This window comes from Schistocerca cancellata, chromosome 1 (assembly GCF_023864275.1).
Source record: "Schistocerca cancellata isolate TAMUIC-IGC-003103 chromosome 1, iqSchCanc2.1, whole genome shotgun sequence".
NCBI classification, from domain to species: domain Eukaryota; kingdom Metazoa; phylum Arthropoda; class Insecta; order Orthoptera; family Acrididae; genus Schistocerca; species Schistocerca cancellata.
This window is the reverse complement of record NC_064626.1, coordinates 868,138,903-868,427,260: the sequence shown is the minus strand read 5'-3', so window position 1 is coordinate 868,427,260 and position 288,358 is coordinate 868,138,903. Positions and strand designations below refer to the sequence as shown.

General features: G+C 41.0%; 1 protein-coding gene and 1 pseudogene across 2 annotated transcripts; both read left to right on the top strand.

Annotated features, from left to right (window-relative positions):
- Positions 1-47,429: 47,429 nt before the first annotated feature.
- On the top strand, positions 47,430-47,549 carry LOC126104854 (5S ribosomal RNA; annotated as a pseudogene).
- Positions 47,550-154,340: 106,791 nt separating this feature from the next.
- Positions 154,341-275,457, top strand: LOC126189817 (matrix metalloproteinase-2-like). Of its 2 annotated transcripts, none has more exons than XM_049930973.1 (11): positions 154,341-154,684; positions 189,944-190,092; positions 190,482-190,594; positions 197,979-198,140; positions 216,745-216,878; positions 217,849-218,007; positions 229,169-229,554; positions 231,028-231,175; positions 241,296-241,437; positions 259,502-259,623; positions 274,241-275,457. In XM_049930973.1, the coding sequence occupies exons 1-11, from the start codon at positions 154,618-154,620 to the stop codon at positions 274,354-274,356; spliced, it is 1,698 nt and encodes a 565-aa protein (XP_049786930.1). In that variant the 5' UTR covers positions 154,341-154,617; the 3' UTR covers positions 274,357-275,457. The 2 variants fall into 2 exon arrangements, with proteins under 2 accessions (XP_049786930.1, XP_049786929.1); XM_049930972.1 differs by having other exon boundaries at positions 189,940-190,092.
- The last annotated feature ends 12,901 nt before the right edge of the window (positions 275,458-288,358 follow it).

Here is a 288,358-nt window from a genome sequence, read left to right as displayed (position 1 = left end):
TAAGTACATATGAAAACTGATAGGTGTATCATAAATACTGTCCATATGAATACTGTGAATGACTGATATACTAAGCCATTATACATCCAATTGCAACTAATGTCATCTATATAAGCTCCACCTTCCATTTACATCACTTCTTTATTCTTCTTTCACCGTGTTAACTTCATCAGGCTGATGGGTACTCAGTGGAGCTTAAGAAAATACAACAGAAATATATAAGCAGGAACATCCTAGGTATAAAAACGCGCAGTAGACATAATCATTAAAAATAATAATTATGTGTGAATATGAAAAATTTTACTATTTAGTGCTATAATATTTGAATTTCCTCAGCTATTCCTTAAAGTTTAATTTCTCTGTCTCCTTTATTTCCTCAAGCAATGCACGATAGTTTATTATAGGTGAATAAACCATATTATTCTAACATAGGATCTTTTTATTCATTTGTCTACGAAAATATTTTAATTTCTGGTTTAATGATAATGAACGCGAGTATTTAATTCTTCTAGAACAACGACAAGATTTCTCCTTGCGTGCCATGAGTGGGGCAAAGAGTATGATCTCACAGTAGCATACGTGGATCAACACTATTAAAGACCGAAAACTGTTGATAAATTGGAAATCTACAATATATTATTACTTTATTCGTGCCTGAAACGTGGCTTCCAACTCAATAAAATATACAAAACCGAAAGGATATCATTACAATTAAGTACCAGCGATTCAATTTCAAAACGATTATGTAGGTTGACGACTGTGATATAAGTACGTGAGCATTCATTTTAGTAAGCTACGTAAACTCCGTAAGACATCATCAACTTCTTCGGTGACGTGATGGCTACTCTAGGGAACTTTATTAAATAGAAAATCCTCCGTATGAATAATATGCATTAGTATTGAAACATCAAACACAGTATTTAGGTGGTTTACTTAGGTGAATTTTATACGTATTTATCGTAGCATTAAATAATTTTCAAACTACTGCAGGATCGTCATCAGATGGAGGTGCCACAGGAAATTTATATCTTGGACCAAGTGCAGCTAGCTGCTAGGGTCGAGGTGAGTGCACTGCCTCTGGATATCTATGACACATTCATTCTTATAAGCTTCATCTTGCAAGCTTATACATACACAAACACACACTCACACACACACACAACACACAGTATTTAGCTGCGCTTGTTTCCACAGTATAAAAAACAGTGACTTCATTGAAAGAAAGCCCAAGTGAGATATCAATGTCGTAATGGCGCAATCATAGAAGTTTAGATTATCTCATCTGAAGAAAATCGTCCATGCGAGGGTACATTCTGTTAGCCAGTCTAAATTATTTATAAATGATGACTAACTGAAACCCTCAGCTGCCGACAGGTGTTGTTGATATACCTAGATGTGGACAGCTGAAAATGTGTGCCCCGACCGGGACTCGAAACCGGGATCTCCTGCTTACATGGCAGACGCTCTATCCATCTGCGCCACCGAGTACACAGATGAACAGCGCAACTGCAGGGACTTATCCCTTGCACGCTTCCCGTGAGACCACATCGAGGTATATCAACAACACCTGTCGGCAGCTGAGGGTTTCAGTTAGTCATAATTTATTCCAGGGAAAAGCTGCACGGTCAACAACAGTAACCTGTTCTTTCGAGAACAGTTACTGTCTACATAAAAATATTACGTCAGGAGTAAGAAAGTAAATAGTAGTGATCGTTTGAATTATAGATCCACATCATCGACATAGATCTGCAGCAGCATTTTGGAGCCTATGCTGTGTTCGAATATATATATATATATATATATATATATAGTTAAAGGCTACCCAGCCATTGACCTTCGTCTGTGCGAATGCGCACAGGTTGCCCAAACTCTTACGGGAATCGCCAAAGCGAGCGCGAGTAATGAGTGAATGGGCAAATGTCTATAAGGTGCATTACATATGTAGAATTGTGGACAGTTAGGAATGTGAGTCTCACGGGAAACGTGCAGGGGATAAGTCCCTGCAGTCGCGCTATTCATCTGTGTTCTCGGTGGCGCACACGGATAGAGCGTCTGCCATGTAAGCAGGAGATCCCGGGTTCGAATCCCGGTCGGCGCACACATTTTCAGCTGTGCACATCGAGGTATATCAACAACATCTGTCGGCAGTTGAGGGTTTCAGTTAGTCATCATTTATTCCAGGGAAAAGCTGCACGGTCAACAACAGTAATCTGTTCTTTCGAGAACAGTTACTGTCTTCATAAACTATTTATCTTCCTTTTTTCTGCTTTTCATTCAGAAACGTAACATGTTTCCGCTCCTTCCTTTCTCGTGAGTTTTCAGGAACTAGTACGGTAATCAATAATGTAGACACACAGATTCCCCAATCCCTTTTTTTTTTTTTTTCAAAGAGAACGTTTTTGGAATGTAATGTGCGTTCACATTAAGATTCAGCATTTGGCTCGTCAAAAATAGCCTCTCTGTAACAAAATGGAATTTTTTTCACTTCGCTGAAAAGAGAGACGCATTTTACGTCAGGAGTAAGAAAGTAAATAGTAGTGATCGTTTGAATTATAGATCCACATCATCGACATAGATCTGCAGCAGCATTTTGGAGCCTATGCTGTGTTCGAACATTATGAAATACAGAAAAGTAGGCAGTCAGTAAAAATTAAAAAAAAAATCCTTTTTGTGAAACACAACTTACTCTTTATTCACCTGAAGTAATGCGTGCTATTGATACGGAAGCTCAAGTTGTTTCCTTACTTCCAGATTTCCAGATGGCTTATGATATCGTTCTTCATAAGCGGCTTCGAATTAAATTTACTTTTTTGTTTTCCTTGTGGCTGTGTGCACAGAGCGATTCAGCTGCCTCTACCAATGTTGTTTTATGCAACTCACAATGTTATATTTGTCCTTCAAATACCACGCGCGAGATTTTCATATTCTGTCGTTTGCTACGCGGAAACTATTAGTTCTACAGAAATAATGAACAAGACCTTTTTGTAAGAAATTTAACGTAGTTAAATTTTGTACTGGGATACGTTTTCGCTAGCAGCTGTAGTTTTTCTACTTATGCAAGAAAAACATGCAGAAATGACTATCAAACGAACCACCAATCCCACACTCAGCCCCACCAATCAAGATTTCTAGCATGTTGTTCGTAGCATTCCCTCCTACCACTGTACAAATGTTTCCGACTGCATGGATTATTTCCACGTTCCACCTTTTTGGTCTTAATTGACTGACCTTATTGTGCCACCAGCTTTGTCGAGCACGTACAGATTGCAAAACGGATGTTTGTGTAAATTTTACCTATGAATTTTGTGAACTTTACAGCATAAAATAAAAGATTGCAGCGTTGTATTCATCAGGCCTTGTAACTACGATACTAGTGTGCTTATAAGGGTTAAGTCTGGTTCGAATTGTCACCGTAATTAGCTTTAGCGTAACATTTACAAAAGTCCTCTGTCATCACGCTCACGGGCACGTTTAAATTAACAATGTTAACGAAATAGCTGAAATTCTGGTGCCGGCCAGTCGAAAGAGACCAAAAAGCTAGAATATAGAGAATAGTTCGTATAGTCGGAAATTTCCGTGCAGTGTTAGGAGGGAGTGTCATGAATAACACACTAGAAATCCTGACTGGTGATGGATGAGTGTAGGGTAGAGGTGCGTGTGAAGGTAATTTTTGTATGTTTTCCTTGAATAACTCGAAAACCGTGGGCTCCAGCGAAAACGTGTCCCAGTACAAAGCTTAACTTCATTAAATTTCCTACAAAACGGTCCCGTTGGTTTTTTCTGCAGAACTAGTAGGTAGCAGAAAGCAAGTGAGAGAATACGAAAATCTTGCGCGTGTTTTTGAAGGCCAGAATAACATTGCGGGTTGCATAAAACGACATGGGTAGCAGCTGACTCACCCTGTATATGACTTGACATTACACAACGAGTGGTCCAAGATTATACAGCACTTCATTCTTTCAAAGAGAGAGAGTGACTATTTTTGTCGTATTTCTGTCAAGCTTTTCCTGCTGTCGACTTTGAACATAATAGTGTCTCTTTTGTTGAATGTATATAATTTTTTCTCGTTCTCTAGCTACATAGCTACAGTATCTATAAGGCCTGTATTGAAATCGTGTGTGTGTGGTTTCCTAGAGAGAGAGAGAGATTCTGTCTTGGCGTGAAGAAGACTGGCCGAAGATGTGTTGAGAATGTTTCGAAGCAAAAAAGGGAGAGTGATTGGTAGTACATGGCCGAGGATGTAAACATTGAGGATACAGCTTCAAAGTAAGCGGTGAATGCCTTTCAGGAATGAAGTGAAATAAGAAGATTGTGAGAGATAGGTATATTTCCAAGATTCTGTAGATAGAAAAGGCCTAATCATTATTACTGCCTGCTCCTGCTATTGTATAAATATTAACAGAAACCGACAATAAATGAAATTATATATTTGCTATTGAACAAATTGCATGGAAAACTTTTATTGAGAAACATAATCGATGTATTATTGTTTGTATGTATTCTTAATAATGAAGAAAAATTTCCTTCAGACTCATCCAAGAGAGGAGTGGTAAAAGTTTAGCCATTTAACACCCAAATACGAGTAAATTATGAGAATGACCCATGCTGTGCACTAACTGATAGAGACATTATTATAATTTTTGGTCTGTATTGCTATATCTGTATGGAGACTGTCATTAATTAGTAAATCACCTTACTAAACGAACTATAATCGTCACAACCCATAGTAGACATACAGTATTGAGAAAGGATGTTACGACGCATCCGATCTGAACATGCAGAGAAATATGGGTGCTGATGAGGACGTTCAGACGTATAGTATAAGGAGTAGAAGTATAAAAGGCTGAAAGGTGTTGGCCTATAAAAAAAAAGGAATACTTGCGGTAGGAAGAAGCGCCATCATTGATGTTGGGAGTCGCTTCTCGGATGAGAGCAGATTCAGTCCGTGCACTGATTCTCGACGTACCTCATATTGCGGGAGGAGGGAATACGTAGTGCACCGAGGAATATCACCGTTTTTGGTGAGCCACGTGTTACGCTGGAGAGGCATAATGTTGCATGAGCGTACTGTCTTCCAAATTTTTGAACATGGTGCTGTCACCAGTTAACGTTATTGTGTCACTGTACTCATTTTCGTGTCATTGTCAATACATGTGCGAAGTTAGCAATTACCATTATCAATAATTCGCAAATGTCTGATAATAAATGTAAATCTGTACTCAGATGCAGTGAAATAAATTGCATCAATTCCAGTAAGTTTTATGTGGTAAAATATTTACCTAGTGCTCGATCGGCTTATTTTTAGCACTCCAGTCATCAACAGAATACCCATAAATCTCCTTATTTCAGTTGAATCTGTATGTTTAGCATCTTTCTTGCTAATATATTTATTCGTGATACGGCCTCCTTATTATGATGGTATATTTGGTTATGAGATGTATGATGTTAGCGTCAAAAAAAAAAAAAAAAAGGACAAGCAATCTTCAACAATAGTTTTGTATCGTTCAGTTCTTTCATGGCCAGGAGGCAAATATGCAATATTACGGCTTCCAGTTCTTCTTGCATTCAGAGGAGGAATCTTTGACTAGACAGTGTCACCTGCGCCATGTTGAAACCAATCCGCCTGCTTCTCCGGGATGGTTCATCACATGTAAACTCAGGACTACTTTCAATTGCCTCAACTGAGCCTTCGTCCTCTTGCTCCGATACAGACTGATCGTCCTAATCTTTCAGAACATCATCTTCATCGCTAGAACTCCAGTCAAGAATATCTTTCCTCTTCTCAGTCTCCTCCAACCATGTTAGAATTCGAGTTTCTTGCCTCTGACCCATGATGTTTTTAAAATTTGATGAAATGACACAATTATTTTACATGTTTACATTTTCTGAAACAATAATCAGTGAATATAATGAACACATTATAACAATCAAACTGAAAAAACACTAAGAAAAAAACTGTTTCACAAGAATTTACGTGATTGGTGGCGCGGATTACAATGGCAGATCGCAGACTTCGCGGAACTCTTGTGCAAAATCACACGCGAGCGGCACTCGCACGAAACTGAGAGGGTCCGTCACAAGTCATCTTAAGGTAGACAGAGGCTCGAAACACTGTAGTTACCAGTGTTTCAGATTTTTTTAAACTTTTTACAGTGGATTACATGTTTTATCCGCCTGACCACTGCAGTGTTAACAAGACGACTGGGTCGGTCGTCGATAAACTGTTCAGAAGTGGAAACAACAACTCGGCTTTATTCTCGGTAGCACCCCATTAGTAGGCAGCTCCTGAAGCGTACCAGCTGGTTTAAGACATATCCGATGTTACATATAGAATATTCGTTTACTAAATACCAATATCTAGAAACTATTTTATGTATATAAATATTGAATTTACCAGCAAATGCATTTAACCGTAGATCCAAACAATACCAAAAGACAATAATACAAAACAGCGTAGCCGGCCGGGGTGGCCGAGCTGTTCTAGGCGCTACAGTCTGGAACCGCGTGACCGCTACGGTCGCAGGTTCGAATCCTGCCTCGGGCATGGATGTGTGTGATGTCCTTAGGTTAGTTAGGTTTAAGTAGTTCTAAGTTCTAGGGGACTGATGACCTCAGCAGTTAAGTCCCATAGTGCTCAGAGCAATTCGAACCATTTTGAACCAAACAGCGTAACATGAGTAAATATCTCCTTAGGGGAAAATTGTGGAAATAACAACTATGTAATAATGGTTCAAATGGCTCTGAGCACTATGGGACTTAACATCTATGGTCATCAGTCCCCTAGAACTTAGAACTACTTAAACCTAACTAACCTAAGGACATCACACAACACCCAGTCATCACGAGGCAGAGAACATCCCTGACCCCGCCGGGAATCGAACCCGGGAACCCGGGCGCGGGAAGCGAGAACGGTACCGCATGACCACGAGCTGCGGACTGTGTAATAATGTTCTACGTATTGAAATGTACTGCTGACATTAGTAGGACTGAATAAGATCATCTGGTTTTTCTGTAATTAGCAAAAACGTTATCACAAACAATGAGTGATGCAATGTAATTTATCGAACATTACTACCGTCATATTTCAACGTAGTAGTAACCCAAATGTGTTTCTCTTAGATGTTCTTAAACTTTTCATATTTTCAAAGCTACAGAAACAAGTTAATATGTTAAAAGTGACAAGTCAGGATGAGGACATTATTACGGAATGTAAAGAAATCCGACTTTCTAATAACCAAGTTTTGTCCATAACACGAAATTGTACATTTAATTTCGTCTCTCAGCGTATGATAGGAACTCTTTTTATTAACTAGTTTGGCCATAAGCAAAGAAAGAAGTTACTGAATTTTTGTTAAATTGTACATCTTGTATTTCACTACGAAAACATAAAAATTACTGTGACCTTTGTATTTAAAAATAGAAACATGAAAATTAGAAATATTTTGCTATCCGAATTGTCAACTCAATGTAAAATTCTTAATTGCAACTCATCTAAAGTCTTTTTATAACAATTAAACCATTATAAGTTTACTACAAATACTTGCAGGCTTTTGTAACCAGAAGGTCAGTTTTCCATCAGATTTTGAGGCAGAATCTATGTTTGCCGTCGGTCTCAACAATGTGATGATAAAATGGTGCGTCTGTAAAACTGATTATTATACGTATCACACATAAAGTCTGCAAGTTGGAAGAATTCCAGATTATCTACGAGAATCAGTTGTCGCATCAAAGAAGAAAAGATGAAGATAAATATACGTACTTGGCTAATTTACACCCCCCTTTGATGAACTATTCGTAGTATTAGCTGTTGTCACAGACAGGGACAAATTCTTTTACACTTCAGCAGATTTTGAAACCGTGTAACGTTACACTACGAAGAGTGCGTTGAGTATTTTTTTTTATTAAGTTGATGAGAGAAGGCACAAAGCGAATAGTATCGAGTGGCCCGACGTATGGAATGTTTCGCTTATGCGAGAGGACTGTCATCAGCATTATTACAGGTATTTACCTGAGGAGAGGCAGAGGAGAACTTATTTACTATATGGTTGTCGTTAATGGTCCGTTGCTAACTCGTCTTGTTCGTCAAATAAAGGCATTAAAAATTTTACACCAGCGGTATTTGATCTGTCTACTTCAAATCCGATCTCTTGCACACAATACCGCGTCAGCGGCTTTTTGTAACATGTAAAAATAAATACTATAAAGAACTCTTCACAGTATAATCATTCTTCGTAGTTGTATGCTAACATTTATTTACTTGGTGCAAGGCAGTTGCAGTGCATACAATTAGCTAAATTTTTTCTTTTCCTGATTTCTTGGTCCCAGGATTTGGCTTATCTAGCTCAATATTCTCTTCTTTCTTTCGTATTTCAATATTCTATTTCAGTATGAATAGTAATTACATTTCAGAGAACGTTGTGAACACAGATACTTTTTTAAAGATATCTCCCTGGTGCCTCCAATATCATTTCTTAACGTAGATCTCATGACATTCCAAAAAGTTCACACTTTTTCATATTCGTAAATTGCTTGCCTCACACGGCATATCAGATCCACATTCACCTTTAGTTACCAGTTCATGAAGTGTCTGGGTTGCCTGTATCACTCCTTTTTCAAGCCTTGTATTATCACTATACTCCTTTTGGAAGTTGTATTTAAGAATTCTATAACATATCCCTTCCTTCTAGCCGGACGGGGTGGCCGAGCGGTTTTAGGCGCTACAGTCTGGAACCGCGCGACCGCTACGGTCGCAGGTTCGAATCCTGCCTCGGGCATGGATGTGTGTGATGTCATTAGGTTATTTAGGTTTATTTCTAAGTTCTAGGGGACTGATGACCTCAGATGTTAAGTCCCATAGTGTTCAGAGCCATTTGAACCTTCCTTGTACACAGCCAGATGCAGTTCTGATAATTCGTATTTGAACTTCTTCTACGGTTTCATTTCATCTAGAAAATATCCTGTCTCTCCGAAAATCACGATTTTTTCCTGTTCATACGAGAGCTGTTTGGAAAGTAATGTCGGGTCGGTCGCGAAATGGAAAGCACAGTAAAAATTAAAAATGTTCTATTTTCAGCAGTTACACCTTCAAGCTACTTCTCTAAATAGTCGCCTCTCTGACTTTCGTCGCATTGTACCAATTTTCCAAAGCCCTCGTCGCAGGAGGAAGCCGCCTGTGATTTTTGACAGTTCTCTACTCTGATCTGCATCTTTTTGTCTGTGTCAAAATGTTGTCTTCATAGCCAGTGGTCCATGTGAGCAGAAGGAGCCAATTCCGGGCTGTATCGTGGGTGATCAAACACTTCTCATAGCAAACGCTGCAGGCGCATCCACAATTTCCTTACAGCTTTCAGCCGATATTATTGTCATCAAGAAGGAAATGCATGATAGTTACGTTGTGTGGGCTGCATTAAATCAGGCGAAATCGCTCAAAGGCATCCATACTTGATGGATGATACGAGGGCTATTTGGGAGGAAAGGTTCGATCGGTCGCGAAATGTAAACCACGGTGGAAACCAAAAAATTTTTATTTGCTACAGTTAGCTACCAGCTATTTCACTACGTAGTCGCCCATCCGCCTTAGACATGTGTCGTAGTGTTGTACTAACTTTCCAATACCCTCGTCCCTGAAGGCAGCCGCCCGCGCTTTTCCGCCGATTCTCTACGCTGGTCTACAGGTCGTTGACTGTGACAAAATGTTATCTTCATAGCCATCAGGTCATGTCAGCAGAGATGAAAGACACGGGGGAGCCAATTTTAGGCTGTAATGTGGGTGATCAAACATTTTCCGTCGAAAACGCTGCAGAGGCATCTTATTGCCCCTGGAAAGCGCGTCCAGAATTGTGATGAAGAAGGGAGAGCATGACAGTTATGCTATGTGGGCTGCATGACACCAGGTGAAATCTCTCAACAGGCTGTCGTACTTGCCGGGAGACACTACTTTCTAGGCACCTTTATGTGCTCACTGCGCGCTCAGAACTGAAAAGAGCGACGCGACGTGACGCGATCGACAGGCATACTAAAGACACTGCCCAACACATCTATGCAAAGCTTCATTGGATTTTTCACTGTGGTTTCTATTTCGCGATTGATCGAAAGCTACTTTCCGAACTGATCTCGTACAATTCGAGATTCTAGTTCCATAGTAACACTTTTGCCCACTTCACATTCTAATCTCTCTTCCCCAACAATTTTTGCTCATGATTCATTTGAACTGTTTACTTTATGGCAACCGGACAGGTGTAAGCGGTGGTTAAACAGAGAACACGTCCTGTTGCAAGCCTGACCGTGTTACTTAAACCGAAAACGTGTCATTTTACTTTACGAAAAGTTTCTCAAATTTAGATGCCTTGAAAGGATACCTGCTCTTACCGTTTCAATTCGATTATTAGTTTCGAGGTTAGCACACTTCCTAATAATGCATAGACCCAACCATGCTCGTATAAACTGTTAAATTTTATTCCACTTTCTCAGAGGAGGTTGCCGCTGCTGTATTGCTATTCCAGATTGATCTTTCACGCTATGACAGCCTGTAGCCTTTATAACTTCTCGCCAGCGCATACTGTGACTATGAAAGACAATACTGTTTGCCCATTGATTTCGTATGTAATTACGCCCACCGTCCACGAATAAGCCGTATAATTGCTTTCTGTTGCTCTGTCAGTCAACGGAAAACTTCCAGACTTATCAGAAAACTGTTCAAATAATTTTGTTGCCACACAACTGCACACAATCGTTCGGTACGAGACCCGTAGCATCGACTCTTCCCACGCACTTCGGCGCGTGTTCAGTAGCGCTTGGGCACTGAACACCACAAGACACCGCCACTGCCGGAAAAGAGCTGCGCTCAGCTGCGAAAGCCCCAGAGAACTTGCGTTGCGTAAAGGTACTCGTATAATGAGATCTACGATGCTAGCTGCGATCAGAGCAGAGATGCAGTGCGTATGGTAGTGGCCCGTTTAAAGCAGTGTTGAGGAAACACCATCACTGTGAAGTTGGTGCTGAGGACACACGATCATTGTGAGCTTTACGCTGTTTAATACGTCGTCCTCGGACAGTGATCCAGAATATCTAGCCAATTAAACAGAAAAGTGGTGGGCTCTAAACTCACATGATTGCGTGAAAGTGTTCATTCTATTAATCTAAAAGCCGGTCGCTGTGGCCGAGCGGTTCTAGGTGCTTCAGTCCGGAACCGCGCTGCTGCTTCGGTCGCAGGTTCGAATCCTGCCTCGGGCATCGATATGTGTGATGTCCTTAGGTTAGTTAGGTTTAAGTAGTTCTAAGTCCAGCAGACTGATGACCTAAGATGTTAAGTCCCATAGTGCTTAGAGCCATTTGAACCGTTTATTAATCTAAGAAGGAAACAAGAAAGTGAATACCATACACTGTTTCCGAAATTGAAGCTTTATCCTGAGATGTTTCATTTGTATCTGAGAATGTCACAATAAACATTTGATTGTATATTGGATTTGATAACATCTGCTCTGCAAGAAAGGTATTACTGCAAATTCCACAATCAGCCAATCTTCCCAGAGGAAAGGTTAGTAATCACTTCGAGGTAAGACTGAACATATAAATTACTAGATACAAAATACGAACCTCTGATTTGTCAATTTTATTTACTGAACACAGTTGACAGTAACATATAAAATAGCCAGTTAGGGATTTTAGTATCCTTCATGACCACATTAGAAATTTTGGTTATTATTACCAATCAGATCTAAAAGTGGAACAATACTTTCATTGTCATCGTTGAAACACTCGGATGATAAATTCGAGATATTTGAAGCCAAGTCCGCTGTTTGCACGTGAATCTATTCTCGTTCGTTGAAACATTATTCAAATAACAGTTTCTGTACTTGCATATTGAACTGCATATTTTTCTGTGGGTTTAGTGTTTCCGCTTGGGAATTAATTAATTAAAAAGGATAAATCTTCATCCATTTCCAAATGCCGTATTTTTGTTTCTTGTCTCGTTCTCGGAAGTTGTAGTTTTTCGTGTTTGATCGCCACTAACACCTGAGCAATTGCATCAGAAGCTCTCTATCACCCCGCATTCCTTTGTAAGCAGAGGATGAAGCATTGGAAGCTTGTGTCGCTGAATTTCTTGACTCCTGAGAGTCTCAAGCACTAGGAGACTCATCTATAATACCGCAATAACCTTGCTCACCTACGTCACAGATTTGCGAATCTGTTCCACCGGCTGCTAAATGTGTTTCCATATTTCTTGGTGCATTGATCTGCTGTAATATTTCAAATCCATTAACATAGGACATGCTTTACAAGTATCTTGCAACTGGAAATTCATTTAGAAGTCGGCCTTTTTCTTTTCGATGGGAGATTCAACTATGGGATTGACAGTCAAAGAGTTACGGCATGTTTATGACCGATTTTGCAGCTTCGCATATGCCAGTGCCCACAGTTGAAGAATTTATTGTGATTTCAAAGAAATAATATGAAAAGTGGGACTTTCCAAATTGTATAGGGAGCTAGGACGGTAAGCGCATAAGAGTGAAGTGTCCATGTAAATCGGGCACTATGTTCCGCAACAACAAGATTTTTTTTTCCAGTGTGTTTCAGTCTCTCACAGACGCAGATTACAGATTTATATCAGTTGAAGTAGATGCATATGGAAAACAAAGTGATGCAGGAATTTTCTCGTATTCACAGTTCGTAGCTGAGGTAGTGGATGTAACAGCATATACTCCAGATCCGATAAGACAGCAAACTTTCAAATTGTGAAATTGTCGCATCACTAATTTATTAAAACCTTGTCCACGAAGAGGGCTTGATGAGAACAAGGAGGCGTTCAAAAAGAAGGTCATCAAGAGCACGAAAAACCGGGGAAAGCAGCTTTGTAATTGCTTCTTCAAAGTAGAGAATACTTGGAAAAGCTGTTGAGACCGAAGCGGATATAGCCGATTTGATAGTCAAATCGGTATGTCTGGTGTACAGTGCCAATTATATATAGACAAGGCTGTCTAGATTTAGCACCATTCGACTTGCTGACGAAATACGGATGTTCCAGTGTGCAGAGAGACAGAATTAACAACCCAGCTACCCGGACAGCAATATCGATCAGAGAGATATTTAAAGACTATTTCAGATCTGATCTCAGACGCAGTTGTTTTGCATAGACATTGTTTGATGCTACTATACGAAACGCTGGTTTTTGAATATATATTTACGTAACATTGCTGCTTAATAAGTTTAGTTGTTTATTGTTGCCGGTTTGTATATGTATATCCATCAACATTAATTGTTTGTACCATATTTTAACATATGCTTAAACATGTATGAGAAAATGGAAACAGAAAATCTTTCCTTCGTTGTAATGTAAATTTTGCAAGATTTTGCGCTCATTAAATAAAATAAAATACTCGTGTAATCTTTATTTTTATTTAATATTAATTTACCATGTGGCAGCTACATTAAAGAACACTTGTTGAATACAATTAAAACATACATGTATGTAATTTTGCATTACACGCAACCAACGTGTGTTCCATTTATGATAACTTCGCACTTCAAAAGTAACGAAAACTTACGGTACGTATCTATGATGCAAGTATTAACTTTCGGTTGTACTGTTTCTTAACATCTGGCACAAGGCCATAACATAATACGAAACCCTCGCAATAAATTTCACTGTGTTTAATAAAACAAATCAGAACACACATTTTTAATAACTTTCAGAAAAATTGTTGTAATACGTATGTAACACGAAACACTTTTATTTACAATACAAGTGGAACAGAAAGACCAACAATCCTCTATAACTAAATAAATAACAATACAAACTCCGTACAAGATGTATTTTTCGCATGTACTTATAGTTATTCTATGTCTACTTACATGAAAACTCCACAGATTTTGCGACGATCTCTCAGCATCTATCAAGAACGTATCGATTGTGTTGCCGCTTGTCCCTTTGATCCCGAGTAGGTGTTTGCCTAAACCCTTCAGAAATTAATAGTTCACGCAAGTCTGCCATAATACTGCGCTTGTCAGGTGGCATACTACTACAGTTGTCAGGAGGCGTCATGTGACGGGAAACGAACTGACGTCGCTGTGCAGCCACGTTTGTTTATTCCGGAACAGCTCTGCTCTCATCGACTATCGCGGCTCGTCTCTCTGCTGTCACTGTGCGAGCATACGTTTAAGATTAAGCGATTGCTTTTCGGAGGCAGCTCTGCTCTCATCGCAGTTATCATTCCAGCTTGGACTATACGAGTACCCTAAGGGGTACGATATACTACGTCATAACATTATCGATGGTAGTACCCCTTACAAACTTTATCATAATGTCTTTGAGTTACTCTTTCACACTTCTTTGTTTAAATAAAGCCAGAAAACATTAATGCGGACGAAATGCGCTATCTGATATCAAGTATGCGGACTCCTATTAGTGTTCATCCTTTGCCTTTTTGACGGAATGGATTCTGCTGGGTACGCTAAGAACGAGGCGTCCGAATGCCTATGGACGAATGCCAACCTATTCTTCCTCAAGAGCCAGAGACGGTAGTGATGGACGCTGGAGTCTGGTGCGAAGTCGACGTTCTAACTCATCCCAAAGGTATCGAATTGGCTTCAGGTCGAGACTGTGCTCAGGACAGACCATTTCAGTAATGTTATTGTCCACAGACCACAGACACTACTTTATGACAACGTGCATTGACATCCTGATACATGCAATCATTGTCCCCGAACTGTTCCAGTTCTGTACGCAGAAGGTGATGCTGAAAAATGTGTTCATATCTTAGGCGTTTCTTAGGCGCAATAGTGAGGAAACACTCCAGCTACGAAAAACACGACCATATTATTACACCACCTTTTATGCAGCACACTTTTGGTGCAACACACGATGGTATTCACCAAACCCAAAAACCTTTCACCTAATTGCCACATCGTTTCCAATCACCTACCGTCCAGTGGCATCGCTCTTTACAACATCTCAAGTGTCGCTTAGCATTGAGTCCAGAAATGTGTGGCTTACGAGGAGCTGCTCGACCATTTTACCCCATTCTTTTTAACTCTCGACGCATAGTAATTGTATTAGCTGAACTGCTAGTAGCACCTTGGAACTCACAAGTGATTGCTTCCACTGATTTCAAGCGATGTATTACAACGACCCTCTGTAATGCTCGACAGTCCCTGTCCTCAGTACATGAGGTCTGCTTGGTCTTGATTTAGCTGTGACTGATCCTACGCATTTCCACTTCATAATCACACTTGGGCAGCTGTAGGCGGGCTGAAATGGGCCTGATGGATTTGTTATCCATATGATGTCCAATGACTAGTCCACGTTCGAAATCACTGAGCTTTCCCAACCGACCGATTCTCCTGTTACTGGTTCTCTACTGACAACACAATCTCCCCCCCCCCCTCCCCCGCCTTCTTCTATACTGCCGAGGCCGGCTCTCGTGACATCTGGTGGTCAGTTCTGTACGTCATACGACTGTATGCATATACAGGGTGTTACAAAAAGGTACGGCCAAACTTTCAGGAAACATTCCTCACACACAAAGAAAGAAAATATGTTATGTGGACATGTGTCCGGAAACGCTTACTTTCCATGTTAGAGCTCATTTTATTACTTCTCTTCAAATCACATTAATCATGGAATGGAAACACACAGAAACAGAACGTACCAGCGTGACTTCAGACAATTTGTTACAGGAAATGTTCAAAATGTCCTCCGTTAGCGAGGATACATGCATCCACTGTCCGTCGCATGGAATCCCTGATGCGCTGATGAAGCCCTGGAGAATGGCGTATTGTATCACAGCCGTCCACAATTCGAGCACGAAGAGTCTCTACATTTGGTACCGGGGTTGCGTAGACAAGAGCTTTCAAAGGCCACCACAAATGAAAGTCAAGAGGGTTGAGGTCACGAGAGCGTGGAGGCCATGGAATTGGTCCGCCTCTACCAATCCATCGGTCACCGAATCTGTTGTTGAGAAGCGTACGAACACTTCAACTGAAATGTGCAGGAGCTCCATCGTGCATGAACCACATGTTGTGTCGTAAAGGCACATGTTCTAGCAGCACAGGTAGAGTATCTCGTATGAAATCATGGCGGTGAATCGAGGAAGTACAGTACATACTGACGAAACTAAAATTAGCTCTAACATGGAAATTAAGCGTTTCCTGACACATGTCCACATAACATCTTTTCTTTATTTGTGTGTGAGGAATGTTTCCTGAAAGTTTGGCCGTACCTTTTTGTAACACGCTGTATAACCAGTAAGACTATCGGGCTTGTGGCATGTTTCCGCTAAACATACTTTCATCTTCCTACGACTGATCAAGTATCGTCCTATCGTCAGCTTTTCTACTTCAGGCGTCGTTTTTTTTTTACATCGGATGAATATAATCTCCTTCGACTAAGAAAGCTGGCTACAAAAGTGGCAAACTGTTAACAACTAAAGTTCGACGTCATGCACAGAAGAATTTCATGGTTAAATAAACAGTGTACTTCAAAATATAATCCGTTTCTCATCACCTAAAGTATTAATTAATAAAAATCAGAATTTCCCCTATTACTGGAACGAGAGTAACAGTTAATAATGTTTCATTTGATTCGAGAGATACAGAAGCTTATGCTCTTGCATTTTTTCCTTTAGAACGTAACGGGAAGTAAACAGGTGCACGGTTACTGTTACTGACGCGATAACGTGCGTAAGGCAGAGGTTGTTTAACGACGTACGATGCTGGGAAAAGACGGCTGGGTTTTCCGCACGCCAGCGTGGTTCAGCCGGGAAGCACCGCTGCGCAGCCGCCGCCGCCGCAGGCCCGCAGCACACGGGAAGCGGAAGGCGCAGGCGCTGCGGCGCTGAGCGACTGCCTGCTGCCTTCCCGTCCACTCCCTTCTGCTTCGGGCGTTTCAGGAAGTTCGTCACGCAGGCCGCTTTGTTTGTTTCCGAACCACTTAGCTTCCGAGAAACCATATACACACCTTGCTTACTCATACACGAGTTTGTCGGCAAAGGCGGTGGCAAGTTCGTAAACATGTGAAGTTTACTTTATCGCTTTTAAAAGTACAGTCTTGTGTATAATGAAAACAGTGAGGTCTTTTTTATGATATAAACGCATCTACCTTATAGTGTGTAGCGCTAAGTTTAGTCATTCTGACAGCAGTGCCATGTCGTAGCAGGACCGTCGTGCAGCACAAAAAAAAAAGGGTTCAAATGGCTCTGAGTACTATGGGACTTAACATCTGAGGTCATCAGTCACCCAGAACTTAGAACTACTTTAACCTAACTAACCTAAGGACATCACACACATCCATGCCCGAGGCAGGATTCGAACCTGCGACCGTAGCGGTCGCGCAGTTCCAGACTGAAGCGCCTAGAACCACTCGGCCAATGTGGCCGGCCCCCGTGCAGCACAGAAGATGTTGGTAGTATCTCCTGATCTACTACCTCTTAGTGCCACCGACAAATGATGGTGTTTGATCGAAGCTAGGTCCATGGCACGCATGTTTACTCGAGGCTGTCCAACTCGTGTTCATTACGATTGAGTTACATGCGCATGATCGGACAGCAGGTTCCTGTATTGTTTGCCAGTTTCAATTTCAGTTCGAGTTATTGCTCGTAACACGTAATTTTACATGCATCTGCGTTTTCAACTAAGTTTTTACAATTACATTTTTTAGCTTACATTATTTCTTATTACATTGTAATTCGTGATATATTCAAGTTATAAGGGCATTTTTGGATAAGCCACTGCTTGTCTCGCTTTTTAAAAGTATCCCCTGTCAATATCTTATCTTCATTTGGTAACAAGTTATTAGAAATAGCCCTCTGACATAGTGGCTTTTCACTGTTAAAGTTAATATTCTGTTAACTATATGAACAACTTTTCTATGCCTTGTTTCATGGTTCTGAATATCCATCTTTCTTTTGTGGTCTTAGTGTCTTCTTTCACTAGCATTATAGTTTCTAGTATATACATGGCATAAACCATGAGAATATTGTGTCTAATGACTAGGGATTTGTAAGAAGTTCCTGGTTTTACTTTTGCTATGATCCTCAAGGTTCGCTTCTGCAGTATGAAAACCCCATTCATATACAGGGTGAGTCACCTAACGTTACCGCTGGATATATTTCGTAAACCACATCAAGTACTGCCGAACCGATTCCACAGACCGAACGTGAGGAGAAGGGCTAGTGTAATTGTTTAATACAAACCATAAAAAAATGCACGGAAGTATGTTTTAAAACACAAACCTACGTTTTTTTAAATGGAACCCCGTTAGTTTTGTTAGCACATCCGAACATATAAACAAATACGTAATCAGTGCCGTTCGTTGCATTGTAAAATGTTAATTACATCCGGGGATATTGTAACCTAAAGTTGACGCTTGAAACCTCCGACGTTCAGTTGCGTGTTGTAACGAACACGGGCCACGGTCGGCGAGCAGCATCTGCAGGGACATGTTTACGATGACGACCGTGTTTACGAGTGTGGCTGTAGTGCACTGTTGTGGTTTGGTCTAGCTGTCGCAGTGTCCGCATGTAGCGCTTGCTGCTATTGTTATTCTGCATTCGTCTCCGCACGCAGACCAACTGTAGTACACCGTGTAACCAGACGTCTGTGACTGTGTAGTGTTGTAGGAACTGTGACCATGGTGTATTCGAACTATGAAAAGGCGGAGATGATACTCACCTATGGCGAGTGTCGACGAAATGCAGCGGAAGCCTGCAGGGTGTATGCAGAACGGTACCAGGACAGAGAGCATCCAACGTGCCGCACATTGCAAAACATCTGCCGTCAACTGTATGCAACAGGTATGGTCGTAGCACGCAAACGGGTCCGTAACAGGTCCGTCACAGGAGAAGCGGATGCAGTTGGTGTGTTAGCTGCTGTTGCCATGAACCCACACATGAGTACACGGGTCATTGCGAGAGCTGGTGGACTGAGTCAAAGTAGTGTCATGCGCATAATGCATCGTCACCGCTTTCTCCCGTTTCATGTGTCGTTACATCAGCAATTACGTGGTGATGACTTTAATCATCGAGTGCAATTCTGTCAATGGGCATTAACAGAGAATGCGTTGCAGTTCTACCTGTTTACCGATGAAGCGGGTTTCACAAACCACGCGGCAGTGAATCTACGGAACATTCATTACTGGTCCGTGGACAATCCTCGCTGGCTCAGACAGGTAGAGCGACAGCGACCGTGGACTGTAAATGTATGGTGCGGAATCATTGGCGACCACCTCATTGGTCCTCACTTCATTGCAGGGGCCCAAACAGCTGCAACATACATCGCGTTTCTACAGAATGATCTGCCAACGTTGCTCGAAAATGTCCCACTGGAAACGCGTCGACGTATGTGGTATCAGCATGATGGTGCACCTGCACATTCCGCAATCAACACTAGGCTGACCCTTGACAGGATGTTCGACGGGCGTTTCATGGGACGTGGAGGACGCATAATTTGGCCAGCCCGTTCTCCTGATCTTACACCTCTGGACTTCTTTCTGTGGGATACGTTAAAAGAGAATGTGCACCGTGATGTGCCTACAACCCTAGAGGATATGAAACAACGTTTTGTGGCAGCCTGCGGCGATATTACACCAGATGTACTGCGGCGTGTACGACATTCATTACGCCAGAGATTGCAATTGTGTGCAGCAAATGATGGCCACCACATTGAACATCTATTGGCCTGACATGTCGGGACACACTCTAGTCCACTCCGTAATTGAAAACGGAAACCACGTGTGTACGTTTACCTCACCCCTCATGGTAAGGTACATGTGCGTCAGTGAAAAAGACCAATAAAAAGGTGTTAGCATGTGGACGTAATGTGCTGTTCCAGTCTCTTATGTACCTAAGGTCCATCACCGTTCCCTTTGGATCCCTACGTAATTCGGTGCTCTCCGATACACACGATCGAACAGCGGAGGAGTGGTACTCAAGCGTCAACTTTAGGTTACAATATCTCCGGATGTAATTAACATTTTACAATGCAACAAACAGCACTGATTACGTATTTGTTTATATGTTCAGATGTGCTAACAAAACTAACGGGGTTCCATTTAAAAAAAACGTAGGTTTGTGTTAAAAAGCATACTTCCGTCCATTTTTTTATGGTTTGTATTAACCAATTACACTAGCCGCTCTCCTCACGTTCGGTCTGTGGAGTCGATTCGTCAGTATTTGATGTGGTTTACGAAATATATCCAGCGGTAATGTTAGGTGACTCACCCTGTATATTGTCCCAAACCACAGTACTATTCCGTAAGACAATAAAGGAAACACTAATCCATAGTACACAGTCCTTAGGGTTTCAGATTTAAGATATAGTGATAATCTTCTTAATGAAATTTTTTACAAACATAATCAGCTTGCTGCTTCCATCAAAGTCGATCATCTATGCAGAAACTCAAGAATTTACAATCAGTACAGGTTTTTGGTAGAATTTCATCAATCGTAGTATTTCGTCTTTTTGGACCACTTGGTTTAAAATGAATAATATTAGTTTTTTCTGTATTTACTTTCAGGTTTTCTCTTTAAAAGTGAGCTTTTGCCTTTGCAATAAAGTTATGTATCCCTTCAGCTAGGCTGAGCTCATTGTCTGTATAGCAGACACCAGATGTATCATCTGCATACATAGTGATCAATTGCTTATTGTCGAGAGAACTTGGGAAATCATTTACATAGCATATGAATAGAACTGTACCTAAAATGGAGCCCTGCGGAATACCAAAATGTATATTTCTTGTACTTGACCTTTTCCTGTCCAGTATTTCTCCATTAGAGTGTATAATCTCCATGCACTGCTCTCTACCCTTTAAATATGTTTCTAGCAGTTGCATGAATTTTCCAGTGACACCACTCTTCAAAATTTTTGATAAGTGCACGTCACGATGTACTCTATCAGAAGCCTTTGAGAGGTCTAGGAATACTCCTGCTGCTTGGGATTTTTCATTTATCTTTTCAAGTACATCGTGGACAAATTGTACTGCTGCTGATGTGGTACTTCGACCTCTTCTGAAACCATACTGGGAATCACGTAAGATGTCAGCATTCTTGTAATGTTCCAAGATTTTTTTAATATTATTTTCTCTATCAGTTTTCTGAAAGTTGAGATTAGGGCAGTAGGTCTGTAGTTCTATACATGCTTTATTGCCCCCTTTTTCTTTATTGATTTCACTACAGACAGTTTCAACTTGTCAGAGAACACACCGTCTTCGAGGACACAGTTTATTAGAAGAACTAGTGGTTTCATTAGTTCGTGTTTGCATTTCTTCAATAGATATGGAGAAATTTCAACTAATCCTGCTGATGTTTTGTTTCTGAGGTTACGAATAAGCTGCAGAATGTCATATGTGCTTACTGCAGGTAGTGTACTGCAGTTCTGTTTGTTACAGGACTCAAATGAGTGCTGTATATCCTGTTTCATACAGACATCATTATCGACAGTATCCATGAAGTAATTATTAAAAATATTGCTGACTAGAACAGTATCAGAGATATCTTCATTATTCACAGTTGATTGCACATTAGTGATTCTTTCTGATTTTAATCTCCTGACTTATTTGCAGTACTTATATTTATACTTCTTGTAGAGTTCTTTATGTAATTCTGAGTTAGTCAGATTTTTTCTTTCAGATCCTTTGTTTTATAATCTAATGGCACAGGTTTTGATTTTGAAGGTTGATTTTTCTGAATACACACTTTTTTTAATGGCATGGCTCTATTAAGTGCTCAGTCATAACTTCTGTGAACATGTTCCATTTATTGTTGACCCCAATGGTAGTCATAACTGATTCTAATGATTCCTGGCTTAAACTATGTATTAGTGTAGCAATGTTGTTTGCAGATAATATTCGCCAGTGCTCATACATTTTTCTTGGTTTGAATTTGGCATTACATTTTAGCACTAGTGTTTGGCCTAAATGATCTGAGAGGTGACCATTTATTACGTATATTAAGATGATGTGGTCATAATTTGTGATAACATGATCAGTTGAACTACTATGTGTGTTAGATATTCTGGGGGGGGGGGGGGTACTACTCCAAGAAGATCTTTACCTCCATAAGGCAGAATACTATCTGTAAAACGTTTGCTTTCCTGACCATCATGTAAACTGTAGATGTTCAGATCTCCCAGTATGACAAGATTTACATTTCTACAACGTGACATTAATTTACTTAAAACTCCATCAAGTGATTTCAGAAAAGCATCAAAGTTTCTACTAGGGGATCTATATACACCTATGACATAGAAAGGAACAGTGGAAAATGTGATTTTAAGAACTGTAATTTCTAAATCTGTGCCAGCACAGAAACTGTTCTCATAGCACTTTTTTCGTGGTAGTTACGAACTTACATTTTCTTGAGTAGATGGCAACACCACCACCTTTATTGTGTGTTCTGCAGCAGAACGTAACTAGATTGTAGCCTTCTAATTTGCAATATTGAATGTTGTCCACTGTTTTCTGATGTTCTGTAACTATCACTACATGTGGAGATAGTCCTGTGATAAATGATTCAAAAGAATCCTGTACATTATAATGCAAAAGTGATAAATTATTATCGTGTGGACTGACGTCTGTTTGAACCACATATGAAAAAAATACAATTGCATCTGATGTTGTGATGGTGGAAGGTTTTATAGTCTTAAAAACCATCGCTCTTGTCCTTCCGATGTATTGTTTTACTGACCTGGCATTTCGTGGTTGATTCTCCCAAGTATTAGTTATTTTTGTTCTTGAGAGGGAGGGCCTCTGTAGCACAACACTGCACATTCAATTTGCTGTTCACTACTTCTTTGGTCTGTTTTATAACTAAGTCCTTCCCTAGTCTGTTGAGATGTATGCCATGAGATGTGTGGAATCTTCTTCCTACGCAACGTATGTCCACAAATGTAACAATTTTGAATCTCGTGTATGTATTTAGGCTCTGTTTATTTGCGCTTCGCACTTCTTTATTTAAACACGACCAGCTTGGCAAGTCATATCGATTTGGAACAGAGAAGACGATCACGTTTGAGCTTCTCACCTCATGTATCCTTCTTTTAAGTGAGATTACTAGGTCTTTCGTTTCGTTTTTTTGCTTCGTCATTTCTTCTCACTAAGAACACGAAGAAGTCGTTATTTGTTGTTGCTGTTTTCATGTCATGGTTCGTGGAAGTCACTGCCTGAAATTTTGCGCCTGGTTTCACTATGCTAGTTGTTTTGTGACTGCTTGTAGACTGAAATTCGGCTGCTACGTTCTGTCCTTGATTATCTGCAAACAGGTTTATTTTACACGTTTTTGCTGGTTGATGATAACTGTTTGTAGGCCTACGGTACTTGGTTGTTGCGTGGTGGCACTGTTTGTTTTTTTTTTTTTTGCCCATATTAGTCGATAATCCATCTTGAGGAACATCTGATTTTGATTCACTGTCGGTGACTACACTCACGGTTGAATCGTTTTTTTTTTTCATGTCGTTGAAAGCGACAATGTCGTTCTTTGTTTCTGATGCTTTTTTTCTTTCCATGTGGTTCGACGCAGCTCGTTGAGATATCACAGTCTACAGAGACGATTGCTGACTAGCTGGTTAGTCCTTTGATACCCTGTAAAGATCTGCTGACGAGAATACATCCTGCACTGAAACTCACGCCCCGTCCTCACAACTTTACTTCTGCCAGTACCTCGTCTCCTACCTTCCAAACTTTACAGAAGCTCTCCTGGGAACCTTGCAGGCTTCTGTAAAGTTTGGAAGGTAGGAGACAAGGTACTGACTGGCAGAGTTCGATTCTCGGTCTGGCACACAGTTTTAATCTGCCAGGAAGTTTCATATCAGCGCACACTCCGCTGCAGAGTGAAAATCTCATTGTGGAAACATCCTGCACTAACCTTAATTTTTCCGTGTTGGTAAACGGGAGACTAGAAATCTTGTGGTTTGGTTTCCAACAGCTCTATAGCCTGACATAGCCATGCCCCACGACTTATCAGTACGTTCACTCTTTTCCATGCTTCGAGCATCTAACGGTGATGTTACCCGCCGGCATACAGTTTTAATATTCCATGAAGTTTCAAAAGATCGCACAATCCGTCGCATATGAATTATTCAGTCTGGAAACAATCCCCACAGGCTTTGGCTTAACCAAGTCTCTTCAGTTACCTTCCTTCCTGGGGTAGCAGTCCCGCAATGTATGAAGGGGAACATAAAGAGTAGTGGGGAGTAGTGGAGAAGTACGAGCATAATTTAAGCTGTGAGGGTCGTCTGCGAGTCGCACGTAAATACACTACTGGCCATTAAAATTGCTGTACCACGAAGATGACGTGCTACAGTCGTGAAATTTAACCGACAGGAAGAAGATGCTTTTCAGAGCATTCACTCAAGGTTGGCGCCGGTGGCGACACCTACAACGTGCTGACATGAGGAAAGTTTCCAACCGATTTCTCATACATAAACAGCACTTGATCGGCGTTGCCTGGTGAAACGTTGTTGTGATGACTCGTGTAAGGAGCAGAAATGCGTACCATCACGTTTCCGACTTTGATAAAGGTCAGATTGTAGCCTATCGCGATTGCGGTTTATCGTATCGCGACAATGTTGCTCGCGTTGGTCGAGATCCAATGAATGTTAGCAGAATATGGAATCGGTCGGTTCAGGAGGGTAATACGGAACGCCGTGCTGGATCCCAACGGCCTCGTATCACTAGCAGTCGAGATGACAGGCATCTTATCCCCATGGCTGTAACAGATCGTGCAGCCACGTCTCGATCCCTGAGTCAACAGATGGCGACGTTTGCAAGACAACAATCATCTGCACCAACAGTTCGACGACGTTTGCAGCAGCATGGACTATCAGCTCAGAGTCCATGGCTGCGGCTACCCATGATGCTGCATCACAGACAGGAGCGCCTGCGATGATGTACTCAACGACGAACCTGGGTGCACGAATGGCAGAACGTCATTTTTTCGGATGAATCCAGGATCTGTTTACAGCATCATGATGGTCGCATCCGTGGTTGGCGACATCGATGTGAACGCATATTGGAAGCGTGTATTCGTCATCGCCATACTGGCGTATCACCCGGCGTGATGGTATGGTTTGCCATTGGCTTCACGTCTCGGTCACCTCTTGTTCGCATTGACGGCACTTTAAACAGTGGACGTTACATTTCAGATGTTTTACGATCCGTGGCTCTACCCTTCATTCGATCTCTGCGAAACCCTACATTTCAGCAGGATAACGCAAGACCGCATGTTGCAAGTCCTGTACTGTCCTTTCTGGATACAGAAAATGTTCGACTGTTGCCCTGGCCAGCACATTCTCCAGATCTCTCACCAATTGAAAACGTCAGGTCAATGGTGGCCGAGCAACTGGCTCGTCACAATACGCCAGTCACTACTTTTGATGAACTGTGGTATCATGTTGAAGCTGCATGGGTAGCTGTACCTGTACATGCCATCCAAGCTCTGTTTGACTCAATGCCCAGGCGTATCAAGGACGTTATTGTGGCCAGAGGTGGTTGTTCTGGGTACTGACTTCTCAGGATCTATGCACCCAAATTGCGTGAAAATGTAATCACATGTCAGTTCTAGTATAACATATTTGTCCAATGAATACCCGTTTATCATCTGCATTTCTTCTTGGTGTAGCAATTTTAATGGCCAGTAATATAGCTCAGTCGGCAATAGCATTGTCCGCGAGAAGCTATGGTCTGGGTACGCAGTCCAGTGCAGGCCACAGATTTAGTCGACCACGAAGTTTTTAATGGTCGTACACTCCGTAGACGAATGAAAGGTTCATTCTGGATGTATGTAGTTACCTTTTTCCTTCTTCCACTGTATTTATTCATTATGCAAACGGTATATCACTGTCTGATCAAAAGTAGCCGGACACTACTACGTAATGCAGAATTGATCACTAGATGTCACGAGAGGCAGAACCACAGGAATGGAAGTACTGAAGCTGCAACAACAGAATGGGTCGGTGAGGTGAGCTCGACTTCAAACCCGGGTAGTTATTGACCGTCACCTGAGTAGTAAGTCCGCCAGGGACATTTCAATCTTTCTAAAGCTGTCCAAATCGACTCTTGGTGATGCGACTGTGAAATGAAAACGCTGAGGAACAACTACAGCTAAACCAAGACAAAGCAGAAGACCTCACGTACTGACGCACCGGACGTTGGGCATTGCGAAGGTGGTTGTAAAAAATCGGATGAAATCAGTGCAAGGAATCACTCATGAGTTCCACAGTGCCAGTAGAAGTCCAGTTATTACAACTGTGCGTAGGGGGTTAAAAAGGATAGGGAAAAAAACAAGGCCGAACAACTCCTCGTAAGCAAGAGCGACACCCTGGACAGTAGATCACTGCAAACGAATGAATTGAGTTGATGAATCACGCTGTACCCTGTGGCAATCCGATGGAAGTGTCTGAGTTTGGCGAAGTCATGGAGAAAGTTATCTGTCATCACGTGTACTGCTAACACTGAAGTACGGAAGAGACAGTCTTACGATTTGGTCGTGTTTATCATGACTAGGGTGTGATCCCCTGATTGTGGATGAGATAACGTTGATTGCGGAAGGGTACATTTTACAGCAGTCTGTACTGTGTACAACAGGGCAAAAGTCCATGATTGTATCTGCATAACAATGCAGCCTGTTATACAACAGTAGCCGCGTGGGATTAGCCGAGCGGTCTATGGCGCTGCAGTCATGGACTGTGCGGCTGGTCCTGGCGGAGGTTCGAGTCCTACCTCGGGCATGGGTGTGTGTGTTTGTCCTTAGGATAATTTAGGTTAAGTATTGTGTAAGCTTAGGGACTGATGACCTTCGCAGTTAAGTCCCATAAGATTTCACACACATTTGAACATTTTTGATAAAACAGCATCTGTGAGGGGCTTTGTGGATAATATAATTCCTGCAATTAACTAGCTTGCCCAGAGACCCGATCCGAACCCAAGGGAACACCTGCGAGATGAGTTAGAATACAGACTGCGCTGCAGACCCCAGCGTCCATTATTACTGCCTTCTCTAGTTTCGGTTCTTGTGGAAGAAACTGTCCAAATGTGTGTGAAATCTTATGGGACTTAACTGCTAAGGTCATCAGTCCCTAAGCTTACACACTATTTAACCTAAATTACACTAAGGCCAAGCAAACACGCCCATGCCTGAGGGAGGACTCGAACCTCCGCCGGGACCAGCCGCACAGTCCATGACTGCAGCGCCCAAGACTGCTCGGCTAGTCCCGCGCGGCGGAAGAAACTGGAAATTTGTGGCGAGGTCTTATGGGACCTACTTAATCTAACTTTATTAAACTAACTTACGCTATGGACGACACGCACACCCATGCCCGAGGGAATACTCGAACCTCCGACGCGGTCAGCCGCACGTCTTTATTAAATTTTGGCCCGTGATATCTAAGATAAACAAAATGGCAGCACACACGATTAATCGCACTGAAATATGTACCTCTATTCGTACAAAGGAGTGCAGTGCGAAAAAGTTTCATGACGCGCCATAAGATTGGCCAACAGCTGTCTTTCGTCATCTGCGTAGCGCAACAGACTGCCTGAGTGAGGGGCTCAGCAACCTCGAGCGATGGCGTCGTCACGGAATTCTTTCCGCCGTCGCAGTGCCGGATGATACACCGGCCACGGCAGTGACCAGCGCTACAAAGGGTACCGGTGAGGCGCCACCCCCTCCTCTTCTCTTGGTTCACTGCTGTGTGTGGGCGGGCAGCGCAGACCGCAGGCCGTTCCACGGTGTCTGGCGGCCGCCTACGAGTGACTAACGCCGACAACAACATCTGTTCGCTTGTTATTTCTGTCTTCCGGCCGCTGTTAGACGTGCACACATACAGCTGAAACTACAGCAACATAGACTGTAGTGATGTCGCGTTAAATATAGCACTGTTTCATAGAGTCCAGCTGGCCACCGTGTAAGAGGCCTGTTTACCACATTTGCTTCAAGTTTTTTTTTTTACTTTTTTTAAAATCTGTAAACGTTTAGAGCACTCGTATTCCTAACTTATTCACCTTCTATGGACGCACATTAGTGTTAGAGATTTTAATTACCTATATTTGTCTGTAATTCCCAGTAAAGACGTGAATTGATAGATAACAATCGCAATTTCTTGGTTATTCTGTTGATTCTATAACATGATAGCAAAGAAACTCCTCGGTTGCAGTATTTCACTACTGTTTATTCAAATTCGCTTGCCTATACAGCTGTGTTCCTGTTATTTCTCGGTAGTTGCTTGTTACTTATTTGCATCTTCCGTGGATCACAATTCTGAGCTCTCATCCCCCCACCCCTAATGCAGAATGAGTCAGTCTTACAATAATAGTACAATTTATTGGTATAAAATATGGCAATTTGCTGACAATTTACTCGTACATTATTCTATGAGTTTCTCCTTTTTCCTCTACAAAATGATTTGTCGTGAGTACATTCAATCTATCTCTGCATATATGTGGAAATATATACAAGATGTTAGGTATACAAGTGCAGCTATTTTTATTGGTGACTGAGGATAGTGTACTAAACGTCATTACATCAGCATTTACTTCATTAGGAGTAGTATGTTTTTAGGTTCGTTAGTACCTTCCAGTACATGTGGCAAGAGCAAGCCATTAATGCTTATTTTCCTATGGGCACCAGGTCAAATGTTGAAGTGTAGACACATAGACGCAAAACGGTTTGTCTAAACTGACAGGAGTAGTCCGCTTACAAGGGAACACTCCCAACAGTAAATAAACGATTTTGATGGATGCACACAGGGGGCAAAATAATGCAATACTTTTTTTTGTGCTCAGTTTCACTTTTAAGGGGTAAAACGCACACCAAAAGGTAATTTGTCATATTAGTTTTAAAGGGAATATCTTCGATATTATGATACATAAAATTTTTTTCATATAAATGTTGGTATGTAATTAACATTCTTGAAAACTATACATTCAGTGTTTGTAATAATATGAAATTTTGCCAAATACCCCACCACCATTAAATAATTTTGAAAACTGTAAACTTTTGTGATGAGATAAATTAAAGAACTTTCAAGCCACATTCATCTATGTATAGTAAAGCTGGTTACTGAAATACCATTTTTGAATGTAAGTTGTGCAATATATGCTGTCTGTGTATATCTAATTATAACATCTAAATATTCATTACTATTCTAATTATTTATTTTGCTTCTATTTGTTTTATGTTTTAAATTACCCTACATTTTTCATTTATGTCTTGTTTTTTAGTTTACCGTTTCACATATGTGTATTTTGTTTACTGAAAAGAATAAGTAACTCATTATTGTGACACAAAATAATTACAACAATGATAATCTGTAGAGAGGTGCTTAAAATACGAGGGCTATTCAGAAAGTAGGGAACGTTTCCGTCTGACGCCGCTGGTGCGCGCCGATCGCGTACATTTTGGTATGTGCATGCTCGGCAGCTCAGTCGGCATCCATCTGTGACAGCGGAAACATCTCTGCACGTCTGGTTTCTTCGATATTCGAATTTGCGCTGGAATCGAAAATCCCACAAGTTATGAGGTGCGATCTGTGATACGGTTTTTGTTACCAAAATACCTAAAACCTATAGAAATTTATCGTGAACCATGCAAAGTGTACGGAAATGGTGTAATGAGTGAATGTTCCGTCCGGAAATGGTGCATTCGCTTTAAAAATAGCCGAACCGACGTTCATAATGAAGAGAAGAGTGGGCGCCCGAGCATTGTGACTGACAATCTTGTCGCTAAAGTTGATGAAACGATTCGTGAAAACCGTCGCTTCACAGTAATAGAGCTTTCGCTTTCTTTTCCACAAGTTTCACGGACTTTGTTGTTTGAAAGTATCACTCAAAAGCTAGGCTACCACAAATTTTGTGCACGATGGGTGTCCAAAATGCTTACAGAGCACCATAAAGAACAGCATATGGGAGCAACGTTGACATTTCTGGAGGCCTACCACAAACATGGTGATTCAATACTGGATCGAATAGTAACCAGTGACGAGACTTTGGTGAAACACGTCAATTGCGAGACAAAATTACAGTCCAGAGAGTGGGGGCACACAAGGTCCCCCCAAAAACCAAGAAAATGTTTGCAAACCTTGTCCGCAAGGAAGTTGATGGCGACAGTGTTTTTGGGATAGGCAAGATGTGCTTCTTATTGATTTTCTCGAACGTGGAGCGACCAGAAATTCTGCCCGGTACTGTCAAACTTTGCACAGCCTTAGAAGAGCAGTTCCAAACAAACGCCAGGGAAAGCTGACGACCAAAATATTATTTTTGCACGAGAATGCCCGACCTCACACGGCAAGCCGCACTAAAGAACTCCTTAATTCATTCATATAGGAAATTTTCTCTCGGCCGCCCTACAGCCCCGATCCTGCACCAAGCGACTTCCACTTGTTTCCCAAGATGAAGAACTGGCTTGCAACTCAGCGCTTTGATGACGACGCGGAACTCCAGGCGAGCGTGACTCACTGGCCTTCAGAATTTTAGGACGAAGGTCTTTCAGAGCTTGTCCACCGCTACGATAAGTGCATCAGTGTGTTTGGTGACGATGTAGGAAATTAGTGTGCCAGTCGCTCTTTCGGATGTATATAATAAAATATATTTCTTGTACTTAGATTTTTTAAAATGCCAAAACGTTCCCTACTTACTGAATAGCCCTCGTATAACATTTTTTACTCCATGTGCATAAAATGAATTAAAGTTGTTCACATAATATACACGGCGGTGAACATAATGTAAAACAAAATTCAACAGGATTTCAAATTGTTACGAGTGATTCTCTAGATATCCTAATTTGTATCAGGTATATTTCAGCATATGGGTAAGCCTAGGCAAAGAGAATTGATTATGTACTAGTGACTGCAGCTTAATTATATTTTTTTCTCAAGTGAAACTGACATCATCATTATTCAACAGAACTAGACCTGAATATCTTCTCACAAAGTTCTTCCAGCATCGAAAGTCATATACGTCCCAAGAACGTACCTGTGTCGTCGAGACTTTTAGGATCACCACATGAATAAGTTCCTTGTCCTTCCATACGATGCTCTAAACGAAAACTTGTTCATCTGTTGATCGACGGCACTGGTACAGCTGTGTGACATATACGGCTTTCGATATTGGAAGGACTTTTTAAGAAGATTTTCAGATCTAGTTCTACTGAATGATGATTACGTCAGTTCCACTTGAGGAACAATATAATCAATCTGAAGTCATATGCCTGATGCACTTCAGGATATTTAGAGGATCACCTGCGACAAACTGGAATCCTGCTGAATTTTGTTTTATATTGTGTTCACCGTCGAATACATTATGTGAAGAAATTCTCTTCACTTCACGCACTAGGTGCAAAAAAAAAAAAAAAAAAAAAAAAAGAACCACCTGTTAAGCAATCCTTTATAGATTTTCATTGTAGTAATTATTTTGTACCATAGTAATGGGTTACTTACTATTTTAAATTAACAAAATACACGTATGTGAAGTGGTAATCCAAAAAGACAAGACATGAATGTAAAATGTAAAATAGCAATTTTAATAATGAATGTTTAGATATTTTAACCAGGAGTGTTGAAAATACTACGAAAGCATATATTGTACAGCTTATTTTCCAAAAACAGTATTTGAAAAATGAGTTTTGCTACTCATGGATGTATGTGGCTTGAAAACTTAATTCATTTACGTTGTAACAAAAGTTTTCATTTTCCAAAATTTATTAACGGTACTGTGGAATTTTGCAAAATTTCAAATTATTACAAAAACTGATTGTACAGTTTTCAAGACCATTATTTACGTATCAACTTGTATATGAAAAACATTTTTCATATATTTTTGTTTCGAAGATATTCCCTTTAAATTTAATATGTCAAGTTACCTTTTGGGTTGTATTTTGCCTCTTTAAAGTGAAATTAGGCACCAAAATATACGCATTGCATTATTTTGCCCCAAAACCGGGCAGAAAATATCAGCGAGTTGATTATGTGACGTGTTTGTGGTAAAACTGTCAGACACTGAAAAACAACAACTATCGCAATGAAGTGGTTATTAAGGTACCAATGTTCCCAATGTCTGCACTTATACCTGTAACACTAGTATAGATATACATCAGAAGAAAGTCCATGTTCTGGGTTTCTTGCAGACTCAGTTGTGCTACAGGTAACAGATCGATGACAGTGTAGGAGTGAAATGGCGCGACAACTGTGTAAACGTGCTCCAAAGTTAAAGTACGTGAGGCAGTAGGACTCTGGTGGACAAAATGTCTAAATTGGTAGTATATAGGTGAAATGTTACTTCATAAATGTATAAAAAGGTAATCCCAATTTTAATTAACGCCTGAAAATGCTGTAAATAATTTTAGATATATAAATAAATGTGGTATTGGAGGGCAGCGTGGAGGGTAAAAATCGTAGGGGGAGACCAAGAGATGGAGAGCTGCATCAAACCAGTCTCAGGACTGAAGACCACAACAACAACAAACAAATAAATGTGTATATTAATTGAAAGAAATGATGCATTAACGAGATGATGTATTTTTAATTATTCGTAAATTATTTTGTGAAGAAAGTACCTGCGTTAAAATGTGCTAAGATAACTCTGTTAAACAAAACGTAGAAGGTACATTCGTTTGTCTAACGATATAAAAAAGCGGAGCGCGACTTGTTCATTCTCTCTGTCTCTCTCTCCCTCTCTCTCTCTCTCTCTCTCTCTCTCTCTCTCTCTCTCTCTCTTGTCCTCCGCTATCGAGATAAGCTGTGTAAGTGTCACTTGTACATTTTTGTTGAATAATTATGTAAATTTGATGCTAAAATAGCAGTGCTTCATTTCAAGATCCTTTTCCTTTCTATTCATGTGATTCTGTATGTGTTTTATTATGAAATTTTTTTAGTCAAGTTTCAGGCTGCATCGAATATTTTCTGGCGCATTGTATCTATTAAACTTTTAAAATCATTGGACACATGGCAGGAATTTTAATGGCTGAATACTCCTTCGTGAGTCACACTAAGTCTGAATGATGGGTAGTGTAAGTAATTTCTCCGTCTAGTATTATATTCATGAATGTTACTGTTGTTTTCGAACTTTATAAGGGAGTAAATTTACTGTGAGGCTGTCGCCGGAATTCCCAAATGTTTAAAAAACTGTCTACTAGACGTTCGAGAGTGGACACCATATACAGGGTGTTACAAAAAGGTACGGCCAAACTTTCAGGAAACATTCCTCACACACAAAGAAAGAAAATATGTTATGTGGACATGTGTCCGGAAACGCTACTTTCCATGTTAGAGCTCATTTTATTGCTTCTCTTCAAATCACATTAATCATGGAATGGAAACACACAGCAACAGAACGTACCAGCGTGACTTCAAACAGTTTGTTACAGGAAATGTTCAAAATGTCCTCCGTTAGCGAGGATACATGCATCCACTGTCCGTCGCATGGAATCCCTGATGCGCTGATGCAGGCCTGGAGAATGGCGTATTGTATCACAGCCGTTCACAATACGAGCGCGAAGAGTCTCTACATTTGGTACCGGGGTTGCGTAGACAACAGCTTTCAAAGGCGCCCACAAATGAAAGTCAAGAGGGTTGAGGTCACGAGAGCGTGGAGGCCATGGAATTGGTCCGCCTCTACCAATCCATCGGTCACCGAATCTGTTGTTGAGAAGCGTACGAACACTTCGACTGAAATGTGCAGGAGCTCCATCGTGCATGAACCATATGTTGTGTCGTAAAGGCACATGTTCTAGCAGCACAGGTAGAGTATCCCGTATGAAATCATGATAACGTGCTCCATTGAGCGTAGGTGGAAGAACATGGGGCCCAATCAAGACATCACCAACAATGACTGCCCAAACGTTCACAGAAAATCTGTGTTGATGATGTGATTGCACAATTGCGTGCGGATTCTCGTCAGCCCACACATGTTGATTGTGAAAATTTACAATTTGATCACGTTGGAATGAAGCTCATCCGTAAAGAGAACATTTGCACTGAAATGAGGATTGACACACTGTTGGATGAACTATTCGCAGAAGTGTACTCGTGGAGGCCAATCAGCTGCTGATAGTGCCTGCACACGCTGTACATGGTACGGAAACAACTGGTTCTCCCGTAGCACTCTCCACACAGTGACGTGGTCAACGTTACCTAGTACAGCAGCAACTTCTCTGACGCTGCCATTAGGGTTATCGTCAACTGCACGAAGAATTGCCTCGTCCATTCCAGGTGTCCTCGTCGTTCTAGATCTTCCCTAGTCGCGAGTCATAGGCTGGAATGTTCCGTGCTCCCTAAGACCCCGATCAATTGCGTCGAACGTCTTCCTGTCGGGACACCTTCGTTCTGGAAATCTGTCTCGATACAAACGTACCGCGCCATGGCTATTGCCCCGTGCTAACCTATACATCAAATGAGCATCTTCCAACTCCGCATTTGTAAACATTAGACTGACTGCAAAACCACGTTCGTGATGAACACTAACCTGTTGATGCTAAATACTGATGTGCTTGATGCTAGTACTGTAGAGCAATGAGTCGCATGTTGACACAAGCACCGAAGTCAACATTACGTTCTTTCAATTGGGCCAACTGGCGGAGAATCGAGGAAGTACAGTACATACTTACGAAATTAAAATGATCTCCAACATGGAAATTAAGCGTTTCCGGACCTGTGTCCACATAACATCTTTTCTTTATTTGTGTGTGAGGAATGTTTCCTGAAAGTTTGGCCGTACCTTTTTGTAACATCCTGTATTATCCTCATTACACACCTCTGAACAACAAACATTTTTTACCTTAGTGACGCATTATCCTAGAACCTGACAGCATGGAAAATGAGTTAATGAAATGGAAAAAATAACTACCTTTCTGAAAATTTGACCCCCAAAATGTGATATTATTCGTAACGTAAAATCTGCAGAGCTTAGGCGATTAAGGCGATATGTAATATGTGACTCGCTATTCAGGTTCTTATCAATGTAAATATCTGATAACTAGAAATATTCTACCTTATTTATTCATTTAAGTCCATGCATTGTTTCTATTGGTGTTTTTATTTAAGGTCACTGACGAAATGCTTGCGACTGTTTCTGGTCTCTAGTTAATTATCCAGAATCTGATTGCACATATGTTTAGAAAATTTCAAAGAAGACAGTTGTATTGGCAACCTAATTGTATAAACAGGAATGTTAAATCTCTGTTTACGTACTTCCAGACTCGGTGTTCCAACTAAATCATCGATCAGGGCAAAAATATTATCGAACCACACCACAGGGAGACATCTGCATCGCATACTATCAACTCCGTTAGTCACTGTGTAACGCCGGAAATGCATATCCTCCTATTTCCATCTATTGTACTATAAATTTGTTTTCCTTACTTTTGTTACCTGAATATATGACATTTCTGTGTCTTTACATATTGTAATTGTTTTACTATTTGTATATATATGTTTATGCTTTTATGTCGATGTATAACTGGTTTGTTTCGTAAATATTATTTGTATTTTTACGCTGGGTCTTGCCTAGGGAAAACTGCTATCGAACGATTACATCGATAGGTCGTGTAAAGAATCAAAGTGTGTAGGATCTTTGGTAGTGTTAACTCTGCCTCGTGGAGCGCGGGCAGAGCAGAGAGAGAGTCTGGCTGGAGTAGCGAGTGGAGCAGGTGTGTTGTGTGAAGCTCCCGCGAGTTGCCGCGCTTTCGGGGTTTGGCAGAATGTAATTGCGCTCGACTTGCGATGATAGTTTCTGACATGGTGTCGCGGACGGGAAGCATTAGCTGGCGCACATCAAGAGCCCGTTTCGTCTGGTGACCGTGTCGAGAAGAAGGCGCGCCAACATCCAGCTTCTGCAACAGCGACGGCCGACAATGAGTGACTGTCGCCACCTCCTCGATCGACGGCTTCAAACCTTCAATCAACCAACAAGGAAGACTGGAAGCACGTAAAGTTTTAGAACTGTATGGCAGACCTCAGCTTTTCAAACTTTTAAAGTTGTTGCATCACAAAATTACAGCAACTTAGCATGAACCTTTGTTGCTCATTGTCCCAATTGCATTACCAAGCAGGGTCCCTTCCTTTTCCGGAATGAACCCGAGTGTCGCTGAAATTCAAACGCCAGCATTAAAGCAATATTATTCTATTTCACTGCTTTAATTTCAAAGTTCAGTTAAAGTATTCATAGCTGGCTACAATATTTAGATTACACAAGCACAAATTATGAGTGCGAGTTTTGTTACCATATTTTAGCTTACCTGTGACTACAGCTCAGCTTGATACGTACTAAATTTTACTATTGTTAATTGTTCAGAATCATTTAATTCAAGTTCAAAGTTAAATCTCTTATTTCTAAATTGCGTAGATTCATGTAGCTTTTGAAATGATTGTTGAGGTAGTCCAAGACTAACCGTATTTTACTGAATTTCGATGTGCTTCAGAAAGAAAGCTCACTATTAACTTCAGTCACTAAATTAACTTTCGATTTTCCGGTTTTATTAATTCTTTTGCTAAATTAAGTCAGAGTGTAGCGAAATTTATTACTTCTGACAAACTTTCAGTTTTCACACAACACGTGTCAACCTTCAGTTGCCACGCTTCTAGTGCTAATTATATGTGTAATAACCTTTCTTTTTCAGTTACTATAGTAATTGTCCTTAGGACTGGCGACCGTAATTTCCTCCAAATCTCAAATATCTAATTACCGCTAGTTAATTGTTAACGTAACGGCCGCACATTTACTTTCTTTATTAACTTTACCCGTTTTCAAAATTAATTTCCACCAGTTTCATTAGCATTTTTCCTTTCATTTAGATGTAACCCTTTCCTCCCTCTTTACCGACAGATTAACTTCGGTGACGATTGCTTTTCCCAAATTTCCATTAGGTACACGCGGTTTAATTTTTCACTGTCATTAAGGTCGATAAATGAGAGGGAGGTTACAACTGCACACAGCGTGGCACAGAGGACTTCGTTGCAATATTAGCGAATATTGTATCTAATCTGTACTTATATCGTGCAAGGTAAATGTGACTGCCCATGCCTGTTACCCCATTCTCATTGTTACTGGTCCAGGTACCCTAAGGAGGCAAAAGAGTTCTCGCACTCGGATTCATCAATTTCAGTCATCAGAGTTCTCTAATAATACGACACTTTTCTTCCAAAAAGTTTTGTTTACATTGCCTGAGCGTCTCCGTTACTCTTTCATACATGCTGCATTGAACGGTTGCGACTCTAGCAATTCTTTTCTGAATTCCCTCGATGTCTCCTGTCACTCTGGTTGATAACGACTCCATAAATCGGAGCAGCACTGAAATTAGTTATGTACTCGTCTTGTATTCGTTTTCCTTTACACAAACATAGCACTTCCCTAGAATCCTCCCAGCAAACAGTTCTTCCATACGCCTACCATTCTACTGGTTTTATGTGCTCGCCCCATTTCATACTGTTTCTCAGTCTTACTCCCAGATATTTAAGAAGACTGTTGGCATCAAAACTTTTAAAATGTATCTGCTGGATTCTAGGAACACACATTTCGCATCACTTCACTCAAGATCTGAAATAAATAATGTATTAAAACGATTTGCACTTAACAATGGCCCCATAGGGTCCCAAAGTCATTATGTGATTCACCAAAACACGAAAAATTGTGACTGAAGGCTTTGTTATTCATACTCCCTGTTTATTTTTGAAGTGATTGTTTCATCAACTGTGAACATTTCCTGTCTTTTTCCAGTTTATACGTATTCTTGGTAATTCTAACCCAGAGTCTTTCCACGTAATTCAACGAACAGTTCCATTTTCTCTCTCTTCTCTGGCAACACATACTTTTTATTTTTATAAATTTTGTTTATTTTTATAAATTGTTTATTTTTACAAATTTATAATTTTATAAATTGTTTATTTTTGTAAATTATAATTTTAAATTTTTGTATATTTTTTCAATTAAAAATAAACATATCTCACAAGTATCTGACCAAGTGATGTCACAGGCGGCCTAGTGCAAAACGCGATTGTTTAGCAATAAGTTTATTTCTCAGGGATTCCGTCCTCTGACTCAAGTAATTAAAATTCTATCTCGTGGATAGGCAGACTCGGTGTCTAATGAGAACCTGAACTACTCCTTTGTAAATGTACAAGATTATCCGAATAACAGAGCGTTTATGACTTACGTCGTAATAATCGACTTTTCATAACAAACATGCCTGTAGCTGGAAGTCCCACAGGGGTCTGTAAGTCATTCGGATATCAACAAATGTGCCTTCAGTTGGAAGTTTCGTAGTGTCTCGGCATTAGCCATATACCTAAAACAACAACTGAGTTTCGTGTCAACTGATCAGTAATTCTACTGGTGGTAAATGTAGCAGAGATACAACCAACTCTTCTCAAAAACAGAATACGTCAAGGGAATTGGTTCTAGCGTAGATGTACTACTGCTGACAGCTGAGGTGACCATTACTCGATCTGTAATTCTAATCCTGCACGCGATACGCTTGTGAATTTTTCCCCTTTTTCCCCCAACTCGTTTGGATCACCTGTGCATCTTGATGCTCATGCTTTTGCTACACTGCCGTCGTTTACAATTTATAGCGTTCTAGGTGAAATTTAGTAGTAGTTTCCTTGTTAGTATCTTGAGCTTATCCGTTTCTCAGTGTTTCTTCATTTTCTGCTGAATGCTACCTTGTGTTCCTCAGACCATTTACTGGTCTACGTGGTTGACTTCTGTAAGGAATGTTAGGAAGGGTCTCGTTTCAGTAGGTAATGCTAGCCGACCCTTTTAGTTATTACGTCTTGCTTAATGTGGAGTTCCACAAGGCTTTTCTCCGTTTGCTAGAGCCACAGGATCAGGCTTTACCCTTATTGGCTACTCTGAAGATCTTATAGGCCAACCTACGGGGATCCATTCTGTGTAGGTGGCCATGGAAAGCTAGTTGTCTCCTTCTAGTGGCATTGATGAGGTTTTCGTGGTGGTGGTAGAGTTCAGGATTAGGTTTGTACCATCATCTCCTGCGTCGTAAGATCCTTGGTCCCACTTTCTTTCACATAAATTTCCTCTCTTGTAATCCAAGGTCTCTCACTGGGTCCTCTTGTTTAGGGATAGACACTTCGCTGCATAGAGGACTGACGGTCAGACTGCCGTGTTGTAGTGTCTTAGTTTCATGTCGAGTCGTACATTTTTCTGCAAGCATAGTATGCGCTATCTTTTCTTTGTTTGAGAGCTACGGTTTCACCCAGATCATATGAGATCCATTTTCCAAGATACTTTACCATTTAGGCTCTCTTGATATACTTGGTAGCGTTAATATTGGTAATTAATTCGGTTTTTTCCTCTACTATTAATTGCAAAGCTTGGAGTTGCATAGAAACCTCTCGTATGTTGTTTGCCAGTAAGATAAGGTCATCAGCAAAAACCAGGCGTGGGGTCCTTAGGTTGTCTGCTTTGATCCCCATCTATAAACCAGCATTCACTGGCACAGATCTGATCCATTTCCTGTCGACTTTTGCCAGTACACGTTTAATATCACACATGAAATATCGTCTCCTTGCCTCATTCCTGCATTGATTGGTAAACGCTCTGAGAGTTGTCCTCTAGACTTTACTTTGGATTTGGTGTTGTACAGTGTGATCTGTACTGATCTACTGAGTTTTTTTGGAAGTCTATCAAAGTAGCTACCCAGTGTCTGGCTGGTTTCTTGCTGTAGTGGAGGATGGTCTTTAGGTTTTTCATTTGTTCAACATAGAATCTTGATGCTCTTAAACTTGCTTGATATTCCCATAACTCACTGTTCAGCTGTCTCGTTACATGTTGTTCAAGGATCATGGAAAATACTGTGTACGAGCCGAGAAACCTGGTGTTGACCTATGAGTTGTTACCTCTACTTTGCTGCTTGCGAAGGTGGAAGGGAGACAGACAATGTAAAAAAATATAGTCGTAATCACTCTCACTTCTTAGCAATAAATCAACTCAGTAACGTTAATTGAAACTAGCCGTGTAGTGATTGTTGATTCTTGTTATGATTTCCTGTTACTACAGACTGGTATTGGAGTGAAACGCGAAGTTACAGACGTGGTCGAAAGTAATTTTCAAAAGGAGAGTGAAGAACGCAGTCGGCCAATCACGTTATGTTGTGTGGTTGAGTCTCTGAGAGACTGCAGCTTCAGTGGCGCAACATAAAAGATCTGATAATTTGCAAATCAATATTTGGAGCGGAGGGCTCCATGTCAGCACTTTTACTTTTGTCTCACGAATAGCTCCAAACGAAGCTGATAATTACAAGAGATTAATACAAAGAAAAATGTTTGGGTTGTTAAATAAATAAATCTGAAGGGTATTAATTTAAATATATGTAAATATATTCGTGGTTCTTAAGAGCTAACAGGATAGATGTGTACATAGCGAGCCGGCCAGTGTGGCCAAGCGGTTAAAGGCGCTACAGTCTGGAACCGCGTGACCGCTACGGTCGCAGGTTCGAATCCTGCCTCGGGCATGGATGTGTGTGATGTCCTTAGGTTAGTTGGGTTTAAGTAGTTCTAAGTTCTAGGGGACTGATGATCTTAGAAGTTAAGTCCCATAGTGCTCAGAGCCATTTGAACCATTTTTTTGTACATAGCGAAAACTGAAGAACAAGAGACGATACGAAACAGCAAGGCATCTCCATGCTGGCCGCAGAAAAAACGTTGAATGCTACACCTTCCTTTTTCATCGTAGGAAGTATTACAAGTACTTATTGACATTTGTGGACTCCCTGGTCCATACATTTCATATTTCATAAACTTAAAGACAGAAAAGTTTTCTTAGGGTCCTACACCGGTATTTATTTATAGCTGGTCCGAGACTTCGTATACATGGAATTTATTTTTGACTTATAAAGCTTCTTTGTATACAAGGTTTGAAAATGTGTTCAAATGTATGTGAAATCTTATGGGACTTAACTGGTAAGGTCATCAATCCCTAAGCTTACACACTACTTAACCTAAATTATCCTAAGGACAAACACACACACACACACACCCATGCCCGAGTGAGGACTCGAACCTCCGCCGGGACCAGCCGCACAGTCCATGACTGTAGCACCTAAGACCGCTCGGCTAATCCCGTGAGGCTACAAGGTTTGAAGTAGTGTGATTGGAGACATGAACAATGAGCGTGTTTGCTTTGTTAACACGAGAAAGGCCCCCGCAAAGCTGGCCATGCGAAAAGCAACTGATACTAAGGTTCACGTCTGCAACATACAGCATTTGGCCTTGAGCTTTGTTTATGGTCATGACATAACCTAATCTCAGCAGTAATCTCAGCGGGAATTGTACATGTTTAAAGCGAAATGGAATAAGAAGTATTCAGGGTATAGGAACTCGTTCGCCTACGCTACTTCCACACAAAATTTCCGCTTTTATGACTTCCTATCGGAGAGAAGTGAGTGTAGGGTTCTGAGGAGCGAGATACTACATGACGCTCTCGATCAGAGTTCCATTGTACCTCGGTTTCGGAAGGAGTTTCCAGAGAACGAGTGACAAACTCACTTCACGATCTTCATTGGATTCTTGAGACCGCGTAGCCCTCAGCCTTTTAACCATTCTGAAGTGCTGAAAAGACTCGTCCGTTAACAAGGCATTTTTGCTCGTAAGGAAAACTAAATCAAAATGTAAATCACAAAGCAAACTTAATAAATTCGTTTTTCCTAGCAAATAATATAAATAAAACCTATCGAAGAAACCAAAGGAATGTTGTTAAGATTTTAATAAATTAAGCAAAAATCAGTAAATGAATATGCTTCCCAATTAAATTCAATGTTAGTTTGTGCTAGTAAAGATGAGAGTGTGGCGCATAATTCAGTCACTGACATAAACTTCCGAAAGTCCTTGAAGTAAAAAAAAACTTTCCTAGTAAAGAAGGCAGATATAAATAAAACCTATCGAAAGAAACAAAACAACGCAATTCAGTTTTTAAACACAGAGCGAAATCAGTAAACTCATCCATTCAAGCAAAATAAATTCGCTTTTGGTTTGTTTTCGTGAAGGTAAAATTGTCGCACTTAATTCTGTCATTCACGTAACGTCCGAACATACATCTGTCACTTAACGAAACTAATAGTGCCGTCTATTGCTTCTTTGGTGTACTACACCGTGATTATTAAATATTCGAAGAACTAAGCTGAGTATAAGTCTTTAGACAACATTTCAAATTACGAATTTTTCCGTGATCCAATTTTGACGAAATAAAGCCTATACGTTGCCCCAAACTACGCTTAAGATACCTACGGAAACCCCACGAAAATTCATCTAGTAGTTTGGGAGATTAATGTCTTCAAACAGACATACAGACAGACACAAGGTTTTTACGATTTTATGATTAGTATAGATGTGACTGCACGGATCGATACCCCTCTGTAGTTGTCAGGTTCTGTTTTGCTTGCTTTTTTGTGAACTTGGTGGATAACAGCAGAGGTCCAATCGTCTGGGAATTTCTCGCTTGCCCATACGTCCAGGATTACTGTATAAATGTGCCTGTGTATGTTTTCGCCAGCTAATTTCAACATTGCTGCCACTTTTGCATTTTCCCCAGAGGCTTTATCGTTTTTTTTAGGAGATTTATGATCTCTTTGAATCCCTCATATGTGGTTGGAGGAATACGCTTGGAATTCAGAGTAACGAGTTCCCTAACTGGGAGTCGTTGAGTGTGTTCTTTCGCATTTGAAAGCTTCTGGAAGTGATCAGCTAGAGTTTTAGTGCATTCGCTGTCACTGAGGCACACTGACCCATCTACTCGTTGGAGATGTACAGCAGGAGGCGTGAGCCGGGACGTCAGTTGTTTTAGGTCTTTGTACTGGCCTCTTGAGTTGTTTTGTTTGATGCCTTTTTGTAGGTCTCTAGAGTTTTTCTTTTTAAAGTTTTCCTCTGTCTGCTGAATGAGATGTTTGTTGTACTTCCCCTTCGTCACTCTTATGGGACTGGATGTGATCTTCTTTTGTTTAAAAAAAGTTTGCAGGTTGTCATTAGTCTTTCGATGGTTCCACTTGATTCGAGTCAGTCAACTGACCTCCAGAGCACCATCCAAATCGCTGGACCACCGAAGGTCCTTACTCCCCTTAGCCCTACTGGTGATTGTCCCCTGAGCTGTTGCTACTATAGCATCCCTAAGTTGATTTCAATTTGTAGAGGTGTTCATTCTGCCGGTGTGCTAGTTCCTTTGTTAGCTAGTACTACCGTTTTTAAGTTTCTTATAATTAGATCTAGGGAGCTTCTTATTCTTCACTGACAATAGTATTGGCCCTTTTTAGTGGCTTTAGATTCATCTTGATCAGTGAAGGTAGTGATCGGAAACTATGTTAGCTCCTCTAAGCATCCTGATATTCATAATATCTCAGTGATTCCGCCTGTGTATTGCTACGTGGTCGATCTGCAGCTCACCGAGCACGCTCTTCAGCTGCACCACGTCTTGACCTTCCTCGGTAAGTGTTTAAAGATCGTGGTCAGCAGCAGTAGTCCATATTTGATGCGTAGGGTGATTGACCGTTCGCCGTTCTTGTTGGTTCTCTTATGAGTGTGAATGTGTTATCACAGTCTAGATTCCTTTTACCTGTTTGTAATCTAGAATTCCTACAGGACCCGTTGCCTCCAGTGTCACTTCTTCCTCTCTGACGCACGCTACGCGTGTTCGCACACCAAGCTACTGACGACGCTAGTACTTCCTCTTTCAAATTTTTATCCGTAAACGACATACACTGTGCAACGAAATTTGTTTCACTCTGGCTTACTTTTACACCAGAAAAAAACGGAGATAACAGTTTCTTGCTGTCGGATTGTCACTTCACACTCTGCAGGAACTGTATTCTCGATAGGTAGCCCGTGGGAGCATCACCAAAGAGTGTGGATTTCCGCCACGTCACTAGTGGTCACTCAGAGGTCAAATCTGATTCATAGTTCCCAAGTACCTGTAACGTAGCATGGCAGCCGGTCATTAGTTGATTCATCGAGCCGCAATGATTGGTAAAACAAAATGAGTACCTTGTAGTTGTAGGGACCATCTATGGCGAAATATACTGATGGCTAGTCTCCTCGTAGAGGCAGAAACCGCCGTTCACCTCTGCGTCAATAAGCTGGACACTAAGCGTACCGTAGTCAGTTCTGCCCTACCATTCTATATACTAAGTAATTGGCGGCGAAATACCCAGTAATTAAGTCTACGTTCTACTTCGTTTATGTCTATCTCATATATCAACAATTCTAAGCGAAAAATTTCAGAATCACAGGTAAATGAAAGTAACTGACTTGTGGCAGTATACAGAAAAAAAAGGTTGTGTCCAATTTAGATTTCTATAGATCGTTTTTATTCTATTTTTAGACAGAAATGATCCCTTGTCGATACGCATCTTCCAATATTTCTACTCCCATCTTATCTCATCATTCTGATATTGATTGTATGATCCGTCCAGATTCTCTGTAATTTCACGAATACGGGAAAACCCTATTTTTGTGAAAATTCGTAAAAATGTAAACGGCTAACGAACTTTTTTCTCGCTTCTCTCTCGACACATGTCGAAAATGAGAAGAGATTGATGCCTCTGCTCTTTGCTTTCCTATTCTACCCTCAGAACCACTGTGACGTTAATTCTCTTTTCAATACGTGAGCGCGGGATTAGCCTAGCGGTCTTAGGCGCTGCAGTCATGGACTGTGCGGCTGGTCCCGGGGGAGGTTCGAATCCTCCCTTGGGCATGGGTGTGTGTGTTTGTCCTTAGGATAATTTAGGTTAAGTAGTGTGTAAGCTTAGGGCCTGATGACCTTAGCAGTTAAGTCCCATAAGATTTCACACACATTTGAATACTTTTGAACATTCAATACGTGAATACTTTGACAGTTTTAAGTAATAACTGCCTCGGTATGCGCCCTGATCACTGTCACCGTGTTCTCATAATTGTTGCTCAAGATGTATGATGCATGCATTTGAACTGCTACAGAATGTTCCTCGAATACGAAAAACGAAAAATGAAAATTGTTCAATATCCAGTCGATATCTATGTAACTACGGGTGCAGCAGAAGTTCGATTTAGGTAAGGGTAAGTGAGGAAATCAGCCTCATCAGCCCTGATATTTCTCTTAACCAGTCAAGGCAATAAAAGTAAAACCTCGTCCTAGGTGGTCAGACGGGGATTTGAAACGCCGTTCCCCTCGTAAGCGCGCCTTACCGCTGTCGACCTCGCCATGTTCCTCGAACATGGTTCTCTAAATTCGTCCATTGGGATCTGCGAAAACAATGTCATCTGCCATCTTTCTTCCAGATGTGCTATTTAAATTCCCTGAACATCATTGCCACACTTTCATAATTCCCTTTTGACCTGTTACAATACTAGCAGTGTGTCTGCCAATTCGTGAGATGTCTGCTGTCATTCTTGTGTAATAAGGACCCCGTAAGCTGGAGCAATACTCTAAAACTCGTTGTTACAGCGTCCAGTAACCGATTTTTCTTTATGGACGTATCGCACTTTCCCAAAATCATTCAACAAATTTAAGACTACCATTTACTTTTGTTACTAACTGTTTTACATACTTGTCCCATCTCACATCGCTTCATAGCCTTACCCCTAGATCATTAAACGGGGTAACGGACTCCAGGTAAAATGAGAATATTAGCAATCCTATACGTGCCCTTGGAATACACGAGCCGTTACTTTCGTATCTGTTGAACCTTTGCCGACCAATATATCCTAATTAATGGTATTAGTCAAAGGGTCTCCGAACTAGTCACACATTTGTGGAGATAGTGTGTGTGATCAATGCTTGGTTATCAGTCGCCAATGCTGTATAGTGTCGATCTACATTCACAACTCTAAGAGGATCGAATATAACTTTACAGTTGTATCTAGTATTTACATGAAATCTTATTTGAAAACTCCGATCTGTGTTATTTCCAAGTGCTTTCAGCCTTTTAATACAAATATCCGAAAAATGCGTTGCATGCGAAAAAGAAATAAACTGATCCCCGTCATTTTTTTATGCAAAAAGTAAGTATGTCCACACACACACACACACACACACACACACACACACATTTTGTAAAGAAAAGCACGTAACATGCCCCACAACCGAGGTCTCTTCATCGATGGGTGTACTGTCTCCTAACCTTCGGAGAAGAAAGAACGGTCATAATTTTCTTTTCTTTTTGTAATATCTTATCTGTGTAGGGTCAGTTCAAACAAGATTGCAATTTCTCGTCCATTAAGTAAAGTTGCTCTCCACGCACCAGATGATTCATCCTAATCCCTGTCGCTGTGAATAACAAGATATTATTTAGCTGCTCCCAGCCATACTCCTGTACTTGCTGTTGCAACGTTTGTCGTGAAGCTGCTGAGGTGGCACGACAATGTACCAGCACGCCCCTTTCTATGACGTGCACTGTCCATCTTCGAATAAGAACGCCTTCATATCGTTCATAAGGGCTGGTACGGTACATCAATGAACACCGCTCTGCGTACATTTGCATCTGCATCCATATTCTACAAACCGCTGTAAAGTGCATGGCACAGGGTATGCCCCATTGTACCAGTCACTAGGGATTCCTGCGTTCCGTTCATGTATGGAGCTTGGGAAGAATGACTGTTTAAATCCCTCTGTGCGTGCTGTAATTAATGTAATCTTTGTTTAAATTCCTCTGTGCGTGCTGTAATTAATGTAATCTTTGTTTAAATTCCTCTGTGCATGCTGTAATTAATGTAATCTTTTCCTCGCGATAACAACAGGAACAATATCTAGGCGGTCGTAGTATATTCTTACAGTGATTATTTAAAGTCGATTCTTGGCACTTTGTAAGTAAGCTTCCTCAGGATACAATCTGCAAGTTCAGTCCTTTCAGCATCTCGGTGACACTCTCCTGCGGATCAAACAAAGCTGTGACCATTCGTGCTGCCCTTCTCTGTATACCTTCAATATTCCTTGTTAGTTCTATATGGGTTGAGTCCCACACATATGAGCAGTTTTGTAGGATTGGTCGCACGAAAGATTTACAAGCAATCTCCTTTGTGGACTGACTGCACTTCCTCAGTATTCTACCCATAAAATGAAGTTTGATACCTGCTGTACCCACAACTGAGCCTATGTGAACGTTCCATTTCATATCCCTACTATTGTTCCCAGTTATTTGTATGAGTTGACCGATTCCAACTGTGACTCACTGATATTACAGTAACGGGATGCAACGGTTTTTTTTTTTTCATTGTGTGTAGTGTACAATTTTACATTTTTGAGTTTCCAGTCTTTGCACGACTGAGAAATATTATCAAGATCTGACCGAATATTTGAGCAACTTCTTTCAGACTATGCTTCATTACAGACAACTGCGTCATTTGCGAAAAGTCTCAGGTTACTATTAATATTGTTCGCAAGGTCATTAATATGCAACATGAACAGCAAGGGACCCAACAAACTTCCCTGGGACAACCCCAAAGTTACTTCTTTATCTGTTGATGACTCTCCAACCAGAGCCAACGGCCTTGTCACGTTGGTAATACCGGTTCCCGATCGATCACCGAAGTTAAGCAACGTGAGGACTGGCTAGTACTTGCATGGGTGACCTTCTGGGGGAAACCGGGTGCCGTTGGTTTTAAGGGCTCGGAAGTTGTCGAAGTGGCGTTCAGTTTGAAAGACTTGAACCAGGCCTTGGTGCCACGTGGCTCTCCATCCAAAACAACTTGTTGCGTCATCACTACCAAGTAATCCTAAATCCAAACATAATTTTCGCTTGATACCCCTTATCGTCGTACATTTCATAATAATTGTGGATGTGGCACTGAACCGATTTTTTTTTTATTTGTAGTTTTGAAATCGAGAGAGACTGCATCTACCTGACTGCCACGACCCATAGTTTTCAGTATGTCCTGTGAGAAAAATGCGAGTTGGATTTCACATGCTCGATATTTTCGGATTCTGTGCTGGCTGGTGTGGAGATCATTCTTTCCAAGATAGCTCATTACGTTTGAGCTCAGAATATCTTCTAGGACTCTTCAACAAGTGCATGTCAGGGATATTGAAAGTAGTTATGTGGATCACTTCCACTACTCTTCTTGTAGATGGATGTGGTGTTTGCTTTCTTCCAACTACAGCGCACGGATTTTTGTTCGAAGGATCTTTGGCAGATAACGGTTAACAGAGGGTCTAACTCAGTCCCAAATCCAATATAGGATCTAATAAGGATTCCATCGGGCACTGTGGCTTGTGATTTTAAGGATTTCAGCTGTTTCTCAACGCTAATGCCACTAACATCTATTGCACTCACCTTTTCAGTGGTACGAGGTTTAAATTGGGGCAGTACTCCTGGGTTTTCCTTAGTAAATAAACACTGGAAAACAAGAGTTAAGCATTTATCCTTTTGCTTTGCTAACCTTAATTTCAGTTCCTGTCTCATTCTCTAGGAGGAGGACACTAACTTTGGTGTCACTAACAGCATTTACATATTACGAGAATTTCATTGGATTTTGTGAAAGATCTTTCGACAATACTCTCCTGTGGTAGTCACTGAAGACTTCACGCATTGATCTCTTGACACGCAAACTTGTTTCATTCAGCTTTTCTCTACCTATAGCCCTATACTTTCTTTCATGCCTACCATGCAGTAGTCTCTGTTTTTTTTTTCGAAGTTTCTTTATAGTGATTGGAGGATCTCTGCCATTATGAACTGTCTTGCTGGGTACATGTCTATCCAGTGGATGATAAACTGTTCTTTTAGAGATGAGGAATAGTTCCTCTACATGCTCCTGTCCTCTGCTAAAGGTTTCAAGTTCCTCACTGACATTAAACCCTCCCGCTTTTTTCCAGTTTTCTGCTTTTATTAGTTACCCTTTGTAGTTTGGCATTCATTGTTGCTATTACTGCCTCATGGTCACTGATATCAGTTTCGATGTGAACACCTTCAAAGAGATCAATTCGTTGTTAGTATATCTACTACATAAGGTATTTAGTAATGTTTCACATGAGGTCTTGTCACGCCTATCACTAGCAAAAACTCCCCTCCAAATATTACAGTGTTATTAAGGAACTTGCGTACAAGTAAACTGAGGTTTTCTCTAAAATTTTCGGTTACATCAGAAGTGGAGTCTGGTGGTCCACACCAGGACCCTTGATGCTCAGTCTTGTCCAAACAATCTCGCACGTAGCTTCAGTTTCTGTCTTACCAGATTTGAGTTTTTTGTCCACTGCAACAAATGTACTACCTCTACTCCCCATTAACCTGTATCTTCGGTGTACGATTAAATTTTCCTCAAAAATCTCACCGCTGCTAACGTCAGGTGTTAACCATCTTTTTGTACCTAGTATTATGTGAGCTACACTAATTTTCTGGAGGGCTTCAAACTCTGTCACTTTGCTGCGAATGCTTCGGTACTTAACTACTAGAACTTTAATCCTCTCACCGGTGGGGAACTTTCTTTGGATCTTACACTGATGCTTCAGAGTCTGCTAAAGCTGTTGTCATCTGGAATGGATGGAGAGTTGCCTACTCTAAAAAAATATTGTGTATATCCCACACAGGCAGCTACCTAGGTAGCAGCCTCTGGTGTGCAGCGCACACCTGACCAATGTAGCGGGAGCGTACAGTTCACAATCCTGTGACGAAGTCAAGGAAGTCTAGCTTATCACAAAACACTTGCAGTCTCTGGTTTTGCCTCCCACTCGTCTCAGAATCACGGGGTACAATTTGTTCTAGGGACAATGCTGCAGATCGTGAGCTTCTTGAAAATCCGTGAGCAAGGCTGGTATTCTGAACTTCCTCTACCAGTCGCTGGAATGATCCAAATATGACTTCGGAACCCAGACGACAGGCATCGTTTGCCCCAACGTGCGCCACAATCTGTAGTTGGTTGCCCCCGGTTCCCTCAATGGCTGCCGGTATAGCCTTTTCGAAATGTGTAATGAGAACTCCTGGCATGCACACTGATTGCACGTGATGTTCCTTCCCATCCCCTTCTGCCATTTCTCTAATGGTTGCTAATGTTCACAATACGTTTGTGCCGCCGATGTTTAACTGACGCCTGTTGTTGTTGTTGTTGTCTTCAGTCCTGAGACTGTTTTGATGCAGCTCTCCATGGTACTCTATCCTGTGCAAGCTTCTTCATCTCCCCATACCTACTGCAACCTACATCCTTCTGAATCTACTTAGTGTATTCATCTCTTGGTCTCCCTCTACGATTTTTACCCTCCACGCTGCCCTCCAATACTAAATTAGTGATCCCTTTATGCCTCAGAACATGTCCTACCAACCGATCCCTTCTTCTTGTCAAGTTGTGCCACAAACTCCTCCCCAATTCTATTCAATACCTCCTCATTAGTTATGCGATCTAGCCATCTAATCTTCAGCATTCATCTGTAGCACCACATGTCGAAAGCTTCTATTCTCTTCTTGTCTAAACTATTTATCGTCCATGTTTCACTTCCAAACATGGCTACACTACATACAAATACTTTCAGACATGACTTCCTGACACTTAAATCTATACTCGATGTTAACAAATTTCTCTTCTTCAGAAACACTTTCCTTGCCATTGCCAGTCTACATTTTATATCTCCTCTACTTCGACCATCATCAGTTAGTTTGCTCCCCAAATAGCAAAACTCCTTTACTACTTTAAGTGTCTCATTTTCTAATCTAATTCCCTCAGCATCACCCAACTTAATTCGACTACATTCCACTATCCTCGTTTTGGTTTTGTTGATGTTCATTTTATATCCTCCTTCCAAGACACTTTCCATTCCGTTCAACTGCTCTTCCAAGTCCTTTGCTGTCTCTGACAGAATTACAATCTCATCGGCGAACCTCAAAGTTTTTATTTCTTCCCCATGGATTTTTCTTTTTTTTTTTCCTTTACTGCTTGCTCAATATACAGATTGAATAACATCGGGGAGAGGTTACAAACCTGTCTCACTCCCTTCCCAACCACTGCTTCCCTCTCGTGCCCCTCGACTCTTATAACTGCCTTCTGGTTTCTGTACAAATTGTAAATAGCCTTTCGCTCCCTGTATCTTACCCCTGCCACCTTTAGAATTTGAAAGAGAGTATTCCAGTCAACACTGTTAAAAGCTTTCTCTAAGTCTACAAATGCTAGGAATGTAGGTTTGCCTTTCATTAATCTTTCTTCTAAGATAAGTCGTAGGGTCAGTATTGTCACACGTGTTCCAATATTTCTACGGAATCCAAACTGATCTTCCACGAGGTCGACTTCTACCAGTTTTTCCATTCGTCTGTAAAGAATTCGCGTTAGTATTTTGCAGCTGTGACTTAAAAAAACGGTTAGTTCCGTAATTGTTACATCTGTCAACACCTGCTTTCTTTGTAATTGGAATTATTAAATTCTTCTTGGAGTCTGAGGGTATTTCGCCTTTCTCATACATCTTGCTCACCAGATGGTAGAGTTTTGTCAGGACTGGCTCTCCCAAGGCTGTCAGTAGTTCAAATGGCATGTTGTCTACTCCCGGAGCCTTGTTACGACTGAGGTCTTTCAGTGCTCTGTCAAACTCCTCATGCAGTATCGTATCTCCCATTTCATCTTCATCTACATCCTCTTCCATTTCCATAGTATTGTCCTCAAGTGCATCGCCCTTGTACAGACTCTCTATATACTCCTTCCACCTTTCTGCTTTCCCTTTTTTGCTTAGAACTGGGTTTCCCTCTGAGCTCTTGATATTCATACAAGTGGTTCTCTTTCCTCCAAAGGTCTTTTTAATTTTCCTGTAGGCAGTATCTGTCTTACCCCTAGTGAGATAAGCCTCTACATCCTTACATTTGTCCTCTAGCCATGCCTGCTTAGTCATTTTGCACTTCCTGTCGATCTCATTTTTGAGACGTTTGTATTCCTTTTTGCCTGCTTCATTTACTGCATTTCGTGTTTTTACCTACTTGATCCTCTGCTGCCTTCACTATTTCATCCCTCAAAGCTACCCATTCTACTATATTTCGTTCCTCCATTCCTGTCAATTGTTCCCTTATGCTCTCCCTGAAACTCTGTACAACCTCTGTTTTAGTCAGTTTATCCAGGTCCCATCTCCTTCAATTCCCACCTTTTTGCAGTTTCTTCAGTTTTAACCTGAAGTTCAGAACCAATAGATTGTGGTCAGAGTCAACATCTGCCCCTGGAAATCTCTTACAAGTTAAAACCTGGTTCCTAAATCTCTGTCTTACCAGTATAAAATCTGTCTGATACCTTCTAGTATCTCCACGGTTCTTCCATGTATACAACCTTCTTTTATGATTCTTGAACCAAGTGTTAGCTATGATTAAGTTATGCTCTGTGCCAAATTCTACCAGACGGCTTTCTCTTTCATTTCTTTCCCCCAATTTTCGTCTCCCTTCACTACCCGTATAATTTCTTCTTTCTCATCATACATTTCACCAATTTCTTCATCATCTGCAGAGCTAGTTGGCATAGAAACTTGTACTACTGTAGTAGGCGTGGGCTTCGAGTTTACCTTGGCCACAATAATGCATTCATTATGCTGTTGGTAGTAGCTTACCCGCACTCCTATTTTTTCATTCATTATTAAACCTAGTCCTGCATTACCCCTATTTCTATTTTGTATTTATAACCCTGTATTCACCTGCCCAAAAGTCTTGTTCCTCCTGCCACCGAACTTCACTAATTCCCACTATATCTAACTTTAACCTACCCATTTCCCTTTTTAAATTTTCTAACCTACTTGCCCGATTAAGGGATCTGACATTCCACGCTCCGATCCATAAAACGCCAGTTTTCTTTCTCCTGATAACGACGTCCTCTTGAGTAGTCCCCGCCCGGAGAATGGGGGACTATTTTACCTCCAGAATATTTTACCCAAGAGGACGCCATCATCATTTGATCATACAGTAAAGCTGCATGCCCTCGGGAAAAATTAGTGCTGTAGTTTCTCCTTGCTTTCAGCCGTTCGCAGTACCAGCGCAGCAAACCCGTTTTGGTTAGTCAGATCAGTCGATCATCCAAACCGTTGCCCCTGCAACTACTGGAAAGGCTGCTGTCCCTCTTCAGGAACCACACGTTTGTCTGGCCTCTCAAGAGATACCCCTCCGTTGTGGTTGCACCTACGGTACGGCCATCTGTGTCGCTGAAGCACGCAAGCCTCCCCACCAACGGCAAGGTCCATGGTTCGGGGGGGGGGGGGGGCGGGGGGGACTGACGCCTACCCATTTGTATTCGCCTCTTCTTGACACAGGACACGGCTTGTTCCCCAACGGGTGAAGTAAGTCTCACTGGTTCGGTTTCAGTTTCAGTGGAACTTGTTAATTAGGGGAATGGGTGTCCTCCCCGGTCCCTGTCTCCCCTGTAAAAATTTCTCATAGATACGCCACTCACAGTAAAGGGAACGAGTAGTAAGGATCCTGTATTTCCTGCAGAACAGACAGTATACACAGGAGAAGTTGGTATATACGCAGGAGAAGACGGTACTCGACGAACCTTTCATATCTTTAGTACGTGCCTCTTGGTAGCCCTCCCAACAAAAACAATCACTTAATATTACTCAGGGAGATTTCCAGCTGCTTAACTAAACGTCCGGCTCCTGAAGGGACAACAGTCGGTATGAGTGCCTGATATGACCTTTTAACGTCAGCTAATATGGCCTTGCGTGTTGGTAATCTGAACAGCTCAAAGTAAGGATAAACTACAGCTGTAATTTTTTCCAATGGCATGCGGGTCTACTGTATGGTAAGACGGTGATGACATCCTCTTGGATAAAGTATTTTGAGGGTAAACTAGTGCTCCATTGGGATATCTGGGCAGGAACTACTCAGGAGGACATCGTCATCAGGAGAAACAAAACTGGTAATCTACAGGTCAGAGCGTGGTATGTTAAACCCAATAATCGAATAGGCGAGTTAGAAAATTTAAAAAGGAAAATGAATTAGATGAAGTGCCACTTTGTCTCCACGGTGCGACAGAAGAAGATGACAAATATGCTTTTATATGATGACTATAATGTTTGGCTGGCTTTGAACCTGGTTTTAGCCAAACTAAATTTTTATCAATAAAACTACTGTTGTTAGGAGCAATAACACAGTTTCTAAGCAACTTAATCCTGCCTCCAACTACTGATCCTCTAATAGAAGCTGAAGTCTTTCTTGGAGACCTAATATAGATAGATAAAAGATAATTTGCTCCATGGAATCAGATTCCTGCTAAGTTGTCAACTGAACCAAGACTGGCTATGATAATAATGACACATTAGTAACCTTGGCTGCCAACATTTCCAGCTTAAAATGTTGTCAATGCGAATGTCAGGAAAAAAACGTTGTTTACTTAGGTAATTGTCGCTGACACGTATGCTTTAGGCTGTTGAGTTAGATCAGCAGCATTGTCCCGGGGTGTTTTGTAATGTTATAGAACAAAATTTTATGTATTTTCACAAATTTAATTTCTTGGAACAAAGACAAAATTAAACTCACTAACCTATAATTAATTCAGTAGTGCCAATAAGTATACCATGTATATTTTGATACGTAATGCAGGTAACTTAGATATGGAAATATTTAATTTGAGGGTCCATTATGCTTGTAAAGGGTGGTATGAGTATCGAACTCTGGTGACTACCTGTAAGTTTTATCAGTAGTGCCAATGTGTCAGACATGTGTGTCTTTTAACGCAACAGAACAATTAAGTTACGACAGTAGTGCAATGTGCGGTTTGCACTCCAAATCTTACATATTTTGTGAAATAGTTTTAGTTTAGTGCAGACCTCAAATTTTTATTCACGATCATAGTTCTGTAATTTGGTAATTTGACTGGTGCATTACGATAAGAAAGCCCCCCCCTCTCTCTCTCTCTCTCTCTCTCTTTGTGTGTGTGTGTGTGTGTGTGTGTGTGTGTGTGTGTGTGTGTCTGTGAATACACTTGTACTCCAAATCCTTACTTACTTTGATTACATTTTTGACACATCAGCCAATCCTGTCCTACCATTGTCTTTAGTCATCTTTCACTCTGTCTTTTTCCACTATTATCTATGATCATGATGTACACTGGCGCCCAAAATTAAAACAACAAACGCAAATTTTGCAAGGTTGCGTTTATTTTGCCACAAAACAGTGTAAACAGGTTACAGTAAAGTAGAAACAATATAAAGAACGCAGAACATAAACAATTATTCGTTTTCTCCTACTTAACGGTTTTGCACACACATTCCGACAATTGGTTAATGTACTCAGCACGGGCCATTACCACCTCTGGCAGCAATACAGGCCTGACAAAGACGGGTCATGCTGAGGCAATAATCCCATTCTTCCTGCAGAGTTGCTCGCAAGTCTTGGAGAGTGGCTGGTGGATGCTGACGTGATCCAGCCTGTCGCCCTAGCGCACTCCAATCATACTCAATGGAATTCAAATTGGGAGAGAGAGCACTCCACGCCATGCATGGAGTATCCGTGCTCTATGAGATCGAGCATTATCATCCATCAACACAAATTATGGGCCCACACCATCTCGCAACAACCGCACATGAAGTCCCAAGATCTCGTCGCGATACCTGACAGCAGTTAAACCTTGCCGAATCAGCTGTCCAATTTCACGAAGAGGTGTTCGAGAGGTCAGCATCCTCATAATCCCTGCCCACAATATTAAGGATCCTCCTTGATATCCGTCTCATTCCACAATGTTTGGATTCCGAAATCGTATTTCAGGTTCCTACCAGATGCTACTGCGTTGAAAATCACTCTCCACACCAAATCGGGACTCGTCTGCGAAAATAACATTGGCCCACTGTTCGATCGTCCAGGTGGCATATTGACGACTCCACTCTAGACGTTCTCTTCTGTCAAGACGCATCAGAGGCAGACATAGAGAAGGTCTCCGACAATAAAGGCTACTCTTACTCTGCCCAAGCCTCGTGTACACAGTTTGTCTCGATACAATACGTCCAGTGGATGCTGCGAGGTCAGATGCCAGTTGCTGTTCAGTACTAACAAGGGAACCTCCCCATCGCACCCCCCTCAGATTTAGTTATAAGTTGGCACAGGGATACGCCTTGAAAAACTGAACACAGATCAATCGAGAAAACAGGAAGAAGTTGTGTGGAACTATGAAAAAAATAAGCAAAATATACAAACTGAGTAGTCCATGCGCAAGGTAGGCAACATCTAGGAAAGGGTCAGCTTACGAGCGCCGTGGTCCCGTGGTTAGCGTGAGCAGCTGCGGAACGAAAGGTCTTTGGTTCAAATCTTCTCTCGAGTGTAAAGTTTAATTTTTTATTTTCAGACAATTATTAAAGTTCAGGCACTCACATAATCAACTTCGCTCTCCAAAATTCCAGGACATGTTTAGATTTGCTTGGACATATGCAGGATTTGACGGTCTACACACGGAAACATTCGAAAACGTAAAAAACATATGTTTTGACAGAGCACAGGGAAAACTGTGCGACTATGAAACTGTTGCATTCATTTGTTGCAGTTTATGTGACAAACTCTTATGTTTCCATCACTTTTTTGGGAGTGATTATCACATCCACAAGAAAACCTAAATCGGGCAAGGTAGAAGAATCTTTTTACCCATTCGCAAAGTGTGCAAGTTAGGTGGGTCGACACCATATTCCTGTCATGTGGCGCACATGCCGTCACCAGTGTCGTATAGAATATATCAGACGTGTTTTCCTGTGGAGGAATCGGTTGACCTATGACCTTGCGATCAAATGTTTTCGGTTCCTATTGGAGAGGCACGTCCTTTCGTCTACTAATCGCACGGTTTTGCAGTGCGGTCGCAAAACACAGACACTAAACTTATTACAGTGAACAGATACGTCAATGAATGAACAGACAGATCGTAACTTTGCGAAAATAAAGAAAGTAAAATTTTCACTTGAGGGAGGACTCGAACCAAGGACCTCTCGTTCCGCATTTGCTAACTCTAACCACGGGACCATGGCGCTCCTCACCTCACATTCTCCTTGATGTTGCATATGTTGCACATGGACTACTCAGTTTGTATATTTTGTTCATTTTTTCATAGTTCCACACAACTTCTTCCTGTTTTCTCGATTGATCTGTGTTCAGTTTTTCAAGGCCTATCCACTGCGTCTAACTAAATCTGAGGGGGGTGCGATTGGGAGGTTCCCTTGTAAGACGATACTGTCGTGCCTCTACGGCCAAATAACGATCCTCTCCTTTTGATGTAACATGTGACCCTGCCCTGGTCTTCGGGATGCTGTTCCAGTCTCTATAAATTGTCGCCACATCCGATAAAAAACAGAATGATTCATATTAGGCCTTCGGGCCACATCAGTTAGCGACTGTTCTGCTTCCATTCTTCTTATGGCTCTCCACTGCAGAGATTCTGGCAGGTGCCATACTGCACCGTCTGTGACTGTGTACATAGTTTGAGTACAAAACACTACCCCGTTTACTAGGTGCACTGACGTCATCGTTGACATGGTTGCCCTTTGAGCAGAATGCCATCTACCGTGCAGAAAGCAGTTGTACGAACATGTGTTGATATTTTATATCATTAGATCGTGAATTAGACACAACGCGGGAAAATAGTGGTTTGTGCTTAAATTTTTGGCACCAGTGTACACAAAGATTTCTTACTCCATGAATTAGAAGTTCTCTGTGTGTATTACAAAACTGTGTGTCTAAGTGATATATTACAATAAACATCTCGCCAAAACACTTTCTTCCCGTCCTAAAATGGAACAAGTTTGTCTGTGGCTAGGTTGTGCATTTTTACATCTCGTAGTTTGGAGAATTATGATTAGATTTTGGTATTGTTTAGTATTATATAAAACGGTTAAGGTAGACTTGGCACCATAGTTCCGATTGGTAAATGTCGCAGCCTTCCTCAGAAGTTTGTATTTGTACAATGAAAGGCAGAAAGATTGCCCGGCCCGAATAATTTAGGGTCCAAGAACAGAGCATTGCGCCGTGCTCAATTTCAAAAGTGCCAGTGTTCACCACTCTAGCTGTCTGTGGAGCTTCATCTTGGTGTTTACATCGTCAAACAGAAGCAATATAATAGTTAGGATACAGTATATGTCGAGATTCACTGCAGTTCAACTCATCATTTCTTTTGAAAATCATTATTCGAGCACGAAGAAACGGTTAAAATATAAGAATTCCACATCAATAGAATTACTACAATGACGAGTGTTTCGTATGTATTGGACATCCTCGGTCAAAGGACTGGCTGTCGTCTGTAATAAAAAAAATGTCTCTGAGCACTATGGGACTTAACTGCTGTGGTCATCAGTCCCCTAGAACTTAGAACTACTTAAACCTAACTACCCTAAGGACATCACACACATCCATGCTCGAGGCAGGATTCGAACCTGCGACCGTAGCTTTCACGTGGTTCCAGACTGTAGCGCCTAGAACCGCACGGCCACTACGTCCGGCGTGTAATAAAAAAAGCGAATGAAATAATCAACGATGAACGAGCTCTAACATGGAAAGTAAGCGTTTCCGGACACATGTCTACATAACATATTTTCTTTCTTTGTGTGTGAGGAATATTTCCTGAAAGTTTGGCCGTACCTTTTTGTAACACCCTGTATAGAGAGTCTATACAAGGGAGATGAAAGCAATATTATAGAAGGTGAAGTGGACGTAGATAAAGATGATATGGGAAATATGATTCTCCGAGAAGAATTTGACAAAGCTCTGAAAGACCCAAGTCGAAACAAGGCCCCAGCAGTTGTTGATGGCCTTGCAAGAACCACCATGACAAAACTCTTCCAACCGATGCGCAAGATTTATGGGACAGACAAAATACCCTCATAAATCAGGAAGAATGTAGTAATTCCAATTCCAAAGCAAGCAGATACTGACAGGTGTGAAAACTACCGAACAATCAGTTTAATAAGTCACGGTTTCAAAACACGAATCCTTTACAGAACAGCGGAAAAACTGGTAGAAGCCGACCTCGGTGAAGATCAGTTTGGATTCTGTAGAAATGTAGGACCTCGTGAGGCAATACTGACCCTGTGACTTATCTTAGGAGACAGGTTAAGGAAGGGAAACCCTACATTTATAGCATTTGTGAACTTAGAAAAAGCTTTTGACAATGTTGAGTGGAATACTCTCTTTGAAATTCTAAAGGTAGCAGGGGTAAAATACAGAGAGCGAAACGCTATTTGCAATATGTACAGAAACCAGACGGCAATTATAAGAGTCGAGGGGCATGAAAGGGAAGCAGTGGTTGAGAAGGGAGTGAGACAGGGTTGCAGCCTATCCTCCATGTTATTCAACATGTGCATTGAACAAGCAGTAAAGGAAACCAAAGAATAATTTGGAGTGGGAATTAAAATTCATGGATAAAAATAAAAACTTTAAGATTTGCCTATGACACTGTAATTCTGTCAGAGACAGCAAACAACTTAGAAGAGCAGTTGAATGGAATAGACAGTTTCTTGAAAGGAGGATATAAGATGAACAGAAACAAAAGCAAAACAAGGATAATATTATGTAGTTGAATTAAATCAGATGATGCCAAGGGAATAAGATTAAGAAACGAGACACTTAAAGTAGCAGATGAGTTCTGTTATTTGGGGAGCAAAATAACTGATGATGGCCGAAGTGGAGAGGATATAAGGGGTAGACTGGCAATGACAAAAACAAAATTTCTGAAGAACAGAAATTTGTTTACATCGAATATAGACTTAAGTGTTAGGAAGTTTTTTTGTGAAGATATTTCTCTGGAATGTAGACATGTACGGAAGTGAAACATGGACGATAAAGAGTTTTTTATAAAAAGAGAATATAGGCCTTCGAAATGTGGTCTACAGAAGAATTCTGAAGATTATATGGGTCGATCACGTAACTAATGAGGAGGGACTGAATAGAATTGGGGAGACTAAGAGTTTGTGGCAAAACCTAATCAAACAAAGGGATCGGTTGATAGGACACATTCTGAGACATCAAAGGATCAGCATTTTAATATTTAGATCATAGAGGGAGACCAAGAGATGAATACAGTAAGCAAGTTCAGAAAGATGTAGGTTACGGTAGTTATTCGGAGATGAAGAGGCTTGCACAAGATAGCGTAGCATGGAGAGTTGCATCAGATCAGTCTCTTGACTGAAGCAATAACATCAACAACATCGAAAATGTCCTCGTCCATGGCAATTCTCTCTCATGAAGAATGAACCAAGTTCCATAGGGCGTTGACAGTTCCCGGAGGAGAGTCTGGCCAAGTGGCTTTGTTTTCTTGAGCCCATGCATGCTCTATGTGATTGAGATCATGTGACTTTGGAGACCGCGGAAGACACTGAATAATATTCACCTTCCTTTGAAACCAGCTCTGAATCCTAATGCTAGTGTGTGATGGGTGAATATTATGTTGGTAAGTGAGACATTCTTCGGGGTACTAAAGTCGAGCTCCAGGGATGATTACATTTTCAAAGAAATGTTCATGGTATGCTGAATTGAACTTGTCTTTGATACGGTCTAAAGTGTCTGCACCCTTGTAAGACATCCAGCCCCAACGTTTACACTTATGCATCCTCTTCTAGCGTGTGTGGCGAACGTAGCAGTTCTCGACGAGCCCAATAAATGTGAAGCTCTCCTTAGTTCCCGGGTGAGTCACAAAGGAGCATTCTGGGCCGCGCTTACCAATTCTTCATCTTGTCTCCCTGTAGAGACTAGTGGTCTTCCAGGTACTGGACGTCTCACTACCTCGCCATTATCTTTAAATTGTCTAATCCATCTTCTTGCTGTGGAAGCACCAACACCATAACGACGTCCTGCCTCAGATTTACAAACACTGTTTACAAAGAGAACGATTATTCACTCGCGAACATTCACACCAGCCAATTTGAAGCAGACCTATGATACGCTGATACGTTTCTCTTAACTGAGAACTACAGAGACACTAGGTGACGGTCGAAGTAATTACAAATAAATACATCCATTTTCAATAATTTTACTATGACCATTTGTCTGTTTGTTTAAGGATTAGACTATTATAAAATGGAATCTTTTGAAAGAATGTGGAACCTAGAAACGCCTACAACTATAACATTTGTAGCCACTTAAGATATAAAATATTACCTGCACAGGTCTAAATAAAAAAGAGTCCAATAAGATTCAAACGCTCGTCCTTTACGTTCGTAAACCATCAGCCTATTCACTGGGCCGCTGAAACAGATGTGAAACAGTCATCGTTGTAGTAATTCTACCGACAGGGAATTCTTAAATTTCAATCATTTCTACGTTCTCGAATAATGATTTTCAAAACAAATAATACGATGAGTTACACTGCAGTGAGTTTAGACATAAACTGTATCCTAACTATTATATTGCTGCTATTTGACGATGTAAACACCAAGCTGAAGCTCCACAGACCGCTAGAGTTGTGAACACTGGCACTTCTAAACTTCAACATGCGCAGTGCTCTGTTCTTGGACTCATTATTCGAGCCGGACAAAGTTTTTCCCTTTCATTGTACAAGCTTTCAAGTGTGTCTAGTTCAGATGTAATAAAAAGTAATAACAACCTGTCGATACCATTGATTAATTTTTATAGTGTCGAACGTGAGCCATTATCTTCTTCCTCATTAAAATGGTGCTTGATACGGCGAAGCATAATTGAAAAACAAGTCAAAATGAATGTGATGTCAGTTCATTCAATGAACCATGAATAACACAGCATCAGATCGAAATGCCAACAATATTTTTTTTGCAGACTTATTTTTTGATAAGGTGCAGATGACGAAGAAATTGAAGAAATGTATGATGAGATAAAAGAAATTATTCAGGTAGTGAAGGAGACGAAAATTTAATAGTCATGGGTGACTGGAATTCGAGAGTAGGAAAAGGGAGAGAAGGAAACGTAGTAGGTGAATATGGATTGGGGGTAAGAAATGAAAGAGGAAGCCGTCTGGTAGAATTTTGCACAGAGCATAACTTACTCATAGCTAACACTTGGTTCAAGAATCATAAAAGAAGGTTGTATACATGGAAGAATCCTGGAGATACTGAGAGGTATCAGATAGATCATATAATGGTAAGACAGAGATTTAGGAACCAGGTTTTAAACTGTAAGACATTTCCAAGGGGAAGATGTGGACTCTGACCACAATCTATTGGTTATGAACTGTAGATTAAAACTGAAGAAATTGCAAAAAGGTGGGAATTTAAGGAGATGGAACCTGGATAAACTGGCTAAAGCAGAGGTTGTACAGAGTTTCAGGGAGAGCATAAGGGAACAATTGACAGGAATGGGGCAAAGAAATACAGTAGAAGAAGAATGGGTAGCTCTGAGGGATGAAGTAGTGAAGGCAGCAGAAAATCAAGTAGGTAAAAAGACGAGGGCTAGTAGAAATCCTTGGCTAACAGAAGAAATATTGAATTTAATTGATGAAAGGAGAAAATATAAAAATGCAATAAATGAAGCAGGCAAAAAGGAATACAAACGTCTCAAAAATGAGATCGACAGGAAGTGCAAAATGGATAAGCAAGCATGGCTAGAGGACAAATGTAAGGATGTAGAGGCTTATCTCACAAGGGGTAAGATAGATACTACCTACAGGAAAATTAAAGAGACCTTTGGAGAAAAGAGAGCCACTTGTATGAATATCAAGAGCTCAGATGGCAACCCAGTTCTAAGCAAAGAAGGGAAAGCAGAAAGGTGGAAGGAGTATATAGAGGGTCTATGCAAGGGCGATGTACTTGAGGACAATATTATGGAAATGGAAGAGGATGTAGATGAAGATCAAATGGGGGATACGATACTGCGTGAGGAGTTTGACAGAGCACTGAAAGACCTGACTCGAAACAAGGCCCCGGGAGTAGACAACATTCCATTTGAACTACTGACGGCCTTGGGAGAGCCAGTCCTGACAAAACTCTACCATCTGGTGAGCAAGATGTACGAGTCAGGCGAAATACCCTCAGACTTCAAGAAGAACATAATAATTCCAATCCCAAAGAAAGCAGGTGTTGACAGATGTGAAAATTACCGAACTATCAGTTTAATAAGTCACAGCTACAAAATACTAACGCGAATTCTTTACAGACGAATGGAAAAACTGATAGAAGCCAACCTCGGGGAAGATCAGTTTGGATTCCGTAGAAATGTTGGAACACGTGAGGCAATACTGACCCTACAACTTATCTTAGAAGAAAGATTAAGGAAAGGCAAACCTACGTTTCTAGCATTTGTAGACTTAGAGAAAGCTTTTGACAATGTTGACTCGAATACTCTCTTTCAAATTCTGAAGGTGGCAGGGGTAAAATACAGGGAGCGAAACGCTATTTACAATTTGTACAGAAACCAGAAGGCAGTTATAAGAGTCGAGGGGCACGAAAGGGAAGCAGTGGTTGGGAAGGGAGTGAGACAGGGTTGTAGCCTCTCCCCGATGTTATTCAATCTGTATATTGAGCAAGCAGTAAAGGAAACAAAAGAAAAATTTGGAGTAGGTATTAAAATCCATGGAGAAGAAATAAAAACTTTGAGGTTCGCCGATGACATTGTAATTCTGTCAGAGGTAGCAAAGGACTTGGAAGAGCAGTTGAACGGAATGGACAGTGTCTTGAAAGGTAGGTATAAGATGAACATCAACAAAAGCAAAATGAGGATCATGGAATGTAGTCGAATTAAGTCGGGCGATTCTGAGGGAATTATATTAGGAAATGAGACACTTAAAGTAGTAAAGAAGTTTTGCTATTTGGGGAGCAAACTAACTGATGATGGTAGAAGTAGATATGATATAAAATGTAGACTGGCAATGGCAAGGAAAGCGTTTCTGAAGAAGAGAAATTTGTTAACATCGAGTATAGATATAAGAATCAGGAAGTCGTTTCTGAAAGTATTTGTATGGAGTGTAGCCATGTATGGAAGTGGAACATGGATAATAAATAGTTTAGACTAGAAGAGAATAGAAGCTTTCGAAATGTGGTGCTACAGAAGAATGTTGAAGATTAGGTAGGTAGATCACGTAACTAATGTGGAGGTATTGAATGGGATTGGGGAGAAGAGAAGTTTGTGGCACAACTTGACTAGAAGAAGGAATCGGTTGGTAGGACATGTCCTGAGGCATCAAGGGATCACAAATTTAGCATTGGAGGGCAGCGTGGCGGGTAAGAATCGTAGAGGGAGACCAAGAGATGAATACACTAAGCAGATTCAGAAGGATGTAGGTTGCAGTAGGTACTGGGAGATGAAGGAGCTTGCACAGGATAGAGTATCATGGAGAGCTGCATTAAACCAGTCTCAGAACTGAAGACCACAACAACAAGGTTACAAAAACCACTGATAAAAACATTGCGTTGCTGATGAAGTTTACATATTTTTGCTGACATTTTAGACGTTGAATTAATTTGGTGACACTTAAAGTAGCATCATGAGTTTTATAGAACAATTTAAATGTGAATAATATTTCAAGGGTCCATGGTGCCCTATACCAAGTGTAGTTCTAAACATTTAGTCAATTTGATTTTACCAAAACTAGACATGATTGTCTCAATGGGAATTCCGCGATCGTTCATTAAATAAAATATGGTGTTTCAGTCTTCGATCGCTTTTCTTTATTTTCAATTACCGGTTTCGGGCTAGCTGCCCTTCTTCAGATCATATATTGTAGTTACAGAGTAACTTGTCCGTACAGAACACTCTGTTCGCTGTCGTAAGTCAGCGACAGCGAACCGAGTGTTCTGTACGGACAAGTTACTCTGTAACTACAATATATGATCTGAAGATGTGCAGCTAGCCTGAAACCGGTAATTGAAAATAAAGAAAAGCGATCGAAGACTGAAACACCATATTTTACTTAATTTGATAGTCCACATTCATGTTTTAGACATCAGTTGTGTGCGCGCGCGCGCACGCGCGTGTGTGTGTGTGTGTGTGTGTCTGTGCATATGCTGCTGACAATGAAATGCTGCAAGACTTACCTTTTATGTAATTTTTTTGTAAATTTATGTGGATAGTTTTGATATTGACTAAGTTGGCGGGGCTACATTGTGACTGGTAGAAAATTTTAATGCCCGCTAAACTACTACGCTGTGATTGACTGTTTTGTTTTAATGGCAGGTAAAATACTAGCCTCTAATTGGAGGAGTTTTTAGGGGAAGGATGGGGCTAGGGGAGGTGGAGGTGGGGGGGCATGTTTACGTATTGTGGTCAAAGTTGCTGCCCCTGTCCCTAATTTTGACGAAGTGATAATTTTTTTGACTAGCTGTACCGGAGTCGCCATAGATATACTGCTCATATTGTTGTTAGCTGAAATAAGTATTGCCCAGGCACGTGCCTATGCCAGTCCGCATTGTCTATGATACGAATGATACAACTCGATTAAGCATCAACAAAACGATAATAAGATTCATGGGCGACGGCTAAACAAAATCTACGTGGCTTTTGTCACAATACCAGCACATGCGAAAGTGAGGGCATGTTGGTTTGGCCGTCTTTCAAGGACGTCTCGCAATCTCACTTGTTCACTGAATACCAGCTGCTTGGTGCATAACGGCCAACTAGCGCAGGATGGTGGCGTAAGTTCACAAGCACCCTATATATTCGACGGTTCGGACGATTACTCTTCGGATTACGACCGAGGTGTAAGAAATATTGCCTCAGATATCATGTGATGGATATAGCAGCTCCGATGGAGGAGTATCTGCAACATGATTACGTGTCTAGGGTACCCATGTTGCGCTATGAACTTAAATTCGATTGTGCATGCATGGAAGATCTTGATCTGGATATTGCCATCCAAACAATTTAGCCACTGCTCACCGTTGACCTTCAGACGTTGGTGCTCAACAATGGAAGACAATATCGTAAGCCATGGTGGATTTTCTGGTCCATAATGTAGTGAATCGTTATGTATTCTGTGTTGAGGCAAGCCATTCTGCGGGGAGGTACAGCACATTCTAAGTGCCGTTCATGGACTATTTACATCGTTTAACTTCTATCCGCATTGCTGTGGCACGTGTACAATGCTATCCAAAGAATCTTTTGGACAACACATTGTCGCCGTGGCTCCCGTTATTTCGTAGACTCTGAGATCCCTTACCTGCGGACATGATTGTAAGTAGCTGTTATGAGATGTAGACGGAAAACCAACCTATCATTCACCTAAAGGATTGGCGGAAATGGCCAAAAACTCATATGTTGATTGGCTGGTGTGCTAGATCAACATTCGTTAATACGAAGCGCAGATTCTGTTTGAGAGTGGCAACACATTCTCACAATCTAGTGCTCCACGCACTACACTAAGCAGATTTTTTAAAATACTTTACAAAAATTTTATGTTCGTTGGTACCGTCAACGTATTTGCGCACAACAAACGTGGGGTTCACGAGGATGCAGAAAAATCATTTTTGGATTACCTTGTAACTGTGCTTTAGGTACACCATGAGACCGGAACAGGACACTGAACATAACAGCTTCCGAAAATAGACACAGCACTTTGCTAGCGTGTCACTGCTTCTATATTTTATCAAGGGCGATATTCTCTGAAGATGACGCTCAATAGACTTATTGATGTGACTTGTGTAACAAGCAAACTAAAAAGATAAGATTGCTCCGAGAATTTGACGCATTTACTGAGCGGAAACGGTACGGAATTCCTACCTGACACTTCAGAAAGCTTTCCATTTTGAAGAGGAATATCTATATTTGGATAACAGGAAGTCCTTTTGAAATGTAACACGATACACGTCACCGTTATCGGATAAGAAGAGATTAATACGAATTTGTGAGTAAGTGTCGTGCACAATCTATAGTAAGCTGATAAACATTTTCATCTCGTTCACGAGTAGTATTATAGCGATATACAGGGTGGTCCATTGATCGTGACCGGGCCAAATATCTCACGAAACAGGCACCAAACGAAAAAACTACAAAGAACGAAACTTGTCTAGCTTGTAGGGGGAAACCAGATGGCGCTATGGTTGGCCCGCTAGATGGCGCTGCCATAGGTCAAACGGATATCAACTGCGTTTTTTTAAATAGGAACCCTCATTTTTATTACATATTCGTATAGTACGTAAAGAAATATGAATGTTTTAGATGGGCCACTTTTTTCGCTTTGTGATAAAAGGCGCTGTAATAGTCACAGACATATGGCTCACAATTTTAGACGAACAGTTGGTAACAGGTAGGTTTTTTAAATTAAAATACAGAACGTAGGTACGTTTGAACATTTTATTTCGGTTGTTCCAATGTGATACATGTACCTTTGTGAACTTATCATTTCTGAGAACGCATGCTGTTTCAGCGTAATTACCTGTAAATATCAGATTAATGCAATAAATGCTCAAAATGATGTCCATCAACCTCAATGCATTTGGCAATACGTGTAACGACATTCCTCTCAACAGCGAGTAGTTCAGGCGAACTAATGTTCGCACATACATTGACAATGTGCTGACGCATGTTGTCAGGCGTTGTCGTAGGATCACGATAGCAAATATCCTAGAACTTTCCCCACAGAAAGAAATCCGGGGACGTCATATCCGTGAACGTGCGGGCCATGGTATGGTGCTTCGACGACCAATCTAACTGTCATGAAATATGCTATTCGATACCGCTTCAATCGCACGCGAGCTATGTGCCGGACATCCATCATGTTGGAAGTACATCGCCATTCTGTCATGCAGTGAAACATCTTGCAGTAACATCGGTAGAACATTACGTAGGAAATCAGCATACATTGCACCATTTAGATTGCCATCGATAAAATGGGGACCTACACTCCTGGAAATGGAAAAAAGAACACATTGACACCGGTGTGTCAGACCAACCATACTTGCTCCGGACACTGCGAGAGGGCTGTACAAGCAATGATCACACGCACGGCACGGCGGACACACCAGGAACCGCGGTGTTGGCCGTCGAATGGCGCTAGCTGCGCAGCATTTGTGCACCGCCGCCGTCAGTGTCAGCCAGTGGCATACGGAGCTCCATCGCAGTCTTTAACACTGGTAGCATGCCGCGACAGCGTGGACGTGAACCGTATGTGCAGTTGACGGACTTTGAGCGAGGGCGTATAGTGGGCATGCGGGAGGCCGGGTGGACGTACCGCCGAATTGCTCTACACGTGAGGCGTGAGGTCTCCACAGTACATCGATGTTGTCGCCAGTGGTCGGCGGAAGGTGCACGTGCCCGTCGACCTGGGACCGGACCGCAGCGACCCACGGATGCACGCCAAGACCGTAGGATCCTACGCAGTGCCGTAGGGGACCGCACCGCCACTTCCCAGCAAATTAGGGACACTGTTGCTCCTAGGGTATCGGCGAGGACCATTCGCAACCGTCTCCATGAAGCTGGGCTACGGTCCCGCACACCGTTAGGCCGTCTTCCGCTCACGCCCCAACATCGTGCAGCCCGCCTCCAGTGGTGTCGCGACAGGCGTGAATGGAGGGACGAATGGAGATGTGTCGTCTTCAGCGATGAGAGTAGCTTCTGTCTTGGTGCCAATGATGGTCGTATGCGTGTTTGGCGCCGTGCAGGTGAGCGCCACAATCAGGACTGCATACGACCGAGGCACACAGGGCCAACACCCGGCATCATGGTGTGGGGAGCGATCTCCTACACTGGCCGTACACCACTGGTGATCGTCGAGGGGACACTGAATAGTGCACGGTACATCCAAACCGTCATCGAACCCATCGTTCTACCATTCCTAGACCGGCAAGGGAACTTGCTGTTCCAACAGGACAATGCACGTCCGCATGTATCCCGTGCCACCCAACGTGCTCTAGAAGGTGTAAGTCAACTACCCTGGCCAGCAAGATCTCCGGATCTGTTCCCCATTGAGCATGTTTGGGACTGGATGAAGCGTCGTCTCACGCGGTCTGCACGTCCAGCACGAACGCTGGTCCAACTGAGGCGTCAGGTGGAAATGGCATGGCAAGCCGTTCCACAGCACTACATCCAGCATCTCTACGATCGTCTCCATGGGAGAATAGCAGCCTGCATTGCTGCGAAAGGTGGATATACACTGTACTAGTGACGACATTGTGCATGCTCTGTTGCCTGTGTCTATGTGCCTGTGGTTCTGTCAGTGTGATCATGTGATGTATCTGACCCCAGGAATGTGTCAATAAAGTTTCCCCTTCCTGGGACAATGAATTCACGGTGTTCTTATTTCAATTTCCAGGAGTGTATTATCCTCCCTCTCATAATGCCGCACCATACATTAAACCGCCAAGGTCGCTGATGTTCCATTTGTCGCAGCCATCGTGGATTTTCTGTTGCCCAATAGTGCATATTATGCCGGTTTACGTTACCGCTGTTGGTGATGACGCTTCGTCGCTAAATAGAACGCGTGCAAAAAATCTGTCATCGTCCCGTAATTTCTCTCGTGCCCAGTGGTAGAACTGTACAAGACGTTCAAAGTCGTCGCCATGCAATTCCTGGTGCATAGAAATACGGTACGAGTGCAATCGATGTTGATGCAGAATTCTCAACACCGACGTTTTTGAGATTCCCGATTCTCGCGCAATTTGTCTGCTACTGATGTGCAGATTAGACGCTACAGCAGCTAAAACAACTACTTGGGCATCATCATTTGTTGCAGGTCGTGGTTGGCGTTTCACATGTGGCTGAACACTTTCTGTTTCCTTAAATAACGTAACTATCTGGCGAACGGTCCGGACACTTGGATGATGTCGTCCAGGATACATAGCACACGCCCGTTGGGCATATTGATAACAATAGCCATACATCAACACGATATCGAACTTTTCCGCAATTGGTAAACGGTCAATTTTAACACGGGTAATGTATCACGAAGCAAATACCGTCCGCATTGGCGGAATGTTACGTGATACCACGTACTTCTACGTTTGTGACTATTACAGCGCCATCTATCACAAAGCGAAAAAAGTGGTCCAACTAAAACATTCATATTTCTTTACGTACTACACGAATATATAATAAAAATGGGGGTTCCTATTTAAAAAACGCAGTTGATATCCGTTTGACCGTGGCAGCGCAATCCAGCAGGCCAACCATAGCGCCACCTGGTTTCCCCCTTGTAGCTAGACGAGTTTTGTTCTTTGTAGTTTTTTCATTTGACGCTTATTTCGTGAGATATTTGGCCCTGTCACTATCAATGGACCACCCTGTATAGTAAGTACTGGTTAAAAAACTATTTAATGACAAAAAATAAGGAAAGGGGGGGGGGGAGCAAGAGAGAAAAGAAACGAGAATGTGTGGAGGGTTGCAATGATTTGTAAAGTAGGAAACTAATATAGATACGAACATATAATAATAACGAATGGCATATTCATGTCTAAGAGTCCGCAGTTGTTAGACTTAGCTGTCCCATTCTACTTTCCTCGTTTCAGAGCTTCCGAAGAAAAAAAACATGGAATTAAATGTTTCGTTGACATCGAGGTTAACAGAGAGAGCTAGCTTAATTGGAGGAGTCTGAGACAAAGAAATGGCTACGACGAAATGAACCGACGCGTCTGAAGTGATTTAGGCGACCACAGAAAACTTAAAACAGCACACTCATAAACGAATTTAAACTCTACTCCTTCCGAAATTGGTATGATTCATGTGTTTAATTGTGATGCGGTATAATACTTCCGTTGACAGCAGATCAAAGAAATGCCGATGTTGTCAGCTCAGTGTCCGTTAGCGTGCCACCTGCACACTGTGGAAGTACGTTTCTCTCAATAGAGCGGCTGGCACATTTGCGATTGACACACAGTACATACACCATCAGTTACTGGTAACCTGATATTAAACAACAGATGTAATACGAAAGTAAATCAGCGTGAGCTGAATCAGTAACACTGATACAGGTCGACCTTATGTCAAGAGAGAAATGTCGTTTGCACCGCTAACCAAGCGACCAAACAGAGTGAAAGCTAGAACAAATTAAGGTACACAACAACATGCGTCCAGCGCGTCACCGATTTTGCACTCTTATTGTCACGGACAAAATGGATCACATTCTTTTCTATGGGAGATATTTTTAATTTTCCTCTCATAGCTGTAGTTTGTTTGCAGCCAAACTTTAAGGCATCATAATTTTCTACGTATCGTTGAAAATAGGTACAGGATTCTTAGCTGAAAAATCTTGAGTATGAAGCACTTTCTTTTCCAGCAACATCAACTTCATTCTGTTTTAACTTATAGTAAGACCAGTTCCAAAACATAAAACTTCATTTTAGAGCTGCACTCTTCTGGCCACTATAATCTGCAACAAAGAGTAAATAAAGTCGCTGTTGTATACACAAAACAGTTCAAGGCTTTCTCACATTTGCTATTTTTAGTAAACTGCTCGACAGTTAAACACTGATTGTAAAAACAGAAAAAAATATGAATGAACGCTATGTAGTGTTCATAAACATTCTACGCAGGCAAAAATTTGCCGTCTATGTGCGTGAACTTGCCCACGATAGACTCGTCTAATGCCCCAGCAATAATCAGCCAGAATATGCTTGTCCTGTAGTCTTTGATAACGCTGGATCATAATACATCTACATAAATACTCAGCAATTCACACTTAATCGCGTTCCAGAGGGCTCATCGAATAACTTTCTCACTATTTCTCTACGGTTCTACTTTGGAACAGCGTGCGGGAGAAACGAACAGTTAAATTTTTCCGTGGGAGCTCTGATTTCTCTTATATTATTACAATGATCATATCTCCGAAAGCAGATGGCTGTCAACAAAATGGTTTTGCATTCGGGGGAGAGTGTTGGAAACTGAAATTTTGTAAAAAGATCTTGCCGCAACGAAAAACGCTTTTATTTTAATAATTGAAACGCCATCTCTAGTGTCATACCCGTGACATTCTCCCCAATTTCACGTTAACACAGAACGAGCTGCCCTTCTTTGAACTTTTTAGATGTCCTCCGTCAATCCCATCTCGTAAGGATCCCACATTGCGCAGCATTGTTGTAGCAGAGCACGGACAAATATAGTGCAAGGCAGTCTGTTTAGCAGATCTGTTCCAACTTCTAAGTTTTTTGCCAGTTAAACGCAGTCTGTGGTTTGCCTTCCCCACAAGATTATCTACGCGATCTTTCCAAGTTAATTCGTTCGTAATTGTAATTCCTAGATACTAAGTTGAATTGACAGTCTTCAGATTTGTGTGATTTATCATGTAACAGAAATGTAACGGATTCGTTTTGGTACTCATATGCATGACCTCACACTTTTCATCATCTGGGGTCGATTGCCACTATACAGATAGAAATACGCAACTACTGCTGGAATTGCTATTCGACTGCATCACTAACAGGCCCAAAGTCCTCAGAGAACTGACCCAGTTCTCTTGGTTGTAGAGAAAACATATCTTCATACTAATACAGCAAGATTGTGGAAAGGCAACAACGTCCTTCCTGTCGTATCCGTGTAGTTGCCTGGCTTTTTGTCACTTATAAAGTTTTTCGTAATTTCCTAAGAAAAAAGTCACATTGCCTAACACTGTTATTCATCTTCTTGATGCATCCTTCGTCACGTACAAGGACACGAATGTCGTTTCCACTAAATACTCCTACTTTGATCATCTGACAAAGGACGAGATAGGCGGCGAAGGAGGGGCAGGGGGGAGGGGAGGGAGAGCCGCGGAACTATCTATCAAAAATAATCGCTAGCATAATTCAGTTCTCTGACGAAGAGCGTCGTTAGAGAAATCTTTCGGTGGAAACATTGATCCTGTCGCTGCTAATGAGTCGATTGTTAGCTATGACTGATATCCTTGCTTCAAGACGGACCACTCTGCAACATTCAGTGCTTCTCTCGAGCTATGCTATCATATGCACAGGTAACAACGATACTCTGGAAAGACTCTTTGTTTGCAAAGCAGGAATTTGAGAAATTTCAGAACCACATAACTGATCCAGTCACGCTTCTGAAATTTTCGCAAATCATTATTTAATTTTGTTATAATATTATTCTCTCAAATTCACCGTGTGACCAACTGGAATCAATTTATAAGCTTTCTTATTGTACAAGACAACATAATTGTAAATCCGATTGGAAGAAAGAGAAACAGACACCATTCATTTAAAGTATAAGAAGCTACCCCTACGTAGATAAGAATACCTTGAATGTCACTGCAGTACAGAAATACTTTTGTTTATGGAAGAAGTCTAAGAAGGCTGCAAAGTCTTTCGCGACGGAGTTCTTGGATAAAAAGTTATCACTTAACTTGCCGCTCCGAATTCGGTTAACATCCTAAGCTTTTGTTGATTACCTCCATCATCATCGTTCGTCAGAAGCCAATTATCGCAAGCTTGGGGTTTTATCCCAACTTGGCGCCTCAAATTGACCGAGAACTTTTTATCCAAGATTGAGGTATATTGCCATTTCCAAAAACACGAAACTTTAGCAGAGTTGTGGGGTAAATGTTTTGATTTTGTAGCCTCGAGGCTAATGTCTGAGGGGCTTGTGAGTGACCGATGACGTCTTCGAAACAAAAGAACCATTAAAAACTGGAAACTGGCGCATCATGGATCTTACTCCACAAGGAATTCTGTGGTCAAAGATGAGATTGCGATTTTCCCCGCCAACACGTATTAGCAACGAGCAGGTCCAGTCTTAAGCTGCGCAGTGCACGCAGAACTTTGTTCAGCTAGACGTACTCGTATTTTTATGCGTATTATCAGTTTCCTACTGCTGGTCATCCGCCATGAGCTGAGTGCAATTTAATTAAAGAGAATTACACCAGACGCGTTTCATTTTATTTATAAAGCATCTTCCGTAGTTTTTTGCATATTGGATACATATGTTTGTACGTTTTTGGTTTTCTAGGGTAAAAACGACATTTTGTTTATAATGTTGGTGAGCAAGCTACTTACGGTGTTTCTTTACATATTCTGCTTCTTCCCTCCTTGGTAGCAGCGGCTGACATCGAAAGACTTCGATTCACATATGCACTTGGCAGTTTTTTTCCATTCTGAAGTATTTATTGCGCTGTATTATTTACGATTCGCTTTTGTAAACTGTTTCTCATCCTGCACGATAACACTGTTTATGTCTGTTCGTTTGTTTTCGTTCACTTTGTGTTTCCAACCTGTGAAACTACTTTTGTGTGTGTGTGTGTGTGTGTGTGTGTGTGTGTGTGTGTGTGTGTTAGTGTATATTAGCGAAATCGTCTTGTTTGTTAGTTAGAGATGTGGGAGCAGATGGGAGGGGAGGGCTGAATGCAACTCAAAAGAGCGAGGAACAAGTCTCTCCTCAGTACTTCACTGGGAGAGCACCTCTGTCGAGAGCGAATCGAAGTGCTACTCTATATTGAGTCCTTGTGATTAAGCGTTGTTCACTGTGTTGGCCGACACACTTATTGTGCAGTGTGAACGGACAGAGTTATAGTTAAATGCCTGCGAGTGAATTTTGAGTGGCATCGTGGTGGACTGGTTATCTGACCGGTGTACCACGCCAATAGTTAGACTAAGGGCGAATAAGAATCCTTGATGTGATTACGTAAGCTTTCCCGGCGTAATAAGTCTTGAAAATCTTTTCGGGTTTGCTGCCGGATCCTAAAATCAACTTGACTCGATATTTCGGCGATCCAACTGTTCGCCATCTTCAGGAATGCTGAGAACTCAGCGGGACTCATCAGCAGAAGCAGCATTCCTGAAGATGGCGAACAGTTGGATCGCCGAAATATCGAGTCAAGTTGATTTTAGGATCCGGCAGCAAACCCGAAAAGATTTTCAAGAATCCTTGACTTCATCAAGGCATAGGGAGAGTTTGATTGGCGAAGGTCAATCCAGATAGAACGAGAGTTGTCTTATTTGTCAGCATCAAGCGGCGCAGACAGCAGTCATCGCAGCTTACAGTATTGTGCGCTACAGCTATTGCGAGCCCCATATTTCCTCCACAACAGTACACTTCACTGCATTTCACACGCGACAGCCTCGACCATACCTAGCAACATTCTAAAGGATAATTATTCAAGTTGAGTAGGTGTGCCTCTCAGCCATTCTGCCAAGTTAACTACCATCTTAAACGTTGTGTAGAAATTTCATTAGCGAATCCTATCCTTGAAAGGTAACTTCACATTCCGAAAAGAACCAGGATATAACTTGTTCAATTCATAACTAAAAAAGCCATTGTGAGTTTTCAGAATTTTTGCAAAATAAATAATAACGTTTGTTAGTTTCATGTTTTTCTTACACTAACTAGCACTACTCCAGTACCCAAGTATCCCAAGTACGTAAGAAATTTTGTGAATTTTGTGTCATTTCGTTACAGCAGACGACTCCAGAAGATATATTTTATTGCTGAAAGTTTTTCAGGCATTTCTCTTTAGAACGCTAGGAGTGTCTGTTTGACTTCTGTAGTAGTGTGGGGGTGGAAATTGCATCTTGCATGGGCCACAGGGTAAAGGGTACATCTCAGATTAATCCGTTGCGCAGAATAATAGATCAACCCCCCCACACCTCAGAATGTGTGTATTTAATGTTATACGAAGTGATCAGTCAGTCTAAAGAGTGTGTAGTTTGCCAATCTGTTCTGATCATTTATAAGTTGTTTCTTTTCTGTTACGGTTTTTTGGATGTAGTAGTTTTCTTGTGAGGTGAGGAGGTGTCTTTTATTGTTGTTTATAATTGTGATTTTTCATGTCTGTGTCTCTGATTGTTATTATATGTCGGTGTTGGTGCAAGAGTCCTGCAAAAGTTGAATGCTCTGTCCTATACTTCCATGTTCTTAGTATCTTGTCTAAAATGTCCTCTTGGTTTGACCTATGTATCATCCAACACAAGTATTGCATTTCAGTTGCTGACACAGACCAGTTTTCCTATTGTTTTGAGAAATGTTTCTGAATTGAGTGGTTGGTTTGGTGGGCTATTTTTATGACTTGTTTCTTGATTGGATAGTCTGTGTGTGTGTATTTTTGGCGGTAGGTCATTGTGTATCATCTTTTGCTTGTTTCTTTCACTCTTTTTGTTGTTCCTGTTCATGTATTTTTTGTGTTTGATTCTGTGTGATTTTGTCCTTGTGTTGGTGACAGCTGGGTGTTTTGTTCTTTTCTGTTTCTTGATTTTCTTGTTCAGCTTTGTTACTAAGTTCTCTTTGTATCCATTGTTTGCGGCAGTTTGTCTTATGGTATCCATTTCTTTTTTGTAATCGTCTGTATCTAATGGTTCTGTGTTTAGTCTGTGGAACATGTATCTAAGTGCTGCCTCTTTTTGAGAAATGGGGTGTTGCGGTGTCTCATGTACAATTTTGTCTTTGTTGTAGGATTCCGTTATATGTCAAATGTGTGTTGGTTGTTTTGTATATTTATCTACATCTACATCTACATACATACTCGGCAATTCACCAAACGGTGCGTGGCGGAGGGTACCTCGTACAACTAACATCTCTCCCTGTTCCACTCCCAAACAGAACGAGGGAAAAATGACTGCCTATATGCCTCTGTAGGAGCCATAATCTCTCTTATCTTATCTTTGTGGTCTTTCCGCGAAATATAAGTTGGCGGGAGTAAAATTGTACTGCAGTCAGCCTCAAATGCTGGTTCTCTAAATTACCTCAGTAGCGATTCACGAAAAGAACGTCTCCTTTCCTCCAGAGACTCCAACCCGAGTTCCTGAAGCATTTCCGTAACACTCGCGTGATGATCAAAGCTACAAGAAACAAATCTAGCAGCCCGCATATCGCTCTGCAATGTTATGCCCAAATATTTAATCGACGTGACTGTGTCAAGCGCTACACTACTAATGGAGAATTCAAACATTACAGGATTCTTTTTCCTATTCATCTGCATCAATTTACATTTATCTATATTTAGAGTTAGCTGCCATTCTCTACACCAATCACAAATCCTGTCCAAGTCATCTTGTATCCTCCTACAGTCACTCAACGACGACACCTTCCTGTACACCATAGCATCATCAGCAAACAGCCGCATATTGCTATCCACCCTATCCAAAAGATCATTTATGTAGATAGAAAACAACAGCGGACCTACCACACTTCCCTGGAGCACTCCAGATGATACCCTCACCTCCGATGAACACTCACCATCGAGGACAGCGTACTGGGTTCTATTACTTAAGAAGTCTTCGAGCCACTCACATATTTGGGAACCAATCCCATATGCTCTTACCTTAGGAGTCTGCAGTGGGGCACCGAGTCAAACGCTTTCCGGAAGTCAAGGAATATGGCATCCGTCTGATACCCTTCATCCATGGTTCGCATGAAATCATGTGAAAAAAGGGCGAGTTGCGTTTCGCAGGAGCGATGCTTTTTAAAGCCGTGCAGATGCATGGATAGCAACTTCTCTGTCTCAAGGAAATTCATTATATTCGAACTGAGAATATGTTCGAGAATCCTGCAACAAAACGATGTTAAGGATATTGGTCAGTAATTTTGATGATCCGTCCTTCTAGCCTTCTTATATACAGGCGTCACCTGTGCTTTTTCCAGTCGCTCGGGACTTTACGTTGGGCAAGAGATTCGCGACAAATGAAAGCTAAGTACGGAGCCAATGCAGTACTCTCTGTAAAACCGAATTGGAATCCCATCAGGACCTGGCGATTTATTTATTTTCAACCCATTCAGCAGCTTCACAACCCCAGGGATGTCTATCACTACGTCCTAAATACGGGAATCTGTACGAGACTCAAACGGCGGTATGTTTGTACGATCCTCCTGCGTGACAGATTTCTCAAATGTTAAATTTAAGATTTTAGCTTTCGTTTTGCTGTCTTCCGTTGCCAGGCCAGACTGATCAGTGAGCGACTGGATGGAAGCCTTCGACCCGCTTACCGATTTTACGTAAGACCAGAATTTCCTTGGGTTTTCAGCAACATCTTTTGCTAAGGTATGACGGTGGTAGTGGTTGTATGCTTCGCGCATCGCTCTTTTTACAGCAGCACGAATCTCTATTTACTCTTGCCTGTCCTCATTCTCCCGATCTTTCTTGTACCGCGAATGCAACTGTCTTTGCTTCCTGAGCATTCTCCGAATTGCGTTGCTGGACCACGGTAGGTCTTTTCCGTCCGTAACCCACTTTTTCTTCACATACTTCTCCAATGCGCGATTTACAATGTATGTCAAATTTGCCCATAATTCTTGCGCGTCCATCGTACCAGAAGTAAATGAAGTCGATTCATTTACTAAGTGGGATGGTAACAACTGCTTATCTGTTCTTTCTAGTAAAAATACTCTCCTAGCCCTCTTGACCGACTTTTTAACTTTCGTAACCACAGTCGTAATGACAATACCATGATCACTAATCCCTGTCTCAACACTGACATCGTCGATGACGTCTGGTCTGTTCGTGGCTACCAGATCTAAAATATTTCCATTACGCGTTGGCTGTCGATTTAGCTGCTCAAGACAGTTTTCGGATAATGTGTTCAAAAGTAATTCACACGACGGCTTCTCTGTACCACCTGTAATGAATCCATAGACATCCCAGTTAGGTAGGTAGGTTGAAGTCGCCTCCGACTAATATAGCATGATCTGGGTAATTCTGCGATACAGAGTGTAGACTCCCTTTGATAGATTCTACAACTGTCACGGTGGAACCTGGTGGCCGGTAATAACACCCAACAATTAACTTTATTGCTCCTAGCCCTGTTAAACGTGTCCAGATAACTCCACTTCGACTGCAATGAAGACACCACCTCCTACAGTGTCTAATCTGTTTTTCCGATACACGTTCCAACCCTCACTATATAATTCAGAACTTCCTATCTCAGGGTTCAGCCAGGTCTCAGTCCCGAGAATAATTTGCGCTCCACACGCTTCCTGGAGGGCAGTAAATTCAGGAACTTTATATTCCGAACACTCTGAAAATTTACTGCTAATATCTTGATAGCTGAAGTGTCTTTACACTGAGCGCGTCCTGATTTCCCTGCCTGCACGTCGACTGGTGATTGTTCATCAGGACACCTCGCACTACTGCCTAACCTAAAAAACCTCCATGTGCATGCCACAAGTACTCTGCTACCCGAGTAGCAACTTCCTTTGTGTAGTGCACCCCTGACCTATCTAGGGACGTCCTACAATTCCCCACCCAATAGCGCAAGTCTAGAAATCTGCAGCCAAGGTGAGACCCTCCACTCGGCTCCAAACCAAAGGACCCCGATTCACTCTGGGAACGATGCTGCAAATAGAGAGCTCTGCTTGCACCCCGCGTGCGAGGCCAGCGGTCTTCACCAAATCCGCCAGCCGCCTGTACTAACTGGCGATCGCCTCAGAACCCAAGTGACAGGCATCATTGGTGCCGACGTGAGCAACTACACTCCTGGAAATGGAAAAAAGAACACATTGACACCGGTGTGTCAGACCCACCATACTTGCTCCGGACACTGCGAGAGGGCTGTACAAGCAATGATCACACGCACGGCACAGCGGACACACCAGGAACCGCGGTGTTGGCCGTCGAATGGCGCTAGCTGCGCAGCATTTGTGCACCGCCGCCGTCAGTGTCAGCCAGTTTGCCGTGGCATACGGAGCTCCATCGCAGTCTTTAACACTGGTAGCATGCCGCAACAGCGTGGACGTGAACCGTATGTGCAGTTGACGGACTTTGAGCGAGGGCGTATAGTGGGCATGCGGGAGGCCGGGTGGACGTACCGCCGAATTGCTCAACACGTGGGGCGTGAGGTCTCCACAGTACATCGATGTTGTCGCCAGTGGTCGGCGGAAGGTGCACGTGCCCGTCGACCTGGGACCGGACCGCAGCGACGCACGGATGCACGCCAAGACCGTAGGATCCTACGCAGTGCCGTAGGGGACCGCACCGCCACTTCCCAGCAAATTAGGGACACTGTTGCTCCTGGGGTATCGGCGAGGACCATTCGCAACCGTCTCCATGAAGCTGGGCTACGGTCCCGCACACCGTTAGGCCGTCTTCCGCTCACGCCCCAACATCGTGCAGCCCGCCTCCAGTGGTGTCGCGACAGGCGTGAATGGAGGGACGAATGGAGACGTGTCGCCTTCAGCGATGAGAGTCGCTTCTGCCTTGGTGCCAATGATGGTCGTATGCGTGTTTGGCGCCGTGCAGGTGAGCGCCACAATCAGGACTGCATACGACCGAGGCACACAGGGCCAACACCCGGCATCATGGTATGGGGAGCGATCTCCTACACTGGCCGTACACCACTGGTGATCGTCAAGGGGACACTGAATAGTGCACGGTACATCCAAACCGTCATCGAACCCATCGTTCTACCATTCCTAGACCGGCAAGGGAACTTGCTGTTCCAACAGGACAATGCACGTCCGCATGTATCCCGTGCCACCCAACGTGCTCTAGAAGGTGTAAGTCAACTACCCTGGCCAGCAAGATCTCCGGATCTGTCCCCCATTGAGCATGTTTGGGACTGGATGAAGCGTCGTCTCACGCGGTCTGCACGTCCAGCACGAACGCTGGTCCAACTGAGGCGCCAGGTGGAAATGGCATGGCAAGCCGTTCCACAGGACTACATCCAGCATCTCTACGATCGTCTCCATGGGAGAATAGCAGCCTGCATTGCTGCGAAAGGTGGATATACACTGTACTAGTGCCGACATTGTGCATGCTCTGTTGCCTGTGTCTATGTGCCTGTGGTTCTGTCAGTGTGATCATGTGATGTATCTGACCCCAGGAATGTGTCAATAAAGTTTCCCCTTCCTGGGACAGTGAATTCACGGTGTTCTTATTTCAATTTCCAGTAGTGTATTTGCAGACGACTGCACCCCGTACGCTCGATAGCCGCAGGCAAGGTCGCCTCCACATCTTGGATGAGGCACCCCGGCAGACAAACCGAGTGCACGCTCGAATTCTTTCCAGCTCTGTACGTTATTTTCCTAAAGGGCTCCATCATCTACCTAACGTTGGAGCTCCCAATAACCAGCAAGCCTTTGCCCCCATGTGCCTGCTCGGGCCCTGCTGAAGCAGCGGCCACCTGCCCACTGACAGGATGAACGGGCGAGGCCAGCCGGCTAACCTCCACATTGACCCTCCACCTCGTGAGACGCGAACGCGTTGCAGTCCACCACTCGCCCTGATGTGAGGGCAGCCCCAACACGCCGGGTACACTAGTAGGTGCCTCGGTGGGTGAGTCAACGGACACAGCAAGCGACACCTGGGGTGTCTCAAGAGACGCGCCAGACCCTCCGCCGTCGCTGCATCTCGAGGCAGCAGCTTGAAGGCGGTGACTGTGGCCAACAGCACGCTCAGCTGCTCGCGAACCGCGGCCAGTTCCTCCTGCGCCCGCACACAGCACGCACACACCCTATCCATCCTACTGCTAATATCTGGACGTATAGAGTTGCGAAAAATAAAACAGCAATAAGCGACTGCACAGTTGCGTCACCAGCGCCAGATTGAGCTGCGATATATGAACAATTACTTACGAACTAAGCAATCAAATGACCACGACCACGCCACTATACAGCTATTACAATGCGATCCTACCCCTGTCTTAGTACAAATGGCAACCGCCTACTCGATGTTACACTCTACCGTTATTAAAATTTGATACTACCCCTTTCTAATTCTAAAATACGCAAAGATCCGAAAAATTTCACCACGCAACCACACAAACACACAAAATAATTTGAATTAAACCTGCGGAACTAATACGAAAAACTGAATAAACGACTAGTTTCTGCTACTGCTGCTCACACACGTCACTCTGCAAGCACAGATGAAACTGCACTGGCCTCTGTCTGCTGCTAACTGACTCTACGAAACAGACAGAAAGCACTGGCTGTCCAAAACAAACAACTGACAAACGACTCTGCGAATTTATACTTTACAGCTATCAATAAGCAATATAACTCCTCTCAAATATGAGAATACGCAAGGATTTTATGTAATTAAATATGCAAGCACACAAACACTCGGAAAGAAATTAAGAATCAAACTACAAAACAAATATGAAAGTTAAATATGCGACTCCCTACTGCACTGCTGCTGCACTATCGCTGCACTGATACTTCACCAGAGGCTGCTCAATGGTGATGTCCAAGAAATTTAAGTATTTATTTTGCTCGTTCTCTATTGTAAAATCTATCTCCTCTCACATCTCTACCTAACATACAAGACAATTTCACTAACATACACTAACACACACACACACAAAAAGTAGTTTCACAGGTTGGAAGCACTCATAATTGGAAACACAACGTGAACGAAAACAAACGAACAGAAATAAACAGTGTTATTGTGTAGACTGTGAAATAGTTTACAAAAGTGAATTGTAACTAATGCAGCGCAAGAAAAACTGCAGAATGGCAAAAACTGCGAAATGCCTATTTGAATCAAAGTCTTTCGACGTCAGTCGCTGGTAGCAAGGAGGTAAGAAGCAGAACATGTAAGGGAACACCGTAAGCAACTTGCAGACCAACTTTATAAACAAGACGTTATTTTTCACCTAAAACAACCAAAAATGTACAGACGTATGCATCCAATTTGCAAAATAACCACGGAAGATGCCTTATAATTAAAATCGAAAGGCGTCTGTTGTAATTCTCTTTAATTAAATTGCAGTCAGCTCAAGACGGATAAACAGTAGTAACTGATTTAACAGCTGCAGCGGAAGAAGGCAGAAACCGTCGCCAACTAATTTAACTCTTACTTGGGATGCCTAACGTCGACAGAGGGTCTATACAAGGGCGATGTACGTGAGGATAATATTATGGAAATGGAAGAGGATGTAGATGAAGATGAAATGGGAGATATGATACTGCGTGAAGAGTTTGACAGAGCACTGAAAGACCTGACTCGAAACAAGGCCCCAGGAGTAGACAACATTCCATTAGAACTACTGACGACCTTGGGAGAGCCAGTCCTGACAAAACTGTGCCATCTGGTGAGCAAGATGTGTGAGACAGGCGAAATACCCTCAGACTTCAAGAAGAATATAATAATTCCAATCCCAAAGAAAGCAGGTGTTGACAGATGTGAAAATTACCGAAATACCAGCTTAATAAGTCACAGCTGCAAAATACTAACGCGAATTCTTTACAGACGAATGGAAAAATTGGTAGAAGCCGACCTCGGGGAAGATCAGTTTGGAATCCGCAGAAATGTTGAAACACGTGAGGCAATACTGACCTTGCAACTTATCTTACAAAAAGATTAAGGAAAGGCAAACCTACGTTTCTAGCTAATGTAGACTTAGAGAAAGCTTTTGACAATGTTGACTGGAATACTCTCTTTCATATTCTAAAGGTGGCAGGGGTGAAATACAGGGAGCCAAAGGCTATTTACAATTTGTACAGAAACCAGATGGCAGTTATAAAAGTCGAGGGACATGAAAGGGAAGCAGTGGTTGGGAAGGGAGTGAGACAGGGTTGTAGCCTCTCCCCTATGTTATTCAATCTGTATATTGAGCAAGCAGTAAAGGAAACAAAAGAAAAGTTCGGAGTCGGTATTAAAATTCATGGAAGGTTCGCCGATGACATTGTAATTCTGTCAGAGATAGCAAAGGACTTGGAAGAGCAGTTGAACGGAATGGACAGTGTCTTGAAAGGAGGGTACAAGATGAACATCAACAAAAGCAAAACTAGGATAATGGAATGTAGTTGAATTATGTCAGGTGATGCTGAGGGAATTACATTAGGAAATGAGACACTTAAAGTAGTAACGAAGTTTTGCTATTTGGGGAGCAAAATAACTGATGATGGTCGAAGTAGAGAGGATATACAATGAAGACTGGCAATGGCAAGGAAAGCGTTTCTGAAGAAGAGAAATTTGTTAACACCGAGTATAGATTTAAGTGTCAGGAAGTCGTTTCTGAAAGTATTTGTATGGAGTGTAGCCTTGTATGGAAGTGAAACATGGACGATAAATAGTTTGGACAAGAAGAGAGTAGAAGCTTTCGAAATGTGGTGCTACAGAAGAATGCTGAAGATTATATGAGTAGATCACATAACTAATGAGGAGGTATTGAATAGAATGGGAGAGAAGAGAAGTTTGTGGCACAACTTGACAAGAAGAAGGGACCGGTTGGTAGGACATGTTCTGAGGCATGAAGGGATCACAAATTTAGCATTGGAGGGCAGCGTGGAGGGAAAAAATTGTAGAGGGAGACCAAGAGATGAATACACTAAACAGATTCAGAAGGATGTAGGTTGCAGTAGGTACTGGGAGATGAAGAAGCTTGCACAGGATAGAACAGCATGGAGAGCTGCATCAAACCAGTCTCAGGACTGAAGACCACAACAACAACAACAACAACGTCGATTAACATTATTTCTAGCTTGTGCATACTTTATGTCCAGCTAAAGTCTACTCTGCCTACACTAACGCTGTTTCACCCAAGTACGCGGCCTCTCCGTGTCCATGACAGTGTTCACTCAACATTTGACACTGTTGACGCCCTTTATATACCCTACCAAGCCTGGTAACAGGTCTAACGCTAAGCACAAACAACACTAATGCACTCTATTCACCACTCCTCTGTCAAGAGATTTGTAACTCTAGTCATTCAAATACCTGCCGCTGCTATGTACATGTACGAAGTGACCTTGCAATCCGACTACGAATAAGCCTTCAAAAAAAAAATTGTTCAAATGGCTCTGAGCACTATGGGACTTAACTTCTGAGGTCATCAGTCCCCTAGAACGTAGAACTACTTAAACCTAATGTAAGTAGGCTGTTTAGATTTTCTTATTGGCAACGTTACGTAGCGCTCTGTATGAAAATCACTGGCTGTGATGTGTGCAGTCTGTGGCTAGTTTGCATTGTTGTCTGCCATTGTAGTGTTGGGCAGCGGCAGCTGGATGTGAACAGCGCGTAGCGTTGCGCAGTTGGAGGTAAGCCGCCAGCAGTGGTGGATGTGGGGAGAGAGATGGCGGAGTTTTGTAATTTGTCATGAACTGCTATATATATTATGACTATTAAGGTAAATACATTGTTTGTTCTCCATTAAAATCTTTCATTTGCTAACTATCCCTATCAGTAGTTAGTGCCTTCCGTAGTTTGAATCTTTTATTTAGCTGGCAGTAGTGGCGCTCGCTGTATTGCAGTAGTTCGAGTAACGAAGATTGTTGTGAGGTAAGTGATTTGTGAAAGGTATAGTTTAATGTTTGTCTGGGCCATTCTTTTGTAGGGATTTTTGATAGTCAGATTGCGTTGCGCTAAAATTATTGTGTGTCAGTTTAAGCACAGTCGTGTATAAAATGTTCTAAGGGGACGTTACATATGTCGACCCTTAGCCAAGGATATCTCACTGGAATCTTCTGATTTTTTCTTGTAGTTTGTGTAATTAGTGTAGCTTTTGTTTATTGCTAGCGCGTAATTATAGAGTGAATTTCCTTTGTAGTTGTAGTTTTTCATTGTTGTACAGTAAAACAGTTGTGGCACGCGTGTAGATTTGCACCAAGTATTTCGCAGCTGCGTTTGCAATTAACTACATATTATTTTCAGTGCTATGTTAATGTGTTCCCCTATTTTTGCTCTTCAAATTGTGTTTTTCTGTGTTGTCGTGTGAAATATTGTGACAATAATGGTGTGTGAAAAACGTAACACTAGGCTCCAAAGTAAACTGAGAAATGACAGTGAAGACGAAAGCAGTGTGTTAACGCCACCATGTAATGAATTAACTAATATTCAAAGTAGTAATTTGGTAACTGTGCATAGGGAAATGGAGCGGGCGGCAAATAATGGTGTAGACAGTGAAACAGGTAGTGAACAGGGAAGCATTATCGATCGATCGGTCGGCAACAGCTCGCCTCAGGAATCCGAAATGACAGAACACAATACTGCAAATACTGTAGACTTCGGTTTTGGGTCCTCACCGTTTTGTCAAATGAGTCAAGACACATTTTCCGCTTGTCAAAATGTGAATGTTGCCGGTGAAAATGCACTGCCAAAAAGCATAGAGAAACAGATTCCAGACACTAATACATTACTATTGCAATTAATGCAACAAATGGAACAAAATCAGAGACAAATGGGACAAAATCTTCAAAAGTTAGACACAATGGAACAAAATCAGAGACAAACACAGCAAAAGCTTCAAAAGTTAGACACAATGGAACAAAATCTTAAAAAGTTAGACACAGTGGAACAAAATCTTAAAAAGTTAGACACAATGGAACAAAATCTTCAAAGTTTAGACACCACACTTGAACAAACACGTGAAGATTTAACTACTGAGTTACATAACATTGAATCGAAATGTCAAAAAGTCTGTAATGACGTAAAAACACAAATTTGTGAGCATTTCCAACCTATTTTTTCGCGTCATGAAAATGCATTACAAAATCACGAAGCAGCCATAAAAGTACTGCAAACTATTGTTCATGAAAATCATGAGACCTTGCAAGCTAAAATGGACTCAGTTGCATCTACCGATTCGGTTACGCAACTTGCAAAAACTCAGGAAAACTTAAAGGACACAGTAGATACTCTGAAAATTGGTTCAGAAAGACACATGGAGGAAATTAGTTCATTATCAGAGAAAGTAGTTGAACTTTCGGATCAGCTAAATAATTTATCTGCAAAGGTAGATGATAATCTGAATGACACAAAACCCGTAGTCTTTAATGACACAGAAGAGTGTGAACAAATTAGGAAACTGAAACAAAATCTGAATCAAATTAATACGCAACACCAAAGAGAAATCCGGGAAGTACAAGATCAGCTGACACAGGTAATACAAGAATTACGTATTTCAGAGGCCACTCGCGCTCCAATACGGGAAGAGGGACATAGAAATACGGAACAGCCACAAAATAATAACTCAGGGAGCTTCGGAAATTATGAAAGAAATTGGCAAGGTACACCGAATTTTGAGATGGAACCGCTGACACGACGAACCAATGACCGATATGCGACTTGCCGACACGCTGATTTTGACTATAACCTGTTCATTACTACACGTAAATTCAAAACGTTTAAGAATTCTGCCAATGACATTCATCCACAAGCGTGGCTCCATCAATTCTCTCATTGTTTTCCTCCCAACTGGTCATTGGAGCACAGGTTAGAATTTATGTGTGACTACTTGGAGAATGAACCAGCTGTAAGAATGCGATCGGTCATTCACGGTTGTCACAGTGAAGGAGAATTTACCATGCGTTCCTCTCAGCATATTGGTCACAAGCTACACAAGACCGAGTAAAACATAGCATCATGATGATGAAACACTTTGGACAATCTGAATTTTCCAGTCTTATCAAATATTTTGAAGACATGTTGCACAAGAATCAGTACCTGTCAAACCCATACAGCCCCTCAGAACTCATCCGCATTTGCTTAATCAAATTACCTGAACATTTATGGCATATTATTTTGGCAGGACGTTGCAAAGACGACATTGAAGCTTTTCAGGGACTCTTACAAGAATTAGAAATTGACACAGACAGTCGCGGGATGCGTAAACAGGAAAACAATCACTACAGGTCACATCCGTCACAATTCCATGATGACAGAAACAATAACTGGACACAAGTCTATTCTTACAACGCAAATTGTGACCAAAGCAGACACCACCCGTATGACAACCATTGGCAGAGTAATAGTTACAGAGAAAGATCGCATTTCAGTAGTAATGAATATGACAGAGACAATCATAGAAACAGACAAATTGGCAACCAGAACTGTTATTATCACGGGAGACAGAATAACTTCAGACGCAACGGTCCAGTGCGCAGTTACGATTCAGGGAGAAATTCTCCACCACGTGACCGACAAGAAAGAAACTATGGAAACTACCGACAAAACAACAGACGTGAATTTCATCAGAACTGGCGGGTTTCTAACAGAGCTGGGCCCTCTCAGCAAGGCGAATTTGTAGAAGTTAGGTCTCCTAATCCCAGTAGCGGCGCGCGCCAACAAAGAAACAGACAATGACTCACACCGCAGGCAGCCACTTGCGCCCGCTCTCTCAGGGAAAAATAACATTGACGCTAACCTTGAGCAAAATTCCTGTATTCTTTACGGACGAATACTGCATGATAATTGCATTCAAGTTGAAACTCTGCGTACTAGGAAGAGTAAAGGTTTACACCACATTTCACATGTAAAACCATTTATTGGGATATAATCTGCTTTTTAACTTTGTCTTTGCCATAAAACGTTTCGCTTCACATTTCTAGTATGCATTGTCACACTTAGAAACTGTTATCATGCAACTATGTTTTGAAGTTAACTATCCAGTCTAGAACCTAGGGTACATATTTAGACAGTAATTACCACTGCATTGTGATAGTGAACAGAGGACACAGTGTTACTGTGTGTGTACATTCTTGCTTGTTAGTTGCACGATCGCGTAACGACTATGAGGCTCACATACTTGGAACATATACCGGCACTGCTAATGAGATTTTCATGCAACATTTTGGTTTGCTTGAGAGTGGATTCTGGATTTAAAGTACTTTTTGTGAGATACCAGATGACACAGTGGTTAGTTTATGTGACAGCTACACGATTTTATCACGACGCTGCTAATACGTGACAATTTACAATGTTGCTTTTGCGGTGTATCTGTTTGATATCTGCACAGTTTTTCTGAATTCTTCTGTAGGGTAAAACATGTTTTAGTAGTAACTTTTGTGGTATAGCTACAAGGAGACAGCCTTTTCTGTAGCACAACAATACGTTACAGCACAGTACTTTCATCATCACAACAATAAGCGTAATAACTAAGATATCTATACGCCAAGCATTTCACTTTTGTTTATCATGAGGTAAGTACATTGACTTCTGCAGAACTTAGCTTTCGGAGGACAATAACTATGACACTTCCACAGAGATTATCTTACAACAAGATGAACATTTAGCGCTACAGGACACGCATTTGAGTGCTTAATTTTGTACTTAAACCATTTATTTTTCAAGATTTTTGAAATACAAAGAAAGTTTTCTGTGATACATTTCATTCCATTGCTGTAATCTGTAACACCTGAGGGTATAATTACATTAATCCTCAGGGGGGTACATGCCTACTTTGTGTACCATGTGTTTGGCAAGCAGAAGGAGCCCTAGCTAATATGGTATTTGCTTATACAACTTTACACATTGGTACCATATTTCTCTAACACATAATTACACAGCTATCTGATCATTTAACAGAGAAACAAACTTTTTTTTACTACGTCCGTGACAGATGTTTACACAATTACACTGTTGGGTAACTTCACACTTATGAAATTGTATTTTGTCTGTACTGTGTGAACTCTTCATATTTTTTCGGACCCATTGTGATGCTATGAGAGCTTTGAATGATGTATTTGGTATGAGATCATGATTTTTAAAGTACGTTTGAGGTAGATGACACTACTGAAATGAGCAGAGAATTTTCTTTAGGTTTTGAAATTATTGCAGAAAGCTACGACGTTTTTGAGATTTGACTGAGGTGTTATGATGTTATTATTACGACGACGATGTGTATTATGCTGCTGAGGTATGTTTACGATTAATAGGCTGAGGCTATATGAGTTATTTGATTATGCTTCATATTTATAATGACGAAATATTGAAGAGTGTCGATGGATACGTATATGTGTAATAAGGTAAGGAGTAATGAATAGTGGGTAGGGACTCTTGACATGTGAAAAAGGATGTTGGAAACCAAGAATCGTACTTTAAGAGTTATGAAATGTGTGTAAATGCGTGAATGTATCACAATGCCGCCGAAAATTTTTTGGACACTGTTATATTCATAAGATTTTGTTTCTACACATTTGCAACGTAAATTCTCGACCGGTGAAATTTTTTATATGAGACTGCCACTGTAGCAGAAACTGCTGTCATAAATATTTCAGTAAGAAAGGTAAGTGACCTTGACGTAATGCGTTTTGGGCGCCCAGCTGAGAGGTAGTCGTCTGACAAAAGAAAGCCATTAGGTGAAAAAAAAAGGGAGGCCATTATCCTCGCCATTGACATTCCTTTAGAGAACACATTGCAAATGCGACACCCTCATTACTTGGAAAGATACTTACATCTGCACACCTGATTATGACAAGCGTCTTTCTACGAGAGTTGAGAGAATTTCTACTAACTTATGAAATGTCACATGACTACTGAATGATATTTTTATGCTTTGGTTTGCGTAATTGCTTATTTCATTTAATATCTGGTTTCCAGCTGTGTTGCAGCATTAGTTTTATAAAATAAACTTAGATGCAGTTGCTAATGTGAACACTTTCTGTCAACAGATCTATTAAATAATTATTTTATGATCCACATTCTTCGAAAAAGGAGCTTTTGGAATGGAAAGAACAATAAGAAGGGACTAATAACAGTAACTGCATATATAATTTTCTTTTCGAGTACTTGGTAATTTTTTGTAGAATTAGTTTTTGTTGTGCACCACTTTAATTACATAGACATTAAGATGTGAATAGACATTTCCCTTTTCTGCATTGTTGTTTTTACTGTAATATTTTTTCTGCTTGAGCTATGTCATGTTTAGGTCTAAGTTACTGATGTTTGCCCAGCATAGTGTTACTGAATTTGACTTTGTGTTACGCTGTTAAGCCAGTTTTACTACGGATTTTTTTTCTTGTTTGCTGCACAGTGCCTTATCTTAGTTGTAATATTGCAATTGCTATGCCAATTTGAATTTTTTGTCCTTGTGGTTTGTGTTAATTTGTTATGTGCTGCTGCATTGCCTCGTCCCTTAGTTTAGCATCTGAGCTCAGTAGATTTAAGTTAGCTTAAGAGGGGGTAGACTATATAAGAAACTAACTATGATGAATTGGAAGAAATGCATTGAGAAGCTATAAGAAAATGGTTTGGCCAACAAAGTAGTGTACAGTGGAGAAAAACTATTTTTGAAAGAGGATATGAACAGAATACAGAAAGCATGCTTGGATAGGATTTTTTTTTTGGTGGAAACAAATGTTGAAATAAGACGAAAGATCTATCGAATGAAGTACCAAATGTTACACTGAAAACAAACCCTGTCCTTTCCTTTTGTGTTATCCCACTATGTGTTTGTGTACCCTTGTGTATTTGTTTTCTTCCTGTTTCTGTGTAGTTTCATAGAATTTTTTCTTTTTCTAATACTAAGCTACATTCACCATGATGAGGAATACTGTTATCCTCAAATATAATTTGCATTAATAATATGTTATTTACCCTGTAAAGATGCTTAGACATTATTTATTCTGTTTTGTTTTAATGCTCATGTGTAAAGTTGATGTTTCAAAAGTTATTCTGATCGTTTGTGTATCTATTTATCTCATAATTCCTGTAACATTGATGTATATGTTTATTTCTATTCTGTTGTAAAGCCTGTACTACAAATGTTATCTGTATTGTTACGTTTTTAATGATGTATTTTGTACCTTTGTTATTGTATTTTTATGTTATAAAATTGTAATTGACACCAGTTCATCTAATTAAGTAACTTGTAATTTACATTTCACTGCACACGTTTCTGTTGGTCACAGTAATGCACAATATGTGAGAAGTAGGGACTGATAGTGTTTGCACGTGTATTAATAATTCAGCAAGGGACTGGATAACAGCATTGCTGGTTCTAAGGACAATTCCACAAACTTTGTGAGTGCACAAGTGGTGGTTTATGGACTTGCTATCTTCTCTGCAAGACTCTTCGATGGTGATTGTGCACCTGCACAGTCGCAACAGATGGCTGCTGGCCATCTCTACAAGGACTACAGTGGGTCTGCATCTTTGATGGCCAACCAATACCACAATCTCTACCAGGACTACAGTGGGCCTGTCCACAATTTCTACAAGGACTGCAGTGGGTCTGCACCTCTGGTGGCCCACCAATACCACAATCTCTACCAGGACTACAGTGGGTCTACTCTGTGATGACCTACCTACCAATCTACTTCAAAACGTCGAATGACTCTGCTGTGGGTTTGCTCTGTTGTGGCCCATTACCTGTCTGCATGTCAAGAGTCAGCACAGTCTTTCCGTTGGAAGGACAACACTACTTCTTCACGACTGCATGGAAATCCACTACTTCCGTGTGCATTGTCTTTTACTGCTCAGACTTTGAGAAAACAAACTGCAGGTTTACTCTTATGATGAATGATCAGGACTGTCTTTATGGACTGTGAGAAAATTTTAGCTTTTGACCAACATTGTATCAATAAGTGTGTGCATTTGATTTCTTTGTTATTGTATTTATGAAAAATTTTATCAAATCATTATTGGCCACTGGCCAAAACAATTCGTAAAATTTTTTGTGGGGAGCATGGGGGCTATGTAAGTAGGCTGTTTAGATTTTCTTATTGGCAACGTTACGTAGCGCTCTGTATGAAAATCACTGGCTGTGATGTGTGCAGTCTGTGGCTAGTTTGCATTGTTGTCTGTCATTGTAGTGTTGGGCAGCGGCAGCTGGATGTGAACAGCGCGTAGCGTTGCGCAGTTGGAGGTAAGCCAGCAGTGGTGGATGTGGGGAGAGAGATGGCGGAGTTTTGTAATTTGTCATGAACTGCTATATATATTATGACTATTAAGGTAAATACATTGTTTGTTCTCCATTAAAATCTTTCATTTGCTAACTATCCCTATCAGTAGTTAGTGCCTTCCGTAGTTTGAATCTTTTATTTATCTGGCAGTAGTGGCGCTCGCTGTATTTCAGTAGTTCGAGTAACGAAGATTGTTGTGAGGTAAGTGATTTGTGAAAGGTATAGTTTAATGTTTGTCTGGGCCATTCTTTTGTAGGGATTTTTGATAGTCAGATTGCGTTGCGCTAAAATTATTGTGTGTCAGTTTAAGCACAGTCGTGTATAAAATGTTCTAAGGGGACGTTACACTAACTAACCTAAGGACAACACACACATCCATGCCCGAGGCAGGTTTCGAACCTGCGACCGTAGCGGTCGCGCTGTTCCAGACTGCAAATAAGCCTTCCTTCACGTTTTCGGTCAGCAGTGTATATGTAGCACTTTAAAATTGTGCACAGTCATGACCAAATATGCCTAAACAGTATTACTATTTTCTATTCAAAAGTGCACTTTTAGTTTTACCCCAGAAAGTTGGGCAGTGCAGTGCGACACCCCTGACAGCACGTGACTTGTAGCAAGTGCTACATGTACTTTATTAGTAAACAACTTCTGCTAAACACACTCAGGTAACAGGTCAAAAATAAGTCTCATACGGGCCAAAGATTCTTTTCAAACAATGGAAACTCTAAAATATCTACTCTCAATGTTCCTTTTGTCCAGTCGTGAAACTTTTCTTTACAGTTACTAAACACATTATGTAGAGCCACTTTATTGTCATATCAGCTGGAGGAAATTTAAAAAAAATTATTGTTACACTTCATAAAATGTGCTACATTTTCCTTTCCTGACGTACTATATATCAGCCAACCACACAACCTAAATAACGGACTTATTTATAGTAATTTATGCGTGAAGAAGTAATAATCCCAACTGGGGGGGATAAACAGGAAAGAGGTGTTTGCTTTAATCTTTTTCTACATTACACTTCCAAACCAAATGAATGAAGGAAAATGGAAAATGACGTATGACGACAACCAAAGGAATTCTTCAATCCATCTCATTGTAAATTTACAGCCTTCATTTATATTTTACTTCGTCAAAATTTTAGGATAAGTTATTGCACAGGTGTTGCCCTTAGTAATTCTATCTCATTAGTGTTTTATGTGCACGTTTTAGTGGGTATGTATATCCAGTTTACGATCTATCATTCTTATCTCTGCTGCGTGGAAGCGCCACCTATTGAGGTGATTCTGTATTAGGCTTCAGTACTAGCACACGACGCTGTGGTGCATTATGCTTACTACCTGAGCCCCCATTTTATTCTGTTACTCGCTCCTGTAAACGGGAACGCGTTATGCAGATGTTGGTGTCACTCGCGTCCACCTGAAAAGGTAAGGCCTTAACATAAGGCTTCGGCAATATGATTGCATTTCTGAGTGTCCGATCACTGGTGAATTTTTATCTGATTTTACTATTTTACATTTCTAGTTTATACTAAGTTTAACGAAGGCGATGTTGGCCTGATATATTCGACGATGCCCTTTGGCTACACTGACTAAAGGATTCTTCTAAGAAATACCGAATTAAGCTATTTGCTCTTTTAGTATTTGTTCTGTTTATACATGCCTTTAGGTTATCCAGATCTGCACAACGCGATCGCAATTCTTAAATAAATGTATTTGTTCTCTGTTTTCTATGTAGATAACCTTAAGATGCCTAAATAAGGTGAAACGCGTCGTTGAAAAATAAAATAATTTAAGTGCAACCAAGACTGTTTTTAACCAATCAACCAAAGGATGTAGCTTCTGATTTTTTTCTGGTGCTAGGAGCGGCTTTTTTATCTGTACTCTTCACTGGCGTTCAGCCAAATGCTAGAGCCTGGCTGGTTCAATACTTTGGCGACCTACCTCGTTGTCATTACCAGGTGTTCCTTATACACTGAAGAGCCAAAAATATTGGTACGCCTGCCTAATTCGTGTGGATACCCCGACACCACGCAGAAGTACCGCAACGCTACGTGGCATGGACTCGACTAACGTCTCAAGTAATGCTGGAGGGAATTGACACTATGAATCCTGCAGGGCTGTCAATAAATCCGTAAGAGTACGAGGGGATGGAGAACTCTTCTCAACAGCACGTTGTAAGGCATCCCAGATATGCTCAATAATGTTCATGTCTGGGGAGTTTGGTGGCCAGCGGAAGTGTGGTCCTGGAGCCAGTCTGTAGCAGTTCTGGAAGTGTGGGGTGTCGCATTGTCCTGGTGGAATTGGTCAAGTCCGTCGGAATGCACAATGGACATGAATGGATGCAGATGACCAGACAGGATGCTTAAGTATGTGTCGCCTGTCAGAGTCGTATGTAGACTATCACGGGTCCTACATCACTCTAACTGCAAGCGCTCCACACCATATCAGAGTCTCCACCAGTTTGAACAGTCCCCTGCTGACATACACGGTCCATGGGTTCATGAGGTTGTCTCGATACCTGTACACGTCCATCCGCTCGATACAATTTGAAACGAGACTCGTCCGACCAGGCAAAATGTTTCGATTCATCAACAGTCCAACGTCGGTGTTGACGGGCCCAGGCGAGGCGTAAAGCTTTGTGCAGTGCAGTCATCAAGGGTACATATAGATGATGTTTCGTTGAATGGTTCGGACACTGACACTTTTTGATGACTTAGCATTGAAATTGCAGTAGTTTGCGGAGGGGTTGCACTTCTGTCACACTGAACGATTCTCTTCAGCTGTCGTTGGTCCCGTTCTTGCAGGATTTTTTTCCGGCTGCAGCGATGTCGGAGATTTGATGTTTTACCGGATTCCTCATAGTCACGATATACACGTGAAATGGTAGTACGGGAAAATCCTCATTTCATCGCTATCTGGAAGATGCTGTGTCCCATCGCTCGTGCGCCGACTATAACACCACGTTCAAACACACTTAAATCTTGATAACCTGTCATTGTAGCAGCAGTGACCGATCTAACAACTGAGCCAGACACGTGTTGTCTTACACAGGCGTTGCCGACCGCAGCGCCGTATTCTGCCTGTTGACATATCTCTGTATTTGAATATGCATGCCCATACCAGGGCATTTCGGTGTACAACACTGAGGTATGCATCAGCCAGACACTACAACCTTGCTGAATGTCTGAGATTACAGTCAGTTTGAAGGTGAATAAGTATTATGCAGCAGAGCGAATGCAAAATAACGTGGCACACGTGCAGAAATGCAACGCGCTGGACGAGTGCATCTATGTATTCTGAAGGGGCGGCCACTCAATCTGACTGCCGCTTGCCTGCTTGCACACTTAGAGCGTTCTCTCTGACTGCGGAGCGTGGCACTGCAGTCTTGGCGCTCCTTAGGTGTGCGGAGAGTTCTTCACAATCATGCATGTGTTAATATATGCACTGCCATTAAATTTACGTCGGAAAAGCCAAACGAGGAAGAAAGTATCGCATTAAAAAGTGTGATTCAGAAACTTGCAGGGATCGCTATCTATTCCACTTGTAGAGTAAAGCCGGCCGTGGTGGCCGAGCGGTTCTAGGCGCTTCAGTCCGGAACCGCGCTGCTACTACGGTCGCAGGTTTGAATCCTGCCTCGGGCATGGATGTGTGTGATGTCCTTAGGTTAGTTAGGTTTAAGTAGTTCTAAGTTCTAGGGGGCTGATGACCTCAGAAGTTAAGTCCCATAGTGCTCAGAGCCATTTTTTGTAGAGTAAAAATATTAAATCAAGAGAAGGGAAACATAGCTACAAGTACTTGCTAAGCCGTCTGTAATCCAGGAAAGCCAAGGGAAAAGAAGTAAATGTTGTATTTAGATAATATCGAAAAGCTGGTGATTAGGGGACTGATACATAATTTCCATGTGACGCACACTGAGGTGATAAAAGTCACGGGCTACCTCATAATATCGTGTAGGGCGTCCTTTCACCTGGTGTAGTGCAGCGAGTCGACATGGCGTGGACTCAACAAACCGTTGGAAGTCCCCTGCAGAAGTATTGAGCCGTGCTGGCTCTAGAGCCACCCGTAACGGCGGAAATGTTGATGTAGAATTTTGTGCATGAATTGACCTCTCGATTATATCCCTACTATCTGCTCTTATCAACTGAAATCGGGACTCATCTGACCACGGTTTCTTCCAGCTGTCTAGGGTCCAAAAATGGTTTGAATGGCTCTGAGCACTATGGGACTTACCATCTGAGATAATCAGTCCCCTAGAACTTAGAACTACTTAAACCTAACTAACCCAAGGACATCACACACATCTGTGCCCAAGGCAGGATTCGAACCTGCGACCGAAGCAGTCCCGCGGTTCCGGACTGCAGCGCCAGAACCGCTAGACCACCGCGGCCGGCAAGGAGCTTAAGGCTCGCATTTTACCTGCAAGTGCTCAAGTAAAAGACTGTACGAATCAGCTCAGATGAGCAATACAGCAGTTGCGTACAAGAGTTTCAAAATGCATTGCAGTTAACACTGGACTGTTTGAACTTCTTTTGTGAGGAAATTAAACAATTAAACAGGATGTTAGATCACAATGTTTCACTTACTATAATCTGCATTCGTCCTGTTCTCCACTGCTTTCATTAGTTTCCTCGAAAACTGTTACGAACGAGACATACGTTCAGATGACATTTTTTGCTCAGAACCTCTACCACCACCGGCAAAGCATACACCTTTTCACCTGACTCCCCCCGAATATTTTCAAATTACTAGTAATACCGACACAACCTGTTAATAAGATTGTTTACAGGCTCGCTAGCTGTAGCTTACAAGTTATATGAGATGTACAGGCGTTCCAACTAACATGACCACTCCCCCTACTACGGTGTCTTTTAGCTAGCAGGCCAAGTTATAATGTGCATATTTCTTTTTCTGGTTAATATGGCTAACTCTTTCTACCACTGCGTTATGTGTTACAGAATGAAAACAAATAACAGGGTGCCTTCTAGAACAATAAACTTTGTGTAGCTACACTTTGTGTAGATACATGATGAAAGACCCCCAGGATATCGTAAAGTTAAAATTTATTAAAAACAAAAATGAAACACCGATCGAGCATAAGCGTTGGCAAAGACGTTAATTATGAATGTGCAGTAAGGTGCAGACAAATGAAAAAACCATCATTCATTTTTTGTGCATGATTTTGTTTCTGACTCTCTTGTATGTAGAATGTCTGTTACGAAGTGCCGTTCGGAGGATGACGGGCTACGAGCGTTTTGTATCATATATGTTTCAAAATAATAAAAAAATTTATACCACTATTAAGTATTTTTTATTCAAGTGAAGTGAAACCAAGTAAGGAGGACGACAGAAATTGGTGAAGTACCCACACAGTGCAACTAACTGAAATTACTCCAGGTAATGAATTACATCACACTACGCCGTGGGAAAACACCAGCTGGTCGTAGTTAAGCTCCAGGCTATTGACATCATCTCAGGGGCTGTGGGCATGCCTGTTCCAGATGCGAGAAGAAGAAGGTAAAGAAGTACCCAAGATCATCAGATTTGCTAGTCGCACGTTATCAGAAGCAGAAAGATCTTACTCTGTGTCAGAATTCGAAAGTTTAGCGGTAGTATGGGCATTTAAAAAGTTTGAATATTTTTTGTGGGATAAGAATACCAAAGTTTACTGTGACCATCAGTCACTGTCATTTCTCTTAACATGTAAACTATTGCACCGTAGATTAGCTGGGTGGTGTCTATATTTACAAGAATTCAATTTCGAGATCATTTAAAGGAAGTCAGAAAGTTATTGCAGATGCCTTGTATAGGTTACCACAAGGTTTTGAGGAATTTGGTGAATTAACAGAGCAAGATGCAGAAATCAAAATGTTATTAATGCAAGGTAGAACATAACAGTCTGATTTCCATAAGTTTTGTAAGCAAATGAAAATTATACAACAGCAAGATCGCAGATGGCGTAAAGTCATGCAAAATCTTAAGCAGGATGAAGGTGGGAAAGTATGTAAATGGTATCAGGAGTACAAGGGCGTATTGTTTCATAGGAAACATGAAAAATCTGATCAGTGGCGTGTGTCTATTCCTGAAGATTATGTCTACGAATTTATAAGACACACACACGAAGTATGGGGACATTATGGAGTAGGCAAATGTGCAGAAAATTTGCAGCACTTTGTTATTTCCAAATTTAAGAAAGCGGGTCCTACAGGTATTAAGAAAATGTGCAATATGTCAAAAATCAAAATTGTCCAATGTGTCAAAATATGCTGAGCTACACCCAATACTCACAAAAAACCCTCTAGATATAGTATCCCTTGACTTAGCTGGTCCATATCCAAGAAGTAAAGGGTAAGATACATAGTAGCACTATACGAGCTTTTCTCGAAACATATCGAAATGTATGCCATTAAAAATGCAACAACCACGAACATCAGAAAAAGAATTGAGCGAGACTATTTGAGAAGAATAGGTAGACCAAAGGTACTACAAACTGATAATGCTTCATATTACGTTGGGCAGAAGTGCAAACAAAATTTATAACCTCACAGGGCATAAAGCACATACTACTAACCTTTTCTCACCCAGCAGCAAGCCCAGTGGAATGAGTCTTTAAAGAATTTAACCGGTTTATTAGGACATACACCCTTCACAAACACACTCCTTTCATACAAATTGTCAATAACCTTCCATATTCTTCAACAGGTTTCACACCTAACGATCTGATGTTGCGGACAAAACAAACGAATGAGTGGGAGTGGCCCATACCAAATGTACCAACTATAGAAATGACACTACTAGACAAAATCAAACAATCCATGGTTACAGTAGAAAACAGGGCTGAGTATAGAAACAAACTTTATAATAAGAAACTGAAATGTGTTACACAGTTTTTTGAAGGACAACTAGTCCTCTTACGGACGCACTATAAATCGACAAAATTTGGCAAACTGAATAAGAGGTGGTAATTACTCTGTTCAGGGCCATATATAATCTCCAAAGTAACATACCCTGGAATGTACAGGTTAGTCTATGAGAAAACAGCGAGAAATAAGGGTCTCCGCCCACACAAAGATGTAAAAGCCTTTATAGAATGATGAAGCTAGGTATCACTTTTTCTTTCTATCACAAGATAATTGTACATAGTGTACGTAACTATAAATATAATTTTTCTTCTGGAGTGTATTTTATGATAAAGTAATGTGTATAGGCATAAGTAATTTCTTTTTTGATTTGTACACCTAGGCATAAAATTAACAGCAATGGGAAGTAATACACCGCTTAATGCGGAAGGGAAGGTATAAACAAAATTAGCTTACGGCTCAGCTGTCCACGGTCAACAATACGCGCTGGCGTCAGTAGTAGGAGAGCGTAATTGATATATGTACAAAGACATTTAATTAAATACTAAGCTGTATACAACATATTTGCAAGCAAAAGGAAGCATTGTGAAAAAATATACGAGACGTATAAGCTAAGGAGCAACGAGAAAATACCGTAAGAGATATCAAATAATTTTCTTTGCAGAGTAAATGATCGTAATGGGTAACAGAAAAAACGAATGTCTATTAATTTAAACAAAGTATGGAAATATCTTCGGACGTATACAATGACCAAATGTATCAGTGCCCAACGAGCTACGCAATGCATTTAGTTTTAAGTTAGTTTTAAGTTCTTTTTTTCTTTCAGCGACCAGTGCATCGTCACGGCGCAGAAGAAGAGAATTACGTCGAGAGCAGTAGGTACCAAATGAAGAAACGGGCCACACCTCTAGTAAACAAATTAGTTATAAGGATATTTATACAAAGGTCATAAGGCAAATGAAAAATGAAATATGCATCGTCGCAGTGTATCTTCGTGACAATTATCAGTACCTATTCGCTGCAGAGTACACATAAAGATTGAAGCATGATATTTTGCAAAAACCAATTAATTTTTATTGTATCACATGAAAGCTTGAATAATGACATTTTCAGGCATTCGAGAAAGATAAGTCTACGATGGCTAAAACGTTATATTTCACACTAAGCTTAACGTGAATTGAAGTAAATAGTAATAGCACATGAGGAAACGACGTGATACTACGCGAATGATTAGTCAGTACAAATTATTTCCATGAAACAAAAAGTTCCTTGGCAGCTAGTCCGTGACTGTATGAGTAACATTTCCTCATAAATACTTGAAACAGTAGATGAGTATTTCCTTTCTTCATTCCCAAACAAAGGAGGTGGAGCCAAGCATAGTTAGGCCAGCAATGTGTAATGTTTTAGTCCTGTTTCCAATGTTTTTCTCCCTCCTCTACCTAAGGAAGAAATGAGCTCCCATAATTGATAACAACCTATCTATAAAATGAAGTATAAATGTACCATATGCTTGTTTTGTATCATGATAATGTCTATGTAATTAATTTGTATATATGATGTGAACGAAGAAAAGTTAAAGCTAACAAACAAACGGTAGTAAGAGAACCCAGTTAATGAAAATTTTATGACTTTTAAAACTTAATAAATTTATGTTCGTGGTATAAGCGATGGATGGAATGTCAGCCGTAGGTATAAGCTATCATGTATATTGTTGTAACTCAATAGTTGTATGAATTTTCATTGGAAACCAAACTCCATATGAAGAAATTAACTGTAAAGACAAGCAATTTATACTACGTTTTGGACGGCTATATGTGTCTTTCAACAAGTGGATGGTCAAGTGTGGTGACATGAATTTTGCGTGTGCAACGAAATAATTTCTAAGTATCGTGGCTCACAACGCTTGATACATTAATAAGTGGACTATTGTTGTTCCATAAAAGACACGGGAGAACTGCCGGATGTCAGTAACGTCCTACCACGATATTTCGGCGCAGAGTCTTCTGGCCATCTTCAGGTGAGTACCGCTGTAGTAGCACTGGCGAGTACGGGCTGAGCTCTGCTATTTAAGGGGAGTACGTATGATGAAATTGGTCTAAGAGTGACATTTTCTGATTATTATCTCTTAATAATATTTGATCTCTCGTGAATAATTTGATGCATCATTTGTCGCTCAATTCCAATTGGAAGTGTACTTTTTATCATTTCAAAGTTAATAGTGCAAGTGTAAAAAAATCCCGTTTTTCTGCATTGACTTACTATCTCTGGAACTATTTAATCTACAAGGCTGTGATTTTCAGTTATTTATTCCTAGAATTCATGTTAAGAGGTTGAATGCACTGTGTAAACAGAAATGGCAGTATTGTACATGAATTTTGTGGATTTGCTTTGTGGGTGTAATGCTTTATAAGTGTTGAACTGTAAACATAGTGGTTTGGTGTACTATTACACGTTCTTATACCTCTTTTCAACATGACGAAAAGGAAGAGTTCTTTTAACAAGCGACATTTCCATGGAAATCAGCATATGACTGGATCTGAATCCAGTGCTGATCCTGAAATAGATGTTTCACAGACACACGAAAACGACACCCCTACTAGTGCTCCAAGGTGGAAACTGGGATTTATGTATTGACTAAGGAGATCATATAAATAGTTTAGGTGATCTTTTATATGAGTGTGATGGGGCAAGTTTTATAAGATGCTATATCATGTAAGATTTGTGGTGGGCAAATTAGCATCTTTGAGGACACATGTGCGAGGACTGGACTGGCTAACAAACTTTTTGTTCAATGCAAAGTTTGCAGGCTCTCTACGTCATTTTGAACTTCTCAAAAGCGCAAGGATGACTTGTTTGAGAGTAATGTTAGATACTTGTATGAAATGAAGTGCATAGGTAAAGGATTGACTGCAGCTCAAGTATTATGTGCGACACTGATCTTCTCAAACCCACCAACCAGATCAAGTTAGTACACAGAAGTAATTGTTGAATGTGTCAGATCTGTTGCTGTTGCTTTTATGAAAGCCACTGCTAAAGAAGCAGTATAGTTAAATAACACGACAGACTTATATGTAGCAGTTGATGGTACATGGCAGTAGAGAGGCCACAAATTTAAAAATGCAGTTGCAATGTCACTATTGTAGACACAGGTAAAATTTTCGACATCGAAGTGCTAACTAAATACTGTCATCAGTGTAAATCAGTTGACAATGAAACAAATGAAAGTCATAAAACACACTGAGGAAACTAGTAGGGGTATGGAGACTGCTGCAGTTGTTTCTATGTTCAGACGCTTACAGCAGGAAAGAGGTGTGTGCTACACTGAGTGCATGTGGGATGGTGATTCGAAGGCCTTCGAATCAGTCGTGGAAATCCAACCTTATGGTGAAAAGCATATTTTGAGGATTGAATGTGTGGGCTACGTTCAAAAGCGTGTGGGAACACGCCTTCGAAAATTGAAGCAGACAAAAGGAAAAGAGAAGTTATCGGATGGAAAGACCCTAAATGGTAAAGGAAGACTTACAGGCAAAAACAGTAATGAACTCCAGCGATATTATGGAATGGCAATAAAGAACAACACACATGAAAAAAATGGTTCAAATGGCTCTGAGCACTATGGGACTTAACATCTTAGGTCATCAGTCCCCTAGAACTTAGAACTACTTAAACCTAACTAACGTAAGAACATCACACACATCCATGCCCGAGGCAGGATTCGAACCTGCGACCGTAGCAGTCCCGCGGTTCCGGACCGCAGCGCTTAGAACCGCACGGCCACCACGGCCGGCAACACCTACAAGGAATGAAAAGAGCGGTGTGGGCTACATTCTTCCACCAATCATCCACTGATAATACACATATACATGGTCTTTGCCCACTGGTGCTGTTTCATGGGCAAGTACCACAAAGCTCAAGCAGCAGGTACAGAGGAACAATTTAGGCACAGAAACTGCATACCAAATGCAGTGATGGAGATAATTAAGCCTGTATATAGAGAGTTAGCTCATCCTCTTCTTCTGTCCAAATGTCTCCGTGGTCGGACGCGAAAGCCGAATGAGTCTTTCAATAATGTCATTTGGACCAGCATTCCAAAAAAAGTCTTTGCAGGCATGAAATCTCTATGCTTGGGTGTTTTTGATGAAGCTATAACGTTTAATGACGGCAATAAGGGAAGTATTAGGGTACTAGAGCAACTTGGTATCACTCCAGGAGCCTACACACAGCAAGCCTTCCAGCGAATGGATCGACTCAGGATCATGAAAGCGCAGCGTGCAGCAGAGGAAATGACTAAAGAAGCAAGAGGCAGGATGAGAAGGAAGCTTCTAGGTTTGCAGGATGATCAAGTACACGATCCAGATAATGTTGATTATAGGCCTCGCTGTTTCTAGGAGCTGGCATGGCTCCACATGTAATATCAAATAAAATGTTTAAACTTGATTTCCCGTAAATGACATTTTTAAAAATATTTGACCCATTATCTCAGGACCTATTACAGATACATATGTATTATTTTACACTATGTTACCTCTTAATATACTGCACCTACAGAACCACCAAAACGTCTCTACTTTTGACAGTTTTTACTTAGTGAAGGAACAGGGAACTGTTTTTCAAAAAAAAGTTGAACATAATTTTTGAAGAATCATAACTAACTAATTATTTGTCTGTGCATTCTAGTCCTGGTACAATAATCAGAAAAGGAGTGAAATTATACTTCCTAAAAATTTCAGATCTCTATCTCTCAGAGGTTCTGAGATAATGGGTCATCAAAATTGCCAATTTAACACTATAGGTATAGAACGTACGTACTTCGCTTAAAGCCGTACTGAGGTGACATCGCGCATGCGCTGCTCAGCGTGCGCGTTCATAACAACTCCGTGCGCTGCGCCTCGCGTCCTCCACGGTGAAAGCTTGGCGTATCGATATCAGGTCGATTTTCATCTCTATGCAATAACTACGTCGACTAAGAAGTTTCTCTATAACAGGATTACAAGCAGAATTTAGCTGATAACCGCTATCTCGATTGATGAGAGTCTCGTTGTCAGACAATCTTATTTCCACAGATTCATTGATAATCGAGCTCCAAAAGTTTGATGTATGGGCCAAGATTTTTGTCTCGTTGTAATTCATGGAACGGTCTGTGGAAATACAATGTTCAGCGATTGCGAACTTGGTGGGTTGGAAAAGGCGAGTATGCCGTTGGTGTTCCACAATGCGTTCCTGCACAGTTAGTGTTGTTTGCCCTATATACACTCCTGGAAATGGAAAAAAGAACACATTGACACCGGTGTGTCAGACCCACCATACTTGCTCCGGACACTGCGAGAGGGCTGTACAAGCAATGATCACACGCGCGGCACAGCGGACACGCCAGGAACCGCGGTGTTGGCCGTCGAATGGCGCTAGCTGCGCAGCATTTGTGCACCGCCGCCGTCAGTGTCAGCCAGTTTGCCGTGGCATACGGAGCTCCATCGCAGTCTTTAACACTGGTAGCATGCCGCGACAGCGTGGACGTGAACCGTATGTGCAGCTGACGGACTTTGAGCGAGGGCGTATAGTGGGCATGCGGGAGGCCGGGTGGACGTACCGCCGAATTGCTCAACACGTGGGGCGTGAGGTCTCCACAGTACATCGATGTTGTCGCCAGTGGTCGGCGGAAGGTGCACGCGCCCGTCGACCTGGGACCGGACCGCAGCGACGCACGGATGCACGCCAAGACCGTAGGATCCTACGCAGTGCCGTAGGGGACCGCACCGCCACTTCCCAGCAAATTAGGGACACTGTTGCTCCTGGGGTATCGGCGAGGACCATTCGCAACCGTCTCCATGAAGCTGGGCTACGGTCCCGCACACCGTTAGGCCGTCTTCCGCTCACGCCCCAACATCGTGCAGCCCGCCTCCAGTGGTGTCGCGACAGGCGTGAATGGAGGGACGAATGGAGACGTGTCGTCTTCAGCGATGAGAATCGCTTCTGCCTTGGTGCCAATGATGGTCGTATGCGTGTTTGGCGCCGTGCAGGTGAGCGCCACAATCAGGACTGCATACGACCGAGGCACACAGGGCCAACACCCGGCATCATGGAGTGGGCAGCGATCTCCTACACTGGCCGTACACCACTGGTGATCGTCGAGGGGACACTGAATAGTGCACGGTACATCCAAACAGTCATCGAACCCATCGTTCTACCATTCCTAGACCGGCAAGGGAACTTGCTGTTCCAACAGGACAATGCACGTCCGCATGTATCCCGTGCCACCCAACGTGCTCTAGAAGGTGTAAGTCAACTACCCTGGCCAGCAAGATCTCCGGATCTGTCCCCCATTGAGCATGTTTGGGACTGGATGAAGCGTCGTCTCACGCGGTCTGCACGTCCAGCACGAACGCTGGTCCAACTGAGGCACCAGGTGGAAATGGCATGGCAAGCCGTTCCACAGGACTACATCCAGCACCTCTACGATCGTCTCCATGGGAGAATAGCAGCCTGCATTGCTGCGAAAGGTGGATATACACTGTACTAGTGCCGACATTGTGCATGCTCTGTTGCCTGTGTCTATGTGCCTGTGGTTCTGTCAGTGTGATCATGTGATGTATCTGACCCCAGGAATGTGTCAATAAAGTTTCCCCTTCCTGGGACAATGAATTCACGGTGTTCTTATTTCAATTTCCAGGAGTGTATGATTTGCCGCATTCACACGGAATTTTGTAAACACCTGATTTACGCAGGCCCAGGTCGTCATTAACGGATCCCACCAGTGATGAAATTTTGGAAGGAGGGTGAAAGATGACTCTCACTTGATACTTTCTCAATGTTCTGCCTATCTGTGAAGAAATATTCCCAATAAATGGTAGATAAGCAGTCGACCTGAAGACCTCTTCCTCTTCCTTGTTCCGTCGTTTGAAGGTCTGCATCACTTTGTTCACATGCCTAGTTGAAAAGCCATTCTTCAGAAATATCTTTTGCAGGTGTTCCAGTTCCGCTTGAAGACTGTCGGCGTCAGAGATGGTATGGGCACGGTGGATCAAGGTTTTGAGAACGGCCATTGTTTGTGCTGGATGGTAGCAACTAGTAGCTTGAAGATACAGGTCTGTATGAGTGGGCTTTCTGTACACCGAGTGACCAAGTGTGCCATCACTCTTACGTCGCACCAAGACGTCTCAAAATGGCAAACAACCATCTATCTCCATGGTAAACTTTATATTTTCATGTATGGAGTTCATGTGACGTAAAAATTCTAGTAGACGGTCCAGACCTTGAGGCCACACCATAAAAGTGTCGTCAACGTATCGCCAAAATACTATCGGTTTAAAAGTGACAGAGTTGAGTGCTCTCTCCTCAAAATCTTCCATAAGAAGATTGTCCACCAGGGGAGACAAAGGACTCCCCATGGCGACACCGTCAGATTGTTAGTAAAATTCATTGTTAAATGTAAAATATGTAGAGGAGAGAGTGTGCTCAAACATCGCTGTAATGTCTGCACCAAACATATTGCCAATGAGGTGTAGTGAGTCCACAAGAGGCACCTTTGTGAAAAGAGAAACCACATCAAGACTGACCAATAAGTCGTTACTTTGCAGCTGTAGTGACTGAAGTCGGCTGATAAAATCACTAGAGTTCTTTATGTGATGTGCACACTTGCCTATCACCTGTTTGAGCAAAGATGCCAAGAACTTTGCTAGGTCGTAGGTGGCTGCTCCAATGTTACTCACAATTGGAAGTAACGGCACATTTTCCTTGTGGATCTTAGGCAGTCCATATAGCCAAGGTGTAACTGAACTGTTTAGTTTCAGTCTCTTGATGATCTCCTTCGGTAGAGAACTATTTGATAAAAGTTCTGCTGTTTTTCGCACCACTCGGCTCGTGGGATCCTTATAGATTTTGCGATACGTTGAGTCACATAATAAAACATTGATCTTATTAATATAGTCATCCCTTGGTATGAGGACAGTAGCGTTTCCTTTGTCAGATTTTAAGACTACTGTATCCACATCTGCTCGTACGGAGAGCTATCCTCTCCATGGGCGAGATGTTACTCTTCATAGGAGCACCTCTGGTCAACACACGGCAAGACTCTCGACGCACTTCCTCCGCTTCATATGTATCAAGACGGCGTACAGCTTCTTCGATGGGACTGATGATATCCACTAGTGGCGGTGAAACAGGTGTGGGAGCAAAAGGACTGAATTGCCGAAACTGTTTGTTTTCAGAATAAAATAAAATATCTTTAAGTATACCGCTGTTAGTGAAGTTTATTGACATTAAAAAGTTGTATATATAGGCTATAAACTGTTCTGGAAATTTGCTTTTGTATGCTATAGTAATAATTTAAAATTCTACGTACAGGTTCGTGGATGTTGTACTACATTTTGTGTTTTTGTTCCATTGTTAGCACTGTAATTCTTGTTATAACTGCCATTTGAAATCTTGTTTTCGGACTTCACGCCACTAGGAACTGAACACTTGTTTTAATGTTATGTTTTGGCTGGTGTTGCCAACTGTCAAATTTTATTGCTAACGGTCGAGTGTTATGTGTTTCTGAGATATCTGTAATATGATTGTGTGTTCATGTATGTGTATAATATATGTGTACGCATGAAATGGTACTTGTTTTTGGTATGATAAAATGTATCACAGTTTACCAATCTACCATTCATGTAAATATGACCTTATTAAAAACATAACGTAATACTGAATCTCCTGTACTATCACACAGTGCTGGTGCCTGTGAAAATGTAACCCGTTGACTATTAATGTCGTATGGCTTAACGGCCTGATGCAAGTCTTCTTGGATACCACTTCAGCGACTTGTGTACCCCTGAGCTACCAGTCCCCTGTGTTCCCAGGCAGTCACCCAGCATAGTACTAACTGGGTGCCACGTTGCTCAGCTTCGGTGATGCGGCGAGAACAGCTGTACCCAACGTGGCAAGACCCGGCCACTTGCCAGAGCTGGCATTAAACAACTGGAAACGCAAGGATAATGCACATCGATCACTCAGCCAACCGTCTTCAGTTGAAGGTTTGGATGGGTACAATGTACACGAATGAGAAAAAAAAAGCAGAAATACAGTAACGCCGTGGTCCACCTCTGGCCCTTATACAAGCAGTTATTCGGCTTAGCATTAATCGGTAAGAGTTGTTGGATGTCCTCCAGAGGGGTGTCGTGCCAAATTCTAACTGGCGAGCTGGATCGTCAAAAATGGGTCTAAGCACATCTGAAGTCATCAGTCCCCTAGACTTAGAACTACTTGAACCTAACTAACCTAAGAACACCACACACATGCCCGAGGCAGGATTCGAACTTGTGACCGTAGCAACAGCGCGGTTCCGGACTGAAGCGCCTAGAACCGCTGAGTCACATCGGCCGGCTGGATCGTCAAAGTCCGAGGTTGCTGGAGCGCCCTGCCCATGACGCTAAAAAAGTTCTCGATTAGGGAGATATACGGCGACCTTGCTGGCCAAGGTAGGGTTTGTCAAGCACCAAGACATGCAATAGAAACTCTCGCCACGTGCGGACGGGCGTTCTCTTGCTAAAATGGAAGCCCAGGATGGCATGCCATGAAGGCAACAAAACGGGGCGTCGAATATCGTCGACGTACCGCTATGCTGTAAGAGTACTGCTGGTGACAGCAAAAAAAAGTACTGCTATAAAAAGAAACAGCACCACAGACCATCACTCGTGCGTGCCGTACGGCGAGAGACAGTCAGGTTGGTATCCCACCGTTGTCAACACCGACTTAAAGGAAGGCCTCGGCGCTTGTTGGTGACGTCACGTCAGCTAGGCACGGCGAACGCCAGGTCTGTTGCAGGCAGAAACGCCTGGGCGTGCTTATCACTATAAATCTCTTATTTTTGGACAAAATGTTTGGTATTGTTTTGGATTCTGCAGTTTTATTTAGATGAAAGATTTTATTACTATCGTAAAGCTACAAATGAGGATCATAGTTCTTTATTACTGAATCCTGTCGAAACAAACGTAGATCAATATGAAAAGATGCTTTGCCCCATTACAAGCTTCGGAAATTTTACATTAAAGTAACTATATTTACTTGATCCATTTTCCTATCGAAACTTACCCCAACCCCCTTACAATTAACTCGTTTGTTTTATTTATTTATTTATTTTCGTTTGACATCGTCACTGGAAATGTGAACTAATTTACATGTGTAAATGTCCAACTGTTGCCAGTCATTAGATTACAGTCGTTTTCAACGAAAGGAATTCTAAACAGGAAACAAAATAGCTTCATACATCGAAAATACTGCTGAGCTTAAACTTTTTTAAACATGCACATTAGAAAAGATAAATATTCCCCTCTGGCGACTGAAAGGAGAAACTTTACAAGATAAAAAAATTTTATTTGATAAAACAAGTACCTCTCTTTTGCCTCTTCTTCTGTCCCTCACCCCCTTCCCCAACGTGTACAATCACAAGATATTTCATTAACATTCAGTGCTCTTCACCCCATAGTCAACCAAGATATCTAAAGAAGAGCACCAATATGTTCACAGTTTCTTGTAAAAGCAACCCAGTACAAACGTAACTTCCTCAGATTTACAGATAAGGTAAAGAAGCACAAATTCTGTTGCTGCTGGACCATGAAGTTGTTTTTGTATGTCAATCCTTAAAACAGGTGGAAATTTAACTCAGGTGTACACTATTTCTTAAGAAGTGTAATGAATTGCACAATTAATTGATTGCAGAAATCTCTCAGAACAATTTGTGTTGGTCAACTACCGCCAGTAGTTTCACATTTTCCTGTGTCAGAGAGGGAGACACCACCATTATGAGTATGCCTGCAACAGACCTGGCGTTCGCCGTGCCTAGCTGACGTGACGTCACGAACAAGCGCTGAGGCCTTCCTTTGAGTCGGTGTTGCCGTTGTCCGGGGCGTTTCCAGAAACATCTTCGCTGGTCATCGGGCCTCAATTCGAAGCTGGACTCATCACTGAAGACAATTCCACTCAAGTAAATGAGATTCTATGCCGCTCCATTCGAATAATTCCTTCTTTCTCGTTTCTTTCCTTTTTTCTCCTTACGCTGTATATGATGAATATTAATAAGCAGAATACTAACGTTTAAAAGCACTACAGCGCTGTACTTCGCGTGTCCATATTACAGATAAGAAAATATTTTTGCAGTTACTGCTATGGTAGCTTTTCTACCTTCTCTTCGTTGGCGCGGTCGATTAACAATTTTATTATTAGGAACAGACACAAAATACAGTGAGATATTTAACAGTTTACTTGTCTAAGCAGTACTTATTCTTGCTATGTGAATGGAGCTAATAAAAAAGACTGTGACAGGTAGTTTCGGTATCTTCACTGATGTTAATTATCCTGCTCAATAACTGAAAAATCAAATTGTGTATCATCTGTTAGTACATTAATTTGCGAAATACGTTACATTCACATATTATACGAATGTAAAATATTCAAAATTAATACCTGTTGAACAACGACTGCCCAGTTCTTTGGTGTCAAGGGCTCCGTGCAGCCTTAAACCAGCCCTCACGTAGAGCATTTCAAACTACAACTTCTTGCGAAAACTTCGAGAAAGTACACAACACGGCAGTCGATGTTGACGATTATAGGTGCAGAAAATAGGTGACGACATAAAAATACCGTAATAAAGAGCATAAACAAAACTATTTTGAAGATCAAGTTGGCACCTGATATACGTATCTGACAAAGTGTACCATCCCAAAACATATGTTATTATTAACAATGACAAAGCTTGCGTTGCATGCTGACAAAAGCCAGTGCGAAAATACAAATCTACATCGTTTTAGGAGAAAGGTAGCTGAAATTGTAGAACGAACAACGAGGACATCTGAAAGACACCGCTGTAACATGCAGACTGAATTTGACTATCGACACTCTGAAAAGTTTTTGTGAACTTACGTTGTTGCCATAGGGTGTAAGTTCTTTATGCCAATAAAAACCTAAATATTCGTTCTTCGGCAGTCAGTCACCGGAATTCGTCACAATCGTGTGTCTTCGAGTAACTGTCAGGAGTCATCTACGGTGAATTACTACAAAATTCTAGCTATTAGAGAGGCAATTGCAAGAGTGAGCGTTGTAGGGAGAATCGTAGGGAAGTGTGATTCACCCATGAAGGAAAGAGCACAGGAACTGCCGCATTCCAAGCCATTCGTAATTGAGGGACTTCACTGTTGTGCATACAAATTTCGGCTTGCAGTCGGTCGTTTGGTCAGTAAATGCCACGATATTTCGACTGAGCACCTGTTGGTCATCCTCATGTGAACAACACTGACAAAGACGCACTGTCCAACTGGTAGCCGTTATCACGGTTCATCAGATTTTTCGTCAGGGGTATTCGCAAGGATTCTTTAATAGTGCAGTTCCAACAGGATGTTGCTCTGGTCAGCGACATTGTTTTATCGTACGGTACTATATTGAATGTCCAATGGAAATACGATGTTCGGCAATAGGGGACTTGCTTGATTGCAAAGATCGAGTGCAATGTTCTTTCATAGTGTGTGTGGTCTGACCTACGTATGCCCTACCACAGTGGCAAGGTATTTTGTGAATTCCGGCCTTCCGCAACAACACATCGTCCATTCACTGATAACAGAAGGTCTGCAATCTTACACGTGTTGTTGTGGTCTTCAGTTCTCAGACTGGTTTGATGCAGCTCTCCATGCTACTCTATCCTGTGCAAGCTTCTTCATCTCCCAGTACCTACTGCAACCTACATCCTTCTGAATTTGCTTAGTGTATTCATCTCTTGGTCTCCCTCTACGATTTTTACCCTCCACGCTGTCCTCCAGTACCAAATTGGTGATCCCTTGATGCCTCAGAACATGTCCTACCAACCGATCCCTTCTTCTAGTCAAGTTGTGCCACAAACTCCTCTTCTCCCCTACTCTATTCAATACCTCCTCATTAGTTATGTGATCTACCCGTCTAATCTTCAGCATTCTTCTGTAACACCACATTTCGAAAGCTTCTATTCTCTTCTTGTCTAAACTATTTATCGTCCATGTTTCACTTCCATACATGGCTACACTATGTACAAACACTTTCAGAAACGACTTCCTGACACTTAAATCAATACTCGATGTTAACAAATTTCTCTTCTTCAGAAACGCTTTCCTTGCCATTGCCAGTCTACATTTTACATCCTCTCTACTTCGACCATTATCAGTTATTTTGCTCCCCAAATAGCAAAACTCCTTTACTACTTTAAGTGTCTCATTTCCTAATCTAATTCCCTCAGCATTACCCCATTTAATTCGACTACATTCCATTATCTTCGTTTTGCTTTTGTTGATGTTCATCTTATACTCTCTTTTCAAGACACTGTCCATTCCGTTCAACTGCTCTTCCAAATCCTTTGCTATCTCTGACAGAATTACAATGTCATCTACATAGTGGACGGAAAACCACTTTCACCTGGAATTTACGAAGGATTCTTTCTGTCTTAAACGAAACGCTGCCCACAAAAGAAAGAAAAACTAAAGATTTTGCCGGCGTGTTTTTCTCTTTATTCACTTCATAGTTCTTAGTTTTAATTGGTAGTGCCCTGTTGATCTACCGGGTAGAATATCCATTTTCCCTTTAGGTGGACGAGCTCTTTAGACAAACTATCTAGAACTGAGACTGTGTGGGCTCTGTTTACAAGTGTTTTAATCATGCTTATAATTGTGCTGGGTGATAACAAATCGACGCTTGTAAATATAAATCAACATGAGTAGGCTTACGATAAAATGACTGCCCCAGAGGGTTATCATTCTTCCGTCTAACCCAGTCATCCAAGAAAGGCAGGCAACCACCTTTCTCTAATTTCAAAGTGAACCGAATGTTATTACGAATGAAGTTGGGGTGATGAGGGAGCTCTGTCAAATATTTTCTCCGTGAGGCCACACTATGAAAGTATCATCCACATGTCTTCAAAATACATTTGGTTAAAGGGCAGGTGATTCAAGGGCACTCTTCTCGAAATTTTTCAGAAACCGATTCGCCACCAAGGGAAGCGGAGGGCTGCCCATGGCGACATCGTGTCTGTTCAAAATGTTCTTGCTTGAATATGAAATAGGTTGAGGAAAGAACATGCTGAAACAGTGTAGTTATGTCCACCTGGAACTTATTCCCAATTAGCGACAAGGAATCTGCGATAGAGGCCTTTATAAAAAGAAATACCACATTGAAGCTAACTATAGGGACCAAACTGCTTAGACGGAGAGAGCCCAGTCTATTGTTAAAGTCAGCGGATTCACTAATCTGATGTGAGCATTTGCCCACCGATGGTATCAGCAAAGATGTTTCCTGTGTCAGTAGTTCGACATGTAAGGATGGCAAGGTTTCCTGCAAATTTCCATGATCGTTAGTGACTTTTCACATCTTTCGTCAGATATGTAAAAAGTATTTACTGCCGCAGTATGAGTGTTCACGTGAGCTCACCTTCCTGGTGTTGCAACGCACATTGTAGCGGCAGACTTCCAAGGCGTGCCGGTAAATTGCGAATTAATGCCTGTTACTACACACCGTCTGGCAAACGCTATGGCCTCCCACACGAGCTCATTTGCATTCTGTGCAAGCTTATCCTTTGTCGCTGATCTGTAAGCTAATGACGAGCCCCTTGAGTGCGAGGTCGCAAAAGGCCAACGATGTTTACGGCATTCGACGCCCCCATATTGTCTACCATGCAATTACAATACTGGTTGCTAATGACCACACAGAGCGGGACGGGAGGTATCCAACTGTGAGCACAACGTAAGGCTACGTAGCGAAGTTGAACTGCTTGGTCGACGAGTAGCTTACAACAGTGCCACAGAAGCAGTGGTGTTGATAAGAAACAGAGCAATGGCAACGATAAACAAAGTAAGCATCGCGTTATATCAACAACAAAAGTTGCCAAAATTGATATTTTGTCAGAAAGGAACACAAGGAATTTCTCAGAGTGAGAAAGAAGTGGCAGAAAAAATATTAACGTTTCTGTAAGATGAGTCAGTGGAATATGTGATGTCGTATACGCTCGACTGTGCGGAGAATGTACATAACGAGTACAATGATGTCTATACATGCTTAATAAGTAAAACTGATGTTGAAATAGAAGTCGAGCCATGAAGTTCATCATCCTTGTCGGACAGGGAATAATAAGTTCCATCTCCAGTGAAACGTAGTAAAGGAACGAGTACTAAACACAATTACGTACATGGAAGACCATCTGCTGCATAGTAAAAAACCTTTATGCGCAGATTTCGAATAAATCCGCAGCAATAAGACCGTGTCGAAGAAAAATTACGGATATTCGAGGGAGGACAAGAAGCACTTGTTACAAAAACTGGTGTTTGCACGTTTCGAGACTCTCGAGACAATTTACAGGATGTGCACAAGTGACCTGCTACGTTATGGGTATCAAATTGCGCGCGATATACACTATGTGATCAAAAGTATCCGGACACCCCGAAAAGCATACGTTTTTCATATAAGGTGCATTTTGCTCCCACCTACTGACAGGTACTCCATATCAGCGACCTCTGTAGTCATTAGACATCGTGAGAGAGCAGAATGGCGCGCTCCGCGGAACGGAACTCACGAACTTGGAATGTGATCAGGTAAATAAATGTCGTGTGACTAGAGCCTCCCGTCGGGTAGACCGTTCGCCGGCTGCAAGTATTTCGATTTGACGCCACTTCGGCGACTTGCGCGTCGAAACGTGGTCAGGTGATTGGATGTCACTTGTGACATACGTCTGTACGAGAGATTACCGCACTCCTAAACATCCCTAGGTCCACTGTTTCCGATGTGATAGTGAAGCAGAAACGTGAAGGGACATGTACAGCACAAAATCGTACAGGCCGACCTCGTCTGTTGACTGACAGGGACCGCCAACAGCTGAAGAGGGTCGTAATGTGTAATAGGCAGACATCTATCCAGGCCATCACACAGGAATTCCAAACTGCATCAGGATCCACTGCAAGTACTATGACAGTTAGGCGGCAGGTGAGAAAATTTGGATTTCATGGTCGAGCGGCTGCTCGTAAGCCACACATCACGCCGGAAAGTGCCAAACGACACCTCGCTTGGCGTAACGAGAGAAAACATTGTACGATTGAACAGTGGAAAAACGTTGTGTGGAGTGACGAATCACGGTACACAATGTGGTGATCAGATGGCAGGGTATGGGTATGGCAAATGTCCGGTGAAAGTCATCTGCCAGCGTGTGTAGTGCCAACAGTAAAATTCGGAGGTGGTAGTCTTATGGTGTGGTCCTGTTTTTCATGGAAGGGGCTTGCACTATCACAGCACAGGCCTACATTGATATTTTAAGCGCTTTCTTGCTTCCCACTATTGAAGAGAAATTCGGGGATGGTGACTGCATCTTTCAACACGATCGAGCACGTGTTCATAATGCACGGCCAGTGGCGGAGTGGTTACACGACAATAACATCCCTGTATGGACTAACCTGAATCCTATAGAACATCTTTGGGATGTTTCGGAATGCCGACTTCGTGACAGGCCTCACCGACCGACATCGATACCTATGCCAGCGAGAGTGGAAGCTTCATCGAGGCTAAGGGTGGGCCAATATCATACGTAATTCCAGAATTACCGATGTCTGCTGTGTACGGACGCAGGAGGAGCTGGCCACTGTTCGCGAACAGCTGAGCGTGTTGATGGCCGCGGTCAGCCGTCTTCAGGCTGCTGCCTCGGAGTGTAGCGGCAGTGGGGAGTCTGGTGCGCCGCAAGGTACACCCCAGGTGTTACATGCTTCACCCACTGTCCCTGCTGTCGAGACATCTTCGCGGGTACCGGGCGCGGTTGGGCCACCCTCTCCCCAAGGGGAGTGGCGGGTTCAGCGGCGTTCGCGGCGCACGAGGCGGAAGGTCAATGTGGAGGCTGGCCGTGTAGCATCGCCCGCTCTGCCTGTGAGGGGACATGTGGCTGCTCCTTCAGCAAGGTCCGAGCAGGCACACGGGGGGAGGGGTTTATTAGTTATTGGGAGCTCCAACGTTAGGCGGGTGATGGAGCCCCTTAGGGAAATAGCGAGAAGGTCGGGGAAGAAGGCCAGTGTTCACTCTGTCTGCTTGCCGGGGGGTCTCATCCGAGATGTGGAGGAGGCCCTACCGGCAGCGATAGAGAGCACTGGGTGCACCCGACTGCAAATTGTTGCTCATGTCGGCACCAATGACTCCTGCCGTCTGGGTTCAGAGGTCATCCTCAGTTCGTACAGGCGGTTGGCGGAATTGGTGAAGGCGGAAAGCCTCGCTCGCGGGGTGGAATCAGAGCTAACTATTTGTAGTATCGTTCCCAGAACCGATCGCGGTCCTCTGGTTTGGAGCCGAGTGGAAGGCTTAAACCAGAGGCTCAGACGATTCTGCGGAGATCTGGGGTGCAAATTTCTCGACCTCCGCTATCGGGTGGAGAAATGTAGGGTCCCCCTGAATAGGTCAGGCGTGCACTACACGCCGGAAGCGGCTACAAGGGTAGCGGAGTACGTGTGGAGTGCACATGGGGGTTTTTTAGGTTAGAGAATCCCCTCCCTAGGCCCGACAAGACGCCTCCTGAGACGCGGCAAGATAGGAGTAGGCAAAATGCAACAGGGAATAACAATATTAATGTGCTAATAGTAAACTGCAGGAGCGTCTATAGAAAGGTCCCAGAACTGCTCTCATTAATAAACGATCACAACGCCCATATAGTACTAGGGACAGAAAGTTGGCTGAAACCAGACGTAAACAGTAACGAAATCTTAAACTCGGATTGGAATGTATACCGCAGAGACAGGCTGAACAGTGAAGGGGGAGGCGTGTTTATAGCGGTAAGAAGTGCAATAGTATCGAAGGAAATTGACGGAGATCCGAAATGTGAAATGATTTGGGTGAAGGTCGCGGTTAAAGCAGGCTCAGACATGGTAATTGGATGTCTCTATAGGCCCCCTGGCTCAGCAGCTGTTGTGGCTGAGCACCTGAAGGATAATTTGGAAAATATTTCAAGTAGATTTCCCCACCATGTTATAGTTCTGGGTGGAGATTTTAATTTGCCGGATATAGACTGGGAGACTCAGACGTTCATAACGGGTGGCAGGGACAAAGAATCCAGTGAAATTTTTTTAAGTGCTTTATCTGAAAACTACCTTGAGCAGTTAAACAGAGAACCGACTCGTGGCGATAACATATTAGACCTTCTGGTGACAAACAGACCCGAACTATTTGAAAAAGTTAACGCAGAACAGGGAATCAGTGATCATAAAGCGGTTACGGCATCGATGATTTCAGCCGTAAATAGGAATATTAAAAAGGGTAGGAAGATTTTTCTGTTTAGAAAAAGTGACAAAAAGCAGATTTCAGAGTACCTGTTGGCTCAACACAAAAGTTTTGTCTCAAGTACTGATAGTGTTGAGGATCAGTGGACAAAGTTCAAAACCATCGTACAATATGCGTTAGATGAGTATGTGCCAAGCAAGATCGTAAGAGATGGAAAAGAGCCACCGTGGTTCAACAACCGAGTTAGAAAACTGCTGCGGAAGCAAAGGGAACTTCACAGCAAACATAAACATAGCCAAAGCCTTGCAGACAAACAAAAATTACGCGAAGCGAAATGTAGTGTGAAGAGAGCTATGCGAGAGGCGTTCAATGAATTCGAAAGTAAAGTTCTATGTACTGACTTGGCAGAAAATCCAAAGAAATTTTGGTCTTATGTCAAAGCGGTAGGTGGATCAAAACAAAATGTCCAGACACTCTGTGACCAAAATGGTACTGAAACAGAGGATGACAGACTAAAGGCCGAAATACTAAATGTCTTTTTCCAAAGTTGTTTCACAGAGGAAGATTGCACTGTAGTTCCTTCTCTAGATTGTCGCACAGATGACAAAATGGTAGATATCGAAATAGACGACAGAGGGATAGAGAAACAATTAAAATCGCTCAAAAGAGGAAAGGCCTCTGGACCTGATGGGATACCAGTTCAATTTTACACAGAGTACGCGAAGGAACTTGTCCCCCTTCTTGCAGCGGTGTACCGTAGGTCTCTAGAAGAGCGTAGCGTTCCAAAGGATTGGAAAAGGGCACAGGTCATCCCCGTTTTCAAGAAGGGACGTCGAACAGATGTGCAGAACTATAGACCTATATCTCTAACGTCGATCAGTTGTAGAATTTTGGAACACGTATTGTGTTCGAGTATAATGACTTTTCTGGAGACTAGAAATCTACTCTGTAGGAATCAGCATGGGTTTCGAAAAAGACGGTCATGTGAAACCCAGCTCGCGCTATTCGTCCACGAGACTCAGAGGGCCATAGACACGGGTTCACAGGTAGATGCCGTGTTTCTTGACTTCCGCAAGGCGTTCGATACGGTTCCCCACAGTCGTTTATTGAACAAAGTAAGAGCATATGGACTATCAGACCAATTGTGTGATTGGATTGAGGAGTTCCTAGATAACAGGACGCAGCATGTTGTTCTCAATGGAGAGAAGTCTTCCGAAGTGAGAGTAATTTCAGGTGTGCCGCAGGGGAGTGTCATAGGACCGTTGCTATTCACAATATACATAAATGACCTTGTGGATGACATCGGAAGTTCACTGAGGCTTTTTGCAGATGATGCTGTGGTGTATCGAGAGGTTGTAACAATGGAAAATTGTACTGAAATGCAGGAGGATCTGCAGCGAATTGACGCATGGTGCAGGGAATGGCAACTGAATCTCAATGTAGACAAGTGTAATGTGCTGCGAATACACAGAAAGATAGATCCTTTATCATTTAGCTACAAAATAGCAGGTCAGCAACTGGAAGCAGTTAATACCATAAATTATCTGGGAGTACGCATTAGGAGTGATTTAAAATGGAATGATCATATAATGTTGATTGTCGGTAAAGCAGATGCCAGACTGAGATTCATTGGAAGAATCCTAAGGAAATGCAATCCAAAAACAAAGGAAGTAGGTTACAGTACGCTTGTTCGCCCACTGCTTGAATACTGCTCAGCAGTGTGGGATCCGTACCAGATAGGGTTGATACAAGACATAGAGAAGATCCATCGGAGAGCAGCGCGCTTCGTTACAGGATCATTTAGTAATCACGAAAGCGTTACGGAGATGATAGATAAACTCCAGTGGAAGACTCTGCAGGAGAGACGCTCAGTAGCTCGGTACGGGCTTTTGTCAAAGTTTCGAGAACATACCTTCACCGAAGAGTCAAGCAGTACATTGCTCCCTCCTACGTATATCTCGCGAAGAGACCATGAGTATAAAATCAGAGAGATTAGAGCCCACACAGAGGCATACCGACAATCCTTCTTTCCACGAACAATACGAGACTGGAATAGAAGGGAGAACCGATAGAGGTACTGAAGGTACCCTCCGCCACACACCGTCAGGTGGCTTGCGGAGTATGAATGTAGATGTAGATGTAGATGTAGATGTAGAACTTGTAATTCGTTTTCAGCCAGGTGTTCGGATACTTTTGATCACATAGTGTAGATTATGGTGATTTTAAAGGAAGCAGTGGATGGTTGCATAACTTGAGACATTGGTACAGAATTGGAAGACGTAAGCTAACGAAATTTCAATCAAAGCATCATTTTATCGATTCACAGCAAACTGCGGAATCGGCCAGAAAATTTGTAGATGAGATAAACAAACTTATGTCATTGTTCAATAAGGATTTTTTTTTCAATTACGACCGATTGGGATTTGAAGAAGAAATTCACATGAAAGGAAACCTGCAAATTAGAGGTACCAAGACAATTGTATCAAGATCAAATAATATCAATGTCTTAACGCATTCGTATACAACTATGCCGACTGTTAATATGGCTGGTAAACTGGCTTAGAAGTTATTTATTGTGCAGCGAGAAGTTGGAGATGCTTCGCCCCCTACGATTCTTTCTCGTCTGCATGATCTTGCAAGGGCAGTAGGGAATATTTACGCCACAACAAGCAAGAGTGGTAAAATGAGTGTAAGAGAACTACAAATCTGATACGAGCACTGTTATTGGCTACTAAGTGGTCAAAATAACTTTCTTTTGCTTGATTCCTGGTCTGCGTATAAAAATCATCCGCCTCAAGAACAAACTATCCCTCCTGAAATGTGTATGTCATAGCAGTTCATACCACCTGGAATCACTGAACAAATTCAGCTTCTGAATTATTTTTTTTTCGTGTCTTAAAACGTATTGTCACACTATCTGCAGCTACGCCAGAGAATAGACATTTTCACGATAAGCTCCACGACAGACTGTTTCGCATTCGGTTGGGTACATCCCATAAAAGGTTGATTTCTGCACCTCCCGGACAGTCATTTTCTGTGGACCCCTTCTGATACACAGATACACATGATGAGTCAGCAGCAGCTAATTTTTTCCTGTCATAGTTGTTAACACAACACTTTCAAATGAGCGTTACTAAAGATTGAACTTGCGACGTCGCGTTCAGGGTGTTCCTTGTAAGAAGTGCGTCTTCTCTTCTAATGGTCAGTGTTACGCAAATTCTCTAGTTTGTTCAGAGTAGTACTCAGGTTATGAACGGTTACCAGCACATAATTTGTATTCCAAATTGTTTTATTGCTGGACCACAGGAATAATGTCTTTTTAGTATTTCTGTTATATGAAAAAATTCCCAGAATGTTAAGATTCTAAGATTCATACCTTTTGTAAGAGTCACACTGGCTTCTTGTGGAACTTTTGCTGCAACTAATGCAAGTTAGTAGTCTTTGAGGGCCAGTGTCAATTAGAAAAAACTCATCTGAGGCATTACGGCGCGTAGTTTATAAGACTTAAACATAAAATGCCGATACTTCGAACGAATTTTCAGCGATCTTCTTCGAGGCGTCTAATTGATGGATTCTGAAAACCATCTTCCCCTACATACTGTCTGTTGTGTCGGCAGATTAGCCAACACAACGTACACTAATTTATAGAGGAGGCCGAAATGCACGCGTCAACTCACGCAGGTGGGCGGTAGGTCTGAAACAGGATACGTAATGAATGCTATAAAGAAAAGTACGTAGCTGCTGGAATACTTAACTTTAATCCATCATTTGTATACAGCATTCTTGATGATACAAGTGAGACGCTCTCTAGAAATGGTTAATGGCGCCTTGCTAGGTCGTAGCCATGGACTTAGCTGAAGGCTATTTTAACTAGCTCTCGGCAAATGAGAGAAAGACTTCGTCAGTGTAGTCGCTAGCAAAGTCGTCCGTACAACTGGGGCGAGTGCTAGTACGTCTCTCAAGACCTGCCGTGTGGTGGCGCTCGGTCTGCAATTACTGACAGTGGCGACACGCGGGTCCGACATGTACTAATGGACCGCGGCCGATTTAAAGCTACCACCTAGCAAGTGTGGTGCCTGGCGGTGACACCACACTGTCCATTTCGGTTGTCAGGTGGCTACTGACGCCACGTTCTAGGGTACCAAGGGAGAAGTTAAAGTAGACGTAGCTATGGGGTGGTGGCTTTACAATTGGTTACTGCCTGCACTACTTTGGCGGGCGATTGTTAAGCAGTAGCGAATCGGCATCTCCTACACAGGGGTAGCGTTTTCCTGCAACGAGATGATTCCGCACGGCAATTCACTGGTGAGTTTTCGCTTATTCTGTTAAAAGCAGGCCGGCCGGAGTGGCCGAGCGGTTCTAGGCGCTTCAGTCGGGAACCGCGCGACCGCTACGGTCGCAGGTTCGAATCCTACCTCGGGCATAGACGTGTGTGATGTCCTTAGGTTAGTTAGGTTTAAGTAGTTCTAATTCTAGGGGACTGATGACCTCAGAAGTTAAGTCCCATAGTGCTCAAAGCCATTTGAACCATATTTCTCCACGGCGCAACACCTTGTCTACATCGTTATTGATTCCTCTCATGTGCGATAAGCAACAACAACAAGAGGTTCTTCTGTTCCTTTGTCTGTTTTACCATCACTATGTCTCATAGTTCGTTGTAATTTCTTGTTGCTATATCCATTCGCACGAAATGTGCGGACTTCGTTCAATCCCATGGGCTCAGGCTGTCATCGTATTTAGTGCAGCGTTCTTTTGTTCTGGATTGTGCTGCGACTCCACATCCAGATATCTGTTGGTGCGCGTCTTTTTCCTGTACACTTTACGTCCTACTTTGCCGCTAAATATGCTGCACAGAAAGGGAATCGTTCCGTTATTTTCTATTTCTAGCGTGAACTGTACTTTTTTTATGCAAGCTGTTGAAGTTGTGATGAGATCTACGTAGTTCTGCTTCCCCATGTGGTTGTGTGACGAACGTGTCGTTTACGTACCTCAGCAAACAACGTTGGCACAGCGGCACGGATCTTAATGCTCTCCGTAGGATATAGGAACAAGAACACACAACGGGCTATGACGTACAGTGAAGGTACAACAGACAAAGGAACAGCAGAACATATTCCTGTTGTTCACTTACCTTCCGTGAGAGCCATCAGTGATGGTGTAAGCAAACTCCTGCACAGTGTCGGTATTAAACAGGTACTACAAAGCGGGTCCGAGATCTGTTGACGGCCACGAAAGATTCCGTACACGCTGTCCACACTGCAGGCGCCAACGACTTCGATGTGGTGGCGCCGAAGGCTACGTTAATGAAACAAAATACCGATCAGCACTGGTGTGTCGGAGCAACACATCAGATCATCTATAACTGAACACCAACAGGACTGTGGTGCACCTATTAATTTTCAAAAACCTTGCTTCTTTTGCGGCACCTATGGTTGCAGTAGCGAAAAATAATAGTGGCTATTGAACTAATTAAAAGCTCTCGAGCAATGAGCAAGGAGGATTGCTACAGTTTATCATCGGCCCGGATGCCAGCAATCCCAGTACATCGGACCGCGCGTGTTCGCCAGCCAGCAGCTCCACACGAACTGGGTTCAATAGCGAAAGCAAGGGGCCACTAGAGAACTGCTCTGCAGAACGTCTCGTAGCAGGAAAAGCCGTAGCAATCTTCACTTCTCATTGTTCAATAGCATTCCAGAATGTGACACCGGTAGCTATCTGACAACCGAAATGGGCAGTATGTAGGGGAAGACCATCTCCAGTATTCAACAGTTTGTCGACCTGAAGAGAATAGCTCCAAAGTCGATTGAAACATCGTTTCAATCATCGTATTTTCAATCATCGTATTTTAGTTTTTTATGCTTCGCAATGACGCAGCTTAACACACCAAGTGATTTATTGTTTTGCTCTTATTGTTTTCAATATTTCTTTCAAACCATAGGTATCATTATAGTTGCAGTGTTTCAAAATATTAGTCAGCCAGAAAAAATCTTTGTTGCTAATAATCGATTGCTATAGGATTCTCAACCCAAGTTGTGAGTCCAGGTATTTGAATCTATTTAATATCTATGTATTTATTTATTTATTTGTGAGCGCGGGGCCAGGGCCTCCCGTCAGGTAGACCAGTCACCTGCTGCAAGTTTTCTTAGTTGGCTCCACTTCGGTGACTTGCATGTTGATGAGGAGGAAATGATCGTGCCGGCAGTGGTGGCCGAGTGGTTCTAGGCGCTACAGTCTGGAACCGCGCGACTGCTACGGTCGCAGGTTCGAATCCTCCCTCGGGCATGACTGTGTCTGATGTCCTTAGGTTAGTTAGGTTTAAGTAGTTCTAAGTTCTAGGTGACTGATGACCTCAGAAGTTAAGTCCCATAGCGCTCAGAGCCATTTGAACCATTTCTGAATGATCGTGAAAACAGAAAACAGCACAACATCCAATACCCGAGCGGAGAAAATTTCCAACCCGGCCGGGAATCGAACCCGCGCTGTTTCTTGTTAATTGTTACTTCGGCGTTTCTTGATCCTCTGTTTGCTTCCTACCCACTGCTAATAAATTATCTTCTATTTCCTTCCATCGTACACTGAAGAGCCAAAGGAACTGGTATACTTGCCTAATATCGTGTACGGCCCCCGCGAACACGCAGAAATGCCGCAACACGACGTGGCATGGACGCGACTAATATCTGAAGTAGTGCTGGAGGGAACTGACATTATGAATCTTGCAGGGCTGTCCATAAATCCGTAAGAGTACGAGGGGGTGGAGATCTCTTCTAAACAGCGCGTTGCAAGACATTCCAGATACGCTCAATAATGTTCATGTCTGAGGAGTATGGTGGCCAGCGAAAGTGCTTAAACTCAGAAGAGTGTTCCTGGAGCCACTCTATAGCAGTTCTGCACCTGTGGGGTGTCGCATTGTCCTGTTGGAATTCCCCAAGTCCGTCGGAATGCACAATGGACATGAATGAATGCAGATCATCAGACAGGATGCTTACGTACGTGTCACCTGTGAGAGTCGTATCTGGACGTATCAGGAGTCCCATATCACTCCAACTGCACACGCCCCACACTATTACAGACCCTCCACCAGCTTTAGTAGCCCCATGCTGACATGCAGAGTCTATGGATTAATGAGGCTGTCTCCATACCCGTACGTATTCATCCGCTCGATACAATTTGAAACGAGACTCGACCGATCAGACAACATGTTTCTAGTCATCAACAGTTCAATGTCGGCGTCGATGGGCCAAGACTAGGTGTAAAGCTGTGTGTCGTGCAGTCATCTTGGGTACACGAGTAGGTCTTCGGCTCCCAGAGCCCATGCCGATTATGTTTTTGAATGGTTCACACGCTGACACTTGTTGACGGCCCAGCACTGAAATCTGCGTCAATTTGCGGAAGGTTGCACTTCTGTCAAGTTGAACGATTATTTTCAGTCGTCGTTGGTCCCGTTTTTGCAGATCCGGCCGCAGCGATGTCGGAGATTTGATGTTTTACCGGATTCCTGATATTCACGGTGCACTCGTGAAATAGTCGTATGGGAAAATCCCCACATCATCGCTACCTCGGAGATGTTGTGTCCCATCACTCGTACGCAGACTATAACACCACGTTCAAACTCACGAAAATCTTGATAACCTGCCATTGTAGCAGCAGTAAGCGATCTAACAACTGCGCCAGACACTTGTCTTATATAGGCGTTGCCTGTTTACATATATCTGTGTTTGAATAGGCATGCCTATACTAGTTCCTTTGGTGCTTCAGTGTATATATTCTTTACTATCCATTCATTATTCTATCACATACGCTGCGTCATTACACTATATCTTCGATTCCTGCTTATCTGTATCTTTTGTGCTCGACGCGCCAACTCAGGCTGAGTGAGGCGGCGCAGTAGTTGAAGACGGACTCGCAGTCTGAAGTGGGCGCAAATCTACCGTCCTGTTTAAGTGTTCTGTGGTTTCCCGAAACAGTTCAAAGCGAATTCCGGGGCGGTTTCTTTGGAAATCGCGTGGCTGACGTCCTACTCCGTCCTTATCCGATACAATTTTTCGCTCTGTCGGTACTGACCTTCTCTTCGATAGGAATTTAAAGACTAATTTTCGCCGGCCGCGGTGGCCGAGCGGTTCTATGCGCTTCAGTCCGGAACCGCGCGACTGCTACGGTCGCAGGTTCGAATCCTGCCTCGGGCATGGATGTGTGTGATGTCCTTAGATTAGTTAGGTTTAAATAGTTCTAAGTTCTAGGGGACTGATGACCTCAGATGTTAAGTCCCATAGTGCTCAGACCCATTTGAACCATTTTTTGACTAATTTTCTTTCTTTCTGTCACGCGTTAGTTAGTTCGCCGAGTCCATTAGAGTTGGTTGTTCCAGAACAATCCGAAACTAAGTCAGTGTGTGTCGCAGAAAGGAACTGACTGCCACTTAAAATTTCATTTTAAAGAATTTCTAGATGGTGATTTAGGAATATTCGTCAGCCCTCAGCATCCTATGGACCAGCCTCTTTAATGTCTGTGTAAATAAAAGCAGACTAACGACAGTACGCAGAGAAGCTTCAAAATAATCATTCTCATCTACCTCATTCCGCCCGCGAATGGAAGGGGAGAAACCCCTAGTACACAGCACAAAAAGTACCTCCCGTTGTGCAGTAATACGCAGACTTAGATGTAAACGAAGATACGGAACTTCTTCCAGACTACGAACATATTATAACAAACTACGCGGTCACTGCCGGCAGTCACAACGCGCAGTGAAGCCAGAGCCGCCAGCCACCACTTCACCACACTTCAGCTGTTCTCCTTTCACTTAAAGAGCGATGTGGCGGTATTAATACTCTGACCTCACGTTCTGGAGGTCTCCAGTTGAAATTCTTGTCCGGTCGTCCAGATTCAGGTTTTCCCAGGCTTCCCTGAATCACTTAAGGCAAATTCCAGGACTGTTCCGTTGAAAAATACAGGCCCGTTTTTTCTCCTCATAGCCGGCCGCGGTGGTCTAGCGGTTCTGGCGCTGCAGTCCGGAACCGCGGGACTGCTACGGTCGCAGGTTCGAATCCTGCCTCGGGCATGGGTGTGTGTGGTGTCCTTAGGTTAGTTAGGTTTAAGTAGTTCTAAGTTCTAGGGGACTTATGACCTAAGATGTTGAGTCCCATAGTGCTCAGAGCCATTTGAACCATTTTCTCCTCATAGTCCCGCAATCACAATCAGAACTTGTGGTCCGTCTCAATGACTTCGTTGTCAACGCAACCTTTTTTACATCGCAGCATCGAAGGCTTTAATTTCCATAGACGTACTTTCCACATCACCGTGATTGCTTCACGAGCGTGGCGAAAGGAAATATTCGCGTGAGTACAACCAGAGAAAATCGTGGCACCACATCAGAGCGAGAGAATATGAGGTAAATTCCATGATCTTTGCAGTCCTTGGAGCTGTTCTTGTAAATAACAGCACTCGCCTTTTGATGATAAGTTTTGCTCATTAGTCTCAGTACCTGCGACTGTTCCCGTACCTTATCTATGAATGACCTTCCAAAAGATAACTACATTAGGCTTTGGTTGCAAGAATGATCGTTTAAAGTACATTCGACTTCCTAGCTCGCAGTTAACGAAATTCTATAGATGACAGAAACAAAGGTGTCTGCAATAATTCAACTTGTAAAGACAAGTTGTATCTGCCACGCATGGCAGTATCCATATTGGCATTGGCTTGAGGTTACCACCTCTTTTAGGTCAAATTGAGTTTCAGGCTCTCATTGGAAAATGTTTATGCTTCTTGCTCTCACTTGCTATCTGCTTCGTCTTGTGCGTGCCACTTCCTATAAACTATCATGTTTGCTGTCACTAAGGGATATGGCCTCTAACACGTATTTCTGCTATAGATTGCGCCGGCAGCAAACGCTTAGAGCATGGGGATTTCTCTGAACTGACATTCTTTTCTTATAACCAAACTCGCCCTGGGCGATGGCTTCTGACAAGCGGGTTGAAATATCCTTGTGTGGTGTAGCTATGTAAAAAGGGAGCTTGTTAACCTTTTAACACTGGTTTCGTTATTACGATCTTGCCTTGGATGTTTAGTGGAAATACATGAATAACGTATCTGTCATCCATAAAAATTCCACCTTTGCTGGAACACGAAGTTCATGAATGGCTGCAAATGGTCTCAAGGTAGCAGAACATAACCATTTCCAGTATCAGTGATCGGTTCAGATGGACCAGAGGACCCAGTCCATACCATGTAAGTACAGCCCAAGCCATTATGGAGCGGCCACCAGCTTGCACAGTAGTTTGTTGACAATGTGGGAACATCTACATCTACGTGATTACTCTGCTATTCAGAATAAAGTGCCTGGCAGAGGGTTCAATGAACCACCTTCATGCTGTCTCTCTACCGTTCCACTCTCGAACGGCACGCGTGAAAAACGAGCACTTAAATTTTTCCGTGCGAGCCCTGATTTCTCTTATTTTATCGTGATGATCATTTCTCCCTGTGTAGGTGGATGCCAACAGGATGTTTTCGCAATCGGAGGAGAAAACTGGTGATTGAAATTTCATGAGAAGATCCCGTCGCAACGAAAAACGCCTTTGTTTTAATGATTGCCACTCCAATTCACGTATCATGTCTGTGACACTATATGCCCTATTTCGCGATAATAGAAAACGAGCTGCCCTACTTTGTATTTTTTCGATGTCATCCGTCAGTCCCATCTGTTGAGGATCCGACACCGCACAGCAGTACTCCAGAATAGGGCGGACAAGCGTAGTGTAAGCAGTCTCGTTGGTAGACCTGTTGCACATTCTAAGTGTTCTGCCAATGAATCGCAGTCTTTGGTTTGATCTACCCACAATGTTATCTATGTGATCGTTCCAATTTAGGTTATTGGTAATTGTAATCCCTAAGTATTTAGTTGAATTTACAGCCCTCAGATTTGTGTGACTTATCGCGTAGTCGAAATTTAGCTGATTTCTTTTAGTACTCATGTGAATAACTTCGCACTTTTCTTTATTCAGGGTCAATTGCCACTTTTCGCACCATACAGATATCTTATGGCTTCGTTGACTCTGCGCCAGACTCGAACCCTACTATCAGCTCTTATCAATTGAAATCGGGACTCATCTGACCAGACCACGGTTTTCCAGTCATCTAGGGTCCAACTGATGTGGTCACGAGCCTAGAAGAGGAGCTGCAGACGATGTCGCGCTGTTAGCAAAGGTACTCGCGTCGGTCGTCTGCTGCCACAGCCCATTTACGTCAAATTTCGCCGCACTGTCCTAAGGGATAATTACGTCGTACGTCCCACATTAATTTCTTCTGTTATTTCATGCAATGTTGCTTATCTATTAGCAATGACAACTCTGCGTAAACGCCGCTGTCTCGGTCGTTAATGGAATGCCTTCGGCCACTGTGTCGCCCATGATGAAAGGTAACACATGAAGTTTGGTATGCTCTGCACACTACTGACGCTGTGGATCGCCGAATATTGAATTCCCTAACGATTTCCAAAATGGAAGGTCCCACGCGTCTAGCTCCAACTACTGCTCGGCATTAAAAGTCTGTTAATTCCCGTCTTGCGGCCGTAATCATGTAGGAAAACTTTTCACATGAGTCGCCTCTGTACAAATGATAGCCTCGCCAATGTGCTGTCCTTTTATACGTTGTGTACGCGATACCACCGCCATCTGCATGTGTGCTTATCGCTATCGCATGACTTTTGTCGCTTCAGTTTATATCGCAAAAAGCATTTTTTGCTGATTCCTGTGGTTTTCGTACAAAGATTTACATTGTTTCTTCATGTATTAACACTTTCACATGTATTGGAAAACCACAGTAAGGTAGGAAGACAATGTTACATATGTAAATTATCTTAATTATGTAGAACTACCTCTAGAAACAGAGGTAGCTACTGCAAAAACGCTAGTTATTATACTCGTGTTTAAACGTATGTAACAAGAACAGAAAAATTTGCTGCATGCAAATACAGATGACATACTGATTTTGAAAAAAAAAGGGATCCTATAGCTCTGAATGCTCCACTTATTTACGGCTTCCGTATTTCTGAAGTTTTAGGCAGTTTCCCAAACACATGTGATCAACCACAAATTATAGATAGAAAATTTTTATTCATGAACAGGAAGACGACAAAATTACACAAATTTGATACGTTCCATTCAACATGAAAACACTGATCTCTCTGTCGAACACATCATTTTTACTCAGGAACGAAAGTTTCCTGAAACAATTCAGTTTCCAAGGGAGTTCAGTCTATAGTTGAATTGCGAAAGTTACTTGCTTGTTATTATAAACGTTGCTATGTCTGTAAAATATGTTATTATTACTAGGTTTTAACCATGTCACAATTCTCATTATGCTATATGTCTTTAATGTGGTTTTTTTTTTTCAGAACGTATTTAGACTAAGCGAATTGCTCACGATAACTGATCAGCAGAGAAAACGATATGTACTGAAGAACATGGCCTGTTGCTCAAGTATCCAGTACCTACTAAGTGTGCAGGTAAGCCTCACGGCTACCTTTGCAAGTAACTTTGGAACAGCAATGCCATTAACTGAAGTATCTGCTAAAACAAAATACCACATTTATGAAGAAACAATATAAAAGTCAGATATTTTACTTTGCTGGTTAATAACGTGCTACCGCACCTGCTTGCAGGTTGGAAGGCAAAAGCGGGCTAACAAAAGCAGCACGGAGGTATCAAGGTACGGAATGATGCAGACAGATTAAATGTGTTGCAGTGCATGGTGCTCGACGTTTTGTGCAGTAGCGAGAGACCGTCCCGAGTGTAGACGGAGTTGCCGGCGGCCACCGACCCGGCGGCACGGCTGCCCCAGCCGAGTTTCCGCGAAGCAGCGCTAGCCGCGGTGCGTCACTCAGCGCGCCGGTTTACCTTGCGAAAGCCCTGCGTGCCCCCCCCCCCCCCCCCCCCACTCCATCACTCGGGAGTGCCGGAGGTGACTGGCAACTCGGTTATCCGAGTTCCGGCGCCATACCGACAGCTCAGCTAGCGGTGTCTGCTGCTCAGCTGTTGTTAAACAGATGACCCTCTCGCTTCTATCAATCCTGACCCAGATAATGGCTCGAAATGGATACCAGCTTTTGTATGTGATAGTAGAAAACGAAAAATGAACTCTCTGAAGCAACAGCAATAGTTCGACGGTCATAATGGTCACAGTCCGTAGTAGACGGAAAGTCATCGAGTGAAACGGAAGTGACACCTGGTGTTCCCCAAGGAAGCGTTTTAGGCCCTCTTCTGTTCCTGATCTCTATAACCAACTAGTGGAGAAACCCGGCATTGTCGACGCATTTACAGCTTTGCGTTCACGCCCTTATCACGCATCCTCTGATCTTGTGCTTAATGTTTATGACGTCATATCTTCTGATCCGTGTGTCATACGATAATGTAATGTTGTAGATACATTTTGCGATATAGGTGGATACTGTGCGAAATTTATTGCAAATGGAATTGTTAGCAATGATGTAATAAATTTAAACGTCGTGCATGATGCGGCTAGTGCTCACGCATCTCATTGTTTATGACGTCATATCTTCAGAACTATGTGTCGTACAGTGATATGGTTTTGCACTTACATTCAAAGGTCTATGTGAATCTGTATGCAAAATCAGTTGAGGATACAATAAACACTAAAGATGTACTAAATTATAACGTCATGCCTCATGCGGCACTTCTACTGAACGAACAGCGGAAAAGTGATAAGCGATAACCATTTTTCGTTTCATCATTCTGTAGGGGTTGCCAGCGAGAAAAAATTTCATAAAGGTTTGTATGCGTATAGTTTGTTGAAAGTCGCTAAGTGCTGTCATTCTCAAGTACTGCATCAATAAATTCTGGGAAATCAGGCGTCATACGCTACTCTTCTTTTTCGCCCCAACCCCCATCCCTTTGATAGGCAGGTGGTTTTTACCCCACAGCGACTCATACACACACACACACACACACACACACACACACACACACACACATCCATTTTTATAATATGTACGGGTTTAGGAGACAATATGAGCAGCCTTCTTAGATTGTTTGCAAATGATGCTGTCATTTACCGCTTGGTAAAGTAATCAGAAGATCAAACCCAATTGCAAAATGACGTAGGTAAGAGATCTGTGTAGTGAGAAAAGTGGCAGTTGATTCTAAATAACGGAAACTGTTGAGTCACCCGCATAGTACTAAAAAGAATCCGTTAAATTTCGGTTACACGATGAATCACGCAAATCTAAAGTTGTCAATTCAACTGAATACTTACGGATTACAGTTACTAATAACTAAAACTGGAACCATCACATAGATAACGTTGTGGGAAAAGTTAACCAAAGAGTACGTTTTATTGGCAGAACATTTAGAAGACGCAAAGTAGCAGACACTTAAGTGTGAACTGCGGATATGTAAATGCAGATAAATAAATTTTTATTCGATAACTATACCATGCATAAAAGGACTACGTATGCAAAATTTTAGAGCGTTCAGAAGAGATAAACTGAAACACATTTTTAATTTAGCAGAAAAGGCGCAAGTGCATCGTTTATCCGCAAGGAGTCCATGAAAGTTCTGGCGCCAATGTTGTTCAGAGACAGTGTTCAAACACCCATGAATATTGTGTTAGGCATGTTCTCTGATTCTTACGGATTTTTTTTTTTCGGGGGGGAGAGAGGAAGTGTTTAGGGTACGAGACACCGAGAGCTGGTTGCGGATTTGGCTGAAGCTACAGCCATTATTCGTTTTGATCGTGTAAGACAGTCATTCAACGTAGATGGCAGTTATGAATTAATGTCAACTGACAATACTTTCAGAATCATCTCTAAAACTATATTCACCACACCTTAGTTTGAACACTGCCACTGAACATCACTAACGTGAAAACTTTCCTGGACCCATAGTGGGTAAACGGTGCGCCTGTGATATTTCTGTCACATAAAAAGGTGTTTCTTTTATCTTCTCCAAATATTCTAAAATTTCGAAGACGTAGGTTTTTTACACTCTGTACTGGTTGTACATCGTTTTGGATTCAATCCGAACGACATATACCTATGGACAAAAATTTCACTACTTGCATGGCCTACTATAGGAGCAGTGCAGTATTTGTGCTGCTTAAAATGTTCATCAGTTGTTGCTGGTAATCCAAAAAAGACGAAAGTCAGTTGTAACATATTCTACCCATGATCTACGGGTGTTCTGTTACTTCAAAACCAATAGGCTTTTTATATGTAGGACAATCATCGAAACGCACAAAAATATTGGAGTTCTATTGTTGCACAAATGATAATTCTAAATGTACAGAAAGTCCGGTCTGCTTTATTGCATAGGTTGGACACAGTTCCTATGAAGAAGACAGCTGAATCTGTAGTCTTTTTATGGTTTTGTTTCAGTGCCCAACCAGGGGCGTGGCTGGTTGAGGACATAACCGCTCTTAAGCCAAAGATTCCGCTAGTGTAAGAAAAGATTTGATTTTGTGTAACACATGAAATAAACGCTGTTTTCAAAAATATACATTTTTACAATTTTTAAATTTTTCAAATGATTATACACAACAGTTAAATGTAATCAGATAATGATGATACTGTCGCTATGACATAATGGTGCTGCATGACAATGATCATATTCATGATGGAGATAAAATGATGAGTAGTACAGTGGACCATGTGTGACTGCGTGAAGCAACTAACAGTTATCGAGGGGAGAGGAAATGGGAGGATAGGGTTAGGTAGGACGTTGTCGACTAGGTGTGAAAAGTAGGAAATACCTCAGGAGGGATTTGATTTTTGGGTAGTGACGGTTTACATTCCAGCAATAGAGGTTCGTTAAGGCATGAAGGTGCATATTACGTGGATGTGGATGATGTGCGGCAAGGTTCCTGGATTGGTGAGTAATAGGTAGGACATTGGCTGTTAACACAGGGTTTTCCGTTTAAAATATTGGGTCCGAAGGTGCTCCAGGAAAAGAAAGAGATTTATAAAATGTATGGTGTAGGACGTGAGTTGGGGAAGGTAGGTGAATGCAGAAAGTGAGGCAGAATGCATGTTTTCTTACGATTTCAAGAAATTTGTAGACTTTAGTGAAGGCAAAAAAATTAGTAAAATTAGGATGCGGCGGATGAAGGATTAGAAGGTGAGGTGCGCAGGTTACCGCTATTGGCAGTTTTAGTCAATTTCGGGCTTTGTGCCGGACGGTAAAGGAGAGTGCATTCCATGTTAATCTGTACTCATAATGAGCCGATGTAGTTGCGTAGCTAGGTTGCTTCGAAGACAGCCTAATATGTATTCGCTGCCGTTTCAAACGAACGCTATCACAACCCAAAGCTCAGTTCCAGCCCGGCGTAGCTCACCGGCGTCACAGTAAAGGCTGAATAGGTAATCAGGATATTGAATGAAATGGTGTACAGAACTCCTCGTCGGGGGCCAGCGGTTACATTAATTCGAGCCATGTCGTGCAGGATAGCCAGGTCACATTTTTTGTGGGACCGTTGGGTTATAAATAAAATACTGGAGAAGGTAAAAAAATAATTTGAAATATTACTTTTACTACTCTTATACACAACCACCATTCGGATTTAAGCATTGTTCATACCTCTTAAAAAAATTGACAAATGCCCGCTGAACATATTCTGCCGCCTGAGGTGTCATTGATAGACCTGCTGCTGTTGATTACATATTCTGCGATCGACAGTTAACTAGGCAGACTGCACATACCTAGCATACTGCATCTCCACATTTATACATACACTAGGCCTTAATATTTTGTCTGGAATATTCTGTCTCACAATTAAATATAGTCCCGAACCTCCCCTCCCCCCCCCCCCCCAAACACACACACACCACCCCTACTGCAGTTCTGACCGAAGTTTTCCGGAGTTTTCCGGAGGTTTCCCAAGGTTATAAGGCAAGTACCGGAATTGGAAATCCCTTTCCAAACATTCAGAACTGGGACTTCCTCTGCCTGCCCACCAGCTCACCTGGTATTTCGTTGGAAAGATTGTGACTCAACAGTGGGTCAGAGCTCAATCAGCTTACTCTGCTTTTACTCCAGTCAACGAAGGAAAATTCGTGTTGTCGCAATTATTCGTACAGTGGTAGGAGATAGTGTCGTGAACAACATGCTAAAAATCCTCACTATTCATGTGGTCGGAGGGAGTTTAAAAGTCACTTTTTTTATTTTTCTTGAATAACTTGAAAATCACGGCTTTTAAAAATGTTTCCCACTACAAAATTAAAATACATTAAATTTCCTACAAAAGAGGTCGTATTCATTTTTCTGTAGGATTAATAATTTCCACATTGCAGGGGATGGAAAAATCACAAATTCTTAAAGATTATGTTTTAATGGCGTAAAATTAATATTTATTATTAAATTATATGGATTAAGAACAGATATTTACTGTTAAATGTGTATTAGAGTCATGTTAAGAGATAAATTGTGTTTGCAGGTTGTGATAGGGTGGGTAGTCGATGGGGAAGGCTAGAAGGGTGTTTCACAAAACTATTCCGACCCATCACAGTGTGCATTATGAGTCACGGGTGACGTAGTGAGCCGGCTTGCATGTGCGGTATCTATTTTCCACAAAGTGCGCTTACACTCCATGTAATACAGATAGTCTACACTCGTAAGTTACTAATAATACTAATGCAAGAAACGCTTATAGACGGGACCTATGTAAATACCTGCACACTGTTCTACGCTGCTAGAAGGAGAAATTGATTCTTAGTCATTCTGTATGGCATTCTTCCGAGGAAGGCAAATTTCCCCATCAAGAGTAGTGTTCACTATAAAAAATGGTTCAAATGGCTCTGAGCACTATGGGACTTAAATTCTGAGGTCATCAGTCCCCTAGAACTTAGAACTACTTAAACCTAACTAACCTAAGGACATCACATACATCCATGCCCGAGGCAGGACTCGAACCTGCGACCGTAGGGGTCGCGCGGTTCCAGACTGTAGCGCCTAGAACCGCTCGGCCACCTAGGCCGGCCAAGCAGTATGGGACTTAACATCTGAGGTCATCAGTCCCCTAGAACTTAGAACTACTTAAACCTAACTAACCTAAGGACATCACACACATCCATGCCCGAGGCAGGATTCGAACCTGCGACCGTAGCAGTCTCGTGGTTCCGGACTGAAGCGCCTAGAACCGCACGGCCACCGCGGCCGGATTAATGTGTTGTTCATGACACTCCCTGCCACTGAATAATAATTTTCAACTACACAATTTTTTGCCCTGTTCGACCTTTTTTGGTCTTGTTGACAGGGCTATTTAGTTGGCACAGGTCGCCTCGTCCCCGGGCTTCTGTGGATGCTGAGCCTGTTTCTGGCACCTGGGGTATCTATGCAGTCTGTAGATGCCGAGCCGATCTTTCTATAATCCCTGTAAATGGGATGTAGTCGGGAGCCTGCTTTGCTGCCCAAAAGGCGAGAGCTTTTTCCAGATGGCTCATGTTCTCCAGCACTTGTCAGAAATAGACTCTGGAAAGTCCTCGCAGGAAGCATCTCTTTTCTGAATAGTGTTATTAGAGGGAAGAAGAAATGACCAAGAAATGATTTGAGATGCGGAAACTGATAGGCACAAGGGACTCAGTTTTAAAACAATTTCCTGGAGAGATTTGAAGCTCCCTAATGGCCAACAGTCTTCGTGGGGTGTAGGAGGTAAGTCAACTGCCCTCTGGAACGGAGGTGCTTTTCCGGAAGTATACCCTCCAAGTTGGTAGTCAGTGGTCCTTTGTGATCAAACAAGCTATTTTTTCAAATGCGAAAATCCTGTGAGAATTCAAAAGTGCGTTCCCATTGCGCACAAGAAATCTTAATTGAAACATTTCCGGTTTTCTCAGAGCGAGACGTGCGTAGTAGGCAGACGCCACGTAACTGATTGTGAAGTACGTGACTAGCTGGAAAAGAAATGAAATGTCGTGTGACGATGGCCTCCCGTCGGGTAGACCGCTCGCCTGGTGCAAGTCTTTCGATTTGACGCCACTTCGGCGACTTGCGCGTCGATGGGGATGAAATAATGAAGATTAGGACCTAGTCACTGAGCGGAGAAAAATCTCCGACCCAGCCGGGAATCGAACCTGGGCCCTTAGGATTGACAGTCCGTCGCGCTGACCACTTTTTATTTTTTGTTCACAAACACTAAATGAAATGCATCCTCTGCAAAAACAAAAAAAAAATCATTGTAAAACAAATCACAAATGTAAAGGAACAGGGAAACAGGGATGTCGTTTTTATTTATTTATTTATTTATTTATTTTCCATAAAGATCACTCTGTTAATAGGAACATGTAGATAATTTCATGGTATAGTATGAGCATTATATATGGAGCGGTGAGAGAAGCGTGAGGTTCATTATCAGCTGTCAAATGTGCACACCGACTGCACCCGGCACATCCCAACTGTGTGGGGGGTCGAGGAAGACTGCCTGAAGATAGCTGGCAAAGGTTTTCCGATAGTGTGGCCATCTATGAACCTCATTGTGGGCTTGCTGCAAGAAATACCAAAAGTCGAGTCGCGACTTGGCAACGTCCCCATAGAGGTACGCGATCGTCCAACCTTTGACCCAGATGATCGAGTGTGATTTAGTCGCCGGAAAGTAGTCACTCTCCGGATGTAAGAAGGAAGCAGGTGTAATATGTTGTGGGGTCACACGGAGGTAGCAAGCCACCATCTGTCTTCCTAGGAGCCATACGTCCTCCACCGCGATACAAGTGAAGCGGTGATGGTCGTCATCCACTTGGCGACATTTCGGGCATAGTGGAGTGTCCACTAGTCCAATTGCATAGAGTCGTTGGTTGGTGTTGAACTTGCCACAGGTGACAGAGAACCACAGTGCCCGAACGAAGGTAGGAAGGAAGTTTTGGTGCACATGTCTCCAAATCTTCGGCCAATGCAACGTGGGGTGTTTGAGTTCAATGACATTACGACTTATCCGTCGTTGCAGCCAAACATAAAAATCCTTCGCGCATGGTGGTCTCGTGCGCGGTAGCTCGTCTCTGATATAACTAAGTTCCACGATAAATGTTGATACATGCGCAAAATGTGGCGTAATGTTGCCCACCGCTACCGGAGGTGTGAGGGACGCTGGAACTTGGAGATCCAGTAGGCGGGATGTAAGGGAATCACGCCCGCTACGCCATTGCTTGTACATCGTGGCTAGAAGGAGCGCCGTCGCTCGGCAGTGAACATTCGTAAGTCCGAGTCCCCCCTTGTCCGTAGGGAGCGTGAGCGTTGTGTATCGCACCTTGAGGGACGATCCAATCATCAAAAAATAGCCTAATGCTGATTGAAGTCGACTTCCGAGCGTGAGTGGTAGGGGCAGGATCTGCGAAATACGCACCATTCGAGAAACCACGTAAGTGTTCAGATATTCGACTCGCTGCAAAGGATCAAGGCGCCGTAGGAGATGTTGTCGGACCATGGTACGTGTTGTCTGTAAAATACGTCGGTAGTTAACTGCCGCAGTATGTTTTACAGATGAGGTAAAGTCTATGCCGAGATAGCGGAATCGTTGCACATAAGGAAACGGACTGATTTCTTCCGGCGTAAGGCCCCTTCCAACCGGCATTGCTGCCGATTTGTTCATGTTCACTGCACTACCCGCCGTCACACTGTGGTCCAACAACAGTTCAAGGACCGTCTTCACCTCTTCTTCAGAACGAACGAGCAGCAGGAGGTCGTCCGCATAGGCACGACATTTGAAGGTGTAGCCCCGCAGTTCCATCCCAGAAAGAGAATTTGTTAGCCTCCCAATTAATGGTTCCAACGCTATCGCGAACAGCAGCATCGAAAGAGGGCAGCCCTGGCGAATGGATCGTCGAATTTGAATGGGCCCTGCTATACGCCCATTAACCTGTACCAAGGATTGTGCGCCCCCATAAATTCTTCTAATGAGACCAGTAAAACGGTCTGGAAATCCCATTTGTTCCAGTACAGCGTACAGAGAGTTGTGGCGCACCTTATCAAAAGCACTGTCAAAATCAACCGCCACCATCGCCGCTTTAAGCCGGCACTCCTCCGCCAGCGCTATCACATCACGGCATTCTCCAGTAGCTGTTTGCACATTCACCGATCCACCCGGTGTCGTCTGTTCTGGAGAGAGAACGCTACGAATTAACATACGACATCGGGACGCTAGCAACCGTGCAAAGATCTTATAGTCGGCATTAAGCAGAGTGATGGGGCGATAATGTGTGACCATAATTCCTGGCTTCGGTTTATGTACTGGCACCAAGAGGCCTTCCATAAAAGCCGGTGGAATAGGCGCATCGGAATTTAACATCTCGTTGTACATTTCCGTCCATCGCGGTGCCATTTCGTTGCGAAATTCTCGATAAAATTCAGCAGGAAGTCCATCAATGCCTGGGGACCGATTCAACGCACCCTTTGCGATCGCATCATGTACTTCCTCACAGCTAATGGCTTCCAGTAAGGTTCCCGCGGCGTCCACCGTCAGTGTACGGTAGACGTACGTGGCTATACGTTCGAGGTCATCGACAGGGGCTGCTTCTTCCCGATAGATGTGTTGGTAATGGTCGACGAATGCAGAGACAATGTCCGCTTGACGCGTCACTCTTCGGTCTTCGCGGGTAATTAATTCCCGTACCAAAACGCGTCGTCGGTGCTTTCGTTCATTCACGACGTGGTACATGGAAGGAATCTCGTGCAGTATCGTATCGTGACATCTGGCGCGCACCATGGTTCCCTGAAGATGTTTCCGAGCTAAAGCCACTAGTTTAGCTTTTATCCTTTTGCGTTCGATCAGAGACGTCCTGTCCCGGCGGACCATCGTCCAGGTCGCGCAGCGCTGCAAAATAAAAGTCGGTCGTACGGCGGCGCCATTCTGCCATCTCCCTGCTATATGAGATGAACGTACGGCGAAGCGCCGGTTTAGCACAAGTCAGCCACCAATCAAGCTTCGTCGCATACCTTCCAACCCTTCGCTCGCACATCGTCCATGTCTCAAGGATCCTGTGACGGCATTCAGGATCATGTAGATGTTGAATGTTTAATTTCCACGGGGCCTTACTGTTCCACACCTCTCTGCGGGGAAGAAGCACCGTACAGATGTAAGCGCTGTGATCGGAAAATGCCAATGGCCAGCGTTCCGCGTCCTGGACATCATTTGCATGAGCGCGTGAGATATAAATGCGATCTAACCGGCTCGCCGAATGACTTGTCACATAGGTGTATCCCGGTGCATCTCCATGTCGTAATTCCCACGTGTCACTAAGTACAAGGTCGTTGACAACGATTCGCAACTCTTGGCTGATGTTTGCTTGCGGCCATTGGTCTTTCTGGCTGAGAACACAGTTGAAATCTCCACCAATTATTACACATTCAGAACGTCCATGGAAAAGTGGGGCAATGTCTTCTGCATAAAATCGCGCCCTTTCCCGCCGCCGATTGTTTCCCGACGGTGCATAAAGATTGATGATGCGTGTCCCAAACGTCGTGAAAGCCATTCCCCTGGCCGACGGAAGGTAACACACGTTTTCCACTGGGAATCCATCTCGCACGTAAACTGCCACCCCACTCCCATTGTGATCTCCATGTGACGAATAGGATTGGTAGCCTGCGATGTATGGGAGTGCAGCTATGTGGACTTCCTGCAGCAAAGCAATATCCACATCAGATGCCCAAATCGTTTCCTTCAGTAGGTGTATTTTGGCCGGTGAACGCACGTCATTTATATTTAATGTCGCAATACGGTTCGCATGGCGTTGAATCCCACTCTGTCGATGCGCAACACCATCTCCCTGCATCGGCGCTGGGGGCTGAGTTAGAAGACGTTCTCGCGCCCCTCTCCCTTCACCTTCAGCATTTATTAGGCCGTCTTCGTGAGTGCCCGCTGCCTCTGTATGACGTCCGGCGCCTCCTCAATATCGTCATACCACATCTTTGCAGGCAGTGATATATTCGTGTCCATTGCCACAGCATCTGCGTCTGGAGAGCCAACTGGCTGTGATTCCTCTTCAGCATCACCACGTCCCGGTACCGTCAATGTGACAGACCGCTGCGGGTCTGATCGAACAGTTTCCATTGCCTCATCCTGTTTCGTAGAAGCTGTTGTGTCGTCTTGGTCCACAGGCACATCGTCGTCGGGGCAAGGGGAGTCATCCCTAGGAGACGTCGTGCGACGACGCCGTTTCCTCCTTTTCGGGGAACGTTGTTTGCGTGATCTTCCTTCCGTGTCCTCAGATTGTAGGGAATCACGGCTGCCCGACAGAAAAGCATCCGTAGGAACAGGAAGTGTTTCGAGTCCCATCGTTGTACTTGGCGGGAGTTCGGTCGAAACTGATGTTGTCGTCACAGAGTGCGTTCCAGACGGAACAGCATCCGTAGTGGCTGGAACTGCTTCGTGTACTATCGGTGTGCTTGGTGGGAGTTCGGTCTCATCTTGTGTTGTCGCCGTTGATTGTATGCTCGATGGAGCAGCATCTTCTGTCCTCCCGACGTCTGCTACAAGGTTTCGGAGAGTGCCATCTTGATCTTCCACCAGGGCTGTGTCTTTTCGGTCATCAGCGGACGCAGTGAGGGCTTTGGCATAGATGATCGGTAGTACTGTCATCGCCGGCGACGGCTCCCGCACATCTGAAGGCAGTTGCGTAATCCGCCGTTGCATACAGTTCGACCTGAGGTGTCCCTCCTGGCCACAGCCAGAACATGTACGTGGTTGACCATCGTAAATCACCACCGCCCGACAACCACCAATTGTCAGGTAGGACGGTACATGCTTCTGAAGATCAATAGTGATCTGTCGCACTCCGTTAAGAACTGGGTACGTGGCGAATTGTGTCCAGCGTTCTGCTGTGTGACCATGTACCGTGCCGTATGGCTTAAAAGCCTCGATAACTTCGTCAGCCGGGAGCTCATATGGCAGCTCAAAAACACGTATTGTCCGTACACCCAGACCAGCATGTTCTACAGTTACCGTGCTGACATTCCCGTCACTATGGCAAAATCGGAGACCTGCTTTTGTCGCCTGTAGAACTCTCTCACACGCCGCGTCATTTACCATCTTAACATACACCGTGGGACTAACGATGGACAGATGAATTCCGACAATATCGTTTGGCGGTATCTTGACGTCCTCTCGAATGAATCGTTCCACTGCTAAAGCCTTCGGTCGTTCGTAGTCTTTGCAGAAATTGAATCGTAATGTAGTTTTCCTGTACTTGTTCGCCATGATCGTTGTTACTAGCCCGCGCGCAGACTAAGTCCACAAGTAAACAAACACTCGCACACGCCGCACAGGCGGAAGTATCGGACCTCCGCTTCGCACGGCCGCTAGCGCCGAACTGCCCACTTAGCTACCGGGGGCGGACGTGACTATGTGCAGGTAGTGTTAGACAAAAGTGACTGACTTGACGAGGTTTGATTAAAGCGAATAAATTGCACATGATTCTGTGCAAACTTAAAATATGATTAACCTGTTAAGTTAGAAAATCTTGTTTGGTGGTAGTGGCGATTATCGGGAGCAGTTACTCTAGTGTTCAGAGATAAATCTCCCTTTTGTTTACGGCGGTCAAATCGACCCCAAGGAGCATGCAGATGACTTGGTGAAAGATCACAGGAAACAGTGAAACCCACACATTTCGATTGTCGAGAGGCTTAATGCTTGCCAGTGTCTGACAAAAATGGCAAACCCTGTTATCATGAACAGGGTTCGGAACTGCTTGTTCCAGCAGAATAATGCAAAATCCCACAGTGCAATTCACATCAAAAAGCGTCTTGATGAATTTATAGCTCCTTCACCGGTCTGTCCAGCCCACTGATTAGTCACAAATAGAGCATGTATGGGATGTGATGGGAAGACATATACTTCCACACCAGCCACCAGTCAACAATCATCATGAAGTGACACAGCCCGTGTTTCAGGCATGGCATGAAATTCGTCAAGACGAATACAAGAGCATAACACCTCGTACTGATGTTGATAGACATCAGTTCCGAATGGAATGGAAGTTCAGTCATGGATAAGTATGCACTGACGTGCTATCTCTTAATATTGTGTCAGACCTTCTTTTGCCCGGCATAATGCAGCAACTCTACGTGGCATGGACTCAACATGTCATTGGAACCCCCTGCAAAAACATTGAGCCATGCTGCATTTATAGTCGTCCATAATTGCGGGAGTGTTGCCAGTGCAAGATTTTGTGCACGAGCTGACCTCTTGATTGGTCCTAAATGTTCCATGGGATTCATGCCGGGCAATCTGGGTGACCAAATCTTTCGCTCAAACTGTCCATAATGTTCTTCAAACCATTCGCGAACGATAGTGGCCTGGTGACATAGCCCATTGGCGTCCGCAAACTTTCCTTCGTTGTTTGGGAGCATGCGATTCCTGAATGGCTGGAAGTGGTCCCCAAGTAGCCGAACATAACCATTTCCAGTCAATGATCGGTTCAGTTGGACCAGAGGACCAAGTCCATTCCATGTAAACACAGCCATCACCATCAGGACTCATCTGGCAAGGCAACGGTTTTCCCAGTAGGCGTCTGCTGTCATAGCCCATTAACGCCAAATTTCGCCGCACTTTCCTAACGGATACGTACTGGTACGTCTTACGTCCCACATTGATTTCTGCGGTTGTTTCACAAGGTGTTGATTTTCTGTTAGCAATGACAACTCTACGCAAACGCCACTTCTCTCGGTCATTAAGTGAAGGCCGCCGGCCACAGCGTCTTTCATGGTGAGAGGTAATACTTGAAATTTAGCATTCTCGGCACACGTTTGACACTGCAGATCTCGAAATATTCCCTAACGATTCCCGAAATGAAATGTCCCATGCGTCTAGCTTCAATTACCATTATGCGTTCAAAGTCTGCTAACTCCTTCCATCGGGTAGACCGTTCGTTGGGTGCAAGTTTTCGATTTGACGCTACTTCGGCGACTTGCGCGTCGATGGGGATGAAATGATAATGTTTAGGACAACACAACACCCAGTCCCTGAGCGGAGAAAATCTCCGACCCAGTCAGGAATGGAACCCGGGCCCTTCGGGTTGACATTCTGTCGCGCTGAGCACTCAGCTACCGGGGGCGGACTGTTAACTCCTGTGTTGCGGCCATAATCACATCGGAAACCTTTTCACATGGATGGATCAGCTGAGTACAAATGACAGCTCCACCAATGCACTGCCCTTTTATATCTTATGTACGCGATACTGCCGCCATCTGTATACTTGCATAATGCTATCCCATGACTTTTGTCTCCTCAGTATAAATAACTGCAGCCAACTCGGGCTAGCATATTGAGGTTCTTTGTAGGAGTCAAAGCGATGGGAGCCGATTTGTTGGTTCTTGTGAAAATCAGTTGGAGTTAGGCTGCAGAACGAGTATCCGAAATCGTCCCAGTTAAACTGGCATGGCAATTCCTATGCATTGTGGACAGAGTGCAACCGCACACGATAGTACAAAAACACGGCACCTGTAAGTGAGCAATGGCGTCACTTATTTTGAGTGGCTGTTCTTAGGTTGTAATGTCTGTCATTAGCACAGTAGATTTCAGAATGTGTTGTCCTTCCACGCTCCATAAAATTCAAACTCAAGATTTTCCTGATGTTCCACAAAAAATGGTACTGCAGCTATAATCTTTCTTGAAGACAAGAGTTCGCTTGCTGGATGAGAAAGTATGATTTTACAGCACTGTCTGCTGTTTTGTGTCTCACGTTAGCATAGTAAACTTATTTCCTGGTCACTGGTTACGATTCTATTCGGTATGCTCCTTCTCATCCTGAGTTTTGTGGGTCTCAGGAAGGAAGTTCTGCAACTCTAAGAGTGCACAACATGTCGTGCCCTAACTACTTAGCCGTAACCCTATGCCAAACACTCCGGAGAGGTCGTCCCACAGGTCAGACAGCGTGAAACGTAGTTTATCACGAACTGTTTCGTCGATTTTCTGTATCAGTTCAGGCGAACTGTTAGTTTTGTCATTGTTGTGAACATCCTTCCTCCCGCTCTAAAACGAGTGACACTACTGATGTATAACACCTTAACTCATTACTTTCCATCCATAAACAGCACACATTTCGCAATGAATGCCAACAGCTTTGAGATCTTTCGTCACTAGAAACCACCTTACCGGGCGGATTTCACATTCGGCGGGTTTTCTGTTGCTACGTTCCTTTTGAGTGGCTACTGCAGGCGAACGAAAAGCAGTGTGACTCTGTGGCAGTTGCACCTCCATTGTAAGCACATCAGCCTACTGCTTGAGTCACCGCAGCGACTGTTCCGTTCCCGCCGCTACTTCCTGTTATCCATGAAAACGGAGTTTACTTTACGGATAGCCTTCTTAGTCGGCACCTTGTCCCGTGTTTGCCACCAGACACCTCGCCTCCTTCCCAAGCAGATAATAAGTGTTCACGCTGGTGTACCGTCACTGGATTAGGAGGACGCTATACAATTGCACAAAGTGTTCCAGAAGGTCCATCCGATTTCAAATGGTTCAAATGGCTTTGAGCACTATGGGACTTAACTTCTAAGCTCATCAGTCCCCTAGAACTTAGAACTACTTAAACCTAACTAACCTAAGGACATCACACACATCCATGCCCGAGGCAGGATTCGAACCTGCGACCGTCGCGGTCGCGCGGTTCCAGACAGTAGAGCGCCTAGAACCGCTCGGCCACCCCAGCCGGCATATCCGATTTCACAAGGCTGTTTCTTCTACATTAATGAAAATACACTACCTGACAAAAAAACAAAGAACCCAGAAGGGGAGGAGAAAATATAACGGAACTGCAGATCTACCGAGATCTATGCCGTTATTTCAGTGAAAACAATATCGAGTCAGGTTTACAAAAGACAGTATGTGCCCATTTATCAGTACGATGTTGTAGCCCCCCCCCCCCTCCCACTACTTTGTCCTATATGCATGCACTGAATCGATTGGGAAGGATATCATGATATCATAAATTCGTTGTTTTTTCCCCTGCGACAAGCTGGCGCACGGCTGTTGTAATATGTCCTTGATATCCTCGATAGCGAGGATATCAAGGATGTCCGAGCTGGTCTCACACTTGTTCTATTGCCGGACAGTCCGCCTCCTGAGGTTTGTGGTAACGTGCTTGCCACCCATGCACTGGGCCCGGGTTCGATTCCCGGCCGTGTTGGAGATTTTCTCCGCTCATGGACTGGGTGTCGTGTTGTACCCATCATTGGTCGCAAGTTGCCCAATGTGCCGCCGACTGAAATAAGACTTGCACTTGGCGGCGGAACCCGAATGGGACATCCCGGCCAATAATGCCAAACGATCATTTCATTTTTATGGGCGGACAGATGTGAGGATCTTGGTGGCCATGAGAGTATCTCAACATCACGCAGACAGTTCATATCGATACACGCCATGTGTGGAAGAGCACTGTCCTGCTTAAAGCCGGCCTATGTAGCCGAGCGGTTCTAGGCGCTTCAGTCTGGAACCGCGCGACCGCTACGGTCGCAGGTTCGAATCCTGCCTCGGGCATGGATGTGTGTGATGTCCTCAGGTTAGTTAGGTTTAAGTAGTTCTAAGTTCTAGGGGACTGATGACCCCAGATGTTAAGTCCCATAGTGCTCAGAGCCATTTGAACCATTTGTCCTGCTTAAAATTGGCACCACGATTCTGTCGCAGGAGAATAACGTTAGCCTACGGATGGGACGGTAATCCCTTAGCCAGGCTGCTACTAGTCTCAACCAATGGTGCGGGATATTACAAAATGTTGCAGGGAGCCCGTTAGTCTTTCTCGGATGGCATGCGCAGATGTGAGGGGGTTACGATGTCTGTGGGGCACAACACGTCGACCCTCCCTTGTGGGACTTACGCTTGGTAGAGTGTAACCTTGACGCTGAGTATGCTGCCTTTACGTCCCAGTGCTGTCCAGCTACAGGTTACTTATACAGCCGAATATATATTATTATTGTTTATTATTTTTGACCATTCAATTTTAAGAGAGCGACTGAACTTCCCAAATTCTCTTCATATGCTAATTGTGTTCTCTCTTGCGTTCTTCCGGCTATTTATTTCGTATTCTTTTTTCTGTGTGTGTTTTTGTAAGTGTTCCTTTAAAATGTTTCTGCACTGTTCTCGAATGTTTATGTTGTCTTGTGTGATTCCCAGTTCTCTAATGTCTACTTCTGTTCCAGTGATCAATTTTGTCTGCCATCTCAAAGATTTGCCTTGTGAGTCTGTCTTTTTCATCCTGCTGATATGTCCATAAAATTTCATCCTTCTCTTTCTAAAGGTGTCCGTTATCCTTTCTATCTGGTTGTAGACATCTCTTGATGACCTCTTTATCCAAATTCCTTCACGAAGTTTTCTTTCCTGCTTTTCACTTTTTCTAAGTGTGACCATGAATCGCTGTAGTTTCTGCACAGTAGAATGATTCTGGTAGAACTACGGGGCTGTATTGCCTCAGTTTTGCGTTGCCAAGAACAGATTTTTATTGTAGTGATTCCAAGCGAGATTACATGCTTTTTGTAATTTGAACATTCTTTCTTGATTGGCTGTTACGTTCAGTGCTGATGATAGGATGATCTCTCCTACATATTTGAAGTGCGTTAACTTGTGCCACTGTCCAGTACCGAGTTGTTATGGGGAGATTATCTACAGGCTTGCTTTCCATCTATTGAGTTTTCTCGTAGGAAATTTGTATGTCAGTTTTCTGTGACATTACGTGAGGCGTCTCCAGTGCAAGTTTACCTTCTTCTCTATCGCTGGTTGGAATGGCAAATCGTCCGCGAAAGCCAGACACTTCATACTGAGTCTCTGCTTTTTTTTTAAATCCCGAACTGAATTGCATTTATTTCCTTTTCACGTACACTTACAATTTTTTTCCAGAACCATGTTAAATACATATGAAATGTATCGCACGGCCCATAAATAGTCGAAGAGACCCGGTAGTGTACAACTATGCAATTGGTGCTGGAAACAGTATCAGTCGTATGGTAGGTTGAGTAGCTGTCTGAGCGGCCTGAAGTGGAATGCTGCATAAAACTAACTTCAGGAAAAGTAGATGGCAGGCTGAGGTTCACTGAAAGAACATTAAGGAAATGTAATTCAGCTACGAAGGAAGTGCTTTACAAAGCGGTTGTAAGACGCACCATTGAGTGCTGCCCATCAGTCTGGGGTCCCTGCTAGAGCTCTGCAGCCACGTGCCCGCATGGTTTTCAGTTGGCTGCGGTGTGTGACAGGGGGGTGAATAAACTTTGCATAGCCTGGCGGTAGTTGTCGAAGGTGACCGACTCTACCCCACTTAATGACGCAGTCGGCTGTACGGCTAGCACAGCCGCATAGAACCCACGCGGATGCGCATACGCTGCGAAGTTGCCGTGTGTACAGGCTCGGTGTCCGTCTACGCCTCGTGCTGCACTGTGACGTTGCGCATGTTCCCTAAATAGCATGGAAGGCAACACGCGCCGGTTGAGTCGCATTCGACAGGTGCTTCCACGTGAAAGCGAGTTTAGACCGATATGTGTGGATAAATGCCAGCACTCGGCTTCACCATACAGGTGTAGCACTCTATCCCTTACCTGGTTGGTTTAATAGAACAAACAGTCACTGGATCTCTAGTAAGCACAAGAGCGTTGTGCAGATGCCCGACAATTTCCTTTGTCAACCCCACAAGAGTGGAACCGGAAACCACGAACATATTTACTATTGAAATTCCGAGAGCGTAAGTTCCGAGAAAAATCGGGCAAGACATAACTTCCTCCCACATCTGTCCCCCGAAACCACCACGAGAAGAAAATCAGAGAAATTAAAATATCGACGGGCGTTCTTCTCAAGCACTGTTTGCGAATGGAATGAGAAGGAAGGTATGACGTGCTACCAGAAAGACCCTCCGCCACATCCCGGAATGTAGTTTGCAGAGTGTAAATCTACATCTACATCTACATGGATACTCTGCAAATCACATTAAGTGCCTGGCAGATGGTTCATCGAACCACCTTCACAATTCTCAATTATTCCAATCTCGTACAGCGCGCGGGAAGAACGAACACCTATATCATTCCGTACGAGCTATGATTTCCATTATTTTATCGTGGTGATCGTTACTCCCTTTGTAGGTCGGTGTGAGCAAAATATTTTCGCATTCGGAGGAGAAAGTTGCTGATTGGAATTTCGTGAGAAGATTCCGTCGCCCCGAAAAACGCCTTTCTTTTTATGATATCCAGCCTAAATCCTGTATCATTTCAGTGACACTCTCTCCCATATTTCGCGATAGTACAAAACGTGCTGCCCTTCTTTGAACTTTTTCGATGTACACCGTCAGTCCTATGAGGTAAGGATCCCACACCGCGCAGCAGTATTCTAAAAGAGGACTGACAAGTGTAGTGTAGGCAGTCTCCTTAGTAGATCTGTTACATTTTCTAAGTCTCCTGCCAATAAAACGCAGTCTTTGGTTAGCCTTCGCCACAACATTTTCTGTATGTTCCTTCCAATTTAAGTTGTTCGTAATTGAATTACCTAGGTATCTCGTTGAATTTACGGCTTTTAGATTAGACTGATTTATCGTGTAACCGAAGTTTAGCGAATTCCTTTTAGCACTCATGTGGATGACCTCACACTTTTCGTTATTTAGGGTCAACTGCCAATTTTCTCACCACTCAGATTTCTAAATCGTTTTGCAATTTATTTTGATCTTTTGATGACTTTATTAGTCGATAAACGACAACGTCATCTGCAAACAGCCTAAGACGGCTGCTCAGGTTGTCTCCCAAATCGTTTATATAGATAAGGAACAGCAAAGGGCCTATAACACTACCTTGGAGAACGCCAGAAATCACTTCTGTTTTACTCGATGACTTTCCGTCAGTTACCATGAACTGCGACCTCTCTGACAGAAAATCACAAATCCAGTCACATAACTGAGACGATATTCCTTAAGCACGGAATTTCACTACAAGCCGCTTATGTGGTACAGTGTCAGAAGCCTTCCGGAAATACAGAAATACAGAATCGATCTAAAATCCCTTGTCAATAGCACTCAACACTTCATGTGAATAAAGAGCTAGTTGTGTTTCACAGCAACGATGTTTTCTAAACCCATGGTGTTTGCGTGTCAATAGACAGTTTTCTTCAAGGTAATTCATAATGTTTGAACACAATATATGTTCCAAAATCCTGCTACATATCGACGTTAACGATATGGGCCTGTAATTTAGTGGATTACTCGTACTACCTTTCTTGAATATTGGTAGACGCAGGAATTGTTGTTCAACACAATCTGCTCATTGGTGTGTCACCTTGTAATTAAGAAGATATACTGAGTACTAGCACTACATTATTTGAATAAAAATTGGTTTGTATGGAAACATTGTTTCAAAGCGTTCATTTTTTTATTTTCCGCTAGTATATTTGTCTAGATGGGCGACGCTACGTTTAATATGGCTTTATACGTAGAGGCGATATCGAAAAAATTGGCTTGTGAATTCCAGTTATTTGTTGTTATATATTGTAGTGATCATATGATGCTGTTTACTTTCGACGTGTAATAGTTTGAATACATATCGTTCCCAGTTCAGAGCCTGCAACTGATTTTAATGGTTTTATGCCAGAAGTTGAACTTGTGCAGCGTGGTGTGCTGTCAGAATGTTCAAAATTAAAAGACAGATTATGTGGTGATAGTGCATACTGCTCGACTTTCCGAGTGGTATATGCACTGGACATATTTGCCCCGAACACACCCATAATTGCAGTTTCCGAGCTTTCTTTAAATTTTATTTCGCTATTTGTGGCCCAAAATTTACTACAGACCATCCAAAGTGCAGTTTTTAACACTAGTGACTATACCCTAGATGTGTGATAGTAGGTTATGTGTTGTAAATCCATCGTACAACTCTCTCACCATCAGTACTGAGAATTTTACGCACCAGTTGTCGAAGTGTGATAAACAGTAATTACCACAAGACATTTCGAGACTACATTATCTCGTTATCAAGTGCTATAAAACAAGGAAACAGACCAAATATCGCAGTACTACATATGATGATGATGAGTTCCATATTTCTTTACAGAGCGTAGGGAAGCGACGCGGGAGACCCACACCGCCTTACTAGGCAAGGTCCTAGGGGAGGTGGTTTGCCATTGCCTTCCTCCGACCGTAATGGGGATGAATGATGATGATGAATATGACACAACAACACCCAGTTACCTCGAGGCAGTTTAATCCCTGACCCCGCCGGGAATCGAACCCGTGACCCTGTGCTCGGGAAGCGAGAACGCTACCGCGAAACCACGAGCTGTGGACGTACATCATATACTGACAATTATGTAAACTTTTCGATCACTCTGTTGTGTAACATACCTTAAAGCATGCGTGACATAAAGGCACCGCCAATACATGTTTGCTCCTCGATTTTTACTTTTGACGATGCCTAATGGCATAAAAGCTTTGTCTGTTATGTTACAGGACGGTATAAATATTTACATAGTTTTGAGTACATATAGTATTGCAATGTATTGATTTGTTTCCTTATTTTATAGCACTTGATAATGGGATGATGTAGTCCCAAAATATGTTTGGTAAATATCGATCGGGTGGTTGTAATTAAAATGCAGCTGCTCACAGATGTCCAGCACAGGCCGTAATTATCGTATGCCAGCAAAACTTGCTAAATATTCTAATGTGTTAATGAGGAACCGATTTACGCTGGAAAAACGTTAGTTCCAATTTTGGCCTTCAGGTGCAAATCTGGCGCTGCGAATGGAAATGTTCCCAAATGTAAAGGGGCAGCAACGTGACGTTGGCAGAAAATTTCAAATTGATTTTATTATTAACAGCTGCTTACACAGTGTGTTCAATATGAACACCAGAGATGTTGACGAGATACTATACAGTGGCAGATCTGCACCTGGTGGCCAGAATTGGAACTAATTTTTTTCTCCAGCTTGAATCGGTTCCGCGTTAACGCATCAGCATATCTATGAGGTTTCGCTGCCGTATGATGATTACAGCCCACACTGGAACTCCGAGAGAAGCTGCATTTTAATTATAACCACCCAGTAATATCAAACGTTTGAAAACTGGCGCATAACATTCTCTGTACTGACGTGTGATTGTAGGTTCAGGCATCAGATCGCGTTAACTACGTACCTATTTGCTTCTCTAACACTACGTTTTCCAAGCTGCAGAAATGTTTCGCAGCGTGCTCGGGGTACACTTCCGTCTTCCGCTGTCGGATGCGTGAGCGTTTTCCTAGACGCGGGGCGGTACGCGTCAAAACGTAAAAAAAAGGAAGTGTTTTTTGTAACTTGACAACTGTGCCTGACAGACGGAGATGAGGACTGCATTCTGACACCCTTTCTTAATTCAATGAAAAGTTTGTGCTATTGAATTAGAGAAATATTTAACCCTTAAACGAAGTTGATTTTTCGCGCCACTCAATATTTACTGCGCCATATGTGTTGTACACCAAAATAACCTCAGTTTCCTTCAGCAGTGTATGTCGATAACATCTGCTAACTTTCTGGCCAATAGAGTCAGTAACTGTGAAGTAATAAATTAAAATCTCACGACTGACGCGGAATGTTTACCAGGGCAACATCAGAAACGTAGTAAGCTACAAACTTTTTCCCTTCACGTTTTTTGTGGCGGGTCAAAGCGATAGGAAAGGTTTGAACTAATTTTTACAGTTTATTGCAGGTCTGTGGGCGCTACAGTTTCTCCTAGACGAGAGCAGTATTGTGTGATTCATTGGCGCGACGTCAGGAACATTTTGCTATTACAGGAGCGCTGCAGTGCTGCGCGGCAGCTGTAGCGGAGACAGCGAAGGCCAAATACGCAGAGGAGCGCTTGGTCTAAAAAGCTATTAATCTTAGCACTCCGAAAGCACATGGAAGTTAGGGAACAGGAGGAAGAATATATATTATTGGGAAGAGTACTCAGGAAGCGGTAAGTAATCAGATAAATGTTCTTACATCGTGAAGAAGGAAAGAGCGTATAACATTTTAGTAACAAAACATTTGCTCAACGATACGGAGGTTTGTCACTTCCCACTGCTTTATAACGCAGACTTACCAGTAATTAATAAAGTGTCGGCTGGTGCCGGCTGGTCCCGGCGGAGGTTCGAGTCCTCCCTCGGGCATGTGTGTGTGTGTTTGTCCTTAGGATAATTTAGGTTAAGTAGTGTGTAAGCTTAGGGACTGATGACCTTAGCAGTTAAGTCCCATAAGATTTCACACACATTTGAACTTTTTTTTTTAATAAAGTGTCCAAGGAATACGCTCGATAAGAGTCTGCGGCTACGCCAAAGCCGAGGGATTCACTGTGAGGAGTGGGTTCACTGATTACTTCAACAGGGCGAATTTCAATCGTCGTTCGCAGTAGTGATCACAACAACACCATCCAACTCATTGTAAGTTTGGATAACGGCTCGCTAAAAAGCATATTTACAAATGTTCAAAAAATGGTTCAAACGGCTATGAGCACTATGGGACTTAACATCTGAGGTCATCAGTCCCCTAGAACTAAGAATCACTCAAACCTAACTAACCTAAGGACATCACACACATCCATGCCCGAGCTGGATGTGCTGACTGTTCTTAGGGTCGCAAGCGGTTCCCGCAGCTAGAGCCCCACGCGGCACTGCGTTGTCCGGGCCTTACGAAAACTGTGTGGCATGTTTGCATTGTGCGAAAGGGGATACGCACGAAATTCCAGCAGCTAGCAAAACGTAGCTTTACATACTAACACGAATTCTTTACAGACGATTGGAAAAACTGGCAGAAGCCGAGCTCGGGGAAGATCAGTTTGGATTCCGTAGAAATGTTGGAACACGTGAGGCAATACTGACCCCACGACTTATCTTAGAAAATAGATTAAGGAAAGGCAAACCTACGTTTCTAGCATTTGTAGACTTTGAGAAAGCTTTTGACGATGTTCACTGGAATACTCGCTATCAAATTCTGAAGGAGGCAGGGCTAAAATACAGGGAGAGAAAGGTTATGTACAATTTATACAGAAAGCAGATGGCAGTTATAAGAGTCGAGGGACATGAAAGGGAAGCAGTGGTTGGGAAGGGAGTGAGACAGGGTAGTAACCTCTCCCCGATGTTATTCAATCTGTATATTGAGCAAGCAGTAAAAGAAACAAAAGAAAATTTCGGAGTAGGTATTAAAATCCATGGAGAAGAAATAAAAACTTTGAGGTTCGCCGATGACATTGTAATTCTGTCAGAGACAGCAAAGGACCTGGAAGAGCAGTTGAACGGAATGGACAGTGTCTTGAAAGGAGGATATAAGATTAACATCAACAAAAGCAAAACGAGGATAATGGAATGTACTCGAATTAAATCGGGTGATGCTGAGGGAATTAGATTAGGAAATGAGACACTTAAAGTAGTAAAGGAGTTTTGCTATTTGGGGAGCAAAATAACTGATGATGGTCGAAGTAGAGAGGATATAAAATGTAGACTGGCAATGGCAAGGAAAGCGTTTCTGAAGAAGAGAAATTTGTTAACATCGAGTATAGATTTAGGTGTCAGGAAGTCGTTTCTGAAAGTATTTGTATGGAGTGTAGCCTTGTACAGAAGTGAAACATGGACGATAAATTGTTTGGACAAGAAGAGAATATAAGCTTTCGAAATGTGGTCTACAGAAGAATGTTGAAGATTAGATGGGTAGATCACATAACTAATGAGGAGGTAGTGAACGGAATTGGGGAGAAGAGAAATTTGCGGCACAACTTGTCAAGAAGAAGGGATCGGTTGGTAGGACATGTTCTGAGGCATCAAGGGATCACCAATTTAGAATTGGAGGGCAGCGCGGAGGGTAAAAATCGTAGAGGGAGACCAAGAGATCAATACACTAAGCAGATTTAGAAGGATGTAGGTTGCAGTAGGTACTGGGAGATGAATAAGCTTGCACAGGATAGAGTAGCATGGAGAGCTGCAGCAAACCCGTCTCAGGACTGAAGACCACAACAACAAACGTCGACGTATATCACAGCTGCCCAGTTGACCGAGTCTGTCTGCGCTGCAAAGTGTTTTAAGTGGCGAGGCGGCCCGCGGTAGAGCGGCGGCGGGAGGCGGTGAGCGCGGCGCGGCTGAGTGGCGGGGTCCGGCCCTCCAAGTGCCGCCGATTGGCGGCCGTGAGCGCCAGTTGCGGTCGCGCCGCCGCGCTGGTCCCGCGCGGCCCGTGCCTCCTGCGCTGCTGACTCACGCCGTCTCCTCCTACTCCTCCTGCAGCTCGCCCCCACCCACGCACCCTTCCGCCGCGGTCCCGGGGAATTTCTTTGTGGCGTCTGCAGCTGTGCACGGTCGCGTATATAAGGCCACGGGGCGATCTTTTTGCCATCCAAGGCCGCGGCCCGTGCAGTGAACGCTGGGACGTCGCCATGTGGAGGAGCGCACCCTTGACCGCGCCGGCGCTGCTGCTGCTGCTGCTGGCCGCCGGATGGCCGCAGTCGCTGGCCGCCCCGGTCGCCGCCGACGACCGCGACGCAGTGCCGCCCGCGTTCGCGGTGAGTCCAAACACATCACGACTCCGAAATATCGGAAGTGGGAGGCTCGAGGCCAATGTTAAGGCCCCTGTAAAATGACCAAACTTGTTTGTCAAACGCGCCCTTGTCTAGGCACGGATTTCTTAAACAAGCCCGTACAGGTACAAACCAAATTTGTCAATTTAACCTCACTTTGGAGTAGGCTCTGTTCGTATCTCATTCTGGAAACATCCCCCAGGCTGTGGCTAAGTCATGTCTCCGCAATATCCTTTCTTTCAGGAGTGCTAGTTCTGCAAGTTACGCAGGAGAGCTTCTGTAAAGTTTGGAAGGTAGGATACGAGATACTGGCAGAAGTAAAGCTGTGGGGACGGGGCGTGAATCGTGCTTGGGTAGCTCAGTTGGTAGAGCAGTTGCCCGCAAAAGGCAAAGGTCCCGAGTTCGAGTCTCGGTCTGGTACACAGTTTTAATCTGCCACGAAGTTTCAGGCTCTGTTCGTGTTCGTAAGTATTTTGACAGCAGTGAGAATGGCCACAAATGCAGACGAAGCAGTCCTCACACTGACTTTGGCACTGCGTTCAACCCTCGAGTGGACCCGCCATTTTTATATAACAAAAAAAGAAAAACCGTTCAAATGTGTGTGAAATCTTATGGGGCTTAAATGCTAAGGTCATCAGTCCCTAAGCTTACACACTACTTAACCTAAATTATCCTAATGACAAACACGCACAACCATGCCCGAGGGAGGACTCGAACCTCCACTGGGACCAGCCATTTTTATACAACACAAGAGGCGCATTGCGCACTTTGTACACGTGTAAAGAATAGTTGTCTTTATGTTACGAAAGTAAACGTGCATGAACAGAATCACAGTTTAACCTTAGTTTAATTAAACAACGATAAAATCAAATTGCCGCGCGGGATTAGCCGAGCGGTCTCACGCGCTGCAGTCATGGACTGTGCGGCTGGTCCCAGCGCAGGTTCGAGCCTCCCTCGGGCATGGGTGTGTGTGTTTGTTTGCCCGTTGGATAATTTAGGTTAAGTAATGTGTAAGCTTAGGGACTGATGACCTTAGCAGTTAAGTCCCATAAGATTTCACACACATTTGAACATTTTTGAACAAATTCAAATTACTCTGTTGTTGTTGTGGTCTTCTGTCCGGAGACTGGTTTCATGCAGCTCTTCATGCTACTCTATTCTGTGCAAGCTTCTTCATCTCCCAGCACCTACTGCAACCTGCATCCTTCTGAATCTGTTTACTGTATTCATTTCTTGGTCTCCCTCTACGATTTTTACCCTCCACGCTGCCCTCCAATACTAAATTGGTGATCCCTTGATGCCTCAGAACATGTCCTACCAACCGATCCCTTCTCCTAGTCACGTTGTGCCACAAATTTCTCTTCTTCCCCATTCTAATCAATACATCCTCATTAGTTATGTGATCTACCCATCTAATCTTCAGCATTCTTCTGTAGCACCACATTTCGAAAGCTTCTATCCTATTCTTGTCTAAACTATGTATCGTCCACTTTTCACTTCCATACATGGCTACACTCCAAACAAACACTTTCTCAAACGACTTCCTGACAGTTACATCTATTCTCGATGTTAACAAATTTCTCTTCTTCAGAAACACTTTCCTTGCCGTTGCCAGTCTACATTTTATATCCTCTCTACTTCGACCATCATCAGTTATTTTGCTCCCCAAATAGCAAAACTCATTTACTGCCTTGAGCGTCTCATTTCCTAATCTAATTCCATCAGCATCACCCGATTTAATTTGACTATTACATTATGTGAGCCAAATCAGTGTTTAATTAGACAATAATATAATAAAACGTTCAATACATCACTCTGTTCCCGCACACGAATTTGATCCCACAGTAATGGGCCACTCGGATCACTAAACAGCGCAGTTGCATCAGATCCCTGGCATCCACTTATTTGATTACCAATTGTCTTATAGATAACACCCTCGTTATGAGATTGCACTGCTTGTTCGGCATCTGGGTTATTTTCTTACACGGATTTATTCTTAGCTAGCCTGCTGTCTATTTTACACTACTGCTACTCACTTGGACGTAGTTTAACCATGCGCGCCGACTACGTGAGTGTGCCGGGGCTCTAACACCCATATACATAATCTTGTGGATGTCCTGCATGCACAAAATTTTTAGTCTGACAAAAACTATTGAAACACTGAGATGGGAGTTAAAATTCTGACCTCTAAAACGTATCTGTTTGTTTCAGATGTCTTTGTGCAAAGGCAACCAAGAAACACACTCCCAAGTCAAAGGCACTCCCCAGAATAGCAGTCGCACTATACTGAGAAATAAATACCGTATTCTTGTCATACTTTCACGTTTTTTTGCAAGTGACACGCTGCAATACGCCCACTCCATTAGTCAACAATTGAAAATAATTCGAGATACAAGGAAGCCAATTCCAAGGTAGTCATTTAAAAAAATATATAAGGTGTCCCCAGAAAACATGTTATATTCCTCCACTGATGTGAACCAACAGAAATTTCTGAAGGTCGGCGCCCTTGAAGTCAACACAACTTATTACTGTGTTCGCTGTCGCAATAATGAAGGAATAGGTACGGGCTCGCAATCCGAAAACAACAATGGACCGGTATAAAACAATGTTATTTGTGATTGACACACTTTAAACACAAGCACGCCCACTCGAGGGTTAAAGGAGGAGGAGAAAAGAAGACGCTGGTCTATAGAATGCCTTAAAATAAGAGATTTGCCCTTGAAAAACTGCTAAAGGAAATATTACTCGCAGTACCAAATGATTGTTTCAACTTTCTTCGAGTGGACAATGAAACTTCTAAAAACTTGTTCAGGCCGTCGTACACGTACGTACCAACGAAGTTTGTGAATTTACCTTACTTTTGAAGCAGACACTTTTCGTGTACGATTTATTTTGGCACTATTTGGAATGGCCAAAATGCAGATAAAGCATTTCTAAGATTGACTCTGGCACTGTATTTAAGGAAGAACAAGAAGAATAGAATACTATGCTTGACCAGGGAATTGTTCAAAAAGAAAAATATACACATAAAAATCGTTTAATGGAAATGTTACACTCAGAACTTTACGATTACATCAACCTTCCGCAGACGGACAACGGAACGTATAGTAACATGTTTAGAGTCACTTCGCCCTCACATTGAAAAGAAGAAACAAGTATGCGAAAATTTATTCGCTTCTCCTTGACAGTTCATTCAGACACCACATCTGTAGAAGAACCGCAGAATTTCGATTTCTTTTTATTTCATTGCACTGCCGCATGTATGTCGTAGCCTCATCTTTCGTAATATATGACTGGGAAAGATGTGATACCTCTACCATTTTGGTAATTGTCAGCGTTATTTAGTTTTTATCCTTGATTGTAGTGTCCGTAGTTGTAGAAACTTGTTAACTAAGTAGCCTTCTGACGGAAACAGGAAGTACACCGATACTGGATTTCACCCTCTCCTCTCTCATGTGTATTGCCAGTAATGGAAATACAGGTGCCTCTAAATGCCTTGACATCTGGAGTATTATCCTAAGTACATGAAAATTTTGAAATAATTTTCTTTATATTGCATCCCACAGACGCGAAGAATTTGTTGAAAATTTAAATCATGATTACGCTGGGACTGTAAAATTTTCCTCAAAATGAAATTTGGCGTTTAAGCTATTGCCAATTGATACTTATGTATGTTTGTGTCAACAACATTTTTGTACTGACGACGGATTTTTTCATTTTTTATCTTATTTAGGCAGACATATGCATCAACGAACATGTTACCACATGTAGATTGTCTTAGTCAAGATGTTCGTAGAGAAGCAGTTACTTCAATGACAGTCTAAACTTTGTCAACAGAATGCGCTGTGAACGAGCTGACATGCGGTCGGTATCCATCAATTGGGCGCTAATGACCATAGCAGTTTTGCGCCCTAAAACCACAACCAAAAAAAAAAAAAAAAAAAAAAAAAAAGGTATCCATCAATACAAGTTTTAACCCGACACTTGACCTCCGTATTGCGCAGTTCATATGTTAACTCGTTCATAATTCATACCATCGACGAAGTCAGTGTAGAAATCGTCCCTCGACGCAAACTTCCACTAATGAACATAGTGAATGTGTTTCGGTTCGCCAACTTGAAAGAGTGAGTCTGTTCATAAATGTCGTTGACGCACATGTACATGCAAACATCACTTGTCAGTGAATGTCAATGACTTTTTTATTTTAACGAAAAGTCTACAGCTACAGTAGAATCATGTTTTTAACATCAATAAATACTGAGTCTTCTAGTCGACGCTGAACGAATATTTAAAATCTTTAATCCATAAATGTTATATAATATTGATTGATGCAAAAGGCGCAATCGCGCTTGCGGTGACCAAATAGATTGCACATGATTTCAGGACGAAAGTGGTGCATTGGTTATGAACTTTATATTTCTTCTGTATTACACCTGTATATGAATGGTTGCACCTTATCTCCCTTTTTCTAGTATCGACTGAAGATACAACGCCACCATCCCCATCTAGTAAATCTGGGTGCTCCAGAGGTGATTTATAAAACGTGCTACTGTTCGCACCAACATCGACGAAGTTCCCCAGAATTGCACCTCTGGACAACTTGCGTTGTTCGTGAAAAGCTTACCTCGAGACGATCAGTGGTTTCGCACGCACGCGGAAATAAAATATTGGAAATAAACATCTATAATGTCGAGAGGCAGAAAAAATTCAATACTTTGAGTGCTGTTCGACTTTTAACTCCCTACAGTGATGTCGTTTATACAAACGCATGAACGAACATTCTGGCGATATTTTTTTTTTTTTTTTTGCTCGATTCTTTTAGTCGCATATGCATCTCTGACGTCCAAATTCGTTGTAACGGAAGACAATGCATTTCTGCCTTCAGCTTCCTTCTGTGAGTTCTGAGAAACGGAGCGTACCTAGCACGTCACTGCGCTCACGATATGGAGTTCTTTCGCCAATCAGTCAGTTCAGCTGAAAACTCTTGCTTCAGCAGCAACGACTCTCATACGAGGACAGAACTCACTTACTGAGACATTGTCTTTTTTTTCAGAACAGAGTTTTGTGAATACTACTGTAGTTGCCGGATAGTTAGTTGTAAGTGGGAAATTTGAGCTGCTATTACAAACCGAACCTGGCAGGTGCTAGTCATGTAGAATGGTCTGCCAGCCAAGTCAATCTTCCTTTGGCCTCTGTGGTAACACCACATCAAGGAGGGGAGTGAAATGCAACAAACAGAAACTAGTAAACAAATAATACGAATAAGTATAAGATCGTTAATGAGCTGTGAAAGTCAAATAAAAACATTTAGATAATTTCTACTTCTTCAGTAGACATGCATTAGATACTGACGTGTAACTTTACAAGGTGAAAAGTACAGTGTGCAGTACGCTGATATTACAAATTAAAATCGTTCTTCCAGATACCAGTCAGTCACGCTGACCACTCAACTACGAAGTCGAGCCCTATTGGTGAAGTCAAATGGATACATGATTACTTTAGCTACATGTAATTTGGAGTCTTAACCAACCTTTAGCGCAGATTTCTTTATCTTAAGATTCTTGACATTTGTGTTATGTTATTTTATGTTAACCGGGGATCTAGAAACGACGGAGAGGCTCCGTCCCCGCCGCAGCCACAGTGGTCCGCAACCCCATGATGACTACCGCAGTCCACTTCACCCCTCCGCCGCCCCACACCGAACCACTCTTTCAGGGTTATTGTGCGGTTCGGCCTCCGGTGGACCCCCAGGGAACGTCTCACACCAGACGAGTGTAACCCCTATGTTTGCGTGGTAGAGTAATGGTGGTGTACGCGCACGTGGAGAACTTGTTTGTCCAGCAATCGCCGACATAGTGTAGCTGAGGCGGAATAAGGGGAACCAGCCCGCATTCGCCGAGGCAGATGGGAAACCGCCTAAAAACTATCCACAGACTGGCCGGCTCACCGGACCTCGACACAAATCCGCCGGGCGGATTCGTGACGGGGACCGGCGCTCCTTCCCGCCCGAATTCTCGACACTTACTGGAACAGAAAACAAATTTATCCGTCTACCATGAGATTTAGAGTTAATCTACAACTGTGCCCCCAAACCACTAATATCCGTCTGACCCAGACCACTGGTATCCGTCTCTTTCTCACCCATACGTACTCCAAATCACCACTCGCCTGCTATCAGTAACGTGGGTTATGTGTAACTAATGTCCTGAAAACCCTCGACCCAGTGGCGCATCAGCCGATACCCGAAATTGAACAAAGTTCCAGGGCCCAAAGGAATCCCTGTCAGATTCTATACTGAATTTGCGACTGAGTTACCCCTCTTCTAACTATAATCCATCGTACATCCCTCGAACAAAAAGCCATGCCCAGTTCTTGGAAAAAGGCACGGGTCACACTCATCTACGACAAGGGTAGTAGAAGTGATCCACAAAACTGCTGTCCATTCTCCTTGACATCGATTTGTTGTAGAATTGTAGAACATATTCTGAGCTCAAACATAATGAGATAACACGAACAGAATGACCTCATGAATGCCAACCTGAATGGATTTTGAAAACATCGATCATGAGAAACCCAAGTCGCACTTTTCTCACATGACGTACTCAAGCTTTGGATCAAGGCAATCAGGTAGATGCAGTATTTCTTGATTTACAAAAAGCATTTGACTCAGTACCACACAAACTCTTACTGTCAAAAGTATGATCATATGGGGCATCAAATGCAATTTGTGACTGGATGGAGAACTTTTTGGTAGGGAGGACGCAGCATGTTATCTTGGATGGAGAGACATCGTCATATATAGAAGTAACTTCGAGTGTGACCCAGGGAAGTATGTTGGGACCCTTGCTGTTCATAATGTATATTAATGATCTCGCAGATAATACAGGGTGTACATAAAGTCCGGGAACACTTTCAATTATTTATTGCAAAGGAACCAAACATTGTAAAGATATCATTTTGAAGAGAAACCCTGAAAGATTCTTTTTTTTTCCATGTATACAGCCACAGCGTAGTTTGGTAATTTGCCGTTAGTCGGCGCTAGTCGCAAACACGGAACTGCCGCGTCGATGGGATCGGCCATGATACAGAAGGGATTTTATGAAATGGCCTCGCCGATTACCAGATCTCATTCCCTGTGACTTTTTTCTGTGGGGACACATTAAAGATATGGTGTATGCACCGCCTCTACCGCGTGATGTAGCAGAGTTCCGGGAGAGAATACGGGAAGCGACTGCCACAGTCGACGATGCCATGCTGGGATGGGTATGGCAAGAATTCGATCACCGCATTGACGTCTGCCGGCTCACTCGTGGTTCACATATCTAATGTTTGGAAAAAAACAAAAAAACAAAAAAAAGCTTCAGAGTTTCTCTTCAAAATGCAATGTATATGACATCTGTACAATGTTTAGTTCTTATGCAATAAATAATTGAAAGTATTCCCGGACTTAATATACACCCTGTACTAATAGTAAAATAAGCTTTTTGCAGATGAGGCAGTTATCTATAATGAAGTACAGACTGAAAGAAGCTGATAAATATTCAGTCAGATCTTGATAAGATTTTAAAATGATGCAAAGATTGGCAGCTTGCTATAAAGGTTTATAAATGTAAAATTTTGCGCTTCACAAAACGTATGTAGATCCTGTAACTATAATATCAATGAGTCACTGTTGGAATCGGCCAGCTCAAACAAATACCTGGGGTGTAACACTTTGTGGGTATAGGCAATGGAGATCACATAGGTTCAGTCGTGGGTAAAGCAGGCAGTAGCCTTCGGTTTATTGGTAGAATACTGAGGAAGTGCAATCAATCTACAAATGAGATTGCTTACAAGTCACTCGTACGACCAGGTCCAAGCATATTGCTCAAGTGTGCGAGACCCTAACCAGTTAGGATTAACAGGGAATATTGAACTTACACGGAGATGGGCAGCATGAATGGTCACAGGTTTGTTTAATCCGTGGGAAAGTGTCACAGAGATGAGAAGCAACTGAACTGGATGACTCTTGAAGATAGACGTACACTATCCCCAGAAAACATATTAACAAAATTTAAAGAAGCGGCTTTTAATTTATTACTGTAGGAATATACTACCTGCATATCACTCACATAGGAATCGTGAGGATAAGATTAGAATAATTCTGCACGCACAGAGGCATTCAATCAATCATTCTTCCGGCGCACCATACGTGAGTGGAACAGGAAGAAACCCTAATAACTGGTACAGGTGGACGTATCGTTTGCCATGCACCTCACGGTGGTTTTTCAGAGTATTGATCTAGATGTAGATGGCTTGTGCAGCACTAAACATTGGGTGTATCAACGAAAATGCTTTGTTCCTAACGGCTTGTGTCAAAGCAGTGTGAATCATTCGTCGAAACAGAAGACTTTGAGACAATACACGAAAGACTGTAACCTACAGCTCGAGCGCAACAAAATCAGGTGTGAATATCATATTTCCTCTTCTTTGAGGACAAATACAAGTAATTCATCATCATCATCATCATCATTTAAGACTGATTATGCCTTTCAGCGTTCAGTCTGGAGCATAGTCCCCCTTATACAGTTCCTCCATGATCCCCTATTCAGTGCTAACATTGGTGCCTCTTCTGATGTTAAACCTATTACTTCAAAATCATTCTTAACCGAATGCAGGTACCTTCTCCTCGGTCTGCCCCGACTCCTCCTACCCTCTACTGCTGAATCCATGAGTCTCTTGGGTAACCTTGCTTCTCCCATGCGTGTAACATGACCCCACCATCTAAGCCTGTTCGCCCTGACTGCTACATCTATAGAGTTCATTCCCAGTTTTTCTTTGATTTCCTCATTGTGGACACCCTCCTGCCATTGTTCCCATCTACTAGTACCTGCAATCATCCTAGCTACTTTCATATCCGTAACCTCAACCTTGTTGATAAGGTAACCTGGATCCACCCAGCTTTCGCTCCCATACAACAAAGTTGGTCGAAAGATTGAACGGTGCACAGATAACTTAGTCTTGGTACTGACTTCCTTCTTGCAGAAGAGAGTAGATCGTAGCTGAGCGCTCACTGCATTAGCTTTGCTACACCTCGCTTCCAGTTCTTTCACTATGTTGCCATCCTGTGAGAATATGCATCCTAAGTACTTGAAACCGTCCACCTGTTCTAACTTTGTTCCTCCTATTTGGCACTCAATCCGTTTATATTTCTTTCCCACTGACATTACTTTCGTTTTGGAGATGCTAATCTTCATACCATAGTCCTTACATTTCTGATCTAGCTCTGAAATATTACTTTGCAAACTTTCAATCGAATCTGCCATCACAATTAAGTCATCCGCATATGCAAGACTGCTTATTTTGTGTTCACATATCTTAATCTCACCCAGCCAGTCTATTGTTTTCAACATATGATCCATAAATAATATGAACAACAGTGGAGACAGGTTGCAGCCTTGTCTTACCCCTGAAACTACTCTGAACCATGAACTCAATTTACCGTCAACTCTAACTGCTGCCTGACTATCCATGTAAAGACCTTTAATTGCTTACAAACCTTGCCTCCTATTCCATAATCTTGTAGAACAGACAATAACTTCCTCCTAGGAACCCGGTCATATGCCTTTTCTAGATCTATAAAGCATACATACAATTCCCTGTTCCACTCATAACACTTCTCCATTATTTGGCGTAAGCTAAAGATCTGGTCCTGACAACCTCTAAGAGGCCTAAACCCACACTGATTTTCATCCAATTGGTCCTCAACTAATACTCGCACTTTCCTTTCAACAATACCTGAGAAGATTTTACCCACAACGCTGATTAAAGAGATACCTCTGTAGTTGTTACAATCTTTTCTGTTTCCATGTTTAAAGATTGGTGTGATTACTGCTTTTGTCCAGTCTGATGGAACCTGTCCCGACTCCCAGGCCATTTCAGTTATCCTGTGTAGCCATTTAAGACGTGACGTTCCACTGTATTTGATGAGTTCCGACTAAATTTCATCCACCCCAGCCGCTTTATTGCACTGCAATCTATTGACCATTTTTTCCACTTCCTCAAATGTGATCCTATTTCCATCCTCATTCCTATCCCATTCTACCTCGAAATCTGAAACATTACTGATCGCATTTTCACCTACATTGAGCAACTCTTCAAAATATTCCCTCCATCTGCCCAAGGCATCCACAGGATACGTTCCTGTACTCATGTCCTAGTTCATGAACCACGGGCAACGTATGAGTGGCCAAGTAAGTGGTCCCGACAGTCGGGATACCAGTTACTTTGGAATAAGGCTGGGCATCTCGGACATATTCAGAGTCGTGGTCACCTTTGTGCTCATACGGCAAAGATTACCAAATCCACCGGTTAGTCCCTCAGCCGTTAGGGGTAAAACCCAATGGGACTCGGGGCAAGTAAGGCTAGCAACCTGCTTCCCTGGTACTTTAAATATGATGCTGGCAACAGAGTAATTCATTTTCCTACAAAATTTTAAACATACAGGGAGAAGTTTCTAAATGAACATCATCTTCATTGGAAGACATTTCTTGTCGTCAGCGGGAAATCAAGGATGTAGACCCATTGAGTGTACAAGTTAATAGGAGATGACCAGGGTACTACCCTACGAATTGCCTCCACAGTTGCTTTGAATAAGTGCTTTTGGGTTGTGAGGATGCACCATCAACAAACAGCCTTGTTATTCGTGCCACATGTGTCTCGTAATTTTAAGGAAAATCTGAGACGCCATTATCATTAATTCATTATCATTAACTTTACTGACCCATGGGGTTTTTACGACTGCAGAAGGTGTGTAACACTGATGATCAAATAATGTGATGCCCAATTCTGTAAACTATCCTATGTCGCGTGGAAAAACAGCTGAGGCCCATACTGAAAAGATCCTTTAACAGCGCGTATTACATAAAGTTACAGTTCGAAACTACTATAGGAAGGGAAAGGAGAACATTTTATTTGAAGTTTTAATCGGCAGGGTGGTGACTAACTGATTTTGGAATGGCTTCTAACAAATTTCTCAACGTAGGCCTATTTGCGCATAAAACATATATTCCCAAGAATAATTCGGGAATATGTTCACAGCCAGGGCCGTTTCTATCATTAGACAAGACTGGGCGGCCGCTTAGGGCGGCAAAATTTTAGGGCCGGTAAAGGTGGAAAAAATTAATTTCAAATGAAACAGCGAAAAAACTGAGCAAATGAAGAGAAAAAATGAAAAAGAGGAAAAATTACTGAAATTTCATTGTGATTTTGTACAACAAAAAGACTGAAGCTAAAAATTTACTGTGCGAAAGAAGGAAAATTCTGAGTCCAGTAACTTTGCTTGAAGAAACAGTTAAAAAAATGTACTACACAAAAATCCTTTTTTGATTTATTGTTTAGCGACCACTTTGAGCAACTAAGTGAATTAGAAGCAGTCTCATCCCCAATTTAGGGCCGCTGACTCCAGAGAAGGGAAAGAGCCAGTGCCTTTAGACAAACACAACATCCGTGCTTCACTGGGAATCGAACCTGGACCCATATCGAACAAATGATAAGAAGCCATTTACTTTGACCACTGTGCCACTGGGCAGCTAATAAAATTTGTAGGATCCTCAATAGAGAATGCAAAGAAGAGGACACTTATTTATTAAATCGCAAGAAAGTGTATGCTGAAAAAGATAAGATTTATTCCTAAGTGTAAAAATATTTCAAATACAACAGAAACGAAATAACACCACGATTATCCAGACGACGTAGTCTGATGCTTCGGTATGTCTCCCATCAATACAGCATGATTTCTAAATTCAAGGAAAAATTCATTCAGGCGGGAAAATAGTTCTACGCCTTTATTACTCCATTTTCCTGAAATTAAAAAATAAGTAACTAATGAACTACTGTATTCTGTTGAGTTCTATAAAATGTTCGCCGCGTGGGGTAGCCGTGCGGTCTGGGGCTCCCCCCGTTGGTGGTTCGAGACCTCCGACCCTCGGGCATGGGTGTGTGTGTTGTCCATAGCGTAAGTTAGTTTAAGTTAGATTAAGTAGTGTGTAGGCTTAGGACCGATGACCACAGCAGCTTGGTCCCATAAGACCTTACCAGAAATTTTCAAATATAAAATGTTCAGGACATTCTTCCAATTTCAGTCATTCTGGTAAATTTCAAAAATTGAGAAAAAAAATTAACTGAGGACATTTGTTGTCCTCAATCAATTTTAAAAGAATTGAGAGTACAACATGAAGACTGAGGACTGTCCACAGAAAATGAGGACATCTGGTCACCTTAGTTCAATGATTAAAAGCATAATAGGAGATTTGCATTGGTGTGCCGTTAGATGGTGATGGTGGTAGAGTGGAAAAGGGGAGGGGGGGGTTTACGGGGAGACCAATGGTAGTGACAAAGGTGGGGCGTCATTTTTAAGTTCTCGCCTAGGGCGCCAAAACACCTAGAATCGCCTTGTTCCCTGCCTTACAAATATCTAGGTGAAGAACATGAAAAATTAAGAGAAATTGTTGTGATGAAGGTGGATGAAAAGGAAATCTGAAACTGAAGATAGAACCTTTGGTGCATTTATTTATTTGTTATGCATTTATTTATCCTGATAAGACCTCTTTTGCACATAATAGGCATCCTTAAAGTTTCTCTGAAATTGTAAAACGCATAGCAGATGAGTTACACTTAATGATGATAGTAGTAACAATGAAAATACAAGTTAATGTCAGTCCATTTCACACTGTGGTAAGTACAATTCTCACAACATAACGTTCCTATCAAATCCTAGTAAGCAGCTGCTACAAACGGAAAGGCATGGCAGCCGTGCTGAAAGAATTAAATCTACAGAAGAAATTAATTTGTATGGGGAAGAGCGAGAAATAATAGAGGAAAATAGGATAGTTGATTAAAAAATCAATAGAGATTGAAGGAAAGGAGAAACAGAAAGAGATATGAATGTCTAGAGGTGAGAGTGTTGACAATGGGGCAGAGGTATGGAATACAGTATATTACATTAACATATTCATGTTAATGGAACACAGACAAATTGCTAAAATAAAGGAGATGAAGACAGATTTAAAATAATACAGAGCCACAAACAAATTGCTAGACATTAAGGGTGCCTATACGATGTTGGGGGAGGACGGGGGAGACTAGATCTGGAGGTATGGAATATTTTTAATATTTTGAAAGACGAATTGCGACTTTTAAGTAGCCATAAAAAAAGCCCCAGTTCTAAACCTATTAAAAACCTGCGTAGTACGAACTTTTAAATCACTTCCTTGAAAGAACAAAAACCACCTGACTACGCCATATTTTTGCCTTTCCCTGAGAACTGTGGGGAGAGAGGGGGAGATAGGGGGGGACCGTCCCTTGCCCCCTGGTATGGGCGTCTTTGCTGTACCGTATCTGTGAAATGTTGATAGGTGACTGGTATGCGAAGAAATGGATTGAGGAGTCAGGTCATTAACAAATCGATGAAGAACAAGCGTAAATAACAGTCGTAAGTCGTCTGGAGTTTCGCCATCTGTGCCAAACTGCCCAGCCTTACAATAGCTGTCCAGCGTGTCCATAAGGAAAAATTCGAAGACAAGGATATCGTCAGGAGTGCCCCAGGATAGTGTGACAGGACAGCTCTCATCCTCTATATTCATAAATGACATGGCTGACAAGTTCGGCGCCGGCCACTGTGGCCGAGCCATTCTAAGCGCTTCAGTCTGGAACCACGCTGCTGCTGCGGTTGCAGGTTCGAATCCTGTCTCGGGCATGGATGTTTCTGATGTCCTTAGGTTAGTTAGGTTTATGTAGTTCTAAGTCTAGGGGACTGATGACCTCAGAAGTCCCATAGTGCTTAGAGCCATTTGAAGCATTTGAACAAGTTTGGCAGTAATCTGAAATTGTACGCTAATGATGCTACGGTGTACGATAAGGTGTCGAAGTTGAGTGACTGTAGGAGGATGCAAGATGGCTAAGACCAAAGTTGTAGTTGGTGTGATGAATGGCAGCTAACCCTAAATGTAGCAAAATGTAAGATAATGCAGATGAGTAAGAAAAACAAACATGTAATGTTCGAACATAGTGTTAGCAGTGTCCTGCTTGTATTTCGCTTAAATATTTGGGCATAACATTGCAAAGTGATATGAAATGCAACAAGAATGTGAGGACTATGGTAATGAAGACGAATGGCCAACTACGGCTTATTGGGAGAATTTTAGGTTGGCTCTGAGCACTATGGGACTTAACATCTGTGGTCATCAGTCCCCTAGAACTTAGAACTACTTAAACCTAACTAACCTAAGGACATCACACACATCCATGCCCGAGGCAGGATTCGAACCTGCGACTGTAGCAGTCCCGCGGTTCCGGACTGAGCGCCTAACCGCGAGACCACCGCGGCCGGCGAGAATTTTAGGAAAGCGTGGTTCATGTATAAAGAAGACCAAATAAAGGACGTATTCTCGAGTATTGCTCGAGTGTTTGGGACCCGTACCAGGTCGGGTTAAAGGTGGACTGTTAGATTTGTTACCGGTAGGTTCGAACAACACTCAAGCGTTATGGAGAACTAAAATGGGAATCCCTGAGGGAAAGAGACGTTCTTTTCGAGGAACACTATCGAGAAAATTTAAAGAACGGCATTTGAAGCTGACTGCAGAACGATTCTACTGCCACCAACATACATTGCGCGTGAGGAGCACGAAGATAAGATTAGAGAAATTAGGGCTCATACGGAGGCATATAGACAGTCGTTTTTCTCTCACTCCATTTGCGAGTGGAACAGGAAAGGAAATGACCGGTAGTGACACAGGATACCCTCCGGCAAACGCCGTACCGTGGCTTATGGAGTATCTATGTAGAGGTAGATGCAGAATGGTGTAGCAATCGCAACCGTGTAGAACGGCGGTAAAAAAGTGTTCGCAAAAATATCCTCACTGACAAGGAGATACAGACAAGTGCATCCCATGTCAACGACAATAGGTTTCAAGTGTGACAGGATTTGTTGTGGCAGCGAATGCAGGTCCATTTGTACCAGTTTCCGAGCGGAAGCTGCAAAGGGAAATGCATCCAATGGACATCTGAAATCAAGTAACTCGCACAGCTGTTGCTTAAGACGGCCCTTCGATGGGCTAAATCACGGAAACAGAGCAGTAACGGACTGTACGTCTGTAGTATGGTTCGACGAGTCGCTATTTTGCTATTTTCAGGTGATGCAAGGCATTGGAGAGCGCCGATAGCCGCAAGAGGCTTTTAACTTATAATGTGTGGAGAGTTTAGTTCAGGCCCGGAATGAGTATATGATGTTTTAGGGGAATTTCTTACACCATAACTTGGACCCACTTTTTTCAGGTTACAGTAAGCACTATCTAGGACGATTATTTCAACATTTTCGGTGACCAGGCATTGTCCTTTCTTCTACATCTTCATGATGAGTATGCTGTGGACATTCCCGTCTTCCATGATGACAACATCCGTATTCACAGTGCTGCACGCGTGTGTTTCTGGTTTGTCGAACACCCAGACACTCGATCGTATCTCGACTGGCCCACTTATCGCGCAAAATAGTTTGGGACTATTTGGATCAGCAGGGTGAAACGAAACAGTCAACAACCCCTCAATCTGGTGTTTCTACGGTTCTAACCGTCAGTCAGTTGCTTCAGCTGTAGATGGCGTACCTGAAACTTGTCGGCTCTCTGCCTTGCCGAACAGAGACCGTTATCAGTTTCAAAATCGGTATAGCACTGATTTAAGTCATGTCTCCCGAAGGTGAATAATTTTTCGTCCCCCATGCTTAGCTCATAAAAACAAACAGTTCAAGTTATTGAATTATGTTTTAGGTGTTGTTTGTTTTTACAAGTAATCTGGAGTGATTAGAATTGGTCGAAGCCTTTGGTGGCTGTACATAAATGTATTGCCGGTATAACTGTAAGTGATTGTGTAAGTGTGGAAATTTTACGGTGTTCTATGCTAACTATGGCTAAAATAAGTAATATTCCGGTGGATTCCGGGGCCTCCTGGGAAATGCAGATAAATGTTAACACCTGGGGCGGTGCGTCGTTCACTGCCGTCGCTGCGGGCGTCAGTCCTACCTACTCTGTGTGCAATGCGAGGCCGTCGCGCGTGTCTGGTAGCAAGGCGTCGTGCCCGTGTGAATCACCGCCTGAGGTGGGGATCCTCTACAAGCGCTCAACATATCTTTCCTCATTTATCGAATCGCACACGCACAGACGTGCGCAACTTGGATTCCCTCCTGGCATCACTGTGCTTGCATTCCACATGTTTCCTCGCCACGTATGAACGAGGCGCGGTGCGTGTTGTTTCTGCTGATACAGTCAAGGCCATCTGTTTATGGACCAACAGGGTTTTTCAGGTACTATGCTGGCATTATACAGCTGATGCAGATGCCTATGAGCGGCAGAAACAACTGAAATAATTTATGCCAGGGAGAGAAATAAAAGTGAATTACAGGTATTCAGATCCACTAACCATGCGAACAGCTGTTCTTCTTCAATGCCCTACTATATCTGTATTTTAGCACCTCAGTGGGTACTTGCATAGAGTTCTGTGAAAGTAAACATCTTTAAGTAGCTAATGATTATTCTAACGAAATTGGACCTAAAAACATGTTTCCGTTGTGATCATCATTTTCAAGCATGCTGGGTTCTGTAGGAGAGTCTTTACATTATTGTACACCGGTAACTTAACATCGGCAGCTAAACGACGTTATTGTGATAATCCATACACATTATAAAAATGCGTGTACCGGTACGTATGTACACTCTGTGATGAAAAGTATCCAAACACCTGGCTGAAAATGACTTACACGTTCATGGCGCCCTCCATCGGTAATGCTGGAATTCAATATGGTTTGGCCCACCCTTAGCCTTGATGAGAGCCTCCACTCTCGCTGGCATACGTTCAGTCAGGTGTTGGAAGGTTTCTTGGGGCTGGCTCTGAGCACTATGCGACTTAACTTCTGAGGTCATCAGTCGCCTAGAACTTAGAACTAATTAAACCTAACTAACGTAAGGACATCACACACATCCATGCCCGAGGCAGGATTCGAACCTGCGACCGTAGCGGTCGCTCGGCTCCAGACTGTAGCGCCTAGAACCGCACGGCCACACAGGCCGGCGTTTCTTGGGGAATGGCAGCCCTGTCTTCACGGAGTGCTGCACTGAGGAAAGGTATCGACGTCTGTCCGTGAGACCTGGCACGAAGCCGGCATTCCAAAACACCCCAAAGGTGTTCTATAGGATTCAGGTCAGGTCTCTGTGCAGACTAGTCCATTATAGGGCTATTGTTGTGTAACCACTCCGCCACAGGCCGTGCATTATGAACAGGTGCTCGATCGTGTTGAAAGATGCAGTCGCCATCCCCGCATTTCTCCTCAACAGTGGGAAGCAAGAAGGTGCTTAAAACATCAATGTAGGCCTATGCTGTGATAGTGCCACGCAAAACAACGAGGGGTGCAAGCCCCCTCCATTAAAAACACGACCACACCATAACACCACCGCCTCCGAATTTTACTATTGGCACTGCACACGATGGCAAATGACGTTCACTGGGCATTCGCCATACCCACACCCTGCCATCAGATCGCCACATTGTGTACCGTGATTTAACACTCCACACACCGTTTTTTCACTGTTCAATCGGACGATTACACCAAATGAGGCGTCATTTGGCATTTACCAGCGTGATGTGTGGTTTACGAGCAGCCGCTCGACCATGAAATCCAAGTTCTCTCACTTGGAACCTAATTTTTATAGTACTTGCAATGGATCCTGATGCAGTTTGGAATTCCTGTGTGATGGTCGGGGTAGATGTCTGCCTATTACACATTACGACCCTCTTCAAATGTCGGCGGTCTCTGTCAGTCAACAGACGAGGTCGCCCTGCACGCTTCTGTGGTGTGTAGTATGTCCCTTCACGTTTCCACTTCACTGTAACATCGAAAACATGGTCTTAGCGATGTTTAGGAGTGTGGAAATCTCGCGCACACATGTATGATACAAGTGACACCCAACCACCTGACCACGTTCGAAGTCCGTGAGTTCGGCAGAGCGCCCCATTCTGCTCTCTCACGATGTCTAATGACTACTGTGGACGGTGGTATGGAGTACCTGGCAGTAGGTGACAGTACAATGCACCTAATTTGAAAAACGTACGTTTTAGGGGATGTCCGGATACTTTTCGCCACATAGTGTATGTTCCACATCTCCTCCTAAACCAGAGGATAATGTCGTCCTGGATAATGCTCACTGTGACCTGAAAAAAGTGGGTCCAAGTTATGGTGTAAAAAACACCACTAAAACATGATAGACCCATTCCAGGCCTGAACTACACTCTCCACACATTATAAGCTAAAAGCCTCTTGTGGCTATCAACGCTCTCTAATGCCATCCATCATCTGAAAATAGCAAAATCGCGACTCATCAAACCATACTACAAGCGTACAGTCAGTTATTGCCCTGTTTCCATGATCTGGCACGTCGAAAGAAGCTTTGTTTGCCGTCTTGCACAACCACCGTTTGCGAGGTAGCTGATTTCAAATGTCCATTGGATGCATTTTCCAGCTTTCGCTCTGAAAGTGATACAAATGTACCTGCATTCTCTTGCCACAACAAATCCTGTCAGACGTGAAACCTACTGTCGGTGACATGGGATGCACTAGTCTTCAGTTCCTTGTCAGTTAGGATATTTTTGCAAACGCTTTTTTACCGCCGTTTTACACGGTTGCGATTGCTACACCATTCTGCATCTACATCTACATAGATACTCCATAAGCAACGGTACTGCGTTTGGTGGAGGGTATCCTGTTTCGCTACTGGTCATTTCCTTTCCTGATCCACTCGCAAATGGAGTGAGAGAAAAACGACTGTCTATATGCCTCCTCATGAGCCCAAATTTCTCTAATCTTATCTTCGTGGTCCTTACACCCAATGTATGTTGGTGGTAGTAGGATCGTTCCACAGTCAGCTTCAAATGCGTTCTCTAAATTTTCTCAGTAGTGTTCCTCGAAAAGAACGTCTCCTTGCCTCAAAGATTCCCATTTTCGTTCTTCATAACACGAGTGTTGTTCGAACCTACCGATACCAAATCTAAGAGTCCAACTCTGAGTTGCTTTCATTTCATTTCATGTCCCCCTTTAACCCGACCTGGTACGGGTCCCAATCACTCGAGAAGTACTCGGGAATACGTTACACTAGCATCCTTTATTTGGCCTCCTTTACACATGAACCACGCTTTCCTAAAATTCTCCCAATAAGACGAAGTCTGCCATTCACTACCATAGTTCTCATATTCTTGTTGCATTTCATATCGCTTTTCGATGTTATGCCCAAATATTTAAGCGACATACAAACAGGACACTGCTAACAATGTATCCGAACATTACGTGTTTGTTTTTCTTACTCATCCGCATTATCTTACATTTTTCTACAATTAGGGTTCCGATACTTAGTAACTTCAATCCTTACGTTAAGTTTCTCGCTGTTCTCGTTTCTTCTATTTCTCATTAGTCACATCTTTCTTTGATTTACTCCTAGCCCATATTACGTACTCATTAGACTGTTAATTCCATTCAGCATATTATGTAATCCTCTTCACTTTCACTCAGGATAGCAATGTCATCAAGAAATCGTATCTTTGATATTTTCCACCTTGAATTTTAATCCCACTCCTGAATATTTCTTTTATTTCCAGCATTGCTTTTTTAATGTACAGACTGAACACTAAGGCTGAAAGACTACTTCCCCGTCTTACACCCTTTTTAATCTGGACGCTGTGTTCTTGGTCATCCGCTCTTATTATTCCTACTTGGCTCATGTACATAAGGTGTATTATCCGTCTCTCCCTATAGCTCACCCCTATTTTTGCTCAGAATTTCAAACAACTTGTGCCACTTTACATCGTTGAACGCTTTTCCAGCTCAACAAATCCTATGAACATGTCTTGATTTTTCCTTAGTCGTGCTTCCATTATCAACCTCAACGTCAGAATTGCCTCTGTGGTGCCTTTACCTTTCCTAAAACCAAACTGATCATCATCTAATACATCCTCAATTCGTCTCTGGAGTTCTTGCCATCAGTGCCAAACTGACCAGCCTTACAGTAGCTGTCCAATGTGTGTCTAAGGAAAGGTTCGGAGATAAGGATATCGTCAGGAGTGCCCCACGGTAGTGTGACAGAACAGCTCTCATCCTCTATATTCATATTCATAAATGGTATGGCTGACAAGTTTGGCAGCAATCTGCAATTGTTTGCTAATGATGCTACGGTGTACAGTAAGGTGTCGAAGTTGAGTGACTGTAGGAGGATGCAAGATGATGTAGACCAAAGTTGTAGTTGGTGTGGTGAATGGCAGCTCTTCTGTACGTTATCCATGTTAGCAACTTGGATGCATGAGCTGTTAAGCTGATTGTGTGATAAGTATGGCACTTGTCAGGTCTTGCATCTTCGGAATTTTTCCGAAAGTCAGATGGTACGTCGCCAGACTCGTACATTCTATACGCCAGTGTGAATGGTTTTTTTGTCAATGATTTTAAAAATTCTGATGGAATGTTATCTATCCCTTCTGCCTTATTTCAACTTAAGTCCTTTGGAGATCTTTTAAATTATGATTCTAATAGTGTATCCCCTGTGTCTTCTAAATTGACTCATGTTTCTTCTTCTCTTACATCAGACAAATCTTCCCCCTCATAGTGGCCTTCAGTGTTCTCTTACCACCTATCTGCTCTATCCTCTACATTTAGCAATGGAATTCCAATTGAATCTTTGCCACCCTTGCGTTGAAAGTCACCGAAGGTTGTTTTGACTTTCCTATACGCTGAGTCAGTCCTTCCAACAATCACATCTTTTTCAATTTCTTCACATTTTTCATGCAGCCATTTCATCTTAACTTACCTGCAGTTTCTATTTATGTTATTTCTCAGCGACTTGTATTTCTGTGGTCGTGAATTTCCCTGAACATATTTGTGCTTCTTTCTTCCATTGATCAACTGAAATATTTTTTCTGTTACTCATGGTTTCTTCACAGTTACCTTCTTTGTACCTTTGTTTTTCTTTTCAACTTCTGTGATTGCCCTTTTTAGAGATGTCCATTCCTCTTCAACTGTACTGCCTGCTGAGGTATTCCTTATTGCTGTTTCTATAGCCTTAGAGAACTTCAAGCGTATCTCATTGTTCCTTAGTACTTCCATATCCTATTTCTGTGCACATTGATTCTTCTTGACTAGTCTCTTAAACTTCAGACTACTCTTTACCACTAGTACATTGTGATCTTAGTCTATATCTGCTTCTGATACATGCCTTACAATTCAGTATCTGATTTTGGAATTTCTGTATGACCATTGTGTAATGTCACTGAAATCTTCCCACTTCTCCTGGCATTTTCAAGGTATACCTCCTCCTCTTGTGATTCTTGAACAGAATTTTCGCTATTACTATCTGAAATTTATTACGGACCTCTCAATTAGTCTTTCTTCTGTCTCATTCCTTGTCCCAAGCCTATATTCTCCTGTAACCATTTCTTCTACTCCTTTCCTTACAACTGCATTCCAGTCCCTCATAAATATTAGATCTTCATCTCCCTTCATGTACTGCATTGCCCATTCAATATCCTTACATACTTTCTCTATCTCTACATCTTCAGCTTGCAATGTACACCTGAACTATGTACACCTGAACTATCATTGTGGTTGTTGGTTTGCTGTCAGTTCTGGTAAGAACAACCCTATCATTGAACTGTTCACAGCAACACACTCCTTGCCCTGCCTTCCTAATCATAGTGAATCCTACTGACATTATATCATTTTCTGATGCTGTTGATATTACCCTATACTCACCTGACCAGAAATCCTTGTCTTCTTTTCATTTCACTTGACTGACTCCTACTATATCTAAATTTAGCCTTTGCATTTCAATTTTCAGATATTCTAGCTTTCCTACCATGCTCAAGTTTCTGACATTTCATGCCTCAATTCATAGAATGTTATCTTTTGGTTGGTTATTCAATCTATTTCTCATGGTCATCTCCCTATGGCAGTCCCCTCATGAAGATCTGAATGGGGGCTGTTCCAGAATCTTTTGCCAATGGGGAGGTCATTATGACACTTTTTCAATTACAGGCCATGTATCCTGTGGATACATATTATGTGTCTTTAAAGCAGTGGTTTCGATTGCTCTCTGCATCTTCATGCTGTTGATCATTGCTGAATCATCCACCTTTAGGGGCAGTTTCCTATGCCAAGGACAAGAAAGTGCTTTGAATCTCTGTCCACTCTTATGCTGTAATTCTTCACTGATTATTAAATATATTAAATTTCATCAAACAATGGAAACACCTTGTAGGAGTTTCAACAGTGTAGGAAAAGACACATTGCTACTTACCATAAAAAAGACACGTCATGTTGCAGATAGGTACAATTAAAAGACACTCACTTGAAGCTTTCGGCCACAGCCTTCATCATTAAAGAGAAAAACACACACACACACACACACACACACACACACTAACAAGCATGTCTCACACACACACACACACACACACACACACACACACACACACACACACACACACATAATTGCCAACTCCAGCATCTCAGACTGGAATGCAACATAATGTGGGAGAGCAACCAGCAATATACAGGGGGCAGAGAAGGGGAAAGGGATAGTAGTGTACAGGTGAGGAGTGAGACAAATGCCATCTGATGGAGTGTACAGAGAGTAGACTGTCAACAGGTGCATCAGGAGGTTGTGGCGCAGGGATGTGGGGGAAAAAAATGAGCAAAACAGGAGAGGAATGGGGACAGACAGACAGATGCCTTGGCACAGGGCTGCAAATAAACAGTGTGGGAGATGAGAATGGGGAGGAGATGATAGGAAAGAGGGGGTGTAAGCTGTTGGGAAGAGGGGTTACTCTAGGTTGAGGCTGGGATAAGTCCGGGATTGGGGAATGTGTTGTAAGGATCAATCCCATCTGCACAGTTTAGAAAAGCTGGTGGTGGAGGCAAGGATTGTGATGGCTCAGGTAGTGAAATAGCCATTGATCAGCTGCATATTGTGCTGCAGGATGGTCTACTTTGCTCTTGGCCACCGTTTGGTGGTGGCTGTTCATCCTGGTGGACAGCTGGTCAGTAGTCATACCAATATGGGGCTTGCATTCTCATGTTTTACCTCCTATGTGACAGTATCATTGTACTATTTTTCAACAGGACAACACATGTCCACATGCGGCACTTGTCTGTATCAGTTGTCTGTGTCATGATGAACTACTCCTGTGTCCAAAAGATCCAAGGATCTGATTTCAACAGAACAGATGCCGTACCAGCTTGGATATCAACTCTGTCTTAGTGCTCATATCTGGGATATCAAGGACCAGTTACAACAGTTGTAGGCCAGGTTACCTTAGGAGGGGATACAATGGTTTTGTGAAATCCTGCCCAACCAAATGCATTAATCCAGGCCAGAAGGTTTGCAATGAGGTTTGCAATGTCATACTGATAAGTGGGCCTACACTGCCAAGTACACATAAATTTTATCACTGAAGTAACGTGATATACCCTCTCAATCCATGAAGTTTCAGTTTATTTCCTCCTTCCGTTTATTGATGCTTCACATTTTTTGTCAGGCAGTTCATATTTTGCACCCAGAATGACAGATCCCCAGTAGGATGACTCAGTTTCTCCTTGGATTTTCTCTGTTGTGTTATCTTCTGTTGCCTTTTGGTCTGATATTTCCTCCTTTTGTTTTCAAATTCTCTGTTTACACTTGTATTCCTCTCACTGAAGTGCAAATTTCTTCTGTTTCCTCCTAGTCCACATTTATTTCTGCAATTTTTTATATTCCTCCTACCACAATTTTTCCAGTTGCAATGATGTTCCATTCCCCATGCTGATAACCACCAAAACCACCCATGATTAAAATTCTTCCTCCCATTTTTCTCTAATTTTCTGTCCATCTTGTCAACATGTTCCAAGAATTAATCAGTAGAGTTATCAAGTCCATAAACAAGTCACTAGTGTACTTTCACTGAAAACACTCTTAAAAGAAGAGAGCTCTAGGGGATTGTTTATGGATCTGATGACTTTGCTGAGTAATTCTTGAAATATGTTGTCAAGATGGACAGAGCATTAGAGAAAAATAGGAGGCAGAATTTTAATCAGTGGTGGTTTTGGTGGTTATCAACATGGGGTATGAAACCAATATTGCAACTGTAAAACTTGTGGGAGATGGAACATAGAAAATTACAGAAATAAATGTAGTATAGAAGGAAACAGAAAAAAATTCAATGTAGTGATAGGAACAGAAGTGTAAATAGAGAATTTGAAAACAAAGGTAGGCCATAGGGAGAAAATATGAGACCACAAGACAACAGAAGACAACATAACAGGAAAAAAGCAGGGAGAAACTGAGAGTTGTCCTATTGGGGACCTGTCAGTTTGAGGTGTGAAACATGCACTGCCTGACAAAAAATGTGGATTGAGATGGTATGTCATGTTACTTCAGTGATTAGAAAATCAACTTAAATTTACTTGGCAGTGTAAGTCCACTTATCAGCATGACATTGCACTTCTTCTGGCCTGAATGCATGAATTTAGTTGGGCAGAAGCTTTGTGAACCAGGAAAATCAAATTTTGAAGTAAGAAATAGCTCAAACTAAACACAATTTTGAAGAGAAATAAATGGTGAGGTTGCTATCAGTAGTACCAAGCCTGTAGATACAAAAAAAATTGAAACTTCCTGGAAGATTAAAACTGTGTGCCAGACCAAGACTTGAACTCCTGCCCACGAAAGGCAAGTAGGTTAATGTAACTATTAAAAGCTTTCCTCAAGTAGGTAGAACCCATCCTGGTGGCTTTGTTTACCACTGTTATGGTAATTTTATTCCTGAAATGAGTGATGAATTTAAAATTAAATTTGTAAAGAAGTTTCTGGATGGAAAAATACTGTCATGGGAAAACCAGGGTACTAATTTAAGTTGGATATGTCTTACAGCAAATTTGAAAAAAAATTTTGAAACAAACACTGTTCAGAATCAGAACAAGCCAAGATCAAAAGTGAATTTTTGAGTGGGCTAACTGTAGTGGAAAGTGAGAGTGTGAAAGGATTTTAGAAGTAGCAGACCCTTTGTATTAATTACATAAAGTGCATCAATCATGACAGACACGTCACAAAGCAGACTGAACTCAAGAAAAAACACTGACTGAACTAAACACATATTTCACTGTAAAATTGCTACTGAAAAAGTGCCCCTAAGGTGGACTCTGCCACTGTTTTGTAAACAAATTTTTGACAATCACAACTACACATGCTATTGTTTTCATATGTCTATAATTAAATTTATAATAAAAATTGTGCTTTTATATAGATACATATACATAAATAAGATCTACAAAATATGAAAATACACTTAACTTATTGAGCTGATTCACTGTTAAACATGTTTCTCAATATGGAATTCTGTCAGGAGTGTGCACTTAATGATTAATTTCAGCTAACATTGATTTGATTTTTAATTATAAGGGTCTTCCATTGTTAACATTTGGTCTGAATCTTGCTTTATTAATGAACATTATACATCTGATGTTTGTGAAATAGAGAACTTGGGAATGTGAATTGAGCAGCTGATGCAAAACCAGCAGTCTGGAAATTTCTCTCAAAATAGAATTACATAAAATAATGATAATCTGAAAGCTGGAAATGCACCCGAGTCTAAAGGTAATTATTAAATTGTACAGTAATGGAGACAAGTCGTAATTAGGCAGTCACCTACAAAATACTTGTTCTACATGCGACATATGTATCAGAATATGCATCAACCCTGGCATTGCTATCTTCATTTTGTTGGTTCCTGGCCTGCTGGGTGTTAATACATCTGTTTATGGTTTCAATATATTCTTGCCTACAACTATATGCAATTTTGCATACCCATGTGACTGCAAACAATGTACGTATTTTACCATTCTTAACCATTATTTTATGTGATTGGTGGGTCTAAAATTGTTTGAACCCCATACTTGGCCAACACTTTCCTGCCTCTATGAGGAGGACATGTGAAAATTGGTTTTATGACTGGATGGATTGCACAAGAAGAAAGCGCAACAGCTGGGTATGCTCACTTTCCAGTTACGTTGCCAGGATACTTCAACAGTTTTAAAATTGCTGAAGTTGATTATGAGTACAGTTTTCCCAGTTCAAGCTCATCACATTTGCAGCCACATAGAACCAACAGTGTTACAAGAGCAGATCCATTAAACATTGAGATAACTGGCGGGAACTAGCAGTAAGTGGCGGAAGCTAGCAGTAAGCTCTCACACCTCCATTTATATATCAGTAATGACATACAGTGTTGTGATTAGGAAAAGGTTAATGGGCTAACATTCAGAGCCATGGAACTCAGTGCATGGGTGTTGATTAGTAGATAGAACAGCAAGGTTGACAACTTACAGAAGAACAAATGAGAAGTTTTAATTGCTGACAATTCTTGAATGATTATTAACTTGTCTGGTAGGGAATTAACTGAAGGTGCTAGTCCAGTTCTATCTAAAGGAAGTAATTTTGCCATGACATCACAATGTTTCCACAGAGGACATTTGAGCAAATACCTAGGCAGGAATCCATCTGTTATCCCACAGCCCTCTAATGAAATTTGGATACAAACGGCTAGAGTACTACATAAACCTAAGCCACCTACCATTATTTGTCACAAATGGAAAGGAAAGCGCTGTTGGATATAACATTCTGGTGCTTACTCCTGACATGGGTAGCACCACAGCTGTGATGGAGAGTGAAGAACATCACAAGAATATTAATGACCTTCCAGTACCGACTACTTATAAGAAGCTTCAGAAAGTTCATGGTATAAAAGTCTTAAGAAGTACCAATCAACTGGTAGAAGTGTCTTTGTCCTTGGACAGTAAGAAACAACAAAGTAGGACAGACAATTACCTATCCATACTGTATGGCTTACCAGGACAATACATGTTAGAGGTTCCTTTGAAACTAATTGTGAGTGTGTTGAGTCTCCCACTTGCAAGATAGTCAGATATTTAGTGACATTGCTACAGGTGTACATTGGTAGAACTGATAGTTGTGTTAAGAACTCAGCACATTTTCCTGAAAAATTAAAAGCTTCTTGTCAGTTTTTGTATTGTATTCCTATTTATGGTAATTCCTGTGAATGAAGCTAGAGGGCGATCAATGATTAAAGCAACCACATTCACGATGTGTGAGCAGCTGGTGAAGGCAGGGGGGGGGGGGGGGGGGGGTTGCATTAAAAGAGAGAGTGTACAGAGCAAATTCACACACTTTATATGAATTTAAAACTAAAAATCATTAAGAAAATTGTGCCATTTCTCAGAGGGAGCAGCACACCATAATAAGCAATTTCCTAAGCAGGTTTCAGAAATGCTTAAGCAATGAGGGGAGGCAGTTCCAGCAGGAGGCCCATGGTAAATATAGTATGATTTGTCATGTTAGTTATTTTTAACATACTTAACATAAACACTTGAAGAGAATGTACACTAAGCAAGGAGGTGCTGGAACTGCCTCCCCTCATTGCTTAAGCATTTCTGAAACCTGCTTAGGAAATTGCTTGTCATGGTGTGGTGCTCCCTCTGAGAAATGGCACCATTTTCTTAATGATTTGTAGTTTTAAATTCATATAAAGTGTGTGAGTTTGCTCTGTACACTCTCTCTTTAATGCAACCCCCCCCCCCCCCCCCCCCCCACACACACACAGTTAAATCACAGAAATGAGGAGGCCATATGTTGTTAGTGATAACTCTATCTTCAAACATGTCATGAACTTCCTGTAATGGGAAGTTAGCTGTATGTGCCGTCACAGAGTCCTGCAAAAACACATTCTCTCTCGGTTAATTGACCAAAAAAGGACATAAAATATTTTCCATGTACCTCTCACTGTTAACTGTTTCCTGAAAAAAAAATAGAGCCTGTTATTCTCTCTCCACTAATAGCAAACCACACTTATATTTCTTTACCATGCAGGGGTGTGTGGTGTATTATGTTAGGCTTTTCAGAACTCCAATAATGGTTATTTTGTGAATTAATGTTTCCACTTAGGTGGAACCATGATTCGTCCGAAAAGAAAGTTAGGTGAGGATCAATTTATCTGTCACAGACCCTTTTCAAAATACATTCATAGAACTGGAAACTTTTTGCAGGGTTACCCAGTTTAAGTTCTTGCACTGCAGTTGTTTTATAGGGCTGTAACTTCAGTAATTTTGTAGCAATTTGAACAGAGCCATAAGAATTCCCCATTTGCTGAGAAAGATGTCAAACTGATTTTCTAAAACACCTTTCCAGAGCATGCACAGTGTTATCAAGAGTTCATTCTGTAAGTACTGTATGTGCTTTTGTATGTTTCCTATCAAGAATACTTCTTGTTTTGGAAAATTTATTCATCAGTCAATGAACTGTTTTCTAATTAGGACCTTGAACATCAGGGAATTTCTCTTGAAATAATCTCCTCACTGCTGATTCTGTACACATGTATGAATCATGGTTGAATACTCTTTATTGAATAGAATACTTGTATTTTGACATTTCATTTGAAATACTTTCACTCAATACACTGTATTATGTTGTCTAACAAACACATGCTACTTGCATAAATAAAGGCCTCACAGACCAGCCAGCATCGCCACCAACTGGCAGCTGGCTGGGCAGAAAAATGCCTGCCAGGTGTTTGCATTAGGGATTGATCAGCCTGTGTTTAATATGTAGCAGATATTTTTCTGATTGACTTAGTAGCTTTATTTAGACACTGTCTCAGTACAAGGTATTTCCAGTACAGCGGTCTTCAAGCAAATCGACAGGATGGCTTTGGGCAGCCCACTTAGTCCAGTTGCTGGTAATTTGTTTTTGGAGATTTTCATACAATGAGCACTGCAGGTAGCCAGTAAAAGACTAACTAAGTGGTACTACTTTGTGGATTACACATTTGTGGTATGGACATATAGTAAAGAAGACATGGATTTCTTCTTGATATACCTCAGTAGTATTAACCTAAAAGTTCAACTTTTATTGGAGAATGAGAGTAATGGGCAACTCACCTTTCTGCATGTATCTATGGTCAGAAATGTGGATGCTACTTTGGGCTGTAAGTTGCATAGGAAACCTACCAACATTGTTTGACATTTCCACAAGAAATCCAACCTCGCCCAAGACAAAAAAGGAGGTCATTAAAACCTAGGTGGACAGGGCTAATAAAATTTGTGTGCTGGTTTATTTATAACCTGAGCTGAATTGCCTACAGTTGACTTCAAGAAAAATGGCTACTACAGTAAGTGGGTGACATGAGCAGTCCACGCAAGAAGATATAAAGTCAGGACTAATAAGGAAAAATGACTCATTAACAGGGGAACTTTTCCTCTTTTTTATTAACAAGGTATCAGAAGAGGACAGTGTTGGCCAGATATGGAATTGAAACAATTCTTCACCCACCAAGAAGATAAAAGACTGTAACTCTTCAGGCTTTCCCGGCGAGATCTTGACATGTGGAATAATCGGGTCTACTGCCGGATGTTTGTGTCACTCTGGCACAATATTTCAGCCACGTAACTCACTGCCTTCTTCAGGTGGTGTCTGAGACTGCCGTATTGGAGGAGCAGCGCCAGGCAGGTGCGGACGGCAAAGAGAGCACCCAGTGCCCTCTGGGCATAAATACTGGACAAGATCCTCCAATACGGCAGTCTCAGGCACCACCTGAAGAAGGCAACAAGTTACGTGGCCAAAACATTGTGCCAGAGTGACACAAACTTCCGGCAGTAGACCTGGTTATTTCACATGTCAGATAAAAGACTGCTTATAAATGGCAAAAAATGCATGGCATTCGCCAGTGCCACCTGCGGTATACAAAATTCGCTGAAGTTGTGGACAAGTATGTGTTGGTAATACAGAAAGCAGTACTGACACTCACTTAGCTGAACACAAGAGGAACTGAAATTTAGGACATAGTGGTAAATCAGCCTTAGCAAAACATGTCTCCCAAGATGGCAACCATAAAGTAAAATTCAGTGAGATGAGCATTTTAATAATGACAATGTATTTTTTCATTTGTAGAGAAACCATAAAAATACATGAAGATCATAATAATTTTAACAGGAAAGGATGAGGTTGAAGTTTTAAGTTAGATAAAATATGGATGTCAATTTTGTACCTACAGAATGATAATTGATTACTTCTGTTTGAGAATGATGGTGCAACCCGAAATAATCATGCATTCAGCTTGTTGGAAGAAAATTCAACATTGCAACTTCTACTTTCATCTACATCTACATCTACATCCATACTCCGCAAGCCGCCTGACGGTGTGTGGCGGAGGGTACCTTCAGTACCTCTATCGGTTCTCCCTTCTATTCCAGTCTCGTATTGTTCGTGGAAAGAAGGATTGTCGGTATGCCTCTGTGTGGGCTCTAATCTCTTTGATTTTATCCTCATGGTCTCTTCGCGAGATATACGTAGGAGGGAGCAATATACTGCTTGACTCTTCGGTGAAGGTATGTTCTCGAAACTTTGACAAAAGCCCGTACCGAGCTACTGAGCGTCTCTCCTGCAGAGTCTTCCACTGGAGTTTATCTATCATCTCCGTAACGCTTTCGCGATTACTAAATGATCCTGTAACGAAGCGCGCTGCTCTCCGTTGGATCTTCTCTATGTCTTGTATCAACCCTATCTGGTACGGATCCCACACTGCTGAGCAGTATTCAAGCAGTGGGCGAACAAGCGTACTGTAACCTACTTCCTTTGTTTTCGGATTGCATTTCCTTAGGATTCTTCTGCTTTACCGACAATCAACATTATATGATCATTCCATTTTAAATCACTCCTAATGCGTACTCCCAGATAATTTATGGTATTAACTGCTTCCAGTTGCTGACCTGCTATTTTGTAGCTAAATGATAAAGGATCTATCTTTCTGTGTATTCGCAGCACATTACACTTGTCTACATTGAGATTCAGTTGCCATTCCCTGCACCATGCGTCAATTCGCTGCAGATCCTCCTGCATTTCAGTACAATTTTCCATTGTTACAACCTCTTGATACACCACAGCATCATCTGCAAAAAGCCTCAGTGAACTTCCGATGTCATCCACCAGGTCATTTATGTATATTGTGAATAGCAACGGTCCTATGACACTCCCCTGCGGCACACCTGAAATTACTCTTACTTCGGAAGACTTCTCTCCATTGAGAATAACATGCTGCGTCCTGTTATCTAGGAACTCCTCAATCCAATCACACAATTGGTCTGATAGTCCATATGCTCTTACTTTGTTCAATAAACGACTGTGGGGAACTGTATCGAATGCCTTGCGGAAGTCAAGAAACACGGCATCTACCTGTGAACCCGTGTCTATGGCCCTCTGAGTCTCGTGGACGAATAGCGCGAGCTGGGTTTCACATGACCGTCTTTTTCTAAACCCATGCTGATTCCTACAGAGTAGATTTCTAGTCTCCAGAAAAGTCATTATACTCGAACACAATACGTGTTCCAAAACTCTACAACTGATCGACGTTAGAGATATAGGTCTATAGTTCTGCACATCTGTTCGACGTCCCTTCTTGAAAACGGGGATGACCTGTGCCCTTTTCCAATCCTTTGGAACGCTACGCTCTTCTAGAGACCTACGGTACACCGCTGCAAGAAGGGGGGCAAGTTCCTTCGCGTACTCTGTGTAAAATTGAACTGGTATCCCATCAGGTCCAGAGGCCTTTCCTCTTTTGAGCGATTTTAATTGTTTCTCTATCCCTCTGTCGTCTATTTTGATATCTACCATTTTGTCATCTGTGCGACAATCTAGAGAAGGAACTACAGTGCAATCTTCCTCTGTGAAACAACTTTGGAAAAAGACATTTAGTATTTCGGCCTTTAGTCTGTCATCCTCTGTTTCAGTACCATTTTGGTCACAGAGTGTCTGGACATTTTGTTTTGATCCACCTACCGCTTTGACATAAGACCAAAATTTCTTAGGATTTTCTGCCAAGTCAGTACATAGAACTTTACTTTCGAATTCATTGAACGCCTCTCGCATAGCTCTCTTCACACTACATTTCGCTTCGCGTAATTTTTGTTTGTCTGCAAGGCTTTGGCTATGTTTATGTTTGCTGTGAAGTTCCCTTTGCTTCCGCAGCAGTTTTCTAACTCGGTTGTTGAACCACGGTGGCTCTTTTCCATCTCTTACGATCTTGCTTGGCACATACTCATCTAACGCATATTGTACGATGGTTTTGAACTTTGTCCACTGATCCTCAACACTATCAGTACTTGAGACAAAACTTTTGTGTTGAGCCAACAGGTACTCTGAAATCTGCTTTTTGTCACTTTTTCTAAACAGAAAAATCTTCCTACCCTTTTTAATATTCCTATTTACGGCTGAAATCATCGATGCCGTAACCGCTTTATGATCACTGATTCCCTGTTCTGCGTTAACTTTTTCAAATAGTTCGGGTCTGTTTGTCACCAGAAGGTCTAATATGTTATCGCCACGAGTCGGTTCTCTGTTTAACTGCTCAAGGTAGTTTTCAGATAAAGCACTTAAAAAAAATTTCACTGGATTCTTTGTCCCTGCCACCCGTTATGAACGTCTGAGTCTCCCATTCTATATCCGGCAAATTAAAATCTCCACCCAGAACTATAACATGGTGGGGAAATCTACTCGAAATATTTTCCAAATTTTCCTTCAGGTGCTCAGCCACAACAGCTGCTGAGCCAGGGGGCCTATAGAGACATCCAATTACCATGTCTGAGCCTGCTTTAACCGCGACCTTCACCCAAATCATTTCACATTTCGGATCTCCGTCAATTTCCTTCGATACTATTGCACTTCTTACCGCTATAAACACGCCTCCCCCTTCACTGTTCACCCTGTCTCTGTGGTATACATTCCAATCTGAGTTTAGCATTTCGTTACTGTTTACGTCTGGTTTCAGCCAATTTTCTGTCCCTAGTACTATATGGGCGTTGCATAAATATGCAGATTATATATCCAATCCATGTATTGCCCCGAATATATAGAATATCCTCTAGGTAGCAGTAATTGTCAAATCAGAATGCCCAACACAAATTGATATGTCTGCATAAGCAGAAGAAACTAACAATCAAAGTCCGTAAACAATTTATTGGACTGTTCAATTAACCAAAACAAATTCTGGAAGTATAACACCAATACAAAACAGTGATCCATCTTTGAATCACAACTACATACAAGAATAATATAGAAAACAACTGAAATAATTTCCTACTAGTCTCCGCCAGAGACTTCACTGATATACCAAGCCTAATCCAGAGATCAGCGAGAAGATCCAAGCCGGGCTGCTATCCATGTCTGCTGGTGGTCAATGAACTGCCGATGTGTGGCCGAGTGCCGGCCTTTATAGCAGTTCAGTGGATGAGTACCTCGGAACTATTTTCCATCATGTGGTTTGATGTGTGAAAATAGTTCCAGGATCTGCAGCGACCTCTTCCTTATGTTTATGTGGGCCGGTAGTGGCCCCTGGTGGCCGCTGGTGTTTTTGCTGGGGTGTTGTTGTTGTTGTTGTTGTTGTTGTTGTGGCCATTCATCAATATTGCCTGTCAGTTGTGTAGCACTTCGGTGTGCCTATGAAGCAGGCAACCCATGGCTACAGGCTGTCAGTTTGGTTGCTGATGTCTGGTGGAGAAGGCCACAGCACAAAGCCTCCATATACATTCCTCCAAGAATGTTGCACTTCTTCACTGTAGGCCGGTGATGGTAGGAGCTTATATATTATTGTCAGTGCAGGTACTTCCTCTCACTGAATTACTGTGAGTGGTGTCCTGTGTTGAACTCATCTGCTACCCCTTGGCATGGTTCTCCACATGCAAATAAAATATCAAATCCGCACTATATGTGTGTCCTCTATAACAACTTGTCTTATAGTTCTTATTCATATCATTCACAAGTAAGAAGCCTAGAGGGACACATTATTTCTCCAAAGTGCTGTTTAACATTAAAGGGAACAATGTGTTTGAATGTGTAAGTGTTTTTGTTAGTCTATTATTCCCAAAGAAGAACGTTGTCCAAAAGCTTATCAATGATTTCAGTCTTGCTTAGTTTCCTATTCACCTCTCAATGCCTACATCTACATCTACATCTACATACATACTCCGCTAGCCACCAATCAGTGTGTGGCGGAGGGAACTATTTGCACCTAAGTCATATATCCCCCCTCTATTCCAACCGCGGATCGCATGAGGGAAAAACGACTGTCTAAACCCCTCAGTACGAGCTCTAATTTCCTTTATCTTTGAATGGTGATCATTGCACAATTCGAAAGTTGGTGGTAATAATATATGCTCTACATCCTCGGTGAAGATCAGATTTTGGAATTTAGTGATCAGCCTCTTCCGTTTAGCACAGCATCTATCTGCAACAGTGGCCCACTTCCAACTTTTTATGAGATTTGTAATGCTCTCATGATGGCTAAGTGAACCAGTCATGAATCTTGCCACTCTTCTTTGGACCTTCTCAATCTCTTGAATCAGACCCAACTGGTAAGGGTCCCATACAGACAAACAATACTCTAAGACTGGACGAACTAAAGTATTGTAAGCAATTTCATTTGTTGAAGGACTGCATCACTTCAGGATTCTGCCAATAAACTGGAATGTAGGGTTTGCCTTACCCCTTACTTGTGTAATCTGGTTGTTCAATTTGAGATCATTTCGAATAGTCACTAGTATACAGTGAATTATTACCTTTACTCCTTCTATTATTAACATGTGTTTTTGTAAGATTAAGGTTTAGAATTTAATGGTTCTTTTGTTATCTTGCCAGTTCCTGCTATAAAAGAGTTCAGGTCTTTAATTAATATTTCTATGCTGTAAGAAAAAATCTTGTTTTAGAACAGCCAAAACTGTTTTTCATTTTGTATTTATGAAGATAATTTATAAAGATCAAGAAAATATGCACACTGGATATTGAATAAGCATATTTGCTATGCTTTCATTTTATGTTCAGTTTTGTTCATCCAATTTAGTCTTATCCCATAAACTTCTACATTTTGCCACTGAAATAATTATCTGTTCATACAAGAAGAATATAATTAATGCCATAATAATATTTTAGTTTTCATTTCAGCTGTCAGTAAAATGTTTCATTAAATCAATAAACATTATTTCGTGTTTTGAATTTCATAGTGACTTTCAGTAACATTTTTTCTTTAAATGATAGAAGTTGAGGCAACTATTTTATTCTTCTTCCTTTATCTAATCCCAATATTGTTTTCAGCTAGATTTCATGAAACAGTATGGTTATCTGGATCCAAGCTCACAAGTATCTGAGTCTCTGTACAAAAATGAAGACATGGTTGAAGTCATCAAACAGGTGCAGAGATTTGGGGCTCTTAACCAAACAGGCATTCTCGACAATGCAACACTTCAGGTACAGTTGCTTACTGTATTACTGTGATACAAATAACTAAATTTCATCAGTATGTTGTCTCAAGAATAAATGAACCACCGTGATAAAATTAGAAATTTATTTACCAACTTTTATAATAATTTTATCTTACAGACAGCAAAGAATTAAAATAGACCTAAGGACTATGGTACCTGAAAATAAAAACCTATGCTATACTACTAACAACAAAAGCGGATGAACTATATATCCTGACCAATATCTGGTTTTATGCAATTCATAACATCCTATTTCACATTTTCTGGTTGACTCCTAAAATATGAAATTAACCTTCAGCTTTATAGGTCACATACAGATACTGCTTTTGTTCTGTCATTTAGTCTTATGCTAACTGTAGTGTTGTATTTTATCAGTTAATGAAATCCCCAAGATGTGGAGTTCCTGACATCAAGCATACCAACAGGACAAGGAGCAAGAGATATATTGTGGGATCTGATGGCTGGAAGAAAAGACATATTACCTACTTGTAAGTCTTCTTGTTTTTCCCTCACATATATTTGTTGTATTTCTTTTTCATTTATATTTTGTAACAATGTGTGGGAAGAAGGCATATCTGACAATATGATCCCTGTAGAAGACCCAGGTGCAAAACCTGATCAGTCCATCCACCCAGCACTTCATACTCCAATCCTGCCACAGGCTTATCCTATCCCATCAGTAGCAGGAACACCTGTGAAAGCAGCCATATTATATAAAACTCTGCTGCAATCACTGCAGTTTTTCACATTGATATGACAACCTACTATTTGTCCCCTGGAATGAATGGCAACTGCCAAGCTGTGCCCAAGGACAAAGTTGTCTGTCCAGTGACACAACACACAGTTGGGCACAGCATATTTGAGTTCAGTGGCTGCTTCATAACTCAGGCCATCTGGGTCCTCCCCTGCACCACCAGCTTTTATGAACTATAAATGGGAGATATCATTGCAACATATCATTGTCCTCCCTAAGCCTCCTGGCCTGAATCTCCATTAAACCACTGTTCCAACACCCTGTACCAAACAATTTCCCCTACCTCTGTCCTGTCACCCCTTCCCAGTCCACATCGCCATATCACCTTAATCATCTGATGCACCCCAACAGTTCTAGTACTCATGTATCACATGCCTATCCTGTGCATCTGCTACCCATCCTCCCTGCATTCCTAGCCCTCAAACCTGATGCCTCCCTCCAAGCCACTAGCTACTCACCTCCAACCCTCTTCTGCCTCCTGCCTCTCTCTTTCCTACCCACCCTCCCCACACAACACTCACTCCTCCCTAGTCCATCTGCCAAATTGGAATCCTGGTATTGTGTGTCCAGCCAGCAAAATGAAGGTTTTTTAAAATTTAATTTAATTTTATTTATTTACTTTTTTTTGTGTATTTTACTCAAATGAAAGGAAGATTGTCTAATACTGGTGCAATGTATCCTCTGCCATGCATTGTTAAGTGACTTATGCACATTATATGTAGGTGCAGAATCACAGTGCGAGGCACAAAAATATTTTGTATGTAGACTTTGACTTCAGGTGTGACTTTTGTTCTCACTTTTTATATTCTGGCACAAAAGTCTTCAACAAATTATGATCATACACAAAAGAAATAGCCACAACTGCAGAACAGATGTGAAACATTGCATAGAAGTATAGATAGATGCCTAATGCAACACATTTGAATGTCAGAATGGCAATATATGAAGCCATCAGATTAGGATTTAAGGTCCCCTGTGGTCATTAGAGATGGAGCACCAGTGCAAAGAGTTATCTCTGTGGCTCTGAGAAACAGCTGTAATCATTACAACTGAACATAGCTCAATGATGCAATGGAATCTCTAGCAGAATCTTCTATAGCTGAGTTAGTCACTCTTTTAGCCATAATATACCATAGATAACTCAAACAAAAACTGTGCCCAATAGCTGGAGGAAGGCACATTTACACCCAACTACAAGGTTTATCCCAGAAGTTACCCACAAAACTATCATTCAGTATCTTTGACATCCATATCTTGTAGAATATTTGAACATTTATGAGCTCAGACACAGTTAGATACTTTGAACAAACTGATCTCCTCGAACCCAACCAGTAAGGATTCTGAAAACACTGGTCATGTACACCCCAGCTTGCGCTTCTCTCAGTTGACATCCTGAAAGCCATGGACCAAGGTGGTTGGGTAGATGTAGCAGTTCTTGACTTTTGAGAAGTATCTGACATTTTACTCAGTATCAAACTTGTAATATAGGGTAGGTGGGGGTAAAGCAGTTTTTCTAATAATGCGGTCAATGAGGGTTAGATTTTCCTGCAGTTTCAAATTGAAATGATTGTCCCACCTACCCTAACCACATAGTTATTTCTATAGAAAATTATCTGATTTATGAAAAAAATGCTAATTATAGTTTGATTACCAAGTGATTTAACTGGTACATCAACCAAGACATATTCCAACATGCCTTTAGTTAACTGTATGTCATTAGAAAAAAATAACATTTCTACCTATCTCCCATAAATCAAAGGTCCTATATACTTAATCATAAAATAATAACCTGAGAATATTTGTCCATATCTTTCAATTTAGTGCTTTCAGATGCAGTAAATAAATTCACAATTTCTTTACAATTACCGATTCCGTTTTGCTGGTAACTTCAAATCCAGTCTTCCACAATGTAAAATGCAACAAATATCTAAACCATAACCATACTGACAATAATCCTATGCATTAACTGCTTTGCCTCCTCTTATGTAAAAAATGTAACAATCTGCAATACTGTTAAACAAATTGATCATAACAGTCAGTTCTGTCAAGAGCTTTGTGAAGTGATGGCCAATATCTTTACAAATTAGTGCAGTATGTGACTGTCCCATAGGTTCTCTGCATAATATCGTATATATTTGATTAGTTTAGATTTTTATTGATACCAAAAATCAAGTTATGTGTTGTTGTATGTGGATATGTGATAGATTTAGAAAGCTGTTGCCATTCGTCAAGCACATGAGTTATCAGTTTGCTTGTAATAATAACAATTTATTTGTTGAACTTCAGATAAATTTTATTGTTTTCTGAATAAGCACAAGAAAACTGTAACATTTGGCACACATCATCAACAAAATAAAAGATAGTAGCACTGTGTTGCCATAAAAAAGGAAAAGAAACATACTGAAAAAAAGCAGTTCATTTGACATATTTGAATTGCAGCCCTCAACACTCCTTCTCAATTTAAACAACTCTCAACCCACCCTGATAACATTTCATTGATCTCACAACTTTTCAATTTTTTAACTGGGTTATGGCTTAGTCAAAATGTCAACCAGCTGCTCTTTTGTATTTATATAACATATACCAATAGTTCATTTGCTCACCTAGTCTCTTATCATATTTCATTTAATATCAATGTGTTTCATTCTTCAACACTCCCATGTTTGAAGCAAATGAATATAAGGTTGACTGTCTTCAAGAATTCTCATTAGGTAGTTGAGATTCATGTATGTCAACAGCTGAACTAACCATAGAAGTTCACTTGGTGCTGTGGCCATGGCTACATATTCAGCTTTAGTTGAAGATAAGGAGACTCAGCTTTAACATTTTGTAGTCCAACAAACTGTGTTTCTATACACTTGCAGAAGGAATCCTGATGAAGTGCTTCTTATCTTCTCAGCTGCCAAAATCTGTATCTATATGGCAAAGAATCACTTCAACTCCCACTCTCCCACACTCTTCTAAGTACCTTCCAATTGATCTTAGTTGGTTTGCTTTGGTTTCTGCTGAAATAATTTACTACTATATTTGTACATCAAATAACCTATCAACTAACAAAACAGTTTAGATTCACATAAGTAATCTTCATAATTATTTAGCTCTGGTCTGCTTTCCACTGTGACTTTGGTCTTCTTTAGTGTCTTAAGTGGGTTACAACCATTTAAGTAAAAATGTTCCAGTAGTTTTTGCAAATATGTAGTTTGAGTCATCATCTAATTGTTTGAAATCAGTGACAAAAAGAATTTCAATTCTCCCATATCATGCATGAAAAACTGATTTTCCAAATCTCTTTTAATCTTGTAAGGTACACTCCACCAGCTTCCAAATTACCCTTATACAAACAAATGTCAACATTTGACTGTTTAAGTCCAATACTTTTGATGAAACTATCAAGTGTTCCATTCTGCATATGAGGAACCTGCTTCAGTCCATAAAAAGCCTTTTTTAATTTTAAGATTTCATTCTTTTGACCTGCAACACCTTGAGGTAATTTCAAAGGCCTTTTTGACATTGATTTGGCACAAAAAAGTGTATGTTTCATCATAATCATAATCCTTCCTCTGAGCACAGTGTTTAACTGTCTTGCCTTATATCTCTCAATGTCCCTATCTGCAGACACAGTTGAACTCAACACTTTATTTTTAATGACACATAGTAAACACAGCAGAAGAAAAAATAATGTTCGATAAACCACAAGCAGTATTAAAGATAGTCTCCATCAACACCTCGGCAAAAGTAAAAATGTAAGAAGGAAAGAAAAGTTCACTTTGTGGAATGTCTGTGTCTCAACAAAGAGCAGTCAATTGCCAGCACTCCTTGTGGCTTATGCACCAACTCAGCTGACATTTTGCAATTGGCTGATCTCTAGCTGTCAGGCATGAGCCAGTCACGGCCTCCTGCAGTTTCTACACAGCCCCCCATGAGAGAGCAGAGTGTCATCCTATGCATCGCCCTAGGAATCGTCCATGTACTTTGCTGGGAAGCGCACATTGTGACCAGAGCACATCTTGTGAGCAGACATCATTGTTGAGGGTTTGGAGTTTGCTGCTCTGCAACAGACAAGGGGTGTGGGTTGGGAGGACAGGAGTGGATACCAATGGGTTCTTCTACAACAAACACGGGCTTAACACAGTCAATTGAGATGGTATTTCATTTTCATTGACCATGATCTCGAATGTTTTGTCATATCTCATGACAGAACAGTTAGGGCCTGCATACAGAGGTGTTAACGCTAGTTTAACTCCGGCCCTACATAGCCTCAAATGTGTACATCTATTTAATTCATTGTGCACAAAAGTCTGGTGCTTACCATGTTGGGATGCTGGTCGCGGGTGGATATGTGAGATTCTCTCTCTTATTTCATCAATGAAATGTGGAGAGTCTGTGCTGCCCTTTTGATGCAGCATTCAAACCAACAAATTCACCCAGCAGGTTTAAGGTTTCACCATATACTAATGCAGTTGGTGACACAGTTCTGGCTTGCACATTGTCCAAAGCTCCAGCAGAACTAGTGGCAAGGCTGATGTCCAGTTTGTCTCATGGCACATCACAGCTGTCTTAAGGGAACGGTGCCACCATTCTGCCATGCCATTGCAGGCACAATGGTAATTCCACAATGGTAGTTCACACTACAAAGGTGAACTGTTCCACAGAAGCTGCTCAGTTCGATAAAAAAATCAGATTTGAATTACTGCCCTTTATCCATAATTATATTTAGCAGGCATCGAAAACATGCAACCCACTGTGACACAAATGCAGTCACTAGAGTTTCATTGGAGATATTATCAGCTGGAATCGCCTCCGGCTAACATGTAAATCTGTCCACAATGTTTAGAAAGTAACATTGCCCTTCAGAGGGAGGCAGCGAAGAATATATCTGATAACTTCATTAATTTAATCTCTAATGCCATGTTCAACATTTTTTTGTTTATAGATCAGTCATTTGATTTTAAGCATGGGACTACATTCTCTGTCTCTGGCAAGAATTAGACAGCCATGTCACTTTGCATTAGTTCAACAGAAATGATCAATGTAGTGTAACCTGCAAGAGAAAAATAAGCAACTTAATTGTTTTTAAAACAATTCTCAGCTACACAAAGCAGATCTAGAGTTTCTGTGTGGTTTTATAAGGATATTTGTGGGCATAAACTTTTGTCTCATATCTTTGAAGATTTCTGAAAAAAAAACCTCCAATTTTTTAAAGTATTTGTATGGATGCACTGCTTTTAGTCAATGTTTCTCCTGCCTGCAGACACTTTTAATGGGGAATAGGTTGCTTGCAAGTTTTAAATCTTTGGAAGAGGAACTGGTTCATTCTCTTACATGAGCTAAATTTGAATTATTGTTAAGGAAGGGTACTAAAAATCTTTAAGACCTGTGGCTTTTCTGATTTAGTGGTCCTTCTGTTAACTTCTTCTGTTGTTCTTGCAGACTGTAGTGTGTCTAATGGTGTTGATGGAACTGTCTCTGTTCGTTGAGTAGCATCTGTTGTGTGTGGTTGTGGTTTTTAGCTCCTCTGTTTGTAGTCTTACAACTTCCACTTTGTGTGATAGTTATACTTTACTTGAAGAATTCTCATTTTTCTTGACTTTGTCTAAAAAATTATTTGGATGATGAAGAGGTATGGATTTATTCTCATTCATTTAGCTATCCACTGTTGTTTACAATGACATCTTACTTTTTTTTGGCCATTTCTATAACTAGTGAATTTTTGGTTAGCACTGATGCTCATGCTATTGCTTCTACTTCTTTTAATAGTGTTTCTGTTTTTCCTCTGGTTATGAAGTTGCTACTTCTTCTTTTCATTTTGTTTATCTGAGGGCCACATTAATTCAGATCCACTTTGTTTCTTCTGGTCTTTATGCTTGTCCAGTATTCTTTCATTCTCATAATTCACAATTTCCTTTGCTCTTCTTTCCATAATGATTTCGTCCTAGGTCTAATTCTGCCCTGAAAACAGTGACAGCTTGAATTTATTATCTGTAAATCAATCTGTTGTAAATCTCTTGAATCCTGTATTCCCATATCTCCCAAGTCCTTTTGTACCTCTTGGAGCTGGTATACTTTGGATCTCTAGTTCTCACGAAACTGTATTTCATATCTGATGTGTCCACAGACCATGCTCCTTTTTTTGATAGTATCCGAGATTCTGTCTATATAGGTATGCAGTTCTTGATCCACCTGTCCTGTATACTGATCATTTCCTGTTGTTTGGGGTCCCAGTATCCTCCTGAGATTCCTTCATTCTACAAGTTCTTGCCACGTAAGTACTCCTATTGTTACTAGATCCAGAATTTCTGCTGTGTATATGGGTTCAGGGTAGAACAAGGTCTGGCAATGTCTCAGTTTTACATTGGCTGAAATATTCTTCTTATTGTAGATATTCATAATAAGTTTGTATGCTAAATTCATTCTGTTTATTGGTACTCCTATAGCTTCTATTTCTGTCAGACCAGTTTCTATCAGTTCTGTTAGGTACCTCAGTCTCTCCACCTTCTTAATTTTCTCTCCTTTTATTGTTATCGATCTAGGAGCTGCTTTGATGTTCATCATAAAAGACTGTGTGTTCTTGATAAAGATCTGTATGCTTTTTTTAGTTCTTAATCTTCAGAGTTGCATCATTTGGTTAACCACCTCTTCTAATGGTTCCAACAATATCATAGTATCACCTGTGAATGCTAAGACAGTCTACCAATATTGCTTTTTTCTTGCATCTCAGTCATATTCCACCCACTGCCTTCATTTCTTGTCACCATTCCCTGTTCAGGTAGACAGTTAAAGAGAGTGGGAGAGGATCCACCTTTATTGCCACTATTGTTTTTGTTTTGAAATTAGTTTGGTGTTTTCATATTTCATTGATTATCAGGCTTCTCATACATTCTCCCCCCAAGCTGCTCAGGTGTAGTGATAACTAAATATAAACAGAACCAAAATGAGGTAGGGTGAAAGAAAGTACTGATACATTTCAAATGTATGGTTTGTATATCACAATGTTTGAGGGAAAACTCCTGCTTGAAGATTTTTAATTTATAGTAATTTCTAAGTTTTAATATGTTATATTGAAAAAGTAATTTATTTCATAATACAAAAGCTTATTTTACTCTTTTATTTCCAAATAGTATAGCCAACTGGTCTCCTAAGATTGGTGAAGAAGCAGTTGTTGAACAAGTTCAGCGAGCATTTAGCACATGGGCAGGATATGCAAGACTAAACTTCTCACTCATAGCAGATCCTGCAGCTGATATTATCATTGCTTTTGGTCGAGGACCTCATGGTGATCCGTAAGTAATAAGTATATAATTTTGTTTGCGCGAGTGTAAAGAGAAAAATGCTGCTAAAAACTATATGCATGACTGGAGATTTGTTCATTTGAACCAGGAGGACTATTTAGGGTAAAAACATAAGACAATGGGAAAAATATACTGTCAGTAAGTCTTGGTATGATCTACTTATTACCTGAAAAATTTATTTTAGCTTTCAGTAGAGCAGACTATAAGAATTGTCAGTTTCTGCCATATATTTCAGTCACTCATTACTGAACCATCATGTTTACATAAGATGAAGGTACATTTTACACAACACTAAATAATTGTAGAAATTTCAGTGGAAACTAAGTACTACTTTTGTTGTGTCTTACATATTAACAGAAACTTTCATTTGGTGCCCTTAAAAATTTAACATACTTTTTATTAATGTTAATGAAAGATCAGAAATGATCTCTGAAAGAGACAGATTTCAATGACCATGAAAATATGAAGGTAATGATGATGTTTGGAAAAGCTAAACAGAATGGCTAGGTCACTTACATAACAGAGGGCATGAATACTGTTAATCTACATTTTATTACTAGGTAGAGATACATCATAGAACTTGTGCACACCATAGAAGCTCAGAATGGACTACTCAGAGATTGTTCTGTGGCAGAACCTTAGTGCTGTTCAAGGAATTTTTCTCATACTCCATCATGCGATAACTGCTAGGTCACTACAGAGCTCCTTCCTGGTAGTGCAGAGCACAGGGGTTTGGATGGTGCTGCTGCTAACTACAGATGCACGTGACCACCCATGCTCTGGCTGGCTGCTTAACAGGAACACAGCTGGACTGTTTCTCACTGCAATGAGTATGTGGAGCATGCTTTATTGGTAGTAGGGTGAAGGGTGAGATGGTAGCCAGTGATGTCATCCAAAACAGAAGTGAAGGCTAGAGTAAGGGAGGTGATGGTGCTGTAACAGTGCATGTATCTTGCTCCAGTGGCAAATGCTGGAGCCGAGCATGTTTTTTTAGCAGCCATGAGCTTGAGAACACTGAATGCTGATAATTTTGATTTGATGGAAGCCAGATCTGTGTCATCAAGAGAATGTTCTTGGGAGTGTGCCATCCTGGATATGTTGCTCATTGTGTTATCCTTCCACAACAAGGAGGTCATCAATTAGTTTGACTGAGATCTCCTCAGGTCAGAACTAGTGCACACTGTAATTACATTGTCATCCAGGTCAATGTGCAGAAGTTCATCTATATGGTTAATATTACCTGCAAGCTCATCAACAGCATCAAGCAGGGTCTACAATGGTTTAAGTCTGTTGACTGTAATAGTAATCAATTTGCTGTGTAGTAAAATGTCAAAGGCGTTGTCTTTCTGTCTAATCACTTATGTGAGCCTGAGTAGGGCAGGTGTAATACCCATCAGACAGCATCGCCTCACAGCATGACTTGGTCATAGTCCTGCAGAGATTTATGTGTGAAGTTTTTCTGAGAACGATGTCCCTGCTGGGATGGTAGTTTGAGGTGCGCAATGTGTTACTTGATTTTGCAGATGAGCTGTGGCAGTCCTTTGTTTGTAGGCAGTTGGGATGGCTTTGTGAAGTCCACTGGAAGAATCAGCAGGTATCCATAAAGGAGTTCTGCCAGAGACATGCAGAGACCTTCTTTATAGGCTGAACATACATCTAGAAGAACTCACAGGAGGGTGTCTGTCCATTCCCCTCCATGACATAAAAAAGCTGTTTGCTTTACTGTTTCATTACCATGTAGTTGATAAGCTGTTGTTCAGAAGTGCTGAACACAATGAAAGTGACAGAGTTGGGTAAAAGTGCCGACTCAAATTGTCTGTCTTAGTCTGTTGTTATTTTGATTAAACAGCCAAGACTGGAAATCCATAGATTGACAAATGCTTGTGCAGTGGTCTCATCAGGGTATGGCCTTGACCTTGTGTATTACTCTGTCAGTTGCTTAAAAGAATATATCAATATGCATTTGAATCAGGGAGGGGCCCAATGAGGTCTAAGTGGGCAGGCTGAAAATGGCCCTTGAGGATAGAATAACAGCTGCATTGTGGTTGTGCCTGCCAACCTATTTTAAAACATTGGCAGGCAGTATATGCCTGTGTCCAAGAAATGCAGTCTTTCTTGACTTTTGGCCATATGAAGTAACCTGTGACAATCTTTGTTGTAGGTCATATCCCAAGGCATGTAATTTATCAAAAATAGCTCACCTCATGGTGAATGATACTGGCGGACAAAGATGTTTTTGTGGGACATTGCATAGTACTCGTATCGAGCCAGGAATATCGTGCCATCAGATGCACAGTCCTGTTATGGTGTCATGTAGTAGATTGCATAATTGTGTGTCTTGAAGCTATGCTGTTGCAAGTGTTTAAAAATCACTACCTGCTGAGAGGGCACTGATCCATGAAAGGAAATTGGCCACAACATTGTTGGTGCCATGAAGATGTTGGGCATCTATTGTAAGTTGCTCAATGTAGTCCATATGTTGTGAGCAACAATCTTTTACTGGGTTGCAAACAGAATCTGGTAGGTGGTGATAAATTGTACAGACTGTCAAAGGTCTGCCCTCAATGTCATATTTAAAGTACCATTTTACTTCATATACTGCCAACAGTTCTCTGTTATAGACCAGCCACTCGTGGGAGTCCATCAACTTTTCAGAAAAGAAACATAGTAACTTTTGCACACATACTACTGACTGCTAGAGAACAGGACCTATCACAAAATCACTACTGTCGGAGGTGATTATCAGGTGTGCTGTGGGTAGTGGGTGTGCCAGAGTTGTAGAATGAGAAAAACAGTATTTAGTATTTTCAAATGCTTGTTGCATCTGTTGGACCCAGTTAATATTCAAAACCTTGGCCTTCTCATTGTCTTTCTTGTTTTCAAGTATCAGTGGGCATCTACACTGAGTCTGCACATTAAGGTGACTGTAAATCTCATGAACCACAATTTTATGAATAATTTCAGGAATAGTTGAATACTTGGTATCACACAGTTACTTATTTACCCATCTTCCAGTAGACAGGAAAAGGAACACAACCAGCAACTTTTATTCACAAGTTTTTAATGGTACAAGAACATCTTACAAATTATAAGCAAAATATTTACCAAATTCATTTTAATGCAAATTTAATAGAAAACTGGATTATGAACTTTTTTCTGTTTCTCCTGTAGATAATTTTCTTGTGTGAGCTCACATTTCACAAAGCAACAAAAAGTTGTCCACTGGAGAACTATGTTATACGATACTCAATAAGACTGTTGGTGTAAGTATCATTCATGATTTAGCATTAAGTCTCACTACAGGTTGCAATCTCTTGCTGTTCAAAGTAGATTCAGTCTGATAGGAAGAGAGTGTTCAACATAATTCATAGAACAAGCTGTAGTTAAGAGTTGAAACTCAATCTGTAGTAGCACGATTCACGTTTTCGTCACACTTCATCTAGTGTAGACTGGGAACTGTCTGCTAGGCATGCCCATGCTGCCTGAGTAGTTCTTGTTCTGCCGGCAGAGGGTGTGGCCGAATTCTCGCGTGCCCTCTGGTGGACAGGACTTTACTTGCGGCAACTACCGTCCGTGACGCGCCGTGCCAATGTGCACCTCCTGTGATCTTTCTGGTGGCTACTGCACTCCTCCTCCTTTCTGGGGGGTGAAGTGACTGTGATCCACTGCGTCGGAAGGTGGAGCGTTGTGCCATAGCGATAAGCTCCATGTCCATTGGAAGGCTGGAGTCAGGGGGATCTGCCAACCCTTGAGCCGGAACCTTTGAATACGGTTGGAAGTGACCCACACGAAGAGGCCCCCATCATCCCACCACCAGAGCCCGGGACAGAACGAGCGAGAAGCCGTCGAACTTCGGATCCCGGTCCACCACGGAAGGGGCAAGACCCAGTGGTGAGGACGGAGGGGAAGGGACGACCACAGGTGAACCAGCCTCCTGAGAAACCAGGCCTGTGTGGGGGGTCGGCTCTCACCGGGGCATCTCTAACAATGGTGATGCCAGTGCTGGAGCTACTGGAGGCCGCCAAGGCTGAGAACCGTCACAGTGTGGCGGAGTCACACGTGGGAGGGGCAGTAGCGTACCCTGAGAAAACAACAAGGGTGCCAGCAATGGGGAAGAAGGCACCTGAGGGGTCGGAGGGTGGGTGCCCAAACATGGATATAGCTGATTTTGGTGATGACATACCTCCCGGTTCCCCGCCTGCAAGGTATAGAGCCAGCAGCCATTGCGGCACAGGACCACCACCGGTATCCATTGTGGATTGCGACCAAACCCACGTGCCCAGACCAACATACCTGGTGGAAAGCCGGGTACCCCGTTTTGTGAAGACTGGTGAGGACCAGGCCGGAGGAGGTGCAGCAGAGTCCTAGGTTGGCGGCCGTGGAGGAGCTCTGTGGGGCTGTGTTCTCCCATCGGTGTGGTCCGGTATGCCGTCAGGAAAAACCTCAAGGCCTCCTCTGCTGGAAATTAGTGCACATAATTTTTCATCTGCATCTTAAATGTGTGCACCATGTGCTTGCCTTCCCCATTTGATTGTGGATGAAAGGGAGGAGAGCAAACGTGCCGAATACCAAAGCGCCTACAAAAATCCTGGAAGGTCTGTGAAATAAATTGAGGTCCATTGTCCGATACCGGGATGACTGGCAGACCTTCCACAGAAAAAATTTTTCCTAGTGCCTGGATTGCAACTTCTGAAGTGGTTGAGGAGCAGCGAACCACATATGGCAATCAGAAATAAGCATCAATGACAATGAGCCAAAAGCCATTGAGAAACGGGCCCGCAAAATCTATGTGAACACGTTCTCATGCCTGGGTTGCAGACGGCCATGAAGAGAACGCTGACCTGGGAGACGCCTGTTGGCTCGCACACTGGGAACAGGTGGCCACTAAGTGCTCAATTTCTCTGTTAATACTGGGCCAGTACACATGTCTGCAAGCCAAGGTTTTAGTATGGGAAACACCCCAGTGCCCCTCATGTAATAACATGAGGACCTCCCTTCACAAACTTGCAGGAACAACCGTGCAAGGAGCTGTATCATCGGTAGCCAGAAGGAGAACTCCTTCCAAGACTGAGAGGCGGTCTCGTAGAACAAAATAATTACGAAGAGGGTCCAAGGCCTGACCTGGAGGTCGGGACGACCACCCCTGCTGAATGAGGTGAACTACTTGCCAGAGTACCGGGTTAGCTGCGGTTTCCCTGGTGACTCTAGAACTAGTGATCAGGAAGCCATCAACCACTTGGCAGGATGCCACATCCAAATGAAAACACATGATCTCCTCCTGATCAAACTTAGGATCTGGACCCACCGGAAGACGGGAAAGAGCGTTGGCGTTGGCATGCTGTCCTGTAGGGTGAAAATGAATGTCATAATGGTACTTAGAGATGAGCAAGGCCCAGCGCTGCAGTCTGTGGGCCACCCTATCCAGAATTTGAGAGGCGAGGCCAAATAACGATATTAATGGCTTATGGTCAGTGATTAAGTGAAACTTCGTGCCACACAAGAAAGAGTGAAACTTGGTAACAGCGTAGACAATGGCTAAAGCCTCTTTTTTCACCTGGGAGTAATGGACCTGCACGGGACTAAGAGTTTTAGATGCAAACGCCAGTGGCTGCTCGGAGCCCTCCGCATTGCGGTGGGCCAGGACCGCCCCCACTCCATACTGCGAAGCATCTGTAGCCAGGACCAATGGCTTATTGGGGTCAAAAGTAGCCAAACAAGGTGCTGACATGAGGTGGCCCTTCAATGAGGTGAATGCTCGCTAGCATGCAGGCGACCAATCAAAAGGAACACCCATACGCAGAAGGCAGTACAGGGGGCGGGCTATGGTGGAAGCCCTGGGAATGAACCGGTGGTAATATGCAATCTTGCTTAAAAAAGCTTGTAACTCCTTCAGCGAAGCGGGCTGCAGAAGGTTGACGATACCTTGGACCAAACTTCCTAGCGGCTGGATGCCGTGCCGAGAGATGGTGTAGCCCACATACTCAATGGACAGTTGAAAGAAGTTCGACTTACACAGGTTGCAACGCAGGCCCATGGACCTGAATTTGAGAAAGAGGATTTGAAGGATGTGCAAGTGTTCCTTCGTGCTGCGGCCTGTGACAATTATGCTGTCCAGGTAAATTAATACAATAAGGGATTGTCGATGTGACATGCTCAAGATAACGCTGAAATATCGCCGGGGCACTAGATATTCCGAAGGCCAACCACTGGTATTGGTAAAGGCCAAACGGTGTGTAGATGACCGCCAGCCGTTTCGAGTCCTCATCAAGTGGTATCTGATGATAAGCCTCTGAAAGATCGATTTTTGAAAAATATTGCCCTCCTGCCATGGTGGAGAACAATTCATCAGAACGAGGCAAGGGATAGGTGTCCACCACCAATTGGGAATTAATGGTGGCCTCGAAATCGCCACAAAGATGTAATTTTCCTGAGGGTTTCCTGACAATAACGAGGGGCGAAGCCCACTCGCTAGAAGAAATGGGAAGAACGACCCTGAGGGCTGTCAGCTGGTCTAGCTCTGCTTTTACCTGAGGGCAGAGAGCCAAGGGGATCTGCCTCGCGAGTAGAAAATGCGGGCGAGCTGACGCCTTCAATATCAGGTGAGCTTCAAAGTCTGAAACATGCCCCAAGCCCTTCTCAAAGATATCCTTTAAGTCAGAGATCAAAGATTCCAATGATTGATAGGGTACGTCTTCGGAGACCAACTGTATGGTGTCTGCGATAGAAAAACCGAAAGCTTGAAAGGCATCCAACCCAAAAAGGATAGCGGAGCTTACATCACTGACAACAATAAAAGTAAGAGGCCGAGTGACTGATTTGTAAGTAACATTGGTAGTGAATTGACCCAGTACAGGAATGAAATGTTTACCATAACCGCATAGATGCCGATAAACTGGCGCCAATGGGGGCAACCCAAGTTCGGAGTAAGTTTGTGCATTCAACAAGGAAACTGCCATGCCTGTATCTACTTGCAGTTGTAATTGGCACAACCGAACCGACACCTTGATAAAGAGTTTGTGTGCCGATGCGTCGGGAGCCTGGCCTGATGAAACTTCCTGAATGTCAACATCCATGTCCTCTGTACCTGCTTCCTTCAATTCTTTTGAGGCTGAGCAGCAAACATTAGCAATGTGTCCTTTCTTATTACATTTGCGACAAACGGCCCAATGCTGGGGGCACTCTGATCGATCATGATGTATATAGCACGACGCACAGGACGGTAACACGGGCCGGCGGCCGGAACTCTGTTTACGCACTGTGTGGGAGCGGCCGTAATGGCCAGATTGTAGCACTCGCACGTCGTCCATCCTGGAAGCAGTGGATGGGGCCAAGCCACCCTGAACTGCTGCAACGTTGCACCATGCTTCCAACTGTTGACCTGCAGCATGAGAGAATTCATACAATTGAACAATGGACAGGACCTCCTCAAGGGAAGGGTCTTCCAACTGCAGGGCCCATTGCCGGACCTCCCTATCAGGGGCTGAACAAACAATGACGTCAAGCACCATAATGTGAGCATACGACTCTCGTGACTGCTTCATGACAAAATGACACTTGCGACTAAGACCGTGCAGGGTAGCGGTCCACGCCCGGCAAGACTGTTTCTTGCATCGATAGAACTCGACCCTAGCCGCCACAACATGCATGCGGCGACAATAATATGAAGACAGCAATGAACACGATGCGTCAAAAGACAAGGACCTGCAACGGTGCTAGCTGAAGCAAAACTTGATACAGCGAGGGAGATATCCAATACAAGAACTCAACTCGCATGATGTAATTTCATTATGGGCCAAATACATACAGATTTGATAATCAACGTGCACAGCTTTGATGTGCGCAACTAGCCCTTTCCTCTCAACTAGAACCCTACGTCAGTGCCCCCAGGTGGTAGCACACTGCAGCAAACTTTTACCCCCATTCGCTCAGCATAAATCGTGCTAGATGATAGCATGCTCCTCAGAATATGCAAATTCACACACTATAGACTTTAGTAAAATTAGATCAGATGTCAGTATATGTTAAAGTTGTACTGAAAGTAAACCTTTTTTATGGATTTCTGAATGAGTTATAGTACATTAAGCTATGAATTTTATTATACAGAAATCTATTTGAGGCACTGACAAAGGAAACCCATTGCCCCGCCCCCTCAGATTTAGTGGTAAAATGACCCAGTGGATAGCCCGTCAAAGACTGAACACAGATCAAGCATGAAAATAGGAAGAAGGTGTACTGAACTGTGAAAAAGAAGCAAAATAGGCACAATGAATGATCCAGGCTTAAGAAGAACAACATCGAATGTACTGGAACAGCCACGGTGTCGTGGTTAAGTGGTCACAGTGTTATAGTACAAAGTGGATGAGCAGTGTTCGAAACTCACTCACACCAGTTTTTTTATTTACTTTTTCACAAGATTATCAACTGTCTGTCCAGTCATTGGATTGTTTGTTTTCTTTCTGTAGTTTTGGCAAATGTCATACAATACATTGGTTATAGAAAATGAGTCATGTGGTAAGAATACACTACTTTGCAAGTAAAAGTGATGAATAGTGAGAGCAGGTGAGATACAACATATAGACATCTCACAGAAATGAAAACAAAAAATAAACATATGTGAATGATGTTACAACAAAGGAATTCAAGAGTCAAAACTTCCAAAACAGGATCAACAAAAATGTTAAAAACATTGTTTTGATAGGGCACAGGGAAAACTGTTGTGAAACTGTTACATGCATTTAATGCAGCTTATGTGATGAACCATTATGTTTTCATCATTTCTTGGGGAATGAACACCTTCACATTCATATGAACACCTAAATCAGACAAGGAGGCATATATCACTCAGTCATCAGGCATACAAGTTAGGTGTGTCAATAAGAGATTCCTATCATATGACACACATACTGTCATTAATGCTGTGTGTGACACACCAGATGTTTTTTCTGGTGGAGGATTCAGTTGACTGTCACCTTGTTATCAAACATTTGTGGTTCGCCTTTGAGGGCCACTTCCTTTCAGCTGCTAACAGAGTACTTGTGCAGAATCATCTTCCGTTATCATCCTTGTTATTGAAAACGGATGTTACACCACATCACAGACATAAATTTGAATATAATGAACAGACACATCAGTGACCGGATGGACAGTTCATAATCTTGTGAGAAAAAAAAATGGCTTGATGGAGCTCTGAACCTAGGCTCATCCACTTTGCAGTCCAACACCATCACTGCCTAACCACAAAGCCATGGCTCTTTGACATGCTTGATGTACTTCCTGAGCTAGGATCATTTATTGTTTCTATTTTGCTTTTTTTCACTATTCAGTACACCTTCTTCCAGGTTTCATGCTTGATCTGTATTCAGTTTTTGATGGGCTGTCCACTGGACCCTCTTGCCACTAAATCCATAGGATGTGATGGGGAGTTTCCCTTTTGAGAATCATAAAGACCTAAAGCATATCACCATCAATTGTGAGATGGTAGCATTTATTCATGCTCCTGAAACCTGTTGATCTTATTGTGGGGCAGGTTTATCTGTGCTATAGCTCCACATTGTATGTGAAAATTCACTAAAAGATGCATCATTGGTTTTTCTGACACTTACTTAAGTGCTGGATTGACAGCGGTGTGCTTTAGCCTTTTTGGGTCTCAGGGCCTCCTTTATATTCTAGTCAAGTAACCATGTTGGTAGACATTACTACTTGAGTTTAATCATTTCCACAAATGGTATTCTGTGTTTGGAGTTGGTTGTTTATTGTGTGAGAATCAGCTATCGTGTGCAATGTAAACATGAACTATGTTGAACTATTTTAAATGCCAACAGAAAAGTAAAGCTATGAGGATGGGTCATGAGTCATGATTGGGTAGTTCAGTTGGTAGAGCACTTGCCCACGAAAGGTAAAGGCCCTGAGTTTAAGTCTCGGTCTGCCACACAGCTTTAATCTGCCAGGAAGTTTCATACAAGCACAAACTCCAGTGCAGAGTGAAAATCATTCTGGGAACAGAGAAGTACATTAAAAGCAAAAGTTAGCTGCAAGGGAACTAGAGCCTCTGAGAACAGATAATTTGATTGAGAGAGTAACATAAGTGTGATTACAAATGAACATTTAACAAGGAAGTGTAGAGTTAGCACAAGTTATTGTGTGGCTGCAGTGTAAGAGTATCTGATTTGCAACCCAGAAAAGCATGAAAACTCCCACTTATCCAAAATTGCAAATTGGAGAATTTTGAAAGCTTACTCATTATTTCATTACTGTCCTAAACTGTACTTAATTATGTACAAAACAACAAAATTACACAAAAACAACTCTTTCTTTTGTCAGGTAAGTTATACAGCTTATCATTATTATTACTATTGTTATTATTATTGGCAGTGGCTGTAGTTGTATAAACTTGTTGATAAGCATAACTGTTATACAGCACATGCTATTAATTTTACACTCATGAATTTTTCTGAATGTAAAAATTTGTGAACACCCAGAGCATATACTTGTGAGCCGCCACTGAAACAGACAAAAATAACAACTGAAATTGTTGCAAAATTATGAAGTTCAACCAATACAGTGTCAATTTTTCACATGATACCAACTATTCAGAAAAGAATGTATTACAAAAAGGTTTTATAAAATTTAGGGATATTTTTAAAATACCACTGAGTAACAGTTTACATTGAACCCTTACACTTTATCCATTTTTTACAACACTTTCTCCAAAAGGAAAAATCAAGCAATTGAATAAATGAATAATTACTGTTTCACTTCCTGAAATTAAACTGATCTCATTGTAGATCAGCTAACTGGTTCCTTTCATTGATTTTTTCCAATGTAGTACTGTTCTACAATGCCAGTTGTTGAACACCGTGCCCGCTTTTTGCCAGTGAAATCAGTATCACTGTAAATTACCAAATCTTCTTCTCTATCATAAAAGCTCCATCTTCATTTTGTTTTGTTTTTATGCCAAGAAAAATATCAAGGGTGCCTGTTTTTATATCAAATTCATACTGTGAAGTACTCAGAAAAGCTATAGTTTTTTCCTAGTCACTGCCAACAGTTAATCCATCATTGACATGAAGGGCTACATAAAGTATATTTTCATTCCATTTGCAATAAAACAGACAAGGATCTGCAGCACTGTTCAAACACTCATTTTCTTCATAACTTCAATCACCTGAAACTTTCTGATGCAGAATGCAGTGATTCTACAATACTTTGGCATTTGTGGGACATTCATCTAACATCCATATATTGTGTCTCTTAAGCAATTCTACTTCTTCATTAAAAGCTTGCATCCTTTTTTCCTTTGTTGGGACGTTTGCTCAAATATGGTAGAGCAATGTCTTCATTGCCTGTTACAGTGGAGGATCGTGCTAGTGGTAGTCAGCCCAGGTGTGGTCATCAGTGCTTTGCGTGAGTGATGCTCTAAGTTGTGCAGTGGGAGGTACTGGCATTGTGTCATTTGTCATTTCTGGACCCAAGTGTGCTGACTTCAGTCGGTCCACAGAAACCATTTCATATTTCCTGTTATGTTGAAGTTTAAAAGTGTGAGGTCCATGCTGTTCCCTTGTACTGGCCACTGTATGGTGGTATGACAGGTGGTTTGACTGAGTCATCCCTCAGCCAGACAAAGGGCACATTGTATAGGTCCTCGTGCACAAAGACTTTCTGGTGTCCATGAGACTGTGAGGTGGAGGGCCGCATTTGAGTCATTGTGTCCCACAGGTGATGGCTGAACTGTGTGATGAAGACTGCAGGAGGAATGTCAGAGGGCTTGTCAGTAATTAGCTCTGCTAGTTGGTGTAGCTCTTTGCTTTACACAAGCTGTGCTGGTGAATGCTGCAGATCTTCCTTGACTGCCAATCACAGGCCTAAGAGGATGAGCGGCAGCACACAACAGTGACACCTTCAAGGTACAAGGCAGCCTCTTCACCATACCATTGCTGGCTGGAGGATAGATGGTGGTGTGTATATGGGAACAGCTGCATAGACATAGGGTTTCCTAAAACAAGGATGCCATAAACTTTCTGCTCCTGTCAGTCATGATGGTGTACAGTGTGTTGAACCTTGCAATACAACCACCTAGAATGGTCTTTGTCACTATAGCTGCCATGATATCTGCAACTGGGTTAGCCTCTGGCCATTAAGTAAAGCAGTCCACTAAGTTTACAAGGTAACAAAGTCCACTGGGGTAAGAAGGGGGCCCACAACGTCCACATGAACATGTGCTAATCTGGCCAAAGGTATAATGAATGATCCTTGAAGGCCGAGGGTGTGGCAGCCAGTTTTACTCTGCTGATCCTTAGACCACTGCTTTGTGCACTTGCAGCAATGTCTGTCAACCCTGGGCCACACTACCTTACTCTTCACCAGTTTCACCATAGCTCATCCTCCAGGATGCAGAGTCATGGAAAGGCGAAAAGACAGTTCTATGGAATTTGTGCAGAATGTAGACAAATGTGTTGCCATGTGACACATAGCACAACAGAGTGACATTTGGCTTTACTGATTTTACTCATCATAATTGTAGGCTGGAACTTCATTGCTCCCATAGCATATCTAATTCCTTGTCCAGCAAATTTTTGTAGGTAGTCTCTGTTTAGTAGTTATCCCATAGACAATCTATTAGAGCCATTATATGCCTCTCTATGACTGCATGAACTGTGTGTCCAAGAATCCACAAGGCATCAGCCTATTTTGAATTAGAGAAGGGGCACAAGTAAGGAATAAGCACCATGTGTTGTGTTGTGATCTTCAGTCCTGAGACTGGTTTGATGCAGCTCTCCATGCTACTCTATCCTGTGTAAGCTTCTTCATCTCCCAGTACCTACTGAAACCTACATGCTTCTGAATCTGCTTAGTGTATTCATCTCTTGGTCTCCCCCTACGATTTTTACCCTCCACGCTGCCCTCCAATACTAAATTGGTGATCCCTTGATGCCTCAGAACATGTCCTACCAACCGATCCCTTCTTCTGGTCAAGTTGTGCCACAAACTTCTCTTCTCCCCAATCCTATTCAATACTTCCTCATTAGTTATGTGATCTACCCATCTAATCTTCAGCATTCTTCTGTAGCACCAAATTTCGAAAGCTTCTATTCTCTTCTTGTCCAAACTATTTACCGTCCATGTTTCACTTCCATACATGGCTACACTCCATACAAATACTTTCAGAAATGACTTCCTGACACTTAAATCTATACTCGATGTTAACAAATTTCTCTTCTTCAGAAACGCTTTCCTTGCCATTGCCAGTCTACATTTTATATCCTCTCTACTTCGACCATCATCAGTTATTTTACTCCCCAAATAGCAAAACTCCTTTACTACTTTAAGTGTCTCATTTCCTAATCTAATTCCCTCAGCATCACCCGACTTAATTCCACTACATTCCATTATCCTCGTTTTGCTTTTGTTGATGTTCATCTTATATCCTCCCTTCAAGATACCATCCATTCCGTTCAACTGCTCTTCCAAGTCCTTTGCTGTCCCTGACAGAATTACAATGTCATCGGCAAACCTCAAATTTTTTATTTCTTCTCCATGGATTTTAATACCTACTCTGAATTTTTCTTTTGTTTCCTTTACTGCTTGCTCAATATACAGATTGAATAACATCGGGGAGAGGCTACAACCCTGTCTTACTCCCTTCCCCACCGCTGCTTCCCTTTCATGTCCCTCGACTCTTATAACTGCCATCTGGTTTCTGTACAAATTGTAAATAGCCTTTCGCTCCCTGTATTTTACCCCTGCCACCTATAGAATTTGAAAGAGAGTATTCCAGTCAACATTGTCAAAAGCTTTCTCTAAGTCTACAAATGCTAGAAACGTAGGTTTGCCTTTCCTTAATCTTTCTTCTAAGATAAGTCATAAGGTCAGTATTGCCTCACGTATTCCAGTATTTCTACGGAATCCAAACTGATCTTCCCCAAGGTTGGCTTCTACTAGTTTTTCCATTCGTCTGTATAGAATTCATGTTAGTATTTTGCAGCTGTGGCTTATTAAACTGATTGTTCGGTAATTTTCACATCTGTCAACACCTGCTTTCTTTGGGATTGGAATTATTATATTCTTCTTGAAGTCTGAGGATATTTCGCCTGTCTCATACATCTTGCTCACCAGATGGTAGAGTTTTGTCAGGACTGGCTCTCCCAAGGCCGTCTGTAGTTCCAATGGAATGTTGTCTACTCCAGGGGCCTTGTTTCGACTCAGGTCTTTCAGTGCTCTGTCAAACTCTTCACGCAGTATCGTATCTCCCATTTCATCTTCATCTACATCCTCTTCCATTTCCATAATATTGTCCTCAAGTACATCGCCCTTGTATAGACCCTCTATATACTCCTTCCACCTTTCTGCTTTCCCTTCTTTGCTTAGAACTGGGTTTCCATCTGAGCTCTTGATGTTCATACAAGTGGTTCTCTTATCTCCAAAGGTCTCTTTAATTTTCCTGTAGGCAGTATCTATCTTACCCCTAGTGAGATAAGCCTCTACATCCTTACATTTGTCCTCTAGCCATCCCTGCTTAGCCATTTTGCACTTCCTGTCAATCTCATTTTTGAGACATTTGTATTCATTTTTGCCTGCTTCATTTACTGCATTTTTATATTTTCTCCTTTCATCAATTAAATTCAATATTTCTTCTGTTACCCAAGGATTTCTACTAGCCCTCGTCTTTTTACCTACTTGATCCTCTGCTGCATTCACTACTTCATCCCTCAAAGCTACCCATTCCTCTTCTACTGTATTTCTTTCCCCCATTCCTGTCAATTGTTCCCTTATGCTCTCCCTGAAACTCTGTACAACCTCTGGTTCTTTCAGTTTATCCAGGTCCCATCTCCTTAAATTCCCACCTTTTTGCAGTTTCTTCAGTTTTAATCTACAGGTCATAACCAATAGATTGTGGTCAGAGTCCACATCTGCCCCTGGAAATGTCTTACAATTCAAAACCTGGTTTCTAAATCTCTGTCTTACCATTATATAATCTATCTGATACCTTTTAGTATCTCCAGGGTTCTTCCATGTATACAACCTTCTATCATGATTCTTAAACCAAGTGTTAGCTATGATTAAGTTGTGCTCTGTGCACAATTCTACCAGGCGGCTTCCTCTTTCATTTCTTAGCCCCAATCCATATTCACCTACTACGTTTCCTTCTCTCCCTTTTCCTACACTCGAATTCCAGTCACCCATGACTATTAAATTTTCGTCTCCCTTCACAATCTGAATAATTTCTTTTATTTCATCATACATTTCTTCAATTTCTTCATCATCTGCAGAACTAGTTGGCATATAAACTTGTACTACTGTAGTAGGTGTGGGCTTCGTATCTATCTTGGCCACAATAATGCGTTCACTATGCTGTTTGTAGTAGCTTACCCGCATTCCTATTTTCCTATTCATTATTAAACCTACTCCTGCATTACCCCTATTTGACTTTGTGTTTATAACCCTGTAGTCACCTGACCAGAAGTCTTGTTCCTCCTGCCACCGAACTTCACTAATTCCCACTATATCTAACTTTAACCTATCCATTTCCCTTTTTAAATTTTCTAACCTACTTGCCCGATTAAGGGATCTGACATTCCACGCTCCGATCCGTAGAACGCCAGTTTCCTTTCTCCTGATAACGACATCCTCTTGAGTAGTCCCCGCCCGGAGATCAGAATGGGGGCTATTTTACCTCCGGAATGTTTTACCCAAGAGGACGCCATCATCATTTAATCATACAGTAAAGCTGCATACCCTCGAGAAAAATTATGGCCATAGTTTCCCCTTGCTTTCAGCCGTTCCCAGTACCAGCACAGCAAGGCCGTTTTGGTTATTGTTACAAGGCCAGATCAGTCAATCATCCAGATTGTTGCCCTTGCAACTACTGAAAAGGCTGCTGCCCCTCTTCAGGAACCACACGTTTGTCTGGCCTCTCAACAGATACCCCTCCGTTGTGGTTGTACCTACGGTACGGCTATCTGTATCGCTGAGGCATGCAAGCCTCCCCACCAACGGCAAGGTCCATGGTTCATGGGGGGAGATAAGCACCATGTGTGGCAAAATGTGTGTCTCATTCATCCAGTTCATGAGTGCTATCATTCTGTGGCTGCTGTTCCTGTTGTCTGCTGTTTTCTAATAATCAAAACAATGCTCCAACATGTCAGCAGATTGACATTCCTCACCCAGCTCTGACTAATACATCTATGTCTGGTAGTTGTTGATTTGTGGCTTATGTCCCATTGATGTCTTTATACAGGTGGCACTAACGTCAGAAGACATGGTGTGGTTGTGGATATTTAGCCAAATAAATTTCCAGTTGTGACTGGTAAATGTGAATTTAGTTTTGTTTCTGGATAGTGTCCTATGCATTTCTTTGGATAAAGTTCTAGCTATTCTTTTCATGTTTTTGGTCACCATATGAAGGGCATAGCTTGATTTCTAGTAGTATTTCCACAAATATGCAAATTTATAAGGACTGTCCAAGATTCTGATTATTGATGCTTCTGACTGTGGGACATTCATTCTTGACAGGGTGACTGTTGTACTATCTAGGTCTGTCTCTATAATTCTCACAGTCTGGTGAATGGGAGAGGTACATTTACTTGGAAAATTGATGAGACCAAGGTCTCCTTCACTGACATGCATACTGATTGTGACAGAACCTGTTTTCCAAACATTGCCAGATATTATAGAACTTGCATTGGCTAAAATATTATGGAATATGGTCTTTAAAAATTGTTCAATCCCAGTTTATGCAAGAATTGCTTTAGGTATTCATGACTAATGCTGTCAAAAGCCTGATGGTTGTTGAGCAAAAGAACTGCTGCTGGCACATGTGCTATTGCTGCATTTGCTATCACATCTCTGTATGTACAAGTGGTTTCAAGTATGTTATTTTGTGGAACTCTGTGTTTTTGGTGGAGACTAATACACTTATGCATAACAGGTTTTAATTTTGTTACGATGAAAATAATCATTTTTTGACAATATAATTGGGTAAGGAGTCATTCCAATCCCGGGAGCGGAAAGACTTACCTTAGGGGGAAAAAAGGACAGGTATACACTCGCACACGCACACATATCCATCCGCACATACACAGACACAAGCAGACATTTGTAAAGGCAAAGAGGTTGGGCAGAGATGTCAGTCGAGGCAGAAGTACAAAGGCAAAGATGTTGTTGAATGACAAGAGATGTACGAGGGGCAGCAACTTGAAATTAGCGGAGGTTGAGGCCTAGTGGGTAATGGGAAGAGAGAATATATTGAAGGGCAAGTTCCCATCTCTGGAGTTCTGATAGGTTGGTGTCAGTGGGAAGTATCCAGATAACCCGGACGGTGTAACACTGTGCCAAGATGTGCTGGCCGTGCACCAAGGCGTGTTTAGCCACAGGGTGATCCTCATTACCAACAAACACTGTCTGCCTGTGTCTGTTCATGCAAATGGACAGTTTGTTGCTGGTCATTCCCACATAGAAGGCTTCACAGTGTAGGCAGGTCAGTTGGTAAATCACGTGGGTGCTTTCACACGTGGCTCTGCCTTTGATAGTGTACACCTTCCGGGTTACAGGACTGGAGTAGGTGGTGGTGGGAGGGTGCATGGGACAGGTTTTACACTGGGGGCAGCTACAAGGTTAGGAGCCAGAGGGTAAGGAAGGTGTTTGGGGATTTCATAGGGATGAACCAAGAGGTTATGAAGGTTAGGTGCACAGTGGAAAGACACTCTTGGTGGAGTGGGGAGGGTTTCATGAAGGATGGATCTCATTTCTTGCAAGTTGCACTTGCGTGTGTGTGTGTGTGTGTGTGTGTGTGTGTGTGTGTGTCTACTTCTGACAAAGGCCTTAATGACCGAAAGCTATGAATGTGTGAATCTTTTTATTGTGCCTATCGTGACTCAGCACCTCTGCTATATGGTGAGTAGCAACTTTCCTTCTCTCGTGTTGTTACATTTCATCCTGGATTTTCCATTGTTTGAAATATAAATTTAATTACATCTTGGTTTTTGTTTTGTGGTTCCTAATTGTCAAGCACTGAGTTATTTACAAATGTGAAATTCCATTGAAAATAGTGGGCATGTTTGCTGTTTTGAGGCTGTCAGAGAGGGGTGTGAGGAACTGAGGGTATTAACACCATGAAAAACGAACTGACACAGGGAAACATGCCAAGCATGGTAATTAAGGAGCACCACTATCATGGCAGTCTCACCCAATGCATAGGAACTGTCTCATTTTTTAGTCAGAGGAGCTATCAGTTTAAAACTGGACTTCAGAAGTAATAAATAAATAAATATTTCTTGTAAGACATAACTGGAAATACAACTTTCAACATTAGTGGTGAAAAGACTACTTCTATGTCCCTACCTATTTTGTTTTCAAAAGTTGACAAAATCCACTGTATGTATACAGGGTGCTTGAACGCCTATGTCTTCCATTGGTTTTGAGCTAGGGGGCCCACAGCTAAGGATAAAGTGAACAAATAATGGGTCACTGTTCACACTACTGACATAGTAATTTATGGTGTATCTTTATTCAGATGGAAGTAATTTTGGGCTTAGAATGATTTCATTAAATTTTTTATTGTTTAGCAGTACTTAAAAATTAAAATTTCTTTTAATTATAGATTTCCTTTTGATGGGCCAGGCAGCATACTGGCTCATGCCTATTATCCATATGAAATGGATCAGTATGGTGGAGATGTCCATTTCGATGAAGATGAAAACTGGAAAGTAAAGTTAGAAGGACCTTATGATGATGGTAAGATCACATAAATTCACAAATTTTCTCTTTTATTTTTTAATACTTATTTATAGCATAGCTTTGTAAAGTTAAGTACATTATTTAAGTTCCTCAAGAAATTCAAATTTCCTTCTTCAGATTTTTATACATGCTCTGTCACCTGACGCATTCAACACATACTTGAAGCTATACTCCAAGTTTTTTAATGCATTCATCCTCTTTAGTGGTGTTATTCACATTTTGTGTTTTATTATTGTGACATTCACTGGCATGCTAGTGAGTAGTGACAGAAGTTTTTTGGGTAACATAAGACTACCCTTTAATCAAAAGCAGCTCATAAATAATATAAAATTATTCTTCCACAAACCATGTGGCACTTAAACTCTCTGTATTGTAGAAAAACACAGTGCTCCTTCTGAAACCGATGGCAAATGACAGTTATGTTATCAGATACCCATATACATCTCTGGTATATCATTTCCATGAAGAGCAACAACATTCTCTGATGAGATAATAAGAGTACACTTCATTTTCTCTATAAATTTCACTAGTGGTGCTATGCAGGCTGTGAGATAACATTTATGCAAGAGTTCTCTAGATATGCATGAATCCATTGCAGTTTTGCAAGCAACTGTAGTATTTATAGTAAACTAATCAAAACCTGAATAATAAACATTTTCTCTTAATATTTCCTGTATAGATGCAGAAGAAATGTCTTATCCAGACTAATTACATCTTCTCAGGTGGTATATAAGGTTCATTTAAAGTTGTAAGACAACTCACACCTCTATTGAAATTATCATTCTTTGGTAGTTTCATAATCTGTAACAATTTTCTTTCTTAGCCACATATTTATTAGTACATAGTTCTCAATAACACATACTACATATCGATACATATGAACAGTACAGAAACACCCTTAATAGGAATTTCATACTCTGTTTTAATTGAAAACTTTTCAAAATAATATATATCCTTTATTTTTCAGGAGTGGATTTCTTCACAGTTGCTGTACATGAGCTTGGTCATAGCCTGGGATTGGCTCACTCTGATGTGCCCTCCTCGATTATGTTTCCATACTACAAAGGCTTTCAGGAATCATTTCAGCTTGGTTATGATGATATTCTTGCTATGTATGACCTATACAGTAAGTTTTCAGACTTCAGACAAAATCTGAATAATGATTACCACATTATTCTTTTAATGAATAGTACTATAAGGAAATATGAAAATATTTTTTATGAATAAGAGCACAGAGTTTCTGAACAGTAGTAATCACATTTTCATACTGTAATGAACTTTTTAACTGTATCATATTTGGCAGCCATAGAGCTCAATTATAGTTTTAAATAAAAGTTCAGAAATAAGAACACCTGACAATGAAGGAAGTAATTCTAAAAACAACAGACCATTACAGCTATTTTGGTTTTTTAATAACTGTTAGAATTATCATAGTAATGGAATCCACTGACACATCTGATGCTGGTTAGAGGAACTGATAGGAACATTAGAACATTATGTCCCATCAATGATGAGATGACTGGTGATAGACCACAAGCTCCAACAGAATGAGTATCAAGGAAGGAAACTGCACACGAATAAATGAATCATGCTGCCATAATAATCAATTTAGGGAAACCACAAAAGATTTAAATTTAAATTTGTGTATGTGACTTTGAGACCTGCTCCCCGAGTGAGTAAGTTCAGTGCCTGAAACACTGTTTCTCCTCACTCGTAAACATTGAGATTAGTATGTAAACTGAAGAGAAGAGTAATAAAATCAACACCTGCCCATAAAGCTTATTGGTTTAATTGTGCTATTCAGACAACATTTCTTTAACATGACTAACATAGTGAAATCTTGATTGTCAACTAGTTACCAAGATTGATCATACGGTTTTCTCAGTCGTTGGACATGATGTATTAACATGATGCATTTTATCCATTTTCTTAGTTACCCATTATTATATTATTTGCATGATTATTACAGCATCCATCTTCATCCATCTATTTTTCAGTATTGAAATCAAGCCACAGGTTGATAGGCATCTTCAAACACACTGAGATGTTGCTTGCTCATTAATAAAACACATTGTTTCTGACACTTTTCCTGGTGAAACATAACATTGTTATGAAAACTTTGACACTTTCAGCAATATTTTTTTGTTTATGTCATTGCACCCAAATCTGTTGTTCATATTTGCCTAATATATCCAATTAAGCATCTCTACATTCCTTAGACAGAACACTATCAGCTGTCTGTATACTGTTTGGTATTAAATGAAAATTTACATACAAATGTTTTAATAAATTATAGATGGAATGGCTACTTAGTTAATTTTTTTATTTAGTTTTGAATATTTTGGGATTTACAATTTCCTGCTTGATATGTGCCAACAACATATCAAAGAGTTTTGCATGAGAATGTAAAACTTACTTGAACCAAAGACAGGAGCACAGTGCAACTGCAATTTATTCTCATTTCTAATTTTGTGGTTATGAAATGCACAATTCATCCTAAATTCATTAAAATTATTAATAATAATTGCCATGAAGGAATAAATATATTGGCACACAATGTAAAAATCCCAAGGTCCCTGAACAGGTTTCTGGTATCAGCTTTATGTAATATTCTTACTGCATGCTCGAGGAAATTAAGTCATATGATAGTAATGAATGAAAATATTAAAACTAAGCTATAAATCCTGTCTGTAGATTAGCACAGTGGAAGTAATTTGTAGGAAGCAAGCTTCATGATGCTGTAGAAACAGCTCCCAATAATATGTGACACGCTTAATGTAACTCACTTTATTCAGAAGAGTAACTATAAAACAGGTATATACAGAATGGACTTTAAAAATGATCTGTCTTTCTTTTCCCTCTCTCCAAAGATCTTCCATTCCCACTGGCCAGAGATGTTTGGGTGTCAGGGAGATCAGTATTCCTACAAAGTCCTCCACCAGAAGTATAGAGTACTGTGGGATGTGGTGGTCACAACATGTTGGCATGCACAGATGCATGTGACCAGTTGTGCTATGGTTGGCGCTGCACAGGGCATGACCAGATCATTTCTTGTGGTGGTATGTGATGTGCTTAGGGCTGGTTCTGTGCCAGATGTTGCAGACGGAGCCTGAGATGGCCATATTGTGACTCAGATGGTGCAATGAATGGAGGAGGAGGAGGAGGAGGCAGTGGATGCTCACCAAAGTCCTGGCTAACTCACGTCAAGTACAAGTGCATAGGTTTGCCACACACTAGAATGTCAAATGTCTGTGAACCACTTTGAGCACCCTGTATGGATCTGAATAAAGGAGCTGCAAAGCTAATCATATGCTGTCATCTCACAATATGACTAAGTCACAAGAGGTGAGGTTCTTGCGTATAAACACTTTTAGGGTCCAATTAATTGAGGGACATAGAATGTGTATGTTCTGAATATGATCCTGAACATGATGCTCTACTGTTAGTAAGTCTACCTGTTTTGTGTCAGTCATAGGCTGGATGAAGTATGCAGGCAGGACAGGCAGTTCACCATAGACCACCTCAGCCAGAGACACCTGTATGTCATCTTTGTATGCTGAATGTATGCTGAACAGGATTAATGGGAGTGTCTCAGTCCAGGAACTACTACAGCACATCAGGGCCACCTGCATGGTCCTGTGCCATCTCTCAATCAGGCTGTTACTCTGTGGGTGGTATGTGGTGGTTCACATGTGGGTGATCCCACAGAGGTGACAAAGGGCATTGAAGAGGACCAATTAAAACTGACAGCTGTGATTAGTGGTAACCATTTGTGGTGTGTCGAAGGAGGTGGTCTACTTCTCGACAAACAGTTGTGGTTGTTTTGGTTGTGATGCCATGCATGGGCAATGCTTCTACCCATTGTGATACCATGTCAGTCATGGATAGGAGGTATCAAAATCTTTCCAACTCTGAGAGGGGTTCAATGATCTCAAGGTAGACAGGCCAGAACTGAGCTTTGGAATGGGGGAGTGTCCAAGTTGAGGCTGAACATGATGGCCTGTCTTACTAAATTGGCATGTAAGACTGCTTGGTGCCCAGCAGCCACACTCTCATTTGATGTTCACCCCTATGAATCCATCTGCCTTGGTGCTCAGGTGATTCAGTTTGTGTAACTGCTCAAATATTTCACACACAGCATAAGAGGCACTAGTGGTCATGACCCATTTTGCAAATGTCACAGAGCAGGATTGTGTGAGTCATGGGAAGAGGCCAACATTTGATGCAAAGGTTCGTGTCGTGGTTGTTGAGGAGGTCATTCATTTGTTCAGCTGCCATATGCTCATAGTTGTATTGGAGAGAAATTCTGCCGATTCTTGAAACGCATTTCATAATTATATTGTCCACATCAAGGATGTGATGTATGCTTGTGGTATATTGTGCTATAAGGTCTAAATGTCTGATCTGTCATAGACTAGCGTCCTGAAATGGACTCCTGATAGCATCCATCAGAGGTTTATGATCTGTGTACTTGGTCACTTGACAGCCTTCAGTATCCTCATGGAAGTTCTTGACCACCATATGTACCACAATAAGCTCACTGTGGAAAGCTGACCACTTTTCTGAGAGGGGGTAGTTTCCTTGAGAAGAACCAAAGCAGTTGGGGCACCCAATTGGTCACCTTGCTCACAACAGTCATGAGGGTGACCTGTGCTTCAGTGTTAGGGTGTATCAAAGTAACAGCTTGTGCTAGACAGTACTATCTCCTGTGGCATGCTTCTGTCATCTTGACAGATGACACAACTTTCTTTGTGCCTTGTTTATTATTGCCTGCTAAGGCATTCATGAGAGAAGACCACACTGTGGGTGTATGAGAAAGGTGTCACCAGTAGAGGTTAAGAATAAATGTACCAGTGTGTTTGGTGTGATAAGTAAGATGGCTGCCAGTTGTTTGTGATACAACACTGGTTGTGATGATGTGGTAAGTGGTTGCTCATATCTGTTTCATGGTGCAGAAGGCATAGAAGACACAAAAGTGGCATTATGATTATGTTGCAATCTTTGCTGGTTAAGAGCACTGTCTATGGTAGCATTCTCCACAAAGCACACAATCAGATTTGTTTTGTTCACCACTGTTGAAGCATGGTTAGACTGGTGTTGTCTGTCCGTAGGTATGAGGTGCGAATTGTCAATGCACTTGGTTTTCACCACTGTATTTACACAATGATGACACTGCACATCCTGCACTGTAGTCCTGTTGGTACTGTAAATAGGGTTGACATGATGGGTGATGTGTTATGTAAGGACCACATTGTTGTGACATAATACACCAGACCAGGTTAAGGTAGAGTGGAAAATTTAAGACACATTTCACAATAGATGTGGGGTCACCAATGTAGGAAGCAAGGTCTAGAATGCAGAAGGAACAGCTTATGATAATATGTGGCATGGTCAATGTAACACGCTTTATTCAGAAGAGCAACTGTATAACAGATCTACGTCAAACATTCATCAAGAAAGCACTGCCTTCCTTCTCCCTCTCTCCAAAGATCCTCCACTCTTGCTGGCCAGAGACGTTCGGATGTCACATGGAGGCTGATATCCCCACAGATTTCAACATGCAAAACAGGGAGAACTTAGCTTTGTGATTAACTTATCTATGTGTGGGTGCCACCTCAGTATGTATCCTTCAGGATGCCTAGAAATTTGTCTCACAGACTTTCATTAAGTGTTACACTGTTCTCTGTGAAGTTGTTACAAGCCTCTTCCACTATTATCTTGTAAGTGTCTGGTATGTATGTATTTGCACCTTTTATTAAGATACATTTATCATCACAAAACCATACAGTTTTTTGGGTGTTTTCCAGTGGCTTTGGTAAGTCACTTATGTAAGTGAGAAACAGAATTTGATCAAATAGCAAATGATAACCATATACATAAGCTAAATTAACTAAGAAAATTGGATAACTTTTTACTTTTTTAATTCATCCTTCTCAGTTGCACTGATATAAAATTCAGCTGTAGAGGTTAACAGTTTCTAACCAATCACTTTGCTATTAACCATAATTATTCATACAAGATGGTGCCAAAGGCACAGCCAACTATATTGTGGGCAACAAGTACCCACATTGATCCTAGCCCATGTGTCCATTGCTACTGATTGACACAACTAGGGTGCAGGTAGTATACATTTCTATGCCTTTGGCACATTATTTTAAGAATAATTATGATTAATGTCAAGGTGCATGGTTTGAAAATGAGTATGTCAGCCTGAAACCAGTAACCAGTAGAACTGAATTATATATCAATGCAACTGAGAGGGACAAAATAAAAGTAGTTTCCAATTTTCTCAGTACTGAACAGTTGTGGACCTACCATCCCATGGGGACATGCCTTGAGTGAACTAAATTAACTGGTTGTAAACATTTTACATGAAAAAAATGTAAGCAGTCTTCACACTGTCAACCATCTGTCAATACATTCCAACAATTTCTGCTCTTGTTAATTTTCACAATATTTATTTAATGATACTTATTTCATGAGATACACCTGTGTTCATAACTTGTAAAAATTATAAATATTATATAAAAGAATAGATTGCTACTCACTGTAAAGGTTTTTAACTGCAGACAGGTGAAACAAAAAGACTGTTACACATTGAGCTTTTGTCCAAAGCCTTCTTCAGAAAAGGAAGCACACACACACATTCATACAAGCAGGCACACCTTATGCACACATGACTGCTATCTCCAGCTGCTGTGGTCAGAATGCAATAAACTAAAGCAGTAATCCAGAATGGGGCAAGGAAGAGGGTTGGATAGCAGGGTACGAGTTGAGGGAGAGAAGATCGCTGTCTGGTGGAACATGCAGGGGCTAGATGGCAGCAGGACAAGGCTGTCAGATGTGGAATTGGGAGCTGTGTAGAAGGGAAAGAGTGGATTGAGGGAGGGGAGTGAGATAGAGTGTGGAAAATGACAAGAACAAAGAATGAGAAAAATTATGTAGTTAACTAAATATTAGTCTACTAACAGCTCTCATTGAAAGATGTGTTCTGTATCTAGCCTATGTGACTAACACTGAAACAGATACTGAGATCAGGTTAAGTAGCATTTGCCATACAAGTATAATGAGAATAGGAACTTTGAAGTAAAGTATGATAGTATTATGAAAAGGGTAGACTGCTACTCACCACATAGTGGATATGCTGAGTCGCAGACAGGCACTACAAAAAGACTGCTAGACAAGTAAGCTTTTAGCTAAAATATCTTCTTCTGAATTAGACAGCACACACCCATTCTCACAAATTTAACTCTCACACACATGACCAATGTTTCTGGCTGCCATGGTGAGACTGTGAGCAACTGCGCATGGTGGGAGAAACAATCTGGGCAATGGGGGTAAGGAGGAGGATGTTGTGGGGAGGAGGAGGAATGGCAGAGGAGGGGTGGGGTATGGCAAAGTGGTGCTTGTGGGAGCATGAAGAGCAGGAGGATAATGGGGGGGGGGGGTGAGGGTAAGGCAGCTAGGTGCAGTTGTGAGGGTAGATGGAGTGGTGGGGAGGGAGCAGCAGAAAAGGAGAGTAAGTCAAAAGACAATTGGTGGAATAGAAGTCTTGTGTAGTGCTGGAGGGTGAACAGGAAAGGGGATATGCAGATGAAAGACAGTGGCTAACAAGGGTTGAAGCCAGGAGGGTTATGAGGAATGTAGGATATATTGTACAGAGAGTTCTCACTTGCGCAATTCTGAAAAGCTGGTGTTGGTAGGAAGGATCAAGTTGGCACAGGCTGTGAAGCAGTCATTGAAATGAAGAATGTTGCATTGGGCAGTGTGCTCACCAACAGGGTGGTCCAGTTGTTTCTTGGCCACAGTTTGTCAGTGGCCATTCATGCAGACAGACAGTTTGTTGATTATCATGCCCATGTAGAATGCAGCACAGTAGACGCAAGTTACAAGATTTTAAACATGGCTGAAACAGCAACTGTTGAAATTCTTCATGATAAATGATGACAGCCAAAACCGTTGCAGGATAAAGATTTATTAAAATTTGATGGGATAGGTGACACTTGTTACCAGACTGGAGTAGGTCATGGTGGACAAATGCATGTGACAGGCCTTGCAACTGGGTCTGTTACAAGGATATGAGCCCTGAGGCAAGGTATTGGGAGCAAGGCTTGAGTAGGGATGGATTGGGATATTGTGTAGGGCTGGTAGGTGGCAGAATACCCCTATGAGAAGAGTGGGAACGATAATGGGTATGACATTACTCATTTCAGGGCATGACCACCCCTCCTCCGAACCCCTTGCCTCATGGCTCATATTCCCATAACAGATATAGAGGCAAGACATGTCCCAGCCATACTTACCCCACCGCCAACTCCAGTCCGGTCACAAGCATCACCTATCCCATCAAGGGCAGGGCTACCTGTAAACCAGCCATGTGATCTACAAGCTAAGCTGCAACCTCTCTGCTGCATTCTACATGGGCATGACAACCAACAAGCTGTTTATCCACACAATGGCCACCAGCAAACTGTGGCTAAGAAACAGCTGGAGCAACCAATTGTTGAGCATGCTGCTCAACACAACATTCTTCATTTCAGTGAATGCTTCACAGTCTGTTCCATCTTGATCCTTCCTGCCAACAACAGATGGGAACTTTCACTGCAATATATCCTACATAGTGGGAATTAGTGAAGTTCGGTGGCAGGAGGAACAAGACTTCTGGTCAGGTGACTACAGTGTTATAAACACAAAATCAAATAGGGGTAATGCAGGAGTAGGTTTAATAATGAATAGGAAAATAGGAATGCAGGTAAGCTACTACAAACAGCATAGTGAACGCATTATTGTGGCCAAGATAGATATGAAGCCCACGCCTACCACAGTAGTACAAGTTTATATGCCGACTAGCTCTGCAGAGGGCGAAGAAATTGAAGAAATGTATGATGAAATAAAAGAAATTATTCAGATTGTGAAGGGAGACGAAAATTTAATAGTCATGGGTGACTGGAATTCGAGTGTAGGAAAATGGAGAGAAGGAAACGTAGTAGGTGAATACGGATTGGGGCTAAGAAATGAAAGAGGAAGCCGTCTGGTAGAATTTTGCACAGAGCACAACTTAATAATAGCTAACACTTGGTTCAAGAGTCAAAAAAGAAGGTTGTATACATGGAAGAAGCCTGGAGATACTGATAGGATTCAGATAGATTATATAATGGTAAGACAGAGATTTAGGAACCAGGTTTTAAATTGTAAGACATTTCCAGGGGCAGATGTGGACTCTGACCACAATCTATTGGTTATGAACTGTAGATTAAAACTGAAGAAACTGCAAAAAGGTGGGAATTTAAGGAGATGGGACCTGGATAAACTGAAAGAACCAGAGGTTGTACAGAGTTTCAGGGAGAGCATAAGGGAACAATTGACAGGAATGGGGGAAAGAAATACAGCAGAAGAAGAATGGGTAGCTTTGAGGGATGAAGTAGTGAAGGCAGCAGAGGATCAAGTAGGTAAAAAGACGAGGGCTAGTAGAAATCCTTGGGTAACAGAAGAAATATTGAATTTAATTGATGAAAGGAGAAAACATAAAAATTCAGTAAATGAAGGAGGCAAAAATGAATACAAACGTCTCAAAAATGAGATTGACAGGAAGTGCAAAATGGCTAAGTAGGGATGGCTAGAGGACAAGTGTAAGGATGTAGAGGCTTATCTCACTAGGGGTAAGATAGATACTGCCTACAGGAAAATTAAAGAGAGCTTTGGAGAAAAGAGAACCACTTGTAAGAATATCAAGAGCTCAGATGGAAACCCAGTTCTAAGCAAAGAAGGGAAAGCAGAAAGGTGGAAGGAGTATATAGAGGGTCTATACAAGGGCGATGTACTTGAGGACAATATTATGGAAATGGAAGAGGATGTAGATGAAGATGAATTGGGAGATATGATACTGCGTGAAGAGTTTGACAGAGCACTGAAAGACCTGAGTTGAAACAAGGCCCCGGGAATAGACAACATTCCATTAGAACTACTGACAGCCTTGGGAGAGCCAGTCCTGACAAAACCCTACCATCTGGTGAGCAAGATGTATGAGACAGGCGAAATATCCTCAGACTTCAAGAAGAATATAATAATTCCAATCCCAAAGAAAGCAGGTGTTGACAGATGTGAAAATTACCAAACTATCAGTTTAATAAGTCACGGGTGCAAAATACTTACGTGAATTCTTTACAGACGAATGGAAAAACTAGTAGAAGCCGACCTCGGGCAAGATCACTTTGGATTCCGTAGAAATGTTGGAACACGTGAGGCAATACTGACCCTACGACTTATCTTAGAAGCTAGATTAAGGAAAGGCAAACCTACGTTTCTAGCATTTGTAGACTTAGAGAAAGCTTTTGACAATGTTTACTGGAATACTGTCTTTCAAATTCTGAAGGTGGCAGGGGTAAAATACAGGGAGCGAAAAGCTATTTACAATTTGTACAGAAACCAGATGGCAGTTATACGAGTCGAGGGGCATGAAAGGGAAGCAGTGGTTGTGAAGGCAGTGAGACAGGATTGTAGCCTCTCCCCGATGTTATTCAATCTGTATATTGAGCAAGCAGTGAAAGAAACAAAAGAAAAATTCAGAGTAGGTATTAAAATCCATGGAGAAGAAATAAAAACTTTGAGGTTTGCCGATGACATTGTAGTTCTGTCAGAGACAGCAAAGGACTTGGAAGAGCAATTGAATGGAATGGACAGTCTCTTGAAAGGAGGGTATGAGATGAACATCAACAAAAGCAAAACAAGGTTAATCGAATGTAGTCGAATTAAGTCAGGTGATGCTGAAGGAATTAGATTAGGAAATGAGACACTTAAAGTAGTAAAGGAGTTTTGCTATTTGGGGAGCAAAATAACTGATGATGGTTGAAGTAGAGAGGATATAAAATGTAGACTGGCAATGGCAAGGAAAGCATTTCTGAAGAAGAGAAATTTGTTAACATTGAGTATAGATTTAAGTGTCAGGAAGACGTTTCTGAAAGTATTTGTATGGAGTGTAGCCATGTATAGAAGTGAAACATGGACAATAAATAGTTTGGACAAGAAGAGAATAGAAGCTTTCGAAATGTGGTGCTACAGAAGAATGCTTAAGATTAGATGGGTAGATCACATAACTAATGAGGAAGTACTGAATAGGATTGGGGAGAAGAGAAGTTTGTGGCACAACTTGACTAGAAGAAGGGATCGGTTGGTAGGACGTGTCTGAGGCATCAAGGGATCACCAATTTAGTATTGGGGGGCAGCGTGGAGAGTAAAAATCGTAGAGCGAGACCAAGAGATGAATACACTAAGCAGATTCAGAAGGATGTAGGTTGCAGTAGGTACTGGGAGATGAAGAAGCTTGCACAGGATACAGTATCATGGAGGGCTGCATCAAACCAGTCTCAGGACCGAAGACCACAACAACAACAACAACAACAACAACAACATTTCCTACATTCCTGTAGCCCTCCTGGTCTCAACCTTTGTTAGTCACTGTCCTTCACCCACCTATCCCTTCCCTATTCACACTCCAACACTGCACAGTCTTCTATTCCTCCAACACACCAAAAGTATTTTTAATTCTCCCCTTTCCTGCCTTCCGCCCCACTCTCCACCCTCCATCTATGCTCCCGACTGCACCCACCTGCCCTGCCCTCTCTCCACATCATCCCTGTATACTCCTGCAAGTAGCACTTTACAGTCCCCCCATCCATACCTTACTATCCCTCCTCACCCCACCTCCTCCTTACCCCACCACTCAGATTGCTTCTCCCATCATACACTGTTGCTCACAGTCCGGCCTCAGCAGCCAGAGACAGTGGTCATGTGTGAGTTGCATTTGTATGAATGTGTGTATGTGTATGTTGTCTAATTCAGAAGAAGGTCTTTTGGTTGAAAACTTATTTGTCTAGTAGACCTTTCATTGTTCCTGTATGCGACTCAACATCTCCACTGTGTGGTGAATAGCATTCCATTCTTCTGATAATATTGCCATCATTCTGTTCTGGATTTTCCATTGTTTTGTATGGTTTCAACATTAGCTATTCTGTATCCTGTAAATCATAAGCAGCAACTGTACTTGATGTTATAGCATAAGCAAACTTAGTGCTCATGTTTCTGTAGCAATAAATTAACACAGGAAGGCTGTTTATGCCACTTTTTTAAAATATTTAGTACTGTTCATTACATTCCCTTGGATAAATTCTACAGAAAATATTGAATGTGTATGCTGATCCTTCCTACAGTTTGCAGTACGTGCAACAAATCACATTGTTTAGTATTAACTTACAAGTAAGACCCTAAAAAATTATTGTTATGTGTTGCAGTTTCTCGTAGTCTGGAAGATGACAATGAAATTAATCCTGGGGTTGTACCTAGTGGTACTGATGACAGTGACAGTGAAACTCAGGACAGAGATGAGGATAGCAACCACGTCCCAGATGTGCCAAGCACAGATGAAAATAGTTCTGAAGGAGATGATGAAACTCATCATCCTGTAACTCCCACAGCAGGTAAACCACAGCCAAGGCAGCCAGATTATCCCACCAGTACTGGTGTGACATTTGAAGATGATTATGAGACTGTTGATGAGCATCGTGAGCATGAACGACATCAGACAACTGAGGCTCCACTTGACAAATCTGATCCTTGCCTTGGTAACTATGATGCAGTATCAGTTCTTAGAGGTGAACTCTTCTTCTTTAAGGGAGAGGTAAGAAAACTTAGAGCAATGTATATTTATATAACTCTTCTGCTAATATACCTTGTTTTTCCTTTAAACAAAGTTTTTCATTTTCTGTTATTGTAAACCTAGTTTTTAATTATTATTGCCTCATATATCTTAAGTAAACTTCCAAACATTTTACTAACAGAACTTCACATGATGACTGGCATACTTCCTTGTCCTATATTCTTAAATGAGTGTCACATCACATTCATTAGTGAACTACTGCAAGTAGCTCTCAAAACAACACAACATCATAGACATACAAATACAGTGAAAGATAAAGTAAGAACTAAACACAACCAGGGTTAAAATTTTGACTATTAATAATGAGCTACATGGAATTGAAATAACAAAGACTAAACATAAACTAAAAATAAATAAATGATCACCCATGTAAGCCACATCCAACTGAAGAACAAGAGCAATCCATTTACTCTTTTCTTAGAACATGACTGGTTTTGAAATATGTAATTTCATTTGCAAATGTGAACCATTGTTTGTTTATTGTAACCAAGAGAGTGTGTTAAATACTCGGTAATTGATCTTTCGGATACTTATGCAAATAAACTACACCTGCAACATATATTATTCTATGAGCTACTCCTACATTTACAATAATATTCTGGTTGTAAAAAAATGCAGCTAATGAAGAGGCAGTAGCATATTTTCACAGTATTTATTATGTGGTTGTATCATTGTAACACCAATTACCTGTCACATTTTGACTTGTTGCCTTTTCTGTCTCCTTTTTTCCCTTGTTCTTCACATATTTCCCCTCTACTGCCTTTACAATTCTGATTATTGGCTGTCTTATTTTATGGAGTTAATTTTTAACTTTTCTTTTTGTTTTTTATCTCCCTTTCGCCTTCTCATAACCATTTCAAGCCTTTCTTAAACTTATTTTACACTTGGTTTCTGATAAATCATGTAACAATTGTTGTCATTATTTTAGAAAGTACCAACAGCAAACTGTTACAGCTGCAGATGTATACATACTGAAGATATTTCAGAATAAATGATGAGTTACTTAATTCTTCAATTATTGATACATTAAAATAAGCAATCGAATGAGTAGACACAGTTGTAGCAAAAAAATGAGCAGTGGTTTGGACATGCACAAAGCTGTACTCTCCAGGCCAGAATGTGAGAACAGTGACTCTGAAGATGAACATTAATTTGAAAGCTGAGTGAGAATACTCAGTTTCTTGTTTCTGTATTATCCACTGCTCACTGCATTTAGTACATTGTGAGTGACTGTCTTTACTCACTCTGTATCTTATATTCCAACCAGGATTTTCCATTTTTGTAGTGATTAAAAAATAAATAAAAGCGGGATATTCCGCCTTCATATAGAAATACTAATACTCATGTGACAGTTCTCCCTGCTTTTATTTTAGTTGGTTTAATTTTGAAATTTGCTTTTCTTTGCGGTTGGACTAAAAATTACCTTATTTTCAGATGATGTGGAGAATGTCAGGTCGAGGTTTAATTCAGCCAGGATATCCTGTGAATTTTCGGCATATGTTCTGGAGATTCCCAAACACTGTTACAAAAATAGATGCTGTGTATCAGAGGGATACAGACAGCAGCATAGTTTTCTTCACAGGTATATAGCAAACAATGCACATGCATCACTGTTATAAAACATGCCTAAGAGTAGTATTTCAAAATACTTTTGTATTTTTTATGAATTTCAAAACATCTCTTTGTCCTTTTACATTCATTCATTCTGTAAGAATATGTTAATCTCTTAGTAGGGCTCTTGCTTAATAGTCCCTATCCCCTAACAAAGCCATATCCTCATTCATTGTTCATTTCCCTTGTTCCCACTACAACAATCCACAAACCTACATTTATGTTGTGCGTTACCTCTTTATCCGTACACTGAAGCTTATGTGTTTGATAGGTTGCCAATAACCACAGGCAGTATGAACATAGAAAAAATATTTATAAGAATTTTCTTTAACATCTTTTATAAGTTTTCTTGTTCCTGGTATTTCAAACCTCCTTTATTAGCAGATGAGATAATGTGCCATGAAATAGATGCCTTCAGTTTCACATTACATAGCTAATTACCTACATCTGAGAAGTAGTTGGACAGTGAATGGCTGGTATAACCACAGAACTAGCACCTGATATGCAAGCACCACTAATGTGTGCATTGGGTGAGATGTCCATCTGCATCCATTTTTAGTACTGGTAGAATATAAGTAATGCCCTTGATATTATTAAATAAGCAGAGAGCTACTGACAAGCTATTGTAGGTACTGTGGTTTCAAGCAACAGTTTACTATAGCTGCTCCTCTTCAAAATTACATTCCTTGAGCCATCTCAGGTTCCCTGCATTTTTTTTTTTTTTTTAATTGAGAATCTATGGATAATTGAGAAAAGAGGAAGTTACACTGTCTGTCAAAAGTATTACTTTATATATGTTTCAGTGTGTGATTAATTGCATTTCCTGCTGCTTTGGTTCCAGTTTTGCATAGTACTTTAGAGCTATAATTCCCAGTTTAGAAGTTTACATTCATTAATTATTACCATTATCAACATAAAGTTTACACAAGCTCCACTCTGTATATAACATCTTACAGATGAACACTGATTGAAATATCACCAAATTGAAATTACTTTCAATCAAAGTCATAGATACCTCACAGCATTTTCTCCTTGTTGACTGCTTGAAAGCCTCTGTCTGATCACCTGACAGCAGACAGCACCAGCCCACATCTGTTGTCCATACTTAGTAGATGAGTGCCATCAGATCCACACCACTGCTCTGTGAACTGAAGGAAACTCTGAAATCCACAGTAGAACAGAATATCTTGGGCCTGTGGATGAACACATGTCAGCTTACCCCCTCTTTTTTTTTAAGAAATTTATTCCTAGAATAGGGCTGAGAGCCACTTTATCCCAAAACAATGTAGACAGGGTCTAGCTTTATGTAGGAATTTTAAAAGTACTTCAGTATAGTTTCCTTTCTATTGCCCTAGAAGATGTAATGGAATCAATTTTCAAATATTGCTCTTGCATTACATCTGCTATTTTTGCAGAATGCCTTCTTGTTGTTGTGGTCTTCAGTCTCACTGGTGTGATGCAGCTTTCCGTGCTACCCTATCCTGTGCAGGCCTCTTCATCTCTGAATAACTACTGCAACTTACATCCTTCTGAACCTGCTTACTGTATTCATCTGTTGGTCTCCTTTGATGATTTCCCCCCCCCCCCCCCCCGAAGCCCCCCCACCCCCCAAACTTCCCTCCAATATTACTAGTGGTTGATAAAAAATACTGACAACACCCCATAACATCAGATCCACACCACTGCTCTCTGAACTGGAGGAAACTCTGAACTTCACAGTAGAACAGAATCAGTATTAATAATAACAGAATGAGATTTTCACTCTGCAGCGGAGTGTGCGCTGATATGAAACTTCCTGGCAGATTAAAACTGTGTGCCCGACTGAGACTCGAACTCGGGACCTTTGCCTTTCGCGGGCAATTGGGCACTTGCCCACAAAAGGCAAAGGTGCCGAGTTCGAGTCTCGGTCGGGCACACAGTTTTAATCTGCCAGGAAGTTTCATTAATAATAACAGCATACTTTGGGCCTGTGGATCAAAACATGTCAATTAACCCCCCCCCGCCCTTTTTTTAAAAATTTAGACAGGTTCCAGCTTTATGTGGGATGTGTGTCCAGTGGCATATGTGCTGTCTGTAGCTGATAGCAGAAGGTCAGCTGTAATAGTAGAGTGAATGGCAACAGCTGGGTTTGTGTCAGTTCGAGTGTGTACTGTCTGAAACAGCTGTAGGACAGTTCAAGTACCCTAACAATGTGTTAGGAAATACAAAATACATGTGTGGATCAAGATTAAAGTGGCATATGGTAGGAGTGCACAACAATGTTTTCAGGGAATGCATGAGGTGTGTGATGATGCAGCATTGCCATATTGTATAGTGGCAAGATGCGTGATAGTGTTTTGGGATGACAGGGATGTAAATCAAGACCAGGTCTGGGAATGGAAAAATCCAGCTTCTCCTCGTTCATAGAATGCGCACCATGAACCAGATGGTACCAAAGTGATATCTGTGGGTTAATCCTGCATCACATTGTACCACAGGGGCAGGTGGTCACTTCAGCCTACTACTGCAATTTCTTGGAACATCACCTTTGTCCCGTGCCAAGAAGAAAGTGATGGCATCTTCTGGCAATGCATCCCACCATCCTTCATGAAACCTACTTCTCTACCAAAACTATATAGAGCTGCCAGATTTGTGAATCCCAACTCTCGGAGAATATCACATGAATTCACAGAGAAGCTCAGACAAACTATTGACAATTGGCATCCCCTTTTTGGCAGTAAATGTAAACCTGGGCGACTGAAATCCCGTAAAAGGTTCTTAGCCATGATAATAGAAGAACCACTAGCTTACCCACCTGCACAGGAATTGCCCAGAGGGTTCAGCACAAACTGGAGGACATGGAGAATGCTGGACCAAATAAGGACGGTGTGGCCTCGGTGAAGACAAATATGATTAGTTGGGGTCTGGGAACCACGGATGATTAGTGTGACTGTGGTGCTGTACAGGATATGGAGCATCTGCTCAACTGCCCAAACTGCCCTTATAGGTGCAACCCTGATGATTTATGCCCAGACAAGAAAAAAGCCTTGGATGTGGCCCTATACTGGGCTGAAAATTTGTGACCTGGTTTTTGGACATGGAAAAGTAAGTAATCCTTCATGACAATGCATGATGCCACACAGTGAACTCCAAGCAGGGGCTCCTGCATGCATGGAGGTGCAAGTTATTGGAACGAGCACAGTATTCACCTGATATGAGTCCTTGCAATTATGACCCACTCACCAAAATAAAGGAACATTTTCATGGAATATGCTACAACACAAGAGAAGATGTCATCCATGACATAGGGCAGTCCTTGCAAGACATCAACAAATGGCCTGATAGTGTACAATGCCTTCCATCTGTGAGGGGGATGATGATCAAGATGCAAGGCTATTATATTGAGGACATGCAATACAGTGAATGTTTGTCAGTAAAGTCTGGTATGAATTATATCAGTCTTGCCACTAATTTTTATCCAATCCATGTACATTGATGATCGCTTGTCTCAGAGTGTGTCCTATCAATCAATTGCTTCTTCTAGTCAGATTGTGCCAAACATTTCTTTTCTCACCATTTCTGTTCAGTAACTCCCCATTAGTTATGTGATATAGGTACCCATCTAATCTTCAACATTCTTCTGTAGCACCACACTTCAAAAACTTCTATTCTCTTCTTAATAACCCATTGATCATCCATGTTTCACTTCCAACCAAGGCTACACTGCATACAAATACTTCCAGAAAAGATTTCCTAACACTTAAATCAACATTCAACATTAAAAAATTTATGTTCTTCAGAAACACTTTTCTTGTCATTGCCAATCTACATTTTAGATCCTCTCTACTTTTGTCATAATCGAGTATTTCATTGCCCAAATAAAAATACTCATGTACTACTTTAAGTGTCCCATTTTCTAATCTAATTCACTCAGCATCATCTGATTTAATTTGGCTACATTCCATTATCCTTGTTTTGCTATTATTGGTGTTCATCTTATATCCTTCTTTCAAGACACTGTACATTCTGTTCAATTACTCTTCCAAGTCCCTTTCTGTCTCTGAAAGAATTACAATGTCACCAGCAAACCTCATAAATTTTATTTATTCCTCTAACCCAAATTTTTCTTTGGTTTCCTTCACTGCTTGCTCAATGTACAGATTAAATAACATTGGGGATAGTTTATACAACTGTCTGACTCCCTTCTCAACCAATGCTTCCCTTTCATGCCCCTCAACTCTTATAACTGCTGTCTGGTTTCTGTACAAGGTGTAAATAATTTTTCACTCCCTGTGTTTTACCCCTGCTATCTTCAGAATTTTAAAAAGAGTATTCCATTCAAAACATCAAAAGCTTTCTCAAAGTCTACAAATGCTATAAACATAGGCACATATTTCCTTAACCTATCTTCTGAGAGAAGGTGTAGGGTCAGTATTGCCTCGCATGATCCTACATCTCTGCAAGCCAAACTGATCTTCTCTAGTGTTGATGTCTGTTAGTTTTTCCATTCTTCTGTAAGGAATTCATGGTAGTATTTTGCAACGAAGACTTATTAAACTAATAGTTTGGTAATATTCACACCTGTCAGCACCTCATTTCTTTGGAATTGGAATTATTACATTATTCTTGAAGTCTAAGGGTATTTTTCCTGTTTTATGCATCTTGCACATCAGATGGAACAGTTTAGTCATGGCTGGCTCTCCCAAGGCTATCAGTAGTTCTGATGAATATTGTCAACTCCTGGGGTCTTGTTTTGACTTAGTTCTGTCAGTTCTCTGTCAAATTCTTCTTGCAGTATCACATGTCCTACCTTGTCTTCATCTACATCCTCTTCCATTTCTATAATGTTACCTTCAAGTTCATCTTCATTGTATAGCCCCTCTATATGCTCCTTCCACCTTTTGGCTTTCCGTTCTTTACTTAGGACTGGTTTTATATCTGAGCTCTTGACATCCATAGGGCACTTCTCTTTCCTCCAAATGTGACTTTAATTTTTCTGTAGGTGGTATCTATCTATCCTCTAGTGAAATATGCTTCCGAATCCTTGCATTTGTCCTTTGACCATTCGTGATTGGCCATTTTGCTTTTTCTGTCAATCTTGTTTTTTCAGATGTTTGTGCTCCCTTCCACTTGCTTAATTTGAGGCATTTTTGTATTTTCTCCTTTCATCTTCTTATGGAAGGGTAAAGCAATGAAAAGTACACTCTGCAATAAACATCACAGTGGTTTGCAGAGTATTGATGTAGAAGTAGATGCAGATGGCTCAAAATGTTGTCCATCTGATTCTCAATTGTGACAAGGAAATAAAGCAACTTATATGAGGAAAATTTCTGAGCTGTATGAAAAAGAAAGGAAGGTTAGAGTTTAATGCTCTGTGGACATTGAGTTTGTCACATATATTTGCTGTGTGAAAATTGTGCCACATTTTCTGTATTTTTTTTCTGTATATATTGGATATCACTGTCAGCAACATAAAGTAATGCATTGCCATGATAAATGTTTTACAAAGACAGCAGTGGTTCAACTTGGTTTTGTAAAATGTTTCTAACAACCTCCTACAAAAGCACAACTAAAGTGGCACTGGTAGAAATCAAATTTAGGAGGTGTTGGCGTTAAACTATTATCTGGTGGATGAAGCAAGAATTCATTATTATTATTCTCTGCAAAGCAAATAGAACTGTTCTGCTTTGCTGTTGGTAAACAGGATGATTTACAGACTGGGCCTGTGAGTCCAAATATAATGTTGTGAGAATGGAGTTTCTGTCCACCACCATCAACCCTTAGACATCCACTGCTGAACTATGGCTTCCTCTACACTTTTAGACAGTTTCTAGCTATACACATCTATGTTGTTCCTGAATACAGTTTCTAATGTCTTCCAACCACTGTGCAAACAGTCATCATCTCAGTCTTTACTTATCCCACGAAATCCAACATGGAACTTCCATTGTCCATCTGCCATCAACTTACTTGGTTACATGCACCATCTACTATCATTTTATTTGTGTTACAGACTTAATTTTATCTTTTTATCCAGTTTCTCTCTCTCTCTCTCTCTCTCTCTCTCTCTCTCTCTCTCACACACACACACACACACACACACACACACACACACACACACACAGTCATATAAAACAACAAAAACTGCTGCTGGTGAGTAGGTTTTTTATCTATCCAATTTACTCAGTAAAAATGCTGCTGAAACTGCTTTAATGTTGAAAACAGTTTACCAAGATGACACTAAGGGAAAACCACAAGTGTACAAGTGGTTTCCTCAATTTAAAAATGGTGACATTTTGATTGATGACAGACCTTGTTCTGGGCATCCATCAACTGGCTGAATCAATGAAACTATTTAAAAAATTTGAGAATTTGAGAGCTTGTGCTCACAGTTCATTCAAAGTGTGTTCCCCCAGGTCTGACTATCAATCAGACCTTTTATTTGGAAGTTTTAAAAAGATTGCACAACAGTGTTCATAAAAAAAGATCCGATTTGGGGCAGATAGGAGACTGGTTCCTCCACCATGACAATGCATTTGGAGACACAGCCATTTCTGTTAGTTTTTGGCCAAAAATGGCTGCCCCATGAACCTTACTCATCTGATCTCACTCTGTGCAACTTTTTCTTATTCCATGCATAGGGTGAGGGCAGAAATGAGAGGTGGAGTGGGAGGTAGAGTTGAGGAAGATAGAGGAGTTGTGTGCATGCACAATGGTGTGCGGTCTTGGATTGAAAGTGGAAAAAGAACTGAGGAAGACATAGACTGTGGAGAAGAGTGTACAACTGCAAAGGATGAGTTAAGACAGGGGCAGAGGTGGAGACGAGTGTGGGTTAGACTTTAGTCTATATTGAGGAGAGAAGAATTACTAGATTGAAAGTTATGTAACAATTCCCATTTATGTAATTCAGGGAAGCTGGTGTTTAGCAACATATGGCATAGTAGTATATGGTGTAAATTATGAAGCAGTCTGTTCCACCATTGGATAGTCAATACTACTCTGGACTGCAGTTTGGGTGTCCACATGAAATGATGTGCAGAAGTTGTAGCAGAGCTGGTATGTGATATGAGTGCATTCAAATTTGGTGCTGCTTCTTATATGAAGGGATATGCGTGTTACAGGAATGGTGGTATGTACTGTGTGAGTGTATCAGTTAGGTCTTGCACCTAGGTCATCTGCATATTGTGACCCATGTGGCAATAATTTGGGAGAAGATGTAGCTTAAAGATGGACTAGGATATTTCATAGATTGATTAGGAGGTGGTGTATCACTTTGGGAGAGATGGTAAGGATTGTGAGTAAAATGTTCCTCATTTCTGTGTGTGATGATAAGCAGTTGAAGGCTGGCAGAGGGATATGAATAAATTGTTCCTGTCAGGGGTGCTTTTGGGCGATGAGGGGATACTCCTTTACAGCTGGTTCATTGGGGGGCAGTGGGGGGAGAGAGAATTTAGAGATTTGGGGCAACATATAGATTGCTCAACACTGCAGGTGCATCATCTACAGATGGCTAGACTGTATGGGAGAGATGTCTTAGTTTGGAACGCAAATACTGTGTATGTGTAGTGGGCTTGGTATGGATGGAGCTTTGACTGGGCCCATCAGAGAGGTGGAGGTCATCATAAAGAAAGCCGGCATACCATGCTGTGGAGGATGATTAGACACAGAGGGGAGAACAGTCCTTGAGAATGTGAATGAATGAGGATATTGTGTTTTGGTCCTGGGTCCAGACCCTGAAGATATTGTCAATGACCCTGAAGCAGGCTAGTGGTTTGACTAAGAAGATTTCCTTTAGATAGCCCATAAAAAGTTTTTATTTATTTATGCCAGGAATAACGAATTTCTCATGGAACTCTGAGGAAGCCCGTAGCTTTTTTTAAAACACATTCCTTGCCTTCATAACATATTTATACTCTCCATTGTCTATCAGAGAGCTAGCACTTGAAGCAACTGTACAACAATCCCTTATTCCATCACAGTCTATTTCCATTAGCAGAAATGGATGGTTGATTAGATCAGACACCTTGGATAAGTCTAAGCTTAGTTCATGCCTAGCTGCTGCTTCTGTTGATCTGTCCTTCCTAGATCCATGCTGAGCATTAGTTACTTTCTATTTTTATTCAGAAAATCAGCTAGCTTTTAATAAATAGCTCATTTGACAAATATAGAGAGACCTGTCAATAGTGACACTGGTGTATAACTATTTAGGACATATGTGCTATGCTTTTGTAGAGTGTGTCTTTGTTGTGGATAGTTTTAGTTTTTATGAAATCGATTCTGTCCAGAAAGAAGTATTAATGATGTGAATAAGCTAAGAATCTGTAGTAGTGTAACTATTGTTTGATTACCTTGTTTGGAATTCTACCAACACCACTACACTTTTTATTTTGTAACTTAATAGTAGCATTTCTCATTTCAGATTCTGTTACTGAATACAGAAACATTGTCATTTCACTAATTGTTACTTTTATCATTTTGTTATTTGTACTGCACATATTTTAATCAGGCAATGTGTTATCTTTTTGTAATGCTCATTTTTTCTTAATTCATTTGCATAAAGTTTTATATTATGTAAAAGTAATGTAAAGGCAGTTGTTCAATACCTGTAGATGCTTGTAATGATAGTGCCACATCTGCCACATACAATATCCAAAATCTTTTTCAGCATAAAGTTCTGTCTCTTTAGATTTAATGCCACTCCTATCACTTATAAGTGTCCCTGCAAAAAGCTGCCTGTCAGGTCAAACTCTGTAATGTAATATTGTACTGGCAGTTGTGGCCAAGCAGTTCTAGGTGCTTCAATCTGGAACCACACTGCTGCTACACTCGCAGGTTTGAATCCTGCCTCGGGCAAGGTGTGTGTGATGTCCTTAGGTTAGTTAGGTTTAAGTACTTCTAAGTCTAGGGGACTGATGACCTCAGATGCTAAGTCCCATAGTGCTTAGAGCCATTTGAACCATTTTTTGTAATAGTGCAAAAACATTGGGGAAGACTGTGTAAATGGAAAGATAAAGGAGAGTATCTATGATTCTACATGAAATTCAAGTTACCATTAAATACTGAAACTTTCTTAATTAAGTAAAAGATTTTAAACCTTAAATATAATGTTCACTGAATTTGCAGTAAGCTTTATACAGGGTGTTAAAAAAAAGTGTTCCATATTTTAAGAGGTGGTAGTATGGACAAAAATAAGACAAAAATGTCCTATAAGCATAGCCTGTAAAGTGCATACCTTAAGAGCTATGAGTACTTGTTCATCTTCACTACTGTGAAACAAATATTTTCTACTGCAAGCTCTTTTCTATTTTTAAGAACCTAAAGAATAAAGTAAAAAATGAGTAAACAAATGAGAACACATTATTCCATTAATGTGAAAGAGTAGAGCTTCTAATGTAATCAGCTTAATACTGCATATGATCTGCACTTGAAGGCCATCACTAAAGAAAGTGCCTAGTATGGTGTCCATTCATAGTTAGGCATGCTTTCATCCATTGTCATAGGGAATCACATACTTTGTGAAAAAGATTGCTGAATAATTATGCAGATGAATTTTCAGCATACAGGACAAGGTCTCGATGGTTGCTTCCATTTGCCAGTCCATAACAGAAAGTCATTTCCTATGTGGATAATATGCTTCCATTAAGCTGGTAAGTGCCAAAATAAAACTGCAATGTAAAAGCACTTCACAAATGTATCAAAATGGGAAATGGTTCCATTATAACTAATCTGTGGGCTACACTAACAAATTTTTACTGCATGCTGTAACCATGGATAGTAACAGAGGAATGTGCCCTCATTTGTTACCTGTCTTCAGTATGGCACTAACAATAGCAAACAGGTTGCAGAAGAGGAGAAGTGTTTCACAGCAGCAAAGATGAACGAGTGCTCATAGCTCTTAAGGTATGCATTTTAGAGCCCAGGTTTACTTAACATTTTTGTCTTGTTTCAGTGCATACTACCACCTCTCAAAATATGGAACGCTTTTTTTTTTAATGCCCTGCACATTTATACCACCAGACAGCTAAGCAGTTTGGCATCTAAAAAGAATAATTTAACAGTTGATTTGAAATGATACAAACAATATGTAATACCAATACTTAACTTTGTCATAGGAAATAAATTTTGGGTGTTCAATGGTGAAACATTCATTGAAGGAAGCCCTCAGCCCATTACAGCACTTGGCTTACCTGCATCTCTTACACATTTAGATGCAGCCATGGTATGGGGTAAAAATGGAAAAACATTCTTTTATAGGTAAGTTTTGCTTGAACTGCATCCTTCATTTCTTTATCACTTATAAAATTTCATTTTTGTAAAAGTATTTTGTGTAGAAAGAAAACTTTTCTAGTTTAATGATAACATAGATGTTAACAGAACTTCTGCAGTTTAAGAGACCCATTAACCCTTTTTATATTTTGGATTGTAGTAGCATAGATGAAAAATATGTAATGGTCCAAATAAAATAATATTACAATAAAGTAACTATGAGTGAGAATGAAACATTGCCTCTTATTGCCATTAGGGAAGTAATTCCAGAAATATGAAACCTATCAAAGTACTCCACAGAAAAGAAAAGGCTAGATGAGACATACTAGACAAATGAGAAAAATAGAATGGAAGCAATAAAAAATAATAATTGACATTTAATATTGTATTCATCCTCACCAACTGTAGTCATGTAAAACAAAATAATAAGCAACCTATTCCATGGTCATGTAATTCATGATGAACCAGATGACCATGGCATTTTGCTTATGCATCTTATGGTTGACTCTCACAAATAATACAATAATTCTCTGAAGAAGAGCACAGAGTGCCTGAAACCAGATTAAGTGCTTGTTGTTTCATTATATATTGGCATTTAAGTTCAAGAGTAGTTGGCAACATATTATAGACATCTAATGTTTAAGTGTCAGGCAATTTGCGGCGAAGACAACTGTAATAAAACAAAACATCTTATATAATTTTTTAACTGAAATACAAATCAAGGAATTAAGGATGATACAGGAACTAGAATCGAGGGTATCAAAGCAAAATAAGAAATTCTCTACTAAAATCTTAAATTTTTCTTTATAGAGGGAGATTCAAGAGTTCTGCCTCAGTTTAATTCTTGCACTGATGTGAAGATGAATGATACAGATATTAGTGTTAGTGGCAGTGAGAAACAACTAAAATCACCCAAATTAAATAAAGCTCAAGGGCCTGATGGATCTACTATGTAAATCTACACACAATTTACAACTGATTCAGCCCTCTTTTATATGTAATATACTATAGGATCCACAAATAAAAAAATTGTGCCCAGGAACTGGAAGAAGCACAAGACAATCTTGACTACAAGAAGGGTAGCAGAAATGATCCACAGTACTAATTCAGTATCATTATCATCCATCTGCAGCATAAGCTTAGAACACATTTTGACACATATTTTATGATGTATCTTGAACAGAATGAACTCCTCCATCTCAAGCAGCATGTATTTCCTAGAACATCTGTCGTACAAAATCTCACATTCACTTTTCTTATATGGCATTCTGAAAGTCCTGGATCATGGCAATCAGAAGGGTGAAGTATTTCTTGGCTTCCGAAAAGTGCCTGACCCAATATCATGCAATATCATGACAACTCTTATTAACAAAAGTATGATAATTTGGGATGTCAAATGAAATTTATGATGATTGAGTATTTCTTGGTAGGGACAATGCAGCATGTTATCTGTGATTTAGAATAATTGACAGATGGTGAAATAACTTCAGGCATGCCACAGGGAAGAATGCAGGTCCATTCCTGTTCATATTTTATATTAATGGTGTGATAGACAGTGTTAACATTAACTTCAGAATTTGCAAATGATGCAGTTATGTATAATGAAGTTACACCTGAAAAGTCAGATTCTGATAATATTTTAAAGTGGTGCAAATATTGGCCACCTGCTTTAAATGTTCAGAAATGTGAAATTGTACATTTCACAAAATACAAAAATGTGATACCTTACAACTACAATATCAATTGGAATCAGTCAACAGGTACTAATTTCTAGGTGTACCAATCTGTGGAAATACGAAATAGTTTGGTTACATAGATAAAGTAGGTGGCAGTCATCAGTTCATTGTTAGGGTACTGGGATAGTGGAATCAGTCTAAAAAGGATATGGCTTACAAAGTGCCAGTGTTGTATTTTACTGTTATGTAATCCATAGGGGCCCTTCTGATGTTTGTATTTGATGTAGGTTGTTAAAAGTATAGTTAGTTTCTCTGTTTTGGTGGTCTATGCTACTTTTCTTCTTTCAGTCAGTCTTATTACCTAATGTGACTGTATACTCTACTCCAAGAATAGTTATGGGCCCAGGAGTGATGATAAAAAGATAGAAAATGGCATTAGTGTCAATTAGCTCTTCTAGAACTCACCTGCATGGCATAAACAAAACATTTGCCAATACTGACCAGGTACTTTTGAGGAATGCATCTGGAAAACATTAACTAAGGCTGAGCTGCATTTGTGAATTCCAATGACAGAAAATTTGTTCTTTTAACAACACTTAGACAATTTGTGAACTGTGTAGAGATTACGGGAACAAACACAGCATTGAGAAACTAAGTGGAGAGAATTGTGCTTCCTGGTCAACCACATGAAAATTATTTTTCAGCTGTTTATAAGAATATTTTAGTTGAAAACATAACTTTAACTGATGGCAGAAAAACAGAAAGCTGTGGGGAAACGTACATTAAGGGCAAAACTAATTGACAATGAAGGTACGGTTAAAGAATTTGTAATTAAAAATTTATTATTGTTGCCTGAGATCAGCCATACAATCTTCTACATCTGCAAATACTGTGAGGTGCATGGCAGAGGCTACATCCCGTTGTACCAGTTTTTGGGGTTTCCTCCTATTCCATTCACGTATGGAGCGTGGGAATAATGATTGTTTGAATGCCTCTGTGTTTGCAGTAATTATTCTAATCTTTTACTCTAATCCCTATGTGAGCGATACATAGGGGGCTGTAATATATTCCTAGAATAATCATTTAAAGCTGGTTCCTGAAACTTTGTTGACAGACTTTCTCAGAATAGTTTACTTCTATCTTCTAGGGTCACTTTAACACCCTCCCACACAGTACATAAACCTATGACCATTCATGCTGGCCTTCTCTGTATACATTCAATATTGTCTGTTAGTCCTATCTGGTACAGGTCCCACACACTTAAGTTATTTTTAAGCAATCTCCTTCATAGATTGGCTGCACTTTCCCAGTATTCTACCAATAAACCAAAGTCACCACATGCCTTACCAACAACTGAACATATGTGATTATTCCATCTCATACCTCTACAGAGTGTTACTTACACCCAGGTATTTGTATGAGTTGTACAATTCAAACAAAGGCTCATTGCTGTTATAGTCACAGGATACCACAATTTTTTCATTTTGTAAAGTACACAATTCTACATTTCTGAACATTTAAAGCAACTTAACAATCTCTGCACCACTTCAAAATCTTATCCAGATAAGACTGAATATTTATGCAGCCTCTTTCAGATATCCATTATAAATAATGCACCACTTCAAAATCTTATCCAGATAAGACTGAATATTTATGCAGCCTCTTTCAGATATCCATTATAAATAATTGCATCACTTCCAAAAAGCCTGATTTTACTATTAGTATTATCTTCAAGGTCAATAATAATCAACATGAACAGAAAGGGTAACAACCCACTTCCCTGGGGCACTCCCAGAGTTACTTCTACCTCTGATGATGACTGTCCACCCCAGATAACATGCTACATCTTCCCAACCAAAAAGTCCTCTATCTAGTCACAAATTTCACTTGATACCCCATATGATCATACGTTTGACAATAATGTGTGGCACTGAATCATATGCTTCTCAAAAATCAAGAAATACTACATGACTGTCTTGATCCAAAGCTTCCAGTAAGTCTTGCATGAAAAGTGTGATTTGAGTTTTTAAACGATTCATGTTTTCAAAATCCGTGCATTGACGAGGTCATTCTCTAGACGATGCCTCATTATGTTTCAGCTAAGAATATGTTCTAAGATTCTGTAACAAATTGATGTCAAGGATATTGGATGGTAGTTTTGTGATTCATTTCTACAAATCCATCTTGTAGACAGATGTGACCAGTGCCTTCTTCTAAGAACAGGGCATTTCCCCCCAATGGATCTATGATAGTTTATAGTTAGAACAGGGGCTAACTCAGTCACAAATTCAGTATAGATCTGACAGGACCTAGAGCTTTGTTCAATTTCAATTTCAGCTGTTTCTCAACACCACTGACACTAATATGATTTCATTCAGCTTTCCAGTGGTGTGAGGATTAAACTGGGGCAATTCTCTTGGATTTTCCTTTGTAAAGGAACATTTGAAAATTGAGTTAAGCATTTCAACTTTTACATTCCTATCCTCAATTTCAGGTCCTGTATCATTCACAAGGGACTGGACACTAACTTTGGTACCACTAACAGCCTTTACACATGACCAGAATTTGATTGGGTTTTGTGAAAGATCACTTGACAATATTCTGTTATGACAGTAATTGAAGGCATCTTGAATTTCTCTCTTGACAGCCAAATGTGTTTCATTCAGTATCTCTCTATTTATAGATGTACACTTTGTTTTACTCCTATTGTGCAAAAATCTCTGTTTCCTTAGAAGAACTTTACAGTGACTGTATACTATGTAGGTTCCCTCCCATTATGAAATATTCTACTAGGTACATATATATTCAGTACATGGTCAACTATTCTTTTAAAATTGAGCCAGAGTTCCTCTAAATGCTCCTGCCCTATGCTGAAAGTTTCAGGTTTCTCACTGAGATAAGACACTACCGATTTTTTATCTAATTTAGTGAACATATATATCTTTCTGCTTGTTTTAGTTGTACTTTATAGTTTGGTAATCATTGTTGCCACAACCGCATCATGGTCATTGATACCATTTTCAATGCAGACATCCTCAAATAGGTCAGGTCTATTTGTTGATATTAGATCCAAAATATTTCCTTAATGAGTGGGGTTCCTAACTATCTGTTCTAGTTAGTTTTCAGAGAAAGCATGTAGTAAAGTTTCATAGTATGTCTTATCAAAGCAACCACAACAAAATTGTAATTTTCCCAATTAATTGTTGGATGATTGAAGTCTCCACCAATGATTACAGTATGATTGGCAAACTTACATACAAGTGAACTGAGGTTTTCTCTAAAGTTTTTGGTTACATCAAGAGATGAGTCTGGTGGGCGAGGATCGAATTATTGTTTTATGCCCACCCCTGATACTGAGCCTTGTTGAAACAATCTCACGTGCAGCTTCAATTTCTACCTCTGTAGACATGCATTTCATGTTTACTCTGTCAAATAAACCACCTCAATTTCCCATTTGCCTACCCTTTTGAAATACATTTAAATTTTTCCCAGAAATCTCACTACCATCAATTTCAGATTTCAGCGAGCTTTCTGTACCTAGTATTGTGTGAGCTGCACTGCTTTTCAAGAGCACTTCAAATGCTGGCACTTTGTTGTGAATGTTTGGCAGTTTACCATGAGGACTTTAATACTCTCACCTGTGTGACGCATTTCTTTTAATCTTCCATTGATGCTTTTGGGATTCCTACAGCTATCTATCTAATCTAAAAAACACTTGTGTGCACTCCACACACAGTCATCTACCAGCAGCAGCGCCAGATGTGTAGTGCACATCTGTCCCATTAAGGGGACCCTACAGTTCTCTACCCTATGGTTCAAGTCCATGAAATTGCAGCCTAGCTTGTCACAGAACTTTTGAAGTCTCTGGTTCAGTCCTTCCACTCAACTCAGAACCAAAGGCCCATGATCACATCAAGGGACAATGCTGCAAATTGTGAGCTTTTTTGATACTCCACGTGCAAGGCTTGTCTTCTCAGTCTTCTCTACCAGTCACTGGAATGAGCCAAGAATGACCTTGGATTCCATACAACAGGCACCATTTGTTCCATGTGCACCACAGTCTGCAGTTGATTGCACTCTGTTCCCTCAATGGCTGCTGGAATAGCCCATTCAGCATGCTGAATGAGGCTCCCAGGCATGCACACTGAGTGCACCTGATGTTCTTTCTTGTCCCTTGCTGCCATTTCCGTAAGGGTACCATCATTCACCATATATTTGAACTGCTGATGATCAATGGACCTCTACTCTTATGTGTTTGCCTCCCCCCATCACCAGACAAAACAGGCTTCCCCAAAACAGGTGAAGTGAGTCCCACTCGCTCAGTTTCAGTTTCAGTGAAAGACAGCACCTCAGACTTGTTCATTAGGGGGATTGATACAACACCCTTAGCCCTCTCTGGTCACTGTCCACCTTGTACAGTACACCTAGCTCTACCATTGACATGCCACTAAGTCAAGTGGATGAGTAATGACAAATCCTGTACTATCTGTAGAGGAGACAGGATCTATGGGAGAAGATAGTACTTAAGGTACCTTTGGTTTAGGTATCATAGGAACTTGACTCTTGGTAGCTCCTCCAATACATTGAGTCCTAGCAGCTGCCAATCATTCAACAGTAGTCAGGGCAATTTCAAGCTGCTTACAAGCATCAGCCAACTCATCCTGTGTGTGAGAACAGCATTCATTGTGATGCTGCATTTTGGTTGGTGCAGTGTATTACAAAGCAGTGAACAAATAACTTAAAATTAAGCCCACTCATTATCTTTTAGCCTGTTGAACTAAAAAGTTCCTAACTCCTTATAAGAATTGAAGCAAATACACAAAATGAGATTTCTAAGGCAACACAAAAACCTATGGTAAAAACTACTAGTTTCCTGAAATGTTTTGTGTTAATTATAGTTGTTAGCAAACTAGAAAACAGAGTTGCAGATAATATATAGAGATATTCCTATTTAAAGGAAAACTATATGTAACATAATATGTTAGAAAATCTGCTACAGTAACTAAATCACAAACACTGATTTGCTACAAATTGCTTGTAGATTTTGCAAAGGATAGCTTCTGAAAATTCTCAAAAATGCATGTTTATTTGCTTTGATATACGATAAAGTTCAGTGGTGATCTATTCTTTGGCAGAACTGTGAACCACAACAAAAATATAGTTCAGTAATCATCCAAAAATTCTCAAAATAACCTATTTTTTAGATAATTATACAATGAAATTAGAGAATGATTGTTCTGAAAGAGCATAGGACTACTGATCTCACAAATTTTAAAAGAGCGCAATTAAGTTTTAACCTACAAATAATGATAACAACAATAATAATAATTTTATCATTCAGCCATTTCAACAGTAGACAATGTCACACATATAATAAAATACAACTAATAATTTAAAAGAAACAAAAGGCTTGTTGTTAATGTCATAATATTATATTATAGCCGAAATACTCATTTATGTCATAGAATGGGTGGGTAACTAAGCAGTCATACATTATTTGTTTGAATGCTTTTTCAGGTAATTCTTGTACAGATTGTGCAATCTTACTAAATAATTTGTGCCCTTTGAGTTCATAGCTGTTCAGAGATTTTGACAATCTGTGGTATGGAGTATAAATGCTATTCTTCCCTCTTGTATTGTAACAATGTACATTTTCTCTATGTTTTTCTTCCGGTAACTTCTTTTTTGTGCACTTTAAAATGTAGTATATGTATTGGTTTATTACAGTCGTGATCTTCTGTTCAAAAAACAGTGGTTTTAGGTATGCCTTATAAGAAGAACTAGTTTTCTTCTACAGTATTAAGAAAATTATGCTGTTCTAACATACTTTTTGGGTACACAATTTATAAGTTGCCTTAACATATAGATTACTCTTGACAACTTACCACTAATATATTGAACATGATAACCCCAAGATAGTTTAGCATCTAAATATACCCTCAAAAACTTAACACAGCACCTGACAGAAGCTTGCCTTTTAGACTAGAAACCATGTGCTGTGTTTTGTTATCTTTCAGTAAGAAGCTATTTGCCTTAAACCAGTTAGATGTTTGATCCATTGTCTTCGCAACACAACATAAGGCTGTTTCATTCAATGCCATAGAATTTCATTTTTTCCAGAGATGGTCTGCACTCTACACATTCAAAAGCTTTACTTACTGTTCACAAAAAGTGACTTGAACAAAGCCCTTATCCTCAAATACTTGTGTGTATTTGACTACAGGGTCTATGACTACAGGGTCTATAGCAGCAACAGTTGACAACCATTTCCTAAAACCATACTATGATTCACTAATTATTCCTATATTTTCAAAGTAGACAGATAACTATTGATAAATTACACATTCCAGAACTTTAGAAAAAGGCTGCGACTATGGAATTCGGGCTGTAACTTGATGATGAATTAGTATCTCCTTTTTTATATACTGGAACTATCCTAGACACTTTCAGCTCATCAGGAAAATATACCTCAGATATACACTTGTTTATACAATATGTCAAAGGACACACAATACAATTTAGTACTTTCTTTAATATGTTGCAACATATGGCATATATATCTACACTGTCTGATAGTTTTAGTTGTTTTATTATTCTTGGGACGAGGCTAAGCAAGGCCTCAGAAAAGGCACATACCTGCATTAGCTGGTGGTTTACAAACATTTTTTGAAAGAATCCCTGATAAATTAATATCAGATTTGACAATAGCATTCCCTACTCCTTAACTGATTTAATAAAATATTCATTGAATTTTTGGAGAGATATATTAACTTTATGAGTGTATCACGTCACTCGTAAATGTTCAAAATTTTGCATTTTATCACAGAACAAATAAATACTGATACAACCAATGAAAGGCTGCACAGAAATTATTCAAACAGTAAAATATGCGACTTTATAACTTTAAATTGGCACATGATCTTGTACACATGGTCTCACATGAAGGAAAATTCCTAAGTTAGGTTTAACGTATGAATAAATGTGCATATTGCATGGATTTTTCACTTAGGAGATTCTGTGTACACTTCCCACACTTCCACACTGGCATGCCAAAGAAGAACACTGCTGCATGAGCTTATCTCAATCACAATTCCTAAAATGTTCAGCACCAACAAAGCATGTCTTCTGCCTATTGTAACTAACAATGCAATCTTATCTGTGAGGCAGCTATTGAAATGATAGAAAGGGTATTTTCTAAAATGAAGGTTGTGAGATCTATGACAAATCTGTAAGACTGCAGATTAAAACGCAACAGAAATGTAAAGCTATATGCAGATGACAGAATAATGATAAACATATTGAGAAATAATAAATTTAACTCAAAATCACTAGACTTGTGGGATTGTTGAATGATGTATGTCAATAAGAGTACAGTCAACAGCATGATAACAAATGAAATAGTCCTGGGGTTAGACTGTGAAAAAGGTGACATAAACCCATGTGATGACAGGTGGGAATGAAACCAGGTTTCCTGGTGATAAGTGTTATGGTGAAGATAAAATTCTTCTCTATCACATGTTTATTGGTAGATGCCTTACCTTTCATAGAGGATTTGACCAGTGGAAAAGTTGTTACAATATCATCAAAATTTAATGAGAATCATTGGAATGAAGGAAACAGCACATTTTAAACTCAAATATTATCCCATTTGTCAAATACTTGAAGCATTCACTGATGCTGTCTGGGCTACTTGTGTAGTTGATTGTAAAAGTATTACCAGATATGTGATAATATTGGCAAGATCTTGAATGTAATGGCAGGGCTTGAAACATACTGCAACTGCATTAACAACAATGGAAACAGAATATGTGTCAGTGGTAGCCTGTCGAAGGGTAGTGGTATGGATGAGAGAATTATTAAAGTGCTTACATCTTAAATAAATGAAATGCAATAAATGAAGTCAACATAAGTGTATGTTCTCATAATCAAGCAGCATTATACACTCCAAGAATCATACAGATAAAATGAGAGCAAAACATATTGCTGTAAAACACCATTTCACCATGTAGAAAGTAATGGATGGAATGATGACATTTGATACATTTAAAGAGGTAAAAGTCAGGCAGACTTGTTAACAAAGCCACTGAATAAGAATATTAATGGATATCATTATAGGAATATTTTACACAATGAGAATAATTCATAATGATATACATGATTAAGGTTGATTTTTAGACACCATTTTGAGGGTGGAGTGTTGAGAATTAAACAAGTGAATAGCAGCTCCTTTATTTGTTTGATTTTTGTGACTGGATTATCTTTGACATTGCTGTTGTTTAAAAAGACAACAAAGAATGAGAAAGCTCTGTTTATGTTAAATAGTGTAGATAGTTATTCTGTTTTAGTGGTGAATGCTGTCTTCTTTCAACAAATACTAATGTATTTAATACAACTGTACATTCTGCTCGAATGTAACCCAGATAGCACAGTAAGCCGGTTTCAGACTTGTTTCCAGATGTAAAGTTCAAGTATATAAGCTTGATCAAAGCTGGAATATTCAGGTCTGTTAGTTGGATTCAAGCTTGAAACAAACATCAAATTTGGAATTTGGCAGAGTTCAAGCTATATTTCAAGCTTGACTTATCAAGATTGGCTCCAGCTGTATCTACACATGTGGAATACAGCCTGGTATTTACAGTTTGTTTTAAGCTATATAATTATTAATCTGAATTTATTGAACCTAATTAATTAAATAAATATCAGGATGGAAATGGTGTGAAAAAATTATCAAGACATTTATGTTTAAAAATTTTTATTTTCAAAGTGTTTAAAATTGTTTTATTTGAAAATTTAATTATTCTGACGCCCCTCTGGCCCCAGCACACAGACCAGAGCAGGACCAAATTTCGCTGACTTCTGCTGGTATAATGATCCTGTAACAGGTAAAAGAAAATGTTAGCCACACCTAAACATAACAAATGTAAAAAGTTGAAACTGTACAACCTAAATATGAAAAGTAATGTTACGCTTATTATGAATATGCTTAACTTTTGCCAAGCATGAGTCACAAGAAATTTTGCGTCCATCACCACAGAAAGAATTAACAGCTTCAACAAAATCTCTCAAGACTGATGGCGTAATAACAGACTGCAACTCTGATTTTACTGTTGCCCCAACTTTAAGACTTCTTTGACTTGAATTTTTTGAGCATGTTTACTTTGTGCAAGAGTGTCATACTAACGGGAAGAAATTTCATATTACCGCAATTGAAGAGCAGTCAAAGCTACGTACATATAAAAAAATGACACCTATGTAGTGACTGGTTCTTCATGTACTTTTTCCCGTTCACCATGTCATTACTATATGTATTCACAAAGAAACTTTTCGCACTTCACGGTTATTCATTCATGGTGTGACACACGGGAGTACTTACAAGTAAACAAATGTAATAGGGCGACATATATAAAAAGGCGAGATTTTAAAAATAACATTAAGTTTTAATTTATTGGTGCCACGTACTAGAGAGCTAGTTTAAAATGATCTCTTTTTGCTGAACAACTTGTAATATGTATTCTTAGCTGGTAGTCCATTTCACTTTCATCCAGGCTCAATTTTTCTACGTAAAAGAATATGATATTTCTTTATGTTACGTAATAGTATTTAACATTTGTAATATTAACGTACCACTAGAGAAAAATGCACCAACATACCTGTAATACACTATATATCCTCTTCAGACCTGGTGTAGCGGTAAGGCACGAGACGCCACACACTTACCGAACTATTTTCCAGTATAAAACAAACTTCACAACAGTTAACAATCATTAATACGTGTCACAAAGGTAAAATGGCTGTAAACTGAGCAGAGTCAGTGCAAGGCTTATAAACGCTTGTGGCACTTCCCGTGGACATCTATGGAAGCTATGCTGCATGCACATCTGCTGTACAGCCTTCCAGGGAAATTACAGTTTATTTCAAGCTTGGGAAAATTATTTTAATTCGAGCTAAATTTTTACAGCTTGATGTAAACTGTGTAACAGGTTGATTTTTCAATCTTGAATTTTCAACTGAACCTAAACTCAATATCCACCCTGAAATAAGCTGTGTAACAGGTTGATTTTTCAATCTTGAATTTTCAACTGAACCTAAACTCAATATCCACCTTGAAATAAGCTTGAGTGCTAGCTGGGAAGCAGTTGATTAGTGTACCATAAGTGGAAGTGCAGTAGCCTTTTTCATATCAGCTGCTTTTCTGCTAATCCTGTATTATCCCATGTTATTGGTGCTTACATGTGATGAAAATGGCTACTGAACAGCTTGTTATCAATTTAGCCAAAATGGCAAAAACAGTGTGGATGACCATAATTTCAGAAACCTGGCAGGTAGCATATAAAAACAGTAGCTCCAAGGTAATCAGATGGAACAGTTATATACAAATAAACCCAGAAACTATAGCCAAAGCATTTAATGGCTATGCAATTAAATGTACTGTACACAGAAATATTAACAAAGGATATATCAATTCTAACAGAAAGTGCTATAAATGTTTTACTAGAGAAAAGATATCCACTAAATAATTCCATATACCAGTTCCCAACAAGTAAGGAAGAAGTAACAAGAATCATAGATAAGTTGAAAAACATGAAGACCATGGACATCTATGGTATCTCAAATAGGATTATCAAAATGTCATCTAAATTTATTGTTAAACAGCTGATCAATATGATTAATGAAGCCATCTCAGAACGATTGTATCCTGAGAGTACAAAAATTGTGAGGCTGTTACCACTGTACAGAAAGGATAACTCTACAAAACCTTGAAGCTACTGACCTTGTGACAGTGTTCCCTGCTTTATTTCTTCATTGATTGTTCTCAGTGTTGAGGTACTGCTTTGCTACATTGGCTGAAAAATGGGTTGTGGAAGTACAACACTGACTGCTTTAAATGATTTAGCTGACAGGTACACATTTGCATTTCACAGTACTTTACTTTCACTGTTCACAAACCCCCAGTAATACACAGTTATGTGGCCAGTGCACTATTGTTTAACTTTTGATAAGGCTCATTAGTAGATTGCAGGCAAACATCCACATACTGCTACAATAGTTTCCTGTTAAACATCTACAAGCAGTAAAAGCCTAACCACATAGTTCACATTTCTTGAAGAATAAAAAGGTACATATGGAGCAGACACTGTCATTGTTTTAACTCACGGCCTAATTGTGTAACTCTTATGTCACAGTTAAGTTGAAGCATTGTTGTTGTCCTAATCAACACAGGTTTCTCATCTGAAACTCAGCCGTGGACTGACCGTCTCAGGACCAAAAATCGGGCCCTTCTGTATCCTCGCAATAATAGGTGGCAAAATTATGTATTGTTTGAAGTTAAATTTACAGGAATTACAATTGAAACTTAACTCATTAAATTAACTGAATACATTGAAAAATTGGTTCTTTTTAACAGTTTCTTCTACTACAAGGGTTAGGCCAAATTATTTGTTTAAATCATGAAATTAACAAATATAGTTATGCAAACAATACTTTTGACAAAACTGTTAATTACTTTGGAATTAATTAAGGGCTGGCTTTGCTAACACGTTTTTGAATAGAGTCAAATATATCCTTTAAGAATACTATTAGTTTTTCCTCCAAATGTTTACAGTTAGTAGAGAATTTATATTTGTTTATACATCAACAATAGAATTTAAGTTACAAATCAATCACTGATTTCACCCTATAATGAAATTATTAATTAGGAAAAATCAAAATAAATTATGAAATCAATTTCATATGTAAAACTAAGCACAAAATTAGATCTTACATTATATTCTTTAAAACTGAGGGTCAACCTTTCTCTTTCATGAAAATGCAGATTACCTTCACATATGTTAACGGTACTCAGGTAAAATTGAATAAATGAATTTAAGGAGACAGATGGCAAAACAAGAGGGGAAGTAAAAATATCCCCAATTGCTTTGTCACAACCTGTTTGTACTCTGCCATTCATATAAAAAGTCTTTGATCACTTTCTGTGTAACATTAATAAACTTCATTACACCATAGATCATCCTAAACAGAAGTCAAAATGGACTCCAGAAAAATAAATCCACTACTTCAGTAGCACATGAGTTTGTTGACTATGTACTACAGGCACATGAATTATCAAAAAGTAGAAATATTAGATGAGAAGAATAATAAATACTACTCATACATGAGAAAATTCCTACACAGTATGCATAAATGCACACTATTAAATGATAATTAATTGAAGCCCTCAGCTGCCGACAGGTGTTGTTGATATTTCTCAATGGGGACAGTTGAAAATGTGTGCCCTGGCCAGGACTCAAGCCCAGGATCTCCTGCTTACATGGTAGATGCTCTATCCATCTGAGCCACCAAGGACACAGATGAATAACGCGACTACCGGCACTTATCCCTTGCATGCTTTGCGTGAGACCCACATTCCCAACTGTCCACAATCTACATACCTAATAGATATGTGCCCATCCACTCATTACTCGCATACACTAAGGTGATGATTCCCATAAGAGTTTTGGAAACCTGTGTGCAATTCGCACAGATGAAGATTGATGACTGTGTAGCCTTTAACTATGTATGAAGATAGTAACTGCTCTTGAAAGAACAGATATCATTGATGACCATGCAGCTTCTCTAGAATAAATGATAATTAATTGAAACCCTCAGCTGCTGACAGGTGTTGTTACAAAAATTTGTACTGATAAATGCTCTCTGATTCAAACTGGTTGAACAATTTAAAGTAAATTATACAGCAGCTTCACAAGTTAGAAAATGTAATTTCAAAGATTTATCAAGGCTGCAAAACACAGTCAACATAAACTATAATGAGTTAATATTAAAAATCAATGAGAACAAACTTAAGCAAATAGCATGTGTAAAATTTCTGCTTTTCCACCTCTGTGATAGCTAAAAATGCACAGCACACATCTGTAACATAAGTAGTAAATTAAATTCAATGCGCTGTGCATTAGAGAAGTAGGCCAGATTTGTTTATACTGAACTCCTTAAAATGTTTTACTTTGCACTCCCTAAATCAGTTATGTCATATGGAATGAAAGTATGGGGATGCTCAGTGAATATAAAGAAGGTACTTAGCATACAGAAAAGGGTCCTCTGTATAATGACCAATGAGAAACACCAAACTATCCCTGCCGACCAAAATTCGAACAATAAAAAAATTGTGAAAACTAAATTGTAGAGTACACTTCATAGATGACATTTTACTGGTAAAATGACAAGGAATATATGCAGTAATACAACATGTGTCAATTGTAAGACATCTAATGGCTGAATAAATAAATAAATTAGTTGTAATTAGTAATTCATTTAGTTACAGTAGCTGCTTGTGCTATTTGGTGTATAATATAGCTCACTTCACAGCTCTGAAGGCTCTCCTTCTACATCTACGTCTACATCCATACTCCGCAAGCCATCTGACAGTGTGTGGCAGAGGGTACCTTGTATACCTCTGTCGGTTCTCCCTTCTATTCCAGTCTCGTACTGTTCATGGAAAGAAGGATTGTCGGTATGCCTCTGTGTGGGCTCTAATCTCTCTGATTTTATCCTCATGGTCTCTTCGCGAGATATACGTAGGAGGGAGCAATATACTGCTTGACCCTTCGGTGAAGGTATGTTCTCAAAACTTCAACAAAAGCCCGTACCAAGCTACTGAGCGTCTCTCCTGCAGAGTCTTCCACTGGAGGTTACTATCATCTCCGTAACGTTTTTGCGATTACTAAATGATCCTGTAACAAAGCGCGCTGCTCTCCGTTGGATCTTCTCTATCTCTTCTATCAACCCTATCTGGTACAGATCCTATACTGCTGAGCAGTATTCAAGCAGTGGGTGAACAAGCGTACTGTAACCTACTTCCTTTGTGTTTGGATTGCATTTCCTTAGCATTCTTCCAATGAATCTCAGTCTGGCATCTGCTTTACCGACGATCAACTTTATATGATCATTCCATTTTAAATCACTCCTAATGCCTACTCCCAGATAATTTATGGAATTAACTGCTTCCATTGCTGACCTGCTATATTGTAGCTAAATGATAAGGGATCTTTCTTTCTACGTATTCACAGCACATTACACTTTTCTACATTGAGATTCAATTGCCATTCCCTGCACCATGCGTCAATTCGCTGCAGATCCTCCTGCATTTCAGTACAATTTTCCATTGTTACAACCTCTTGATATACCACAGCATCATCTGCAAGAAGCCTCAGTGAACTTCTGATGTCATCCACAAGGTCATTTATGCATATTGTGAATAGCAACAGTCCTACGACACTCCCCTGCGGCACACCTGAAATCACTCTTACTTCAGAAGACTTCTCCATTGAGAATGACATGCTGCGTTCTGTTATCTAGGAACTCTTCAATCCAATCACGTAATTGGTCTGATAGCCCATATGCTCTTACTTTGTTCATTAAACTACTGTGGGGAACTGTATCGAATGCCTTGCGGAAGTCAAGAAACACAGCATCTACCTGTGAACCCGTGGCTAAGGCCCTCTGAGTTTCGTGGACGAATAGCGCAAGCTGGGTTTCACATGATCATCTTTTTCAAAACCCATGCTGATTCCTACAGAGTAGATTTCTAGTCTCCAGAAAAGTCATTATACTCAAACATAATATGTGTTCCAAAATTCTACAACTGATCGACATTAGAGATATAGGTCTATAGTTCTGCACATCTGTTCGACGTCCCTTCTTGAAAACAGGGATGACGTGTGCCCTTTTCCAATCCTTTGGAATACTACACTCTTCTAGAGACTTACGGTACACCGCTGCAAGAGGGGAGGGGGCAAGTTCCTTTGTGTACTCTGTGTAAAATCGAACTGGTATCCCATCAGGTCCAGCGGCCTTTCCTCTTTTGAGCGATTTTAATTGTTTCTCTATCCCTCTGTTGTCTATTTCGATATCTACCATTTTGTCATCTGTGCGACAATCTAGAGAAGGAACTACAGTGCAGTCTTCCTCTGTGAAACAGCTTTGGAAGAAGACATTTAGTATTTCGGCCTTTAGTCTGTCATCCTCTGTTTCAGTACCATTTTGGTCACAGAGTGTCTAGACATTTGGTTTTGATCCACCTACCGCTTTGACATAAGACCAAAATTTCTTAGGATTTTCTGCCAAGTCAGTACACAGAACTTTACTTACAAATTCATTGAACACCTCTCGCATAGCCCTCGTCACACTGTATTTCGCTTCGCATAATTTTTGTTTGTCTGCAAGGCTTTGGCTATGTTTATGTTTGCTGTGAAGTTCCCTTTGCTTCCGCAGTAGTTTTCTAACTCAGTTGTTGAACCACGATGGCTCTTTTCCATCTCTTACGATCTTGCTTGGCACATACTCATCTAACGCATATTGTACGATGGTTTTGAACTTTGTCCACTGATCCTCAACACTATCTGTACTTGAGACAAAACTTTTGTGTTGAGCCATCAGGTACTCTGTAATCTGCTTTTTGTCACTTTTGCTAAACAGAAAAATCTTCCTACCTTTTTTAATATTTCTATTTACAGCTGAAATCATCGATGCAGTAACCGCTTTATGATTGCTGATTCCCTGTTCTGCGTTAACTGTTTCAAATGGTTTGGGTCTGTTTGTCACCAGAAGGTCTAATATGTTATTGCCACGAGTTGGTTCTCTGTTTAACTGCTCAAGGTAGTTCTCAGATAAAGCACTTCAAAAAATTTCACTGGATTCTTTGTCCCTGCCACCCATTATGAACGTTTGAGTCTCCAAGTCTATATCCGGCAAATTAAAATCTCCACCCAAAACTATAACATGGTGGGGAAATCTACTCGAAATATTTTCCAAATTATCGTTCAGGTGCTCAGCCACAACAGCTGCTGAGCCAGGGGGCCTATAGAAACATCCAATTACCATGTCTGAGCCTGCTTTAAACGTGACCTTCACCCAAATTATTTCACATTTCGGATCTCCGTCAATTTCCTTCGATACTATTGCACTTCTTATCGCTATAAACACACCTCCCCCTTCACTGTCCAGCCTGTCTCTGTGGTATACATTCCAATCTGAGTTTAGGATTTCATTACTGTTTACGTCTGGTTTCAGCCAACTTTCTGTCCCTAGTACTAGTGGGCATTGTGACCATTTATTAATGAGAGCAGTTCTGGGACCTTTCTATAGATGCTCCTGCAGTTTACTATTAGCACATTCATAGAAAATGATACGTAAATGTATAAATAGTGCTGTAACTGGTACTACACTGATATGCCATACAAGTCACAGTTCATTATTGCCCTGCCAAAGTTATTGTCCATACCATGTTACCAGAACCAACATTTTCTTTGTATCTTGAAGATCATTAGAGTATTGAGATGAATGTAGTTCATTAACAAGACTGAACACCTTACTTTGTATTTCAGTGGCGATCAGTACTGGAGGTTCAATGAAACAACCAAACTCATGGATCCAGGCTATCCTAAGAACATCAGCAGATGGAGGGGAGTTCCCCAGAACTTAGATGCTGCTATGACATGGACAGATGGTAAGCTCAATATTAACTGAAGGTATTTTTATTAGTCGACTAGGCAAACTGAAGTCCCAGCTAGGACAGTAAAATGATCATACTTACACCCCAGAAAGAGAGAGGGAGATCAAGACAGTAAACCTGTATGCTCTGATGTTCTTGCAAATAAAGTGGTACCAAATACTAAACATTTAGCAGCAACTAAACATTGATCATCACTTTCATTCAATAATACTCTACACACACTTTCTATGCAAGCCTGTATTCACAGTATATTGTGTGCTAATCAGTTTGTCTGAATAAACCACTAGCCATTTGAATCTCAGTGCTTCAGTATGTCATATTTCATTATGTTACTCATCCGATCAACGTTTATATATTAGAGGGTATGTAATTTGGTTATAGCCATTGAGCATATATGAGTGATTAAACACACATGTGACATGAGAACACACATACACATTGCAACATACCTGCTCAAAATATTGTCACGACAATAAATAATAATAAAATTTAGTCATTTGAAGTTATTCATTTACAAGTGCTTCAGGGGTAGACAAAGCTCATTTGTAAGTCTGATTTCGATTTTAGAACCACAAATGTCACATTATAATCAACAACCTTTTATGTGCAGTTGTTGAAAAGTGCCATCATTCACCTCTGTTCACTACAAAAAAAGTTCTAAACTCTTTCTGCTGGAGTACACTGCAGTATGTGAATGGAAAATCTTTAAATAAAATTTGAACTTCACATATAAGTTTACTTGTATATTCTTCTATATTCTTAACTGGTGCTGCACAAAATTAACTTCCATACATTGTGACAGATCTCAGTGAAAACGAAGTTAATCAATAACTCCCATGCAAACAAGCTGCTGAAGTATATAAATTGTTTTAACAAATTTAACAAATACAAGTATTATTGATGGTAGTAACAATGTGGAAAAGATAGATTGCTACTCACCACATCAGGTGATAGACAAAATTAGAAGAATACTGTAAATATTTAAACTTTTGGACAACATTCTTCCTCAGAAGTAAAGCTCTAACACAGTCACACATTGGCAACAACAACAACAACTACTACTACTACTACTCACACACGCATAGCTAATGTCTCCGGGCACCAACACCTGACTATGACTGTGTCTGACATGAACAGCAATACGCTGGCTTGGGTGGTGGGGTAAGGAGGAGATGTGGGGTGTAAGAGCAGGGTAAGGATAGAGAAAGAAGGTACTGCTACCTTGGGAGCATGCAGGAATATGTTGGGGGCAGGATAGAGCTTCTAGGTGTAGCATCAGGAGGCTGTGTAAGGGACGGAAGTGGGAAAGGGAGGGGAGAGCTTTAGAGAGGATGAAATGATTTTTAAGTACATTGGTGGGATAGAAGGTACGTTTGTATACTGTAGTGAGAGTAGGGGAAGGGGCAGGTAGATGGAGGACAGACACTAGTGAATGTTGAAGCCAAAGGCACTACGAGGACAAAGCATTTGTTGCAAGGAGAGCTGCCTCACATGCAAACCAGAAAAGCTGCTGTTAGTATGAAGAATCCAGTGGCACAGGCTCTGAAGTAGTCCTGAGTGGTACTGACTCGTGATGGGAGTACTCCTTTGTGGTCAGACTACGGGTATGGGGGGGGGGAGATGGTAGGTGATTGGGGAGACAAGCAGGGTTGTCACAAGTTCTTGAAATCAGGGAGCATCATGGAATTTCAAATGTGTCTGGGAAATCAGGGAAATATCAGGGAAATTTGAGAGAAAAAAAAAAAGACCACTGGAAAAATCTCATTTTTGTCTCAGTAGATGAAACAGTTTGTTTACTAATGCTGGGCATAACTGAGTACATGCACTGCTTCCCTACTCTCTCATTCTTACTGTTTCTCCCCTCCCTATCATGTCCATCAGCTTGCAGCCAGTGCTGCCACCCCTTTTTGCCACTAGCCTATCAGATGCTAATGAGAGGCACAGAGGTATGAGGATTGGTTTGTTTGGATCTGATTCTCAGAGATTGTTGACACAGCAGCTGGTTATGGTGGTCACATGTGCATGAGGTATGTCTGAGTGACTGTGTGAATGTATGTATGCTCTTGTTTTCTGACACAGGCTATGGTCAAAAATATAGCTGAGAGAGTGTGATTGTCTTTTCTGTGTGTCTGGCTATGTCCTAGAAATCATCTTTATGGTGATTTGCTACCTATCTTCATTAGTATTCATTCCCAGAGTATTTGCACAAGTTATTTGTTGCATCAATTGATCACCATGGTCTCACTTCATCAACATGGTGTCTGTGACAAATGAATAGCTGGCCACATGAGTCAACCTCCATGACAGGCCAAAATCACAGGCCATTTCTGTGGGTATCTCTAACAGATCATTCCCACTAATGTGCAAGCTCTGCCCACTGGATCTAGTCTCACCAATCTGCCTGCAGGTAAGGTCTGTTTGTGTGTGGCATAATGCAGCGGATTTCTCAACTTAAGTCTTTATTTATCCTTGAGATCTCAAAATTTGTCAGGGAAAAATCCTAAAACTTGTCCAGAAATCAGGTAAATGTCAGGGAATTTCACCTTTGAAAATTTGTGGCAACTGTGACAGAGCACCGAGATCTGTTTCTGGAAAATGGTGGAGGGATAATTTTGGTCTGCAAAGGACTCAGTGAGACACTTGGTATGTTTGGAGAGGGACTGTTCATCACTACAGATGTGATGACCATGGGTGGCTAGGCTGTATTAAAGGGACTTGTTAGTGTGGACTTGGGCAATGGATCCCTCTTAAAGATGTCTTATAAATAGGTTAGCACAGGATGGTGTCATTTGGGTCCCTGTATTGTACCACAGATTTGTTTACAGGTAATCCCCTCAAAGGAGAAGTAATTAGGAGTGGGGACATAACTGACCATGGTGACCATAAAGGTGGTTGTAAGCTTAGAGTCAGTCAACTGTTGGGAAAGGTAGTGTTCAGTAATGACAAGGCCATGGGCACTTGGGGTATTAGTGTAGAGGGCAGTGGTATTGACAGTGCTGAGCAGGGCACAGGATGGTAAAGGAACAGGAACTGTGGAGAATCATTGAGGAAATGGTTGCTGTCTTCTACACAGAAGGTCAGATTATGAGTAGAGTAATAGGCTGAAGGTGTTGGTCCACAATGGCAGAGATTTTTCTCTGTGGGGACACTATAAACAGCCACAACGGGGCATCCTGGGTGGACTTTAGGAAACATGTGGAAGGTAGACATCCAGGAAATGGTGGTATGAGGTTCTAGAATGGACCTATGGTTTTGAGAAGAGACTGGAGATCCTGGTGGATTTTTGTGATGACCTGAATGTGGCATGGTTTGAAGACAGACATGTCTGACAGCTGGTGGAGTCCTTCTGCCAGATAATTTCTGTGGTTCATAACTGCAGTCATGGAGCTTTTGCCAGCAGGTATATTTATTAGGGTAGGTTAGTTTTTAAGTGATGGATTGCAGTTTTTCTGCAGATGTGATATCAGTTTTCATTTTGGGGAATTTGTGGAATTATGATGAGGCAAGGTTTCAGGTAAGGAAATTCTGGAAAGTTAGCACTGGGTCATTTGGGGGTAGTGAGTGTGGATCACAGTTGGTTGGAGGAGTAAATTGAGTGAGTCACAGTTTGATAGTGGTTTTGGATTGAGTCTGATTGGTAGGCATAGTTTTGAAAATGTGTTTCCACTGTAGGGACAGGGAGAAGGAAAGGAGATCTTTAACAAGCCCAGCATGATTAGGAGTGGGGCTCTAGGTAAAGCCTTTGGAAAAGACTGACACTTTAGTGGGACTGAGGTTTTTTGAGGACAGGTTCAAGACTGTGTTGCACATCTGTTTAGACTCTGGGTACCACAGGATGGTGGGAGGGAGTTTCTGAGGTTGTAGTAAATGCAGTGGGTCTGCAAGGCTGAGTTTGGCAGCTGTGAAGGGATGCAAGAGGAGTCTGTGTAGACTCTCGTATCAGTGATGGATAGTGGTAGTCCCATGCACTAAAATGAACATATTGGACAGTTGTGAGGTGGCATTGTACATTCTGTTCTTGTTCCTGAAGGGCAAGGGTTTCCGTCTCAAAAATTGCTTGCAGGAATTTTGGACTGTAGAGCAGGAGAATCTTACAGGTGGAGAGTAAGTAGTGTGATAAGGTTTGGGCATGATTGATATGATTTAGCAGATCTATGTTGGTGAGGGCTATGGACAGAAATTGAACAGAAAGAGGTCATTTTAGAAGGAGAGGCTGCAGCCAGAAGTGGGTAATTTGACGGTCAGGTCACTTGGAAGCCACTTGTGAAAGCAACCATGTAGTCTACAAATTTAGCTGCAACAATTGTGCTGCATTCTAAAAAGGTGTGACTACTAACAAGTTGTCTATCTGCATAAAGGGCCATTGCCAAACTGTGGCCAACGAACAGCTGTCCAACATGATGTACTTCACATTAATGACTGCTTCTTAGCCTGTGGCATGTGGATTCCTCCCACCAAAACCAGATTTTGAATTGTGCAGGTTGGAACTCACCCTACAATGTATCCTCATCCCTGTAAACCCCCTGGCCTCAGTTTTCACTGGTTTCTGTCCTCCGCCTGCCTATCCCTTCCCTGCTTGTATCCCCTCCATGTCCCTAAACTCTACTATCTTCTTTCTCCAACATGCCTACCCAGTTATCTCACACCCTCCCCACTCCATGCATCTTTTTTAACCCCTCTAACTCTGCCAAACAGATTGCTGCTCACATTAGATGCAGCTGTGCCTTATCACCCAGAGACAGTAGCTGTGTGTGTGTGAGTTGTTGTGTGAACGTGTGAGAGCTGTATTTCAGAGGAAGAACTTTGTCGAAAAGCTTATACATTTCTAGTATTCTTTTCATGGTGCCTTTCTGTGACTCAATGCCTCCTCTATCTGGTGTGTAGCAATTTTTCCTTCCTATACAGTTTTTATTCAGCCCTGGACTTTCCATTGTTTCATTACTGAAGATAAAATTTTGATTGGCTTTCAGTTACAAATAGTATTTATGAAATTACATAAGCACACCATCATAAAATACAGTTGTAGTCCCCATTGTAAGATTTATTAAATTCACATATTTTCCAAAGCAAAATTCACATTATTAATGTTAATTATGTAACAAACAGTTAATTTTGATATAATTATGTTGCCCTCTATCTTGCCTTCATGTGTGCCAGTTGCTTTAAATATGTCATGTTATTCAAGTTCAGTTTGTATACAAGAACAAAAGTACATGTTTATGTGTCAAACGACTTTATACATGATTTTATAAAAATTAAGGAAAGATACTACTAAGAAAATTTCCATATAGTGCATTGAATAATAATTAGTGTCAGTAAAACATAAAATGTTGGATTTGTCTCTAAATAACTTTTCTGCTATGTCACAATTTTTTTTTTATTTATATTTTCCATGACACGTTTCAGAGAATGAATCCCATTTTCAAGTGGGATTTTCCCTGTGTATTATGTTACTCTTTGTAATGTGTTTGATGTGTGAGGTTTTATATCATATTTTTATTTTTATTTAGTCCTTCAAATCCTATATGTATAGAATATATACAAGGATATTGGACATGGTTAGGTATTTACAAGATAAATTACAGTTTGTATTGCAATCCTAAGGACTAGATATTGAAGTAATTTAGCACAGATTCATAAATACAACAAACATTACAGGCAACATACAAAGTAGAATATTAATAATGCATCTTTATTTTTGTTGTTTGGCTTTTATATATTCTGTCAGACTGTAAAAGCAATGATCACTTAAATATGCCTTTACTTCAGCCTTAAAACTACAGAGCTTACCTATTGATTTAATATGTTTAGGTAGATTATTGAAAATCTTTATCGCAGTATGTAGTGTGCCTTTGTGGCACAATGATGTTCTCACCTGTTTCATATTAAGGCCAGATTTTTGCCTTGTATTGTGTGCATGTATATCTTCATTTTTAATAAGATATCTGGGTGTCTATTGATATATTGTTTGATGAAAACTGATGTTTCATAGATAAAAATGCAAGGAAGAGGAAGAACTGACATTTTTTTGAATATGGGTCTGCATGATTTCGTATTGTTTACCCCTTCAATAATTCTTAGTATTCTCTTTTGCATCCTGAAAAGTTTAATATTTGTTGTTGTATTGCCCCAGAAGATTATGGCATATTTAATTACAGAATGCACATAGGAGTAGTATACATTTAACAGGCTGGCTTTGCTACAAGTTTTTAAGATCCATATCATGTAACAGGTTTTGCTTAGTTTTCTTTGCAAATATTCAATGTGTACCTCCCATTTTGTGTTGTTCTGGAGCCAGAGTCCCAGAAATTTAGTGCTGTCAACACTATCAAGAACTCTGTCCCTAAGTTCTATTTCTATGTTTGGGTGGTGTCTTCCTTTTACATTATAGAAGTTCAGTGCTACTGTCTTTTCTTTGTTTATAATTAGCTTGTTGTAGCTGAACCACTGTTCTACACTGTTCATTGTTTGGATAGCAGAGTCTTTTAGTTTTTCTTCTGTTTTACCACTAATAAGAAAGCTTGTGTCATCTGCAAATTGGAGGGTAGTTTGGCAATACTTGTTGTACATAAGATCATTGACAAAGAGGAGAAACAGAATGCGTCCTAATACTGATCCTTGAGGGACACCATATTTCACATTTTCATATCCTGAATAGTAGTAGCTGATTTTGTTATGGTCAGTATATTGCACTTCAACCCCCTGTTTGTGACCACATAGGTATGTCTTGAGCCACTCATTGGATATACCTCTAATTCCTAATTGGTCAAGCTTCTGCAGTAGGGCATTATGGTCAATGACGTCAAAAGCTTTAGATAAATCAAGACATATGTCTGTCACAGACTCACTTGCATCCAGTTTAGTATAGATTTCATTAAGAAATTCAAATATTGCACTTTCAGTTGAATAGCCTTTCCTGAAGCCATGCTGTGAAGGAGAGAGAATTTTATTTTTATTTAGGAAATCAGACAATCTCTTATAAAAAACTTTTTCTAAAATTTTTTAAAATACAGACAGTAGGGCTATTGGTCTATAATTTGAAACACATTTTGGATTTCCTTTTTTGAACAGTGGTTTCAACTTTGCTGTTTTTAAGCATGAAGGGAAGGTTCCTGATGCCAGTGAGCTGTTGCACAAATGTGTCGAGGGTTCACCTAAGGCAAGACAGCATTTTTTAATAATTGCATCTGGTATTTCATCAATTCCACATGAGTACCCTGTTTTCAAGGTTTTTATAACTGATAAAATTTCCTCAGAATTTGTGGGTGAAAGGAACAAAGATGTAGACACATTTCTCACACTATTGCATGATGGAGGTGATATTTTGTTGTGTTCTTCCAGTCCACTCACCAACTGTTCAATTACATTTGCAAAATATTTGTTGAAGATCCCTGCAATTTCTGTTGGGCAAGAAATCATTTGTCCTTCATAACAAAAGTTCATATTTTTATATTGTTTAGTTTCACTTGTTGTTTCATTTTTCATAACTTCCCATATAGCTTTAGATTTGTTGAATTTTCAATGTATTTGTCATTTGCAATTGTTTTAGCTTTCCTTACAACATGTTTGAGGATCCTCTTGTAATTCTTCAGGTATAACTGAAATTCATGAGGCATGTTCTGTGTCTTTGCTATATCGTGTAATCGTCTTTTCTCTGCACAAGATATTCTAATACCTGTTGTAACCTATTTGTTCTTTTTGAAGTTAGGTTGACATTTTTGCTTTTTTAATGGAAATGCAGCTTCAAAGTATGACATGAAGATTTCTATGAATTTTTCAAACTTTTTGTTAGTGTTTTCACAAGTATACACTTCATACAAAGTTTCTTCACTTAGTCTCTGTACAAAAAGGTTTATTTTTTTATTAATGAATTTCCTTGCTTCTTTTACAAGTTCCTCTTTGTCAGTTGTTTCACTTGTGGTGTGCAAAGCAATAAACTGTGCATAGTGATCACTGAAGCCAGTATTAAGATTTCCTGCACAGAAATTGTGATTTACATTTGTGTTTATTAATATCTGATCAATTGTTGAGCTAGTTGTTGGTGTAACTCTTGTAGGAGAGTCTATGGTGGCTTTTACATTATATGTTTCCAGGAGGGTCATCAAGCTTTGCAGGTCTTTTGAGATTTCTTGAAAATCAATATTAAAATCTCCACATATGATCACTGTTTTGTTGAAGTTTTTTATAGTATTTAAAGCTGCTTCTAGTTGATGACAGAAATCATTTAAGTTCCCATCAGGGCTCCTATATACACAAATGATTCCTAATTTTAATGCAGAGAGTTCAACTGCGGATACTTCAAAAATTTTCTCTTCAGCTAAGAGTTCAATGGGTTTTATGTTACAATAATCAATGCCACTTTTAACAAATATACATGACCCTCCATGACTGGATGTAATTCTAGCAAATGATGATGAAAGATTGAAGTCTGGAAGTTTTGTGACTGACATTCCATCTTTAGGCAGCCAGTGTTCAGTTATACACATTACAGAAACGTTTTTTAGCTCATCAGTACATAAAATTTCAACTTCACTTAATTTGTTTAGCAATGATTGGACATTTTGATGAATCAGCATGAAATTAAAGGATTTGTTAGGCTTTGGCATATTGTTAGACTTTGGCATATTTAATTGATCACTTACCTTTACCTTGCCAATAAAAAATCATTTAGGTGTGCTGAAAGTACTGCTTTTCTTTTCCCGACTGCACCTGTTCTTCTATTATCATCTGCAGCAGAATTTTCCTCTGTGTCTGGCTCCCCTGGTAGTTGTTCAGCTGCTGCTCCTATTGTTGATAATATTGCTGCTGGTGTTAGAGCTGGGTCTGCAATTGGTAGAGCTGTTACTGCATTCATTGTTGTTGCTGTGCCTGAATATTGGAGGCACCTAGTTCCTTCTTTCGTTGTTGATGTTGGTGAGTGAGGTCTTGCTGGCGTTGTTTCCTTCAAATATTTGGGGGGCCAATCCAGGATGATTTTGCTTTTGAGTGTTTGATGCCTCTTCATGATAATTTCTTCAATTTTTCTGATGAGCAGTTTTTTCCCCATGTTGTTAACGTGCAATCCATGTAATGTGTGAAATCTGCACCCAATATTGTTAACATTTACGAGTTTTACATTTCTGAAAAAAATGGCTCTGAGCACTATGGGACTCAACTGCTGTGGTCATAAGTCCCCTAGAACTTAGAACTACTTAAGCCTAACTAACCTAAGGACATCACACACATCCATGGCCGAGGCAGGATTCGAACCTGCGACCGTAGCGGTCGTGCAGTTCTACATTTCTGAAATGTTTGCAAAGTAATGAAATTTGTTGGTTGGCATTGATTATTTATTTATTTACACATGACCAAGACAGTAAGTCATGCCGATGTGGAATGTTCAGCACTAAAACATTTGTGTGTGTCAACTGTCCTAAGCACCTTTTTAGTTCTTGTTTTGCTTTGTGGGTTTCGTTTTTATATACGTCATTTGACCCACCAATTAGCACGACAAAGTCTTCAGAGGATAAGTCAGCAACATCTGTGGATCGTACATGATTGCAAACTTCCAACATAGAAGCACCAGGCTTTATGTGCGCGATTTTTTGTAAACTGGACTGACCGTTCAGAAGGGAACAAATCCACGACCATGACTATCTGCCGTCAAAACTACTTTTCTTCATTTAGGTTTCTCTGCATGTTTAGAAGGCCCACCGTCATTATGGCCAAACAATTTAGTATCAGCACTGGACAAATACTTGATATTTCGGTCACGCAAGTGTACAGGTCATTCAGTTTCATTTCCTTTCATAACAGTAGTTGAGTTGTTAGGCATTCTTTTGGATGTATCACTCCGCGTATTTGTAGTTTCATATTCAGCTCGGAAGTTAGTTTTATCACATGCACAATGTTTATAATCTTGCATGGTTGATTGCACACTGACCTGCTTGTAAACACAATATTAGGCTCATACAATAAGCTTGAGAATGAGGCACTTTGTTTTTCACTTTGCCTGGAATTTCGTGGTTACTGTGAGTCATGTTTGATGTAGGTTCACACTTTCCGGACGTAAGTTTTTTTAGTTCACTCATCCGAGTATTAATGGTTAGTTGCAGATTACTTACATGATCATTTTTTCTGATTTCATCACTACAATTCGTTTTGTATTGTTCTTTAGCCTTTAATGTATTATATATTCCAAGTGGGAAAAATATAAACAAAGATTATGTAACTTACCAAACGAAAGCATTAGTGTCTCTATCAACATACCAATGCTTTCGTTTGGTAAGTTACATCATCTTTGTTTTTATATGTTAGTGTCTCTATAAACAAACCAACGCTTTCGTTTGGTAAGTTACAGCATCTTTGTTTTTTTTATATATATATATATATATATATATATATATATATATATATATATATATATATATATATATATATATATATATATATAGAGGGAAACATTCCACGTGGGAAAAATATATATAAAAACAAAGATGATGTAACTTATCAAATGAAAGCGTTGGTATGTTGATAGAGACACTAACAAACACAAACACACATACAAAATTCAAGCTTTCGCAACCCATGGTTGCTTCATCAGGAAAGAGGGAAGGAGAGGGAAAGACGAAAGGATGTGGGTTTTAAGGGAGAGGGTAAGGAGTCATTCCAATCCCGGGAGCGGAAAGACTTACCTTAGGGGGAAAAAGGGACAGGTATACACTCGCACATGCACACATATCCATCCGCACATATACGGACACAAGCAGACATATGTAAAGGCAAAGAGTTTGGGCAGAGATGTCAGTCGAGGCGGAAGTACAGAGGCAAAGATGTTGTTGAATGACAGGTGAGATATGAGCGGCGGCAACTTGAAATTAGCGGAGGTTGAGGCCTAGTGGGTAACGGGAAGAGAGGATATATTGAAGGGCAAGTTCCCATCTCTGGAGTTCTGATAGTTTGGTGTTAGTGGGAAGTATCCAGATAACCCGGACGGTGTAACACTGTGCCAAGATGTGCTGGCCATGCAACAAGGCATGTTTAGCCACAGGGTGATCATCATTACCAACAAACACTGTCTGCCTGTGTCCGTTCATGCAAATGGACAGTTTGTTGCTGGTCATTCCCACATAGAAAGCTTCACAGTGTAGGCAGGTCAGTTGGTAAATCACGTGGGTGCTTTCACACGTGGCTCTGCCTTTGATCGTGTACATCTTCCGGGTTACAGGACTGGAATAGGTGGTGGTGGGAGGGTGCATGGGACAGGTTTTACACCAGGGGTGGTTACAAGGGTAGGAGCCAGAGGGTAGGGAAGATGCTTTGGGGATTTCATAGGGATGAACCAAGAGGTTACGAAGGTTAGGTGGATGGCGGAAAGACACTCTTGGTGGAGTGGGGAGGATTTCATGAAGGATGGATCTCATTTCAGGGCAGGATTTGAGGAAGTCGTATCCCTGCTGGAGAGCCACATTCAGAGTCTGATCCAGTCCCGGAAAGTATCCTGTCACAAGTGGGGTGCTTTTGGGGTTCTTCTGTGGGAGGTTCTGGGTTTGAGGGGACGAGGAAGTGGCTCTGGTTATTTCCTTCTGGGAGGGTAGTTGCGGGATGCGAAAGCTGTTTTCAGGTTGTTGGTGTAATGGTTCAGGGATTCAGGACTGGAGCAGATTCATTTGCCACGAAGACCTAGGCTGTAGGGAAGGGACCGTTTGATATGGAATGGGTGGCATCTGTCATAATGGAGGTACTGTTGCTTGTTGGTGGGTTTGATGTGGACGGATGTGTGAAGCTGGCCGTTGGACAGATGGAGGTCAATGTCAAGGAAAGTGGCATGAGATTTGGAGTAGGACCAGGTGAATCTGATGGAACCAAAGGAGTTGAGGTTGGAGAGGAAATTCTGGAGTTCTCTTCACTGTGAGTCCAGATCATGAAGATGTCATCAATAAATCTGTACCAAACTTTGGGATGGCAGGCCTGGGTAACCGAGAAGGCTTCCTCTAAGCGACCCATAAACAGGTTGGCATATGAGGGGGCCATCCTGGTACCCATGGCTGTTCCCTTTAATTGTTGGTATGTCTGGCCTTCGAAAGTGAAGAAGTTGTGAGTCAGGATGAAGGTGGCTAAGGTAATGGGAATGAGGTTTTAGGTAGGGTGGCAGGTGATCAGCAAGGCCCTGGACGTGCGGAATATTTGTGTATAAGGAAGTGGCATCAATGGTTACAAGGATGGTTTCCAGGGGTAACAGATTGGGTAAGGATTCCGGGCGTTCGAGAAAGTGGTTGGTGTCTTTGATGAAGGATGGGAGACTGCATGTAATGGGTTGAAGGTGTTGATCTACGTTGGCAGAGATATGTTCTGTGGGGACTTGGTAACCAGCTACAATGGGGCGGCCGGGATGATTGGGTTTGTGAATTTTAGGAAGTAGGTAGAATGTAGGGGTGTGGGGTGTCGTTGGGGTCAGGAGGTTGATGGAGTCAGGTGAAAGGTTTTGTAGGGGGCTTAAGGTTCTGAGGATTCCTTGAAGCTCCGCCTGGACATCAGGAATGGGATTACCTTGGCAAACTTTGTATGTAGTGTTGTCTGAAAGCTGACGCAGTCCCTCAGCCACATACTCCCAACGATAAAGTACCATGGTCGTGGAACCCTTGTCCACCGGAAGATTGATGATGGATCGGTCAGCCTTCAGATCACGGATAGCCTGGACTCCTGCTGTGGTGATATTGGGAGTAGGATTAAGGTTTTTCAAGAAGGATTGGGAGGCAAAGCTGGAAGTGAGAAATTCCTGGAAGGTTTGGAGAGGGTGATTTTGAGCAAGAGGAGGTGGGTCCCACTGTGACAGAACTGTTCCAGGCAGGGTTCAATTTGGAAAGTGTTCTATGTGAGGTTTGGGTAATTTAGTCCACAAAATTGGGTTATTTTGAATGATGGATTTACGGAGGTGTAGCACAACCTAGTGACGTCCAAAAGTGTTGTGAGTGTGACTAGTAAGGCCTGAGTTCTGGAAGAAATATAGTTGGTTAAATGAAATATGGACAATTAGACTAAAAGGGCTACTGGACTATAGTACCTAGTAATGAAGATTTCATGGGATAAAATCAAGAGATATTGTAAAACTGTTTAATGATCCATTGATCTTTAAGTTAGTATATGGAACAGATTAACAAACTCAAGTAAATTCATCTATTTGGCTTTTTGGGGGAAACTTGAAAGTAACGCTATCTATTTATGTGTCAACCATCAAGAGACACCTATTTCCACTGAAAGACTATCTCTACACCTCAGTTAACTCCCCACAGAGAAAGTGTCCCTATTGATGTATCCTCCTCACTTTCTCAAGTATAAGTCATCCTTTTTCTATAGGTTCCCCTAGCCTTTCAACACACCATCTAACATACATACATACAGATGAAGGTGCAATATCCTGTTAATACCACTTACAACTCTACCTTCTCCTTCCATACAAATATATTTAGGTAACATGTTCCTGTTGTATCCCATATCTCACCTACCTCCTGTGCTGTTTTCAATGTACTCCCCTGCACATAGTCATTCATTACATGCCTATATACTACTGTAACTCTGAATGCCCTCCCATTAAATGTTTCAGTCATACTGTCTGGATGATAGCCCATATTTACACTTTATAGCTAAGAGTATACACCTTTGATTCCTCTGTCAAAAGTGACAAGAGCTTACAGCCAATACCAGTCAGAAGAAATAATTCATCTAGGTTCTGCAGCCTGTCTGCTAGCCACTGTTGGCTGATTTCTGTTGTTTGCCAAATATGAGTGTTATCCTATGTTATTCATTATATATAATTACCTCATTTTGTGTGCATTAGTTTTCATTTGCTTATAAAGTATGGGATACTTAAATGTAATTACAGTTTTAAAGAAGGTAGGTAAAACAGTAAAAGAATTCTATACTGAAATCTAAAGCTGAAGATATACAGCAGAAACTTAGTACCTAGCAGGCATCAATCTGCTAAATTCACAAAGAATGTGAAATTATCTTCTTACAACATATCTTTTGATCATGTCTATATAGAGCTTTTTTCTTTTCCACTCGAAGGGTCTATTAATAAAATAGTGTTTGGATGTGGGAGCCCTATAATTTTGTACTTTGTGAACTAAAATGAAAGATTTCTACCATCACTACATCATTGAGTCTAAAATTTTGAGGCTCATGCTTTTAGATTATGTTCTTGCACTCAACATTATGCTTATTGTTTTAAATTCCCCTCTACCTTTTCTTGTAAATCATTATTTGTTACCTCTTTTATATTTAACAACAATAAACTGCTTGGGTAGTAGGCAGCCACAACAAATATGAAAAATTGGTATGCCATTATAATGCAGAGACCACCTGTTGATAACTTGGAATACTGGTGGATCAAATCTTTGGACGAGAATGGTGACTATGTTGAAGGGTAATGATTATGGATGTTATTCTACAACATATTAGTATAACTTCCTATGCAATATAGGTAGCCAATGAGAGTACACAGTTTCATTATTTATTAATCACTCACATATATTTCATCCGGGCATAAGATACATTCTGGTGGGAAAGTTAACATTCTTGCTCTGTTACTTCTACTGAATATTTATTAATCCAAATTCAATTGGTTCTACAGGTCTTACTTACTTCTTCAAGGACAAACTATTCTGGAGATTCAACAACATGCTAATTAAGACTGATGACCAGTACCCACTGCCTGCTCCAACAACGTGGTTCGGTTGTCCACCATAACCATTATTTAAATATGATTTAAATGCAGCTAAATATATTTTGTTGTATGTAGGAACTAGAACCACTAGTTTCCTCACACTGTTTATAAGGATATGTGTAGTCAGATTACATTTTGAAATATTACACATATTTCTTACACGCAGCTATAATGTGTGACAGAAGAAAAATTTTCCAGTAGCTTCTTATTGTAATAGTAAGACTCATATAATTCTCATTGTTAAGATACATATCATACAAAAGACTGAACTTCTAGATGTATAATTGATGATACTGTCAGTAAAGAATTAAGGACTGTATTTGCTTACAGGCAGTTTTGTGTATAGCATTTTGGCATTATATGAATGTAAATGATGAAGTAGATGCTTAGACATTTTCAGTGTTGTTATTTCAAACACTCCATGATAATTCTGAAGTGTGGGTCAAAAATTTGAAGGTATCATTCATGAAGAATGTGCTAATTCAAAAGATATATTTCAGCATCCTAGTCCTTATCTCTCTTTATGGATAACTGCAAGAAACAAACACAAGTAAAGTTGGAACATTAGAGGTGAGACAGTGCTGGAGATTATTTCTGAAGTTCATATTCAATAGAAATAATTCACAAGCTCATCTTATTGTAGGGCAGTTTATAAAAAAAAAAATTATAATTCTAAAGTCTAAAATTAAAAACACCTTCAACCATCTATACTTTGAATATAATTTGTTTATGCAATCAGTTTTGGTGTTTCATGACACCATCTCTAGGCCCCCTGACCAATGTGTAAGAGGAATCCAACCTCATGTGCAGCTGAAATGGGGGCCAGTATTAAGTACCTGATAGCCATGGATTTCTAGTTTCAGTAACATGATACCTTCATTTATCAGTTGAGTCTTCAAGTTGTTTTTAATTTTACATTTTATATTGAACTGGCAAAATTTCTCAGCTATGTTGTACAAAGATGCACTTACCTATTCCCATTCCATATACAAGAAATGTAACATAGCATCTAACGAACTAGTCTTGTGGATGAATAGTGATGTATTGTCGTCAAATACTAAATTGTTTGTATATGTTACAACATGTAAACAGACCAGTGTAATTCCTAAGGCAACTTTTTTTTTTTGACAAAAAACATTTCTGACAACAGACATGAAACTCATTCAGTATTATAGAAAATTAGAATCCATTTCCACAAAATGTTACAGGAGCTGGTTGTGACTGTTGTTTAATTGTTGTTAAATGTAATGTGAAATGACATTCTTTTCATTGTGCCTCTGGAAAATACAAATTAAAATCAAACAAATATATAGGTGTAGTCAGTATTCCTACATGGTAAGGATTACATTCTAATATCTGTGTTTAGTTGTAAGACAAAAGTCTTAGGAGGAAGTAGTGTAAATGTAAGTGTAGTATAGCAAACATGTCAGCTGTATTGCAGCTAGTTACTGTCCACTGTGTGTGATTGAACTACAGTATTCTGAAACATTAACTGTATTCATTCTTAGGCAACTACTTTACAGTCATTGCATGATTCACTTTGTGGTTTAAATAATACTGTGTATCTTAGATCCATTGTTTTTTGATAGCTGATGTAACACTACAGCTAAGTTTGCAAGATATTTGTAAGAAATCAATGTTCTTTTTAAATTATAAAATTACTAATGATCTGACTGAAAAGCATTGAGAAGAATAAATACACAATAGTTTATCACAGCAATAGATGAACTAGTGAAGGCAGAGAATGACCACACAGTCTTGGACAGCATTAAAGCATATTGATAAACCACTGTGTATTTGTTCTAGACATAGTTGTAAATTAAGTCCTGATTTTATATTATTATTATATTATTATGTGGATTAAGGGATGTGGTGATATTTTCAAATTTATATTAATGGGTGACTGTAGCAAATGAAGATAATTTTAATAAATAAAACTACACATTGATCTTGCCAAAAGCTGAGAAGTGACTTATTCTTCTGTAGCTTCTTCGGGTCTTAAACACAGTATCTTGGCCTCCTCTGGGTGCTCAATACATTATGATGAACAATGATGGCCTTTACATTAATGACTGATCTTTGTCACGCACTCCACAAATGATTTATCTTTGATAATGGAATAAGTGTGCTGACAGCATAAGCTGATGTAACCAACTGCACTGACAATCATGGCACTACATGTGTATTTAGTTGCTACCATTAACATCACCTATCAGCAACTGTTTTGTGTTCCTGCTGTCTGTCGTGGTGTGAAATTTGATATTTCTTTGACACATACTGATGTTCATGGGGATCAATATTGGGTTGCTACAGTTGTTGTTCATGTAGATAAAGACAATACCAAAAGTGTTACCACAATGTTGAACTACCCATCTTGATATGTCATCACCTGCAAGATTTTAATGCTATCTGAGACTGTATGATCATTTCCTGTCTCTGGTAGTTCATCTGCTGTTGTTGATAAACCATTGTGTATTTGTTAGATGTAGATGTAGATTAAGACCTGATGAAATGTTATAGATTAAAGAACATTGTTATATTGCTAAATTTACAGTAATAAAAGATTCTACAAATATTAAGAATAAAAATATGAATAATGAGCCATCGTTCTTTCTTATCAGTATTTTAAATTTTGCCATTCTTCTACTTATTTCAACCATATTCTGTGTTATACATTGGCTGAATGTTAAAAACAAAGTGAATATAAACATAAACACCTAAACCATCATAATCTGAGTGACAAGGATGGACGGGAAGAAATGTGACTTATGTGACTGTGAAGATGCATTGTCAGAGACGTAGCTTTGTTGCAGTATCTGCAACATTGCATTGAGTAGATATTGTTATGAGGAACAGTATAGATAGGGAGTAAGGTGAATATCTCAGGCAAATAAGGAATGTGTCCATGGAACTACTTTACTTGGGAAACAATAAACTAATTTAACAACAGTAGAGGAGAGTAGTCTGGTTGTAGAATGTGCAACTAGCTTCCTGGCGTCTTACAAGAGTCTTTACTTATAGCCCCATTTAGACTCTCTTAATAATGATGTGGTTTTGATGCAGGTCATCATTCTTTCTCAAGAACTGGCCATGAGTTTGTTTGACTTCTTGATAACAACTGATCTCTCTTTTCAGGTGGAGGGTCGTCTGTTACTTTACTGTGCAAAAGTAGCCTGAAATGGCTGTTTCTGTCTGACAACACGTAATGTGACTCATTTCAAATCCCTGAAGGCTTTTCTTTCTGGTTGAACCCTCAGAATAAAATGTGTGAAAACAATGAATGAACAAATAATTGCAATAGAAACAGTCACTTGAAACTAGATCACTTACGAAAACTGAGATATTTGTCAGACTCCTTCGCTTCTGAGACTTTGCATACACAATTCCCCCCCCCCCACCATAGGAAAATAGCAGAATGACTAGCTAGATATACGAGGGTCACCCAGAAAATAATGCACCACATTTTTTTTTCAGCCAAAAACAATGCTATGAATGCAAAATGTTACGTATATATTATTTGAAGTCTCCTGAATGAGCATGCCAAGTTACCGTCATTTCTGACAGATAGCGAACCTGCAGGACAGTTTCAAAATGTCATCTGTAGGTGATGTATGTTACAAGCAAAGTGCCATCACTGGTTTTCTCACTGCAGAGAAAGAAACTGTGGGAATATTCATAAATGCTTGTGCAAAGTGTTTGGAGCATCTGCTATCGACAGAAGTACAGACACCGAGGGTGAAGTCATCAGAAGGTGGTTCAGCAGAGCTCCACAATTTTCAGGGTTCAGGGAGACCATCCATGGCTGTCACACCTGACATATTGCAGTGAGCTGATGTCGTCGGCAGTTGGTGCTGCATCTGTCAATCAGCAAAGGAAGTGAAGCACTGGCTCTACCACCATTACAAGGATTTGTACCAACAGGGCATACACCCCTTTGTTTCACACTGGAGGAAGACCACAGAACAGCATGGAGATTACGTGAAAAAATAGGATGTGTAGATAAAACACCATTCTTTTATGTGTGTAATTCTCATTATGTTCAATAAAGAATTGTAGAAGAAAAAAAAAGTGGTGCATTACTTTCTGGGTAACCCTCATATTTACTTCCTCCTTGTAGCTCTCTGGGCTTCATTTTTGGTTTGGTCTACTTTATTAAAGTTTTTTCAGTTGAGATGTGAATAGATTAAGTGCAGTCAACTAGAAGTATATGTGACGCACTCTGTTGTCAGCCACAGTGCCTGATGTACCGTTATGGACGTCCTTGGAGCTTTTTTTCTGGCACATGCAGTAAGTAGATGGGTGTGGACCCATGGTTCACACAATATGCTGTTTCATTATGCTGTTATTCATGGTTGGATTGTGGGGTGTATTTTTCCTTCTTTTCCTGCTGTTGTTTATTTTGTAAGATTTGTGGTGGGTCTTATACCAGCACTAGCAGGAAGTTGTGTCCCTGGCCAATATAACAGGGCAATATTTTGCTGACCCCTATATACTGCCAGATGAAAGTAGTATTACCTTTATTCTCTCTTCTCAGAGTAGTTTTTTGGTGATGCTTTCGCACCGATGGCCCTAGCAGTCTGGTCCCTTCAATCCCCACAATGCTTCTGCAAGTTCTCACTATTGTGCTGCTAAATAAATAGCCACACTTCTCACAAACAGTGGTATATTTTGCCCAGCATTTTCACTATTACTTTTCACAACACAACTAACAATTGCTATTGTAATACCACTTTCTTGAATACATTCAAATGTCTGTACATGCATACTGTAGGACCTGAGAGAAAAAAAACAGAAAAACTACTACTGCTCTTCAGTTATTCATTACAACCTTGTTGGTGTTTAATTTACTCCATGGCTCTTGGATTCAGGCACTTGCTGCTCCATGGCAGAAATGACTCCTGATGACCAGTGGTTTAATACCAATTTAACTGGTCCCCTTCTCGCTGGCTCCACCACTGCTCCACATTCATTGCATACAAGAAAGGAAAACACAGTTTCCCTTTCCCACTATATTTATCCTTATTCGGTTTACTCACAAGCATCTCTTGTTGGTGCTTTCCAACGGTGTGCTGGGATGTTTACAAATATCCTGAAACACTACATATCCCTCCACTTGACAAGATACCTTGTGCTTAAGTCTCTAGTTATATGCACATTTTTTAAAAAATAATTCTATTATTATTATTATACTACTCTTATATCTTTATGCTGCCTTTACATAATCTCTCCAACATAACTTTTTATAATTGTTAATGATCACTCATGACTATGTTCACTTAATTACTTAACTACTTTATTCCTGTTTGGCAGGATTCAATCATTTTCTTCATACTTCATACTTATTTCTCATAACTTGTTACTTTCTTTAATAGTATGGCTATCTTTTCTAGATCAGCTGAAGTATCTGAGGAATGTGCATAGTAATACAAACATATTACTTGTCATTAATGTTATTCTCAAGTTCCTTTTATTTGTGATCCTCTTGACCTCATAACCAATTACCCATTTTCATTTTCAATTCAAGACAATTTATTATCTATCCACTGGATACTTGTGTGACATTTATTCTGATATTCTTAGACATCATAATATTATTCCTCTTTTAATAAGTAATGAAATATTAACCTTCTTTACATAGGTAGCTCATCTTTCGTTATTATACTGGGTATAAACTTTCCGAGTTCCATTATATTGACATATACTTCTTCTCTTTTTAGAGAACTTAACTTCCTTAATATCCCACCTGCCAAGAGAACAGATTTGTATTCCAAAGCCTTTGCATGCAATTATGTGGAGGTGTAAATTGTCTCCACCACTGCACTCAAATCCTTTCACCTCTTTACTATAAACAAAAGGGAAAAATCTCTTCTTATTTATAACCAATTTTAAAAACAATCTATGGAATATCCTGTTAACAAAACTTATCCTCACTTCCACCAAAGACCACTTCTGGGTCCCAGTACTGTAAAATATTTCTATTTCATTCAGTGTGTAGTGCACCATATTAATTTCTATTGTACTATGGTACAGGTCAATCCCTTTATTGGTGCCCCTGCCTGCACAGTATAGGTCAGCCTTTCTTAGGTCTACCTATCTGCCTTTTATTCATCATTCCTAATTAAAGACCACAGTCCACATTTCAGATACATTTATATCTTCCATTACTTTTCCTTCTACTTTCTCCCATATTACTTTGAGGTTCCCTTTTGACTTCCATGTCTGTACTCTATTTCAAGTGTTAAGTCTTTTGCTTACCACCTTCTTCATATTTCAACTCGTCTGTTGAGGACACTGCATGTCTAAATATTCTTAACTGCACTCTGTTCTTTCTTTTGTTCTCTCTTTCCTTAAAACCCACGCTCCAGTTACATTACCGATTCAAAACATTACTGTTTCTACTGCCATCTTCTATTAATCCATTTTCTGTACCTATACCATATCTTTCTATTTGTCATCCTATATAACAATCATGTCAAATACTATTTAGTATTTGGTTGCTTGTCCTCCCTCCCCTCTTAATTTATGATGTGACTAAATAGATATATTGACATATATGTATAATTTTTAAGTTTATTTATTGCACAGTTTGATTATATTTCTTTAGACTGTTGGCATTATATAAACCTTTCTCCTGACCAGTATGTGGGTCAATTAAATAATATGCTTTTGGGCATGGACTATCCATGATCTTAAATGGTCCTGCATATTTCGGAAAAAATTTTTGCGTTTCCTTTTTAAGATTAGAACTATGATGTACTTCTTTTGCCAACACAAGATCATTTATTTCAAATGTTGGGTTTATTGCTGACATATTATAATTATGTAATCTTTTATCAGCTGATCTATGCAATTGAATTTCTACTATTTTGTCTAAGTTAGCACTTATTTTGTTGCATATTTATTTGCTGATTTTGAGAAGTAAACACCTGTGAGTTCATGTTATTGGTCTGATTCCTTCCCCCTCTATTGTTATTGTGATTTAGATCATTATCCCTGCTGTGAACAGTTTCATTACTATATACGAACGTAGTATCTGTTCCCGAAAGAACAGACACCATTGATGACCATGCATCTAGAATGAAATGATAATTAAATTGACACCCTAGCTGCAAACAGGCATTGATATACATCATTGGGGGCATGTTGGAAATGTGTGCCTCGACCGGGACTCCAACCTGGGATCTCCTGCTTACATGGCAGATGCTCTATCCATCTGAGCCACTGAGGGCACAGAGGATAGTGCTCCTGCAGGGACTTATCCCTTACACGTTACCCGTGAGACCCACATTCCCAACATGTCCACACCACTACATTCGTGCCACGAGTAATGAGTGTGATTGGTGAACATCTATTAGGCACAATACAAATGTAGTGGTTCCTAATATGGTTAAAGTTTGTCGGATGATGGCTCAGACAACTGATGAGTTTCTTCTGCCTGAGAACAGACCATAGTAGTTACCTATGTTAGCTTTTGGGCATGATTCTGATAAGTCAATATAATAGTTCCAATGTTAGGGTCATTTGAGTATTGCATGCAGGTGAGCAATACCTTTTTGGTTTGAAGGCATTGTTGAGTTCAACAGCTTCAGTTGTGAAGTAAGTTCTGGTTTCACAGCCCCATATATGTGTTGGGTATGTTTGTAGGGTACAGTGGGGTCAGGCTCCTTGGGAGCAACAAATAACCACTAATGTTCCAGGTATATCTGTAAGCTATTTTATAACTGGATGTTGCATTTACTGAGAATTTCTGTAGTTTGGATGTACTTATCATTCCAATAGATCCATAGTGAGGAGATCCTCCAGGGTGAAGAATATATCAGAAAACAAGAACACACAATAAATACTTATAAAGAAAAACAAATATGCTAATAGACATTCCACAGATCCCAAGTGAAATTGTCTTCAGGGGTGCAGAATAAGTAAAAATGAAACATGCAAATGTTTGAAACACTGAGGCAGGGATGGTCTGCACCTAAACAGACTAGGTGCAATGACTTTCAGCAAAATGCTCCTGGACTTACGTAAAATTATAAAAAATAAGGGAAACTAATACGGTCTGCAGGGGGTAACTATCCAAGAATAACATATGCAAACAAAAAACGCAAGTGTAATCGTAATAAGGAAGCAGTTGAACCAAAACAGAATGACATTAAAACGAAAAAAAGTGGGAATGCAAATAGTGTTGGAAAAAATTACTTAACAGTTGTTCACCAAAATATATGTTCCCTAGCAAATAAGACCCAACAGCTAGAAGTGGAGCTGGAGTCTACAGAGTTCCCAGTTGTTTGTCTCACTGTGCATTGGTGCAATGAGGCTGAAATTAATCAATTAGTCTTGCAGTCTATATCTGTAGGACTTCTATGAAGTGTGGAGAGTGTTGTATTTATGTAAAACAAAATTATCAGTATAAAACCAGAAGTGATTCACGTGTAATCAGTGAAGAGCAACATTTTAACTGGCGGCAGTTGAAATCAGGGACCAATACAGGTGTAGGAATTTGATTATCTTATGTATATACAGATCTCCTCTTGGAGACTTCAACATCTTTTTCTCCAAACTTAATCATGTTCTTGACAAGATATCCACTCCAAAGAAGCACATTCTCACATGTGGAGACCTAAATGTGGATAAACTGAATCCTGATTCTACATGGGACTCATTACAAAGTCTTGCTCAAAGTTTCAATCTAGTTCCAATGGTTAACAGTGCAACCAGAATAACAAAATACTCAAAGACAGCTGTTGATCAGGTATTAACAGATTTAGGCAAAGAAAACTGTGAGGTGGTGGTAGCAGAGCCAGGATTATCTGATCACTCAGGTCAAATCATCAATATAAAAGTGGCTCCAGAAGAAACAAAGAAAATGCATATTTACAGACGATTTTTTTCTAAACAAAATAGACATGAGTTTGCCAAACAGATAACAGGACAAACATGGGACTCAGTATACTCAGAGGTAGATGCAAATGAAAAATTCAAAAATTTCATGACATTGTTTAAATTAAATTTTGAAGAAACATTTCCTAAAGTATTATGTCCATTATCAACAGCAGGAAGAAACAAGTGGGTCACAAAAGGCATCAAAAAAACATCTGAAACACTAAAGTACCTGAGCTCCATTAAACACAGCCAAACTAATCCTGCTTTCTCACTCTTTTATAAAAGATATAGGAAAATATTGCTTGCAGCAAAGAAAGCTCATAACTCCAAACTGGTGCTCTCTGCTGAAAACGAAAATAAGGCAGTATGGAAGATTGTGAAGCAGGAAACTGGTACCAGGAAAATGAATCTGTCAAACTTGAAAATCAAAGAGGAAGACCCAATATATTTGGCAAACTATATAAATGATTATTTTAGTAGCCTAGGAATAAAATTACAGGAAAGTTTTCTAACAGCCCCTCAGGTCAAAAAGCCAAATAATGGTGTATCACACTCAACGGTGTTATTCCCTACAACACAGGAAGAAGTCTATAAAGCAGTCACCAAATTGAAAAACAAAAACTCAGCTGGTCTGGATGAAGTCCCCATTTTTATAATTAAGGACTGTATCAAGAGCCTACTTCCACCTTTAGTTGATATTATAAATCAATCTTTCAAGCAGGGCTACTTTCCAGACTATTTAAAATATGCAAAATTACTACCTCTCTTCAAAAAAGGTGATGCTGGAAAAATTGAAAATTATAGGCCAATTTCTCTACTATCATGCTTTGCAAAAATATTAGAAACTATTATGAAAGATAGGCTAATGAATTATTTAAATAAATACAACTTACTGTCTGTTGACCAGTTTGGATTTCGATCAGGGAAAAGCACAGAATCAGCAACAGCACACCTCACAAAACACATTCTGGAAGCATTAGATAAAGGGAACTGCACCACAGGTATATTTCTTGATCTAAGTAAAGCATTTGATACAGTAGACCGCAACATATTGTTAAATAAGTTAGATGAACTGGGAATAAGGGGAGTTGTGAAAAAGTGGTTCCAGCATATCTAAAAACTAGAAGACAGATAACTGAAATCTCACATATTTCAAGTTGCTCAAACTATATTGTAAAATATACTTCAGACCCAAATTATGTAAATATAGGTGTCCCACAGGGTAGTGTCCTTGGCCCAATACTATTCCTCATTTACATAAATGACTTCCCACAGAGCATCAAGCATGGACAAACAATATTGTTTGCAGATGACTCAAATGTTCTAATCAGTGACAAATCACCAGATGCACTGAAAGAAAAAGCTGAACAAACACTAAACAGTGTACGTGAATGGGCATCCAATAATAAACTAACAGTAAATTAAAAAAAAAAATGCTGTTAACTTCTACGTCCGCAAAAAACTACACTATAACAACTTTAAGTTAAACGATGAAACTATAGAATGTGTAGACTACACAAAAATTCTTGGTATGCATGTTGACAGTCAGTTAAAGTGGGACGAACATATTAAAATACTTAGTAACAGAATCGCTACATCATGCTATGCTCTTAGAATTCTGACTGCAGTGTGTGATACTACATGTGTCAGATCTGTATATTTTTCTTATGTCCACTCTGTTATTACCTATGGAATAATATTTTGGGGAGTCAACAGTAAAAATATTCAAATAGTTTTCAAATTACAGTAAAGAGCAATTTGTACAATAACCAAGAGTGGCAGTAGGGCTCACTGCCTTGAACGTTTCCGAAAGCTGGAAATCTGAACTGTCCCCTGTGAATACATTTTTTGAAGTATTATGTATGTAAAAGAAATATTGACTGCTATATGAAAAATTCTTTAGTACACAGCTATGAAACGAGAAACCAATACAATCTGCATCTAGTGAGGAAAGGCGATCCAGAAAATATAGAAAACTATAGGCCCATCTCATTACTCTCATCCTTTTCCAAGGTAATAGAAAATATAATGAAAAAGAGCCTAATGGATTTCCTAAAGAAGTACAACCTACTGTGTAAAGAACAGTTTGGTTTCAGGCCAGGAAGAAGCACAGGTTCAGCAGTAGCTCACTTCACAAATTTTGTCTTAGAAGCACTTGACGAAGGTGAACATGTAACAGGCATATTCCTTGACCTTAGCAAAGCATTTGACATGGTAGACCACAAAATACTACCAAATAAAATGGAGGCACTAGGAATAAGGGGAACAGTAAATAATTGGTTTCAATCGTACTTGGAAAATAGGGTACAGTGTGTAGAGATCTCACAATCGAAGTTCAGCAGATTGACAAAACACATTTCGAAACCAGAACATATTAACATAGGAGTCCCTCAGGGGAGTGTGTTAAGGCCAATACTCTTCCTAATATATATCAATGATTTTCCCCACAGTGTCAAATACGGGGAAGCAATACTATTTGCAGATGATAGCAGCATCCTTATCAGTGATGAGTCACCAGACAAATTGAGAGACAAAGCTGAAGAAACTCTCGATCATGTATGCAAGTGGGTAGTAAGCAACAAATTAATCCTCAATACTAAAAAAACAAACAGTATTGATTTCCACATAAATAAAAAACATAATAGCATAGGCCTAAAAGTTAAAGATGAACTTATAGATTGTGTCACAAACATAAAATACCTAGGAATGCATGTTGACTCACAGCTTAACTGGACTGACCACATTGCAGCACTAGAAAAGAAAATTGCTACTGCTTGCTATGCACTCTGGATAATTATGTCAGTATGTGCTAAGACTACATACTTTGCATATGTACATTCAATAATTAGTTATGGCATAACCTTCTGGGGTACAAATGTGCAGAACATACAAGCAATTTTCAAGCTGCAAAAGAGGGCTGTACAAATAATAACAAAAAGCAGCAAGAGAGCTCACTGTACTGATTTATTCAAAAACATGGGAATCTTGAGAGTACCATGTGAATACATCTTTCAGACTGTGATATATATATAAAAAACACATTGAGCAGTACACACAAAACAGATCTATACACCAACACTAGACTAGATCCTGCCACCATTTGCATCCCATACGAAAAAAAAACAACAAAAACCCAAAATAGTTTATTATTTAATGGAATAAAAATGTATAATAGACTTCCAGAGGAGATCAAAGCTGAAACTGGAATACATGCCTTTAGGAAAGCTGCAAAAAGTTATTTATCAGATAAATGTTACTATACTGTCAAAGAATACTGTAAATGACATGTGTTCACCTCAATTCATGCAAGAGTACCTTTGTAAATTTATATTTATCTGTAATTAAGATTGGTGTGTATTTGTTTTGTGTAATCCATGCAAGAATATATTTATTTGTAACTAAGATTGGTGTGTATTTGTTTTGTGTACAAACGATTAAGTTGCACCATAGAAATATGTACTACCAGAAGTACTATTATGTATATACTCATTCCATGTATACAGTTGACGTCATCCATACAACACAAGTTGTCTACGGATGAATAAATAAATAAAAATAAAGTTAAAACTCAGCAGAGCTTGTTGTACAATGCCGTTAAATTATATAATAAATGACCCCAAAAAATAAAAGATATTGACACAATCGGACAGTTCAAAACAAAACTAAAAATTTTTTTTGTTAAATAAAAGTTATTACTCAGTAAAGGACTAGCTGAATTAAAACATGTAGTATAATTAAAGTAGCCTGCATTGTAATACATGAGGAAATAATTATAAATTGAAATCCAGAATTGTACAGTACTATAAGAAAATTACAAATTACATAAGGATATAAAACTAATTTAAGATACCTCAAAAATGTGTGTAGATACTAATTTTATGTGTATAATTGTAGGTATATTGTATTGTATATGATTTTGCTGACAAAATCAACACAATCTTAATTGTTACATGGATTAATAAAGAAACCAATCAATCAATCAATCCTTACGCTGTTAAAGCTATGTGTCATCATCAAATAAAAAAGATCACTTTACAACTCTTATTTGGAGTGATTGCTTAACTCCACTGAATTCATTCAGAAGTTAAATTGTACTAAGACTCCAAGTTTGACATTACTAGAAACATACACACATCAGCTAATTCTACTACAAAATTCATCAATGGAGTAGGAGGAGTTGGCCACAAATAAATTCTTTAGGCTCCTCTTAACCAGCACTTCATTAGTAGTTAAGCTTTTTGTGGCTGCTGGTAAATTAATGAAAATGTGTCTTACTGAATAAGAAGCACCTTTTTAGAACAATAGAAGTGACTAAATCTTTGTGAAGATTATTCTTATTTGTAGCATTAATTCCATGATCTGAGCTGTTGGTTTCAAAAGGAGATATATTTTTAATGACAAATTTAATTTAGGAATAAATATGATTTGTTTAGGTGCTTCAGCTATTCTGTGGTATTCTCCACTCAGTTGCATTTATTATCAAGCTGTATTCTCAAGAGTTTAATGCTGTCAACTTCTTTTATCTGTTTGTTGTCATAGTTTAGGCACATACTGGTTGAAAACCTCTTACAGGTTCTGAACTATCTACAGAGCATTTTTTTCTTCAAAGTTCAATGACAAAGAAATTGAAAGGAATTGAATTTTATTTGATCCTGTAAGATTACATTGTGTACAGTTAATGTACATGTAATATAGGACATGTCAAAGTATTAACATTCTTTATCACTTATTTTTCTACACTTTTAGCTTACATTTTTACATCACTGATATTGAGTAACAATATATACAAATTTAATGGCATAAATATTCTGTAACACTGTAAAACTCTTTTTCAATGAGATAGTCTTTAAGTTTCTTTGGAAAGTCATTGTGAAGTACACGATCTTGCAAGGTTTTGGGCAGACTTCTTAGTAGTCTGATACCAGAGTACTGGGGTCCTTTTTCTAGCATTGCCAGTCGGTGGGGTATGCTCCGTACTTCATTCTTCTTTCTTGTATTGTGGGTGTGTACACTAGCATTTGTAATCCAGTCCTCACTACCTTTTGTGATGTACATTATTGTTTTGTACATTATTGTTTGTTTGAGTTTCCCCACACAGTCACTCCATACTGTAAGTATGGTTCGAGAAGTCCATGATACACTGTA

Coding starts and splice junctions, on each gene's coding strand:
- LOC126189817 (XM_049930972.1), top strand. CDS start 154,559: ATGTGGAGGAGCGCACCCTTGACCGCGCCGGCGCTGCTGCTGCTGCTG. Junction 190,595..197,978: donor AAAAGACATATTACCTACTT/GTAAGTCTTCTT, acceptor ATTTCCAAATAG/TATAGCCAACTGGTCTCCTA. Junction 259,624..274,240: donor TGCTATGACATGGACAGATG/GTAAGCTCAATA, acceptor TTGGTTCTACAG/GTCTTACTTACTTCTTCAAG.